We start from the raw sequence: 287,090 nt of genomic DNA on the forward strand, positions 1-287,090 counted from the left end.
TGCTTGCTGGCCAGGGTGAGCGAGGAAGGGGAGGAGATTCGTTCTCAAGATCACAGGTGGGTCCTTCTGGGGCCAGGGGCTTTTCGGGGCCACAGGATGCTGGGAAGTCACTCCAAGTCCCAACCTGTGTGCAGCTTGATACTGCATCCCCCCAAGCTCCCGTATAAACACTGGGGAGCCTTGCGCTGGTGATGCCGGCGAAAGGTGACAACGTGCTAGCAGCCCTCGCTCGCTCTCGGCGCCTCCTCGGCCTCGGCGTCCACTCTGGCCGCCCTCAAGGAGCCCTTCAGCCCGCCGCTGCGCTGTGGGGCCCCTCTCTGGGGCTGGCCGAGGCTGGAAACGGCTCTCTCTGCTCGCGGGGAGGTGTGGAGAGAGAGGCGCGAGCGGAAGCCCGGGCTGCGGGTTCCGGGTGCACTCGGCCCGGCGGGCCGGTGCCTGCTGGGCTTGATCAGAGGCTGGGTCCCGTGTGTGGACCGCCGTTCCCTCTTCGCGGGGTCGTTGGCCCAGATGGCAGGTCTCCATCTCTTTCTCGTGTCCCCTCGTTTCCTCTTGGTTGTCTGGGACGAGCTCCCTCTGGACTGCAGGAGTGCCCGGACTAGGTGCTACAAAGTCCCTCTGCGAGTGCCAGTGAGAGGTGAAGCCTGCTGGGCTTCTGGGACTGGTGGGGACTTGGAGAACTTTTCTGTTTGGCTGAAGGATTGTAAACGCATCAATCAGCACTCTATGTCTAGCTAAAGGTTTGTCAATGCACCAATCAGCACTCTGTTGAAATGGACCAATCAGCTCTCTGTAAAATGGACCAATCAGCAGGATGTGGGTGGGGCCAGATAAGGGAATAAAAGCAGACCACCGGCGTCAGCAGCAGCAACTGGCTGTGGAGTGCTTTGTTTTTTCCCTCTTCGCGATAAGTCTTGCTGTTGCGCACTCTTTGAATCCGGGCTGCGACTGCTTTTATGGATTATAACACTCAACTGGAAGGTCTGCAGCTTCACTCATGAAACCAGTGAGACCACAAACCCACCAGGACGAACGAACAACTCCGGAAGTGTCACCTTTATTGAACTAACACTCACGGCGAAGGTCTGCAGCTTCACTCCTGAGGCCAGCGAGACCACGAACCCACTGGAAGGAACGAACAACTCCAGACGCGCCGCTTTTGAGAGCTGTAACACTCACCGCAAAGGTCTGCAGCTTCACTTCTCAAGTCAGAGAGACCACGAACCCACTAGTAGCAAGAAACTCCGGACAAACCATCTTTAAGAACTGTGACACTCACCGCGAGGGTTCATGGCTTCATTCTTGAAGTTACTGAGACCAAGAGCCCACCAATTCCGGACACACTGGGGGTGGGGAGACTGTGCGTGGGAACGGGTTCCCTAGAATTGGTGTGAACGGTCAGTTCATTGTCCTTCCTGGAGGCATGTGTGGGTTCCCAGAGGGTCCAACTACAGGTTATAGGTAGGAGGAGGGCTCTTCTACACTCAGGGGCTTCTTTCTGGTGTTCCTTACATCAAATACTGTGCCAAAAACCAGCGAATCAGACGTTTTGCGGGGCCTGTTTTGGAAACTTAACCCCACAGAGTCCAGAGATCTAGCCCAGTCCCTGTTTCAGACAGCTTCCCCGCTTCAAATCCCAGCTCTGCTAGCTAAGAGCTTTAACCTCTGTGACACCCAGCTCTCTATTGGTACAAGGGGGGCCATACCTACCTGTTGTGAGGACTAAATAAAGTATGGAAATTAACCAGCACAGCACCTGACACTTCATAGGCACTTGCCAAATGAAAGCCTCGGTTCCTCCTGTCCCTGTGGCCTCCCTGCCCGGTCTTCATCCCTGTCCTCCCCAGCAGTCCCAGTTCCTCGCAGCACCTCCTCCCGAGGCCTCTTCCAGGCGTTTTGGCTCGTAAACAGGTTCCGTGGCAGCAGCGGTAGCAGCAGCAGCCTTAATTTTAGTTCTGCGCTTGGTAATTTCCCGTGATTGCAGGCCCTGTCAGCACAGCAGGTGCTCCAGCTGCTAGGGAGCCGGCAGGACTTGTCAGGGCAGAGCTCGGGCACATGCCCACGCACGTGCCTGCACCCTCGGCACATGTGCTCCTGTGCGCGCACCCACACGCGTGCATGCGCCCACACCATTCCCGCCGGACCAGGAGTGGCAACCTCAGCCAGGCTGGGCACGTACTGCCTGTACCCATGGCGACACCACGGGAAAGTGGACATAACCACACGTGCACACCAGCCTTCCCTGTGTTGAGCGACAAGTCTGACCATAAGGAAAGGGAGGATAGGGATGAGAAAGCTTTAGGACAAGGGCTCTCACCTAACCCCGCTTTTCTTCCAGAATCTTTCTTCTCTCCCTTGCCTGTGGTGCCCAGGAGAGGAGCATCAGAGGAAGGGACTCTCCATGTCTTTTCTGCTCTGGGAACTCCTAAGGGGGGGCGGGGGGAGAGAGAGAGAGACAGAGAGAGAGAGAGAGACAGAGAGACAGAGAGAGAGAGAGAGAGAAAGAGAGACACAGAGAGACAGAGACAGAGTGTTGGGGGGAGCGGGGCCAGGGCAGTCCGTCGATAAATACTTGTTAGACATCTACTGTGAGACTGGGCTTGGTGGCTCACGCCTGTAATCCCAGCACTTTGGAAGGCTGAGGCAGGAGGATCACTTAAGCCTAGGAGTTTGAGACCAGCCTGCGCAGCATGAGAAGACCCTGTCTCTACAAAAAGAAAATTTAAAAAAAAGCCAGGTATGGTGACACATACCTGAAATCCCAGCTACTCTGGAGGCTGAAGCAGAAGGACTGCCCAAGCTAGGGAGGTGGAGGCTGCAGTGAACGGTGATCATACCATCACACTTCAGCCCAGACTGGGTGCTGAGAATTCACTCCAAGTCCCAGTCTGTGTGCAGCTTGATACTGAGAGACCCTGTCTCAAAAAAAATTAAAAAATAGGGCCAGGCACAGTGCCTCACGCCTGTAATCTCAGCACTTTGGGAGGCCAACGCAGGCAGATCACTTGAGGCCAGGAGTTCGAGACCAGCCTGGCCAACATAGCGAAATCCCATCTCTGCTTTTAAAAATACAAAACATTAGCTGGGTGTGGTGGTGCATGGTTGCAGTAGTCCCAGCTACTCAGGATGCTGAGACAGGAGAATTGCTTAAACCTGGGAGGCGGAGGTTGTAGTGAGCCGAGATTGTGCCACTGCACTCCAGCCTGGGCAACAGAGTGAGATTCCATGTCAAAAAATAATAATAATAAAGACATCTACAGAATCTTGACTGTGACCTGTTTCAGGTGCTGTGGATGCAGCAGTGAGTAAGACAATGGGAAGAACAGCAATAACACACAGACATGTAAATGACCTACACCTGACCCTCATTACTCACACATTCCGTATCTGTGGATTTGCCTGCTTTCTAGCCCCAGTGTCAACACTGGTAGCGCTTCCACCGTCATTCTAGAACACTCGCAGAGTGGAGAAAAGCTTGAGTGCCCAATGCACACCTCCCAGCGGAGGCCCAAGCAGGGGATGCTCTGACTTCTTGTCGCAGCTCTCAGACTGTCAACAAGGGTCCCTTCCTTTGTTTACATACTGTCACCAAGTGGTCTATTTAGTGTCACGTGTTTCACATTTTTGTGCTTTTTATTGGTGATTTCACTGTTTCAAGTGACTCCTGAGTGTAGGCTGGAGTGCTGTCCCGCATTCCTAAGTGCAAGAGGGCTGTGATGTGCCTTATGAGGAAAACATGTGCCAGAGAAGCTTTACTCAGACATGAGTCACAGTGCTGTTGGCCATTAGTTCAATGTTAATGAATCAATAATACATATTAAATAAGCTATCTGTAAACAGAAACAGACATGAAACAAGGTTATGTATCGATTGTATTGATCAGTTGACAAAAATGTTGTGACCACAGGCTTACAGGTGCCTATCCCCTAGGAGCAATGGTTCTGTGTTTGCTAACAGTGTTCATAGTGACTTTATGGAACATAACTACCACAAATAATGAGCATTGTTTGTAATTACTGCTAAGTGCCCTGAAGAAAATAAAACAAGGAAATGCAATGGTGAAAGTGAGTGAGGTCACTAGGCAGCCAGGACAGGCCTTTCTGGGGAGGTGACACTGGCGCTGAATGGGGGCTATATGGAAGAAGGCAGCCATGGGAGGCATTGGGGCGAGAGTGTTCCAAGCAGCAGCTGAGCAGAAATGAACACAAGCTCAGGGGATCAGAAGACAGCAGGAAGGCCAGCGTGGCCAGAGGGGAGCACAGGTTAGGAAGGCAAAAGAAGCTGACGTTGGAGAGCTGGACTGGCCCAGGACACCCAGGGCCTTGCAGGCTGCAGAAAGGAATTTGGATTTATTTTTTTCCTGGTCAAATCAGAAAGCGGGGAGTGACGGCATCTGTTTTGTCCCTACTGTATGGGCTGTACCCTGTGAGGGCCGAGAAGACTGTGATGAGGGGTCTGCCGTGGAGCTCAAGGGGCAGCCAAAGAGGCAGCTGGACAAAGGGTTCTGGGCTCAGGAGGGACCATGCGTGGGGGGTCTCTCACGTGCCTTGTGTGAAGCTCTTCCTGCTGAGATTGCCTCTAGGGGGTCTGCCTGAGCCCTGTGAATCCACACCGCCCCCAGTCATCAGATGCTTCCTGGATGAGATCTGTGCAGAGGTGAGCCTGGAGAAGCTTCTACACAGGCACACGGTCTATTTTTGAGAGATCAAATTCCATCCAGTGGGTCCTGCACTCCAGGCTCTGGGCTCGCCACCTTCATGGCGGCTCTTCCACCTCCCTGGCATTTCCCTTCCTCAAATTCCATCCAACCTTTCCAGCCCCACACACCCACCATTGCCTCCCCCAGGAGGACTTCCTGCCTACTCTGACCCCAAACTCCCAACTGACCTCTGACTTTTGAACCCTCACAGCTCTGATGGCCTGAGTCACACACACACCTCTGTTCTCTGCCCCCCAAAAGCGAGGCTTGGGTCTGCCACTCTTCCCCTCCACCCTGTGAGGACCCCCGGGCGTAGTACTGGTTGTGGCGGGTACAGCACTGGCAGTGGTGGCATCGCCATGGCACCAGCATGGCCCATGGCTCTGCTGGGCACGGTGCAGGCACTGAGGGGCTCTGGGTTCTGGCTGCCAGAGAAATCACTGTGGGGACGGCCCTCCTCCTGACTCTTCGCAGACCACCTCACTAGGCAGCCACAGCGACCGGGAAAAAAACCCGGATAGGCTCTGCAAGCCTGTGATCACAACATTTTTGTCAACTGATTGATACATAACCTTGTTTTATGTCTGTTTCTGTTTACAGACAGCTTGTTTAATATGTATTATTGATTCCTTAACATTGAACTAAGGGGTTGGGGGAGTAGGGGTGTACAGATCGGAGGACTGAGGCCATGGCCAGAGTGCAGGCAGAGTGCAGGTGGAAATGCCCACAGGGCCTGGTGGGAGGGCCTGGCTGTGCTCCATGAGGGCTCCAACTGGGCCCAAGTTAGGACTGAGTAAGGAGCTGCAAAGGACACGGGCTGCAGGCAGGGTCAGGGCTCAGGCTGGGGCTGAGGCCACAACTCCAAGTCTGGTCTGTGTTGAGCAAGCCGGTGTGCCAAGGGTCTGCTCCTAGGTCACCGTGGCCGCTGAACTGAGGTGCTCTGCGAAGAGTCAAAAGGAAGGTCGTCCCCTGCAACAATCTCTCCAGCAGCCAGAGTCCAGAGCCCCTCTGTGCCTGCGCCACACCCAGCAGAGCCACGGGCCACGCCGGTGCCATGGCGATGCCACCACTGCCAGCCTTCCCCAGCCCCGTAACCATGGGAATGTGCACAGGGCCTCAGGCTGATTATGCAACGCCTCTGAGGGAGGGAGACTCGCAGGCCCTGACCTATTCCCAGGGACGCCTGTGGGGAAGCTGGAACCCAAGCAAGGTCCCACCTGTTACCCCCCAGGGAAGGGAGTGGCAGGCTGAAGGTCACACAGCCCTCGCTGGCATGCACAGCACCCTGCCTGGGAGGGGACGGCCATGAGAGGAAGACAGGAGAGTTAGAGAGGGAGGGAGGGAGGGAAGGAGGGATGGCATGGGGGATGGGTAGAGAGCACTCTGGAGGAGAATTCTGACAGATGGGGCTGGCTGGCCATCTGCATGCCCGCAGAAAGCTCCGGCCACCTCCGGCCGGCCCCTGGACCCAGATGTTTGGTATCATGGAGATGGGGCAGCTGCCTGATGGGCTGCTCTGTTGCTTCCCCACAGCTGAAATCTGGGGCCTCATAAAGAGAAAGATGCAGAGAGACAAAGAGTGTACAAGAGCGAGCCAGAAGAGAAAAATCCACACGAGAGAGTCACACAGATGAGGCAGAACAGACTGTCAGAAAAAAAAAATAATAATAATAATATCTGCAGTTTCCTGTTGGTTTCCAAGACCTGGATCTGCTGAAGGCAGTCCTGTTCCTAACAGTTCCAGGGCCAGGACCTCTGGCAGCCCCAGAGCTGGGAAGGTGAAGCCATAGCAGGATGGCTGGACTGGTCGTCCAAGCTCTGGAGGGCAGGGGGCCAGTGCCTGGGGCTTTTCGGTTCCCGCTCCGCACCCTGAGTCCTCTCCACCCCGCCCTGGTCTGGACTCTCCCTCCGGTCTGCCTCTCCTCACTCCTTGTATCCCACCTCTGCCCCAGCCTCCTCTTTGTAACCCCCAGGCTCCTGCAGCCGCTTCCCCACCTTCATGGCTGGAGGCTCTGGCTCGAAGGTCATCCTTGCCCTTCGACCCCAGCCTTTGTCTTGAGTGACAGCAGTGCCCAGGCTGATGACCTGTCACCCACTGACAGGTCCCTGCCCTTCCTTCTCTCAGGGACCTCCTTGACCCCCAGCAGACACCCCCTCCCACACCAACACGGAGCCCATGCTACTGCTGGAAGTCACACCAGCTGTGCTGCAAAGCATTCGGTTGTGACCACACCCTTCTGTCTTCCCAGAACGCTTCCTCTGCACTCCAACCCAGCCCTACCACCTAATACTCCTCTCCCTTCCAGCAGGCCCTCCAGCAGGGACCCTGTGGTATTGCACAGTTACTCTCTGACAAACACCTAGAAGTGCCTCATGCCTCGGCCTTTGGGGCAAAACCCCACCCTGAATGAGCCCAAGTCAGTTTTGTCTGTACCAGACATTCTACTAGAAAAAGTGGTCTCACTCCAAGTTTCTGCTCTCGGGGGAGCTGACCTGCCAACACGGCAACTGCATGTTCTTCCCTACCTGCTTGTCCTCCCACCTCTGCTGCAGCTGCTTCCATCTTCCTCACTCTCAAGACCCACCCACTCTCCACTCCCACCCGCTGTTGACGCCCACCTCCAGCAGGCCAGGAACCTCACCTTCATGATGAATGCAGGAGCCAGCAGCTGGCCTCTCCTGCCCAGCCCCAGGTTGCACACCCAGCTGCCAGCCTGTGGGGCAGAGTCCCCTTTCCCAGCCAAGGCCCCCCACACTGGGTTCGGGACCTGCCTTCTCACTCCTTGACCACCCCGCTGCATGATGTGCCCCCCATTCTTCAGTGACTCCCATATCCACTTCGTAGCATTTTTCCAGGTTGCCCTCTTACAACAAAACCAAATGACTCCTCCCACTCCCCTCCAGCCCCCCTCCGCCCTCCCAGAGGAGCCTCGGTAAAGGGTTGTTCTCCTGGACTGCCCCAGCCGCTCCCTCTCGGCACCCTTGAGCCCAGCCTCCGAGTTCATCCTCTGCCAAATCCACTCTCCTGTGAGCTGTGCCTCCAAATCCTCTCATAAAGACTTCTCAGCCAGCTCGCCAGCCCCTCGCTGGGACAATCTTTGTTGGGGCCCCAGGATCCCACATTCATCTGGTTCTCCTCCCACCTCTCTGAGCACTCCTTCCCCCGCTCCGCCTCCTTCAGGGGCTCCTGCTCCCTCGTGGGATTGTGAATGTGTGGATCTCTCCAGGCTCAGCTCTCAGTCCCCTTCTCATCCTGCGCCTCACTCTCACTGCGGTGTGGCCCCACCCATGCCCTTGGCATCAAACACCACCAATATGCGGCCACTCATGAACTCCACTTCTGAGCCAGGCCTCGCTCCTCACTCCAGCCCGCTGCTTGGCATCCTGCTGGCTGTCTCAATGCACACCAAACCCAATGTGCCCAAACTGAGCTGTTCCTGCTCTTCCCCCAAAAGCTTGCTCCTCTCTGTCTCCCCTCATTCCAGTAGGCTTCTGGGATGCCTCCGTCCATCATCTTGCTCTCACACACAGTTTCATCCCTGAGTTAGATAGCTTTAGACTCGGTCCTTACTTTTCCACCACTATCACCCTAGTCCATGTCTCCATTTCCAGCCTCCCTGCTTCCAGTGGAGGTCTCTGCCTGAAATTCAGTGTTCGTATACCAGCCAGAGTGATCATTTAAAACACCTAAGTCTCGTCACATCATACACTTCAGTCCCTCTTGGGATGAGTCCTTAGCATAGCTTTCCTGTCCTGCATGAGCTGGGTGCCGCTCACCCTATGCTCCCCTTTTCTTGCTAAGATCCAACCACAGTAGCTAACTTGCATCTCCTCCCACACCGAGCTCCTTCCCACCTCCCACCTCGGCGCCTTCGCACGTGCTGTTTCCTTTACCTGGTTTTGTTTTAATTCATTTCTTTGCCTGGTCAACTCATTCTCATGGTTCCAATCGCAGCTCAGCGGTCACTTCCTCCAGGAAGCCTTTTTATTTTTTACACTTCCAGTGTAGGTTTGGTCCTCTAGATATTTGTTCTCCCAACACTTTACTGTTCTTTCTGCATCTATCATCATTATTATGTGATTGCTTGAATGGTGTGCTTGTCTCTTGGTGCCACGCATCTGTCATGCTTGTGGCCCGCCAGCATATTCTGAACGCCCTTCTTGTGTCTGAGAACCTTGCCACAGTAGGAGGGCCCTCTCCAAGCTAGAGGTCTGAGCTTGCTGTACCAGCCTTCCTTGCAGCTAGTGGGCAGGGTCACTAGACTGTGCCATCAGGGGTAACTCTGTGGGACTTAGATCTGGAAGAGAGCAATAAGAGGAAGCTGGTGCCAGGTGGAATCAAATTTTTGGCCAGCATGGCAGGGAAGGAGTTTGGCTTTTCAGGACAGCCATGTGGTGGTTCTGGCATTCTGTCCCTGGTGTTGGTGGTGTGAGCAGCTGTGTCCATGACCAAACGTGGTGAAATGAGGAATTTGCCACAGTGGCCCCCTGGTGTGGGATGGCCACTGCCTCTGGGCCTGAGCTTAGGCCCTCCTAGAGATAGGGGAGCTACCCGATGTCCTTAAACTTGTCAGGTTTTTGCTTAACTCAGCCAGAGTGGGTCCGGTTGTCTGCAACAGAGACCCCTAAAAAATGCCTTCTGTATCAGTCAGGATTCTCCAGAGAATAAAACCAACATTTTATATACACACACTACACACACACACACACACACACACACACACACACACACAGTGTAGAAAGAGCTTTATTGTATGGCATTGGCCCATGCAATTAGGGAGGCTGATAAGTCAATCTGCCCTCTGCAAGCCAGATGGTGGTATATTCAAAGGCCTAAGAACCAGGATCCTGGAGGGCAGAAGATAGATGTTCCAGCTCAACAGCCAGGCAGAGAAAGCTCAAGTTCAACCTTCCTCTGCCCTTTTTTTTTTCTATTCAGACTTCCAAGGGTTGGCTGGTGCCTGCTCACTGGGTAGGGCCATCACTTTACTCAGTCTGCCAATTCAAATGCTAAGCCCTTCCAGAAACACCGCCACAGACACTCCCACAAACAATCACTAATCCAATACCAGAGCATCCTGTGGCCAAATCATATTGACATGTAAAATTGGCCATTGCCAACCATACCCTAAGCCCCTTGCATAGGGGAATATTTGGGAGTTGCTTGTAGCTGTATTTTCAGACTCTAGCAAGGTGCCTGTCCCCCAGGTACTCAGTGAACACTCAGCACATGGATAAATGTGTGACTGGGCAGACCCAGAGTCCTCGCAGGAATGCCATGGAAGTCCCTAGAGAGAATGAAGCCTGGGCCTGATATCACCCTCCTACCCGAACTTTCCTCCAAGTATTGCTCTCTGAACTGAGACCAGCCCCGTTCCGCTTCCTGCCCAGCAGACAGTAGAAAGGGACCACTGTGCAGCCTGGCCTGGTGGGGCTTTAGGGTCTACACCCCCTGCCTGAGTCCCCTCATCCAGGAAGTCTTCCCTGACTGCTCCTGCCCACACCCACACCCAGTCCTCGGAGCTCCCACATCCCAGAGAGTCTGAACCCGGCACAGCAGTTCTCACATCTAGGTTCACGCTCATCCTTGCGGATCTTCCCAACAGTCCTGGGGGCTCTCTGGGGACAGAGAATGGGCCCTTCATTTTCCTCTCTCCTCCTGTTTCTCACAGAGGAGCCTGAACATAACAGGAGGGAAAGTCCGAGTTCCTTCCTTCTCTTTAGGAAGTTCTCCTCTCAGGACCTGCGGGGAGGCTGGCTGGAAGGAGGACACCGGGGTAAATGGGGGTGAGTCCTGCAGAAAGCCCGGGACCCAGGGAAGCCCCTGGAAGCTCCGGATCTTGCACGAGCTCTAGTGGGCCCTGATTCTCCTGACTCTTCAGCTCTCACTCTTCTTAATCTGCTTGTTAGTCATCAGCACTGGGGTCTGGGGCAGGGGGCGGGGTGCGCAGGGATGTCCTTTTCCTCCACACTCCAGCCAGGACCCTCCCTCCTCACCTAGGCTGTCCAGACCAGCAGCCCTTTCTCCACCAGCCCGTTCTGCTTGCTGGGCCCTAGTCAGGCCGCTGGCGTCCTGCGTCCATCTCCAGCACCAGCTCTGGCAGGCAGCACCGCGGGCCCAGCCAGGGTTCTTGGCTGCAGTTAGACTGCCACCTGGTGGCCAGAATGTTCATTGCGCTTCTCAGCCCAGCTCATTGCCCGCCACCCAGTGTCCCTCAGATATCACCTCCTGAGCAACCCCGCCGCCCCGCCCCCAACCCCGGTTCAGATGAGGAAGAGCTTGCCAGTCAAAGGATCTGCCCAGGAACCTGCATCGTAGGCCCAGTCTGCGAATCCCTGTCATGGAAGAGACAAGAGAAGTGATAGGAATTTGAGGCTCCAGTTGAAACTAAAAGGGAACAAGTGGTGAACGTGGCAGTCATTGTGAAACCTCTAGGCGAGGGATGGACAGTTCACAGAGTGAGCTGCTTCTGCCCACTGCCAATACCGTACACTCACTGCTAACACTAATGGCTAACTAACCACCAACTAACATTAACGCTAACTACTCACTGCTAACCAACCACTAACACTAATCACTAATGAACCACCAACACTAACTACGCACTAACTACCACTAACTCCTTACTGCTAACTAACCAGTAACACTCACCACTAAATAACATTAAAAACACTAACAGCTAGCTGCTAAACTAACTGGTAACTAATCACTAACACTAACCACTAACATTGACTAATGCTAACCACTCACTACTAACCACTAACATCACTAATGAACAACTAACACACTAACCACTGGCCACTAACTACCACTAACCACTACCTGCTAACTAACCAGTAACACTGACCACTAAACTTTAGCTAACTAGCACTAACATCTAACTGCTAACACTAACTCCTAACAAGCCACTAATACTAACCACTAATGAACCGCTAATACTAACTGCTAACTAGCCACTACCACTAACCACTACCTGCTAACTAACCAGTAACACTAACCATTAAATAGCATTAACACTAACAGCTAACTGCTAAACTAACTGGTAACTAATCACCAACACTAACCACCAACTGACATTAACTAACGCTAACCACTAACTCTACCAATTGCTAACCACTAAAATTAATCACAACTAATATTAAAGAGCACTGACCAAGCTAACTAACACTAACTACTATCACCACTATGCTAACACCATTACTAACACTACTAACACCAGTTAAAACTCAGAGAAACAAACTTCCTTTCATACATTTTTTTTCACATATACCTCAAAAAGACAAAAATTTAAACTCCTAGACCTTCAGAATAAATTCTCCTAACGTGGAAGAATGTTTGAACCAATGCAATGTACATGACAAGACAAAAGCTTATGCCAGCCAGGCACAGTGGCTCATGCCTGTAATTCCAGCACTTGGGAGACCAAGGCAGGAGGATTGCTTGAGCCCCAGGAATTTGAGACCAGATTGGGCAATATACTGAGACCCTGTCTCTACAAAAACATCTTAAAATTAGCCAGTATGGTGGTGCATGCCTGTTGTTTCAGCTACTTGGGAAGGCTGAGGCGGGAGGATCACTTGAGCCCAGAAGGTTGAGGCAGCGGTGAGCTGCGATCGCTTTACTGCACTCCAGCCTGGCCTACAATTGAGACCCTGTCTCAGAAAATAATAACAATGCAGAAAAACCATAACATTTATATTGTTTGTGCAAGAATTCTCTAGACCAATTTTCTGGGAGGCAATTTGGCAACAGGTACTAAAAGACTTACGTGCATTGCATTGGTTCAAACATTCTTCCAATTTAGGAGAATTTATTCTGAAGGTCTAGGAGTTTAACTTTTTGTGTTTTTGAGATATACGTGAAAAAAAAATGTATGCAAGGAAGTTTATCATCACAAATACTTATTTTTTAAATCGAGAGAAAATTTCACCAATATAATACCTGCTAAATAACTATTGGTTAAATAAATAATATTATATAGACTTTTCAAATTATGTAGCAGAAAAATTGTCTGCAAGTGTTCTCCAGCAAACTCCCATTTACTCATTTTTAATAACTGTTTTATTGAGATATAATTCACATACTATAACATTCACCCTTTTTAAAAAGTGTATGATTCAGTGGTTTTCGTGTATTCCCAGAGTTTGCAACCATCACCACTATCTAATTTTAGAACTTTTCATTACCTCAAACAGAAAAAATGGAGCTAACATCCCATCATATGGATATTCTACATTTTGTTAATTCATTCATAAGTTGATGGATGTTTAGGTTGTTTCTACTTCTTGGCTACTATGAATAATGATGTTATGAATATTCATGTACAAGTTTTGTGTAGGCATACATTTTCAATTCCCTTGCCTATACACCTTGGAGTGGATTTTCTGAATAATTCAGTGTTTGACTTTGTGAGCAACTGTGCAACTTTTTAAGCACCTGACAATTCTCTGGTCCCACCAGCAATACATGAGGGTTCCAATTTCTATACATTCTTGCCAATATTTGTTATTGGCTATTTTGTTTTCTTTTTAGCCATCCTCATGGACATGAAACAATATTGCATTGTGGTTTTGATTTACATTTTCCTAATGACTAATGATATTGAACATCTTTTCATGTGCTTGTTGGCCATCTATATATAATATATATTGTTTTAATGCATAAAAATCATATGCAATTTTACAAATATAATATGATCTCTAGATGTTTCCAAAACACACAAAAAAAATCTTTCTGGAAACATACAAAATGTACCAAAAGAATGTCTTGGTAATAAGATTATGATTGATTTTTTTTTTAAATCCTTCTGTATCTCCTAAATGCCTGCAATGAGTATGAATTACTTTTATGATTTGACACTGAATATGATTGGTTTTCAGACTAGGCCCGCACTTTGACATTTGTCTGTCCAGGAAGGTGCCAGGCAGCTGGGCGTCATGGGCAACAGTGTGGCCTTGGGCTTCATGTAGCTGTGTCTCCATTCCCTGGAACTCTCACGACTGTAAGGGAGGAGGATGTCCGTCCACTGCCTCCACCAGATACACACTTGTGAGCCAGCACGGGTAAAGGATGCCTACTCCTTCTGTTCCCAGTGCATGAGAAAACATACCTGGTCCAGGCAGGCCGTAGAGGACAAGCTAGATCCTCTGTGCAGAGGAGAGGGCCACCATGCAGGGGATCACAGAGAAGGGAGGCGCCCAGGCAAGGACCGGGACAAGGCAAATGGCACCTGGTGATCAGCCCAAGTAGGCAGAGGCTGGAGGGGATGGTTTGGACTCTCAGGGTAGTCGGAGAAAGGAGGAATGGCCAGAAAGGCTAGTGTAGTAAGGGAAGGCTGCCTGGAAGTGGGGGAAATGGAACTGAGGTCTGCAGGACAGGTCTGTTGTGGGTAGACCAGGAAGGGAGAGGTTTCATTCTGACCTGACAGTGTCCATTTCTGCCTGTTCTCTGTACTGGAATCTCCCTCTACCACTGTCAGTCAATAAACAGATCCCCATGGACACAGCCCGGGTCTCCTTCTCCTCCCTGCTACCATGAAGGAGGTTGGAGGAGGGACAGACTCTATAGATGTGTTACATTAAGGGAGTCCTCACTTTGGTGGGGGGCAGCAGGCAGTACGCTGGGACCCAGGAGGGCACGCAATGGGGAGGACATAAGAGAAAGACCTGGAGTTGAGGCATCTCCACTCCAGAGCAAAATAGGGAAAGAGTCTCAAGCAATTTCCAGAAGAAGAAACCCAAAAGGCAAGCGGATACAGTAAGAGATATTTACACCCATTAGATATCAGGGAGATGCAAATTAGGACAACAGTGCCGTGGCACTTTACACCCATTTGGCTGGTGAACATTACAAAGCTGGGTAATGCCAAGTGTTGGTGGGGCTGTGGGACTTAGGGACCTCAAGAGCTGCTGGTGGAGTGCAGATCTGAAGCATGCAATCTGGCACCACTGAATCACATCAACAGGAGGCATAATGGATGCCCAGCACTGCTCCTCCTGGGTGTGAGTCCCGGACAGAGGCTCACTCTCACAGATCCTGGAGGGGACCAGCATGTGCATGTTCACTAGAGTGCAGGGGAGACAGGACAGGACAGTAACCCATGGGCAATGACTCTACACAGCACCACATACAGCCGAAACAACAGACCAGATGTACGCAGGGAAACACGGGAGCGTCTCTTTTTTTTTTTTTTTTTTCCTTTTTTTTCTTTTTTCTTTCTTTCTTTTTTTTTTTTTTTTTAAGATGGAGTTTCACTCTTGTCACCCAGGCTAGAGTGCAAGGGCATGATCTCGGCTCACTGCAACCTCTGTCTCCTGGGTTCAAGTGATTATCCTGCCTCAGCCTCCCAAGTAGCTGGGACTACAGGCACCCATCACCACACCCAGCTAATTTTTTGCATTTTTAGTAGAGACAGTGTTTCGCTATGTTGGCCATGCTGGTCTCGAACTCCTGACCTCAGGTGATCTGCCCTCCTCAGCCTCACAAAGTGCTGGGATTACAGGCATGAGCCACTGCACCCAGCCCTGGGAGCATCTCTTAAAAGCACAGTGCTGAGGGGGAAACGTTAGAAGCAGGATGAGGCATATGACCAACAGCATTTATGTAAATTAAAGTACAGACACACAAAACACCACGTATTTTGCAAGACACACAGAAACACAAGTATTCATATTAAGCATGCTCGCTTGTTTGCCTGTGAGAGGAGGCGAATGGGAGTGGTGAAGACAAAAGAGAGTACATTTTAAGAATAAATAAAACAAGAGGCCCCTTGCACAGATACATAATCATCATGTAGCATGAACTGAGGAATGATGAACACAGCTCAGCACCAGACATCCAAATAAAGAACGCAGGTGCGCTCCCCTTTAGAGGCCCATTTACTCACTAAACATATGTCTATTCATTTACAGGTTTATTGGCTCCCCTGAGGCTTGGGCTAGAGCCCCAGGCCCCAGGAAAAGGAATGGATGAGAGCAGACACAGAGGGACCACAGAAGTCAGAAGTAAACATACAGGAACCTCAAAAGAGAGTCAGATGCAGAGACAGGGAGGAAGGGCCGCCCCTACCCCAGGCTGGGTAACAGCTGGGGTGGGGATATGGCCCCCTTGCTCTGCCAGAGCATGGCAGACCCATGGTAGCTGCCCAAGTTCAAGTGTGGACTCCAGTGGCATGATGAGGCAGCTTAGCACATAGATGTCAGCACCTTTGCCGCCGAGCGGGAAGGCGTGGTCCACTTAGCACGGGTCCTCCAGGCTGGCAGAAGCTCAGGGTCATGGCCATGCCACTTCCGTGAGATCTCAGTCCTCACCTCCAGGGACAAGGAAGAGGCTGTTAGGAAGGTCCCCCTGTGGCTTTGCTACTCAACCCCAATGAGACTAAGGTGCAGGGAGAGGCCGTGTAAGAGAAACAGAGACATGGGGCAGGAAAAGTCATGCTTGGGCACAGACACTACTAAGTACTACCTCTGGAGGATACTACTTCCTCCTTCCTGTGGTATTTCTCACCATTCTTTTAGCACCTTTCTCTGCCTTTTAGCCCTGCCTTTGTCTGAGCCCAGCTAAAGACATGTATAGGTGCTTTCTTGAGTTCCTGGTCAAATAACCACCCTGTTCTCTCTTAATCACTTAGACCACTCCTTGCTCTGGGGCTCAATTTTGTGAGCTCAACTCTGGCCGCTGGAAATCTGTCCAGAGGACACGATCTGAAGGGAGAGAGGATTCAGAACTCTATCTGAGGGGTTGCAGCTGAGGGAACTGAAAGTCACTAAAAGAAAAGTAGCCTGGGGTGAGGTGGAAGGGTGGGATTGGGGGGTGGGGGTGCTGTCTGTATCTTTCCATCTCCAAGGGGCTTTCAGGGGCATAGGGTGCTGAGAGAATGTGCCTCAAGCAGTGGAGCCGAACTGGGGTTGTGATGAAAGATAAAAGGAATCAGATACCTGTTCAACATAAAGATAATCTTTCCCATAGCTGCCTGACAACAGAAAGAGCTATTGGGAGGTAGTAAGCTCCCCGTCACCAGAGGTATGTAACCACCTGGTCTCCAACACCGCTTCCCGAGACAGCTCCCTTCACAACTCTTTGTGGAAACACTTTTTCCACACCCCACCAGCCTCCACCTGGGCTGCTTCTTGCCCCTCCCAGGACCCCCAGGGCCCATGGTCTGCTACACCCAGACACCAGATAAGGCTGAATGGGACTTAGAGAGGCCAGGTGAGGAGTAAAGAGAGGGAGAAGGGAAGGAGCAGTAAGGGACAGAGGTGGCAGATGAGATGGGAGCAACACTCCACAGCGAAGGGGACAGGGCATCTGCAGCCAACTCTCACAGAATGCAGAGCCCCTGGCAAATCCATGGCCAGCAGAGGGAGCCCATGGCCCTGCAGGTGCACGAAGGTGGAACGTGGGAGTCTGGGGCATTGAGATCAATTCTCCCCCGCCTCTCTCCCCAGAGCAGGACTGTCCTAAGGGGGAAATTCAGTGTCTCCTGGGTGGAATTCGCTTTGCGTCAGTCTCTGCCATGTCCCCACGTTTCCACATGTGCAGCAGCACCATCTGTTCTGTCTTTTCACGCCTATCTCCCCTTCCATCCACTCTCTTTGTGTGTCTGTTTCCTTTAGGTGCTCTCTGTTTCTCGGGCTCCGGATCTTCCTCTTTGTCTCTGCATCTGATTATTTTCCTAGTTCCCTGTATGTTTACCTCTGACTTTCTTGGTTCCTCTATCTGTTCTCTCTGATTGTCTCTCCCTCAGCTGAAATTGAACAACTCTCCCTTTTGTTCAATTTTAGGAACACATAACTGGGGGATTCCTTCTGACTCCCTACCCTAATCCTTCTCCTGATCCCTGAAAGGCCTCCACCTCCCGAAGAGTAGCTAGTAGAACTTGGCCCAGCTCAGAGGAAGGATAGATAAGAGATGTTTACAGGAAATATTCCGGTTCAGCTTGATCCAGCAGCTCAGGACAGACTACCACAAAGGCTCACAGGAGTCAAGGTGTGGCCTGAGCTGGGGTTTACAGGACCTGAGTGGGAGAGAGGAGGGGAGGCCTTAGGTCTGGTGGGAGGGGGACTCCATGAGGGATAGCCTCAAAAGTCACACACCTCTTGGTTGAGGAAGCAGTAGAGGATGGCCACGATGAAGCCCTGTGGGGCAAAGAAGAAAGACCCCATCAGAACACTTTGGCCTGGCCTGAAGGTGTCCACAGTCTTTCTGCTACCTTTTCCCTACTCATCCCCAGGCTATGGCTTGGGCCAGGTCTGATTGAAAGGGGAATTTAGATGCATTCATTCCTTACTATGTGCCAGGCATATTGTCTCATAGAATTGTTGTAGCAAGCCTGCCAGGGCTGTACTGTTGGCCCCATTCCTCTGACTTTATTTCTGCATCCCTTGTGAATGAGCACAACACTTGGCACATAATAGGGGATCAGTAAGAGTCGAATAGATTGGCTGGCTGGCTGGCTGGCTGGATGGATGGATGGATGGATGGATGGATCGGTGGTGGGTGGGTGGATGGATGGATTGGTGGGTGGGTGGGTAGGTGAGTGGGTGGGTGGGTGGATGCATGGATGGATGCATGGATGGATGGATGGATGGATGGATGGATGGATGGATGGGTTGGTGGGTAGATGGATGCATGGATGGATGCATGGATGGATGGATGGATGGATGGATGGATGGATCGGTGGTGGGTGGGTGGATGGATGGATTGGTGGGTGGGTGGGTAGGTGAGTGGGTGGGTGGGTGGATGCATGGATGGATGCATGGATGGATGGATGGATGGATGGATGGATGGATGGATGGATGGATGGATGGGTTGGTGGGTAGATGGATGCATGGATGGATGCATGGATGGATGGATGGATGGATGGATGGATGGATGGATGGAAGAATGCATGGGTAGTTGAATACATAGATAGATGGGTGGCTGGAAGATGGACAGACAGACAGATATTTGAATAGATGGATGAAAAAGAATAGCCGTCACCCTGTCATGAACTCAGCCAAGGCCCGTGGGCAACAGCACCTCCCTCCAGCACCCCCAATTGAAAGAAAGAGTGCCTGCAGAGGCCTCACCTGGAAGGAACCCAGTCCCAGCTCCAGGGGGAGGCGGATGCCCAGGCCAGCATTGTCTGGCAGGAAGTTGAAGATGATGTAGTGAATTCCAAAGAGTGGGATCAAGAAAAGTGTCGACTTGGAGAGACGCCTGCAGGAAAGACAAATCCAAGGCTCCCAAGGCTGGGATTAGAAACCGTCATGTGCACTTCATCTCCTCTCACTTCCTACCACCTCCCTATATCCACTCTGTGAACCAGCCACCTTGGGAAATGCCACCTCCCCACAATCACCCTGGGCATTTTTTTTTTTTTATTTCTGGGCCCTGGATCCTGCTGGTTCCCCTGCCAACTGTTCTTGCCCCAGTTTATCCCAAAGTCTATGCATCTTTCAAAGTGTGGATCAAAACCACTTCCTCTAGGAAGTCTTCCTTGACCACACCACCCTTCACCTAGAAAGGATCCCTCTCCCCAGGCTCCCATAGAAATTGACCCCAGCACTCATCGTTCTATTTGGCATGGGAACTGGCTGTTTGGAGTCCTCATCCTTCCAATAATGTGATCCCCTAGAAGGAAGGGGCCAGGTCTATTCTGTCTCTGGGTACATAGGGAAGAGTATGGGGCTGAGGTCATGAATGCCTGTTGGAAGAGACAGAACCACCACATCGAATCCCTCTCCAGTTACCCTTTCCCAGTGTCCCCAGACATGAACACACAGTACCAATACTGAGACTGGGTATGGAGGCTGCCCTGAGCTGGCTCCAGTTTCCTCACCAGGATGCGGATAATATTGAGAAAAAGCCCAAAGTTCACCTGGAAATAGAGGCATAGGAAGGTGGAAGACAAGGGTCAGGGGGTAGCCTTGGGTGGCTGGGGTGAGCCCCAGCCCATTTGGGAACTAGAAAATTTAAATCCTTGAGACGTGAGAATGTGCAGGTGAATGAATGCACAGATCATTGCTCCAGAATTTGTAACCTGGAGCTGGGAGGTCCCACATTTGAGCCTTGGAGGACAGAGAAGGACCCAGGATTCCTGTCCCTCTCCAGTCCTGGGATCAAGGGGGGCCATCAGGCCTCGCCACCTGCCTCCAGCCACCTCCCAGGCTCTTCTCTAGCACAAAGCAGATGTCCCTCACTTTGCACAGTTGCTAAGCTGCAAAACATTTGTACATTTACCAAAGCCATGCAAAGCAGTCTTCACTGCCTCTGTGTTGTGTGTGAGAGCAGAGGGAGGAGAGGGGTTTAGCTGCAGACTCCATTTACTGCCCCCTGCCCGCACCCCCAGTCTCTCACTGCAATGGTAAATGATCTGCACCCAGTGCATTACACTCATCAAAATTGAGCTGGAACAGCCTGCATGCTGATGGAGACCACCACCCCTCTGGTTTTACTAACAGGATACTGAGGCCCCGAGAGGGCCTCACAGAGAATCAGTGGCAGAGCGAGGCTGGAGCCCAGTCTTCAAGACACCCAGCCTGGAGTTGCATTTCCTGCTGTGCACAGCCCCTCGGTAGTTCCAGGGAGGTTGACTGAATAAAGCGAAGGACACTGGCCCAGGGACTGACCCCGACTGAGAGAACGATGGGCCCTTTGATGATCCACCAGTAGGGGGAGCTGTTGTCCAGGTCCCAGCACCAGGGGAGAGAGGCAAGAATGCCATTGTTGGAAAGTCCCCTTTACTGTGGTGACGCAGGCACCTCCCTCCTCTCTTGGGTGTTCATGCCTTCTGGTCTCACCCACCTCCCCTCCAGCCTTTTCTCCTGTCTCAGCCAGTTAGGGTCTCACCCAAAGGGGCACCCCCATCCAGGCTGGGCTCACCCTTTGTATCCACCTAGATGGACAAACGTTTCTGAACTCTGCCTGTTCAAGGCCTCCTTGCTGGCCCCAACACGTCCCTTTCTCCAGGAAGCCCCCTGGCAGCTCCCTCGCCCCACCTTCCCCCAGCCCCACAGCCCTAGGAATCTGAGCTCCACTCTCCTGCCAGGCTCATGCCTCTTCTGTGCTACCCACAGACTGTTCTCCCACCCCCCAACTTAGCCGAGCAGTCCCTCCTCCTCCTCTTCCCAGCCTGGAAAACAGCCCGTGGCCTGACTGTCCACTCCACACCCCATGTAGGCCCAGCCGGTATGATGAGGTGGCTGCTCCGACTCACGCAACGTCCTCGAAGGCCAGTTTGCAGCCCACCCACGTGCCAGTGAAGAGCACGGGCAGACCTATGGGAGGACAGGGGAGACACAAGCGAGGGGGTCTGCATCTTTGGCTCTGAGCTCTGGCCCCACCTCCCACCACCATCAGCCAGGTAGGGCACTGCAAAGGCAGGGCCGGACAGGACCCTAGAGCCAGGGCCCTGGTGCCACCTCCAACACTTGCTGCCGGACTGTGGCCTGTCCCTCTGCTTCTCTGGGCCTCAGAGTGAGGTGGAGGGGCCTTTATGTGAACTCTCTGGGCCTTCCCAACCCTTTACCTCCCCATGGTGCCCAACCCGCCCTCAGTGCTCACCCCAGCCAGCGAGAACCAGCCACCAGAAGGCTCTCCTTGAGCTGGGGGAGGTGGAGGCCAGGAGGCAGGTCAGGTAGACAGCTTCTGCCAACAGCCAGCTGAAGTTGGTCATGGTGGCGAAATGAGAGGCGGCCACAGAGACCTTGCATAGAACCTGGGGGCCGGGACCTGGGTGCTTCAGAGCTGGGACACCCACTGGAGCCCCCACCCCTGTCTCCCCTACTCCACTCAGATACAGAACCTCCAGGCCCCTCCACCTTAGGCTGGGATCTCCTGCTTCTTGGGCCACCCGAGAGGAGATGTGGTGATATACACTGAGGGTTAAGAGCACAGATTTGGGATCTAGACAGCCTGGCTTCTAATTTGCCATCTATTTCCTGTGCAAATCTCCTCACACCTTAGCTTTTCATCTGTAAAAGGAAAAACTTCCAATACCTAGCTCAAGTCCTTGTCATAAGGATTAAATGGAAACTGCCTAAGACTTGCTTCTATTTTCACTTACCCCCATCCTTCCTGAGCTGAAGTCAATCCCTAGAGCTGACTTATTCAGCCACAGTTCTGTCTTGCAAAAACACACACACAGGCACCCGTGCATTCACTCACTCACTGCATGACTTGATCACCTGCCAGTGGGGGAGCAGGACCACCTCTGAGTTCCGTTGGCCCAGGTTTGATCCCAGCCCCACCTGTGTGCCACTGGGTGACCTTGCCAATTGCCTCTCCTCTACAAAATGGGATTAAAATGATGCTTTCTTCTTCAAGCTGTTTTAAAAATTCAAGAGATAATGCCAGCTGATTCTTGAACAACAAAGGTGTGAACTGCTGAAGTCCATTTACACATAGATTTTCTTCCATCTCTGTCACCCTTAAGACAGCAAGACCAACTTCTCTTCCTCCTGCCCCTCAGACTACTCAACATAAAGACGATGAGGGTGAAGACCTCCGTGATGATCCACTTCCATTTAAAAACAGGAAATTTATTTTCCCTTCTTTATGATTTTCTTAAAAATTTTGCTCTAGCTTACTTTATTGTAAGAATACAGTATATAACACATGTAACAGATAAGTATGTGTTAATCGGTCATTTATGTTTTTGGTAAGGCTTCAGGTCAACAGTAGGCAATCAGTTAAGTTTGGGGGAGTCAAGAGTTATACTTGAATTTTCAACTGAAAGGGGGACCAACACCACTAACCCCACGTTGTTCAAAGGATAACCATACATGTAAAGCACTTAGTGCAATGCCTGGCACAAAATAAGTGCTCAGTATGAAGTATGATTAATTCTTTCATCAGTTAATTGAGGTCATGTGTTAGTTTGCTCGCTGATTTCGCTGTTCATTTCCAGCACACTTGTAGAGAATCCAGCAGTTGCTGGGTCTCCACATTCTGCCCAACTTCCCTTTAATTTCAGTTGCCTCTTATTGTCTCCACTCCACCTCTCCCATGGTGCCTTCCCAGTTTCTTGCACATGGCCTAGGTCCTTCTGTCTTTGCGAGTTTGTTCACCCTGGTCCCTCCTCTTGAAATGTTCTCCTTCCCCATCTTGCTATCGTTGCTGCCAACACAGCTCCAGGGTCCCTTCCTCCCTGAAGCCCTCTCTCATTCTCTCCTAGCTCTCAGCTTCCTCCACTTGGGAGTCCCCTAATCTGTGTGCATTCTGCCCCATGGGCTCTTCCTGAAGGAGGGACCCAGCTCCTCCCAGCCCCTTGCATACACACCCCCAGCACAGACCAATGAGTGCGCAGGGAAGGATGAAAGGAAAGGAAAAGGCTGTGCATAGTGAAACGTGGTCTAGGTTGGACTACAGAATGCGGAGTAGAGCATGCAATATAGGAAATGACATGGATCGACACCACAGTCCAGGAAAGGCGTGAGAACTTAGGGCCTGACATGGGAGAGGAGCATTTTCCTGTTCTGTAATTGGCCATGCAGGAGCTCCAGGGTCAGCCCACAGGGCAGGAAAGGCTGGGGCAGGCACTTCTGGGTCTGTAATCCCACCTCCTCTCTCCCCTACCCACCCAGCCCCTTCACCCACGGCCATTACAGTAGAGAAGCTGCAGTAGTCAGTGTCGTCGCTGTGGAAAAGGGCAGCATCCTTCAGGAACACAGCACCCGCCTTGAGGATAAAAGTGGCGAACAGCTGGGTGTGGACGTAGTTCCGGGGGCAGTGGAGCCTCCTGGGGGGAATGGGAGAAATGAGGAACAAGAAGCAAGTGGGGGAGGGGATTCTGGTGTGCTGCAACTGGGCTGAGCAGGGCAGGAGGTGAATCGAATCAAATTGGATGCAATCAAACTGAATTGAATTGAGCTGAACTTGAGGCTTCAGTTTAACCCTTGCAGGACAGCTGAGCAACCATTCCTGTGCTCAGGGTAAGTGTGGAAACAGAGGAATATCTGGTCCCTGCCTTGAGGGTGCTCATAGTCTCAGGGAAAAGAGGCAGAAATGGCAGGTACCACACATGGAAGCCCCCTGGATGATCAGAGACACTCATCCCCATGAGACCAAGATCAGCACAGGCCAGATGCCGTGCTCAGACTTTGAAGGCTAGAGGAGGGGGTGGGGTCTTAAAAGGGACAATGGTCAGAGAGTTGTAACAGTCAAGAGGGGCTCCGGGCAGGAGGGAGAGGACTGTTAGATGCAGATAGAAGCCGGGCTTTCTCAGATATAAATACACTGAGAAAAATGAGGAATTCCAAGCAAATAGAATGAGTGCCACATAAGCAAAGGGGCAGAGATAGGAGTGAGTTCTGGTGTTGGAAGAGATGGGTCTACATGGTGGGGAAAAGGGAAGGGAAAGTTAGACATGGGTATGGTGCCTAGATCTGGGAAGTTCATGGCTATGCAGGCAAGGAAGCAGACTTGGCCCTCTGAGAAATAGGGAGCCAAGGAAGGTTCTTGAGCTGGTGATGAGGATGGCAAACCTGAGAGCAACCAGGATGGTGATGGCCACGAAGAGGGCTACAATAGAGATGCTATGGCCCATGGTGTAGATAATCTTCACTGTGGAGAAGTAAGATTCCTGGGAAGGGCAGAGACGGAAGAAATTCTCAACTTCAGGGCCTTTTGGGGGAAAGAGAGGCTTGGCAATCAAGCAGGTGAAGCCTTTGCCATTCCACCCCAACATTGCCCATCTGGAGACAGAGGTGTCCGCAGGTACCATGGAAAGCTCCCCCTATGCACTAGGGCTTTCATTTCCAGCCTGCCTTCCACCTGACCTGCGGGTGAGGGAGGAGCAGTGGCGAGGAGTGGAGACGCTTAACACTCATGATGCTCTGGGGGTGGGGAGAGGCAGCCACAGAAACTACAGGTCCCTGGGGAATGACAAAAGCACCAGAGGAAATCAGCTTGTTTATTGACATCCAGCTTGCTCACCAGCTTAAGAACACAACGTCCCCAAATAAAGGAGACAGCCAGGGACACCTGGGGACAGCCACAGGCAGGCAAGCTAAAGGTTCCCATGGCCAAGTGTTTGTATCAGTCAGAGTGCGGCCGGGCCCTGAAGATAGAGGGTGCAGGCAAGGGAAGGGAGCAGGGGCCCGGGCACTGGCCCCAATCCCAGCTCTCCTGTGGGGTCCAGGCAATCACTGCCTGTCCCTGACTCAGTCTTTCCATCTGAAAAATGCTTATAGTCATGCTTTACCTTTCAGAGATCAAGGGGACAGAGAAACAGGATGGTGGGTGTGGGAGTGCCTTGCAAAGGCCCTGCTGGATGCAGAAGTGTGGGTGTGCTCGCTGGTATTAGGAGCTCTCTGCAATCACTCTGGGCTTGAGTTTCCCTCATTTGCCCACACCACAACCATGCACACTGCTCCACAGACTGAGGGTCAGAGAAGAAAAGGAACTTCCCAGGGCTGCCAGGATCCTTGTTGCCTCTGGAACCACTTTAAGCTCCCTGCCCTGGAGACCTGGACACGGAACCAAGACAGCAGGCAGCAGATCTCCCACATGCCCTCTGCCCCGCTTCTCCCTCCAAGTAACTTGGCCCGTGGGTCACCCTTGAGTAACTTAGCAGAAGACCCCCTCTCCTCCAGACGCTTCACTGCTGTCTGCTGGAAAACCGCTGTAAGGAATATTCCAACCTGCAGGCTGGGGAATGGAGGCCCCGACGTTGTGCACCCACCCATACGAATGTCCATGGCAGTCCTTCCTCCAAGATGCCGGGAGCCTCTTACCTCCTCAGCCAGCAGCTCCAGAGGCACAGGGCAGGCCACAGGGTAAGGTGGAAAGGGCTCAGACCAGCCAGTGATGGTACAATCCCGCTTCACAGCCCCTGGGAGGCAAGCAAGACTCTCTAGCCACAACCCCTTCCCTCTCCCCAGGAGGGGGCTGGGGGTGCCATGGACCATCAAGTGACCCTGGCAGGGTTTGCATGGACAGTTCCTCTCAGCAACAGAGAGGGCAACTCCAGAGGCCTGGAGCCCAGGTGTAGCCTACCCAGGGACACACTATGGGGCCTTCCATCTCTGGCTTCCAGGGCACCATCTCTGCACAGAGAGGATTACTCCCCTGAGGGGTGGGGAGTGGTGAGCTGGGCTGCCAGCCTCCTAAAGGCAGCAGGGGAGAAAAGAGGCCCTCGCAGTCCAGGCACCCAGGCCAGGGAGGTAAAGCAGAGCAGCCGGGTGCCCCACCCTCTCCATCCTGGGCAGTTAGTGGTGTCTTGGCAGACAGGCAGGCCTGCCCTCCTCCACCCTTGCAGCCAGCCTCCTGCTAACACTGGAGGGCACCCAGGTCCAGCACTTACAGGTTCCGCACTCTAATCCTTTCTTGCGCAGTTACTGCTTTCGTTCTCCCCAGTTCATAGCTCAGGAAGCAGAGGTCAGGATTGACTGACGGGCCCGAGGTCACCCCAGAAGAGGGGAAGTTGGTATACAAACCCAGGTCGGCCTGCCCCCAAAGCCAGCGACGTGTCTGCCAGATTCTGCCACTTCCAGACGAAAGCACCTCCCTTTCCCACTGCCATACCCAGGACCCCTCACCTGACTCTGAGCTGAAGTGAGAGAAGAAATCAGGGCAGGGGAGGGTGACCCACTCGCCGGATCCTGCCGTCGGCCAGCACAGCAGCCCATCCCAGGTCCTGGGGCAGCCTGGATAGAGAGCCGGGAGCAGCAGAGACTCAGCCCAGCCACAGGGCTGCCCCAGTAATCTGAGGGGTGATGCCAGAGGACACAAAGGAATCAGAGGAGCCGCCACCTGCCTCCTAGGCCCCATACCCAGGGTGGCGTTGGGCATCTCCTCTGCTGCTTGTAGACAGGCACTCTCATCCTCTCTCAGCTGGGTGATGAAGTCACATTCTGGGTGCATGTGGCCCAATACCTGCTGGAAACAGTGAACAGGATGAGCCAAGCCAATTGAGTGCCTTTCTGGGCTCTGTGGTCCACATGACCTGAGAACAGGGACGAGTCCTTATTCATTTCTGTGCCCTAATCCTGAGCAAAGACCTGCTCGCAGTACTTTCAGGTGTGTTTGGTGGATGTTCAGATACAAGGAAGGAAGGAAGGAAGGAAGGAAGGAAGGAAGGAAGGAAGGAAGGAAGAAAGGAAGGAAGGAAGAAAGGAAGGTAGGTGTGACTGCCTAGGCAGCTGGCTGGTGGAATGGATGAGTATACAGACAGACAGACAAATATATGGCTGGGGAGGTGGATGGATGGATGGACGGATGGATGGACGGACAGATGACTGGCTGCATGGATGGGTGCGTGGTGGATGAGTGAGAGAGCTGTGTAAGGATGGATGTGTGGGTCCATGGATGTGTAGATGAAAGGATCATAGCCTTGACAGCTGAGCAACCCTGAAAGACTATAGTTTTAGGAGCTTCCCAGATCTCGTGCTACACAGTGGCCATGAGAAATGATCTCTGGAAGCTGGAAACAAGTTGGGGTTTTTTTGGAAATCTTCTAGCAGTGCTTCTGAAAGTGTTTATCAAGAATCAACTAGAGATCCACTGGGATGGAAGCAGGGATATGCAGAGATCTAGGGTGGATCTAGCACTTTGCATTTTAACAAGTTCTCCAGGGAACTGGGAATGAACAGCAGCAATTTCTAGCACTTCTCCCTCCCACCGCCCCAAACTGGAGGAAAACCAAAACTGCTCACCCAGTAGGCCAGAGCCCAAACAGTTACATAGAAGGGAAGCCAAGTTTACAAAACAGACTTTCTGCACTGTGAACTGGGTATACAGCATACACATTTTTATATAAAACACACATCCGAGTCAACCAGTGTAGACGTCTGTTCCCCGAGGCTTCCACAGGAGAGGAGTGGCTGGGGAAGGGAGAAGGGCTGGATCCTAATAGACCCTGTGCAAGCTGTGATCAGAAGCAGGACAGGGGCCGGGCGCAGTGGCTCATGCCTGTAATTCCAGCACTTTGGGAGGCCAAATTGGGCGGATCACCTGAAGTCAGGAGTTAGACACCAGCCTGACCAACGTGGCAAAACACCATCTCTACAAAAATACAAAAATTAGCCAGGCATGGTGACATGCTCCTGTAATCCCAGCTACTCGGGAGGCTGAGGTGGAAGAATCGCTTGAACCCAGGAGGCAGAGGTTACGGTGAGCCGAGATCGTGCCACTGCACTCCAGCGTGGGTGATAAAGTGAGACTCCGTCTCAGAAAAACAAACAAAAAGAAGCAAGACAGGTACCATGGGAGGGAGTGTCCCTCTCACAGGGATTGGGGAGGTGGCATTTGAGCTGGACCTGGGGACAAAGGAGCACTTTTTAGAGCCAGACACACGCAGTGGGGAGAAGAGTGTTTGGAACAGAAGGAACAGCATGTGCAAGGACAAGGGAAGTGGAAAAAGGTGTATTGGGGAAGTATCTGCTCAGGACTAATGTTTCTCTCCCCATGGCCCACACCCCACCCCACCCCCGCCCCCCGCCACACACACCCCCTTGATGTCTAACAGGATCCGTGTCAGCAAAGGTTTAATTAACAGCTAGTGTTCTTTGGGAGAAATGCAGGCACAGCAAATAGTGCAGCAGATGTAAGACCAGGGCTGGGTCAGAGAGTAGAGACTTTGACCACCAGAATGGGGACAATAGACGGTGGGTGACCACATGGAGAGACCTGAGGGCCCTGCCGCAGACTTGCGGGCTAGGAGAAGATCTGGAGACCCAGCCCAGTAAGGAGGGTCACCCCCGCCAGTGCTGCCCTGGCAGAAGTCACTCCTGTCCCGCCCTGCTGACCCCATGGGTCCATGGCTTGGATGCAGCTCTGCCATCTCCTGCTTGGCGCTGCAGGGCCTCAGGGTGCAGATGTCACCCATTACCCAGGCTCCAGGTCTGATTTTGGTGGGTGCCCCAGACTCAGCTCTTGGCTTCCTCCCCAGGACTCATTAACCCCAGGTCCATCTCAGGGCAGAGCCCCATTGCGTCTCCCCCACATCTCCCAACAGACTGAGTGCACGAAGCAGGGAAGGAAGAGCAGGAGGGCAGATGGGCCTGTATGGGACTTTCTCACACTGTCAACCTGACATTGACCCTGGGCTGTTGGAAGAGCTGTGGTCTTGGCCTATCCTTCCGCCTACCGCACAGTCTGGCAAGCCCCAACCCTGCCTGGGAAACTTTTCAGGGCCAATCTGGGGGAACCACTGAGGGCAAAGGACTCTAGGTGAGCAGCCTCTTGCCAAAAGGATGGACAGACAGTGCCCACACTTCTAAGAGAAGGAGGGAAATTCAGGGAAGCCCAACTAATGACTCAGGATGTGTGGTCACAGGGCCAGATGTAAGGAGACATTCTAGGGAGGGAAGTGGTGGGAGTGGAAGGACAGATTGTTCCAAGATTTATCCAAATGCTCCTGCTGAATCAGGACTGGCAAAACACATCCTGGGGCTCCCAGTCACCCCCACACACATCCTGGGCCCCACCCACCCCCGAGGGGAGGCTCCATCGCCCTGGACCCCCAGGCCTCGCATCTGTGCCTGCTGCTCTTCCTGGTGTCAGCAGGGGATGGAGCCCACACTGGGAAACAGTGATTGAGTTCTAGCTTTGGTGCTGGCACCATCTGCTGAATGGCCACCACCAGGTCTTGGGTCCCTCTGCTAAAAATTAATCTTTTGCTGTAGAGCACACACAGATGGCAGCCAGGGGGCAGTCGAAGTTTCCTGTGTTGCACCCCGATGCCCAGCCCTTGACAAATCAGATTCCACTCAATGCACAACAATCCAGGCCAGAGGATATTTTCTCTTTTAACAAAAGAGATAAGCAAGGCTCAGGAAGGCTGAGGAACTTGCAGGTCACGTGACTAGTTTCATGGGTCCAGGATTCAAGCCCAAAGCCTGTGCACTTAAGAGCAGGTGCAGCAAGGTGCTCCGGAGGGGCAGCACCCTCCAATAAGGCAGCGGAGGAAGAATGCTTCAGCCCCCACCAGAACCTTGTGACTTCCAGTATGGTCCCTGCTGTCACTTGCAGTAACCTGGAAAGTTACTGGGAAACTGCAGCACATTCAGGAAGGGCCCTCTCTCCTGATCCCCGTGCTCCAGCTCTCTAGCCCATGGAGTACTATTTGGTTGTCAAAAGCCTCTCCAGCCCTCGGCATCATGAGAGGATGATGGATCCTCTAACTGCTGGAGCAGAAGCAGCTGGTCTCCACCAACTCCTCAGGTTCCACTCCTTCCCTGGCCACACCCTCTTCGAAGGAAACCGCCAAATTGGAGAGTGGCTCAGGGAGTCATGGGGCTAAGAAGGGGTCTGGAAATCTTACCACAGGAGCGTGTGGAAGCATCACAGATGCACAGCCAAGAGAAAGAGCCGACTGGGGGGACTAAGACGGGGTCCTGACTTTGCCTTCCCAATTCTGAGGCACTGTCTTGGGGCAGACAGTCTCTGTGGCCCCCAGAGGGCACAGCCAGGCCCTGGGGGAAGCAACAGGAAGGTGAGCTCAGCTCAGCCCCAAGAAGGACATGTTAATAGCGCTACCCAGAGTCACTACAGACCTCCAGGCAGAGGGAGATGAGGGAGGGGGCCCTGGTATCAGGAGCTCTCCAAGCCACAACCTGGCACCTGTTCATTGGGAGGGACTCTAGAGTCGAAGGGCAGTAGGGTCTCCACCAGGCTCCAGTTGGCCCTGTGGCTCCCAAATCTGGAGCCCAGTGGGAGAGGCAGGAGGGTCTGAACTGGCTACTCACGGTCGGTAACGGGCTCAACACGCAGAGGACGTGGGCCCCCCACATCCGGCGGTCCATGGTGAGTCCAGCAGTGGCTCCCTCCATCAGCCTCAGTAAGCCTTGGGTGTCTTCCCTCCCTTGCTATCTCCTGAAACAGCCGCTGCCACCGCACCCTCTGCTTCCCTTTCTCAGGTGGCTGTTTGCATAGGCAGGAGGTAGCCAAGGGGACACAGCCCGCTGAATATTCACCAGGATTGCAGGACACCTGCTCAGTTCAGCCCTGACCCTGAGGTGGGACTCTGTTTCCAGCAGGCAGGGGCTGAGCCCTGCCCTCACCACCTTCTACTCTGGCTATAAGTCCGTGTGTCTGTCCTGATAGCAAAGGCCCAGAGAGGTGACAGCCACAGGTCACTTGGTCAATATTCTCTACTACTTTCTTCTCTAGGCCCAGGTATCTGGTGGTCATCGCTGGAGTGACCTCTCAGATTGATGGGATCTTACAGAATAGGAAGGGGACCTGGGCCTGCCCTTGGGAAGCCCCCAGGTTGTTTGGTGTGTGCTCCTAGCCTTATCCACAGGGCTGGAGAGTGGTCAGAGCTGTGTGGACCTGGTGGGGAAGGGGAAGGGGATGGTATCAGTGGAGATGGAGGGTTGGAATGGTCTTAAGAAAGGAAATGTGATCTCTAGGCACTGGCACGGACTGGCCAGGAATGTGTCAGCAAGATCTGGGTCCTTTACCGGGCAAGGGCTCTGGCCTGGATGGTGAGCTGAAGCTGCCAGTGTCAAGGCTCTGGACTTCACATGGGGGCTTGTCAAAATCTCTCCAAAACTCTCATGGCAAGAGGGGAAAACGAGGTTGAATGGAAGCATTGTGAGAGGATTCGTGGGTCAGGTCATCTTGAATAGGGGAGGACAACTGTCATCAGTAGCACAGATGAGAAGGCTTACACAGCCACTCAAACTATGTTGAACATTCATTGTCTGGTCACTTTTATTATAGTTTTCGACTTTAAAATGCAGGGTCTCCATGGGCCAGGCTAAAGACAGCGTTCTAAATGCCCCTAGATCTTGCACAGCATTTTGAAATGTCAAAGATGTCACCTCTGAAAGACCTGAATGTCCCAGTAGCCGACAGGTCCTGATGTTTGTGTGCACGTCTCCACTCACAGAAGCTGCTGGGCCGGGTGCTAAAACACCAGACATGTTTACAACCCGATCGCATCATGAATGTTGAAGGCTCCTCGCCCCCGCTACATCTGGATTCAGGGCTTGTTTTGACATCAGCAGGGGTTTATTTTTCCATTTTTCTTCATTGTCAACAAAATGCTGAAGAAAAACATTTCAAAAAGAAAACATGAACTACCCGAAGCTCCAAAACCCTCCTACCCTGTGCAAGTGTTTTCACGAGCTCAACTGTGGAAAGGGTGCAAGCAGCATGCCACACAGAGCTCTGCACACTTTTACACTTTTAGGGGAGAGCAGAGCTCCTCTCTTGGCAGGCTGAGCGCTCACAGATTGGAAAAGCAGAGTGCTGAAAAGGTATAACTTGAAGGGAAAGCTAGAACTTTCTGTTATTCAGCTACAAAGAAGCAACAGCACCAGGAAAAAAAAAATCTTACGATTAATCACTGTTGATAATTAGCATCAACATCATTAGCATTAATGATGGCTAATTATTGAGGTTGATAGTGATAATTAATAATTATTACTTAGATATTAATTATCTAATAATTAGATAGTTATTACTATCTAAACAAGTGGTTCCTAACCTGGAGCAATTTTGCTTCCCTAGGGGACATTTGGCAATGTCTGGAGACGTTTTTTATTATCAAAATAAAAACTAGGAGTTGGGGTGGGGGGTGGGGTGGTGAAGTGCTCCTGGTATCTAATGAGTATAGACCAGGGATGCTATTAAGCATCTACAATGCACAGGACGCTCCCACCTTCGACCATATCAAGAACTATCCAGTCCTAAAGATCAATAAGACCAAGGCTGAGAAACCCTGCTCTAACTGTTCCTGTTCCCCAAGGATCCCTGCAGGCCTGTTTCTTCATGGAGCTGTCTTCTCTAGCTAATTCTGTATACACTCAGGATTCAAATTCCGCCTCCATCACTTGCTAGCTGTCATACATTTGGCAAGTTAGTTAGCCTTTCTGAGCCTCTGTGTTGGTCCATTTGTATCACCATAAGGGAATACCCAAGGCTTGGTATCATATTTTTAAAAAGAGGTTTATTTTGGCTCACAGTTCTGCAGACTGTACAGGAAGCATGGCACTGGCATCTGCTTCTGGTGAGGGCCTCAAGAAGCTTCCACTCATGGTGGAAGGTGAAGGGGGAACCCCTGGTGTATCGCATGGTGAGAGAGGGAGCAAGAGAGCAAGGGAGATGTCAGGCTCTTTCAACTACTAACTCTTGCATGAACTAACAGAGCGAGAACTCACTCATTACCATGGGGAGGGCACCAAGCCATTCATGAGGGATCCACCCCCATGACCCAAACACTTCCCACCAGGCCCCACCTCCAACAATGCAGGTCTATTTCAACATAAGATTTGGAGAGAACAAAACATCCATACCATATGAGCCTCCGTTTTCCCATCTGAAAAATGGGGATGATACTAACACTTTTATAGGATTGGTGGGATACGTGGACAAGGAAAACCGTGTACTGTAAAGAACCTCATGCAGAACCTAGATCACAGTGGACAATCATTTATGACAGCATGTAACACAGGTGGACTAACAGCAAAGAAGACTGGAAAAACTGATTCTTTGTATGAAAAAATAAGATTAGATCTCTAACTCACCTTTACAAAATATAAATTCTAGGTTAAAAATCTTAACTACAAAACAACAAAATCATAAAAATGCTTCAAAAAATAGAAATTTATTTTTATGGCCTTAGAATAAAGGAGATTGTCATATAAAATAAAAATCATAAAGAAAAAAATCAAGTGTGACCACATCAACATTTTAAAATGTATGTTCAAGAGAGGATGCCATAGATGAAAATTAAAAGCATTTTTCTGCTACAAATTGAAAGAAATGTTTGCAACCAATCTTGACAAACAAATCTGTAGTATCAAAAATATATTTTAAAAATATCTAAAAATCATCCGGGCCTGGTGGCTCGTGCCAGTAATCCCAGCACTTTGGGACCAAGGCAGGCAGATCATGAGGTCAGGAGTTTGAGACCAGCCTGGCCAATATGGTGAAACCTCATCTCTACTAAAAATACATAAATTAGCTGGGCATGGTGGCACGCACCCACAGTCCCAGCTACTCGGGAGGCCGAGGCAGGGGAATCCCTTGAACCTGGGAGGTAGAGGTTGCTGGGAACCAAGATCGTGCCACTGCACTCCAGCCTGGGCAACAAAGCAAGACTGTGTCGCAAAAAAAAAAAAAAAAAAAAGAAAGAAAGAAAAGACAGAAAAAAATCAGTAAGAAAGATAAAAATTAAAAACAACTGAGTAGAAAAGTGAGCAAATGATATAAACAGACAATTCAAAAAAAAAGTGACGTATACAGGTCAATAAACACATGAAGAAATGTTTAACATTACTAATACTAAAGAATATGAAAAAAAATAATGATAAACTACCCATTGTCACCTATCACGTTGCCTAAAACTTTACCGTCTGATAACACAGTGTCTGGAAGATAATGTAAAGAAAGGGGAACATCCATAAAGTTCAGATGAGAGCGAATTTTGTATAACCACTTTGAAAAACAATTTGATATTATCTATTGAATTTGAAAATGAACATACCCTATAAGCCAGAAATTCCATTTCTGGATATTTGTGTTCTGAGTTCAGTGTTGTTTATAACATGCAGTAAAAACCAGAAAACAACACAATTGTCCAATGAGAAAAGAATAGCTAAACAAAATGTGATCTATTCATACAATGGAATACTACCGAGCAGTTGAAAGGTATGAACTAAATCTATTTGTACAAGAGGAGTTCACAAAGTTCATGGAAATATGGAATTAAAAAATAAAAAATAAAAACTCTATTTCTCAACATAATCTTTCAAGACACTTTTGTAAGCAATGATACCAACCATGTAGTTCATCCCTAAAACACTGAGAGTCCTGGGAATTTAGCCACGTCAATGCAGTCTTTTTTACAATATTACCTAAAGAAAAATGGGTGCCCTTAAAATATTTTTTAAGATTAGAAAACAAAAAGACGTCATGAAAAGCCAAATCATGACTGTGAGGTAGATGTGTAATGGTTTCCTATCAAAACTCTCACAAAACTGGCCTTGTTTGATCAGAGGAATGAACAGGAGTATTGTGGTGGTGGAGAAGGATTCTCTAGAGAAGGTTTCCTGGGCATTTTTCTGCTAAAGCTTTGGCTATCTCAAAACATTTTCATAACAAGCAGATGTTATTATTCTTTGGCTCCCCAGAAAGTCAACCTGCAAAATACCTTGAGCATCCCCAAAACTGTTTTCATCATGAATTTTGCACTTGACCGATCTGCTCTTGCTTTGACAGGACCACTTCTACCTCTTTGTAGCTATTGCTTTGATCGTGCTTTGTCTTCAAGACTGTACTGGCAAAGCCATCCTTCATCTTCTCTTACAAAACTTTGAAGAAATGTTTCGGGATCTTGACCTGCTTGTTTAAAATTTCTGCTGAAATCTCTACTCTTGTCTCCAGTTGATCTGGGTGCAATGCTTTTGGCAACCATCAGTTGGGAAGCTTGCCCAACTTTAATTTTTCAGCTGGAATTGCTTAGAGTGAACTGATTGAGATGTCTATGGTATTGGCTATGGTTTCTGCCATTAATCATCAGTCCTCTTCAATTAGGGAATGAATAAAATTAATTCTTTTCCTCACAAATTGATGTGGATGGTCTGCTGCTACAGGCTTTATCTTTAACATCATCTCATTCTTTCTTAAAAGGAATTATCCACTTGTAAACTGCTAATTTATTTGGGGCATTGTCTCCCTAAATTTTTCATAAAGTATCAATTATTTCACCATTCTACCACACAAGCTTCATCATAATTTGATATCAGTTCCTGCCACAATTAAAGCAGAATTTATTTTGCTCTGAAAACAGCTTTTTTTTTTCTTTTTTTTTTTCTGAGATGGAGTCTCACTCTATCGCCCAGGCTGGAGTGCAGTGATGCACTCTTGGTTCACTGCAACCTCTGCCTCCCAGGTTCCAGCGATTCTCCTGCCTTGGCTCCCCAGTAGCTGAGATTACAGGTGCCTGCCACCATGCCTGGCTAATTTTTGTATTTTTAGTAGAGACTGGGTTTCACCATGTTGGCCAGGCTGGTCTTGAACTCCTGCCCTTAGCTGATCTGCCCACTTTGGCCTCTGAAAGTGCTGGGATTACAGGCATGAGCCACTGCACCTGGCCTGCTCTAATAAGAGCTCTTTTCAAACTTATGTCTTATCCTTCTTAGTGCCCCAAACTAGATCCTGTTCAGACACATTATAGTAAGTTAGTATCAGTTTTTTCAGTGCTAAAAATTTTTGAAACCTATGCATAGTTTTTCATAATATTTATTTTCCATGAGCTTTCTGGAGACCCCTCACATCAACATGGAGATGTTTAAAAATAGGCCGAGGCGGGTGGATCACGAGGTCAGGAGATCGAGACTATCCTGGCTAACACGGTGAAACCCCGTCTCTACTAAAAATACAAAAAAATTAGCCGGGCGTGGTAGCGGGCGCCTGTAGTCCCAGCTACTTGGGAGGCTGAGTCGGGAGAATGGCGTGAACCCAGGGGGCGGAGCTTGCAGTGAGCCGAGATCGCGCCACTGCACTCCAGCCTGGGAGACACAGCGAGACTCCGTCTCAAAAAAAAAAAAAAAAATGTATGTATATATATATATAGAGAGAGAGAGAGAGAGAGAGAGGAACTGCTTCCAGCCAAGTTGGAGTAATAGGAAGTGTTACCCTCCTACCTTAACAACACAAATTTCAACCAAACTATATAAAACCTTTTATTTTTAGACATTAGTAGACAAGCTGATCCCTACAAGCCAGTTTTTTGTTCTTTATTTTTCCCTAGAGGCAGTTTCCAGGCCACAGCTCAAGAAGAGAAACCCAAATGTATTCTGGTGATTTTTATGAGTAAAGGAAATAAAGACTTGAGACTGAGAAAGTCAAGTTTGGTGAAATTTTTGAAGCGGAGCACTAGAGAGAGAACAATGACACAGAGACAGAGTTCCACAGTTCTGAAAACAGGTCTTCCCCAATGTTTCCACCTTGCAGTCTTTGGCTGGATACCTATCTGAGAATGTGTGAGAAGAAACTAAGGCTGGAGAAAGAATAACTGGAATGGAGTATGTAGAAAATGCTCAAAACTCACATAGGATTAATAATAGTCTGTGCTCTGATTAGCCCAAGTAGAAAAAATAGGACATGTAACATACAGGGCATGAATATATAATAGTAATGACTTAGTAGTGTGATGAAATTAACCTTAGAGTAAGATTGCTCTGGACCTATTCTAACAAAGCTTAAGTGCAAACCTTAAAAAGATCCAAAATATAACTTCACTAGAAAAATCCAACACCACTTAAATAAACAAAGTAAAATACAGAAATCAACAATGTAAAATTCACAATGTCTGACATCCAATAAAAAATTTATCAAGCAGGCAAGGAAGTAAAAAACTGTAATTCATAACCAAGGGAAAAATCAATCAATAGAAATAGACCCAGGTCTGACAAAGATGGTGAAATTAGCAGCCACAGATGTTAAAACAATTATTATAAATATGCCACATATGTTTTACAAAGAGTAAAACATGGTCATAGTAAATAGAGAAGGAAGATATTTTTAAAAGACCAAAATTCAATTTATTAAAATAAAACATGCAATATCCGAAATGAAAAAAATAATACACTGGTTGCAATTAATAGCAGATTAGACACTGCAGAATGAAGAGCAATGAGTTTGAAGACAACTCATTTAAACTATGCAGAATGAAATGCAAAGAGGAAGAAAAGACTGGGTAAAAACTGGAAAAAAACTTCTTGAAAATAACAGAGTATAAGTTAATTATGGAACAATATCAAGTGGTCTAACATATATGGAACAAGAGTCACAGAAAGAAGTTCAGAAAAATATTGGAAAAACAAAATGACTGAGCTTTACCAAAGTTGATAAAAAATATATATCAAGGATTCAAGGAGTTCAACTAACAACATAAACAACAAACTAGAAACACTCCCAGGCACATGATAATTATTGTAAATTACTGAAAACAGTAATGAAGAGAAAATCTTATCAGCCACCAAAAGGGAAAAGACAAATTGTGTACAGCAGAACAAAAATAAGCATGACCACAGATTCCCATCAGAAACTATGCAAATCAGAAGACAGTGGAGAGATCTTTTTGAAGCACTGACAGAAAAAAATCTTTCAACCTATATCTATTTATTAACAAAAATATCTTTCAAATATGAGGGCAAAGACTTTTAAAGAGAAATCAAAGACAAGATAATTCATTTTCAGCAGTGCTACACTACAGGAAATGCCTAAGGAACTTTTTCAAGTCAAAAGGAAAATGAGAACAAATGAAAATTTGGAACTACACTGAAGAATGAAAAGTGGCCATGCCTGTAATTTCAGTACTTTGGGAGGCTGAAGAGGGAAGATTGCTTGAGGCCGGGAGCTCATGAGCAGCCTGGGAAACACAAGTGAGACCCCCTTCTCTACCAAGAAAAAAAAGAAAAAGAAAGAAAAGTATTAATTAGCCAGGTGTGGTGGCATGCATCTGTAGTTCCAGCTGCTGAAGAGGCTAAGGTATGAAGATTGCTTGAACCCAAGAGTCCAAGACTGCAGTGAGCTATGATTGTGCTACTGCATCCAGCCGGGGTGACAGAGTGAGACCCCATCTCAAAAAGAAAAGAAAAGAAAAAACAAAAGAGGAGAGGAGGGGAGGGGAGGGGAGGAGAGGGGAGGGAAGGAGAGGGGAGGGGAGGGGAGGGGAGGGAAGGGAAGCAGAGACTAGAAAAGGTGAATAAAACTGAAAATAAAAGGTCTTCTTTCTCATTTTACACTGTTGAGAAGATCATTGATCTTTATGAATATAGATGCTAAAATACTCAACAAAATACTAGCAAAACAAATGTAACCACATGTTAAGAGAATTATACAGCATGGCCAAGTGGAATTTATCCCAACAATTCAAGGGTAGGTCAACATATGAAAATTAATCAACATAATACACCACATTAATGGAATAAATTTTTTGAAAAAGATAATCTCAAATGATGCAGATTAAGTATGTGACAAAATCCAACAGCACTTCAAGATAAAAAAACGCTCAGTACATTAGGAATAGAAGGGTGTTTCCCTAACATAATGAAGGCCACATATTAAAAAAAAATCCCACAGTTGACATTATACTCAGTGAAAGACTAAAAATCCCCCCTGCCCTCACCGAGATCAGGAACAAGACAGACTGCTTGCTTTCACCACTTTTATTCAACATAGTTTTAGAAGTACTAGCCAAAGTAATTAGGCAAAAAAAAAAAAAAAAGAAAGAAAGCATCCAAATTAGAAAGGAAAAAATATTATCTGTTTGCAGATGACATGTTCTTATATGTAGAAAACCCTAAAGAATCCACAAAAAAACTGTTAGAATTAATTTTTAAAATTCAGGGCCGTATACTAATCTGCTTTAGTTCAAATCCTACATCTGCCTATTACTAGCTTCATCACTCTGTGCTTCAGTATTTCCTTCCCTAAATTGGGGATAACAAGGTAATCTAAAAGGTTATACGTGGGAATGAAATAAATTGATTCATATAAAGGTGTTAATCAACTAGTCATGAGCACATAAAGCCCATATGTTTGCTGTTATGTCATGTCTTATTGCTTCTTTTTGATGTGTCTTATAAAAATTATTGAAATTTCTTATACTAGAATTTAACTTTAAAATTTTCTCTAGATGACTTTATTTTGGTAATGATATTGAAACTCTAATACCAGAAGAGTACTGTGACAACTCAGGAACCCAGACTAAGTAATGCATAAAATAGTCTCTTCAGAAAGGAGTTGAGCCAAGCAGGGAGTTGGAAACCATACATGTTAAGCACATGTGATAACACAAAAGGTAGGAGTGGTGCAGAACACCAACTACTATGTAAATCATGTAAACTTCCTTGACTATTGCTGTACTCCCCAAGCATTTACTATATAAATGCAAACTATGTCTGTGTGAAATAAAAACTTGGACCATCTTAAAGCTTTTTTTGTTTTTGTGGAGTTCAAAATCATTTTTGTGGTTGCTGAGAATAAAATTTAGAGACGATAATATTTCTTTTTATTCATTATAAAAACAAATTCAGAAAAGTTTAAGAATACAAATCAACATGCAAACTTTAGTTGTGTTACTGTACACTAACAATGAGTGCTCTGAAAAGTAAATTAAGAAAACTGTTCTGTTTACAGTAGCATCAAAAAGAATGAAATACTTTGGAATAAATTTAATCAAAGAAGTGAAATACTTTTACATAGCAAACTACACAACTGCTGAAAGAAATTAGCAATCTAAAGCAAGGGAAAGGTATCCTATGTTCATGGATTGGATGACATAATATTGTTAAGAAGACAGTATCGCCCAAAGTAATATATGGATTCAATGCAATCTCTATAAAAATGTTATTGCTATTGTTTTCAGATATAGAAACCCCATACTAAAATCTATATGGAATTTCAAGGGACCCTAAAAAGTAAAAACAATCTTGTAACAAAGCCAAAACTGGAGGTCTCACTTTTCTCAAATTTAAATCTACAAAGCTATGGTAATCAAAACAATGTAGTTCTGGCACAAAGACGGATATATAGACCAATGGAATGGAATACAGAGCCAGACATAAACCCTCACATATATGGCCAATTTATTTTTGACAAGGCTGTGAAGGTTAATCAATGGGAAAAAGTCAGTCTTTTCAACAAACAATGTTGAGAAAACTGGATGTCCATATGCAAAAGAATGAAGTTAGACCTTTACCTTATACCCTATAAAAGAGCATAACTCAAAATAAATGGATAAAGATCTAAATTTAAGAGCCAAAATTATAAAACTGTTAAATGAAAACATAAGGGAAAATCTTCATTACCTTGGTTTTAGCAATAGTTAATTAAGTATAATACCAAAAGTATAGGAAACAAAAGAAAAAATAGACAAATTGGACATTACCAAAATTAAAAACTTATGGGAATCTAAGAACATTATCAAGAGACTGAAAAGATAATCCACAGAATGGGAGAAAATATTTGCAAGTCATATATCTGATAAAGCATTAATATGCAGGATATATAAAGAGCACTGTGATGGTTAAGTGTCAACTTGATTGGTTTGAAGGATGCAAAGTATTGTTTCTGAGTGTATCTGGATGTTTCTGGGTGTTTCCAGAAGAGGTTAATATTTGAGTCAGTGGACTGGAAGAGGAAGAACCACCCTTGAGAAGACCCACCCACAATGTGGGTGGGCACTATCCAATCGGCTGCCAGCATGGCTAGAAAAAGCAAACAGAAGACAATGGAAAAAGTTGACTTGATGAGTCTTCATCTTTCACCCATGATGGATGATGCTTCCTGCCCTCGAACATCAGAACTTGGAGTCTTATGTTTGAGGGCAGGAGGGATCCAGTATGGGAGAGAGATGGCTTTGGACTCTTGAACTTACACCAGTGGTTTGCCACAGGCTCTCAAGCCTTCGAAGCCTGCACTGTTGACTTCCCTACTTTTGAAGTTTTGGGACTTGGACTGAGCCACTGCTGGCTTCCTTGCTCCTCAACTTGTAGACGGCCTATTGTGGGACTTCACTTTGTGATCATGTGAGTCAGTTCTCCTTAATAAACCACCTTTCATATATACATATTTTCTATTAGCTCTGTCTCTCTAGAGAACCCTGACTAAAACAGATTTTGGTACCAGGAGTGGGGTACTGCTATAAAGATGCTTGAAACTATGGAAACTACTTTGGAACTGGGTAACAGACAGAGGTTGGAACATTTTGGAGAACTTAGAAGAAGACAGGAATATATGGGAAAGTTTGAAACTTCCTAGAGACTTGTTGAATGTTTTGACCAAAATGCTGATAATGATGTGGACAATGAAGTCCAGGCTGAGGTGGAATCAGATGGAGATGAGGAACTTCTTGGGAACTGGAGCAAAAGTCACTCTTGCTATGCTTTAGTGAAGAGACTGGTGACATTTTGCTCCTGCCCAAGAAATCTGTGGAACTTTGACCTTGAGAGAGATGATATGAAATTGGAACTTATGTTTAAAAGAGAAGCAGAGCATTAAAGTTTGGAAAATTTGCAGCTTGACAATGCAATAGAAAAAAAAACTATTTTTCTGGGGAGAAATTCAAGCTGGCTACAAAAGTTTGCATGAGTAATGAGGAGCTAAATGTTAATCACCAAGACAATGGGGAAAATGTCTCCAGGGCTTATCAGAGACTTTCATGGCAGCCCCTCCCATCACAGACCCAGGGCCTAGGAGGGAAAAATGGTTTCATGGGTCAGACCCAGGGTCCCCACTCCTGCTCTGTGCAGCCTCAAGACTTGGTGCCCTGTGTCCCAACTATGGCCAAAAGGGCCAGCATATAGCTCAGGCAGTTGCTTCAGAGGATGCAACTCCCAAGCCTTGGCAGCTTCCACATAGTGTTGGGCCTGCAGGAGTCAAAAATTGAGGTTTTGGAACCTCCACCTAGATTTCAGAGGAAGTATAGAAATGCCGGGAGGTCCAGTTGGAGCTCCCACACAGAGTTCCCACTGGGGCACTGCCTAGTGGAGCTATGAGAAGAAGGCCACCATCCTCCAGACCCCAGAATGATAGCTCCACCAACAGCTTGCACTGTGTGCCTGGAAAAGCTGCAGACACTCAATGTCAGCTGTGAAAGTAGCTGGGGTGGGGAACAATACCCTGCAAAGCCACAGAGGCAGAGCTACCCAAGGCCACAGAAGGCCACTCTTTGCATCAGCATGACTTGGATGTGAGACATGGAGTCAAAGGAAATTATTTTGGAGCTTTAAGATTTAATAACTGCCCTGCTGGATATTGGACTTGCATGAGGCCTGTAACCCCTTTGTTTTGGCCAATTTCTCCCATTTGGAATGGGAGCATTTATCCAATGTCTGTACTCCCATTGTATCTTGGAAGTAACAAAATTGAGTTTGATTTTACAGGCTTCTAGGCAGAAGGAACTTGCCTTGTCTCAGATGAAACTTTGGACTTGGACTTTTGAGTTGATGGTGAAATGAGTTAAGACTTTGGGGGACTGTTGGGAAGGCATGATTAGTTTTGAAATGTGAGAACATGGGATTTGAAAGGGGCCAATGTGAAATGATATGGTTAGGCTTTGTGTTCCCACCCAAATCTCATATAGAATTGTAATCACCAGGTAGGGAGAGAGCTTGTGGGAAATGATTGGATTATGAGAGTGGTTCCCCCATGCTGTTCCCATGATAGTGGGTGAATTCTCTCGAGATCTGATGGTTTTATCAATAATAGTTATTCCTGTGCTGACACATGCTCTCTTTTTTTTTTTTTTTTTTTTTTTTTTTTGAGGCGGAGTCTCGCTCTGTCGCCCAGGCTGGAGTGCAGTGGCGCGATCTCGGCTCACTGCAAGCTCCGCCTCCCGGGTTCCCGCCATTCTCCTGCCTCAGCCTCCCGAGTAGCTGCGACTACAGGCGCCGCCACCACGCCCAGCTAATTTTTTTGTATTTTTAGTGGAGACGGGGTTTCATTGTGTTAGCCAGGATGGTCTCGATCTCCTGACCTCGTGATCCGCCCGTCTTGGCCTCCCAAAGTGCTGGGATTACAGGCTTGAGCCACCGCGCCGGGCCGACACATGCTCTCTCTTACCTGCTGCCTTGTAATATGTGCCTGCTTCCTCTTCCACCACGATTGTAAGTATCCTGAGGCCTCCCCAGCCATGAAGAACTGTGAGTCAATTAAATGTCTTTTCTTCATAAATTACCCAGTCTTGAGTATGTCTTTTTTTTTTTTTTTTTTTCCTTTTTGAGACAGAGTCTCACTCTGTCTCCCAGGCTGGTGTGCAGTGTGTGATCTCGGCTCACTGCAAGCTCCACCTCCTGGGTTCATGCCATTCTCCTGCCTCAGTCTCCTGAGTAGCTAGGACTACAGGTGCCTGCCACCGTGCCCAGCTAATTTTTGTTTTTGTATTTTTAGTAGAGATGGGGTTTCACAGTGTCAGCCATGGATGGTCTCGATCTCCTGACCTCATGATCCACCTGCCTCAGCCTCCCAAAGCTCTGGGATTACAGGCATGAGCCACTGCACCCAGCCTGTAGTACATCTTTAAAGCAGTGTGAGAACAGACTAATGCAAGCACATACAACTCAACAATAAGAAACTAAACAACCCAATTCAAAAATGGGCAAAGGACCTAAAAGACATTTCCCCAAAGATGATAATACACTGAAAAGATGCTTCATATTATTAGTTATTAGGGAAATACAAACCAAAACCAGAATGAGAAAGAACTACTCTCTTTGTTTGATATTGTTTGATAAAGAAATATCTGAGGTTGGGTAATCTATAAAGAAAAAAGGTTTATTTGGTTCACAGTTCTGAAGGCTGCATAAGAAGCATGGTGCCAGCATCTTGTGAGGGCCTCAAACTGCTTCCAGCATGACAGAAGGTGAATGGGAGCCAGCATGTGCAGAGAGAAGCAAGGGGAAAAGGTGCCAGGCTCTTTTAAACAACCAGCTTTTGTAGAAACTAATAAGGTGAGAATCAATTCACCCACTCCCACCTGGGAGGGCATTAATCTATTCATGAGGGATATGCTCCCATGACCCAAACCATTGGACCATTAGGCCCCACCTTAAACACTGGGGATCAGTTTTTAACTTGAGGTTTGGAGGATTCACACAAACTATAGTATTCCATCTCTGGTCCCCCAAATCTCATGTCTTTCTCATGTAGAGAATATAATCATTCCTTCCCAATAGTCTTCAAAAGTCTTAATTTGTTCCACACCAGCTTTAAAGTCCAAAGTCCAAAATCACATCTGAGACTCAAAGCCAGTTCCTTACAGATATAATCCTATAAAATCAAAATCGAGTTATTTACTTCCAAGATACAATGACAGAGCAAACATTGGGCAAACACTTCCATTCCAAAAGGGAGAAATTAGACAAAAGCAAGGGGTAACAGGCCGCATGCAAGTTCAAAACTCAGCAGGGCATACATGAAATTTTAAAGCTCAACAAAATTCTCCTTTGACTCCATGTCCTACATTCTAGCCACACTAGTTCAAGGAGTGAGATCTCAAAGCCTTGGGCAGCCACACGCCCACTGGGTTTTCTGCCAACAGCCCTGTGGCTTGCATCATGGGTTGGACTTGAATGTCTGTGGCTTTTCCAGGCTGAGGTGTCATGCGCTGGTGGATCAATAATTCTCAGGTCTGAAGGACAGCAGTCCTGCTTCCACATGTCCACTAGGAAGTGCCCCTAGGAGACTCTCTAGAGGGGTTCCAACTTTATACTTCCAGGTAGCTTTGCCTTAGTAGAATCTCTCTGTTGGGGTTCCACTCCTTCAGCAGGCATCCAAGCTTTCAAATATATTCTGTGAAATGTAAGTGAAAGCTGTCAAGCCTCCACCGCTCTGGCGTTCTGTGTACCTGCAGACATAACACCACATGGAAGCCATGAAGGTGTATAGCTTGTACCCTTCAGAGAAGCATCTCAAATGGTACCTGAAGCCATTTACCCTCAGCTGGAGTCAGAGTGGCTGGGATGCAGGAAGTAGTATCCTCAGGCAGCATAGGGCAACAGTGCCACAGACGTCTCCCCCAAAATTGTTCTATCCTTTTAGGTCTCTGGGCCTATGCTGAGAGTTGCACCTTAAAGATTTCTGAAATGCCTTCAGGGATTTTTTCCATTGTCTTGACTATTAGCACCCGGCTACCATTTTTTTTTTAAGTTATAGATTCCCTTTTATCTATGCTAATCTCTCTAGAGGTTGCTCTGCAGCACCCTTGGATTTCTCTCCTGAAAATGCTCTTTCCTTCCCTACCACATGGCCAGGCTAAGAATTTTCCACATTTTTATGTTCTGATTCCCTTTTAATCATAAATTAAACTTTTAGGTCATTTCTTTGCTCCCACATCTGATCATAAAGAATTAAAAGCAACCCCAGCACTTCTTGAATGCTTTGCCACTTAGACATTTCTTCCACTAGATACCCTGGAACATTACTCTTAAGTTTGGTCATCCACAAATCCTAGGGCATGGACACAATGCCCTAGGCATTAACAAGTTCTTTAACAAGGATGAGCTTTGCTCCAGTTCCCAATAAGTTCCTCATTTCTGTCTGAGACCTTATCAGCATGGCCTTTAGCATCTATATTTCTATCAACAGTTTTGAAACCACCACTTAACAAATCTTGAAGAAGTTCCAAACTTTTTCTGATATTTTTGTCTTCTTCTGAGCCCTCCAAACGCTTCCAACTTCTGCCCATTACCCAGTTCCAAAGCTGTTTCCACATTTTCAGGTATCTTTATAGCAACATCCCACTCCCCCATAACCAATTTTCTGCCTTAGTTCATTTGTGCTGCTATAAAGAAATACCTGAAGCTGGGTAATCTATAAAGAAAAGAGGTTTCTTTGGTTAATGTTTCTGTAGGCTGTACAAGAATCACAGCACCAGCATTGGCACCTAGTGAGGGCTTCAGACTGCTTCCATTCATGGCAGAAGATGAATGGGATCTAACATGTGCAGGGATCACAGAGTGGAAGAGGAAGCAAGAAGGGAAGGTGCTGCGCTCTTTTAAATAACCAGCTCTCACAGGAACTAACAGAGTGAGTACTCACCCACCACCCTCCAGGGGAGGACATTAATATGTCCTCCATGAGGAATCTGCCTTCATAACCTAAATACCTCCTATTAGGCCTCACCTCCAACACTGGGGATCAAATTTCAACATGAGATTTGGAAGGGTCAAACGAACCAAACAATGGCAACTTTACATCCACTAAGATGGTTATTTTTTTTAAAAAAATTAAGGAAAATACCAAGTGTTGACGAGGGTGTTGAGAAATCAGAACTCTCAGGCATTGTTAGTGGAAATGTAAATGCACAGCTGCTGTGGAAAACAGTTTGTCAGTTTCTCAAAAAGGTAAACATTGAACTACCATATGACCCAGCAACTCCACACACATACACACACCCACACACCCACACATATATATATGAATGAAATTTAAAGGAGAGTGCCAACAGCTATTTGTACACCAGTATTTATAGCAGCATTATTTATAATAGCCAAAGGCGGGTGACCATCAACAAACGAATGAATAAACAAAATGTGATTTATTATACCTATGATGGAATATTATTTAACCATAAAAAGAAATGAAGTTCCGATATATGCCACAACATGGATGAACCTTGAACACATGATGCTAAACGACATAAGCCAAACACAAGCGGACAAAGACTGTATAATTCCATTTATATGAGGTATCTAGAATTGGCAAATTTATAGACATAGAAAAGAGAATAGAAGTCATCAAAGTCTGGAGAAATGAGATAAAGAGGAGCTGTCGCTTTAAGGAGTACAGAGTTTCTGTTTGATATGATTAAAAGTTAGATAGTGAAGATGTTTCCACAACATTATGAATGTATTTAATGCCATTAAACCACTTTAAAATGGCTAAAGTGGCAAATTATGTCATGTGTATTTTAACTACAATTTTAAAAATGAAAAAGACGAGAGAATTGATTGCTTAAAGCAAAACTAATACTTATGTTGTGGAGTTTGTGGCCTATGTAGAAGTAAAAAGTATGGCAAAAGGATTGAAGGAGGAAAAGAGAAGTACATGATTGTAAAGTTTTTATTCTATATAAAGCAGTATAATATAGTTTGAAGGTAAACTGTTATATATATTTGAAATCTGTGAGGTTCTACTTTTAACAAAATAAAACAAAGAGATATGATTAACTAGTCAATAGTGGGGATAAGATAAATCTTATAAAAATGATTAATCCAAAAAAAGGAAAAGAAGAAAGACAAAACAGAAAGCTGATAAGACAAATAAAGGGCAAATAGCAAAGTTGTAGGAATAAATCAAACAGCATCAATCAATGAATTACACGTAATGACATTACTCCAGTTAAAGAGATTGTCAGTTGGGCACGGGGGTTCACGCCTGTAATCCCTGCACTTTGGGAGGCCAAGGCAGGTGGATCAAGACCATCCTGGCTAACACGGTGAAACCCTGTCTCTACTAAAAATACAAAAAATTAGCCAGGTGCAGTGGTGGGTGCCTATAGTCCCAGCTACTCGGGAGGCTGAGGCAGGAGAATGGCATGAACCTGGGAGGCGGAGCTTGCAGTGAGCAGAGATCGTGCCACTACACTCCAGCCTGGGTGACAGAATGAGACTCCGCCTCAAAAAAAAAAAACAAGATTGTCAGATGGAAAACAAAATCAAGACTCGACCCAACTACATGCTGCCTACAAGAAACCCATTTTAAACATAAAGCAAAGATAGGTTAAAAGTTAAACAAAGGAAACAGACCATTCAAACAGTAACTGAAAGAAAGCTAAAGTAACTAGGTTAATATCAAAGTAAACTTCAGTAAAGTAAACAAGAAATAGTAGCAAGGATAAATATGGACATTCCACAATGATAATGGGATCAACCTATCAAGAGGTCATAACAACCCTAAATGTGTGTGCACCTAATAACAAAACTTTAAAATGTATGAAGAAAGCACAGAAAGAACTTTTTTAAAAAAAGAAATAGACAAATCCAAAATTTTAGTGTGAGGTTTCAGTACTCCTGGGTAATCAATAAAGCAAGTATAAGACCATAGAAGCAATGACACCCCAGTAGCAATGAGCATATCTAATGCCCAGATCTTGGTGTGTAATATCATTCCACAATAAAAAGAATCAGGAATCCTTTAAAAAATGACCAATTTTAACTCTGGGGCAGGAAATACAGAAGATGAGTCTGGAACTTCTTATAGTTACAGGAAGTAAGGAAGCACTCAAAAGTTCCACAATGATGGGATTATATCAAAGGGACACAGAAGCCAACAGAAAGAGCTCCCAGTGGCCAAAGCTGAAACAATATGAGCAATGAAATTAACTAAATAATATTATATTATAACCCAAAGTATCAAATATATATCCATGAATCCAAACTTACATGAATAAACAATTAGATAAATAGATAAAAGGGAAGAATAGACTAATGGCCTATGCAGACTACCAAATAATTTATGTAGCTACTCCAGCCTCAAAAAGGTGGAGCATAACTCTCCATGCCTTAAGTATAGGCTTTCCTTACCAACTTCCTTCCAAAGAGTACAAATGGGAAGGAGGAAAAAACTTTACACTGGAGAAAATTTACACTCCATCAGCCAGGTGATTAAGGTTAATATTAACTATGATAAATTACACTGATAGTATATGCTGTTCATATGGTATGATAACAACAGCACTTTACCTCTGTGGTCTTTCTCCCACAAATCCAGTCTAAGTATGAGGAAAACATCAGACAACTCCCATTTGTCTTAGTCTGTTCAAGCTTTCATGACAAAAACTCTCAGTGAACTAGGAATAAAAAGAAACTTCCTTTACCTGACAAAGGAGCACCTTTAAAACACCTACAGCCATTATGTTAAACGATGGAAGACTGATGCTTTCCTCCTAAAACAGGGAACAAAAGAAAAATGTCCTCTTTCACTATTCCTATTCAACATCAGGTTAGAAGCCAGGAAATAGAAACAAGAGGTATGCAGATTTCAACGAAAAAATAAAACTGGCTGTTTTGGTTGAAACCCTAATTTATGTAGAAAATGCAAATAAATCTACAGAAAAAGATCCTGGAACTAATAAGTAGATTTAGCAATGTTGCAAGATCTAAGTATACATACAAAATCAATTATATTTCCATATATTTGCAATTAACAATCAGAAATCAAACTTTTAAAAGCACTACATATAATAGCTTCATAAAATAAAATACTTATAGATAAATATAACAAAATATGCTGAAAACTATAAAACATGAGTGAAATAAATAAAAACCTGAAAAAAATAGAGAGCTACATTGTGTTCATGGATTAAAAGATCCAAGACGCAAATTATCCTCAATTTGATCTATAGATTCAACATAATCCCAGCTGTTTTTATAGATGTAATTGAACTGATTCTAATATTTGCATGGATAAACAAAGAAACGAAAATAGATAACAAAATTCTGGGAATTGTGGGGAAAAGTTAAGGACACACTGTCCAATTTTAACACCTACTACATAGCTACAAGAATCATGGCAGTGTGGTATTGGCAAAAGGATAGGCACATAGATGAATGGAACAAATAGAAAGCTCAGAAATAGACCCACACAAATACAGTTACCTGATTTTTAAATAAAGGTGCAAAGTCAATTTAGTGGAGAAAGTACAGTACTTTCAACACATGGTGCGGGAACAACTGAATATTTGTTTGGAAAAGCAAAAATGAACTTCAATCCATACCTCACACCTTTTACAAACCTAACTCAAAATTGATCACAGAGCTAAATTTAAACATAAAATAATAAATGAGCTAGAAGAAAATATGGAAAAAATCTGCATATTCTTGGGCTTGGGAAAGACTTGTTAGATACAATACTAAAACCACAATCCATATGAGAAAAAAAGATTGATAAATTAGACTTTAACAAAATTCTACAAACTTTTGCTTTGCAAAGAGAAGAAAAAGACAAGCCACAAACTGAGAGAAAATATTTACAAATTAAATGCCCAATAAGGAACTTATGTAGAATACATAAAGGACACTCAAAACTCAACATTAGAAAGACAATGCAATTTTTTAAATCAACAAAAGAATTGAACAGTCACTTCATCAAGAAAGGTGCACAAATGGTAAATAACATCTAAAAGATGCTCAACGTCATATTTCATTAGGGAAATGCAAATTAAAGCCACAAGCTACAAACCACAAACTACACACCTACTAGGATGGCTAAAATTTAAAAATTGACAAAACTGAGTGTTTGCCAAGATGCAAAGCAACTGGAACTCTCTGAGACCTCCAATGAGAATGTAAAATAGTACGACCAATTGACAAAACACTTTAGCAGTTTATTTTAAAGTTAAATACATACTTACTATCAATCCTTCTCCTGGGTATTTACCTAAGTGAATCAAACATTCACGCTCACCTTTACACAGATGTTTATGGTAGCTTTATTCATAATTATTAAACACTGGAAATGATCCTTTCTTTCAATAGATGAATGGTTCAACAGACTGTGGAACAGTGACACAATATAATATGACTCATCAATAAAGAGTAATAGACTATTGATTTATGTGACAATGCAAATGAATCTTAAATCCACTTTGGTAGGTGAAAGAAAGAAACCAAACCCAGAAGGTACATACTATATTATTGTTTATGTGACACTCTAGGAAAGACAAAAACTGTAGAGGCAGAAAGCAGATAAGTAATTGCCTACAGTGCGGAGTGGGGGAAAGGTTTGACTACAAAGGTACAGCATGAGGGAATTGGGAGTGTTAACAAACTCTTCTGTATATAAAGTGGTTTTGGATATAAGATTCCATGCATTTGCCAAAACCCATAGACCTGTACACCCCAAAGAGTGAATGCAAATAGTTAAAAAAAACAAAAAAACAAAAAACAGAATGTCAAGGGTTCCCAAGATGGAATGCAGACTGCGACAATGAAACTGACTACATTACAAACATATGACACAATCACCCTGGAGATGAAAAAGAAAGGATTGGATCTAAGTATTTTGCCTGAATGCTGTGAGATTAAAGATTTAAAAAATGATTCATAAACATTGTACTCTACTTGTCAAGTTTGTTTTTCACAAAAGTATGAAGTAACAAGTCAAAAAATATTTTACTTGTATAATAGAACAGGGCAAATAAGTAAATATACTGTAGATAATAAGATCCAAAGAAAGATTGTAGTTAATGAGAGCTAAAGTTACAAATAAGTAAAGGGAAAATGCCAGAATGAACACATTGTGCTGGACTGCAGTCACAAGTGTCAGTGTAAAGTCACACTTTTCTTTAATAGATAGATGATGGATCAATAAATTGGTGGATTGATCGATTGATCAATTAATAGATAGACAATTTGCATACAAATGAATTAGTATACATTCATATACTTTCTAGCTCTGTCTGATGAGACAGCCACCCGCATAGAAGCTGGCACACAGATCTTGATATCTATTAATGATATTTACCATTCTCCAATAACAAAACTGAGATTGCTTGACGAAGTTGATTCCAGGCCTGGAGCAAAAATAATTCAAGATAATCCTGGAGCATCTCATGGTTCCAGAAAGATGGAGAATGCTCAAAAAAAAAAAAAAAAGGAAAGAAAAGTAAGCAGAGGAGGGAGGCTGGCAGCATGCCAAAGAACACAGGCGCAAACCTAGAGGAGCTCCCAACAGACAAGGCTGGCTATCTGAGCAACCAAATAAATAGCAGTAGTATTGGATTACAATCCAAGGAGTAAAATCAATAGCCGTGAGTTCACACATAATAAATAAATGATGGAGAAGAGAAAACTCTTGCAGAAAGATTCCAGTTAATAAAGGTAGGTGGAACAAGAAGCATAGAAAATTGCCATTGGAACACCACAGTAATAATTGCTGCAGGCAAACTCACCAATGAATGCAAAAGATTTGTTTGTTTCTTTTTGGTTTTTCTTTTGGAGACAGCATCTCACTCTGTTGCCCAGGCTATAATGCAGTGGCATGATCATAGCTCACTGCAGTTTCTAACTCCTGGGTTCAAGTGATCCTCCTGCCTCAGTCTCCTGAGTAGCTGGGACTACAAGTACATGCCACTATGCACTACGCTTGTCTAATTTTTTTTTTTTTTTTTTTTTTTTTGAGATGAGGTCTTGTTTTTTTCCCCATGCTGGTCTTGGACCCCTGGCCTCAAGCGATCCTTCCACCTTGGCCTCCCGAAGTGCTGGGATTACGGGATTGAGGAAAGCAAAACTTTAAGGAAAGAAAAGATAGTTGTTCGGTCTCAAAGTTTCTCCCTCAAACTTTCAAACTAAATGCAAAGAGAAAAAATTTGTAACTTTTTTAGTGAAGAAATCCATCAGACACCAAGTGATGAAGGTTACCATCACCAGAGATGATGTCCTATTCTTATGATGTACCTCATGAAATGATGTAAACAGAAGGGCATTTGGTATTCTTCCCCCACATCCACAACCTCAATGCAATAATGAGAAAACATCTGACAAACCCAAGTTGAGGGACACTGGACAAAATACTTGACTGTCACAGATAGAGGAAACCAAGGGGGACATGCGCAAATCCTGGAACAAAGAAAGAACATTAGTGGAATCTAAAGAAGGTCTGTGGTTTAGGTATAGTATCATACTAATGTTAATTTCTTAGTTTTGATAATTGCACTATGGTTATGTAAGATGTTGCCATTAAAGGAATTTTGTACTATCTTTGTAATTGTTCTGTAAGTCTAAAATTATTTCAAATAAAAAGTTAAAGAGACATAGTTTCATTAAGAAGATGAAAAGACAAACCACTGAAAGCGGAAAAATATTTATAAAATATATGTCTTAAAAAGGACTCATACCCAGACTATATACAAAATTCCTACAACTTAATAATAAGGAGATAATTTGATTTTAAATGAATGGACAAGATTTGAATAGACACTTAACCAAAGAAGATGTGAATGGAAAATAAGCACATTTAAAGATATTCAATATCATAAGCCATTAGAGAAATATAAATTTCGTCATAAGATACTACAACACACCTACTAGAATGGCTTAAAGTAAAAACCTGACAACGCAAGTCTTGGCAAGGATGTGGAGCAACTAAAACTCTCACATTGCTGGTGGGAATGCAAAATGGTACAGCTTCTGTAGAAAACCGTTTAGCAGAAGAACATTAAGTTAAACATACACTTATACCACGCAACAATCCTTCTAAGTATTTCCCCAAGGAAAACAAAAGTATATGTTCATGCAAGGACTTGTACCAGAACGTTCATAGGCGCTTCATTCATAGTGGACAAAGCCTGGGAACACCCCCACATGTTCATCACTGATGAACAGATAAGTAAATTATGGTATATGTGTAGAATGGAATATTACTTAGTAATAAAAAATAATAAACAAATAAGTAATAAAATAAAAAAGTAATACACACAACTATATAAATGAATCTCAAAAGCATAAAAGCTAAGTGAAAGACAGACTCAAAAACTCCATGCAGGACGATTCCATCTATATGAAATTCTATAAAAAGTAAAACTATAGCAACTGAAAGCAGATGAGAGGTCGCCAGGGCGCAGAGATGAAGTTATGAATTGACTGGAAAGCGTTAAGAGAGAATATCTCAGGAATGTCAGAAATCTATACAGCGACCATGATGGTGGTTACACTATTGGACACATTTGTTAAAATCCATCAAATTGAACACATAAAATTGGTGATTTTTGTAATACCTAAATTTATTCCTCAATAAAGCTGATTAACATTGATAGATTTTTAGTAGAAAAAAGCAAGTTGTAGAATGTATGTGCTTTCTGAATTTAAAAAACCCTATATTTGTGTACATTTTAATGTCTAGAACTATAAAAATAGGGGAAAGAGGAAAGGGATGGGATGTGGGGGGATGGTCAAATGGAACCTCATCTTTAATTTCAGTATTTCAATTGTTAAAAATTTATTTGTACCCTCACTACTTGCACAATTAAAATTATTTAAATTTAATATAGGGGATAGCTGGTGCTATGGTTTTTCCATGTAATCTTGGCGGATATCAGAGATACCGGCCGAGATTTTAAGCCGACCTGCCTATCCCATTAGACTCCTTGACCGCTGGGACCGACAAGTTCTCAGAGAGCGCGTCTGGTGGATGGTGGAACTCCCGGGGTTTAGTCCCACCTGTACTCGTGCCCCCTGGTGGTCATGATGCGCAACGGCCGCCTCTTCCCGACGGCAACTGCTAAAAGCAGCTCTTGGTCACAGGATGGCGCCAGGCATGTGCTGGCTGAAGGACGCCCAGAGCTGGGGCTGGGGGCTTGGAGCTGGTGGATGGGCCTCAGGGGATCAGCAGTTTCTGGATATTTGGCCCAAGTTTCCCTTGCGGGGGACCTGGAAGTAGAGGGTACTAGAGCGACTCCTTTCTTGGCTGGGGTGTAGCCCCTCTCCTGCGCCCCATGCGGTCCTTCTTTCAGGCGCAGGCAGCAGTCCTGCAGAGAAACAGGGGCCCTCGGACCTCAGAATGGATCCCCACAGACAGGAGCCGCCGGCCCCAGCCCTCTCTTAGCTGTGGCTCTGCAGGGCTGCAGGGGCTTGGCGGCCTGGAGCCATCTGCCGCTCTCACATGATCCCCTGAGAGACCCAGCTCTAAACCGGGCTGCAATGGAAACTACCAGGGCTAGGCTCTGGCCAGGGTCAGGTGCAGGATGAGGGCCAGAGCTGAGAGTCCTGGGGACACTGTTAATAATGACACTTAGATGTTTTAGTTTATTAAGACTTTTAAGTCAAGAGCCAGACGCAGTGGCTCACACCTGTAATCCCAGAGACTCAGGAAGCTGAGGTGGAAGGATCACTTGAGGCCAGGAGTTCGAGACCAGCCTGGGCAACATAGCATCTAAAAAATAATAATAAAATTAATTAAAAAGAAAAGAAAAAAAGACTTTTAAGTCAACTTTGCAGTTCCAAAGTGAATTTGGTGCTGAAAAGAAATGATGGAACTGAGGAAGGGAATCCCTTATCCCCCATTGGTGCAGAGGCACCATCCTTAAGTGCCTGCCTAGTCCCACTCCCCCACAGGCCCTGGCTTCTTCCTCAGATGCCTATTTCTCCTTCTCCCAGCAGCAGTCTCAACCCCTGTAGTCATTTAGGAATGTCCAAAAATGTCCTATCCAGGGATCATGGTGATTGTTACCCTACGGTACACGTTTGTTAAAAATCACCAAAGTGTGCACTTAAACTTGCTGAATTTTGTTGTGTGTAAATTATTCCTCAATAAAGCTGATTAAAATATAAAGATTTTTAGTAGAAAAAAGCAAGTGATGGAATGTGGGGGATTTTTCTGTTTAAAAAAAAAACACTATATTTGTCTATATGAGAGTTTTTTAATGTCTGGAAGTTTCCACATCAAAATCATAAAAAATAGGGGGAAACTGGGAAAGCAGGCAAAAGAGGTAACACCTGTTAGGGGGAGGGGTGAGGGCGAGGTGTAGGCAGGCAGGGGTGCGGAAGGAACACTGGCCTCCAGCCAGACAACGTGAGAACAATGTGACACTGTTTTCCTCCAACCGAAGACCGTGCTTTAAATTGTGCTTGGATAACTCGTTTCTTTATAAACTTTAAACTTCACCACAGACTTTGCCCTCTTTCTTCTGGAGCAGGCTTTCTCTAGCCAGCCCTGTGAGGGGAGTGGGGCTGGAGAGGTGAGTTATATACACCTGTGAGATACACAGACCCAGCTGTTCCTCGCATGTGCCTACCATGGAGAATTGACCTCATTTTGCAGAAGGAAAAACTGAGGTACCCAGGGTCTCACAGGAAGTTGTTCTCTGAGCTGAGACTGGGACTTAGGCTCCTAGGTTCCCAGCCCTGGGTGCTGTTTGCAGCCCAAGTTGCGTGCTGTAACTCACCTCGAGGCTTTGACTCCAAATTTCAATGTGCTTATTTTGGTTTGAAGTGGTGATAACACACTAACTCAAGGCACAGAGGGAGCAGAGCCCCCAGAGCACAGTAGGAGCATCCTGGGGAAAGGTGCCTTCCAGGCGCCAGCTACACCCCACACATGCCCTGTCCCACCTGGCCCCACTCCCCAGGCATTCCAGATAAGGCAAAGCACCACCTCCAGGCCAGGGAGGGACTGGGGCACCACAGACATTCCAGAGAAAGGACCACTTCACCCACTCTCCTTACAGGTGGGAGACTGAGGACCAGAGAGGGCAGGAGGCCCACCCAGGGTCACACAGCCAATTAGAAGTAAAGCAAGGACTCAGGCACAGGCTGGTGCCCCCGGCCAGTCACTCCTTGCAGAGCAACACACAGATGGGAGAAAAGGCAGTGTCTAAAAATGTGGCCCCGAGTCTGGGTAGGGACAGAGCTGGACAGCCAGGGCTAGGGTGCTGAGGAAGGAGCCAGCTGGACTGCTGTGGGAGAGGGAGTTTGAGGGCCCGGAGGCTGGGGCAGACACGGTGGGCTTTGTGCTCTCCCTGTGGTCAGGAGTGGGAAACAGTGGCCGGGAAGAAATCGAGGGTGGTGAGTTCCCCACAGCAATGAACCACTGCCACAGGCACAGCATGGATGCATCTCCCAGAAACTGAAGACAGAGTGGACAGCCCAGAGGCTATCTACAGTATGCTCCCAATTTTATAGAGCTCAAAAATCAAGTGAACCAATATATTGATTAGGCGTATAGGCTTGAATACAAATGTTTTATTTTTAAGCAAAGGAATGACAAACACAAAATTCGGGATAGTAGACACCTTTAAGGGATGGTAGGGGAGTGGGAGAGATGCACGAGCTAGATGCAAATTTTGGAAATGTTCCAGTTCCTGAATTGAGTGTTCGGATCATGAGTGTTTATTATGTTATTAAACTTTATAATTTACATCTCTAATAATTCATACTCATTTAGGGCTTACTATGGGCCAGGCCCTTTAATAAGCACTTTATGTATATTATGTGCTTATGTATATGCTCATTTAATCTTCACAACAACCTTATGAGGTGGGTCCTCATTTTCCAGATGAGGAAACTGAGGCACCAGTGATTTGTTGGAGTTCACACACCTGGTATCCGGCCCCAGATTCTAACCCAGGCATCCTGATTCCAGAGCCCGTGGTCTAAACCATTCTACTAAGTTTCATGTATTATTGTGTAAGTAACAAATGTTTTATTATTTTAATCAAATAAAAAAATTTAAAGTGTACTGGGAGAGGCAGGAAAGGAAGTAACCACTGTATCGCAGGCAAGAGGGGCAGGGCCTGAGATGGAGAGAAAATCTCCCATCAACTCTCCCCTTCCCCAGATTAAATTCCTCCCCTCCCTCACCCTCTCCTCCAACTGCCCAGCCTCTAACCCTTCTTCAAGGCCCCTCTCCCAACAGCCTCCCTCATTGCTGACCCCTCTTCTCTGAGCACTGAGGACTGATGATCCTGTGCTTTTGTTTACAAACCTGGGTGGCCTGGTGATGTGTACTGGTATGGTCAAGATAAACTGGACTCAGCATGGAAGACTTCATGGAGGAAGCAGCCCCGGTACCCTCTGGGAGGACCTGGAGGGCTAGGCCAGAGCTCCAGCCCCTGGTGCCCCGTTCAGAGATGCTGAGCCAGGGGCTGGACACAGGGGATGCTGGAGTCAGCTCTGATCAGAGGAGGGGTCTGCCCCCAGGGTGGCAGGGGGTGGTGAGTACCAGGAGCAAATGGATTTCCCCTGAGGCCTTCTCCTGGCCTCTCCTTGCAGCTCAACCTTCACCCTTCCCACCCGATCCATCCCTGCCCCACTCAGCTCCCTTATTTATAAACCATATGTCCCTGTGTCCCTGCCTGCCCCTAGTGTTTGTCCAAAGCTTCAGCTGCTTCCCCGATAACCCTAGAATGAGTAGTCCTGGAGAACTGGGAAGGACCCAGGAGCAAACGTAGTTCAGGGATGCTCCCCCCACCCCTGCTTAGGAACCTTAGCTCCCCATAGACACTCCAGGATCTGATGCATAGAACATACTCAAAATTCAGTAGCTTTCACATGTAAAATTTTAATTTCAGTTTTTGCCTACAGGAGCTATTCCAGACCACTTGGCCAAAGGCCTCAAAGTTAACTGAGGAAATTCAAGTCCAGGATGGGGAAGTGACTTGCTCTCGCTCACATAGCAAGGCCATTGGGCCCTCTCTACTCCACTGCCCTGCCTTTCTGCCCAAACGTAATAGACAAATGCAAAGATCGTAGACCCAGACCTTTCCAGCTGTGTGACTTTGGTTGCTTGCCTAACCTCTCTGATTCAGAGTTTCTTCATCTATAAAATGCAAACATTGTCTGTTTTCTTCAATACCCAGCACCCAGAATGGTGCGTGACAAATAGTAAGGGCTCGATAAAAATTTATCGGATGAATGAATGAGTAATTCCTAACTCTCGGCTCATTTATGGGCCTCAAGCCAAGCGGTAAATATGAAATGAGCTTCCTGTGCAGTGCCGAATACACGGCAGGGACATTGCAAATGGTGCTCCTCTCGCCCCTCGCTGACCACGCTGAGGATTCTAGCCTCCCTTCTGACCCCAGTCAGGGACTCCCGATCTCCAAAGCCCAGACTCCATCCTGAAATCACAGGCACCCAGAACTCTGAGCCTCACCAGTTTGCTCAGCTCTCCCAGGCCAGCCTCCTCCCCAGCAGCTCCTCTGGCCTCTGCTCCTATACCACAGGCCTTGCACTCGGCGCCTGGGGAAACAGTGTGCCTGGCCTGCCCAGAATGCCCCGTGGACACTGTTTTCTCCTCTTCTCCTTTGTTCAGCAAATGTTTCTTTGCCCCTGGAACTGTCTCCTGGGACTCACGGTGGAGGAGAGGCCAGCAGGGATGGCGGTGCTTAGAGCAGGGACAGGTGAGCTGGGGATCGTGCCTGTGCTCAGGGCCGTTCAGGGGACTGTAAAGGCCTTGGCAGGGATGGTGTAGGACTGTCCCCCACAGACAGAGCAAAGCAGAGATGAGAAATGTTCACAGTAAAAGGCAATCAGAGGTGAGGGCCAGCGCTAGCTCGGGGCGGCAGAAAGAGCTCCAGTCCCATCTCCGCGACTGAGCCCAGAGGTGACGTGGGGCAGGTTCCATCTCTCCGGCCCCAGTGCTCCCAGCTCTATGAGGGTGCAGGCGTCGGGGCTTTGGTCGATCCCCATCACCTCCAGCTCTCATCTGGCTTTCTCATGTCATCGCGCCTGAGTATCCCCACAGGCAGACATGGCGGTCCCAGGACAACCACGCCAACAGGAAGCTTCTACTTCAGCCCTGCCTGCGAAGGAGCCTAACTCCCTCCTCAGTGCATTAAGCCCCAGAACCTGCCCTGCAGGGCTCCCCGAAGGATTAGCGTCCAGCAGCAGAGGGCAGGGGTGATGTGGGCACGTGGGCAGGGCTTTGAAGACGGTCTCCCTGGGAGTGCTAAGCTCCCAGCTTTGAAAATAGTCCCCCTGGGAGGACCCAGGGGAAGGGGCCTCTCTGGCAGCTTCCCCAAGAGTTGGGCTGAGGTGCCAGGGTGATGTTTCCACCCGGATAAGCCCCGGAGTGTGTGGAATGAGAGCCAGGCCTGTGAGGGCTGCACGGGTTTCCTCCTCCCACAGGCGGGCGGGCAGGACTGGCTCTTGGCTCCTGCAGCCGGGGCAGAGAGGCCCCGCCACAGTAACAGCACACAGCAGCCACCTCAGGCCTTCCTCTCAGTGCTGTGTTATGGGGGCCTCAGCACAGGAAGGGGCTGCCCAGGGTCGCACAGCAAGGCAACGGCAGGGCCAGCAGGTCCCTAGGGTGAGTGCAGGTGTACCCCTTTCACAAGTGGACTGTCATAGTGGCCCCACCTAACCCTGGTCGCTGGGATGCTGGAGCCTCTGAGAAAGGTCCCCAGACCGCCATCCCTCTGTGTGTCCCTGATAGTGGAGCTGGGCAAGCATGGAGCCCGTGAGGTGTGATTTAGGACACAGTCGCAGGAGATCAGCTGGGGTCTCCATAACAAGCCCCAAGGCTAACACATAGACTTCCAGGGATGAGGCTTTGAAAAGCTTTTGGACAAAATCCTTGAGCCAGGAGTGTCTTTCAGGACTCTCAAATTCAATCCCCATGTCTACATGGGGACACTGAGGCTGAGAAAGGAGAAAGGGCTCCTTCAAGGTGCCACAGTGAGTCAGTAGCAGAGGAGAGCCCGGAACTCTGGGCCCTGACTCCTAGCCCAGTGCTCACTCTACTTCCACTGGCTGCAGGGGATTGGGAGTGAGGGAGCCTCGGTGTGCAGAGCCCATCCAGATGGGCTGGGATTGGCCTATTTTGGAAGGGTCTGGATGAGGCTGTAGCTCTGCTTGGGCTCACCCCCAGCCTGCACCACCTTTGCCCACAGCTCCAGGAGCTTGGCACGGACACCAGCCCCAGCTGGTTCCAGCACAATAGAAGGACAGTCAATGATTCATGGAGGCTTCGTTCCTGGGGGCCTTCTCCCCCAGGAGAAGCTGCTGGCTCCTGTACAAGCTCTCCAGCAGGGCAGGACAGTGATTAATCAGTGATGGGTCTGGAGGGAGAGTGTGGGAGGGTCCTCCCCACCCCCTATCTCTTCCTCTCTCCTTCTCTTTCTCCCCGCTTCTCTCTCTCTCTCTCTCTCTCTCTCTCTCTCTCTCTCTCTCTCTCTCTCTCTCTCTCCCCCCTCTCTCTCTCTTTCTCTCTCTCTCTCTCTGGCACACCCTATACCTGCCCCTCTCCCCCACTACCTCACCAGCACCATCACTGGGAACTCTACACCTCACTTTCCTGCTTCTTCCCTCACACCTGCCCTCAGGAGAGGTTTTGATAGATTAAGCCATCCTGAGGTTTTATACAGGGCAATTTGAAAGCTAAGGGGCCCTCAGAGATAACATCCAGGCCAGCATTTATAATGGGTGTTTTGTAGAAATCCAGTTGTCGGAAATGGTAATCCATGTTACTTCTGAAAGAAGGTTCTGTGGGCAAACAAGTTTGGTGAACACTGGCTTAAATAAAATGAGTTCTTACTGTGGGCCTTGTTGGAGCCTCTACTCTGCTGACTCGAATGGTGAGACTCCAAGAGGGTGATGTGGTTTCCAGACTTACCTCACCACCCATGAAAACCAGTTGATAGCTCCAAGAGCTGTGACCCTCACGTGGCGAGGACCACAGAGGGCAGGTGACTTCCCCAAGCCACTCCACTCAGGCCTTAGCCAGGAGCATGGGTGGCACTTATTGGTAAAGTCCCTCTGGCTGCTAAGCTATTTCAAATTCAACTCTCCAGGGTATTTTCCTCCAGAAAAATCTCCCCAAGGGGAGCCTGGGTAGCTTCACATTTAGGGAGAAAGAGGGAAAGGGGCAGGGGCCTGGAGCCCTCCGAATTTTCTGGAACTGAAATTGCAAGCCCATGGAGGCATTCCTGGGCATGGTGTCTCAGACCTCACATTCCTGGAGCCAGATGCAGCTGCTCATCCCAGCCCGGGAGGTCACTGCCAGCAGCGGAAATTCTTGGAGTTCGTCTCGGATGGAAGCTGCCACCAGTCCATCAGCTACAATCCAGGCGCAGTAGCGGCTCAGCGGCTCCAGGGAACTTCACGAACAGTTTAACAGAGTCGCTCCCACCCAAGGTCCCAGGAATCCTCCCTCAGGGCGCGGAACGGAGGTTCCTCTTTAGGTCTGCAGAGATACTGATGGGAGAGAGGGGGTAAAGCGAGGCAGGACACAAAAAGGTACAGGCGTAGGAGGGCGGGGGAATCCCTGAGTCCATCTCCTCGCTGCTGAGGCCCAGACACAGGGTGAAAGCACAGAACGCTAGGAAAGGGCACCGCGAGGTGTATTTCAGAGCCGCAGCACGTGCTTGGAGTTGGCACGCACAAGGTGGCCTATTGAAACTATGGGGCCACATCCCCTGTGACCAGCCTCCACAACCTTCCTCTGTCAATGATTTCACTGGGACATGAAACTAGCTTTGGCCACGCTCTGCCGTCTTAAATATGGAATTCACCTCCCAGTGCCTGACTTCACAAGGAATGTCAGCTGAGGAAATGTGATCAATGAATATAAAGGTTACTGACATTCTTAATCACATTTTGAATTTATTATACATTTCTTATTGAAAAAAATGTTCATTGACCCAAAAAAATATTTTGTGTATAATCAGTCCAAGGTTAGCCATTGGATCTGGCAAAGAAGATGGATGGCAGCATCCTGCCAGCCTGGTTTGGCAAGTGAGGAAGGGGAGCCCAGACTCCCACCAGACCCCCAGGAACTTGCTCTTCCCAGCAGGAAAAAAACATCAGCTGCCCAGAACTCAGCAATGTGCCACTATTCTGCGATTGGGTCTGGGTAAGGTGCCCTCATATTGCTCAAAAGCTAGATTTAAAGAAGGTTTCCTTGGAGTCCGCATGAATCCTGTCATCCCCTGGCAGGCAGTAGCCTGACACAGTCCAGAAGACCTTGCAGCTGGGCCCACAGGGAGCTCGCAGACGTGCACAGATGCGGCGTGGGCATTCCTGCTGACAGGCCTGACATGACTCTCCGAAGAATTGAGCCTCCTACGCACGTGCACACACACGCACACACACCCCCAAAGTGATATTCCAACTATATTAACACCCTGTGTGCCATGAGCACCACCCCCAGCCACCAACTTTACACGTACATGATTCAAATAAATTTTCTTAGTTTCATTGGTTTGATTTGTTTTGGTTTCCTATTTGAGTTCCTTAAAGGCATAGTTATTACATCTATTTAAGTCGCATTATGAAAAATATAAGCTAAGTTTACCAAAAAAAAAAAAAAAACTCATATGAAATAAGTCACCAGGGGCACGTTGCCCCCTTTCAGAATGTTCAAGACTGCTGTGAATTGTAAGCTTCAATCCTTAAGAACGTTTTCATCTGTACTAATTCTTTGGATTTCCTTTTTTTGGATTGGACTCGTTTGTCGAATCAGCTTCCCTCATGTTACTATTTCAGAGGGAGAAAGGATAATACTCTTCTACACATTGTGTATCTGCTTACCTACTTAAGCTTATTGAGAAGTGTATGCCAACTCACCCTTAATAAAAACAAGCCAGGCCAGCCTTCTCAAACCAATATTCGACCTGGGGAGCATGCTGGCTCTAGGCAAACTGAGTCTAGTACCTAGTGGTGACATCTGTTAGGAATAACACGCCTCTTGAGTTCCACATAACTCAAGGTACAGAGGGAGCAGAGCCGCCAGAGCATGGTGGGAGCATCCCAGGGGAAAGATGCCCCCCAGGGCCCAGCTGCACTGTCCCACCTGGCCTCACTCCCTGGGCATTCCAGATGAAGCAATGCACCACCTCCAGGCCAGGGAGGGGCTGGAACACCGCAGACATCCAAGAGAAGGGACCACTTCACCTACTCTCCTTACAGGTGAAGAGACTGAGGACCAGAGAGGAGCCTTGAACTCCAGCCTTGGACTATGTGCCCCAATCTGCTGATACACACATACATGCACATACACACACCCTTTTTCTAACTTGGACCTTGCTGGATAGACACCTCTTACTCCTTCCCACCCAAGGTTGACGTGTAAAATGTGTACCAGCCTGGTATGGTGAGGACACCGATCCATCGGAACTATCCTACAACTCTAGTGCTGGACAGGGTCTGAGGGGCCCCCTTAACCCATTGAGTGCTGGACCGTGGGGAAGCCTAGGGGAGAATAGAGAGGGGCCAGGAAGCTAGGAAGGCCAGAGAGCAGGAATAGGAGGATGTTACTTCGATAGCTCAAAACAGATGGAAATATTTTAAGAGCAGGTGGACTGGGCACGGTGGCTTATGCCTGTAATTCCAGCACTTTGGGAGGCCGAAGGGGGTGGATCACCTGAGGTCAGGAGTTCGAGACCAGCCTGGCCAACATGGCAAAACCCCATCTCTGCTAAAAATACAAAAATTAGCCAAGTGTGGTGGCACACGCCTGTAATCCCAGCTACTAGGGAGGCTGAGGCAGGAGAATCACTTGAACCTGAGAGGCAGAGGTTGCAGTGACCCAAGATCATAGCACTGCACTTCAGCCTGGGCAAGAGAGGGAGACTCCATCTAAAAAAAAAAAAAAAAAATCCAGGTGAAGCTGTACTAGCCCGTACGGCTGAAGATCAGTTGTGCTGTCACCCAGTTCCTGATTGGTGCACTGGAAAAAACAGAAAAATAAGCAAATCCTACATGCAGAGAAGATGGCTTTATTGGAATGAAGCAGAATCACCTAAGCAGGATGAGCTCATTAAAATTGCTGGATACCCTTCGCCATAGGCCTCTCTGCACACCAGGGCCCAAGGTATCAGTGGGGACTAGTGGGCTCTTGAGGGCTAGGGAAGACACCCCTGTAAGCACGGGCTTCACCTGCCTTCCCTACCTACAGAATCGCCCCCTTTTTGGCAGTAAGGACAGTAAATATCACTACCTTTGGGTCTTCAGGCCCCCAAGAATGGCCCCACCCTCGCCCCCAGCTTGGCAGCAAATTCCACTCATCGTCCTCATTGTATTCTAAACCTAAAGAAAACAAGACATCATGCCCAGCAGCTCCTCCATGAAACATTAATCACTGTCCCCTCCTAGAGAGGCTTCTGACCAGTGAAGGTGTGACCTACAGGAGTGATGGAAAAATCCCAAAGGGCCAGCACGTGGCCTGGCCACACCATGGGCGGGGGCCCCGGCGCCAGTGCCTCCAGTGGTTTTCCAGATTCCTGGCTTGGGTTCCAGGGATACTGGGGACTGCCTAAGAATCCTGAAAGGGAGAGAACCCTCCCTGCATCTACCGAATCCCCCAAGAGTGCCGTGGTCCTTGTGGTCAAGTGGCCTTGAGCCAGCCACACCCTTCTATTTGGGCCCTCGGAGCCCACAGAAGCTTTGAGATGGATGACGGTGCTGGGAGCAGGGCCAGGGCTATGGGCCGCTAACCCCGCTGAAGCTTCACCACATCTCTGGCCAGTGGATGAATCCTAGCCCAGGGTATTTCAGAAATAAAGTCTTCTACCTATAACCACTCAACACCTCTCCAGGGCCAGGAAAGATGAATCCTCTTGATTCTGGAGGAGAAAGTGAAATGTCAAAAAGCAAATATGAATCTGTAAGGATCTCAGACTCCTAAATGTTTAGAAACCCAGAAGAGATTGATCCGGTGCTTGAGATCGTAAATATGTGTGGCTGAAGTGAACATTCACCGCTGGGCTCTGGCCGACCTTCTGATCTTCCCAGGGTTCCTAGGGGTCCTCAGAATAAATGGAGCAATAACAGAACCATATGCAGAACCGTAATTTTTTGCTCTTGTGAGTTCAATGGAAAGACAAATATTCTAGGATTCAATGGCTGTTAGATTAAATTCTGCTTCCTTCTGGGCCAGGTGCAGGGGACATGACCTTCCAAGCCAGCTGAGCCATTCCGTGTACAAGTCTCAAGGGGAGGGCCAGGAGGGCGTCTGATGGAGATAGTGACCTGTTGTCTGGTCTCATCAGGGACCCAGTTGGAGATGCGTGACAGGTGCCCCTCATCAAGTCACATCACATGTGCAGTTGCCTGAATGTTCAACAGCCTGAGGACAAATATTGAATCCTGGGAGTTTTCAAGAAATTTACTACCTCCATTAAAGTCTGATGAACAAACAGACAAGGTCTCAGCTACCCAAGGAGCCCCACTTCATCTGTTATTCCCTCAAACCTCTCCCTATGTTGGGCTGTATAGAAGATGAGAAGATCAGAGTCAGGGGTAGCTCCAAAGAGATGGGGTGCCTGGAGCACTAAACCCACAGACTGGAAGATGAGGAGGAGTCTGGGATCACTTTGACCCAAAGCTGTTGCCACCTGGCCTGATGAGTAGCTGAGGGCCTGTCTTATTGCATTATTATCCCTCATGGTGCAGCATTGCCCTTCCCCTTCTCAGATACTCTGCTGGGTGAACATGGTTCTCAGACACTTTCCTCCCAAGGAGAGGCCGTGGAAGGCAGCAGGGAGATTTGAGTGACACCACGTCCAGTTAGCCCTGAAATGAACAGACTTCTCCTGATGCCAGAGGACTCTGGGGCTGGCCCTTCTCCTGCCTTCCCCCTCCCCATGCCCACTCTGCAGGAGTGGCTGTGCTCTTCATGAAGCCTGGCTTCCTGGCTAGCCCAGAGCTTAACTTAGCAGGAATCATGACAAAACCAGCCCAGACCACATCGTGGAAAAAGCCTGATCTTTGAAGCCAAGTAGAATAGGTTCAAATCCCAATTCTACCACCAACCTGCTGTATGGCCTAGGGCAAATCATTTCATCTTCAGGGGCCCTGGCATCTTCTACAAATGGGGACACATATCTCTACCTTCCAAGGATGTTGTAAAGATTAGAGCGAATGTATGCAAAATCTCAGGGAGATTCCTCACACATGGTAAGTGCTCAAGCAATACCAGTTCCCTAATGTCTTACTCAGGCCCTGCCTCATGGCTTTAGGATTCTAGAAGTCATATCTAAGCAATACACTAAAGAAGGCTGTGCCATGGAGTGGGGGTGAAATGGGGGTGGGGTAGGAGTGAATGAGTAGGAGTTGAGGTGGGGTGGCTGGGCCCATACTGGTGATTGGGAGGGCTTCAGGCCTAGAAGAATGTGACAAATTAAGGAGACAAGCCGAGAAGGGCCGTGAGCGATAGGCTTGGAACACCCTCACAGGCGGGCTTGGGATGCAGCGGGCTAGCCCATACCCAATTCCCATAGCTTGGCTGGCACTCTGCCATTTATATGCCCCTCTCAAGCTGGGAGATAAGTTTCCTTATCTGTTGAATGAGCTAAAAGTTCTTGCGAGGGAATGGAGAAGAGTGTGCAGATGTGATGCACTGATTTGCAGGGACTGAGACAGCCTAGTGACCCAGGGCACACAGAAATTAGAAACCCTGTTCCATCAACACGGCCTCAGTCTTCACTGGGGGCGCCTAGCTCCTGGCTCCCTGAGACCCAGCCCCCCTTATATCACCATCAGCCAGGCATTCCACAGAGGGGACAGGAACCATGTGTCTCCCAGGAGCAGTGCTGGGGCCCCAGGACCTGTCGATACACTATTTCCCGCCTCAGCCCACTGCCGTGGTGATACCTGTTCCCTATTATCAGGCACTACTAAGTGTGTGTGCACATCGGAAGGCTCAGGAGCTGGGGTCCCAGTCTCAATCTGAAGTAGCCCTAACTGCACTGGGCTCTGATGAGTGAGTCTGTCTCCCCTGAGATGCCCAGCCCCGGTCAGATGGGTTGCAAATGTGAGTGGAGGGAGGGAGGAAGGTGGAACAATCCCTAGTGTTCCCTGGGCCCTGCTCTGTGGAGGGTAGAGGGGATGAGGGGGCTGTTAGACTTCAGGCCTGCTTTTCCCCATCACGTCCATACTCCGGAATCAGAAATGGCTCCCATCGCTCCATTTAAACTGATCAGAAGCCTGCCCCTTTTCCCTGACCCCAGGTCTCCAAAGTCATCCCACTGGGCTCTGGAAGTCTCCTGCTAGGGGCAGGACCCTGTATCCCTCAGATAGGGTTTTGGGGTGTGGCTGTATCCATCGCCTGAGATTGGTGGTCTTGAAGGCAGAAGAGGAGGCAGTGGCTCCTCCTCAGACTGGGTCTCTAGCAGTGGACTGATTTCCTTGTGGAGTCATCCAGAAACATTTGTGGGGACATGGCATCAAAAGACGAAAAACTACAGGAAGCCCGAAGGACCTTACAAGTCATTTTCCTTTATTTGCTTAACATATAATGAAATTCCAACTCCAAAGAGACATATATGCAGAGCAGACAGATGCAGGGCCCTGGTGTGCAGCAGCCTAGAACCAAGCAGGGGGTGGGTGTGCCCCCCTCCCCTCCATCAAACCCTCCCCACTCCTGGCCCCTGGCCATTGCCCAGGCAGAAACTGAGAAGCTGGAAATGATAGGAATCAGCCTTGTGGTCCAGGGAGTAGCCAGAGACAGGGCCTTGGTTACTAGGCCTGGCCAAATCATTGTCTAGCTGAAACCGTGGGCCTCAGTTTATCTGTTAAATGAGCTAGAAGTTCCTGCTGGGGAATGGAGAAGACAGTGTGCAGTCGTGATGCGCTGGTGATAGCTAAGGGCCTCCTGGTTGTCCCTCTGCTTCTAAATACCTGTGTAATTGTGTCTCTTGGTTTCTGTTGCCATCATGGCTAAGTGCACAGTGGTGGAGCTGCTCTGGCCCTGGTGGAAATGAATGGACTTATGTAGATAGATGAGTGGAAGAATTCAGCCTTCAAAGCTGATTCTGATCTCTGAACTGTCCTTGGGCTGCAACTATAGCAACCTCATCACGTCAAGGCTGACCCCTCCCCTCCAGGTCAATGCGGAGGGAAGGCTGTGGCCAGGGGTCACACGGCAAGCCTGTGCAGGTTACTCACCTGCTCAAATGCCTCCAACCAGGAGCTCATGAACAAGAGAAGAGCTTGCTCCATCCTGCTCAGGACCAGCTGAGGGCTTGGAAAACCCCCAGGCCCAGCAAGGTCATCTGCCTCCATGGGCTGACCTGCGTCAGGCTCTTTCTGTTCTCAGGCTTTGGGCTTCAGATAGCTCAAGTGCTCTTTGATAAACATACGCCAGCATAATGGTGACCTGTGTCTACACTGATGAGAGGGAGTAGAGAACTGAAAGAATGAGCAAGATAATGCAGTGATAGATGGAAAGACCAACTAAAACTCAGAGAAGTAACATGGGTATTCCTCCTTCACCCTCTAAATGGCTTTATTTTGTCTAGGGAAGCCTCTCCATGGGGAACAGAAAGTTCCAACTACCTGGCTGTCTGTCGATCTCTGCTTTGTAGCCTGTCTGCTCTGCACACACGTACACAGAGGCGTGTGGCAACAGGCATGCCCCTGGGGAAAGAACACAGGGCAAGTGGAAAGAGCAGCCCTGGTCTAGACCACATCTTCTGGACCCATACTGTGTCTGCACTTAGGGGTTGCAGGCCCATTGAGCTCTGCCGATCCCTGCCACTTTGCAGAAGGAGGTCGCTGAGGCCCTGAGATAGGGACAATTCCAAGGTCAGGCCATAAGTCCGAGCGGGTCGGGGGCCTGCGAGCAAGCAGAGCTGAAGGAGCAAAGCTTGCCCCTCCACTGCACCTCCTGGGATCTCTCCCCTCCAAGCACCACTGGGAGCAAGGTGCATGTTAGGAGAAGAAGGAGGGCCATGCCCAAAGGCACAAAGCAATTACAGTAGAATCCCAGGCACCTGCGCAGGTGAGTCGGCGAGCAACTTTGGGGCAAGGGGGGACTTTGTGGCACACCTCCCATCACACTCTGAGGGGGCGACTAGCAGGTGGGTCCCTTTCTTTCACCTCCTCCACGACTTCAAGGGAGTGGATGTATTGGTAAATCTTGGTCCCCAGGAAGCTCTGAGGCCAGGAAACAGAAAGAGAAAGAAAGAGATAGAAACACCCCCAAATGAGGCTTGACCATGCAGGTCTGGCAGATCTTGGGGAAGTGACTTTGGCCAGCTTGTCAGAGTGTCTACAATATGGATTTCACCCCTCCCCTCCCTCCGCCCGTCCCTGCCCCTGCCCCCTACGTGGATGCCCAGGCCAGACCCCTTCTATTTGGGCTTCATCTCCACCCTGGAGTTGATGTCGTCGGCATCCAGGTCATACTCCTCCACCTGGCCGCTGGTCCACACCTTCACGCGGTCTGTGAAGTCACTGCTGCGTGGGGCCAGGATGAAGTCGTAGATGAGCACAGCCAGGGCTCCCCCGATGAATGGCCCCACCCAGAAAATCTAGGAACAGAGCAGGTACGTTGAGACGGCTCCACTCAGAAGCCCCTGGAAATCGTTCCCTGGGTTACCTCCCAGCCCACCACCCCGTTGGACAGGTTTTCTCCCACCTGCGATGGAGGCAGGTAGGAGCACCAAATCCTAACATCCTGATTCCAGTGCCCTCAAAACTGGCCCAGGCCAGAGTATGTGGTAAGGGCACCTCCTTGCCTCTGCATGGCCCAGCTCAGGCATGGGCAGTAGCAGCCCCTTCTTGAGGAAGGCCACTGCCCCCACGCTTCCAGCTTTGAAAGGGCCCCAGAGACCATTGCCTAATGCAAAGCTGGCCTAGCACATCCACATCCACAACCATAAGAGACAAAATCCACTGAGCGCCTCCTCTGTGTTGCGCTCAGTTTACAGATAGGGAGTGAGCCCTTTCCTCCTCCTGGCCACCCTGAGAGGTGGGTACCACCATATGCCCCTCCGAAGCTCAGGAAACCAAGGCTCAAGCACACGGTGCAAGGTCATGCTGAACCTGAAAGTGGCTGAGCCAGGATTTGGAGCCCCACTTTCAACCACACAGCTGGGATGACCTGGAGGCCAGGCAGCATGGGGCAGGGCCGAGCTGGGAGGGCAGAGACTGGGCCTGAAACTGCTCACAGTGTGACCCCACCCTGCCTCTACATGGCAGGCCTCGGTTTCCTGATTTCCTGTCCCCTGGCTGTCTCCTAGAGCCTCCAGGACAGGAAGGGACACTGTGAGGGTGGGGTCAGGCTTACCATGGGACACCAAAGCCTCCCACCCCACCTCCCTGCACGGTATGGGCAGCCTGTGGGTCGCCTACCCAGTGGTTGCTGAAGTTGTGTGTGATCACCGCGGAGCCGAAGGACCGAGCAGGGTTAATCCCACAGCCGGTGTAGTCAATCTGTGAGGGAAAGAGACAGGGAGAGGCAAAGGCAGAGAGTCACAGGTGAAGAGAGAGTGAGAGGAGAGAGAGAGTGGAGGGAGAGAGAACAATCAGGGTGGGGGACAATGAGACCCAGCAAGAGAGGAGTGCTGACCCCAAGCTGGGCAGGAGGTCCCTCTGCTCCTCTCCAGGGCAGGACCCTGCCCCCAGTCCCCAGCACTGACCTGCCGTCCTCCACCCAATGGCAAGAGCCCTGCCGGGAGCTCCACTGGCTGCCCATGGCAGGGCACCCCACCAGCCCCTGCCCTCCCTTCCCCCCCACCATCTGGGAGGGTCCCTGACTCACAGCCAGGAGGTGTCCAAGGGCTACAGAGAGGCCAATGGCAAGGGGGGCTGAGCCACCAAGGTCGCGGCGCCTTCGGTCAGTAGTGGCCAGCACACACAGCACCAGCTGGAGGGTCCCGATGATCTCGATGCCCAGGCCCTGGCCTGAGTTCACGCCATCAGCCAGCTGCAGGGGACACAGGCGGTGAGGACTGGTGAGGAGGGTAGGCAGGGACTGTGTCCCAGGACCCCAAGGATCCCCAGGCCTCCCAGACCCAGGCATGGAGGGCAGACCCTCAGATGGGCCTTCAGAGTCCATCACAGGGTCCCGGGCAAGCACACACAGCAGGTAGTGGAAATCAGGCCTTGAACCCACCCACTGCTGTTGATGAAACTCCAGCTCAGCCCCTAATACCTGCCTAGACCCAGGCTCCACTCTGCCTAGAAGCTGGAGAGGCCTGGGGTGAGCTGAGGCCTTCTCATCCAGCTGCAACCAGGCCAGGGTATTCTGGGGTACCAAGGCCAGAGGCAAGGGGCAAGCCCCAGGCATGAAGATGATGGTCAGGAGCACTCCTAGGAGAAGAGATGCAAACAGGTGGGAAGGCCCAGCAGGGGACATGGCTTCATACCCAAAAGTCCAGACCATTCTACCCCATGCCCAACTGCATCTAAATTCTGGGGCTGGGGAGGCCTTCAGAGAGGTCCTGGCTCCCTCCACCCCTCTTTCTCCTCTGTGCTTGCCTCCCTTATTGTCTCCACCCTCTCTCTCTCCTTCTCCACCCCTGTATCTTTCCTTGGTCCAAGGCCATTACTTCTGGCCCTGCCCTCCCTGTCTCTCCTTCTCTCTTCTTCCTCCCCACTGCTGGCCCCAGCCTCACCCTCCCTCTCCCTGGCCAGAGAGGCCCCGCCACCACTGTCTGGCTGCCACTTACTCCTGGGCCACTTTTAGAAACATGACTCATGGAAAGAGAAGGGAATGGGAGCTGCCATGAGGTCATGAAAGCCCTCCCCATGCAGCTGCCCCAGGAGGACCCCTCCCCAGGAAGCCCCAGCACCTTCCACTATGCTTTGTGGCCATCCCAGGGGCTAAGTGCACTCACACAGGAGAGCTGGACCACATCAGCAAAGGCTCCCTTGCATAGATGCCCAGATGAGGTCACTTAGGCTGCCTTCTCCCAGGCAGGGCTGTTGCACCCAAACACTTCCCAGCTGGGAGTCCCACTACCCAGCTCCCATCCTCAGGATATGGGAGTGTCTCTAAGGCCATAGGGAATTTTGCAAAATCCAAGGTAGGGGGGCACACCTTGGAGGTTTTCCCAGCCCCACCCTGAGGCCATCCTACAAGAACAATCCTCTTCCCGCCTTTGTCTGCAGCCCTGGGTTACAGGGAATGACTCACATCCCCTCCCCTGCCTTGCAGCCCCAACTTTGGGCTTTTCCTGGCGGACCCCAGGGCTACATCCCTTAGGTCCGCCAGCCCTCTGGGCAATGCGCAGTTCCCTTTCTGTCCCAAGGTTGGGCCGAGGAGGCAGAAGCCCTGTGTTCAGGTCCTGACTCTTCTACTTTCTGGCACCGTGAGCATGGCCTATCCCCTCTGGTCTTCAGTCTTCCCATCTACAAAATGGATCTCATTGTCCATGCCTGCTCTCCAGAGCAGCTGGGACGTTCAAAGGCCAAAGGGGCTGTCTCAGGGCATTTGGAAAGAGTTGCCGATGCAGGAGGGATGGGGTAGTGGTTGTGACTCTTGTTTTGGTTCTTCTCATTGTGGGTGCAGGATTTGGGGACAGGCAGAAGGAGTGACGGCAGCTGGAGCTGCTGGCAGAAGCCTGCCCAGAGTTAGGACAGGCCGAATGGGGTTGAGGCTGGTGAAGCCAGCCTGGCTAGTCCTGATGCCCACCCACACTTGCACCTGTGAGGCCCCTGTCCCTCTGGATCTGAGCCCTCAGGAAGCTCACGGCTCCTTCTATTCGTCTATCTTCTGCTCTGTGAGGGTGGCCTAATTGCTAGCTGGCAGAAGTCCTGAAACCAGCCCTTCCCCGATGATTAATGGAGTCATCGCTGTAAGTGGCTCCCGCCTTGGAGAATCCTCCCAGCCCCACCCCTCACAGATGTGACCAGAAGGAGCTCATCTCCTCCTCTGTTTCTTAACCAGCTGTGAGAGTCCCAGCTGCTACCCAAAGACACCATGCTTTTCATGCAAAGTGGACAGAGCAGAGGGTGATGGTTCCAGGCCCTGTACTCTGAGTCCTTGGGAAGGGGAGGGGTCAGCCACCTGCCCTGGGAATTCTGGAATGTGCCTTCCTGACTGCTGAGAACCACATGGGCTGACAGCCTTCCTCTCCAATACCCACTACCACCACCACCAGGAAGCCTCCCCTGCTTGCTTCAACATCTACTGACAACCTTCCTTCAACTGCCTAATACACTTGCATTATTTACATCTGGAAAAACTTGATAATTCAGAATTGGAAGGGGCACTGAAAGGCCTGTTGAAACTCAATGTCCAGGAAAGAGCAGGTAAAATACTTCAAATTGTATGTTACTGTTTACAACCCATTGAATTTGAAAAGTTGCTTACACAGGGACAATTCCCATTGTAATCACTTGTTTTATACATATATATGTATATATATACACATATATAATATATATTTTATATATAGTATATATAAGTGTATATGTGTATATGTGTGTGTGTGTGTGTGTGTTTGCACATCCCCATGTAGTTTTGCCTGGCCCAGGTCTTATTAAGGCAGAAAAAAGTAACAGTCAGAACAATTCTCTTCCCTCCTTTGCAGCCCTGGGTTTTGTGAAGGCAAGTATTACCTAAAGAATAATCCACACATTTCTTCTGAAGTGTCAGAAGATACAAGCTCTCCATTTTGTGCTGAGCCCTTGTAAAACCACTGCTCAAGGCCCAGTTCAGACCCCACCAGCTCCTAGAAGCCTTCCCAGATCCCTGGCTGGAATTAACTTCTGCTCCCACCCACCATGCCCTCACTGAATTCTCTGCATCTTATAGGAAACCAATCTTCCTGCAGCCTATATGGGTGCATCTCCTCCTGGCCTGGGAGCTCGGTGAGGACAGGGTGGGGGACCTCTGCCATTTCTCTGCCCACACATCTGAGGAGAGGCTCATTGTGTGGTGATAGAAGTGGCAGAGAATGCTAATTTTCTAGAACCCCCACCCTCACTAGGGGCAGCCTGGCTCCAGAGACGCTCTCCGGACCCAGGGCTATCTTCCTCACTTTCTAGCTGGGAAACAATGGGCCAATCATTAGCCTCTGGGAGCCCCAGAGGGCAGCCTGTGTGATGGCTCAGTGAGATGATGATGCAGAGGCTGAGGCCCAGGGAGGATGCAGCAAAGCCGGGATCCTTGCCCCATAGTCTGTGCCACCCTACACTCACAGGTCAATGGGCTGGTCACTCCCAGGCCCAGCCAAGGGACCTGGCTATTGCCAGCTTGGACTTGGGAGCCAGCAGAAGGTGGCTCTGTGGTTGTCAGTGTGTCCTGCCTCTAGGGCAGCCCAGGGATGATCTCTCCAGGCAATGTGCTCTAAGCCTTCCCCGCTGCCCATAGACAGGCCAACCAGGGTAGCTTCCAAGACACGGGGCCCCTGGCTTGGCCTGGGCACTCTGGCGCCCTGGCCTTGGGGAACAGCAGGCTCCAGAGCCAGGCCTGACTGTGGCTCTGAGCATTAGTTCTCGAGGGACAGGAACCATCGAGGCCTGCCCTGCCCACCCCAGTGCCTCCAGGACTCAGCACTGGGCAGTGAGGAGACCCATGTGGGCCCCACAGTGTCACTCCTCCATGGGTGTTCACACGTGGACATGGGGGTATTCCTGGTTTTGTGTGCCTCTGTGTGTCTTTGTAAATAAGTGTCTGCTGTGTCTGTGGATGACCACATGTGTCCAGGGCTGACTCTTTCTCTTTTTTATTAGATTGTAAGTGGTTTATTACATAATAATTAAATTTTAAAAATCTATAAAAGAACTACAAAAATCCCCCACGTGTATGCACTAAACAACATAGCCTAAAAATAAATGTGGGAAAAATTGACAGAATTACAAGGAGGATTGGATCACTCTACCACCAGAGTGAAAAATTTTAACAATCTTCTATTAGAAATGTATAGAATCATGAAGCAGCCAAAAACTACCAATATCACGAACAGGGAGGGTTCAAACCCCATAATTAACAAGCTTGATTTAAGAAAAATATGAAAAACCCTGTACCCATGAATTAGAGAATGCACACTCTTTTTCATCCCATGTTGGATATTTAGACAACTGATGAGGTACTGACCAAGTGTCTCGGCCCTCTCTGGGAACAGCTATCATGCAGGGGTCTCTGCAGGAAATGAGGTCCTGGAGGCCGTGCTGTGTGTTTGCACTGGTATGTCTGATGGCACTTCTGAGTGCCTCACTGTTTCCCTGTGTCATATACCCACACAGGTGCCACTACCAGCTCAAGAGGGAAGAGAAGAGAAAAACAAAATGAGCCCCCCGTGTGAGAAAGCAGCAGGTCTCAACAAGCCCTTTATTTGCTCCCAGAAACCATTTCATCTTCCTGACAAGAAACAATACACAAAGCAATGGCTTCCTCCCTCCCTTCCTCCCTCCCTCCCTCCCTCCCTCCTTCTTTTCCTAACTCCAGGGCAGGGAAAGGAAAAGGCTCCATTGAGGAACCCCCGCCCAACCCTCCTTGGGTCCCAGAGCCTGAGTGGGACCATCCGGTCTTGAGAATGTGCTTTGTGTACCGTGTGTGCGTCCCCCACGCAAGAGCACATGTGTGTGCATGTTTGTGTTTGTGCCATGTGTGTATACTTCGGAGCAGCAGAAATAATCAAGGGCTAGGAGGCAGCGCCACACCTCTGTCTCCGTGCCTCCGTGGGCTTCAGTTTCCCCATCAGTAAAATGGAGGCCTTGGCCCAGATTCTAGCCCCTGGCAGTATCTAGAAATACCTCCTGCCTGACCTCGGGTTGGTCACCCTCCAGCCCCAGATCAGAAACCTGAGCACCGGATCCCCCGCAGGCCATCAGAACTGCTGGTCTCAGCGTGACACAAAGCCTATGTTGCAGAACCTGTCACCCACCCCACTGGACCCCTGCATAGACCAGCACCCCCAAAGCAGCCTCCCCACCAGATAGCATCTACTTGCACACCCCTAATGGCAAGGACCTTATTGACTTAGAGGCAGCCCCTTCTTCATGTCAACAACAATATCAACAACAACCTTCTTTACACTGAGTAGAAATCTGCCTCTCAAGGGGCCCTGACAGCGAGATTGCAGGCACTGAAAGGAGCTGCTGAAAGGGCCGGGGTCATTTTCCAGCCTTTCTGGATGTCTTTTAAGTTGGAGATTTCAGCCTCAGAGTATGCCCACCCCACTGAACTGTAGCTCCTGGCTGAGTGAAGACAGCCCCTCATGATCCCCCTGGGTACCATTCCATGTGGGCAAGGAGCCCCTCTTGTCCCCAGGGGGAAGCCCTGACTGAGGGGACCCTGGCTACTTGCAGGGCCTCGTGGACAGTATTTTCCTGCCTTCACCTCCAGGTGTGAGGGCTCAGATCCCAGCCATTCAGGAGACTCCAGACTTGGCGCTTCCAGAAGGTAAGGGCCATGGCCCCTCCTGGGTGGGGGCCTTAGACTAAGTGGGGGCACCATCTGAAATTGGCTTGCAGTGAACTAATGGCCCCTTGGGGGTAATGAGCAGGGGGTGAACCCCTCAGACAGGCATCCCAGGGGGCCATGTCCCTTCTCAAAGCATGGCCCCTTCAGAGTTCCCAGGGCAAGCCCCGGTCAGGGCCAAGCATTGGGATGGGCAACACTGGGACCGACTGGGCTGTTCTGAGGGCCTTAAAGGGGAAGCAGCCTCAGGATTTTCCGTGATGAGGGAAGTCTCCACCACAAAGCTCCCGCCCCATCTCTGTGCCCTCCCCCTCATCTGGGGCTGGCGGAAACAGTAATTATATGTCCCAGATGTGGCATCACCACCCAGCCCCCAGCCCCTCCCTGGGCAGGCCGGGTTGGGCAGGGACATGGAAACTCTGCCTTCCTTTCCCCAGCCCTCCCCTGAGCTCTGGAGGAGGTGGCAGCACCCCCGGGAGAACTGGTGGCATGAAGGGGCCTCTCACTTTATGACTGGGGAAACTGAGGCCCAGAAAAATGGGATAAAGGGGAGAGCTTAGGGCTTCAGTCAGGCCCCTGATGCTGCAGGTAGAAACACTTCATGAGCAGTCAGGCCCCGAATGAGCAGGACTGGGAGAAGACCCCAAAGAGGGTAGCTTTGCCCTCTGCCTGAGCCCAGCGGGCTGAAATCACAGGCTCTGGGGACCCAGACCCCTTCCCCTGGATGCAGCGCCTGGCCCAAATCCTGAGCACTCACCACCCTCCTCCCATGCCCCTCCAGCCTGACCATACCCCACAACTCCCACACCATGGCCCCCACCTCCTCCTAGCCTGTGCTCACACAGTCCCTCTGTCCCTTCCCTCTGCAATGTCTCCACATTCAGGCTCCTACGAAACCTTCTCCCTGATGCCTTCCAGGCCCTCCCACCCCTTAAGTTCAAAAGTTCCTGGGCCTGCCCTGACACCTCTTATCGCATCTGCCTCCTGCTCCGTATCACAGACAGCTGGGCACTGGCTTATCTTGACCTAGGGCTGTGGGCTTCTCTGGGGAGGCAGCCAGGCTAACCTAACCCAGTTTAGACGTGAGCACCCAGCAGTCCCCAGTCATGCTTGTAGGCCGGCTGAGCAGACCAGACAGCAGAAGAATGAAAAAAGCCGGCAAATACCAGGAATCCTGAGTCCACCAGCATCTCCTACTTCTCAGAGCCCAGCCACACCCTGCTATGTCACTATCTCATAGACAGGAACTAGGGCCACACAGGCCGGTCTGTTGTGTAATGCCACATGGTATTAGTGGCTGAGCTAGGACAGGGACAGGCAAGAGTGTCCACCCCAGCCTCAGAGCCTCTCACCCTTGGCTAAAATTGGTATATGGCTCTTAGTACTAACCGGGACCTTGCAGGCTGGATGGAGGCCCACGGTCTCTCTAGGGCGTATCCTGAGCCCTGACTCAGTCAGGAGAAAGTTGTCCCCAACATGTCCCGAAGGGACACCCCCTGACTCACTGCAACCACTTCCTGCCACTTCTTTCTCTGTTTTCCTTGGAAATCTCCATGCCAACCACTTGCCCCACCCAGGTTTTGGCCGGGGTGGGGCTCAGGGCCAGAGAGGCTACAGGAGCCTCCCCCAGGTCATGAAGGACAGTGTGTCACCTGCTGCCCAGACCGTTCCCTGCTCCTCTTGAGGCATCCAGGCCACGCCTGAGACCCCTCCAGTTCCAGGGCCAGTGTCTGACGGGAGCCTTTAGGGGGGTACCTTCTCTATTTCTAGGCCCAGAGTTGAGCTTCTGATCCCTACCCTTCCACTGTCGGGACAGGGCAGTGCCTGAGCCCCCACCATCATGCTTAGCACCCTTATGTTCAGCACTGCCCCTGCTGGGCTGCTCTTAGCCAGCCTTCGTGGGATGGGTGATAAGCTCAAAGCAATGAAGTGAGCTGGCTGTCTGGGTGTGGCTGTGAGGTCACAACACTTAAGTCCCCTCTCGAGGGTCAGGGTCCACAGCTCCAATAAAGCTCAATAAGTTAGCAGCAGACAGGTCTTGAACCCAGGTGTCTGCCTCCCAGCCCAGGGCCGGCTCCCACACTAGGCTGCTCCTCTTTCTCTCCCATTTGCAACATGCCCAGCCCAAGTATTGGGGTGACTATAAAAAATGAAGGCCAGGGAGGGAATGGGGCACAGGAGTCGGGTGTGGCCTCTGATCCAGATGGCACAGAAGGGGCCCGCCCTCCCGCCTCTGGCTCGGATGCACATACTAGAGTGTGAAGCCTCTGCCAGCAGGTGCAGAGGTTCTGCCCTGTGAGATGGGAGGGACGATATGGGGTCAGAAAGTCTAGGAATCACATCCCCTCCCCTACAGGGACGCTTCCCCAGCCCAGCATACCCAGCCAAGCTTCAGTGTGAGCTTGACCCTACCCAGTGGAACTCCCCGAGGCCACAAGCTCTGCCCCCACTGGAAACTGAGGCCTGGGGGCAGAGCTTGACATGGCCTGCCTGAACTCTGTCCCGTACATACCCCGCAGCCACGTCTAAACTGGCTAAAGTCTAAACTCCAGCCCATGGAGGTAATCTTCAATCTTGGGCCAAGCAGAGGTTGGCTGCAGAGGAGGTTGGGTGAGGTGTCACCGTGACACAAAAGCGCTAAGCCCCCCGTGGCTGGGCTGAGCCAGCTGCCCTCTGCACCAGACCTTCACCTAGCCTCCCCCAGGCTGTCAGCTGCAGGATCTGAACTTTGACTGAGAAGCGAGAGGACAGCTGCTGTAATCACTACTGCCATCTCTGAGGCGCCCTCTGAGATGACCCACACAGTCCCCACACCCACCTGCCCTGCCTACAGCCCTGCCAGTCTCATCTCTCCAGACAAGTCCTCCTCTCTGCTTCTTAACCTCTCCCTCCCTGTGAGGGCACCCCCAAGCCTGCTCACCTGTCCCTTGGGCCCTCAGACATCCTCCAAGCCTTCCTCAGTCTCTCAGGCCAAATCTCCCCCTGCTGTTGCCCAAGCCCGGCCTGAGTTTGCACTTGTCTGAGGAGCTGGGAAAGGCCAGGTCTGGGACAGCAGGCGGCTGCCACCAGCGGCCACTTTGCCATGCTAAGCAGCCCAGGAGACATTCTTTTCCACAGCTGCCACCCAGTCACCAGCATCTGCTTGTCATTAGTGACCCCAGTCCAGACCCCATTCAAGCCGGGAGCCATGGGCACGTGTGGTTGCAAACTCACCCCCACACACCCTAACACAGCAGCACAAACATGCACACAGTTTACACAAGCACAGAGACTCATGCTGGCAGACGCATGCACACATACACACCTTCACACACACACGCACACGTACATGCACACACGCACATGCGCGCACACCCACCCACACACACACACACGCCACACCTCTCAGTGCCTGGAGACCATGGAGCCCAGCACTTGCCCCCCAGCCCATACTGTAATCCAGGAAAACTGCCTTCAAACAGCCCCAGAAAGTGTTTTCACTGCCTTATCTTTGTCTAATTCCCAGGGGCGGAAGAGTGGAAGACGGCCTTTCTCTGGATTCCTAGAGGTGGTTTGTTTGGAAACCTGTGTGAATATGGGGGGCTCCCTGAGGGAGTCCTGTTCACACACCTGCAGAACCAGCTGCAGACAGGCTGGGCATCTGGTTCAGGGTGGCTGGGGAAAGCGGGCGAAGTTTCCCCAGGGTGCAGGGCTGGGGGAGGAGGGAGTTGGTGGCACAGGCAGGACTGAGAAGGGCCAAAAAGCTACAGCCAAGGGGCGAGGAGCTGCTGGCCAAGCTTATTCCCCATAATAGATGCCCTGCAGGGGACATTGGCAAGACCATTATTCTCTTGATCTCAGCTTCCCACAGTGCCTGGCAGAAAACAGGCTCTGGGAGGCATGCATAACTGAGTTCCAGCCCCAGCTCTCCCCCCCGGCTCTCTATGTGACCTCCAGCAACCTCTTGTCCTCTCCGTTCCTCAGTGTCCGCATCTGCACGATGGGCAGAGGATGGAACTGGTGCCTTTCAGCATCATTCTAGAACCCCCCAAGCTCGGGGACACCCCACTCACATCATTGCGGCCGAGCGAGTTCCCAGGCAGGGAGGAGGTGATGCCCGAGAGGATGGCGGCGGCGACGATGGCCCCCACGCACTGGGCGATGATGTACATGAGGGCACGGAAGATGCTGATCTGGCAGCTGAGCAGCAGCCCCAGCGTGACAGCCGGGTTGAGGTGGGCGCCACTGATGTGACCCACGCTCTGTGCCAGCGTGGCGATGCTCAGTCCGAAGGCCAGCGATACCTTCACATTGTCCTGGACCGCCGTCTGGTTGTTCCCCACTGGGTATTTGAAGCCCAGGGCAGAGCCAATGCTGATGAAGACAAAGAGGGTCGTGGCCAGGAACTCGGCCACCACTGCCCTCCAGAAGAGCTTCTTCTTGAACTCGCTGGCCATGCTGGCAGGGGGCTTGGCCTGAGACCGCTGCCGGGTGCTCAACTCCCTCTGAGAGCTGAGCCACAGCCTGGGCTGGGCCTATTTATAGGGCCGGGGGGCGGGGGGAGCACAAAGGGAGGAAGGCCTCTCTTCACTCCTGGCCCGCCCCACACTGCACGGACCTCCTCTGGATGGATGCAGACACGGCTCTGCTGTCCGCCTGCCAACTTTTTCCTTCCTCCTCTCCCCCTCCCTCTCTCTCTCCCTCCGCCCTCAGCCCTGCCCAGCCCAAGGAGGCAGGCAGGAGGCAGCCGTCGCTCTAATAGGCTTTGGGAAATTCTTCCAAGCTGGCCCCACTCACGGGACCAGAGAAATCCAGGTGTCTCCGCCCTGTGTGCAAAGCTCAGGGGGTTCCTGAGGACACAGCCAGGTGCTCCAGAGTGGGCGGGGTGGGCGGGGTGGGCGGGCTGGACTCAGTGGGTGGACGTTGCCCTCCCTGGAGGCAGGCACCATGATCCTGCTGGCCTGACATCCCCATCCCAATCCAGAGAGGCACTGGTCTGGAGTCCCTGGGCCCAGGGCTCCAGAGGGGCAGTCAGGGCCTCCCACACGGCCACTGCATGCCATGTTAGGGATGTCCCAGAGTCCCCAGTCTCCCCGAGCCAGGCCTCTGTGGATGGGGCACGGAGGCATCAGAAGGTGCAGATAGGTTGTCTGTGGCTGCCCTCCACGCTGTGGTTGGGGACAGGCCTGAGCTAGGCAGAGCTGTTAGAAAGCCGCTACCCTGGGAGCTCCAGAGCAATTTGAACCAATGATTTGTGGGCAGGTTGGTGAAGATGGGACAGTTTAGGACTTTCCTCTCAAGGCAGTCACACTGGCGGGTCACTGGGAAGGTGGAAGGAACGGCAGCCCCACCTGGCATTGGAAGGTGATGGAGAGGAGGGAGGGAGGGAGCAGGAGAGAAAGGGAGAGACAGAGATGCAGGCTGAGGGGAGGAGAAGAGACAGACAAGGAGAAAGGAAAGACAGTAGCCAGGAAATAGAGCAAAAGTGGAAGCGAAAGAGACAGACCCCCAACCAGAGACAGTGAGACAAGCAGGGCCAAGAGAGACAGAGAGAGCGCAGAGGGCTAGGAAAAGACAAACTGAAACAGGGAGATAGGACTGGACCCAGAGCCAAGAAGTAGAAAGGGAGAGATAAATGAGGAGAAGGAGAGACCAGTAGGGGCCAGACGAGCCCCTGCAAAGGGAGGGGCCGAGGCCCTGCTGCGGACCCCCGCGGGCCCCCTGCGCCCTGGGCATCTCCAATCCAGAGGCCCAGCGCCAGCCAACAAACAAAAAGAATCCGGACTCTGGGGCCAGCAAGCTGTCAGGAATCCCTGGGCCTGGCCCACTTGCCTGCTGCATGGAACGTGCTGGAAGAGCCAGGCCCAGGAGGGAGGGTCCCCCTGCATCCCCTAGGGAGGGCCTGGGATGATCTGGGCTCTCCTCCCACCTCCTGCCTGCCCCACCACCGTCCTACTCGGGAGTGTTGGCATCTTCCCATTTATAGGCCTGGTGAGAGGACTTCTCTGAGTTCTAAGTGTGCCTGGGGCAGGATAAGGATGAGTGGGTCTTATGCCTCTTGTCCAGGGGCCATCCTGCAGAGAATGACACCAGCCGTTACTGGCCACCCCTCTGCCCAGCTGTGGCCTGGCTCTCGGGGTGAACTGCCAGGGACCAGCCTGATGTGTGTTTGCTGGGGCTGCAGGGGGGGATGACGCATTCCCCTAAGTGCCTATACAGGACGGTGGTGGCCAGCAGACCCTGCCTGCTCAGAGAGCCCGGGTGGCCAAAAGTCATCAGTACTTTCTTAGCTGTCCAGGAGAGGGAACTGGCCCTGCTGGGCTACTTCCTGGGCCCTCCTCTACATCCTTTCCTCTGAGGAACCCTGGCTCAGCATTCCAGGCTCTGGGAGGCTCCCTCACACCCCTGGCCCCTGGCCCTTGGCCCCATGCCCTGGCAGGGACATTGACCCACATGAGGAGCTCTCTGGTCAGTTCCAGGGGTGTCCAACCAGAGCTCTCTCTGCAGGGCTAGGATCCCCTCACCTTGAAGTTTTGGAGGGCAGACTGTTTCTCCTGCAGACCTGGCTCCTGAGGGCAGGGGGTGGCACCCCTCAGACCAGAGTCCTCTGGAACACAGCCATTTCCCTTCAGGCCACAGGCTCCTGGGTGTCTCCTGCAGACCATGTCTACTGAGAGACATACACACCACCCTCCTCCTCCCCTCACCTGTCCCTGCCCTGCTCTGCTTGGTGCAGGGCTGTTATGAGGCTGGCGGGTGCTGGGACTCAGCCAAGAAGACTTGAGCAAAGAAGCAGAGGCAGAACTGGCACCAGGCCACAAGGAGCCACTGAACTCAGGCCAGTGTGGCCGTGCAGAGTGGCAGAGACAGGAAAACAGGCCTGCGTGGACCCAGGCATGTCCCGTGTGTCCATGATGGTGTCCGTGGCTGGGTCAGCATCTGTGCAGCTGAGGACCCATGATTTGCTAGGGGGCCCATGTGGGTAAGACTCATCTGGGACTTACTCATTTATCTAACATATAGTTGGATAAATGTTTAGTGTGTGTCATGTGCCAGACATTGCTCTGGGTACAGGGGAGACAGCCACGAGCCAGACAGACCAGCTCCTGTTCACAGGCAGTTTCCATCTTGGTGTGAGGGCCCGCAGGCTAGGTGAGGACACGCTGGCTGATGACCGACGTATTGTGGAGTGTGTGTGTGTGCGCGCGCGCTCAGCAGAAGCCCCTGCTCTGCACTGGGGCAGGAGGCCAGGGGGATCAGGGCGAAGTGGTCAGGCAAAGCACTTTTGCCCAGGCAGGTAGGTGCCCACCAATCTCAGGAGGCTATGAGGGTCCTCAGGGTGCCACTCCACCTCCCCCTGTGTCTCCCACCCTCTCCCCCTTGTGAGTGTGGCCTCTGCCTTTAATACCACCGTTACGGCTCCATTCTTTTGAAGGAAGGCATGGCTGTCAGCAGGAGGCGCCACCAGAATGCAGGCACGGCCAGGAATGCCGATACTCAGCTCATGTGCCCACCATCTCCGAGGGGCCCTGTGGCCGTCACCTGGCCATGTGGATAAAAAGGGGAAAGGCTTGCCGCTGCAGCCCCAGGCCCAGGGATGTCTCCAACCCCTCCGCCTCCTTCTCTCTGATCTGCCACAAATCCAGGCCGACCAGAGGAGGAAGGAAGGAAGAAAGGACACAGTGTCCAGCTGGGGCCTGTTTCCTGCAACCCCAGAAGGCTCAGATTGTAAGTGACTTGCCAAGGAAAGGCAGAGCTGGCACTAAAACTCAGGACGCACCCATCCCAGAGCCCAAATGCAGTTCTCTGCCCGCCTGTCAGGAAGGGCCCCCGATGACCTGGTTACCAGACAGAAAGCCCAGTACAAAATCTGGGGGCTACAGGCCCAGAGAGGTGCCAGGATAGGGTAGGGGGGAGGGAGGGAGGAGAGGACAGCCTCCAACAACCATGTATAATTGGGGTGGTGGGGCAGGAATGGAAGCACCGGACTAAGAGTGGGCACCAGAGGAGCTGAGGGCAGCCAGAGCCATCCCTGTGATTCCAGTGAGCCCTAGGAGACTGGGCTCCAGGGCAGGTGCTGTGTGCAGCCCAGCTCTCTTCCAGGACTTCCTGACTTGGCAGGTGCTGTCCCCTCGCCCTCTGCTGGCTCCTGCATCCTCCCATGGACTCGGGCCGAGCCAAGCTAAATAAAGGGGCTGCCCCCACCCCCACTTCTGAGCCCTGGGCGGGGCTTAAGGACACTGAGGCTGGGCACTGCCTGGCCTAGCTGACAGCAATGGTCTCGGCAAAGGCTTTTCCAGATGTGCCTCATTCCTGACATGCCTGGGATACCCATGTTCCAGCCAGAGCTGGCTGTTCCCAGGACTGTCTGGGCCCCATCTCCCAGTGGGAGAGCCTTGGGCTTCATCCGGAGGAAGGTGGACGGAGCCTCGGGTGTTGGCTGAGGGTCCAGACCTTGGGTGTGGCTGAGGTTATCACTGGCCAGAAGCTTCTGCTAAGTGCAGGGTAGAGGGGCCAAGGCGGGATGGACCATCCCTCTGGGGCCAGCAGGGATTTCCCACCCACAGGCCTGGCTGGGGGAAACAATGACTTCATTCCCTCCAGGAGGGCCACCAGGAAGATGGAGCTTGGGGTAGGAGGGGACTCAGACAGCAGACTGGTCCGGACCATCTAGTCACCATCAGCTCGCCCACAGCTTGGATGAATTTTCCAGAATCATTCAGGCTTTCCTGAATTGGGGCAGAGAACCCTGATGGAGGGTGGGAAAAAAGGACCCAGTTCCCGTGGGTACTAGAAAGGAGGTGGTGAAAAATCAGAAAATGCTCCTCCCAGTAAATCCGTCCCAACTGACCAGTGGCTCCTGGCTCTGCTTAAAGATCCTGCACAGGGCATCCGCTGCCATCCCACTCCTGACTGACCTGCCGGCCCTGGCTCTCAGGTCACCCTGAGAGGTGGTGCAGACACAGGCCTGCACCCACAGGAGGCCACTGGCCATGGACCAGTCTACAGTGGTCCTTTGCATGAGGCAAGGCCAGCCCTCTCCAAGCCTGGGGGAGCAGAGGAGGGGCCCAGGCCCAGAGCACACAGACCCAGAAAAGAGACAGGATGGCCCCAGGGTCTCTCAAGTTCCTCTGCCCGGAGCTCTCCACTGGCCATCCTTTTGAGGCCCTCACCACCCCTTCCTGCTCTAGACAGAGGCTCTGGCTCCATGCCCCAGGCTGGCAGTGCCTGGTTGCTGGCACCCACACTCTCCTTTCTGCCATGGTGCCGTTGCCCTCCTCCCCAGCTGCAGCAGCCCCTCCTGATCCCTCCTCCACAACAGAACCCTCGGTGAAGGTCAAGGCCGTGCTCACCCCAGGCCCACAGTCCCCAAAGCAGGGCCTAGGCCTCTGTGTTCCTGCCCACCGTGCCCTGCCGCAGAGCTGAGCAGAGGGCTGGCCATGGAGGGGGTTATCCTGGTGGCATCTGCTGACTGTCTCAATCCCCCGAGAGAAGAGATAGGCACCCACCTCTCAAAGCCAGTGAATTCCTCCCTGTCTGACAGATAATTCCTGAACATTTAGGTGTCACACGATCTCTCTTAAATCAAAAGCGGATTTAGCGGGCCACCAGTGATTCACCAGAGCTGGAACAATTTAGTAATTTTCTAGGCTACTGCCTCCCATGCACTTCTCCTCTCCCTGCCCCCAGCCCCTCCTCACCCCGCCGCTGCCTGCCCTGAGCACCGGCCAGGTTTACTGTCCTAGGGGTGCAGGGATAATATTGTACCCATTTCTTTATGGAAAGCATAGTTTTCTGATGTTTTACCGTCAACTCTCCAGCAATGGTCCCTGCTTGATGCCGTAGAGGATGAGCCACAGAGACAGGACGGGAAAAAGTTGCCATCAGCCAGGCTGGGGTCTGTGAGGGCTTGAGGTGCCACATTCAGGGACGGGGCAGAGATTTGAGAGTCGGACTGAACTCTCAGAATGAGGGTGTCCTGAGGAGACTGGGCCTACTTCCACCCCAATTCTGTGGGAAGGAAGTCCAGGAAGGAGTGAAGTCACATTTTCCCCAGCCCTGCCCTGAGGGTGAGGAATCCCTACTGGCCCGAAAGGGCAGGCATTCCTCACTTGCAGAAAAAGCTGGGGGTGGCATCTGTACCAGGCTGCCAGCCCACACCCTTAGGGAGGGCAGGGCAGGACAGGGGCTCTGCCTGGAATGGCCTCGGCGCTGTGGGGCCCTGGAAAGAAGCGTCATGTATCTAAGTGGCTTTGGAGCACATCCTCACGCCGAGCTCTGCCTCTCTCCTGGGCCCCAGCAGCCTCTATTCTGCTCTACCCGCCCTGGGATCCCTCAGAAGTCTCCCACATCGGCCTGTTAGGTTATAAAGCACCAGGATTGGGAGAAGGGGTCAGATAGCACCGGATCTCACGCCCTCCTCTGGTGCATGGGAAACTGAGGCTCGGGGAGTTTTCTGGTGGGGCAGGGTGGAGCCAGGCTGGAACCCCTGGTCTCCAGTTTGCCTGGCCTGCTCTGCCTGCCACACCCAGCCTCTTCCTCCTTCCTTCTCTGCTTAACAAGAGGCCACCTCCTCCTCAGGCTGCAGCAAGGACTCAGAAAAGTGCCCTCCCTGACCGGGAACCAAGAGGCCTGGGCAGCCAAAAGGAATCCACAGGAGACCCTGCCTTTTACTCTCCCAGTCCCCCAGGACCTGACGTTTTTGCATCTCCAATCAAGGCCTGAGCCAAGATAGAGGCCTGTCAACCCCCCATTGACACTGCAGTCCCTGAAGAGTCAGCAGCCACTGCCTCATGGCTCTGGGCCATCGCTGGCCTTTTGAGTTTCTCATGCTCCCCTTCCCCACCCCCTCCCACCCTGCACCTCCAGCCAGGTGTCCCCACAGGGAGTCTCTGGGCGCTGGACTCTCGGTTCACTTCTTCCTCTCCTGGAGGCTCCCATGACAAATGTCCCCCTGGAATGAGTCCCACTCTGTCATTGGTGGCTGCCGCCTCTGCCACCTCTCACTGCATCTTCGTTGGCTCTGTCTCCTCCTGAGAGCGCTGTGGCCACTGACACTGCTCCCACTGCCTCCTGGCCCAGTCTGATTTTCTGGGAGCCCTTGCCTCCTCCGGATTCAAGCCAGCTGCTTCAAAGGCCAAAGCTTCCCTGGCTTCTTCGGCATTCCCAGCATGCAAAGCCCAGTGAGTTTCAGCTGAAGAAACAGATGCCCTGCCTGGAACAGTCTCGTTTCCCTCCTGGGCCCAATGGTGGAATGGCCTAGATGCAAGTGGCCCCAGAGCTTTGGTGAAATTCCTTCTTTACTGCACTCAGGGTTGTTCAAACAGGCCTCACCACCAGGATTCATACATTCATCTTGATGCCAATGCAATTATAAAATTAAATTTTTAATGTCTTAATGTCTGGAGGAAAGGGGCCATGAAGGCCAAAGAACCCTGACACACAAAAGTCAATGTGGCCCGCTGCCACCACCACCACCAGCCAGCAGTGCATAGGGCGGGACTGGAGATGGGCACACTCCAGCTGTGCTCAGACGGACCGTGCAACAAGCTCCAGGTGGTAGGTGGGTCCCTAATCCTCTCCTCCCTCAGGATGGGTCCCCAGTCCCTGCCACAGGCCCTGCCAAGTCACAACCAGGCAATGGACCTGGTAATAGGCCTGGTTATCCCTTCCTCCACCTCTGACAGTGCATGGGCTTCATGTACACACAAACTCATACTTGCACACACACGTGCACATGCATGGACAACACACATCTGCACACACATGCACCACCACGTTTCATACCTGTACATGTGTGCACACACATACAAACATGTGTGCCTGAACATACACATGTGAGGACACGCATGTGCATACCTGCACACACGGAGTAATACACATTGTGGTCAATATCACCCTGCCACCTCTGAAGCCTTGTGCCATGTACACTGTGGCCTCCACTACCTGCAGCCCTGAGCCTGTCTCTCTGGCCCCTCTGAGTGCTCACAGCAGTTGCCACCTGGCTGCCCCTCATCCAGGGACCTCCGTCACCTTCTGTCCTCCCCGAGAGCTGAGTTTAAATGGCAGAAGAGAAGCTATGGGTGTTCCTGTGACTGCATTGCTTCCTGGGCCCCCTCTTGGGGACACTCTACTTTGCTATGTGTGTCCTGGTCTCTATCTCCAGACAGTACCCCGAAGCCTGAGTAAGGCAGGGGCCGGGCCTGACCCAGTTCTCTACGCACAGCCAGGTGGGGAGCAGGCTCCGTGTGCAGGCAGCTTGGGAAGGTGTTCAAAGCTGAGCAGGACCTGCCATCTGCCAGTCCACCAGGCACTGTTAGGAAGGTATGCTAGGCCACCAAGAGGAGGGATGGGGCAGGGCCGCCTGTGGGACAGTGCCCCTTCGGTCTTTCTCCCCTAGGATGTCGTGGGCAGGGGCTAGGTGGGTGAGGCCTAGAAGGGTGGAAGGAAGGGTGGGCAGGGCCTACCATTGCCCCTGTCCACCCAGAGACCCCCCTCCCTCTGACGTCCATCTGGCAAATCTATTCATGTGAAGCCAACATTCCTGGAGCCCACAGGGCCAGCAAGATCATCTCACATGGGCAGATCACTGTCTCACCTAATGAGAAAATGATGACATGGTCCCCTGCCCTGGGCCCGTCTCAGCCAGCTCCAGCTCCCCAGCCTCGCCCCAGCACATACACCTCCTGCTTTGTGTTGTTGCTCTACAGGTATGCAGGTCCTGGGAAGCCACCTCACAGGCCCCCATGCCACGACCTCCAGGCCCTCCTGTCACCAGAGCATTGGAACATCACAGCAGCAGAATCTTTGCAACCCCATTGCACCAAAGTAAACTGAGGCCATGGGCTCAGGTAACTTCCCCAATGTCGTACACAGTGAACTAGTCTCCACCTACTCCTCCCCAGCCCCACAAACAGTAAAGTGGCCCCCGGCAGGGCATGCAGCAGAGCACAGGACTTGCCTCATGACTGAGGCAGGACCCATGTCCCTACTTCCTCCCTGAACACCCCACTCCAGGCTGGCATCAAGGGGGCCCTTGAAGAGCCAGAGCCAGATGGGGTTAGAGCCGCAGAGCCTGGAACTCAGGAAGCCTGGGTCTCCATGCCAGGCCCAGGCCCATGAAGAAGGCTAAATACAGCACTAGCAGCAGCCTGGGTGCAGGGAACGAGGGTCCCTCCCCAAGCCCTTGGTGTTCGAGAACCAGAGGCTTTGGAAGTGGCCATTTTTTAGGGCCAGCCAAGACGGAGGGGCCTGCCAGGCCTGCATCACAGGTCTGCCTTCGTCTCCTGCCCATCCCTACCCACTGAGCCTGAGGATGGGTGGACAGAGGAGGCCCAGGCCCCGGGTTTGAAGGCTGGAAGGGGGCCCAGACTCACAAACACCTAGAGTGGTGGGGAGGAGCTGATCAGGAGGGCAGAAGTCACAAAGCCTTCCAGGAGGAGGCAGAGCTTGGACTCACCTCGCAAAGGTGGCCTGAGAGTACACATGATCAGACTCCGGAATCCCCTGGATGAATCCCTGCCAGAGGGCCACTAACCTCCATGTGGGTGCTCCCCTGGTGGGGCCCTGGTTATTTTCCTGGGAAGCCGGTCCCACGTGGGCCAGCTCTGAAGGCTGCTCCTTACATGTGGCTTCCGGGAACTCAGCCCCCTGTCCCAGTGCTGCCCTACAGGCTGCAGATCCAACATTTCCTGCACCCTCCACCTAGTGACAGCTCTTGGAGCAGAAGCAGGACTAAGGACCCACTCCCTGGGGCTGCAGCTCCTCAGGTCGACCACTCCCAGGTCTCTCGGGCCCTCCTTGTTCCTGCCTCATCCTGGCGACAGTACCTGGGCCTGGCGTGACCACACTATGATGCCCCACTCGCCAGGAGTGACCAGGAGCAGAACCGTGAGGGCGCAGTGCCATAGGAGGGTCAACTTAGTCTGTGAGGGATCAGCCAGTTCCTGGAGGGTCCCTATCCTGGGGCACAAGCTCACTATCTTTCTCATCTCTACAGACCACAACACAGAGGGTCCCCTCCCACAGCCTTCAGTCACTGACCCTGCCGGAGCAGAATGAGGGGCAAAATCAGAGCAAGGGCTGGTTTGGAAGGGATGGGGCTTGAAGGGGTGGGGCTTGAATGGGGTGGGGTTGGGCTTGACAGGGCTTCGTGGGAGGCCCCTGGTAGGGAAATTGGGATAGAAAAGGGGAAGAAGCATCACAGGTCTTATTTCATGCAACTTTGATTTAAAAAGTTTTTGGGGGGCCGGGCGCGGTGCCTCACGCCTGTAATCCCAGCACTTTGGGAGGCCAAGGCGGGCGGATCACGAGGTCAGGCGATCGAGACCATCCTGGCTAACACGGTGAAACCCCATCTCTACTAAAAATACAAAAAAATTAGCCGGGCGTGGTGGCGGGCGCCTGTAGTCCCAGCTACTCGGGAGGCTGAGGCAGGAGAATGGCGTGAACCCGGGAGGCGGAGCTTGCAGTGAGCCAAGATTGCGCCACTGCACTCCAGCCTGGGCAAAAGAGCGAGACTCCCTCTCAAAAAAAAAAAAAAAAAAGTGTTTGGGGATTCCATCAGTGCTTCTCAGACTATAATGTGAGCATAAACACCTGGGGGTATTGTTAAAATGCAGACTCTGATTCAGTAGGGCCGTGTGGGGCCTGAGATTATGTATTTCTAACAAACGCCCAGGCAATGCCAATGCTGCTGGTCCCAGAACCACACTTTGAACACTAAGGGACTGAATTACAAGAAAAACTCCTAACAACAATCTAGTGAAAATAAAACCAAAGAGAGGAAGGAAGCTGCTCGTGGCACCGGAGACAGATTGCCATTGAGCATCACTTTCCATCTGTGCTTCCTGGAAGTCATGGCAAGAAAGAAAGAAGTATTTACCAACTCTTACTCTCTGATAACAGAGACCGCTGCCTGTCATCAATAGGAAGTCTTTTCCCCAATTCTGGCCATCCAGGGAATTGATCCAGCAGAGATTTGAAAAGCCAGCGGTAGCAGGGCTTTCGATGGAAAGGACTCAGAGCGGGCACCTCAGTAGGGCGAATCCCTGATGCGGAGCCATCATGGTTCTGATAACACAGTGCCCGGTGCCCCACCTGAGCTAGTGCCAGGGTCAATGCCCATAGGAACCATCCTTCCACCACTTCCTGGCTCAGGCACTAGTGGACTCAAATGGCCCTGCCAATGGAGGAAGCCTGGAGCTGTGATGCTCTACCATGCAGCCCTGGTGTGTAGGGGTGGGCAGCTGGGACCAGGCCTGAGCCACAGGAAGGGGTGAGGTGGATCTCTGGGCAGCGGAAGAGCCCCACCTCTTTCCAGTAATCGGGAAAGGCTTCCTGGAGTAGGGAACATGGCAGACAGATTTGTTTGTATAAAGGAAGGGAGGTGGTTTGGGGAGAGGAGGGTCCAAGCAGAAAGAGGGCTAGGAGGGGTGGGCTTCTAGCCACAGCAGGAGCAGGGGAGGTTCCCTCATTGCCCCTCTCCCCACAGTTGGCTCTGACTATCAGGGAGGAGCTGGTGGAGCGGGGATGGCATGCTGCCGCCAGGATGTGGCCACGTGAGCCTGTCTTCTCTGCATAGCCTGAACTGGAGCCACGGAGATGCTCTGCTTCCCACTCCTGGGTTGGTGCAGATGAGGAGGACAGGCTCTGCCTCGGGAGCACCGGGCTGGGATGCAGAGGTAAAGATGTAGGGGCTCTGCCCTCAGGGAGTCCTACACCACCCAAGTCCGTCCAAGTGGGAGCCAGGGCTGAATGAGAAGCTCAGACAATGAGGGCTTCTGAAGACAACTGTGAGCATAGCCACGAGCAGGGGAGACCTGGCAACCTCGTGCCATGAGGCCCTGGGGAAGTCACTGCCCTGGCCTGGGTTGTTCATGCCTAAAATAGGTTTATTCTTATGACAGACAACCCCAAGAGGCCTTGGGCATCCTCGTGGCCTCAGGCAGGTGTCAGGGTGAGCACTGCTGAGTCCCACTGGTCTTGGGTTCTCAGCCTTCCCCACTCTCACTTCTCAGGGACACGTGCCTCTCTTCCCAGCCTCCTTTGTGGAGACAGCAACGTGCAGGACCCAAACAACTTTCCAGAAAAGGAAATGGAAAATCCTTAGACAAATAAACCCAAGGTGTGTCTGCCTTAGCTGGGAAGAAGGAAAAAGTGCTTGGCATTTTCTGTGGTGGCTTAGGGGCAATAGGAAGTGGGTTTTGCAGAAGGCGCTGGGGCCGCGTCACGTCCCCGGGCTGGCTGCCTTCTAGGTGGGCCAGACAGGGGCACTGACCCATTTCTCCCTCCGGACTACTTGTCAGGGGTGAGGGGAGGGGTCTGAATTGAAGGAAAGGCTGGGCTCTCACACAATAGCACACGGGTATAGAAACCAAGACACTCACAGATTTTTCCAGAGTCCCCAAAGTAAGTCTCAGGAAATAAAGGAAGATAGGACAGGAGGGGCTCCAGGAAGCCCCACCCTCTCCTCTGCCCTGCTTGGGGGCCTTCCAGAATCCCAGCAAATCCCCTGGGAGGCGAGGAACGAGCAGGGAGAGCTTGGGCACCTGCCATCTGTTAGCCTCAGGCCCTGAGCAAGCACCCGGCTTGTTGAGCCTCAGTTTCTTTATCTGTCACCAGGGAGGTGTGAGTGCCAGGCTCGTTAGGGGCTGCACACAGTGTCTGCCCCTGTTGCCCTCCATCTCAGTCTCAGAAGTGGTCACTGCTGGGAATGCTGGCCCAGCCGCTGTGCAGTGCCTCCTCATCAATCACCTTCTTTCACAAGCAGGGAACCAAAGCCCAGAGTGGGGAGGAACAGCCTTAAGGGGGCAAGCAGAGAAGAAGCCATTTATCAAGCTGACCCAGGAGCAGCTGTGGGGCCTGGAGAGCCAGAGAAAGGAGAAGAGGACCTTGCCTTTCAGGGCTGGGTTTGGAAAGGTACAGGGAGGGACTGACTTCCAGGGGTCAGTACACAGAGACAATGCCCAGAAGGCCTCACTGCATCACAGCATCTCATACGGTCACCCTTCCCGAATCTCACTGAGGTGAACTTGCCCCAACCCCTGCACCCTCCTATCAGCTCATGGCAAAAGAACCAACACTTACTGGGCACCTACTAAGCGCCAGGCACTCTTCTAGGCACCTTACACTTAATCCTCACACCAATCTTATAAAGTTTATGCTGTTATTATTCCCATTTTACAGACAGGGAACTGAGGCTCAGAAAGGTCACTGTGTGTGTGTGTGTTTTGTAACTTAGCTAAGGTGACACAACTGAGAGGTTGGAGCTAAGATCTAAACTCAGGTGGTCCAAATTCCAGTACAAGCTTGTAACCACTCCATCATCCAACCCAAGCCCCTTTTCTCACAGCCCACACCCCATGGTAGATTCAGCAAGGATCCCCAAAACCAAGAGAGAGAGACTGGCAGACAGACTCGGGCCCCTGATCCACAGGTCCAGGACAAGGGCCCACAACAACAGCAGACACAGGAAGAGCTATGGGTCTCTATTCTGGGGCTGGGAACTCGCTTTCCTGCCTAATAAGAGATTTCTGGTTCCTAGGAGATAAACAGTCTCCATAATGCCAACTGGGACCACCAAGAGCTGGGGAAACTAAGTCTCTCCATGGGCAGGGGCCCTCCTCAAGGCCCCCTAGGGACTGAAAATCATCCTGCCAGCCAGGCTGTCTTCCACAATTGACTTGGAGGTGGGAGCCAGCCAGTCCAGCCCAGCTGGCCCAAGGTCACCAACGGCATGGAAAACAATAGGCAGTGGGTCCAGCCATGGCCAGAGTCAGAACAAAGCCCTGGGCACTTCCTCGAATTGAGGCCCCCTCCTTCATGGCGTGCCAAGGCAGGGGGGCAGAGGAAGCCTTCCTTCATCATGTGGCAGGGATGTTTTGCAAAGATGCTCTCGGGAGAGCTGCAGCCACCAGTGCTGACAGAGGAGTAGGCAGAGGGAAACGCTGCTGGAGGCGAGATCTGCCTGCCAGGAAGCAGGCAAGAGAGCAGGGACTTGGGTACAGGTTCATGGACCCACCACCTTGCTCCTTTGGTTGAAGCTCTAAAAGGCAGGATGTCTCTGGGAGGCCAGCACAGGAGGATCGCTTGAGCTCAGGAGCTCAAGAACAGTCTGGGCAACAGAGAAAGACCTTGTCTCTACTTAAATAAATTTAAAAATTAGCGAGGCATGGTGGCGCACACCTGTGGTCCCAGCTACTTGGGAAGCTGATTTAGGAGGATTGCTTGAGCCCAGGAGCTCAAGGCTGCAGTGAGCTGTGATTGTGCCACTGTACCTCCAGCCTGGATGACCCTGTCTCAAAAAAAAAGAAAAAAACAAAGCAGGCTCTCTCACACCCGATCCTCCTCTCCATGGCCCCGGCTAAGAAGTTAGCATCTTCCTTCTGATCTGTCCTCCACATTTGTTGCCACATCAGTCTTCCGAAACAGCTTGGACCCATCACTGCCCTGCTCTGAAACCCTCCATGGCTCCCTAGTACTCACAGCTCAAGCTCCTTAACCTGACATTCAAAGCCCTTCAGGATCCAGCCGTGACATCCTTAACTTTCCCACCACCTCCAGAGTCCCCAGGCCCCTTGCCCCTGACAACTCAGACCCTCTGCTTATCCTACCTGGAATGCTCTCTGCCCCTCCCCCAACCCACTTTACTTCAGGGTCCAGTTTCAATTCTCCCCCTTCAAGAAGCTTTCGACTGCTCCAGCCCACCAAGAGGATTCCCCTCATCTGAGCTCCATCCCCCAAATACAATCCAAGAAGGATCTGAGCCTGGAGTTTGAAGGGCAGGGTGGTGGGAGATCAATCAGTAACAGAACAATCCTCCCTCAGACTGCAGTTCCTGTGTACGGCAGTTCTTGATTACGAAACTGTCCTGATATAATTATTAATAGCACTCTTCAGGGTCAGTCCTTGTGCTGGGGAGGGGAAGGGCAAGCCCAGGGATGGTGCCAACCCTGGGCTCCCCACAGAGCAGTCACAGGGAGGTGGAACCGCGAGTGCTGTACTTATCGCAGAGGGAGGTGGGACTTTGCTGAACCTCAGACAGCCCTTAAGCAGAAAATGCCAGATAAAAACCCAGGATCGCCCTTATCAAGGGCCACAGGAAAGGCGCCAGGTTTAATCTCAAAGCCGCACCTGGAACCAACGGTTTGAAGCCTCAGGCAGCACCTTCCCACCCTGACACCCAGCTGCCGAGCCTTTCTGCCTGGAGTGGGTGTGAGCAGGGGAGGGGCCTCAAAGTGGGCAGAAGGAGCTTTGGGCTTGTCCTCCCACGGGGGAGGGAGGGAGGGAGGAAGGAGCCCCGGGCCCAGGGGTAAGGAAACAGCACTAGAGGTGTACAGGGGTGTGTGTGCATGTGTTCGTGTGTTTGCTTGTGTATATGGGACAACAGAGGAACCTGTGGCCAGGTGATCGACACTTTCTAACTATTAAGACCTAGGCTTGTGAAAGAGGAGGTGATTGAGTCCTGTGGGCACTCAGAGGGGAGGACTTAAACTTTCAGCTAGATAATCCAGGAGGGCTTCTTAGAGGAAGGGCCTTGGAGCTGGCCTTGTGGGATGGGTAGGATTTGACCGATGGACATGGGGAGCCAGAGGGCAAGGACCCAGGTGAATCAAAGAACACCAGGGAAGGCTGCAGGCAGCCAGGGGCAGCTGGGGAAGAGGCTGCTGAGGTCTGTGGTGGGTGAAGTGTGGGGCTGGAGGGGAAAGCAGAAGGGGAGGCAAAAAGGGAGGCAGGTTGGAATCACCCCCACCCCCCATCAGATTTATTCCGTCCAGCCCCAAGACCATCTGGTGGTCTGGTCTCCAAGAGACCCCTGTGGAAAAGAAATGCCCAGGAGGGCTCTTAACGATTCCTGTCTGGGCCTCGGTTTCCCCATCTGTATGAAGAAGGCCTTCACTGACTTCTTGGAGGAACAGGACACAGGATGGATGGATATTTTGCGGGAAAGTGAGCAGGAGAAAGGAAGGAAGCGCTGCAGTCTGGAAGATGGTGTGAAAAGGAAGGGCAGGAAAGGCCACCCACGGGCATTGGTAGCCACTGGCCCTTGACCAGCAGGGTCCTGATCCCTCTCTGTGAATAATAGGTCTGCATAACAGGTCTGCCAGGAGCACACGCGCAGGCATTACAGCAGCGTTCTGCCTGGCCCCTCCCCCACCCACCTATCAGCCCACCCCCTCATCCTGGAGTTTGCATTAAGCAATCTCTATTATCGCAAATGCCTGGCATTTTTGCCTGGTAATTAAAGCTCCTACAGCCCCATGAGGATTAGTGCATGATTAGGGAGTAGGGCGGACTGTGGTGGGTGGAGAAATACCTGCAAATAGACTTGGCAGCCTGACTGCCTCCTGCAAATTTTAGGATCCCCTAAGAGCTCAGTGGCCATGTAAGGATGGTCCACTAGGCCTCCAGTAGCAAAGGCCACCAGCCATCTTTCACTTCCATCCCCTCAATGTGCTCTCAGCCTCTGCCCCACACCCCACCCTCCTGCCAGGGAGAGAGAGGTCTGAAGCAGCACACTGAGAAGTTCTCCTCTCCCAGGAAAATGTCCCAGCCCCAGACCATCGTCTGAGGCCCTCTCCTGCTCTTTGCCTCCACTCATACTGCTCTGGGCCTCCCACACCGTGGTCACCCCAGAGGAGACCCGCAGACATCAAGGACTTCCCTGGTCTCTCTGCTTTCACTGTTCCTCTCAGCTGGAATGATCTTCCATCCACTTCTCCACTTGTTAAAACCCTGCTCATCCTCCAACACCTGGATGAGATGCCACCTCCTATCTCATTGGAAATATTAGAAGCCAACATTTACTGAGTCCTGGTGCTGTGCCAGGCCCTGTTCTAAGCACTGCACCATGTAGTAACTCACTTAATCCTCATCCCAGCCCTAGGAGGTTGTAATTCTACAGATGAGGAAACTGAGGCCCAGTGAGCTTGAGTCAAGTGCTCAAGGCCCCAGAGGCAGGAAGCAGGGGAGTCAGGGCTGCACTCAGGCCTGGGATCTGATGCAGCTTCTTCCTCACGTGCCCACCAGTGCCTCCTACACATGCCTTCAGTAGTTCATTTTGGAGGCTACTTGTGCATTTCTCACTGTCTCCCCACAAAATGACAGCCTGCAGAGCAGGGCTTTAAAACTTGAACTCAGATTCAACTGAGGATTTGTGAAAGCACAGACTCTGATCCACTAGTTCTGGGCACAGCCTGAGTCCGCATTTCTAAGCCCGAACATCAGGCGATGCTGCTGCTGCTGGTCTGAGGACAGCACTTTGAGTGGTGAATCCGGACGAGGGCAGAGATGTCCTGCTGTGCCACCCTTGCTTAGCAGAGCCTAGGGCCTATGGAAGCCTCTCTGAGACTTCACCAGCCCCGGCCCTCATGGGGGCAGGGGCGCTGCTGCTCCTCTCCCAGGGCTGGAGCTCTGGATGGGCTGGGTCCTGCCCCCATCCCTGTGTTCCCTTTGGGCTCAGACATGGAGACCCTGGGGAGCAGTCAGGTGGAGTCTGGACAAACCTTGCCTTAGGACAGCCTCCTACGCCCCTCCAAGCCCTGGTCCAGCTCTGACCCCCAGGGAATTCTTGCAGTTCTGGAAACCGCTCTTCTGACAGGTGCTCCCTCTATGTAGAACCAATAGGGAGAGTGCTGTGAACGGTCTTCCCACCACGAGAGAGGATGAAGAAAGTATTGGGCTGGCAGTCGAAGAGGTCAGGGGCTAGTGAGGATGTCGCTGGAGAGAAGCATCAGTGTGCTGGGGTCCCTGGGTCCCCTTCCCCTAGCCATGGGGAGAAGACAGGGTGAATCTCTACTCCTAAAGCCAAGTGAGGGAGGCTTCAAGGAGACTGCCTGAAAGCTTGATGTGTGCCCCCCAAGGTGTGGGACACTCACATGGAGTGGGGAGGGTTAAAGGTGAGGAGCTCCTAACAGGTGGCGGGGCAGGAGATGGGCTGAGCGGGGGATCTCCAGGATTTGGGAGGCAATGATATGTTGGTGCTTTGCACAGTTCAAGTGTGGATCCTGCAGAAGGAAGAGTCAGGTCTTCCATAAAGGTGGTAGAGGAGAGGTTGGCTCTGGCAGAGGGGCTGGAGAGCTGCCATAGCAGCAGTTGGAGAGGGTATCAGCCGACGTGAGGCAGTCCTTAGCAGCGGGAAGCCCCCTCACAAAAGAGGCGGCTAGCACTTCCTATGTGCTCACCAGAGGGCCCACAGCAACACCCAGCACCGCTGCAGGACAGATTAAGACCTTGCTGCCCTGCCCCTCCTCCCCAGAGGAGCTACAGCCAGCTTGGGCATCTGGGGAGGACTCCAAGTGCAAGGTGGAAAGGTGACAAAAGCTAACCACAACTCCTTCTCCCAAAAGGACCACTGCAAGGGGAGGGGAAACTTTCACATAATCTGGGCGGCTCTGGACACTCTGAAGCCCACCCACAGTCTCCCTAGAAAACTCTGCCCCTTGGATGGAGACTGCCCACGGGTGAGGAGTCAGGGGCCTGTATTACATTCCTGCAGGCTTGGTGGCACCACCATGGACTTGCCCCAGCATCTGGGTCTGGGGGAGGGTGGTGCTGGGCTGTGCTCATCTTCCATTCCAGGAAAACCTAGACAAGGAATGTCAAACTGCACAATGTACCTGGCTTCTAGAGAAGCAGGTTTGTAATTTGTTGGAAATGGTCTTCTCAAGCCACACTGGGAATAGTTTGTTTTCTCCAGCCCTGCCAAAGGGACCTTGGTCAGGAGGTTAAGTGAGCTTCATTGAAAAGACACACTTTTCCTTCCCAGGCTGATAAACAAGGCTGCTGCTGGGAAACCGATTTCCTCTGTCCGGGTGCTCAGCTGGAGCGCCCTGTCCCTGGCCAAGGAAAACAAATGCATAAACATTTCAGGGATATATAGGAAGCATTTCTGCTGGAAGCCTGCTGTGAATGGCTGCTGGAGTTTACATAGCAAACCCCACCGGGGCCTCGGCACAGCCTGGACAGAGCAGTCCCTACCCTCCCACTTCCCTCCCAGCCTGACTGGCTCTCAGCCTGCCTCTCCCCAAAGACCAACAGTCAGGCCTCTACACATTTCCCATCCACAAGAACACAAGACAAATGCTTTCGTTGTCACCACCCAAATGCCAGTTTTACCCCCCTGGCACCTAAAATAAAAGGGGTCTCCTACAGCAGGACACAGCCCTGAACTGCTTGTGTCCTGAGCCCCAGGGGCACATGGAAGCTGGGGACAGGCTGCTGTCCGGTGCTGGTGGCTCTCCTAGGCTTCTCCCTGGGCCAGAGCAGACACAGAAGGGGTGCATCCCCTGCTTCCTGTGTGTACACACCTACCTCTGCACAGCCCCCTCATAGTCCCAACTACAGCACTCACTGGGCAGACAGGGTGGGGTACAGGGATGGCAGCCTTCAATGTGATAGAAACCCTGAGAGGCTAGTGCTCTGCCCCTGGGCTCCTGCATCCATCCGGTTCTTATGAACCACTGCAGAGGAGTCCTTCACTGTGCTTTTCACACAACCTCTCTCCCCACCCGCTTCTTCATCAGCATGCCATTGCACTTTTGCACATTCTCATCTTCTTTTTGAAACTGGTGGAATATCAATGAATGGAACAAACAAGGTTCAGACTACTATTTCCCCTTCATAAGTGATTATCGCACTTTTCCTATTCCAACTTATGCCATCTTTGTTCTGGAATGTGAGGGCTCCACAGGCTCTGCCCACCCACATTTTCAGTCAGCCCTCTCCCCACATGCTACCCTACAGGGACCAGGGACCACACCCAGTCCCCAGTCCCTCTGTTTATCCCTGTCCTATTGTCCCCCCATGGCCAAGAGGTCCCTCCTTCTCGGAAGGCTCTTTTCCCATATCTACTTGGCCAGGTCCAGCCTACCATCCAGGTCCACCTCCATTCTCCTGGGGCCCCACGCGGGCTCTGGGCGAATCACCCACCACCTTCCCCACACCAGCCATGATCAGCACAGACAGTGCACACCACGCTCTTTGCAGCTATGGAACAAATGAGTCTGGGTCCTTGACATGGGTTTGACTCGTTTTATAGAAAGCCAGCTACCAGAAATAATGAGTCCCTGGGGCCAACCACATCGGAGGCCTGGGCGAGGGACCACCCAGCGGGGAGCAAGGGAGGGATGCAGACAAAGGCAGCAGAGATCCTGGCAACCTCCTTCCAGTACTCAGCAGTCACAGCTCAGCTGGGAGGGGACACAGCAACACACTGGGTCCCCAGCACAGTCCTGGGTGGGCCCTTCATGGAAGGGGCAGGGAGGCTCTGGATGCTTCTGCAGCCACGCTATCCCAGGTTGGGGTTGCATGAGACTTGCCCCAGAGGCCTGGGGTTCAGCTGTCATCCTCGGTGATGAGGTGATGAATGGTGGACTACAGGGTTTACCCACATCCAACGGTCACAGGATGGGGTCTGAGCCGTTCCAGTTCACTGATGCCCCCTTCCACCTAAGTGTAGAGTGAGGAGAGAGACAAAGAGAGATCAAGCTTCGGGGTCCCAGATGAGAGCCCATCTCTTGCCTCCACTTCCTGAAGGTTTTGTCTTGGAGGCTTTGAATAGTTCAGTTTCCATCCTGTTCCTCTCACCCCTCCAGATTCACACACAAACCCACACACCAGTCTCTTACGGAACACAAATACACCCAGGGCCCCAGAGAGCAATGGAGAGGCCAGGTGGCAGGTGATGCATTCTTTTCTACCACAACCTACTTTGTGCCTGGCATCACTGGGCCCTCCACTGAGGCCCTCCACTGACATGAATGATCCACACACGTGGACCAGCCGCTCTCCAGTGGGGCCCACTGGTTAGCACTTTAGAGGCACCTGTGCAGTCCTAGGTATGGCTGAGTGCAGAACAATGGGGAGAGAGGGTGGGGAGGGGCCAGGAAGCTGGCATGACCTTGTAAGGGTTCTGGGCTTTACTGAGAGCCAAAGAAAGGCAGTGAACGGCTGTGAGCACTATAGTAACATGACAGTTTTTTGTTTTGTTTTGTTTTAACCTGAAGAAGCACAGAGTATAACTAAATTGTGCCCCAGGGTTAGAGACAACTGAATAACAGTTTAGTTACAAAACGAAAGTTACTGTAGGTGAGACCATGACATGTCCTAGCACTTGATTTTAACACATGGTGCTACTTTTCTAAAAACACTCAGAGGAATCAAATTTATAGCAGATGGAGTGTTTACATAAAATCTGGCACTAGGTATATTATACATTTACAGATATCCTAAGACTATATATGAACTAGGGAACAGATGTTGAATATCTCCCAGCAGTTCTACAGTGCAGAGTTTGAGGCTGGAATTCATAAATGCTTTTCCAAGTATGAGGTTTGGGCAGGGAACAGACATCATGTTTTCAAAACCTGAAGATTTTCTTCAGGATTGAAGAAGATCTGCCACAGAGGAATAAAAAGGGAAAGCTTTTCTCACTTCAACTGAATTGTACATCTACATCTAGAAAGTCTAGGATTCCTGACATTGGAACTGCAATGAGAAGGGTGTGAACAGGTTCTCCCAAAGTAACACAGTTGCATTTTCCAACAGAAGGCTTGGAACCACCAAGAGTTTTCAGTCAATGGTTCATCCTCAACCCACTGTTGCCCATGTTTATGACATAGCCTAAACTTCCACTGAATCTCTCTCTTCCTTTCCTAGGCTTAGGCTCTTTGTCTTTCCTCAAGTCAGTGCTTTCCTTCAATTGCTGCATCAAAGTCTCTGATTTTTAGGTTGAAAGTGTCCCTTCTAAAGGCAGCAAGCTTCATACTCACCTTGTTCTTCCAACTCACTTCCCTCTTGGTTACAGACAACTTCTTGGTATCTGTAAAGACTGGATTTTCCCCTTGCATACTTTGAATACTTTACACCACTCCATTTCCCTTCGAATGAGCAGAAAGATTTCTTGTCATTTGGAGGAAAAAGTCTTCATGGCAATTCTGTGCTTCTTGCTGCCCTAGAAAGGTTTGGTGTGGAAGATATTTGCATACAGCCCATTTGGAACAATTAATATTGCATTCTCCTCCTAGCTCTGCCCAGGGCACTGTGAGGATAGATCGTGCATACCATAGGGGAATGTAAGGATGTCACATTCATCCTAGTCAAGACACAATATGCAATCCTGCCCTACATTGTGCTCCCTAGTCAACAATCCAAGAAATTTTGATTTGTCCAAATAGGAATGCTGAGTTGTATCTTCTTGTTAAAATACTTGGCATAAAAGGTTGAAATGGGTGGATGCTGGAAAACACGCTCAGCCAGGAATGTTACACTGTTTGGGGCAACTGTGTCCAAAACTTTCTCCGCATCCTCCTCTGTGTCATTTGCTGATGTCCAGTGATGCTGAAAGATCTCACCCAAAATCGGCTTGTATGGCCTTTTGGCAACCAATCCTTTTCTGCCAGCATGAAAGGCTGAGAGTGACCCTTTTACCACCTGAACCATTCAGTTCCTGGGATCCTTCTGGTCATAAATTCTTAGAAACAGATCTGGTGTGCAAAAATATCTGCATACATTTTTAAAAGAGATACTTTAAGAATAAATACTGAAAGAACTACCTTAGTGAGATCCATTCCCAGTCTAACTTGTGACAAGAGGTGCACGATAACACTCTCACGTTCATCCACAACCCCACCTCCCCTTCCTCAATCGTTTTGAAGTGAAAAGACCAGCATCAGCACTTGTTCCATCGGATGTAGAAGAATTAAGTGCTTCTACACTACCCAAGTGCTTCAGACTATTTACAGGGCTTCTGTGTGTCAAGCAGATCCAGAGGAGTCTATTGGGTTTTGGGGTTGAGCTAGTTTGATGGAATTTATCCGCATCATAGCATTCATCTTCACTGCTCATGTAAGAGACACTGGGGCTGTATTTGGAGACAAACTGGCTTGGCTTGGCGAAGTTAGACTGCTCCTCGGCGATGAGTGCCCACTGCTGATACTATTTGGAGGTGGAGTCTGATGATGTCCTGTAGTAGCTAATATAGGTCCAACCAGCAGGAAAATGGCCACTGCTCTGGCTGACACAACTGAGCAGGTTCTGGAGGTAAGCAGGCTGGGAAGGCATTGTGCTGACCCCCGTTCCTGGGTACTGAGTTCATCTATTACGTCTGCTGGGTTAAAAGCACCTTAGCAATCTGCAGCCACACAATGAGGGTTTGAGAGTTTCAATTTTCTTGTTCTGTTCATCATCTTTGCAGTTTGGAGTGTGTCATTAAAAAGCTTTTATTGTTCTATTAAGATTTGTGGGTAAGCATTGAAATCTTGGACACCAAGGAACACATCCTGAATCCAGACTCCCAGAGGGTGGCAGAAGGGAGGCAGGAAGGACAGCAACGCGCCTGCTCTCAGCCTGGTCCCCAGGTCCCTTCACCCCACCCCTCTCTATCCTTCCAAACCTTTACCCTCCCCACTCAGAAAGACTGAAGTACCTCCTATGAGCTCCCAATTTACAAATTCCTTGAATCCTGGCAAGCTGCTTCAGTGCAGGGGTGAGTCACACTCATCTGCCACTAGACAACATCTGTGTCACCACAGTGGCTGAGTCTTACTATCAGGCTGTTGAGTTTGGGCTTGGTTTTGAGGTTTTCTATAGACATAACCAACCGTCTCCATCCAGCCAACAGGTGCAAATGCAGGGAGAGTACTAGAAATACCACAGGGAAGCAGTTTGCAATTACAATAGAAAATCAAAGCAGAGACATTTTAAAAATCAAAAGGGCCGAGCCATGACACATGTTGTGCCTGTGTAGGGGATGAATCGAATCGTTCCCCGATTGGAATGGTTCTGAAAGCTTGTGAGTCAATTACAAGGACAAGTAAAAAGGGCTCTGCATATGCAACCAACAACTGCGGACAGGCACAGAAAGGGGAGGGATGAAATGGAAACACCCCTGAGGAGCAGAAGACACAGAATCACAGTTCCAGACTCACTCATCAGTGCTAATGCGGGAGGCGGCTGACAGCCAGCCAGTTTACAGCCAGGTCTCTCATCCTCGTACCTTAGGCATTTTGGCTCAGTAACTCTTTGTTGTGGGGGCTGTCGTGTGCATTGTGAAATGTTTAGCATCCTCTCCCAGGGCTGAAATGACTAAAAATGTCCTCAGACATTGCCAAATAACCCCAGGGGCACAAAATCATCCCGTTGAGACCACTGGCTCTGTAAAAACACCATGGTCCCTGGGGTTCAAGTCAACTCAAAATCACAGAGAAACGCACTTCATGGCGGAAAATAAGGCCCTGTCCCCCGAGAGGCATCACTGCAACAGAGGGGTGGTTACCTGCCTTAACAGCTTTTCAACGTTGATGAACCCTCTGTTTTTCATGGGGAAAAAAGATGCCTCATAGAGCCTGTGTCAGCCAGCACAAGACAGCAGGCCTGAGTTCAAAGCTCCTGACTGGTAGAAAATCATCCAGGGACTCTTGCACACTTTGTATCTCCAGACAAATAGGCCTGTGTGAAAGTTTCCATTCCCAAGCTCCAGCCATTCGGAATGGGGAGCAGCTCCAGGATGAGCCACGTGGGTATCCCTCACCCCTGGGCCTTAACCCCTGCTGGGCCCTGCCCAGTCCCCCATTCTGCAGGATTAGATCCAGATTCCTCTTTGCAGAAGTGTTCTCTGACTGCCAGGCCAGCCATGGGTCCCCGTCAGCACCCAGGCCAGGCTCCAAGGCAAAGCTGGTTTCACCAGCGCCTGAAGCCTGGGCTCCAGGTGGAGGTGGCAGGTGGGGGTGCCGCTGCATGAACACGACCCCCCCAGGCCAGCTGCTCCTCCTGGACGCCTGCTTAGGGAGCGGCCCCGCCCTCCCAGGCACTCAGCAGGGAAACCACGGTCCTCGCTCACATTTCAAAGCCCTGCCTTGCCCTCTCCTCTCTGCCTGCTCCTGAGCCCTGGCCCAACTTGCCACCACCTGATTCCTCCTCCTCCCCAAGGCATGGCCAGAGGCCACTGCGACTCACAGGAAATCGAGTGCTTCCACAGCTCTTCTCTCAACCTCACAGCAGCTCAAGAGAGGGATTCTTAGATCCCAGGGACAGATGGGGAAACTAAGGCGGGGAGAAGAAGCAGACCTTCTGGAGCTCACACAGCTTGATGACTGCAGAGCCAGCACAGGGCAGGTGTGTGTGGGGGGCAGGGCATCGGAAGAGGGCTGGCATGGACAGTGGGGAGTGACAGCACCCAGAGAATGCTCCTCTGATGGGTGGGAGGCACTATGGACAGGGAGCCTGGGCAAAACGGTGTCAGCATGGAAGTTGAACGGGAGGTTTCGCAGGCAGTGAAGGTAGCTGAGGGAGGCGGGTGCTCTGCCTCAGCCCCTCGAAGGCACCATACCCAGCTGGAATTACATTTTCAATTTCTTGTCTGCACCTCCAAACAGAAACATCTGTGCCCCAGCCCCAGGCTCCGGTTATGAGTTCTTTCCTCTTTTCTCTGGACTGTTGACAACCGTTTCATTTTTCTCCCTCTAGCTAGGCTGGAAGCATGAGAGAGGTCACTGTGTGTGTCTTGTTTGGAAATGACCATAAATTAGCCTGTTTTTGCTGAGATGGTTACAGTACAACAGGGGGAGGGGACAGGGGACAGACCCCACATTCCTGACACAAGCAAAGGTAACAGGAGACTCTCTCAGGCCGAGGTTTGCATCACAGCAAAGTGCAGAAACACATGGGGTCTGGGATGGTTTGAATTAGGATGCTCTTCTCTGAAGGGGAAATCAGCAGCCTGGGCTTGTGCAATGCCACCGAGGCAACAAAGCCAGGTGGTGGGAAGTCACTGCCCGCTCAGTGACCTTCCAATGGGCTGGGACAGCAAAAGCATAAGCCGCAGTTCCTGGAGCTTGTGACTGAAAGTGTGGCTGGGACACAGACCTCTGTTCTAGAGGCCTCCATCTCACTGTCTGTAAAAGAAGAGGTGATAACAGGGGGTGCCCAAAGGCCTTTCTGTAGAGTCAAGCAAGCTGCCAGACAGTCAGCTGTGTGGCTCGGGGGTTCTTGCGGGGCATCAGAGCTGGGTTTAAGGGTCGGTGATGCGTCTTTCCCTGGACTGTAACAGGGTTGATTCCAAACTTGACTTTTGGCTGATGGCAAACTCTCTGAGAGCAGGAGCCAAGTTCCGCTCAGCTGTTTCTTCCCTGGTATCCAGCCCAGGGGTTCCATGAGGGTTGACCTGATGTAGGGGAATTCTGCCTGCCCACCAGGCTGGCCTACCCTGCAGCCCCACCCACCGAGCAAGATGGACAAGATGCTGTGGGCACACAGCTGCCTCTTATCAGTAGCTTGGGTTCTGACTGCAGCCTTTGAAATGACCTGAGCTCATGCCGCGACATCATGTGCATCCCCTTCCTGACACGGTGGGGCCTTCCCACAGACAGCAGGACTTACCCCTAAGAGGCCAGGCCCACTGGAAGTGGGTCCTCACTGACCTTGGAGGCCACTTTCCATAGTCTGTCCCTTTGGGCTGTTTGAAAATCTGGGATGGAAACAGAACGCAAGCCTTTGCAATCAGACCCCTCGGACTAGGATTCTGCGAGGCTGGGCCTGCTGTCTCCCATTGCAGTGGTATGTTACCTGACAGGTATGGGGGCAGTGTTCTCACTCTCCACTCACCCACTCAGCTTTTCTAGGAATAACTGCCCAGGTGGACCCGCCATGATAGCGGATTGATGGGGGAAGTGGAACAGGCAGGCAGCTGGTGTCAGCAAAATTCTAGCAGACATGGAACACAGACCTGGGGATGACGGGATAGCTAATGGAGCTAGGAAGAAGGTTCCCCTGGTCTAGTGCCTATGGTGGGCCAGAGAATCAATGCCTCACTTGATACCCAGCTCTCACAAGGCAGCAGGGTTTTGAGGGTGGGGGTGGGCACTGCCCTTACCTGGTTCTCAAAGTGTGGTACCGGGACCAGCAGTATCAGCATCACTCAAGGACTCCTTAAAAATGCAAATTCTTGGGCCCTGCCCTGGACCTACTGAATAAAAAGCTCAGAAACCCTGGGTGTGGGGCACGGCGATTTGTGTTTTTTGGTTTTGTTTTTTTGCGTGTTTTTTGAGATGGAGTTTCCCTCTTGTTGCCCAGGCTGGAGTGCAATGGCATGATCTCAGCTCACTGCAACCTCCGCCTCCTGGGTTCAAGCGATTCTCCTGCCTCAGCCTCCCGAGTAGCTGGGATTACAGGCATGCGCCACCACGCCTGGTTAATTCTGTATTTTTAATGGAGATGGGGTTTCTCCATGTTGGTCAGGCTCATCTCAAACTCCCAACCTCAGGTGATCTGCCCGCCTCGGCCTTCCAAAGTGCTGGGACTGCAGGTGGTGATCTGTGTTTTAACATGTTCTCCAGGTGACTCTGATGCCCCTGAAGCTTGAAGCCACTGCTCTGGAGCAAACTTTCCCATGCATGAGCCACAAATGCATATGGGCTCCCCTCAGCCCCTGTGTGCCGCACAAACAGAATTATTTTCCATCCATGACTGCTCGAGGAGATGCTGGGGCTCAGCCTTGTCCAAGCTCACACAACACTGAGCAGATGTGAGGGCAGAGAAGGGCAGGGCCCTGGCTCAAATCATGCAGTCTCTCTGCTTCCCACATCACCTCACTGTCACCTGCTTACACGTGGCCAACGGGCAGGGGAAGGAAGTCCTGGGAGATGGAGGCAGCCAACAGAAGAGGAAGAGGAGCTTCAGGCCCGTGTCCACACACTAAGACTCTCACCCTGCATGGACTGAGCTCCATGCAGGCCAAAGCCCCAGGTCAATCTCAAACAATTGTCAATTAGGGCTGAGCCCAAGAAGTCCAATCCTGGGCCCACGCTGGGAGGTGCTTGGTGAGTCATGCAGTGGAATAATTTCTGGGGAAAAAGGAGTTACTCCAGAAGAGGCAGTAGAGAGGTGTCAGGTGGTGGGCCACCCCCTGGGAGCGATACAGAGACACAGAGTCAGACGGAGGCCTTCAGAGAGGGTCCCAGGAGTCCAGAGGCAAGCAGAGGCTGTGTCCAGGGTGTCGGAGCCCTGCTCAACAGGCCCACCTGCAGGAAGGATGCCCTGTGGCCTCCCACGGTGTGCTGTACAGATGCCAAGGCTGGTGTCACCTCCTGTCCCCACTGCTGCCTTTCTCTCATCACTTTGAATGAGTGGCCCTTTGTACATGAAAGGAAAGCGACCTGCAGGTGCCCTTAATCCTCCCAACGAAAGAAGCACCGGCACATGACCCTGCAAGAATGCTTCATCCCTGGCTCGGGGGGCGGGCAGGTGGATGGACGGACAGACAAAGCACGTCGAGGATGTCTCTGCGCTCCTCCCACTTCCCCTTCCTGGTGTTTCCACCATGTGAACGGCTCTTTCTCTGCAGCTCCTCTCAAAGGCTCGCTTGCCTGTGGTGGGCATCAACCCTAAGTTCACTGTGGCCCGTGGATCTCAGGCAGTAAGCATTGTGGGGCCTCGCCATTTTCCATCCCCCTGCCACAACCCCAACCATTTCACAGGCAGAGAAATGGAGATTCTCTGAGATCACACCAAATCAGGAGTGGCTGAGGTCATCATCGTGAGCACAAACACCATGGAGCACTTAGTAATGTCCCAAACACTCTTCACAAGGTCTGGTGAGCAAGGTATGCATCACCTCCATTTTACAGATGACAAAGTGGGGTGCAGGAAGGTGAGGTCCAGTGGTTCACACCAAGAAGCGGCAACACCAGGGCTGGAACCCAGGCAACTTCTCTCCAGAGCCCACGCTCATAAATGCTACCTGTTCCACTGCTCCTCCAGAAGGGACTAGGATCCAGGCCTCTGCCTCCTGGGCTACTCCTCTCATGCATGCTGAGGCCTCCGGGTCATTCCCCAAGGGCTTTGTGAAGGGCCTGCCAGAGCAAGGGGAGCACTTCTGACAGCTACGGCCCCACCAGCCCAGGGGTCCGCTCAGAGAACACAGCAAGGAGGTGAGCCCCAACTCACCCCAGTTACTGAACATTCCCCTCCCCTAGCCTGAGCCTCAGCCTCCCCTTAAATACAGAGGGGCTGGGTCAGAGGAGTTGGAGGTCCCACTTGCCTCTGAGGCCACAGGCATGCTGCTCAGTGTTCAGAGTGGCCGAGCTGCTCCTCCAGCTCCTCCGAAAGCAGAGGGTGCCGCTCCAGGCAGCACCTCCCACCACCCCCAGGCTGGGCCAGGGCTCCCAGCTTCCCATCCTGCTCAAGCCTCCCCCACCCTCAGGTAAGCACCCCTGTCCTGCCTCCTTCGGGCCTAATGGTACTTGCCACATCTGGCTGCTGCTGCCTTGAGGGAGAAGGGGCTTCAAGAGGTACCTATGTAGTCCCCACCCCCCACCATGAGGGCAGCCTCAGAAGCTGTCTAAAGACGCATCACCACTGCAGACCACACACTCCTGAACCTGGGCCCCAGTGACCACGAGTGGAGAAACCTGTGTCTTTCCAATCACCACACCCCTTTGAATCAGGGTGGTCAGGAACCCATCTGTCTTCCTGCAGGCCTGACCGCCCCCAACCATGGCTCCTCAAAGCTATTCGGAGTAAGGCTCAAAGCCAGAGAGGGGCTTGACTCACTTGGTTCTGATGCAGAGCTCGAGGGGGGGGACAAGGTCGTTGTCTGTGTCATCAGAGATGGTTTGGGTGGTATCTGGGAAGGAGGAGAGAGGCACACAACACGTCACCCAGGGCCCTGCACTCACCCTGAGGTCAGCACAGACCACTCCCGGGACCCGACCCCCTCATCTCCATCTCAACTGGACCCACCTTCATCCCTGACATCCGTTCTCATCTGCACAACTCACTGGTCCCCACCCAAGTCCCACTTCAGCTACCACAATACTTTTTCTAAAGACACTTCTTATCTTACCACCCCGATTCCAAAACCTTCCATGGCTCCCACTGCCTGAAGAATACATCCAAACTGGTCAGCATAGTATTCAGGGCTCTTCACCATGGGGTATAGGCTTTACCCAACACCCTTAATGCCACCCACTGCTCAAGGCCCAGCTCTGGCCGCCTCCTGCAGGAAGGCCCTGCGGGCATTGGCTCTCTGATCTCTCAGTCTGGACGCTGGAGTCTGCACTACTCTCCGTCATGGGGGATGGTGGATATGAACGCTGGTGTCTGTGACCAGCCTGGAGGCTCCCTGGGGATGGGGGGAGGACCCGCACCAATGGTCAGCCGGATCTGCTCCTGCTGGTTGGCCAGGCCATCGTAGTAGTACAAGTCAAAGAGCCTCTCAGTCCTCCAGTCACGCAGGAGCCCCGGCTGCAGGCTAAAGAGGACGCTGAAGTGACTCTCGCTGCACACCACCCAGATGGGGAACCTCGGGGTCTTCAGGAAGCAGCCAACCTGGATGAGGGAGAGGCCTGATGTGAAGTGCCGTCCCCAGGGAAAGGGGCCAGGGCATTTTTCTGTCTGACCCAAGGCAGGGCTGACCTCAGAGGGGCCCTGCTGAAGATCACGTCTGTGTCTGATACTGGGAGCCCCCATGCTGCTCAGGCCACCGGGCTGTTTCTCAGGGCCATCCCTGCCCTGCCACCCCACCTGCTGCTGCTTGCAGGGCCTCTGCCATACAGACCCGAGACCCGGTCTCACTCGCCCCCTCATCCCCCATATCTAGTGGTTCCCAGTACTGCTCATTCTGCATCCAAGAGCTCCCCCACTGCCAGCCTTTCCTCTTGAGATCTACTCAGCCTCCAACATGTACCGTGGCAGTGACCTCCTAACCAGTTCTTCCCACACCCCTCAAACAAATTCAGCTTGTCCACTAGCCTAGAGCTTGCTTACCCTTGGACAGCTTGCATCTCCCAAATCCCTTATTGGAGCAGAAATAGTTTCCTCCTTCCAGCTCCCAGGGTGCCCACCCACCTCAGCCGCAGCACCTCTGCCTCATGCTCGACAGATCATAGCCTTAAGTTCCAGGAGCCAGAGGTAAGTAAATGTTGGACGAATGAAATCTCTCATGGATGAAGCAGGACTTGAACTAGAACTGTACGATAGACACAGGGAGGCATGGAGCCCTGGGGAGCCAGGAGGGAAAGGTCTGAGTGAGAAGTCTGTGGGGGTGCCAGGAATGGAGGGCCAGAGAAATTCACGGTGCAGCAGGGCACCGAGCTTGCAGCAACACTTGGATAGGGAGCATTCAGAGCAGGGGAATTTCATGGTGGAAGCGTGTTTGCGGAAGACAGATAAGGAGGAATAAGCACCGCGGCCCTCAGCACATTGCTAGCGTCTTGCCTGTAATGGGAAGAGAAGTGACAAGGGCCCCCTGTGAAGCCCCTGACTGCCTGGCCTTCAAGCACTTTCCCCCAGCCCCTGACACTCCTTGGGCGGCGCCTCTCCCGACCCTGGGCCCTGGTTTATTCAGCGATGTACGTGCCACGGGCCAGGCTGATTCTGGCCTAATCCCCACCAGCCCCAGGGAGATGTTTGCATGCTCAGGTATTTACAGCTACAGCCTGTGGATTAAAGAAAGAATGGGAATTATTTTTCCAGTGGGGAGAAGGGCATACTTTTTCCAGAACCCTTCACAGGAGAGTGGTCGAGCAGCTCCCGTCTTGGTGTGGGATGTCTCTGACAGCGGGGCTGTGCTCTGAAGGGCCTGAACCAGGTCCCCAGTGAAATTCCTGCACATTTAAAGCTGCCTCCTCCAGAAGGTAGGGGGACAATCTTTACTATGCACTCGTCCTTCCTTCAGGTTCAAGTGTCCCCTCCCCCAACACCAAGGCCTCACCCCAGCCCTGTGTGCCATTCAAGTGGACCGCAGAACTCATTCCTTAGTGAAGTGTGGGGGAATTAGATGTCTTACAGGACGTGGCTGGACGTGCCTAAACCCCACGTAAACTTGGCTTCCATTCCATGCTTCAAAGAGGTTTTTCTGGTGAGGGCATCGCCAGGAACAGGGAACCCTGACACAGGGACCCAGTATTCATTCACGGCAAGGAGAGAGCCCCGAAGCTGACCAGGGAACAGACCTTTGCATAATCAGCCACCCTGAATTTTCCAACAGAGGGACAAAAGCGCGGCTGGCCACGCAGAAATAACCGTCGAGAGATTAAGGGAAAAAAGCTGCCCGAAGAGTTTATAAATGAGTTTCCTCATTCAGGAGCCTCTTTCCAAGTGGGTGACATTTTCCAGAGATGAAATTCACTTCCTTTAAATTCTTGGGTAACCAAAGGCTTGGGGCGAGGCCGGAGTTGGCGGGGGGTGGAGGAGGGGTGCTGGCAGGGGAGGGCCACATTTCCTACAGCACAGTCTGAGGCTTTGTCCTGGTGGGGGAACATGTAGCACAATCAAGGATTACTTAATCTTCTAGGGCGGGGGTTGTGAATGGCCTAAAGCCATCCATGGACAGCCAGGTTAGAAGCACTCACTTAAAAGGATTAGCATTTACTTGCCGTGAGTTATGGTGTGGCATTTCTAAGGACAGAGTTTATGGTGTGGCATTTCTAAGGACAGCAATGGGGACACAGTGCTAGAGACAATAAGAACAGTGCTGTCCTTATGGAGCTTACCAGATTGATGGGGATGACACATTAACTAAATAATCAAACCCATACATTTCCACTGCACTTCATTGAATCCAGGATGCCCTCAGATTCGCCATTTATTTATTTATTTTTATTTATTTATTTTTTGAGACGGAGTCTCGCTGTGTTGCCCAGGTTGGAGTGCAGTGGCTGGATCTCAGCTCACTGCAAGCTCCGCCTCCCGGGTTTACACCATTCTCCTGCCTCAGCCTCCTGAGTAGCTGGGACTACAGGCGCCCACCACCCCGCCCGGCTAGTTTTTTATATTTTTTAGTAGAGACGGGGTTTCACCGGGTTAGCCAGGATGGTCTCGATCTCCTGACCTTGTGATCCGCCCGTCTCGGCCTCCCAAAGTGCTGGGATTACAGGCTTGAGCCACCACGCCCGGCCCGCCATTTATTTTTTGTATCACTAAGTAAGAAAGAAAAAGCAGGTGTGTCAAAGTCTGACACACCATCAACTGTAATAATGCATCAAAATTTCAGAAGTGCTCGAATGTGGTCAAGTTTGCATCTTAAAGGCGATGAAATGTGATGCTTAAAATCCAGAAGAGGCCCTATGAAGGAAAGAATAAAGATACCCTGATGGTGATTGACAAGGTAGGGAGGGGACAATGAGAAGGGCCCCCTACTTAGATGGGGTTATGAGGGCAGGAAAGGCTGCCTTTTAGGAAGTAACGTTTAAGTCAAAACAATGAGAGGGAAAAGCTGGGCAGGTGGAGTGCAGTGTGCACAAAGGCCGGGAGGTGGGAGAGAGCCCGAGAGAAGCCCCAGCCTGCAGGAGAGAGTAGCGCAGGCTGAGGTGGGAGAGGAAGGCAGGTGCAAGTCTGGCAGGGTGTTGGGGGTGGTGGGAAGTTTTGGATTTTAGTTTCTGCATTAGCCTGCTTGGGCTGCCATAACAAATACCACGGACTGGGCAGCTCAGACAGCAGACATTTATTATCTCACAGTTCTGGAGGCTGGAGGTCCGAGTTGCCACCAGGGTTGTTTCTGAAGGCCTTGCCCCCGAGCTTGTAGGTGGTTGCCTTCTCCATGCCTTCAGAAGGCCTTCCTGCTGTGTGACCTGTGTCCTAACCTCCTCTGCTTAGGAGGATACCAGCCACACTGGATTGGGACCCACCCTAGTGGCCTCATTTTACCTTAATCCTTTCCTTAAAGGCCAAATACAGTTATTAATACATTCTGAGGTACTGGGGGTCAGAGTTTCAACACAGGAATTTCGGGGAGACATAGTTCAGCTCACAACAGTCTCAGAGGGCTGGAAAACCACTGAGGGTCCAGAGAAAAGGAATGATATGATCGTGCGTGTATTTTTAAAGACCACACTGGCTTCAGTGAAGGGACAGGATTAGATAGGGGGAAAGCGATAGGGACAGGAGCTGAATTTGGCTGGGCTGTCACAGGTGTCAAAATCAGCGATGCCGGTGGCTCTGACCCATGAAAGTGGATGGGCTTGAGAAACAACTTCAGGGGGAGGCACATGTCCTCCTGATGGAGAGGACATGCTCCTGGTTAAGTAAATGGGTGGATGGTGGCCATCTCTGAGCTGGGGAGGATGGGAGGAAGAGGGAGCTTTCACAACTCTGCCTGTCAGGCTGTTTTCCTTTGTGGGCCTCTTTATGAAGACGGCAGTGAACATGCCTTACAGGTCTTGAAAGAAGTGCTGAGGCTAAACTCCCTGTCCCACCCCATCCCTCCTGGACTGTCAGTCCCCCATCACCACCATGACCACAAGCCTGGAGGGACTTGACCTCTAACTGCAGCCTACAATGCAGTCCACCCCTCGCCGGTGAGCCTTGTCCTGGGCCAGCTGTGGGACTGAGGCAGCGAGCTGGAAGTCAGATGGGCAAGACCAGCCTGGTGGGGTCACAGATAGCCCATGGAGGTCCCATAGGACACAGCCAGGCCGGGCCAGTTACTTATGGCAAGGGTGAGTTTCTCTAGTACAGAGTTTCATCTGTTTCCCCAGGCACAACCTGAGTAGGGGTCATCTGGGCAGCTCACTTTTAGGTAGGACCTCCTCCTCCTATATACTCAGTGAGGGCCCCAGAACCCCAGGCTGCCGTGAGAAGCCTGGAGACAGGCTGCCAGCGAGGGGCTTCACCTGCTAGTGAGTGAACGCTGTGGATGTCATGGCCCAGGCTGTTCCAAATGCCAGTCTTCCCTGTGGCTGTATCTGTGCTGCCCGAGGAGAGGGCCAGGCCAGGCCAGAGCAGGGGCCCTGGCTGAGTCCAGGTCTGGGCTTGGGTGCTGGACCACCTTGGACTCCTTCTACGTCCAATGTGGCTAATTGTGTAGGGTCCAAGGGACTTGGGGACAGAAGGGATGGAAGGTGGTGTTAAAGAAAAAGGAAGGGGCTGGGCGCAGTGGCTCACACCTGTAATCCTAGCACTTTGTAAGGTTGAGGTGGGTGGATCCCTTGAGGTCAGGAGTTCAAGACCAGCCTTGCCAATATGGTGAAACCCCATCTCTACTGTAAAAAAAAAAAATTAGCATGCCCCTGTAATCCCAGCTACTCAGGAGGCTGAGGCAGAAGAATTGCTTGAACCCAGGAGGCAGAGGTTGCAATGGGCTGAGATCACTCCAGCATGAGTGACAGAGTGAGACCTTGCCTCAAAAAAAAAAAAAAAAAAAAAAAGAAGAAGAAGAAGAAGAGGGAAGGGCTTTGTCTGAGCTGCCGGGCCCTGAGCCTTCAGTGGAAGGCAGGGTTGAGGCCCAGCCCTCAGTGAGCTCATGGAGGAGGAAAGGAGGCCAGGGCTCCTTCCTTAGTGAGCTTGCAGTTGCAAGGCAGAGGAAGGAAGCATCCACCTACTGCAGGGAAACAAAACTCCCAGTCCTCAACTGAGCACAGAACAGCAGAGGGTCTATGTGGATCCAAGAAGCCCACGAGGAGGGGAGATGGCTGTAGGGCCTGAATTTCTTCAACAGTCCTTTTATTCCAAGGGAAGGATAACCCCAACTGGTTTTCCCATCAAGTACCCTGCACAGACCACAGCAAAATAGTTTACTCTCTGACCAACGCCCTCCACCCAAGAATGAAACCAGAGCTCCTGGTGAGCCTGGGAATTCCATGAACCTGGCCAAGGTTACCTCTCTTGGCCCGTGGAATTTTGAGCTGAATACTTTCAGAGCACACCCAGGGTCTGGTGCTCGAGAGCCCTGGTGCTTCTCACCAGCCACATTCCTGGGCTCCCTCCTGACACCAGCACAGCCAGGAAGTAGCCACTCTCATTCTTTCTTACCCCAAGTCTTTGGGACCCAGAAGTCTGCTTTTGGCATGCTGGGGGTATCACCCAGAGAGGGGATCTGGGGAGGGGGCTGCACCACATGGTTCATTAGCAAGACACAGCACATCCCCACATATGGGAAGGGTGGGTAAAACTGAGCCCTGGCTTAAAACCCTAGTCTTTTTCCACCCTGAAAATCCAGGGTAGAATCGCCTGGCACCATCTGCATGGCCCCGCTGAGTCAATCTCTGTGTCCTGGTTCTGAGGATATGTGGTGAATGAGGCCTCATCCAGACCCTCCAAGAATCTTTGCAGGGCGTGGTCACTGTGAAAAGCGCTCCTGCTGCCCCTCAGGACAACCCTTCCCATTTAATCGACCACAGAGCAATGGACTCTCTGAAGCCATGGAAAGCAACGCTCAGAGAAAGTTTCCATGGCAGCTAGAAGAAGAAGGCAGGGTCCAGTGCTCCTCTGCCCAGCTCCCTCAGTCCCTGGCCACATTCCCCAGAGGTACAGTCACCCATGCTCTGTCCAGCTTTACCTGGCGGCCCAGCCCTTTCTGAGCCCTTGGCTGCAGTGACACAGGATGCAGAGGGACCACACGCCAGCAAACAGGATGTGTGAGGCCTACTATGGGTTGAACTGTGCCTCCGAAAAGATATGCTGAATCCTAGCCCCCAGTACCTCAGAATGTGACTGTATTTGGACACAGGGTTGTTGCAGGCATAATTAGTTAAGACGAGGTCATGTGGGAGTAGGGTGGGCCTTTAATCCAATTAATCCAACATGACTGAGGTCTGTATAAGAAAAGACACACAGGGAGAAGGTGGCCCTATGATGATGGATGGAGGCAGAGACTGGAGTGATACATCTATAGAAGCATCACCATACGGTCAAGGAACGCCAAGGATTGCCGGAAAACACCAAGAGCTAGAAGAGACAAGGAAGGATTCTCCTTATGGGTTTCAGAGGGAGCATGGCCTTTCTGACACCTTGATCTTAGACTTCCAGCCTCCAGAACTGTGAGACAGTAAGTTTCTGTTGTTTCAAGCCACCGAGTCTGTGGTACTTTGTTAGGCAGCCCTAGGAAACTAACACAAGGCCTAAGACCTCAAGTTCCTGTCCCTTGGGAAGGCTCCCCCACCATACAGACACCAGCTGCAGCCACTGTGACCCACAATCACAGTAGAAATCCCTCAAAGTCCTTTTCAAACAATCTTCCCCAGAACACGGTATCAGCTGGCTTTGGGTCTGAATTACAGGCCTGTAGCCACAGCAGAGAAGCTGTACTTCTTCCCAAGCCCTCTGTGATTCCAACTGGACCCGAATTTCAGCCAGCTCTGAGAAGTGGAGTCCAGCTTTCCTTCCCCGCTTCCCTCCTTCTCATTGCTCCAGGGAGCCAGGCTCCCCTACTTGTGGTGAACGTCAGCATCTGGGTACCTGGCACACGTTGTAATGTTCAAAGAGAGATAAGAAGCCAATATCACTGCGTGCAGCAATGCCTCTGAGAAGTGTGATGTTCCCGTCCCCAGAATCCAGCTCAACCACATCGTTGAAAACGTTGGACACAGCTTTCCCAGTCAGGAGCAGATTGACAAGTTCCTGCAGATGAGAGAAAGGGGAAAGGCTCATCAAGTCTGAATCAGTTACTGAAAGGGTGGAGAGGAGACAGGGGAAAGAGAAAAAGGTTGGAGAAGGAAGGAAAGCAAGGAGGAAGAGAGACTGAGAGCAGAGGAAGCTATGACTTCAATTTTTCCACAAGCCCTGTAGGAAAGGCACCAACTTTTCTCATCAAGGTAACTCCAGGCACCCATCCACCTTTATTCCACAAGCACTCATTGAGTACCAGCCATTCACAGGACCCTGTCCTATGCTGTAGGCTACTGGGGGCACTGGTGAGAGGGTGAGACATGGCTCTTGACATGCACTTTGCGTCTAGACTGGGGAGTCAGGTGCATGCCTGCACGTTGACTCACAATACAGGATGTGGCTGGGGCTGTAAAAATGTGTGCATGGAGTACTCTGGAGCCAGATGAATACAAGGCCACATGACCGAGTCAGGGCAACTTTAAGGAGAAGTGACATTTGGGTGAGTCTTAAACGATGTTATTTTTTAAAGAAACCTTTTTATTTTGAAATAATTTTAGATTCAAAAGAAGTTGTAAAAATAGTACAGAGAGTTCCTGTGTACCCTTCACCCAGCTTCCCCCAATGATAACATCTTACATAACCAGAGTACATTATCTCAACCAGGAAACTGACCACGGTGCAGTACCAATAACTAAACTCCAGGCCTTGTTTGAACTTCATCAGTGACGGTGGGGTTTTAACAGGGCAGGGAGAGCCGAGGAAGGTATTTCAGTAGGCAGCAGAACAGAAGCAGAGAGGTGGGAGTAGGAAGCCCAAGTCTGAGTTCTAGCTCTGCCTCTGCCGTTGTCTTACTGCGTGGTATGAGGCATTTGGTGGCCCTGTGACTCAGGCCACACACCTGGTAAACCAACAAGCATGCCAACCTTGGAACTTGGAGACAGTGACATGTGGAGCAACATTCCTCCAGCAGTCACCTGCAACCCATGCCTCCCACATTTTGGTACCAACATGGCTGGAAGGTCCCTTCCTTATACAGGGTAACCAGGGGTCCAACCTCCTGTTAGGAGTGGAGAAAATGGGGCTCACAGGTGGGTTACCCAAGCCACACAGCCCATTAGTGCCAGAGCTGAGCTTTGGCTCTCTCTGTCCCAGGTGACTTCCCTCTTCCCCCAACCCTGTTACTCTCATGGTACTATCTGCTTGGGCACAGATTCAAGACAAAGGGTGGCCTCTAAGGGCCTGCTGAGAAGGAATTTGAGCAAGCCCAGCCCCAGCACTAGGGCAGGCAGGTCTCTCTGTCTCATCCACCTTTTGCCACAGCTGGCACTGCCTGTGAGGCAAGAAGGCAGGCATCACTCCCATGGTGGAACACGTAGGAATGGCCAGAACGGCCCTTGACCAGTGTAAACTCTGGAGGGCAGAGTTTATAGAGGCGTTTTCCCCTGAATTGTGAAAATGACATGAGGGGTTAATAAATCCCTCAGTTAACACCAACACCCCTGCCCCAGTGATAGTAAAAGAGGCCTCCTCTGATGGCCGCAGAGGGACCTCCATTGGAGGGAGATACTAAAGGGGACTTATTGTGTCCTTGTAGAGGAAATGAGACACAAGAATTTGGAGGAAATGTCTGCTGTAAAATACTGCACCTCAGGGGCAGCAGCTGCTGAGAAAGGCACAGCATTTTTCAGGCAAGTTCGAGTTTTCCCATCTGGTTTTTCAAGAGGAATAAAAGGCCCTGCTCCCTGATCTGGGTCTAAAACCTTTCTCATAGCAGGAAGTCTTCTTGAGATGGTGGAGAAGGGGCATCGGGCCTCTCCCTGCTCCTAGACTCAAAAGTCACACAATGGCAAAGCTCAGCAGTCCCTTCCTACTCAGTGTGGTCTGTGAACCAGCAGAATCACCCTCCCCAGGGAACCTGACAGAAACTGAGAATCTCAGGCCTCAGCCCAGACCCACTGAATCTGAGCCTGCTCTTCAACAAGACCCCTATGGGATTCATTCAAAGTGTAAGAAGCCCTGGTCCAGTCCAAATGCCTCTTGTACAAATGAGGAAGCTGACGCACAGGAGGGGAAAAAGACTGCCCCAGCTCATATTGTGAGTGAAACAGAGAACAGGGCTTGGGACCCAGCCCCAGACTCTGATCTGGGCTCCTCTGCACCCTGCTTGACTGCCCACACCTGGGCAGCATCCTTCTCTGCCCCAGAAAAGGGGAAGCTCCCATGGGCCAGGCAGGTCCCTGGAGTGAGAGTGGGGCCACCCCGGGCAGCCAGAAGAGTAGCCACTTCCCATGAGGCCTTCCTCTAGGGTGGTGGGCAGCAGCCAACCCCCCAGTCCCTCTGTGGGTGCCCTGGACAAACCATGGGCCCCAAGCTTGCCTTGTATGGTGCCCAGGTAGGTTTCCAGAGCTGGACGTAAGTGAGCCAGGACCCCCAGGACAACTGAGTCCTCAGTTGGACCCAGAAGATGTGCAGCTCTATCCAGCCCATCCATGCTATGCATTTTGGCCCCCCATGTGCTGAGAGCCAGATTTCACTGTGGCCTATGTGGCCACTCTGGGAGGCCTCATCATGGGGAGAAAGGCATGGATAGAAGCCAGGTGTAGAGCTGAGCTCCCAGTTTTGATGTTCACTAGGTAACATCTTGAAAAGGTCCCTTCCCTGGTGTCACCTGAGTGACTGAGAGGATCGATGACAAGCAACTGCTCTCAGGGTCTTCTCTGCCCCTGTGAGGTCCACTGAGGGCCCCTTTGTAACGATGCAGAGGGAAGGGTGGCTATAAAGACAACACCTTGTGCAAACATAGAAGGGGCCAGAGCCATCATCTCCCCAACTGGACCCAGGGTCCCCCGACCCATGCCTGAGACATTACTCCCCGCGTCCTGGGCTCTGGGCTGTGTAGCACTTTGGTCTGAGTTCAGCCTCTTTTGCATCCTCTGCAGCTCTGGGCACATAGATCAGTGCACAGAAAGCTGTCCAGAAACAGACAGGAAACTGAACTCTCTTTCTAGGTCTCCGTGACACGACAGTGAAACCCAGCAGAGGTAGGCATGTGAAAGCCGCGTGGAGAGTGTTGGCAGAGGCAAGAAAGACTTGCCTTTTTCTTGGGCAAGAAGAGGGAGAAGGACACCTCCCTCTCGGAGAGACAGAGGAGAGGGAAAGACCACCTGGGCCCCACAGCGCTCCTGACCTGTGTACAGTAGCCATGTGCTCCAATCAGGTGGCTGGTGGGGACATCAAAGTCCTGGCGGATGCTGGAAAACACAAGAAGAAGCATTGTTAGCACAGCTCTGCCTGACCCAGGTTGCAAACCTCACTAGGTGACCAGGCGCTCCCCTTGGGTTCCAGGCTAAGACCCAGAATTCCAGATTTGGTGGGAACCTAAGCGCTCTGTTCTGTGCCCTCCATGGAGGAGGCTCCCACCCAGAAGGGATGGAGCTAGAGCCCAGGCCTCCTAAAGTAGAGCTCACTGCGTTCTCTGGACAATGGCCTCCACTCCAGTCTCACCAGAGCTCTGCCTACACCAGAGAACAGCAACTGAAGCGTGACACAGAAGAGAGGACCCTGGGTTTGGAATCCAGTGTCCTGAATTCACATCTCAACTGTCACTACCAATGGTGAAGACTGAGGAACCCTCTTCCACCTCTGAGCCTCAGTCTGCCAGCCTGTAAAATGGGAGGAATGCACTCTAATGTTTCCTTGAATTATACAGTAACAGTCACTACCACCTGCTCCTGCACCAGGCACCGTACACATGTTATTCCCTAAAACCCTTCGAGAAAACCAAGCCTCAGAGAAGGGATGTCTTGCTCAAGGGTGCCCGGCTCTGAGGCCTGTGCCTCCAACCCATGGTACCACTGTGGTTCCACCCTCCGAATGGGGTCCTTCCAAAGGTGCAAGGTGAACACCTCCTTTGCTGAAGACATTGCCCAAACTGAAAGAAATGGGCTGAGCACTGCTAGGCACCGGAACAACTCAGTATCCCGGTAAGCAGAGGTCTGCCACACGTGAGGCAGAAAACCCTCCCAAGTCTCCATCCTCCTTCCCGGCTTGCTGTCATGCTAGGAAGCCTGCCATTAGGACACGGTTCCTTTTAGCCACCCCAAGCTAAATCCCTCTGGGAGATGAAAACTGTTGAACGGAGCCCTGTAAGGAGCACACAGGCAAGGAGCTGCTATCTAGTCACTGTGCTCAGCAGGTGGCAACTGCAACCCCCAGCCCCAAGTGAAGAGGGAATTCCTGTCTCTATTTTATAGATGTGGGAAGAAGTACAGAGAAGCTGGCTCTGGGGGGCAAGGTGAGGCCAGGGAGCCTGGGTCCCAGGCCTGTCCCCCTCACTTCTGCACATGACCCTGGGGGGCACACACAGCCCTGGGAGTCACACTTGAACCTGGGGGTCACATGCAGCCCTTGGGGGTACACATGACCCAGGGGGGTACACACAACCCTGGGGGGCACACATGGCCCTGGGGGGTACACACGACCCTGAGAGGTACACTTGACTCTGGGAGGCACAAACGACCCTGGGGGGCACACACAGCCACCCAGCACTGTGTCCAGGGCCTGGTCCCCTTCCTTCAAACACACCCCAAAGAGAGAGGCCAGGTATAAGATTTAGAGAGGCGACCCAGGGGTAGGAAGGGCTTAGCAACCAGAACATTTATTTTTCCTTTCAGTGGAAGAGAAGAGAAACTTGGTCTCAATTTATGCTTTAAATCTAAGCTCTGCCATAAGCCTACAAGCCTAAAATACACGCCTGGGTCTCTGCTTCCAAAACAAGTTTAGAAACTCAAGCTCCACAATACTTGGGGAAAACGCTTGCTTATGGTTTTTAATAACCATGGCCAAACACGGAAGGTTTATGATCCACATGAGAAGATGAGCTGGGGTTACCCTTGCAGGAGCTTGCAGAGAACCACTAAGGCTTGGGGGTCTTCAGGGAAGGGTGGTTGAGGCTCACCCACCACAGATAGCCCAGCAGGCCTGGGAAGGAGCCAGCTGGGAGTGACTCACAGCAGAGCGTAGCATTCAGCTGGCACCAGCTCAGGCAGAAGAATTGATGGAAATGCTCTCCGCAGCATATACAAGCATCTTCTGAAGAGAAGAAAATAACCTCAAAAGGGTCCTGGAGGGGGGGCGATAAGCATCACTGGCCCCATGCCACCCGGAGCTTTCAGAAGCAGTCCTATCTTTATAAGCTCATAGCCTCGTGTTCACCCAGCGGGCTCGAGAGCCTGCGTCAGCTGGGAGCAGGGGGACAAGCAGAAAGGACAATGGGAGGAAATGGTAATTGCATCCTTAGGTGCAAACACGATGGGAAATTCAGCAGTGCGCTGGAATCTTAAAAGGGAGGAACATCTGCATTTCACATCAGGGCATGAGAGAGAGAGAGACGCCAAGGAGTAGCTTATGGTTTAAGAGATTTACAACTTTGGCAAATCTAGATGCCCAGACCTCCCTCTAGGGAAATTCTCTGGAGAGCTGAGTGTGAGGAGTCCTTGAGCAGAGGAACAACAGCCTCAGCACTGCCCGGAGAGAAGGTAATCCACATGGCTAGTCCCAGCCTGCTGTGTGGCCTCGGTCTCCCCTCCTGCAGCATGAGGGGCCTGGAGAAGATGAGAGGTGTAATGGGATGAACTGTGTCCCCTTACAATTTATATGTTGAAGTCCTAACCTCCAGCACCTCGGAATGTGTGTTTGGAAATAGAGCCTTTTAAGGGGTGACTAAGTTAAAATGAGGCCATTAGGGTGGGCCCTAATCCAATGTGACTTGGAAGAAGAGGAAATCTGGACACACAGAGGGACACCAAAGATGCACACGCACAAGCGAAAGATGAAGGTACCATCTACCACTGTGGTTCCACCCTCAGAATGGGGTCCTTCCAAAGGTGCAAGGTGAACACCTCCTTTGCCGAAGACACTCCCCAAACTGAAAGAAATGGGCTGAGCACTGCTAGGCACCGGAACAACTCAGTATCCCGGTAAGCAGAGGTCTGCCACACGTGAGGCAGAAAACCCTCCCAAGTCTCCATCCTCCTTCCCGGCTTGCTGTCATGCTAGGAAGCCTGCCATTAGGACACGGTTCCTTTTAGCCACCCCAAGCTAAATCCCTCTGGGAGATGAAAACTCTGTTGAACAGAGCCCTGTAAGGAGCACACAGGGAAGGAGCTGTGTGGACCCAGTGAGAAAGTGGCCACCTGCAAGCCCGGGAGAGAGGTCTGACAAGGTACCAACCCTCTGGCACCTTGATCTTGGACTTCTTGCCTCCAGGGCTGTGAGACATGAATGTCTGTCATTATGGCAGCCCTAGAAACCAACACAAGTGGCCTCCAACATCTTTTTAGATTCAGAGCCCTTTCTTCAAATGAAATATTACAGGCAGAAGCCCACTACATGACTCACATGGGATGAAGGCAGTGTGGAGGCTTGTCCCATCCTTCTCCTCTATCAGCCCCTGGATCTCCAAGGACATGCAGCAACCTAGGAGCAGGGGCCATCTGAGCCACAGCTGTGACTGTCCCTTACCCAGGACTGACTTAACCATCCAGTCTAATGGGTAGCTGTCTCCTTCATGTACTCCTGAGGGCTGGATAGCCCTGGGCCCTCAGAGAGTTCTGCACAGCCTGAGGAACCAGGCACCAAGCTGGATGACACAAGCCAGGAGGGCCCAGGACCAGACAAAATGGAAGCTGTCCTACACTGGGGGCCCCTCCAGGGAGCAGAGCTTGCTGGGATTTCAGTCCAACAAGCACAAAGGAGGAGTGGGCTGGACCAGGGGGTGGAAACTCACAGAATAGGCTTGGCTCTGGCTGCCCTAACACCAACCTCCGCAGCATTCTGGGAGCAAAGGGTCAGAACCCTGAACCAAGGGTCTGGGGTGATGATCTAGCCTCTGGGGATGTCTGTATCACCCAAAGACAGAGGAGGAGGAACAGAGAGCTTTGCCCAGGATGTCAGCAAGGTCCAAACCTCCCAACTCTGTCCACAATCTGGAGGTCCCTGAGATGCTATGTTGTATCAAGAAACAGAACAAAGGGGATATCAGGGCTGCGAGAGTTTGCAAGGCTTGGAATTTTGCAGAAGGTAAGATGAATGCCCAGAGAGAGTACAGAACTGGCCCTGAGTTAGTGACAGATGTCAGCTCAGACTCAGGGCCCTCTGCTTCCCTTCTCCACTTGCCCTCTGTCCATACATCCCAGAAGGCGAAGAGGCTCTGCCACTGAGCAGGCTGCACAGTGCATGGGCCTTGAATCTGCACAGTCTCAGGCACCTTCAAATGCATCTTTCTCTCAAAAGCCTTGTAAAGCCAGGAGAGTAAGACCACCATCTTTGTTTTACTGATGGGGAAACTGAGGTCCAGTCAGTAAAAAGGACTTGTGGTTTTGTGGTCACACAGAGTAGGCAGGACTAGGACTCTGTCCCTAGTACCAACATCACAGTGTCTGCTGTGGCCGGAAATATGGGATGATCAGCCAGGCCAGCCAGCTCGAACCAAGCCCTGGAGTCCCAAAGCCCTGCCCCTAGCCCCCACCATTGCTGGCTCAGGCACAGCTCGCCCTTTCATCTAAAAGCCTCGCTGTGTGAATCTGGGCATGTGGTATAAAAGCTTCTGAATAAGAAGGAAAATAAGTCCAAGTGGCCTAGAGACCAGGTCCCAGCCTACAGGCACAGCCATTCACCAGCGTCCACTTGGCCCCTGACTGGTGAGTGACCTCAGGCATGTCCTGACCTCTCTCAGTTTGTGTCTTCACTTAGAAAACCAGAGGACTGGAGCAAGAAACCTCTAGGGGCCTCCTAGGATGTGCACAAGTGTGCCTGGTCCATGACCCTATTGAAAACATCAAGCCCGAAGTAGGCAGTACTTACCCTGAGGAGACCCAACCAGCCATCCCCCCTCCACCTGGCCACTAGGGCACCAGGCCCTGGAGGAACCCTGTCCCACCAGGCCAGCTCCTGCTTGCCCTTCCCAGAAACTGACCCTTGACCACACTTTTCCCACCCACCAGCAGTGACCTCCAGAGATAACAGCCCTTTCGTGGGGTTTATATTGACTTTTAAGGACAACATCAATAGTGTAAGGGCAGCTGTGGTACAACCAAGAGAACTTGGGCTCTAAAGTCAGAGGGCCCTGGTCAAATCCAATTACTGCCGCTTATCAGTTATTTCCTTCTCTGAGCCTCAGTCTCCCTATTTGCAATACAGGTACGATGACCCCTCCTTCTATTAAAGACTGCTGTGAGAACTGAATGAGATGAACTATATAAGGCATTTGGCATTCAGTAAATGTCACTTCCTTTTTCCTACTATAACAACCATAATAACAAAAAACAAAACAAAACAAAAAACAATGACCAAGAGGTCACGATTCCTGCCATCTCAACCACTCATATCACAGCCAAGAACCCAGAATAAACCGAGACCTCCAAGCCGTTGAAACGGAGCTGTGAATATCTGAAGAGGATTTGGATAGAGCGGATATCAACTGTTTTCCCAGGACGGCCAAGAGGGAGTAGGCGATGAGTCAGAGCAAATGGGTGTCAGGCCCCTTCTGCCACCTGCACTGAGTGACCTTTGGTAAATCGCTTTCCATTTCTGAGTCTCCGGTGTGTCATCCCCTGACAGGGATAACAATAATTACCTCAAAGGGCTGTTGCAATAAGGGACTAGACCACACCAGGTCTTGCAAACTGCAGAGCACCCCACAGGCTAGAGGGTGAAAGTTGTTTCCATTCTCGAAGCAGTAAGAGGAGAGGGCTAGGATGGGAGCCCAGGAGGCAGGGGGAGAGTTGGTGGAAGGCTCTGCAGGACAGAGAAAGAGGGACCTGCAAGGAGGAAGAAGGGAAAGCAGGGGCCCAGGCTCATCAGCAGCTGGCCAAAGCCCTTCCCAAGCTGCCTTCTGCCACCCACCACATCCAGCTCCTTCCCCCACAGCCAGACCCTCTGCAACTGATCCCTGCAAACCCCTACCAGTGGCCTTTGCCTACTTTGTTCTTGCTGCCTGCCAAAACCCTTCCCATTTATCCCTCAGAGCCCTGCTAAATGTCACCTCCTCTGTAATCTCACTCACCCCAGGGACAGAAATGCCCCATCTCTCCTCCCCTTCCTAAGGATACCCACCAACTGCTTTTCACTCACTTGTCTTGCCTCTCCAGGCGGCAAGGACTTTGAGGGCTAGAACTGGGCTCCAGACCCTGCAGGTGCACAGCAACTGTGCCCCTAAATGACACAAGCCTACCCACACCTACCCCAGGTGACACTGCATGTGACAAAGGCCCTGGTGGAAGAGCTTCCAGGAGCTGGAAGAGGCAGGTGGAAGTGAGCACCCCACCCACACAGTTGAGGCGGGTCTGGCACAGGAGACCCTTCCAGCAGGTTAATTACCTCTCCCTCCTTCTGAGGCCTGTCCTCTTTCTCCGCACACCTGGCCCTTCGTGAACATGTAGGTAAGGTCCCTGGGTGAGTGGGCAGGGGCAGGAGATGCACATAGGACCAAGGATCAGGAGACCTCCCAGCTCTTCAGTGGCATGGGTGTGGCCCCCATTCTCAGCTGTGCCAGGTGGGCCCCTCCCACCCAGCTCTCAGGCTTGGTGTCCATGGCAGAATGACTATCCTCACAGCTCAGTGGCTGTGACTTGCCATCTCAGCAGCCTAGGGGTCTGGCCCAGGCACAGCTGGCTTGCTTTAGCCCAGCCCAGGCCAGCTGCACTGGGAGAGGGAAGCAGGCAGTCAAGCACCCAGCTGGTATGGGCCTATCTAGGGCCTCATTTGCCACCTCTCTTTCTAAGTCAGCAGGCACAGCTGAGCAGCTCCTGTTACCTGCCTCCCACAGTCCAGGGAAGACGATGCAGGCACAGGGTCTTAGACTGAGAGCCAGGAGCCTCGGGTGATGCTGCCAGCTGTGCCATTAACTGACCCTTTACTTCTCAAAGTTCCCACACCTGTAAATGAGATAAGGGTTCCAGCCTGTGGGCCCATCCCTTGGGTTACCACAAGACCACAAAGGCCCAGGATGACAGCAAGGGCCCTTTCCCTCTCTCCTCCACCTCCAGCTCCCGATGAGGCTAAGCCTCCAGATTCAGTCTTCCACAGGGTCAGGGGTCTGCACAGGGTCTCCAGAGGAAGCAAGGCAGAGATCTACAGGACAGAATTTGGCTCCCTGTAAAGGGGCCTGGGGACAGAGGAGCAGGTGGCTCCCAGGGATGGGACCAGGGAGAGAGACAAAGTCAGTGGAAGGAAGTGCAGTCTCAGTGGCGGGCCCACTATTTCCATGACACTGGCATCCATGCCCCCGTGGGTCCACCTTCCATTGTCACCTTGGTCTCTTGAGACATTGCTGAAAATCTTCATTAGTGGGGCCTCTGCCCTAATCTGAATCAGTGTTAAAGTTGGGCTGGAGTTTATTGAGGAAGTTCCTCTCCTCCTGTTTCCCAGCTAAGCTTCAAACCGTCTTAGCACGCTGGGTAGGAAGGACACTTACCCATCCCACCCTGCCTCACATGTGACCTGGGGGAAGACTCAGGTGAGAGAGGGCAAGTGAGCCACAAAGCCGAGGTGTCTGTGCAGAGATGGAGGCCCAGTGGTCAGGCTCCTGGTCTGGGTGGCTCTGTTCACACCTCATTATTCTGGGCTGGCAGAGGCTCAACAGAGTCCCAGGTAAGCTGACGAGCATCCCATGGACCCCTCCCATTCAGAACAGCACATCTGAACCTCCAAGAACCTGTGATTCTCAAGGGGAACAGCCCCTGTTCACATCTCACCCCACGAACCACCCACCCCGTGATTCCCCCTAGAGGGTCTCTGACAGGGTGAGCACTGCCCACACTTGCTGGAACAGAAAGCTTGGTGATCTCTTTTCTCCATTACTGAGAGGAGCCTGGGGGCCTCCATGAAGGCCCAGCCCACCCTAAACTCCCATCAGCTCTCCTGTTCTCAGATACTTGTTTCCTGACTCTGCCCTATCCTTTTGCTAGCAGATGTTACGGCCTTCTCTGGGTGGTGACTGCCTTTTGGGGATACCCCATGTCCATATGCCTGTGATGGTGCAGCCCAGGCCTGGCCACGGCAATCACACCAGGAATGGCACCCAGCACCCAGCAGGCTGAGGAGCTGCTGGAGAAGGACTCCCCTGAGCCCACCGTGCAGGAGGACCTTCCTGAGAATACAGCTGGGACAGAGGAGCCAAAAGTGAAGAGACAAAAGAACAGACACCAACTCCCAAAGACAATGTCTGGGTTCCTGGATCCAGCCCCTCTTAAAGCCTGGGCTTCTGATAGGAATCAGTCAGTAGCTTTGTTTCTGCTTACACTGGCTGGGAATTGAGCTTCTGTCACTGTCTTTCCAACCAATACTCACAGTTGGCTTTTGTTTCAGGACTGTTTGCACAAAGGAATAAACTATTTTGTTGCTGCCATTGCTTTTAATCTCTTGAGGAGAGTTACGAAGAGCCACAGAGAGACATAGTGTGGGTCCTGCCCAGTGTCATCCCTCACCCTCAGCACCTAGCTTGTGCTGTTCGAAAACTTTCAGCAAATGACAAGCTACCACCTCTTCCGGACTTTCAAGACTGCCTTTGGGAAGCTGAAGTTGCTGCTGTAATGAAGGCCAAGAATCTACTGCATAAATAGGTTTTCACCCCCACTGGATCTTCTCAAGGCCTCAATGACCTGGCCAGGCCTGTGCTCCACTGAGGCACCGGAGCAGCCCGTGCTCAGTGCTGCCCAGGTCTGGTTCAGAGCTGGCCCTGACCCCAGGACCCTGAGCATCCCTGGGGCTTGCAAGAGCTCCCTGGGGAAAGTTCTAGCCATGCGGTTTGAAAAGCAGCAAAGCTCTGTGAGCATGAAATCCTGCATGAGATTTATCATAAGTAATTCGAGATCTTAGAAAAGAAAATAAACAGCTTGAAACCAAGTGGGAAAAAAACCTTCACAAGGCTTTGCACACAGCCTGGGATAAACCAACCTCAAAGGTCTGTTTCTCGACTGTTCTTGAGGCCTCTGACAATGAAGTGTCCAGGCAGGCAGTGGTCGGCAACGCTCAGCTAGGTTTACATCTGCCCATGGTGTCCTCACCCTGGCTCCGGTCTGGGTTAGGAATGGCCAACAGACAGGAGGCACTGACTTTGGTGCAAGGGCCAAAGAAGAGAAGCCTCCAGTGCCCAAGCATGAGTCAGAGAACCCTCACCAGGAGGGAGGGACCACCATGCCCTCTCTATCACACATCACAATCACATGCACGTGTACATAATCAAATCACCCTTCACACAATCTCAAATACAACCACCAACACCCATGTCATCTCACACCTGGCCATACAGCGTCACCAGTTTCTCCCATCCACACACACACTATCACACCACCACAAATGTACACATACACACGCTGTATTTGTAAAGAACTGGCTGGGTTTTCCCAGCCCACCACTCTGCTTCTCTTGAGCTGAACTGCAATTGGTCCTGGAGACTCAGCTGTCTCTTTTTGCTATCAGGATATGTTTTCAACTGCCCAAAGTGGTAACAGATTGCCCTGAAATGGCATCAGAGGATTCTCTGGCAAAGCTAAATCTGAACCCCAGAGCAGGAAGGCCCTCGGCGATCATCTGGTCCTGAGGTTTTTAAGCTGTGTATGCAGAGCTGGGGTTTCTCCAAAGGGGGGTCTCAGGGGCCATGGCTGGACAGCAGGGGTTGGTACTGGATTGGGAGGCTGGGGAGGGGCAGCAGGGGCCTCTCCCTCCCACCTCTGCTGCTCTAATCGAAGTCATTCTGCTGCATCTGCTTCACACAGTGAGCTTGAGAATAAAGCTTATTTGGGTAAACAAAATCAGATTTTGTTTTCATTACAAACATAGTTTAAAAAGCACCAGCCCAACCCCTCCTGTTAGATAAAGAACCCAAGGCACAGGCTGGGTCAGTCACATGGTTGTCGGTGACTGAGCTGCACTGAGGACCTAGGTATCCTGGTGCTACATTGTGGCCAAGAAGTGAGTGCCTTCCTGTGACTTGCCACCCCACTGGGCTTCCCTGGACAAACCTAATGGTGCCTGAGGTGGATGGCATTTGTACCCAAGCGTCCAAGTGTCTGTAGAGAAAGGCCTTTGCTGGCTGCTAGCCCCGGAGGCAGCAGGCAGAGGTGGGATTCCAGTCCCAGAACTGTTATCATTGCCCTACAAATCACTGCAAACCTTCAGCAGAGCCTCGTATCCCTCAGAGAGCCAAGGCTGGAGGTGCTGGGATGCAGGGAGCGCCACTGGAGTACAGTGTGACTGGCACATGAGAGGAGCAGGCTGTCCTGGGGACTACCCTCTGGAAGGCCATAGAACGGCTTATTCACGGGCACACTCCCACATGCAGGAATGCTAGCACATTATCTGAAATAATTTCAGTGTGGCTGTCTCATGGGATCTGGGCAGCACCATGACTGCCCAGGCTATTCCCATCGTTGCTGGCATTCCTGTCTTTCCTCTTCAGGAGTCTCCCCTGGGCCCCAGGTGGGGTGCAAGGGTTAGCTCCACTCAGATGCCCACATCTCCTGCAACCCCTCGAGGGGAAGCATGCAGCAGTCGGGAGGGAACACTGATCCGGAGGAGCCCCCAGGCGGCACAGGCCGCCCAAAGCCTGTCCTGATCCTCACTTGAAGCCCTCCGTTTAACTAAAAGCTTAACTAAAGTTATCTTGAACTTGAACAAATCAGAGAGAGTTGGGTGTCTTCTCAAGTACACCTCTGCACTGCATGACCCTGGGCGGGGCGTGGTCCCACGGCCCCTCCTCACCCCTCCAGCGGCACTCAGCACAGGGAGCTCTCGGTTGCTCTGGACGTGCCTGCCAAGGGTGAGTGTCACTGCAGAAGCCCCATCCGGAATTGCTGGACATCCCTGTGGTTATGCCTATGGAGATGGCAGCACGGCCTCCCCCACAGGGCCCCAAGCCAAGGCTGCAGGCAAGAAAAGACAAGAAGGCACACAGAGGCATCTGAGCTCCTGGGATAGGGTCGGACCAGCCGTGGCCATTATTCCCGGCTTGTACCCACCAGGAGCTGTGCTAAGCACAGCTACATCTTGTGAGGCAGGAATTCTCACTCCCACTTTAGAGGAAGAAACTCCAGCTCTATTCAGAGGAGTAGAGAGTCAGGCCTAAAACCAACCAACTTTTTCCAAAGTTCAGGTTTTCAAACAGCAAACCCAAAGAGCCAGCTCTGGGGCCAGATGGCCTGGGTGGGGCCCAGGGCCACCAGTTTTACTTGCTGTATAATCTCGAAGCCTACTCACCTCCCTCAGCCTTGCTTCCTCCTCTGAAAAATAGGGATGGTGAGAGCACTCACACGGCGGTGCCCACCTAACAGGGCTGCTGTGGACTCCATGTGTTTGTGTGCAAAATGTTAAGGCAAAGGGCCTGGCACACGGGAAGCTTCACAGACGCTATCCTTACCACTGGCAATGAGACCTGCCTACACACTGTCATCTTAGGAGAGGGGAAGGGGAGGCCACAGGGTGAGACGCAGCCCGAGGCATGCCTGCCTGCCTGCCTGGCTCCAACACCACAGCAGGGCTCTACTTGGGTCCTCTGGGAGACAGAGGCCCATACTGCCCCAGGGGCCTTGACCATCTGCCTGCAGGACCCAGGGAAGGGCCTCAGATGTCCTGGAAGAACAGCTGGACTATGTGTCTGTGTGTGTGTCCATGTCTTTGTGAGTTTTTGTGTGTCTGTGTGTGTGGCCATGTATGCGCATCTGTGTATCTGTGTGTATTCATATTTGTGTTTGTGTATGCGTGTTGGCAGGGGTGTGACCTCAGGCCCATAAGCATGAGGCTGTGCGGGTCCAGCAGGGCAGCATTCCCCACACTAATTCCCCACAGGTGCCCAGCTTGACTGGAAAGGGTAGGGAGGGGGAAGAAGCAGCCCTAGTCCCCCAGCTCTGCACAACATGAAGACTGGCCTGGGCATGGAACCCTGAAGCCCCTTTCAGAGGGACAGGGCTACATGCAGGAGCATGCAGGTAACAAGGCGCCCACTCCCAGGCTGCCCCGGTGACCACCAGAACAGACACACTCGAGCACAGAGCCCTAGACTCCCAGAGCCAGAGGGCCCCCACATGGATGGGGGCGCTGAGACTGGCATCATTGAGCCTGGCCCTCCTGAGAGTGCAGCTTCCCCTCAAGGAGACCTGGAGACCCCCACCCAACCCGTCAGCCCAGGAATGAGCCAAACCAGGAGCAAACCCAGTCCTGGGGAGAAGGTGGTGCAGCTCATGGTCTCCATGCACGTGAGTCCACGCCAGGAATGAATCATATCATTATGGCAGGATTAGAAGTTGGAAAGCGCTGTGCGCTCACACGCATTTAATAAGGTCAGAAGCAGCAAGCAGCAGGCAGCCTGGCACACGAGGTCACAGAGCCCCCACTGTCCTCCCCCGAATCCACAGCAGAGGCCCCTGGAAACAGGGAGGGCGCCGACCAGACCCAACCAGGCCAGGAAAGAAGTGTCTCCTGCTGCAACCTCCCGCCCCTGGGCACCGCAAGGCTACTCACCCTGCCTCCCCACTTCCCAGGGCCCACCTGCTGAGAGCTGTTCCCAAGTCCTCCCCACCATGCACGCCTCAAAGTAAGATTCACTCTCCCAGGACTCCAGGGTTCTGTCCTCTGCTTGAAAGAGAATGGGGCAATCGATTGTACTTTCTACAACCATTCATGCGCTCTTAATCTGCTACACTTCCTGGTGACATGCCCAGGTGACAAATACAAAGAGGCCTAAAAAGCTCCTAGCAAATGAGTTTCATGGGGAAATTCCAGCTGTGGGGCAGGCTGGGGGGCCATGTTTCATCCGATACAGACTCATCCTAGAGACCCTGCCAACAGGGGTCAGGCAGGGGAGATTAGGACAAGCCACCCTGCCACCTCTCCCTGCCTCTAGGGCCTCCTAGCCACCGCCCACTCACCACCGAGGATGCCAGTCTTGTCCTCGCAGCTACACGGCTGCCTTGGTCTACAGCGAGGCTTCCCTGTCCTGAGCTCTTGAGGGCCCTCGGCCATCTCCTGGGTCTCAGCCTCAATTGTCCATCCCCTGCACAAGTGCCAGGGGCATCCCCCTGAGTGCTCAAGTGTGTACACACTGCCGTCCCAGGCAAGCTCCTTGAGGGCTGGTGGCGTGTCTTTCAGGTTGTCCACCACACACATGGTAGCCCTGGACACGTGTACATGTAGAATGTGACTACTTTCTCTCCTCTACCAGCAGACCTTCCCCTACTCCTTCCCCTACTCCACTGCTTCATTCATCCTTTCCACAACACTCATGGAGCCCCCAACATGTGTCAAGCACCATCCTGGGCTCTAGGGAGGCAGCAGTGAACAAGACAGATCAGCCCAGCCCCAGGGAGTTGAGGGAGAAAGATACTCACAGCTCCGTGGACCTGGACAGGATGGCAGACAGGGTGAGCAGGATGCAGCCATAGGGGCCCACTTCAAACTGGGAGGGGGAGAGAAAAATGAGCTCCATCCCATTTGCACCTCCCTCTTCCCAGCCCCACACCTCTGTGGAAGCCACACCCCAGGGAGCAGCCTGCCCTGAGCCAGCTGCCTCCAACCCAGCCCTGGGGTTGCTGGGTGGCCCGAAGGCTGACCTCCTAAAGGATGGGGCATTGGAACAGCCTGAATGACAACGACAGCAGAGCGAGGGTGATGCAAGGACCACCACAGAGAGGATCAGTGACCTCAGAGTCCTCGAAACTCACAAGACAGCAACAGTCATGGCCAGCTCCGTTATGATGCAAGTGTCTAATGGGCATTATCACCCCGAACACTCTAACAGGCCTAGGGGACAGTACTATGATTACTGCCCTCTAGCATGTGTGGAACTGAGGCTCAGAAACTGAGTGACCAGCTGGAGGCTGCATAGCTTGTCAGCAGCACACTGGCACTCCACGGACCTCTAATTCCAGATCCCTTACTCAGAAGAACTGTGCTGTGCTGAGAGCAGCAGAGAGCAGGTTTGGAGCAGAGTCAGGATCCGGTGAGGTGGAGGAGGCAGCCGTGTAGATGCATGTCTTAAATGTTTATATATACATTTTAAAATGTCAACATTTTGATATTTTGTTCATTGTGGATTTTTCTGATTAACTTTGATTTTTAAAAAAGACAGGTTTTGCTAACTTCTGAGTTTTTTGGCACCCCCTTAGATTTTTGCATCCAAAGTGAGTCCTCCTCCAATTTTGGTTTGGAGCTGGGGTCCTGGGGCCTGTCTGCCTAATTTAAATCCTCGCTCTGCCACTTCTTGTTATGTGACCATGGAAACATTCCTGGCCTCCTCTATCCTCAGTCTTCTCATCTGTAAAAAGAGGGTAATAATCACAGCACCTACCCTCATCAAGTTGTGAAAATTACGTGAGTTAATCCTTATAAAGTACCTCAAACAGGGTCTGGCACCTGTGTTAGCTGTTAGAACAAAGCTGGCTCTGCCCTGCCCATCTGTCCAGTGAGCCCAGTGGGCCACAGCCTACTGGGATGGGCCATGTCACTTCTGCTCCCTGGAGAAACGCCATCCCCAACCGCAAGTCAGTGTGAAGGCCTCACCTATCCCACTTTGGAAACCATGAACTGTGACTGAAGACACTGCCTGTTATAATAGTCACTGTTCTTTATGTGTAATCACATTTTGGACATAAAATTAGAAAAAAAAAAAAATCCCAACTTGTCTCTCCTGGAACAGACAATGAAAATTATAAAACTTATCATGTTTACGTTTTTGCCTTGGCTGCCAGGAAGCTCAGAGACAAATATGGTGCTCTACTATGGTAACTACTGCAGCTCAAGCTTCTGATAAAATTATCTTTTCCTCAAAATATACTCTTTGTTTCCATCCATGAATTCACTTGGTCAATCAGTCATTTAAAAAAAAAAAATTATTGGTGAAATTTCTGTGACGAGAGGATGCTCCCAGCTAAGGCTGTTACTTGTGAACAAGGTGGATATGGATCTCTCCTCCTGGGGAAGTAACTTAGGGAAAAAAAAAAACAATAAGCAACTTGAAAAGGCTGGAAGAAGGGGTTCTGCCATGACAGAAATGCAGGCTCCTTCAGAAACACATAGGAAGGGCCTTCAACACAGACTTCAAGTTTGGGGAGGGAGTATCAAGGAAGGGTTTTTGGAGAAAGCGATGTCCAAACAGAAACCTAAGGGACGGTAAGGAATCAGAAAAGTGAACGTTGCTCCAAAAGGAGAAGCACATGCAAAGGTCCGCAGGCAAGAGAGGGCAAGCTGACTATGCAGGGGCACAGCAGAGCCCCGAAGACAACATTTTCTTTTAAAAAGCAACTTCCAATCTTTTTTTGGAAATAGGAATGGAATGAATGAATCAACAATCATCTTCAATCAACCTCATCTTCACTCTGTGATCTCAGGCCAGCCACTTGATTTCTGCTGCCCTGTTTCCTCTTTGCAAAACAAGAATAATGAAGACCCACCTGGCCTATTTCCTTGGCTTCTGGGGCACATTCTATGAGACAATGTCTGTGGAAGTGCTCTGAAAATGGCAAAGAGTAACGCTGATGTCTCCCCCTGCACAGGGGGACACAGGCCCAGGAGGACTTGGGCCACCAGCCCCTTGTCCCAGCTCTGCATGCTGCCTAGGGAAGTCATGAAACTCTTGGTCTCGGTGTCCCTTTCCATAGAAAGCCTACCTAATCTGCCACAAATTTCCATCTCCCCTTGGATGAATCACAAAGTATTCTTGGTCTCCGTTTCCCCTTCTGGAATTCTTGCCTACTTCTGCCATGGACATATATGCTGTCCTGGGGCAGCAGCAGTACTTTCTTGGTCTGTGGTCTGTTTCCCCTTCCACCGTGCCTGTAATGCCTACCTACCTGCAATGAAGCAACGGACACAGAAGCCCACTGTAAGCCCCAACTCTCTGTGTAAATTTGGGGAACTATTATTACATTTATGCCAGCATTTCCCCAAGTCCTAGGAACACCCTCAAGGAGACCCCCTGAGCCCTGACATGCATCTCTGCAGTGGGTGGGGAAGAACCCTGCTTGAGGCTTCTTGCCCTTGCTGGAATACAACTAAATGGTACCAATATTCCATTTTGTTTTTGAAAACTTTTATTACAATTATCTCATCGAATGCAAGCTGCCAAGACATGGGAGGCCACAGGGCAACATGCCTGCATTGAAAGGCGAGGTCAGGCAAGGCAACTGGCCTGAAAACTGCCATCAGGGTCTAGAAAGTGGTGCCACTTAGGAAGAAGAGGCCATTCTTCCAGTGCTGCTCTGCACTCCATAGAGACCTGAGTCTACCAAGGAACTCCAATGGGAGGCAGAGGTGGGGGCATCCTCCAGCTGGCCAGGAGCCTGCCAGACACCTTGCCCAGAGAGTGAGCAGTAATGAAAACACAGCAAGGAGGCAATTTATTTTGGGCAAAGATGGCTTGGTGTACACTTCCAGGCCTGGCACGAGGAACCCCTCTTAGGCCCAGGCCATGAAAAATGAATTTGGTGAGGGCAGTGCTGAGGCAGCTCAATTGCTTCCAGCAAAAACATGAATTAAACTGCAGGGGGAGAGCTGCCTTCCAGAGTGAGGAGGGCCGAATATGGACTGCCTGTACCAAGGACCAAAGCCAGGCGAGGAGGCAATTGCTTTGAGTCCGGAGGCATTGCTGAAAGGAGGCTCCTTCGCCCTGGAACAAATCCCACTCTCTGAACCCCTTCCACAGTCCCTGTCTTGGTTAGGCTTCATCAAAGTCCTGGGGTACAGGCTGATGGGGAGGCTCCGTCTCATGGACAAGGATGCAGAGGTCCTGGTGCTGAGGGGCCACCCCAGTCCATCAGTGGGCAGCTACAAGCCTCAGGATCTGTGGGCATTTGAGCAATCACCCTCAGGCTCCACCTTCGCCCCTGAAGCCTCACCAGTCACTTCCTTTTCCTGGCCCTGGTGGCTCCACACTCTGCTTCAGCTGAGAGTGTGACTAGGCGATCCCATTCCTGGCCACCCTGGCCAGATCCCACACACGGACACGGATGCCATCAGGCTCTGCTCATCTCTCCTGTGACTGCTGCACTCTCACAACACTCTGGAACAATAGCAGGTCTCCTTTCTGCTCGTTCAGACTGCCTAGTACTGCATTTGGAAGACACCCTTCTCCACGTGTTTAAGCTTCTTCTTTGAGGACCACACTTAGATGATGAAGAGCTGGAAGCTACCCGGTAACTGCTCCATCGTCCATTTTCCAGATGGGGAAACTGAGAGCCAGTGACCTTCCCAAGGCCACATGTGACTATGGAATAAGCCAGAGGAGGCCCCCAGGCCCCTGCTCCAGGCCTCCTCTGCCCAGGCCAGGTGGTGAATGCACCGCATCAGCAGATTGCCTGAGTGACTCCAGTGAAAAACCAGAGTTGGGGACAGGTAGCAAAGGACAGACAGCCCAAGGCTCCCGATGCCTCAGCCAGCACTCCTCCTCCCATGCACCTGGACAGAGCAACCCACGTAGAAAGGCAGCCATCCTAATCCCTGCTTTTGGGACAGGCCCTGAGTCCTCTGCCCAGGCTGAGGGGTGAAAGCACTTCAGGTGGACTGACCCTCCGGCGATCTCACCTGCCTCCTCTTGTTCTTAGGGCAGGTCCCATTGCCTCCCCAAGGGACATCTGGTGCTGCCAGGGCCTGGTCATTTCCCAGGGCTGTGCCCAGGCTTTCAGGGTCCTTGGGAAAGTTCTGCAGAATGCAGTCTGACAGCAAGAGCTTTAGTCCTGGTCCCATTTCCAGCAAGTTCTCCCACTCTCCAGCTTACCACCAAACCCTCCGGTGCCTTCTGTGGGGTCGAAAAGAATGGATCCCACATCCAGAAGGCCAAAGGGAAGGCAAGGGAAGGCTCAGGGACCAGCCAGCACACCAGGAGAGAAAGGTCTGTGTTGTTCCTCTGCTTCGATCCTGACACTCAGACGTCAGAATTGTGAGGCCTCGTAGTGGGGGTCTCAGAGGTCGCAGGTCTGCTGGCCTTAGCTCAGGCCACACCCGCCTTCTGAAACGCTTCCCTCTCATTTATACGTGTCTACAAGGAACCCATCTCAAGGCTGCCCTTAGAGCATCATTACAATGGCAATCCTAATGTCAACAACAGAAGCTAACAACTACTGAGAACAAGCACAGCCCAGCTGCCCTAGGCTCTCTGCATGATGCTCTGAGGCAGGCACTGTTCTTCTGACCTACATTTTACAAATGAGGAAAGTGAGGTACAGGAGGATTCAGTAAGCTGCCTGAGGTCAGGTAGCTACTGAAGGGTGAATCTAGATTCAAAGCCAGGCCAACCAGCTCCAGAGACCGCGTTCTTTACCCCTGGAGTGTGCGGCCCCTCCCCACAGAGCCTGTGATGCCACAGTTCTGCTGTGACTTCCCGGAGCCCTGAGATCTGCTGCTGTCTGGCCCTGGCCACATCCCGCCTAGCTCATGGCCAGGAGTGAATGTACAGCTCTTCTCTGGCAAGAGGCGGGTGCTCCAGAGCCCTCACCTAGAGCAGCCCTGCCACCCCAGGGACACTAATCAAGGTGTGTATCACACTGCTAAGCCCTCCAACCCACCCAGGAAGCCGCTTTCTGGTCACCTCACCAGCTGATCCCAGGACCCACTCCACTGACAAAGAGCTCCTGTATTCCAGCAGTGGCTGCTTCCACTCGAACAGAGAGAAAGCTGTGCTGACCTCCATCTAACAGCTGCTTCCTGTGTCCTGACCCCACCCATCCAGCTCTGCTGTCAGTAGCCCTGGCTGTGGCTGCTCCCTGTGCCCTGCCTCCAGGACCAGCCCTTAAGGATGCAATGGCAGGAGCTGGATCCCTCACCCCAAGTCCATTCTCCTCAGCCCCCAACCAGGGGCCAGCATCACTCCTTCCCAGCTTTCTCGCCATCCCAGGGTGGGATGACAGGGAGAAGAACTCCAGTTCACAGCACTATTCCCACAGTGAAATCAGAAGGCTCACTGCTGCACATCCCACAGGAGTAAGGCACGCTCCATACCTGACGAATGCTTTGTTGAAGAAAAGTCACCAGGTCCTCATAGCAGGCCAAACTGTGGAGCGTGAGCTGAGAAGACACAAACACGCAGGATGAGTGGCCCAAGCCCCGTGCAGTGCCCCCATCCTGGATTAGCTTCTGTTCCCCGGCTTCTGTAGCTACAAAGCCCCACTTGGGAATGTCCCTGCATCAGACAGCAGTGTCCCCAAGACGGGGCTGAGAGGCACGGCCATACGTCTGCGTGACTGAAAGGCTGCCTGGCACTGCTGGAGTCACTGGGATTCAGGCAGCCTTGTGGCAGCCCTGGACTGAGACTCCAGAATGCCAGCCTCCTGTGTGGCCCCAACAGGGGAGGGCTGCACCCCATGGGCGAGTCACTGACACCAGAGAGGCGGCTGGCGGGGAGGTCGATATCCAAATCACAATAGCCAGGCCAGGTGGAAGCGAACCGGCCGTCCTGAGTTCAGCGGGAAGCAGCCCTTAAGAGTCTCCTTCGCTTTTTCAGGCACGCCAGGAAAAAACACTTCAAGAGAAAATATTCAACAATGCGAGACCCTCAGTTAGGGTCACAGGGCAACACGTGCCCAAACCGAGGTCAAATGAAACTAACTTGTTAACACAAAAATTCTCAGTGAAGAGGTTGGCAAGAGGTAGCTGAAAACCTTCACTGTTTTTATATTTTACAAAATACAAAAATGTACGTCTCCCATTATGTCCCTGATTGTGTATGACTTAGATCCGGCTTTATGGCTGGTGTTCCAAGCTATTAAAGTTCCTCCCCACATTCTAACTTTCCCTCCCTCTCCTTACCACCCCTGCCCCACCCCCTCCCACAACAATCCTCGAGCAGATGCTAAAGAAAGAGGAAGAGGGACACAGGGAAGCCCAGGGCTTAACCAAAAGGCATTCCGTACAGACTTCACCGTACAGACCTGCACACCCTCGAGGGGACAGGGAGCCAGTCAGCCTTCTGGCCGTAAAGCCAGCTCTAGCAGGAGCCCATCCCCAAAGCCACCCCACGTCTGTCCCCACCCTAATCCCAGGACGAGGATTCCTGGGACCTGGGCTGTGGGAAGGCCAGCCTGTCCCCAGCTGAGGAAGGATTTACTTATATGAAAGGAGACAGTCCCCAAACAAAGCCAAAGGTTGCGTGATAATTTTCCAGAAAGCCATACTGTTTCTAAGACTCCATCTGCTTTGTATTTCCCTGTTGGACTGAACTGCTGTGTTCTTGAAGCCCTAAAAAGGAAAGGAAGGTGCATGAGTCCTCCGAGTGGAGAGAAGGCGTGCCCTCCAGCCGGGGCGAAACCACATGTGTCATTAAATAAAGACAAATAAGAAGGTGGCTCCAGAGAGAAAATGGAGCCAAGAGTTTCTCGTTTTTCCCCACTTTGAACTCACCCACTAGGCTAGGCCCAGAGAACTCCAATAGCAGGATTTAAAAGAAAAGGAAAAAAAAAAAAAAAAAAAGAAATGGAAAAAAGACCGCAAAGGGAGAGCTTGGAATAACCAAACCCAAACCCAAGTCCTGGCAGTAAAAGCCTGACTGTCACCCACAACTGACAAATGTGTTTCCAGACTGCGGAATCCTGACTGGCCCTTCGTTTTCACTGATGGGGGAACACCACCTCCGTCGTCTCTGAGGCACCCCCTGGGTGTGCAGCCCAAGATGGCCGGGAAACAGAGCCGGATTTGGGGCCCCGTGCTCCTTTAGTGGCTGTGTAGCCTTGGACCAGCCACCCTCCCTCTCTGGGCTTCTGTTTTCTAATCTGTAAAACAGGGAGAAACTGAATTCCTGTCCCATCTGTTCTCAGGGCTGCCCTGCAGATCCTAAGGGCCGGGGTTAGTAGGTTAACAGGAAGGTGAGTACCAAAGACAAGTGACAGTAATGATAACAAAAATAAATAACGATATCTAACACGTGGTGCTTAGTATATGCCAGACACTGTCCTAAACACTTCACAATTATTATTATTTATCAGCTATTCATATTGATAAAATGATTTAAACTGATAATCATATTTATTATATATCATTTCTTTATACTGACTCATTTAGGTCTCACAGCCATCCAAGTAAGTAATCGTTATAATCATCCCCATTTTCCAGATGAGTAAACAGAGCGGTTATATCAATTGCCCAACGTCACACAGCCAATAAGCAACAGCACTGGGAGTCTGATCTAAGAGTCCTTTCTCTGAAGCGATATGCTACAGTGACCAATGTGCCCCCAGAGTATGGTCCTTGGCCCCAAAAGTGATCACCTTTACTACCGCTTAGCCTCACAGCTGGGACAGTGATGCTTCCACTCTGACGGGTCAGGCTGAAGAGCCAGCAAACCTTGCATGTGGGTTATGTGCAGTAGAATGGGGCCAGCGGTGAAGAGATGATGCGGGTCAGGATAACTGGGTCCAGGGCCTGGGTTCCACCTCACCTCCCTGAGTCTTTATGGGATGGGGACCCAAGTGACAGAGCAAATGGCAGTGTGCTTTGGGGACTGGGAAGAGCAGTACAGTGGGGTCAGGACTGGATCAACCTGAAGGGCTGTTTCCCGAGGCCTCCAGATCAGAGAACGATAGAGAGGAGCTGGCTGCAGGGGTCAGAGGCTTCCTCTGAGGGGTCACCCCAGAGCTCCTCAGGAGGAAACCAGGGCAGACAGACCACGCCTTCCACATAAGAACTGGAGCCCAGAGAGGACATCACAGGGCCGCATGGAAGGACGGGGCTCTCCCTGAGTCTGGGGCTGCCCAGCACATCAGGCTGGCTTGCAGGGCTCCTCCCAGCATGTGGCACAGGGTGGGGACCGGAAGGACCCAAGGACAGGAACACACACAGCCAGCTTGCCAGCAGCTGCCAGCAGACGATGAGCCATGGCAACACAGACCTCGGAACCACTTACAGTGCGACAATAGCTCTCTCTCGGCCCCCTGCCCGCCACACAATATCTGCGAGGGCCAGGGCGAGGCAGTGGGTCCGGTGGGCATCTGAAGGCTGCAGTCCCCTGCGGACAAGAAAAGGAAGGCATTTATGCCCATGTGGACACAAGGCTGAGATGGTGCAGCTCTGCTTAGTGTGGTCAGGTAGCCCCCTCTGCAGATGGCCTGTCCTTTCCCTTGCCTGCAGAGGGGCCACCTGCAGCCCAGGAGCCCCAAGGCAAAGCCCAGGAAAGAGGGGTCTCCACAGGTGAGGGCCAAAGGAGGTGCCTTCAAGTGGGAGGCCCCGGGTGGGGCTGGAGAAGGAGGAGGCAGAGGAAAGGGCCTATAGGAGCAAAGGGGTCTCTGCAGGCTTGGTGGGGCCCAGAAGTGTGTAAGAGAAAGGGCTATGAGTTCTGACAGGGACTGGGAGGCCCAGCCAGCAGTGCTCGGGAATGACTGCCATCTCAGGACTCTGCCCTGGCCCTGGCCATGCCCATCTCCAAGCGCCTGGAGTCAACAGCATGTACAGGCGGTGCTCTTCACTCCCAGGGCCAAGGGGACAGCAGCCTCACTTGCTGGACATTTAGACACAGAGTGACAGGACAGATTCAAGGATGAGCTCTGTGTTTTGAGTGGGTACATGGTGGTGCCATCAAGTGAAATAAGGACGATGTGGCTGGGAAGAGGTAGTTGGAGATAGAAGATAATGAGTCGCACTTCAGACTTACTGAGTTTGAGATGCACTCAGATCTTTAGGTAAGGCTGTCAGACATGTAGAAAGCCCAAGAGAGCGGCTGGGGCTGGGCACAGATTTCCCAGAGACAGAATGAAGAAAAGCAGAGACAGTGGCCGAGGGTGGAACCCTGTGGAACTCTAAAATCAGTGGAGGTAGAGGAGGAAGGGTCTGAGGGGCGGAATGAGGAGAGAGTGCCACGACAGTCTTAGGAGCAAATGGACAGGCAGTCAGCTGTATCAAACATGGCAGACACCTCTCTATAATAGAAAAGGTAACTAAGAGGTCCCTGGTGCCTGAACTGAATAAGAGGGAAGGGAAACAGCTGAATATACATATTTCTTTCCATTTCACATTCCCAGGACTCCTTCGAGCTATACTTCTACGCTTCTCTTGGATTCTGCAAATTTTTTAAAAACTCATATGGAAGCTAGCTGGTCTCTCCCGAACAAACAAAAGGACTTGATGACCCTGCTAAGGCTCAAAGGAATACAGAGGAGGGGGTTCCTGCCTTCAGTCACCAAGTAATTCCTGAGCTCCATGCGGAACTGTTGGGGAGGAAGAATACTGAAGTTTGTCCCTCTTTTCCAGGGCAGGAGAAAAGAAACCAGGAGACCAGGACCCAGCCCACCACAGTGGGCAGCATGTGGTCACTGCCCGGTGCCTGGGATATATAGCCAGTGACCTACACCCAGGCTGCTGTGGTCCAATTACTTTAAAAGGTGACAGACCACAGTGGCCCCTCAGTTTCCTCATCCATAAACTGGCAATGACCACTGCACCCCCCTCATGGCTTTACACGAGATGTTTGTAAGGTCCATGGACCAGTGGCTGGCATGTGGTGACTATTGAATCAATGGTGCCTATTACTATTGTCTTTTATGAAAACATCAAGTCCCCACGTGGGCCATGACAAGGAGAAAGTGAATTTCCAACATCTAATATGAAAGTGACACCAAGCCTCTGACACTGGAAATCCTTCAAATCCAATGAGACAAGCAACAAGTACTCAAGCACTTAAGAAAATAAAACAGCGACTGCCTGACACTTCTTTGGCCTCAGGAAGCCCATCATGTTCCTTGGAGGAAATAGTTACCAAGCATTCACCGAACCGGATGCCCCAGCTGCTGGGAGCACTGGCCCAGGTCACGGCTCACTATGAAAACAACCATGAGAAAACATTGCTCTAGGTTTCAGGAGAGCCCACACCAAGGACTAAGGGGACCCTGGAAAGCAGTGCTTATCAGAAAAAGAAGAAAGGACTGGACTCAGAACCCACAAACGTGACTCTATTACCCCCACAGCTCCTGCTTCATGCCCTGCTCTCATACAAATGATGGCCAGTACCGCCAACTGCACATCCTGAATACCTCGTGCCCACCCTCCCGCTGCTGTGTGGCCCAGGCCAGGGTGTTCTGCCCCTTAGCTCAGCTGTTACAGCCAGTGCCCCACCAGCATTTTTGTTCCATCTCGCCCCCCGTCCAGTCGCCATTGCACATATACATGGGGTGGGGGCGGGGGCGTGTCTTCCTACAACACAGGTGTGACCTGTGTTCCCCGACATGGATAGATGTTATACAAAATCATGCCTGGAGTGTACCTATGCTGGAAAAGCTCCCTATCTGGAAGTAAGGAGACCCCCTGGCAAACACTTCTACACTAACTTACTGAACCAAGTAATTCTCAGTTGGAAGCTTCTCAGTGTAGCAACAAATAAGACTTTAAAAGCCAACATTGGCCAGGTGCAGTGGTTCATGTCTGCAATCCCAGCACTCTGGGAAGCCCTGGGTGGGAAGATCGCTTGAGGCCAGTAGTTTGAGAACAGCCTGGGCAACATAGCGAGACTCTGTCTGGAAAAATTAAAAAATCAGCCAGGTGTGGTGGCATGTGCAGTCTCAGCTACTCAGGAGGCTGAGGCAGGAGGATCACTTGAGCCTAGGAGTTGGAGGCTGCAGTGGGCCATGATCACGCCACTGTATTCCAGCCTAGGTGACAGAGTGACACCCTGTCTCTAAAAAAAAAAAAAAAAAAAAATTAAAAATGCTTGAAAAGCCAACATATATAGAGTATTTATCATGTGCCAGACACTGTTATAAGCTCTTTCCATGTTATTTCATCAAATTGTTAAAGCAATCCTATGAGGGAAGTACTATTATATCCTCTTTTTAAAATGGGAAAATTGAGGCATGGAGACACAGTGATTTACCCAGATCAGATAGTAAGTAAAAACTGGAAAAAAATAAACACTGAGGAAGGAAGGAGAGCTTGGGCAAGTAGAACCAACTGTCCTGGGCACCTGGTTTTAGGAAACAGCCTCCTTTGCCTTTGACCCTGTCTTTTCAGCACCATGTAACACAATCAAGAGATCTTGCTCTGGGGTGGGGCCTGTCCCCTGATCCTACAGGCTCTGCTTACAGCCCCTTTGAACCACCACGTCTCCAAGCATAAGTCCTCATTCTTTTCACTGGTTTCCAGTTAGTAACTCTGCCAGTCTCTCTTTTCCCTGGGCCTTCTCCATCTTTCTCTTTTGAGACACAGTTTTCTAGAAAACTCGGTGGAGTTGGAAAAAGTACAGTGGTCAGACAGGTAAGAGGCTTGGCCTGGATTCCTGGGTCACAGGTTCTGGGGAAACCATTACACTCCCTGGCCTTTGTTTGCCTGCCCACCTACAAATGCAGGCAGGCACTGGGTCAGATGCCCCCGAAGCATCATTCCAACACTGCCATTCTGTCTTTAACCCAGGAGTTCCCAACCCCCAGGCCACAGACTGGCACTGGTCTGTGGCCTGTTAGGAACCAGGCCGCACAGCAGGAGGTGAGCAGTGGGCGAGCCAGTGAAGCTGTGCTCCACCTGCTGTCAGGTCAAGAGTGACATCAGACTCTATGGGAGCAGGAACCCTATTGTGAATTGTGCATGCGAGGGATCTAGATTGCACGCCCCTTATGAGAATCTAATGATGAATGTAATGCACTTGAATCATACCGAAACCATCCCACCCCATCTCCAGTCCGTGGAAAAGTTGTCTTCCACAAAACCAGTCCCTGGTGCCAAAAAGGCTGGGGACCGTGGTTTTAGCCCACCTCAGATTAGCCAGGGCTTTATGTGCCTGCATAAGAACCTGCACCCACAGATGACAACAGGGGAAGGAGGTGCTGCGTCTGAATCACCCAGGCCTTTACCAGAGAGCTCAGCGCACGCCTTCCCTGGCAGAACACGGGTGACAAGCAGGTCTGCACTTCCTGATCGGTCAGACTCCTTCCAGGAGCTGGCACCTGGCCAGCCTCTTCAACCAAGAGAAGTTTCTTTAAGAGTCGAATTCCTTACAGGTGAAGTGCAGGAAAAAGACATTTATCTAGAGATAGGGGAAATAAATGATCTTGAGGGAATAATACATCCTGCTTTGACCTAAATTACCCAAGTGTTTCAGATGAAAGAGATGTTTCTACCCTAACCTTCTCAAAATAGCCTCACCTGTCCATGTGACGTGCCGTGCCCATGGAGCCATGTACAGAGTCTATAGTCAATTTGGGGGAGCTCCCTGTCTGCTCCCTCTCAGGGTCAAAAGCTGCAACAGAGGGTAGAAAGGCTGGCCTGGGGCTGCAGGACCATGGGCTCTGCTACCAATGTCCACAGAGGCCTTGGGCAAGCTCCCTCCTTCTCTGGGCCTCCAATTCCCCAATTTCAGAGGCGAAGTGGAAGTGAGAGGAGGACTTGCTGGATTCCCCGACTCTCAGATCTGCACCCGCCTCTGAGGGCTGCTCCTGGCCTGTGGCTCTCTCCAGGCCTTCAGGGGCATCAAGAGCTCTTCATCTCTTTCTGTGAGCCGAGCCGGCACAGCATCTTCTCAAGTGGAAAAACACTGAGTCCTGCCGCCCAGCTCTGTCCTTCCCGAATGAGGAGAGGCCGGCTGCTGGCCTGATGGAATGAGTCTTAATGAAGCCAGACAGTTCTGCAGAAAAAACACCACTGCTGCCAAGATGCCTTTATTTCAGCGTGACTTCCCTGGAGAGTGCGATCCCATCCTCCATCTGCTTTCACAGAACCATTTCCCCATCAGTGGTGGTGGGCAGCATCTGAGGTGGGGGCCTCCAGGGCCAAGGCAGACCCCACACACAGGCAGGAAAGTGCAGGGGCTGCCTCTTGGCCCTCAGGGCCTGAGCTCCCCAGGGCCCCAGAGCAGACGGCAGCTGATGGCAGGTCATTGTGGTGTTCCTGAAGAGAACAGAGGGGCCTGCCTTTTTTTTTTTTTTTTAAGCTGGATCATGTCTGAAATCCTAGAATTTCAGGGTCAAAAGGGAGTGCTGAAGCCTCACACCCAACCATGCACACATGGCTTTTGGAGGAACATCAATAAGGCAATCAATCAGTGTGAAAACTATGTAAGTCAATGAAACCGAGGAGCTGAGGACTGAGAGAGGTTCCTACCCACATGACCCGTGTTTCCCCTTTGCTCGCGTGGGGCAGGGGCTCTGTAGGTGTTTGCTATGCTGCTCTCTGTACTCTCCTGTGTTTATCTTTTCTAACTTAAAGCCAAAGGGGAGGTTCCATCGTGAAGCCGTTCATGAACAGATCCACCCCTTGGTCCCTAGGAGTCTGGATGGGTGTCCAGCGATGGAAGTCTAAAACTCAGAGCCCTCAGCCTCCCTCCTTGTCTCCCTGGGCCCCCACTGCTCCATGCCTCTTGCAGGGCACAGCAGCACAGTGTGACATAGGGGCACCAGGTACCAGTCTTGGTTCTGCCAAGGATGCCAGATGTGACCCTGAACAACCATCTTTCCCTCTCTGGGCCTCAGTTTCCCCATCTGTACCATGGCAGGCTGAGTTCGACGGCCCTACTCACTTGTTTTTTTATTTTTTATTTTTTATTTTTATTTTATTTTATTTTTTATTTTTTATTTATTTTTTTTTTGAGACGGAGTCTCGCTCTGTCACCCAGGCTGGAGTGCAGTGGCCGGATCTCAGCTCACTGCAAGCTCCGCCTCCCGGGTTCACGCCATTCTCCTGCCTCAGCCTCCCGAGTAGCTGGGACTACAGGCGCCTGCCACCTCGCCCGGCTAAGTTTTTTTTGTATTTTTAGTAGAGACGGGGTTTCACCGTGTTAGCCAGGATGGTCTCGATCTCCTGACCTCGTGATCCACCTGTCTCGGCCTCCCAAAGTGCTGGGATTACAGGCTTGAGCCACCGCGCCTGGCCGGCCCTACTCACTTGTAGAGAGAGCCCTTGAAGATTTACAAAGGACTTTGCATTTCCTTATTGAGTCCAATTTAGGCAGGCCAGAGAGGACTATTCCTACTTCACAGAGAAAGTGATGCCCCATTTCCACACAACCATCATCCAGGTCCTGACCCAGTCTGGTACTCTCTTCAGCACACTTCCCCTCTCCCAGGGTGGCTGAGGGGCACAGAGCCATGCATTCCCCCTCCCAGCCTGGGCACCAACATCTACAGGCTAGACACCCACCCACTTGGCAAGGACGACCTTCTGCAGCCTCTGACCTGCAGGGCCTTGGCAAAGCAGTGACATGGACTCCACCTCCCTTCTCTTCTCCAGGCCCCAGACAGCCGGCCCTCACTCCCTGGTCTTCCTGGTCTTCACTTGACAGAAGCCCTAACCTGTCCTCAGGAGGGTTCTTCCTCCCCAACCCCTATCTATCTACCTGCGACCCGAGGCAGGACCAGGGCAGGAGAGTGGGAGGAGACTGGGGTGGGAAGGCTGGGGAGGGCATCTGGTGCCTGCTGCCCGGGCCCACCACCAGGAGGAGGCGAGTCCTTGCTGGGGTCAGGGGAGAGGGTCTCTGGGCCTCCCCAGCTTGTCTCCCTGCGACACTTCTGCCTGAGTCCCCTGAGGCTTTTTCAGCAAGCTCCATAACTGAGCCAGGTTCTCCACTCCTCCCTCTCAGTTGAGTCTGAAGGATGTCCCCTGAGGCCTGCCAGGAGGCCTGTGGGAGCAGGAAGTCAGACCACTTCACTCATCCTACACAGCACAGCACCTCTGTGATCGGGCAGCAGCCGGTAGGGATGGGCTACAAGCAGCACCCAGCCCAGGGGGTGGGCTACAAGCAGCACCCAGAGTTTCAGGGCTCCAAACAAAGGCAAGGTCACTCTCCCACACCATTAATCCTTCCAGGCTCACTGGAGAAGGTGGCCCTGGCCAGCAGGCTGTGCTCTCCTAGCTGCATGGCACAGCCCTCCTCTGGTCCAGCCAGGCAGGCCACCCCATAGGGTCCGGCTCCTTGGCACCTGGCACACCCCCACACATGACAATCCCCAACAGGCCAGCAGTTCCTTCTTCCCTCCTCCTCTGCCCACCCCCACTGGCCCCAGGACCCACTGGGCTGCACCATCCTTGGCCTGCAGCTAGGAGGTGCCTGCCTGGCCAGCAGTGACAGGTAGAAAACCTCACTCCTCCAGCTAAGCAGTTTTCTTTCTACCCAGAGTTCCCCTGGGATCCCAACCTGGATGGCTTTTGCCTTCTAAGGCCTGGCTTCCCTCCCTGATATGGAAAGCAAAGCTCGGCCCCCACTGATGTGGTCTGGGGGATACAGAAGCTCTCACATCCCCTTAGTGGGGTGGGGGTAGGGCAACAAAAAACCAAGTTGGCCTTGTGCCCTCGGCAGTCGGCTCTTCCTGGAACATACTTAAATGCCTTGTCCTGACGGCTGGGAAACCATCTGCAAGTTCCCCCAGAAGCCCACGTTGAAGTTCAAAAGCAACTCTGAAGGAGCACTGGGCCGAAATGAGTTGAGAGACAATCTGCTGCAAGGGCCAAGGCTTGATCCAAGCAGCTGGCGGCACCCAAGCCCCCTCTGGCAGCCTGGTGCTGACCTGCCACTACCCCAGGTCCCACCCTCCTCCTGCAAATGCTGCCCTAACCATCCCCACTGACTTCTCCACTCCTCTCCCTGCCCACAGGCTTTGCACATCTTGTTCTCTTTACTGGAATACCAATCCGCCTCCCCTCCCTGTTTGGATAACTCATTCATTTGTCCATGTGTTTACTCAACAAAAATTCTGAGGGCCTCTTCTGTGGAGCAGGCACAGGGTTGGATGCCAGCGGCCTGGCTGTGAACCAGCTCAGGAAGGTCCCTGTTCTCATGGGGCTTGTGTTCTGGAGTGGAGTGGGCAGTAGTAGGTGGCAGCAGATGTGGACAGGCAACCACATCGATGAGCAAGAGTACCAACTGGCAGTGCATTTATTAGAGGCAGGGCCTGGGTTTATCTTAATGGGGGAGGTCCGAGGAGGCCTCCACAAAGATGTGGCCCATGTGCAATGAGAGAAGCCAGCAGGCGCAGAGCCTGAGCACAGAGCCTGAGGGCCCAGGAAGGAGTTTGAGAATATTTGCTGTGAAGGGGAAAAAATTTGAGGGGAAATAAGAGCGTGCAAGGATGCATATGAAGGGGAATCAGGAGTTCTGTCCATCCTTCTTATCTCCGTAAGATGAAAATGTCAGTCCACCAGGGAGCCTGCCCTGAGCCACTTCATGTCCAGGTGAACTCTTAGCATGTCCCCTGTAACCACCTGTTCCTGTCTGGCTCTCCTGTTCAATCATAGGTGCCATGAGGGCACCTGTATGTGTCTTGTTCAGTCCCGTATCCCTGCTAAGGACCTGGTAAGTACACTCTGCATATTTTTTTCAGTGCAAGGAAGGAAGGAAGGGAGGTAGGTAGGTGGGTGCATATGTGCTCAGTATCCCTGTACCCTCTGAGGGCAGCCAGGGGTTCTCACTTAGCAAAGTTCTACCCAGTCAGGAGCATTCCTGAGCATACAGGACTGTGTTGAGTCCACCAGGGAGAGCTGGTGGCAGGGTCTCTGCCCATGGCATTCAAACCTCCCAGCCCTTTGTGGGGCTGAACTTCCAGAGCAGGCAGTGGGGCATGATCCTGTACAGACAAGAGCCACAAAGGATAGACCTGAGAGCAAAGGGGAGGGGAAGCAGAGAGAAGAACAAGGACAGGTGAGATCTTGCCATGGAAGTGTTATGTTGTTGTGCTTCTGATTAGCATCTTTGGTTGGAGAGGAAATGCCTTGATTATTACTGTGCAAAACCACTGGAAAAATTGATGCCAAGCATGAAGAGCCACCTTCACTTGAACCCTATCTAAGGCAAAATCATCCATGCTGGTGAAATGTGTTTCACTGGAGTACCAAGCTTGGCTGGATGGCTCTCCCAGTGAACAGAGTCTTTCCCAGGAAGGCATGGGCAATGGGCCTTGTTGTCCAGGTAACACCCAGGCTTTTCAAAAAAAGATTCTCAAATGCTTATTTCAAAGAACAAGTACCTTTCAATAAAGTTCAAGAACTGGCAAGATTAAGTATGGTTTTAAAATCCATTTAATGATTAATGTAACTTCAGGAGAATAGGGGTGTCTGCTGGGTACCAGAGGATTCTTCTGGAGTACTAGAAACATTTTCTCTTAATCTAGGCAGTGTGTTCAGGGGTGTGTGATTTTGTGATAATTCATTGAGCAGAACGCACATAATATAACTACTTTGTATATGTTATATTTTAACTAAATTTTTTTTTTTTAAAAAGGCCAATTGCCAGAAGTTCTGTAGCTCCGAGGGTGACTTGGTACAAGCTGGTCACCAAGCCTGCAGGGAGGGAAAGAGAGGCAGGCCGCCTCCTCAAGGAGGCCTCGCCTTCAGCTCCACCAGTGCTCTGCCAATCCTTTCATCTTGGCACCAACGACGGTATGAGATAGGGGTTTTCTATCTGCCTCTCAACCTCATGGAGCATTTCTGGAGAGGACAGAGCTCATCTAAATCTCCCCTGTATCATTTGTGCCTGCACAGAGATGTTCCAGGAATGCGTGCTGAGTGAATGAGAATGAGCTGCTCATGTGCAAACACTTAATGTGTGAAATGAAAACTGAACGGCTGCAGGGAGTGGAAGCGATGAGTCTGTGGGGCGGCCTGGAATGTGTGGTTATGAATGTTGGCAGAGGGGAGATAGCGTGGGGAGGGAGGGGAGGCCTGGACTCAGTCAAAAGGTCAGCAGGTCGACCTGGTGGGTGGAAGGGATTCGGGCAGCTTTGCCGTCTGAAGAGAGGAAATTGGTTTCAATGTCGTTCCTGCAGCCCCTTCCCAGGTGGAGCACCACTGAGAACCCTCCTCGCTTTTAGAAACAAACGCGCACAAGTCTCCTTAACACTGGTCTATGCAGGCGTTGTCAGCTAGCTACCATTAACCTCTCCTTCCTTGACCTGCAGAAGACAGGAAATATCAGGGAACACACACGCTTCCTTGCTTGTTTTTTCTGGACACTCTAGAGAAGACTTGGGAAAATAAGATATTGCCAGAATGATCACTGACTTACCGAGCACAGTCAGCTTTGCTATCTCCTTCAAACAGGAGCTTCTGTAGGACACAGCCTTGGACAGCTGCCAGGACTCCGCAAGGACCACCCTGCAAAGAATGAGACCATTGCTGCCAGTGAGAACTGGCCTGGGGCAGAGCTTTTGGTTTCACCCAAACTCACCCCAGAACCCAAGTGATAGAGTAAAGGGGCCCTGCCTTCTGCAACAGAAGGGCCTCTGATGTGGGAACTGCTTCTACAACACATTAACCTTGGGTCACAGAGAGGGAGTGACAAGGCCCTGCGTCCACTCCTAGAGGAAGGGGCCAGTTGGCAGTGTGTCATGGGAGGAAAGTGACTCTTCATAACCAGTCAGCTGTGAAGCCAGCGACATCACCATAGGTGCTCCATCATCTAGGGAAACGTTTCTGTGTCTACAGGTTGAGAGTGTTAATTGTCTACCCAGCCTTCAAGACCCATCCTAAAGGCCTCCTCCTCCAAGAAGCCTTTCCTGACCATCTTGGCTGGCAGCGAGCCCCTTCAGCAGTCTATGGTTATGTGAGCTCTGCGCTCTCTTCTGCCCCCCTTGTGGCCTGCTTCGGCACCACATTAGCTGTATCTTTGTCCTTTCCCACCCTGTAGTGCAGAGGCTCCTTGAGGAGCTCATCTCTGTAGGCATCATGGGGCTTAGCACAGGATCTGACTCCTGGGACACATTGGCAAAAGCTGGTGGGACTGAACAACACAAACAGACCTCATCTGGATTTAAGGATTGTCTGAACGGTAGGCTCATGAAGACCAGCTGAGTTTGGCCACAAGAGGGAGGGACAGAAGCTAGTGGTCCTGAGGCTCGACCTCAGGCAGTGTGGGGCAGGGGAGGTTCCTGGGGCTTAAGAAACTGAACCGGACCAAGCTGCTCTGCTCATCTGCTGATTCTTGATCCTGGGTTTAGCTTATTTTCTGCCCATGAGTCTAATGTGGGAACTGGATATAAGCCATGTTCTAGGCCTGCAACCATCGGCCTCCGCTGGCCCAGCTTCTATTACACCCTTCTCTTCAAGCACTTGCTCCGCACACTTGATCCCTCTGCCTTTTCCTGCAGCCCCCAGACTTTCATACCGCCTCCCCTTCATTCATACTGCCACCTGCCTGGAGTGCCCTTTCTCCAGCTCTATCTGCAAAATCCTGTGAATCTCTCAATGATCAGCATAAGAAGGCCCCATCCAGCAGCCCCAAGCAGACTTAAGGCCTCCTACTGCTCTCTCCTGCTGAGGATCGCAGCACCTGCACCGCTCACAACAAGTGCTCCTTAAATCCATGTTCAATTTGAACATCTCCAAAGCAGAGGGTCTTGTTCCCCAGCTCTCGCTCCACCAGCCACATCTGAAGTGCCTGCACCAGGTGACAACTCAGCACATGTGGGGCTGGCTGGCCCAGAACAGCCCAGCTAATGTTCACAGGATTAACCAAAACTGGGAGGTACACCCGCCCCTATGCGTGATGGCCCAGCAGAAAGGTCCCAAGGCAACCTAGGAGCAACCTGCCTTGTTCTGCACAATGCCGTATTTTAATGAGGCTGTGTTACTAAAGGAAAAACTCTGAAGTTTCCATTCTTCATTGAAACAACAAAAGCTGGAACCAAACAGAAGGGTCTTTATTTCCTATAAAAAGAAGAGAGAGTTTTACTGGTTGTTTTAAAAGCAAACAACAATACAATGTTCAGTGGGCATATTCCTGCAGAAGTTGTTCTTGAATTCTAGCAGGGAAGTCCATTTTCTAGCATGGTTCATCTCTTTTCTTTTTAGTTTTCAAGCTCATTCTTCTTACATTTGAGGAAAAAGAAACTCAATCCTGAGGGTCTTTCCTCTGGAACATCTTTAAACCAAGCCGGCCTGTGCTGACATGGGCCAAAATCTTTGTAAGCTCCTCACAGGAGCCTTGAGAAAGAGAATTTTAGATTTGCAAGGGATCTTGGAGGTCCTCTGACCCTCCACAGGCAAGACTAGGGGTTTTCAAACTCGACCTCACATTAGAACCATGTAGGATAGGAAGTTCCTAAAAACAATCTTGATGTTCAGAAAACACACCAGTCAATTAAACCCCAGTTGCTGAGGGTGAGACTCTAGTATCAGTAGTTTTAAGATTCCCTCAGGTGATTCCACAGTGCACCGGGTTTGAGAGCTGGTGCTCTAGTGCAGGGTTAGTAAACTGTGACCCACAGGTCAAATATGCCCACACCACCTGTTTGTAAATAATGTTCTACTGGCACACAGCAAAGCCCATTTGTTTCCATACCATCTGTGGCTGCGTTCATACCATGATGGCAAAGTTGAGTAGGTGCAGCAGAGATCACAGGGCCAGCAAAGCCAAAAATACACTATTGAGCCCTTTACAGAAAATGCCTGCCAACTCCTGGTCCAGTACAACTCTCTACCATGCGTAAGAACCTCCTCTGTGATGCCGCCCATGAGTGGTCCCCCATGAACTCTGCTTGAACCACCCCAACCCCCCAGTGAAGTGGTTCCCACCACCTCTCAAGGTAGCCCTTCAACTTTTTCACAGCTGTCTTCTCCAGACTTCTGGCTGATAATGAGTTCACTGTTCATTTCCCATTAACCCACACATCACCCTCCAGAACCCCCAAAATGGTCAATCCCTTCCCCATGGACAGGCCCTCAGACGAGAAAGGCAGCGTGTCCCTGCCCACTCCCCTCATGATGGGCCCACCCTCTCTCTGCCATGGTTTTACATCTGAGGGGGTCTCTGAAGCCTTGAGTGAGTCCCAAGGCCAGCAGGTGGATTCTACAGCCACTTCCCTGCACCCCCTGTCTGGGTCAGACCTTTCCTTATTTTTCACCAGAATCAGCTCTTTTTTTCCTTTTCATTAAATATAAGGAAAAATCTCTTTGACAGAATCATTTGTCTACATGTCATCAAATGTGGGCTGGTGGCACACAGGAGAAAGGATGTGTGGATTTATCTGTCGGGGCTCAGAATGACAGCTCCCGCTAGGCACAGTGTGGTCAACAAAGCCTGGGAACCTGGACTCTGCTTTCCACAGAGGCCACATGCCCTGGGTCCTCCTGTTCTCTCTGCAGGCCTCACTTTTTCCAGTTGCTTTTGGAAATGCTACTGCTGGGTAGTCTTTAGGAGCCTAAGGGGCCTGCCCCAAGCGTAAGTGCCCTCTGCAAAGACTCATCATCCCATGAATGTGGTGACAAATGACAGGGCACCTCCTCCCAGGTTTGGGGCCACTTAAGTGTATCTGACCCTCTGTAGCTTCAAAAGAGAGAATGGAAGGAGAAGGGGGAGATATGAGAGAGAAGGGGAGAGGGGAGGAGAAGGGAAGGAAACGAAAGGACAAAACCTCTAGAAAAATATTTTGCTCTTTGATTTGTATGCTGAGTAAATATGTAGTAAGCAGGAAGAAAAGGAGGTCAGCTGTGTCGCTAGGAGTTTTATTTTTCCCTCCTGGATCTTGGTGAAAGGCCAGAAGAGGACAGCGGGAATGACATTCCATCCTGCAGGAGCCTCTGGCCACGGGAGTAGTGAGGCCACCCTGTAGCCGAGGATGGTGAGCAACCCCAGACACCCCTGCAGAGGAGACTGCTGTGGCCAGGAACCCTCTCCGGGTCCCCTGTGACCATGGGGCCCTTTAAGTGGCCATGGAAGTGCACCTGGACAGTGCTGAAGAATTGTTAACACCTCCCTGTCCTTCCCTCACTGCAACCTGGCCAGGGCTTAGGAGACCAGTACAGGAACAGCGCTGCTCTGATGGGGACAACTGGATCATTCCCATTACACCATAACGGTACTCACAGGGACATGATAAAGCAGCTCTATTCCCAGTGTTTGGAGGGAACTCCTCCCTCACCTTTTATCTTGGAGAGGGAACGAGAGCTGCCAGGACTAGACTGCAGTTTTCCTGACTCTCGGTTTTCTTCTACATCACACATTTTCTTCTACATCACACCCAAATTTCCATTTCAACAATGACCAAGAGATTACAATGAGCTGGATTGGGACAGAAACACCAAAATCACACCATCCATATCCATTCAAATCAAGATGCATTTAACCCGGGAGTCTCATTACACTTACCTTTGCTACTGAGAGGTCGATTGGCTTTGATGCTGTCTGCAGCTTAAGCACTGATGGGACTGGGGACAGAATGACCTCTTCCCTTATCAACTCATCCTCCACATCCTCTGAAAGAAAACCATGGCCATGTGAGCCGCTTGTTATGACTCACAGAGAACAGAACATGAAGTCACAGAACACCACAGACATTGCTAAGTTTGCAGAAGGTTTGAGTGAAAGGAGAGTTCCTCCCCAGTTCATTCACCTCAGCTCTGTTTTGGGGTTCCCAGACTCTCAGTGGAAGGGAAGCAACCAGATCAAGAGAGTCCATGCTCCTTGTCACAACCCTGTTCTGTTCATACCACGAGGATGTTGCCAAGTGAGACTTAGCTACTGGTCCACTAGAAAGTTCCACACATGGACACACAGTGAAACAAGTGCCCGGGGCCTAAGCCATGGAACCAGGACCAGGAAAGCCTAACTCAGACATATTTCTTAAAAAAGGTGGGCATGACTCGAAAGATCATTCCCCTGAGGACAAAGGTGAAGAGGACAGGACTTGGAAAGAAAATGGAACCATTGCTGATAAAATAACTATTGCAGATGATCACTATTGTAACTTGCATTTATTGACTGCTTGAATTTGATCACCTTCCTCCACAACAGCCTTATGAGAAAGTAATTATTATTACCCCCACTTATAGATGAGGAAACTGAGGCTTAGAGGAGTTAAGTAACTGGCCCCAAGTCAATCAAATGGAGAGTGGCAGAGAGAGTGACTCCCAGTCACTCTGCCATCCCACTGCCCTGGACCTCCAGCAGGGAGGACATTAAGCCATATTCCAGATATTGTCATCTCATAGTGGGGCAATTGAGGCCTGGAGAGGGTCCCACCTGGGTCTCTGGTAGCACCAGCTGTGACTTCCCAGTTAGCTAAGGTCCCCTTGTCATTACACCTGCTGCCACTGCATTCACCAGAACACAGTGACAAAGGACCCAGGGAGAAACAATGCCAAGGCAACGGTGCTGGCAAGGCTGAGCTGAGTGAACTCCAGAGGGTAGCTGAGGGCTTGGCTCTGTGAACCCAGCTCCCTAGAGGGGCCTGCCAAAGGGGGCCTGTGTGGGCGGGGGTGGTATCAAAGGCCACCACTCCCAGGACACACAGCTTATATCTTATGCTGCAGCCTCCCTTCTCCCCAGGGAGAACCAGCCACAGCACAAGGAGAACTCCTAGAGACTCAGGTCACTGAACAAGCCGATAGATTCTACTGTTGGGCTGGGAAAAAAAGTCTGGAATTTAAATATGAATCTGAATTTAGATGAGAATGCTTCTGATATGGTTTGGCTCTGTGTCCCCAACCAAGTTTCATCTTGTAACTCCCATAATTCCCATGTGTTGTGGGAGAGACCCAGTGGGAGATAACTGAATCATGGGAGTGGGTCTTTCCTGCGCTGTTCTCGTGACAGTGAATAAGTCTCATGACATCTGATGGCTTTAAAAAACAGGAGTTTGCCTGCACAAGCTCTCTCTTTGCCTGCCGCCATCCACATAAGATGTGACTTGCTCCTCCCTGCCTTCTGCCATGATTGTGAGGCCTCCCCAGCCACGTGGAACTGTAAGTCCAATAAACTTCTTTCTTTTGTAAATTGCCGAGTCTCAGGAATATCTTTATCAGCAGCATGAAAACAGACTAATACAGTAAATTGGTACCAGTAAAGGGGGTCGCTGCTGAAAAGATACCCAGAAATGTGGAAGTGACTTTGAAACTGAGTAACAGTTGGAGGGCTCAGAAGAAGACAGGAAAATGTGGGAAAGTTTGGAACTTCCTAGAGACATGTTGAATGGCTTTGACAAAAATGCTGATAGTAGTATGAACAATAAGGTCTCAGATGGAGATAAGGAACTTGTTGGGAATTGGAGCAAAGGTGACTGTTGTTATGTTCTGGCAAAGATATTGGCAGCATTTTGCCTCTGCCCTAGAGATTTGCAGAACTTTAAACTTCAGAGAGATGATTTAGGGTATCTGGTGGAAGAAATTTCTAAGCAGCAAAGCATTCAAGAGGTGACTTGGGTGCTGTTAAAGGCATTCAGTTTTATAAGGGAAGCAGAGCATAAAAGCTTGGAAAACTTGCAACAGAAAAGAAATTTAATAGAAAAGAAAATCCCATTTTCTGAGGAGAAATTCAAGCTGGCTGCAGAAATTTGCATAAGTAGCCAGAAGCCAAATGTTAATCCCCAAGACAATGCGGAAGATGTCTCCAGGGCATGTCAGAGGTCTTCATGGCAGGCCCTCCCATCACAGATCCAGAGGCCTAGGAGGTAAAAATGGCTTCATGGACTGGGCCCAGGGTCCCTGTGCTTTGTACAGCCTAAGGACTTTGTGCCCTATGTCCCAGCCACTCTAGTGATAACTAAAAGGGGCCAATGTACAGCTCAGGCTGTGGCTTCAAAGGGTGCAAGGCCCAACCTTTGGCAGCTACCATGTGGTGTTGAGCCTGCAGGTGCACAGAAGTCAAGAGTTGAGGTTTGGGAACCTCTGCCTAGATTTCAGAGGATGTATGGAAACACCTGGATGTCCAGGCAGAAGTTTGCTACAGGGGAGGGGCCCTCATGGAGAACCTCTGCTAGGGCAGTGCAGAAAGGAAATGTGGGGGTGGAGGCCCCACAAAGAATCCCTACAGGGCACCACCTAGTGGAGCTGTGAGAAGAGGGCTACTGCCCTCCAAACCCCAGAATGGTAGATTCACCAACAGCTTGCACCATGTGCCTGGAAAAGCCACAGACACTCAACACTAGCCCATGAAAACAACTGGGAGGGAGGCTGTACCCTGAAAAATGACAGGGGCAGAGCTGCCCAAGACCATGGGAACCCAACTCTTGCATCAGCATGACCTAGATGTGAGACATGGAGTCAAAGGAGATCACTTTGGAGCTTTAAGATTTGATGGCCCTGCTGGATTTTGGACTTGCATAGGGCCTGTGGCCCATTTGTTTTGGCCAATTTCTCCCATTTGGAACAGCTGCATATACCCAGTGCCTGTACCCCCACTCTATCTAGGAAGTAACTAACTTGCTTTTGATTTTAAGTTCGTGGGTAGAGAAAGTAAGAAACCAAATGAGATATATAACACAATGCTATCTATGTCAAGTAAAAATGATGCACACAAAACATTATAGATTTTGCAAGAACATACACACGAAAAAGATACAGATTAAGCATAAGAGAATGGTTGCATATGGGAAAGGAAAGTAATAAGAGTATAAGGGGTAGGGCTAAAGATAAATAAAGAAAGAAAGTTAGGAGGGAGAAAGGGAAGGAAAACGGGAAATGTAAAAGGAGGGAAAGGGGGCCAGGCGCAGTAGCTCACGCCTGTAATCCCAACACTTTGGGAGGCTGAGATGGATGGATCACCTGAGGTCAGGAGTTCAAGAGCAGCCTGGCCATCTCTACAAAAAATACAAAACTCCATCTCTACAAAAAATACAAAAATTAGCCAGGCATGGTGGCATGGGCCTGTAGTCCCAGCTACTCAGGACGCTGAGGCAGGAGAATCACTTGAACCTGGGAAGCAGAGGGCGGAGGGTGCAGTAAGGTAAGATTACACCACTGCACTCCAGCTTGGGCAACAGAGCAAGACTCCATCTAAAAAATAAAATAAAATAAGGGTAGGAAGGAAGAAAGGGAAGAAGACTGATAGGCAGGCTTTGCAAAGACCAACACTGAGAATGTTCTCTGGAGGAAAAGAGATGTGTGATTAATTCCACCTTAGACATCTGAGGCCCCAAACAAAGGGGCAGGATAACCTGAGTGATTCCAGATTACTGGAGGACTGTCCCTGAAGGGTTTCTTGCAATGCCTTGAGCCAGATTGTTTCCTGGAGGCACAAAGTGATAGTATTTAAGACCATTTAGAGGTTTCTATTTAATCCGAGGTTGTCAGGGAGGGAAGCCAGGCCTGAAACATGCTCTGCCTAGGTCCCATGAAGAAAATCTGGGAATGAAGGCTGGGGACCCAGGAAAAGCAGACCCTGATGGAGCATAGGCCAGAGTGAGCCCCTTGGAAAAGGCAAACTCCTTTGGCTTCTACAGGGAGAAACTGCCCTGAATGCAGGGAGTTGGTTCAGGACCATACAGCAGGCCTCGGGCCCAGATGTGGTGGGAACACCATGCAAGGGAAAAACAAAACACTCCAGAATGACATGTTGGCCAGGCAGACAATTTGTAATGTAAATGTCAGTGGTTTGAGAATGCTATTTTTAAGGTCCTGGTTTAAATGTCTGACTGAAAAGAAGCAAAGGATTTTGTTTCCCATACCATTCTATGTGCTTTTTGTAGGATGTATGTATGTATGTATAAAGTAATTGGATTTTATTTCAATCGGGAGTCAAAGACACCAAGGGGAATGATGTTCATAGGAAGATTCCATAGGGAGAATGGTCCACATAGTTTTTTTCTGGGAACCTGTGCAGAATTTCCTACTGACCACAAGATATCTTCTGGAAGTGCCCCAACACCAGAAACTCAGAACCCTTCCTGGCTTCAGTTTCAATAAAAGACCCCATCTCTTCTCCACCCTTCTACAAAAGCCCCAGGCTGAAACCTCTACCCTCTCTCACCCACCACGCCAGTCCAGCCTCTGGATCACTCTGCCTCCAGAATGTCTCATATTCTGTCCCCCGTTGCCTTTCTCTCTCCACTGTCACAGGAATATGTCCTTATGTTTCTATTTGCTCAGCAAGAGCATTCTTGAGCAGCCATGATGTACTAGGGATGATGTGGGACACAGGTCAGAGGTGACTAAGGCCCCACCCCTTCATTCAAGCAGCTCCCTGCCAAGGGAGAGACAGAGCCCCCTGAAAAATTACAACATAACCCAGTAAGTGCTGAAAAAGGGACGAGTGCAAGGGTTTTCAGAGCAGAGAGGGAGGCAATTAATTCTGCCATAAATGCTCAGGGAAACTTCCCATAAGAGGTGATATTTGGGCAGGTACTGAAATACCCATTGGATTTCCCAGGTAACAGGGGTCTCATTACCTCTTCTCTGGACTACGCCAAGAGCCCCTCACCAGTATCCCAACATCTAAGCTTGTATCCCTAAAGTCTATTCTACACCTAAGTCCAGATATAGCCCCCAAATGCACAGCCCTAGATATCTCACTAGCACAGAATCTCTGCCCAATGACTTGCTGTACAGCTCTTTAGCACAGCACTCAAAATCATCTTGCCCAGCCCAGCCTTCACTTCAGCCTCATCTCACACTGACCCCCACACCCTCCCTGACAGGGCCATTACCTCTAGCCAATCTTTCTCACACATACACTAGGCTTTTGCCTATACGGCTCCTTCCACAACTCTATTTGGCAAGATCTTGCCCATTCTTCAGAGTCCAGACTAAATACCTACACAGTATGGAAGCTTCCAGAACTGATATGGTTTGGCTGTGTCCCCACCCAAATCTCATCTTGAATTGTAGTTCCCATCATCCCCACGTGTCGTGGGAGGGACTTGATGGGAGGTAATTGAATCATGGGAGCGGTTACCCTCATGCTATTCTCATAATAGTGAGTTCTCATGAGATCTGATGGTTTATAAGGGGATTTTCTCCCTTTTGCTGGGGACTTCTCCTTCCTGCCACCATATGAAGGACATGTTCGCTTCCCCTTCTGCCACAATTGTAAGTTTCCTGAGGCCTCCCCAGGCCTGCTGAACTGTGAGTCAATTAAACCTCTTTCCTTTATAAATTACTCAGCTTCAAGTATGTCTTTATTAGCAGCATGAGAACAGACTAATACAGAAACCCATCACAGAACTTGGCTTATTAAAGCAGTTAAGCACTGCTGGGCATCTGCTTCATGTGTTGCTATGGGAAGATACCTCTCTTCCTTTTTCCTACCTACCCCACCCTCCAAAAAGGCAAGGCCACCTTTTATTCACCTTAGTCTGCCTTCTACAGAGCCTTGCATATGCCCTGGCAGGTAATTGCTGACAAGAGTTTACTGAATTGAATCAAAGTAAAATGAACTGGGGTGGAGAAGGAGTTCTGTTCCTCCAACCAAATTTGATTTTTGTTTCTGAACTGCTCAACCCCCAACACCCTGGCCCCCACAAGACTTCTCCTTCCTTTCTTCTCTTTCATGAACTCCCTCCATGACTGGGTTCCATGGTCTCCTATCCTTCACCTTCTTCTCCTTTCCTAAATCATTAGCTGAGCCATTAGCAAAGAGGAGTCGGCCTCCCTCCAGAAAACATATACACACACACTTCAAACAGCTGCTTCTGAGAATTGCTAACAGCCTTCCTTCCAGTAGAAGCTCTCTGGGTTCTGAAGACCAGGAACTGCTTTGCTTGTGTCCAAACACAAGCAGCTTTCACTGCAAAATCTTAAAGTGCAGTGGTGCACAAAAAGGGTTTGGATGCCAGCACTTCCTGACTCCATGCTGTACTCTGCACAGCCTTGCACAGAAGTCTACCCCATCTGGGGAGTTCTGAGGATCTGCTGCTTCTGGGATGAGTTATGCAGAGTAAACAAACCCCCACCTCCGCCTCCACAGCTCAGAGGCCTGCACCTTTCTTTCAACTTCATCAAAGCAAACTGTCAGACTACACGTCTCACACAAGGGAGTTCTAAATAGAGGCACTGCTTTCTTCCTTCAGTTTAAAAAGGAGAGTTCAAAAGGGAGAAGAAGAGCATGTGAACAGCTCTTGTCTGCCCAAATGTTACAATAGGTAAATTGTTGGCTCCAGAAGAGGAGCAAATGTTGGCAGCACTCAAACCTCATCCTCTCATGGTCAATCCTTGGTCTCAACATCCTCAATCTCTAGCTGCTTCTGCAAAACCCTGCAAACACATCAGTCTTTGGAGAGTAGGAAATTACAGAAAGAGAAAGAAAAAAGTTTGCTTCAAAACTAAAGAGTGGAAGGAAACGTGCTCTATCTTGATCTCAGAGAGCAGTTACACAGATATACACAGAAGTGAAGATGCAGACCGGAGCACTTAAGGTTGTACACTTAATGCCTTCACTGTTTGTGTCTTATGCCTCCCTAATACACTGATAAACTTTTTAAAAGGATGGGCCTTCCCAGACAGAGCTATACTGATACTTTGAATGAGAACTGTTTTCTGGAGACCTTAGTTAACTTACTAAGGCCATTACTGAATGGCCCTAAAAAAAAAATACCAAATGCAGAAAGAGCTTCTCTGGCCCCACAGTGTAGATCCAGGATTGACTGGTCTTCTTAAAAGGATGTCCCCAGGAGAGAAGGGCAAGCAGTAGAAGACATCAATCAGAGAGAGAGTAGTCTGCTCTACTCACTTGACTGGACCCACTTGCTGAGGTCAGGCGGAAGGAAAGGGGCCCCCCACCACCCATCTCCCAGACAGAGCCAATGAGGACCTCTTGGGCCCTGATGGGCACAGCACAGGGGCACTCGCTGCACCTACCGAGCTGCAGGGCACCCAGCTCATCATCCACCTTGTCAGACGTCAGCAACTGATTTTTCCTGGAAAATAGAAAATATCAATGTACCAGAGGAGACTGACAGAGAAATGCAAACGGCAGAGAAGACTGTTAAGAGCGATGGACAGGCATTCAGGAGACAGGTCTCTCTAGTCTTGGCCTCGCCTCTGTGTGCCTTGAATACTCCCCCTCTCTCAGCCATAGGTTCCACATGGGATGGGACCAAATAGCCCCCATGATGCTTGTCGATTCTGTGTTCTCACAAAGAGACTCATACACCAGCCAATACAGGATGGTCAGCTCTGTAGGTTGGTATTTGCCAAGCACTGCAGATAGGCTATCTCGCCAATTTCACTGCAATACTTTTGGGAAACATACACACGCACAAACAAATCAAGTTCTTGTCATCATTGCCCAGAATCTGTTCATCTCATCTCCATGTTTTGTTTGTTTGTTTGTTTCCTCTCTCCTAGCTTTCTGGTAAAGCCATCAGCAGCTATTTATAAGAAACCTCTGAAATGCACCAAGGCGTTTAAAGGAACCCTCCTGTATCTTCCTGTTACTTAAAACATTGCCATGTGATTCTGATTTGTAAATTCAGGTATGTACACACAGAGCTTTCTTAAAAGGGTGGACCCTTTAGGGGAGCATTTTCTAAAGCTCCCTTTAGATTTTTCTGTTCTCTAGCATGCATCGATCTGAACTAAAGTAAAATCATTTCTAAACAGAAGGTATTAAAAATAACAATATTACTTCACTCTCTGAAAATTCATTTACTATGTTAAAAAATGACAGCTCTTTTGAGCGTGGCATTGAAATATATTTTCCTCCAACATCCTTGCAGGGTAAGATATGATTGAAGTAACAATCGTAATCTTGCCCTGGTGTACTCTATTGAATTGGTTTCCTCCTGAAGATGTATGAAGGGGCGTGAATGGAAGACCTCAGAGGACACACAGTACCAAATCCCTGAGTACACACTTCTTCAGACTCCGGGTTTCTTTCACTGGCGCTAGAACATAGAACTCCCTCACCCCTCCTCCCAGGCAGTCCTCATCCTCCTGTGTCCTCCTGGACTCGGTCAAGTCATTTGCCTTAATTCAAAACCACAAAACCCCTCTGCCCAACACCACCAGGATTCTACAGGCATTCTTGTGGGGACTGGTGGAAGAATGAGCTGGAAAGAGGAGTTAAGGCATAGAGGGGTGGTTAGAGGGGTGTGGAAGGGGCAATCAACACTGAGGTTGTGTCAGAGCACCCCCACCCATGAAGAACTGCACTTTCATCAGGAGCCTCTTCCAGCCACACTCCTCCCACCTCCGCCTGCTCTGCAACAAAGGGCTGAGGACCTGAGTTCTACCCTGCCTATCCCATCTGTCACTGCTTCATCTGGAGATGAAGGCAAGGCATCCTCCCCTTGCTGTGCTTCAGTGTCCCTTTCTGAAAATCAAGGACCAAGGCATTGGTACTAAGCCTCTAAAATCCCCCTTGAATGATTTCAAGCAGGGAACAGCAGCAGCAAAGATATCTTTCCAACATCCTGCATTCAATAACATCTCTCTTGAACCCCCACCTCTGCTCTCTGCCTCTTCATCTCTCACCTAGATTATTTTAATAGGCTCCTAACTGGTTTCCTGACCCTTAGTGTCACCCACCCTTGTTGGCCCCCAACATTTTCACATGGCTGCCAAAGTCATCTTCCTAGAAAGCAAATCTGACCACGACACTGAAGCCTGGCTCAAATTCTTCTAAGAGTCCCCATCATCACCATCAATAATAACAATAATCACATGTATTAAAATAACAGCAAGAATACCAATACATTCCTAAAGGCTCCTTTGACTGCTCCACACACTGTGCTAAATGCTTTGCAAGCCTCAAAAGTCATCTACTTCTCAGAAAAGCTTTATGAAGCACTTATTTCACTCAGTCTCAAAGACATTTAGTAATTTTCCTAGGGTTACACAGCAAGTAAGTGGCAGCACAGGAATTTAAACCCAGGCAGTAACTCCAAAGACAATGGCAATAACTACATTTACTGCTTCCTTATAAAAATAAAATCCAGGCCCATTAGTGTATCCTGCAAGGCTCTCCATGACCCGGCCACCTACTGCCCAGCCTCATCTCACTCTGGGCCATCACATTCCACCTGCATTTCCTCCATGCTGAACGTCTCAGCTCATGCCTCTATATCTTTTCATAAGCTGCTCATTCCATCTAGAATACTCTGGCAAACAAACTTACACTAATCCTCTAAAGCCCAAGTGGAACATCAGCTTCTTCTCAACTCCAAAGAACACATTCATTCATTTATTCACTCACTCACCCAGCATATGTGAGGCTATCTGGCAGGCCTATCTATCTCACTGCCCAGAAGAAACACATTACACAGATACGTAAAATGAACAGACATTAAATGCAATGTTGCGTGGTGTGGTAGGCTGAATAACGGCCCTCAATTATATCCACATCCTAATCCCTGGAACTTCCTTGTGAATGTTACTTTACATGACAAAAGGGATTCTGCAAATGAGAATAGACGAAGGATCTTTAGATGAGGAAATTATCCTACATTACCCAAACGGGACCAACGTAATTACAAGGATCCTTATCATAAAGAGGTAAAGGGAGATTTGACATAGAAGAAGAGAAGGCGATGTGAACATGGAAACAGAGATTGGAGTGATCTGCTTTGCAGACAGGAAGGAGCTACAAGCCAAGGAATCCAGGTGCGTACTAGAAGGTGAAAAGGGCAAGGAAACAAATTCTCCCCTGGATCCTCAAGAAACAACCAGCCCTGCCAACACCTTGACTCTAGCCCAGTGGAACTTCAGCCCTCCGGAACTATGAGATAATAAATTCATGTTGTTTGAGGCCACTTAGTTTGTGGTAATTTGTTATGGCAGCAATAGTAAACTAATACACGTGGTAAGAGTTACAAGCAAGGAAGAAGAAAGGACTGCAGGATTATCTTGGTCTCCTCTGGATCTCGGGTGTCCAGCATGTAGCCAGTGCTCCATAAATGGGTGCTCAGTGCCAGATGATTCTCACAGAAGCCAGGTGGCTTACACAAGGTCACATGACTTAGAAGTGCCAGAGTCAGGATTCAAACCCAGGCTGCTGGTTTCAAATGCTCTACTCTGCTCTTGCCTCGATTGTCCACATCCTTCCCCTGCTCAGAAACTTCCATGGCTTCCTGCAGACTACAGGACAAGGGCCAAATCTCTCAAATGGTTCCCTTGGCTCCTGAAGGTAGGCAGGTGGCCATGAGCCCGCTGAGATGGTGGGAATCATGTTACCACTGGGTAGGGTACAGCTTGGCCTCTCTCTCTGGTCATAGGACTTCCACCCAGAGGGCCATCCATCAGCTACAAGAGCCCAGCTCAGATGCTTTGTGCCGGGTTCCCATAGATCTCATCACCAGAGACTTCAATTATGCTTCTATGTAGAGAATGTGCTTATTGTTCCTTTCATGTCTCTTTGTGGCATAAGCTTTACAAAGTTTAAAAGGTCAGTTTAAAAACATGTTCTTCCCTTTGAGTGAAACTATTCTGAACAACAATGACAAAAAGATAAATCAAGGGATTCAAAACACTTCTTCAAAGTGTGATTGTTCAGATAACCCAGAGACATGTGTCAAAGTATGCAACTAATAAATCCATGGGGGCCAACTGGCAAACTCCACTCGCCCCTCTGCTGAGGCCTCCACCTCCCACCACAGCTCTTCTCATGCCCCACCCGCCCCCCGCCCGGGAGAGGCACGAGCCAGGTCGCTGCTGGTGTTCTGGGCTCCAAGGGACCAGGACTCAATCTCTGAATAACTGAATCCTTGGCTTAGTGAAAAGAGTCACTCTCACATAATAACAGAGAAGAAGCCAGGTATGGTGGCTCATGCCTATAGTCCCAGCATTCTGGGAGGTGGAGGTGGAGGCAGGAGGATCACTTGAGGCCAGCCTGGGCAACACATCAAGACCCTCTACAAAAAATAAAAAAATTAGTTGAGCGTGGTGTCACGCACCTGTAGTCCCAGCTACTTGGGAGGCTGAAGTGGGAGGATTGCCGGAGCCCAGGAGTTTAAGGTTGTAATAAGCTATGATCATGCAAGCCGCTACCTCTAAAAAATAAAAATAAATAACAAAAAAAAATAAAAACTGAGAAGAGGAGATGCTTACTCCTCTGTGTTTGTTACTAGATTCTTGGCTAAATTAGTTATGGGTTCTAAAAGAAAGGCATCTCATGAAAATAAAGATACTGATCACTTCCTGCTATGGTTTGAATATCTGACCCCTCTAAAACTCATGTTGAAATTAAATCCCCAATGTGGCAGTATTGAGAGGTGGGGCATTCAGGAGATGATTGGGTCATGAGTGCTTTGCTCTCATGAATGGATTCATGGGTTCATAAATTAACAAGTTGTTATGGGAGTGGGATTGGTGGTTTTCTAAGAAGAGGAAGACAGACCTGAATTGGCACACTCAGCCTCCCCATCGTGTGATTCCTTGAGCTACCTCAGCACTCTGCAGAGGGCCCCCACCAGCAAGAAGGCCCTCACTAGATGTGACCTCCCATCCTCAGACTTTCCAACCTTCAGAATTGTAGGACACAAATTTTGTTTCCTTATAAACTACTCAGTTTCAGGTATTCTGTTATATGCTACAGAAAATAGACTAAGACATTTGCTATATATTTGACGAAATATCAGAACCCAGTGTCAATGGAGTTCAAATTGGCCCCATTCATATGGCACAAGAATCTAGAATACAAGAAATTAACATAAATTTTTCGGAAGTCAGTGATACCCCAGCACACCTAACCAAAGTAATGTAAAATAATCTGACAGAGCACTTCTACAAACCAGTTCATACAAGATTCCCTGAAAGAGAGAGGTTTTTTGTTTTTTTATTTGTTTTGTAAGTCCTACTAAAATATGCTCAAAATAAAAAACTTTTAAGCACATGAGAAACGATGTACCATGAGTGAAAGCCAACAGACACAGCAAATAGGACTCCCAAAGACTCAAGATGGAGCAACAATCTTAGAGAGGCTGTACATTAGAAAGATTAGAGAAACTTTTTAAAAACAGGAATGGAAATCATAAGAAAAGAGCTAGACATTATGAAAAAAAAAAGAATGGGCAGCTCTGAAGAGTAAATGTAGTCATTGAATGAAATAATGGGCATATAACAATGGTGATAGATAATATATTAAATATTGAAAAAAAATTCATGAATCTGCTACTGAAAGAGGAAGGAATAAAGGACAAGAAGGAAGAAGCTGCGGGGAGTGCAAGGAAAAGAGAGAGAAGATGGGCAAGCTCTTCTCTACAGAATACCGTCAATGAATGTAGAAGGAATTATAAAATTAGAAAATCATCATTTTATACACTCCAATTTAATCATTTATATGGGAAAGGGTCATCAGTAGATGCCAATACAACTGGATGGAAGGTTTTTGAGGAACAGGGTATTCATATGGTCTGAAAGTTTCAGATTACTTATTAATTGCCAAAAGGAAAGTTATCTTTACAATGATAGAGAGAGTGACATATACCACCTTAACCGAGTGATCCAAATTAGCATCATCAAAATAAAACAAGCTGGCATTAATGTGGTCCTGATGTGATGTAACAGGAAATACACAACATCACTTCTGTATTGTCCTTCCCAAAAAAAAAATGCTTAATATAAACCTAATAATGAAACAAGACAACAAATCTAGAATATGGGTGTTCTTAGGAAAACAAGCCCATTCTCTTCATGAAAAACTAAAACTGAGGTTAAAATAGACTAGAGGCTCAGTGCAGTGGCTAACACCTGTAATCCCAACACTTTGGGAGGCCAAGGTGGGCAGACCGCTCGAGCCCAGAAGTTGGACAACAGTCTGGGCAAAATAGTGATACCCCATCTCTGCAAAAATAAAAAATAAAAAATTAGCCAAGTGTGGTGGTGCATGCCTGTAGTCCTAGCTGCTGGGGAGGCTTGAGGTAGGAGGACCACTTGAGCCTGGGAAGCCAAGACTGCAGTGAGCTGTGATCGATCATGCCATTGCACTCTAGCCTAGGCAAGAGTGAAACCTTGTCTGAAATAAATAAATAAATAAATAAATAAATAAATAAATAAATATTAGACAGGCACGTCAACCAAGACAATGGGCAAACCTTGAATGGATCCTGGATTGAAAAAAAAAATAAAGCCTAAAAGAGAGATGTGATTATGGGCTACATGTCAGATAATTTTATTGAATCAATATGAAATTTATTGGGCCAGGTACACTGGTTCATACCTGTAATCCCAACACTTTAGGAGGCTGAGGCAGGAGGATCACTTGAGCCCAGGAATTTGAGATCAGCCTGGGCAACATGGCAAAACCCTGTCTCTTCTAAAAATACAAAAATTAGCCAGGCTTGGTGGTATGAGCCTGTGGTTCCATCTACAGGACTATGGGAGGATCCCTTGAATCTGGGAGATGGGAGGTGACAGTGAGCCAAGATCACACCACTGCACTCCAGTCTGGGTGTGAGAGCAGCAAGATGAGAAGATGAGAGAGAGAGAGAGAAAGAGAGAGAGAGAGAGAAAGAGAGAGAGAGAGAGAAAGAGAGAGAGAGGAAAGAAAGGAAAGGAAAGGAAAGGAAAGGAAAGGAAAGGAAAGGAAAGGAAAGGAAAGGAAAGGAAAGGAAAGGAAAGGAAAGGAAAGGAAAGGAAAGGAAAGGAAAGGAAAGGAAGGCAGGCAGGCAGGAAGGAAGAAAGAAAGAAAGAAATGTTGTGGGTATTGTGGTCATGGAGGAAAATGTTCTTGCCCTTAAGAGATGCATGCTGAAATATTTACAAGTGAAATGCCAGGATATCTGTATTTTCCTTTCGAATGAATCATCAGAAAAATACGTGTATATATAAATACATATAATATATATTGGGGAGGAGATGAGAGAAAGAAAGAGAAAGAACAAATGTGACAAAATTGTATCAATTGCTGAATTTAGGTGAAAAGTCTACAGATACTCATTGTACTCTTCTTTCAAGCTTTTTGCAGGTTTGAACATCTTTAAAGTTTGGAAAAAATCGTTTGGTAAACATAAACAGTAGATTAGATACAGTGAAGGCATCATTAAGTACTAAGAGCTATCAGATGACATTACTCAGACTATCACCAATCAGTAGAGAGATAAAATGCATGAAGGAGCAGAGACATGGAGGAAAAACTTCTAAAGTCCAACCTACATATAAAAGAAGCTCCAGAAGGAAAGAATAATGAGAATTTAGGAAGGGAAATACCTGAAAAGGTAATTACTATGACCTTTCCAGACATGCATGCTCACAGAAACATGAGATTCAAACGGACATGTGAAAATAAATGCACACCTAGACATGTCATTTTAAAACTACCGGAATACCAAAGACAATGAGAAAAATCTTAGAGAAAAGGCATATTACCTATAAACAGTTACAGCAGACTTCTCAATAGCAATGACAAGGGCATAAGACAATAAAATAACATCTTCAAAGCTGAAAGAAAATAACTGTCAGCTTTGAAATTCCCAACTAAAACATCATTAAAAGTAAGAACAAAATGAAGACATTTTCAGACAAGGATTAAAACAGTTAACTATCACAGACCTCCACTGAATGAATGATTAAGGACTCATATCAGGAATAAAAGAAATCAGTAAACATTTAGATAAACCTAAATGAGAACTGGCAATAAAAACAATTAAAATAATAACAATAGCAACTAACTTAAGAGTAGTTAAAAACAACGTGAAACTAAAACACCGGACATAATAAACAGGAGCATGGGAATGGGAAACGATCATCAGAGTTAAAGCTTCCCAAAATCTCACACTTTTTTGAGGGGGTAGAGGGATTGATTAAAGTCAATTAAGATTAAAAATTTAGAAGTAACCGCTAGAACAATAAAAACATAATGTATAATTTCTAAATGTGAAAAGAGTAGAAAAAAATACATTTCAGTTAATTCACAAGTAAGTGCCACTGTGAAAAACAGTCTGGGAGTTCCCCGAAAAGTTAAAAATAGAATTATTCTGCAATTCCATTTTTCAGTATACACCCCCAAAGAACTGAAAACAGGGACTCAAACAAATACATGTGCATAAACGTTCACAGCAGCACTATTTACAATAACCAAAATGGGGAAACAACCCAAATGTCAATCAACAAATGAGTAAATAAATAAAATGTTATATATCCATATAATGGAATATTATTCTGCCATCAAAAGGAATGAGGTATGGATACATGCTACAATATGGATGAACCTCAAAAACATTATGTTAAGTGAAAGAAGCCTGACACAAAAGCTTATATGATTCCACTTATGTGAAATATCACAGATTGGTAGTTGCCAGAGACTGGGGGTTAGGGGAGGAATGGAGAAAAAGTGCTTAATGCGTAAGGGATTTTACTTAGAAGAAATGAAAATGTTCTAGAACTAGACAGAGGTGGTGGTTATACAACACTGTGAATGTACTAAATGCCACTGAATTGTTCACTTTCAAACGGTTAATTTAAAAAAATAATGCAAGAAAAGAGGAGAAATGATATAAAGAAAAAGTGTAGCAAAAGGGAAGTATGAAATATAACAGGACGAATAAATTCAAGTAAATCAGCAATTATACTAAAGGCAAAAAAATTAAACTTGTCAGTTAAAAGAGACACAGATTGAATTACTCTTAAAAATTATCTATATGCTGTTTTAAGACACATGATAAAAAAGCTTAACAGTAAAGCATGGCAAAAATATACCACTTGTATACTAGCCATTGAAAAGATGATGTAGCTAAATGCTATCAGATAAAAACAGACTTTGGGATAAAAAGTATTATTAGTGATAAACTTACTTACTAGAGGATAATAAAAGGAAAAATTCAACAGAAAAATGTTTCCATCATGAACCTCTATGCTCCTAACAACACAGCTTCAAAACATATTATCAAAAATTTGACAGAACTACAAGGAGAAACTGTTCAATCCATGAGCATAATAGAAAATTTTAACACATATCTCCCAGCAACTAACAGATCAAGCAGAAAAATAACATTAATAAGAATAAAGAATATTTAAACATTAAAATAACATGTTTGATCCAAAATATTCAACTGTTAAATAATATATTATTGTCAAGCACAAATTTATAAATATTGACTATACAGCAGTCCACATACATGTCTCAAAAAATTCCAAACTGTGTTTCTGACTACAAAGAAATAAAACAAGAATTCAATAATAAAGAGATAGCTCCTCTACATCCCCCCAAAATAACCCATGCATTAGAAAATTTTAAAGAAATAATGGCAGAAAAGATTTCAAAATGGTTAATGTTAAAAACACAACTTATAAAGTCTTATGGGAGGCAGTTAAAGTAATATGGAGAGGGCAATGTATAGCATAAAGGCACCTATTATTGTGGAACAGTGGAAAGCAAAGAGCTAAGCACCCCCCTGCAAAAGAGAACAACAGAATAGACCAAAAGAGAGTAGAAATGAGGAAAAATCAATGCAAGATGAAAAAGTTAATGAAATAAAAAATAATAAATAGATTCAACAACCCTCAAAACTGATTCTTTTAAAAGATTAATAGAAAGGCAAACCTTTGGTAAGATTGATAAAGAGAAGAGAGTATAAATAAACAATACGAAGAGTGAAAAGGAAGAATAAAACTAAACATTATCAATAGGAGCTTTTCAGTAAGAAGAATATAGTATGAGTAAGTTCAAACCAATACATCTGAAAACTGACAGGTGGGACCACTTTCTAGAAAAATCACAAAACTGACTAAAAAATGAACAGAAAATCTGAAACTACCTATAATCATTTTCTTAAATCATTAATTTAAAATTCACCCCCATTTCCAGCCCCAACATACACACAAAGAGTTTTACTGATGTGTTCCACCAAATATAAGAAAATCTCCCCAGTTTACATTCCCAAATAGAGTGCACTCGGACCCTGAACCACCCATCCCAGCTGTGAATCTCACTGACACACTAAAAGTCTGTGCAGGAAAGGCAAGTGTCCAGCTTCTCTGGGCTTCAGATTCTTCATCTATTCTTTATTCTTCATCTAATGGGGCTAATAATAGCCTTCCCTCAAAAGATTGTTGTGAGAATTAAATGAGTTAATACATCAAGTACTAGGACTAGCACCCTACATACAGAAATTTCTAAGTGTTAGTTGAGATAATGATGATTAATGAGGCTACCACAACCTTGATTCTAAAAATCTAATACCTGTAAACATAAAATACAAAAATATAAAATAAAATAGACAACTGTATTAGCCATGAGTTTGAGAGAAATTATGACCAAATAGAAATGCAAGACTATTTTAACAGTAGAAAATCTAATAATGTAATTCAAACCAAGAGATTTAAAAAATATAAAATAATCTAAATAGATGCAGAAAAAGCACTTGATAAAAATAAACATCCATATATGGTTCTTTAAAAATAATTCTTAGCATGCTTAAGAAAGGTTTTATTTGAACCTTAAAGAACATCCTACCTAACGCTGAGGCATTGGAAGCATCCCTGCTAGAGTCAGTAACAAGATAAGGATGTCCAGCATCCCACACATACCCTATATGCTGGTGATATACATACTAGAGGCCATGCAACAAGGCGAGTGAAACTGAAAACCCCAGGACCAGAGTCCAGGTTTCCCGACTACAAATTCAGCACTCCTACCACTCCCCCACGTGAAACAGAACATCATTGTGCAATGAACAAGACGGTTAGATTATAATTAAGGAGAGAGTTATGCAGACATGGGCAGACATATAGGAACTGGATGGACACACACATGATAGGTAAGACTGGCATCACCTGTCAACAGATGCATTGCCTCTAGTCTCAACCTCCCTTTTGCTGGAGTTGTCTTTGAGGGGCTATAAGAACCACAACACTTTGGGAACCTGGGCTTCTGCTCTTCAGACCCAGCCCCTCCCCACCTGCAAGCACTTCTTGGCCATATATGTACACAGCAAACACTGGAGGTGCCCATCAGGGACAGCAGTGCTGCACTCCTTCCTGGCTTTTCCATCAGTGACTCTGCATAGCCCCTATCACTTCAACAGCTCTCGTGAATGACTGAACTGCTGGAGAAGCAGTAAGCTTTTGTGAGTCAGATCCCTGAGGGCAAGTTGATATAAAAAGACTTTTTTAAAAAAGTTTTTTTAAATGTAGAATGCAAAAAAAAAAAAAAAAAAAAAGACAAACCCAAGTTCTCCATGGAAGAAAAGTTTTTTCCTTTCACTTTCCTGCTCTCCTTTTTTCTTTGGTTTCCTGTAGCACCTTAGCCAAGCTCCTCTAGGTATAGGTGGAGTACAGAATTGTGGTTAGAGCTGGATGGCACTCAGACGCCACCTGGCAGGACCTTTGGTGTTACAGACAAGGAAACCAAGGTCCAAGGAGAGGATGGGAATTCTTCAGTGGCTTCACCTCCTGGGAGCTCAGCGGGACTCTGAGCCTCTGGAGGGGCTTCCTCCACCTCCCTTGGCCACTGGATATTCACAGGCGTTTTTCAAATTAAGCCATAAAGAACATGAGGTCTCACAAAGGGTTGGGTTATCGAGAAGTCATCGCTGCACTAACTATCACAATGTGTAGCAACTTTAACAGATCTTAAGTTTATACCCGGCAGTTGCCAGTTCTCAAACGGTTGACCTACAACATATAAAAGGAATATTTTTTTCTCTCTGTCTTTTCTTTCCTCTTAAGGATGTGGAAAACCTGACTAGAATTGCTGGTCTGACATTTCCTGTGAGAAAAGCTCTCTGCTTGGAATCCTGTGAAAACAATCTGCCTTAACAATTCAACTCAAATAAATTATCTTCCTGAAACCAGTGAAACCCTTAATTGGGAACTGGGCTGCATACCCAAGTCTCTCTCATCTGGGTCCATGATGACAAAGGTGGACAAAGATAGGGATCGCCCAGTGAGGACAGATTTGGGAGGCGGAGCGAGGCGGGGGTGGGGGGCGCAGGTAGGAGGGAGGGAGAAATGGATGGCCCCACATCCTCCTGGAAAAGCCATCGGGCCCAGGCTGTTTGGCTGGAGCGAACACATGCTGTACTCCAGCCTCCTAAGCCATTGTTCTGTTGGGGTGATGGTTTCTCAGCTTAACTCTCTTTCCGTACGTGTCCCTCCCAACAGTCCTTGGCACATGTCCTTGACAAGAAGTATGCAGAGCCAGAGCAAAATCTGAAATCAGTTCCAACATTTCTCCTTCCTGTATCTCTGTTCCTTGAGTCAGGCTGGATTCTGGAACATTCCAGGAATGGAGAAGAAATTTACCACAGTCTCAGACTCAGAAGTTTTCTTCAAGGGCATACAGTTTGCAAAACAAAACTGTACAAAAATGTGACCTTCCCTCCTATTAATTCCCTATTCTTCCAATTTCTCATACAAGACCCTGGAACGCAATTGAATTGGTATTCAACGGATGCTCCCTCTGGAAGCTGAGGAGTACTCAGAGATCACCTAGACATAGCTCATCCAGCTGGAAGGGGTGAAAAGGCTAATCCAGACCATCTAATCTAATCCTGCAGCCCTGCTGGAGGTGGGAGTCGAGGACAGAGCTTTCTCAGGGCCCCTGGTTAGTAGGCAGAAATAGAGTTTTAGGCTCCTGACTCCCATCTTGGTTTATTTTAATCTATCCCATGCTGGATATTTGAGGCACCACTTTCATTTTCTTAAGACCCAAAAATGCATTAGGACAGATTGCTCTTCCCTTGGGGAGACACATAACCAGCAGGACTTTGTGGCCCTCCCAGTTCATACCTCCCTGCCCTTCTCTCAGGCTGAAGTTTCCTGGGCACAGCTGAAGTCAGCTCTAAAAGGTGACTGGTACAAGAGTCAGGAGTTGCTCAACAGGCAGTGAAAGGGTGGGTAGACATGATGTTACCCCAGGGAGAGAAAAATATCTTCTCGAAGGAAAAGTGATCTCTATGAAGCATGTCTCTGGAACCCACTCAAATTCACTGAATAACCAGTCTGGCCTGGGGTATGCAGTCCACCAAGCAAAATGTTGCTAGCCTATGATCTCCTTTCATCTTGGTCTCACCTCCACCCCTCTGCACACTAGCCCGGGGATGCTGGACTTGACCAAGCCCACCCATCACGAGATGCTGGATGAGCCCAGTGACCAGGGCCAGTGCCGGAGATGTGATGGGGTGCCTGGCATGAGGTGTCCCAGGTGTAAGTGGGCCGCAGGCTGCACACCTGCTGGGCAGGGCCACTAAGGCTGCCTCTGATTAGGGCTCCCTGGCAGCCCAGCCTCCCTCCCCAGAGGTCCCTGGGGCTGCCTCCCAAGGATGGTGTGAGAGCCCAGGATGGAAAGGACTGCCTCTACAGCCTTGGCCTTGTCCCAGGGAGGTCTAAAGTCATCCTTGGCATGACAAAAGGAAGGTTCTGACAGGCTGCCTGAAGGAGTTGCTGCCAGTTTCCACAGTGGATTGAAAAGCTGTGTGGAGATGTTTACTTAGCTGCTAGGAGAAGCCACTCTGGGGCACCAATCCTGCCCAAGACTGTCCTAACAAAGGCCAACCAACGTGTCAGGGAAGTAAGCTGCACCAAGAGATGCTGAGTCCCACAAAACACTAAACCCACTTAGGCTCTGTTTGGTTAAATATGTCAAAACATGGCTTAAAACAACTTCTAGGATGAAGCATTTTCCCTTCAAACTTATAAGGCATTCCCCTACATAAGCATTTATATAAGAGCTGTGAGCCGCATGTTCGAAACAGCTCTGACTGGGTCCAAGGTTGACCTCATAGCCATTTGAAAAGAAAGAAATTTGGGTTCATTTACTTTTAGAAAGGTGAAGAGGCTTACCTTTAAATAACACTTATTTTTGGAGCTCATGCCTTTCTCCAAGTGACCTTGGGCAAATATTCACCTTCCCTAGGCTTTGGTTTACCTTTTCTGTGACCTTGTAAGGGCGCTAAATGTTCTATAGCTTTGCCCTTCAATAATAATTGCTCATCTAAGCAGCAACTTCTACTTTTCCTAGCACTTGCTAAGCACGTTTTAAAATTTAATTCTCACAGAAGTCCTGTGTAGAAAGCAGCATAAGAACTTCTTAGCCCTACTTTTTTACAAATGAAGACACTGAGGCTTGGAAAATTATCAACTGTCCAAGACACACAGGTTGGTGGTGACATGAGAAAAATAAAAAACAATGCAGCGAAATATTTTGCAAAGCTTAATTTGTTCATTTTAAAGGTTGACATAATCTTGAAATAAGATTATGTCTACCTCAACTTGTGAAATTTTATGAAATCGTTTTAATGTCCTTACTTGGCCAGAAAAAAATAATAATAATAACAACCCAAAGAGCATTTGATTTACCATGAAGCTAATGAAGCTTAAGTTTCAGGGACTTTTCTTTCTAAGAGGCCTTAGAAATGTGTGTTCACACAGTCTTGTCTTTTTGGAAAATTTGTGAAAATTAAATACTTTCATATTCTTTCTCTTAAAAAGGTCACTCAGATTGTGTAAGTTTCAGGCCCACAATGTCTGACTCTGCCTCTGAACCTGAGGCTGGTCCTCCAGTATTTTTTAAAATAATTTATTTTACTGACTGCACCAAATGGATGACCCAAAGGTCTCCTTGGGCACAGAGACTGTGATTCTCTGTCCTCCCCTGGTTTGGCTAGAGCAAGATCAAGTCAAGACTGTTTCCTAGAGCTATGCTTCCTTCCACCCCACGCTGCCCCATCATGAAAAAAGAACCTCCAGGAAATTTTGACCTTCTCCCAAAGCACAGAGAAATGACTGTTTTCTGGGCATTTTTAGAAGAAGGAGAAAGAAACACATTGCTTTAAACCCAAGTTAGCTTTGCAAATTTTGAGCATTACACCACTCATACACATAAAACCAGAGAGCTGTGGAATTTCCATGAGGAAGCCAGCCCCAATTCAGACAAGTACTACCCTGGGCTAAAATTAGCTGTGTCCCTGAGCCGGCCTGCCAGCCCCCTGTGCCTCTCCTGACAGTCAGTCATCTTCCGTGGAAATGGGCTGTGAGGGTCCTTGGGTAGCAAACCATGGGTCCCATTCCTCCCTGCCCCCATTCTGGGGTTACTGCCTCCTGCCTCTGCTGAGGTTCCTCAGCTATTCAGCACAGGTGGCTGTGGGTGGAAAGCCCAGCAGGTGAGGGCATTCACTGAGCGGCTGGATGTGGCTGAGAATCCAGCCACTCAAGGGTGGAAAGTCTGTACCCCACAGCACGGGAGCACAAGGCCCGCCTCACACAGAATTCAGGACCTGGGGATTGAACACTTTGACACAGGGCAAGTTTCCCTCCCAGATCCTTAAAAGGTAACAATAATGCACATGAGTTTGTAGAAGTAGAAAAGAAAAAATCAAAGCAGCACAATCCCTTTTCTCCTTACAATGAAACTTCCACAGAGGCGGAATGAAGCCCTCTGGCAGGGCTCTGGTTCTCTGGTTTTTAACGATCTGAATCTAACGCAGGCATGAGGCTGAAAGTACCCCCTCCAAAATCCCAAGGACTTGGAGTCCTTGGTTCTCCAAGCTGCACTCTCCCACCATCGTCTTCCTCCCCAGTGGGACAGATGTGCAGGGACCTACAGACGGCAGCCCCTTCCGGATGGTGTGGGCGAGAAATGGCCGCAGCAAGCCAAACACACCAGGAAGAGCTCTGACCAAAGGTATCTGGAGCTTTTTCCAGAACAAATGGAAAACCATCGGAAGCAGCTGGACCCATTCTGGGCAGTCTACTGTTGGAAATGTCATGTTGAGCCTCACGGTGGGAGTGGAATCAAAGGTCCAGAAGTTTTGAGAAAACAACCAGAAAGCTGGGTGAGGATTCCAGCCCTTACTGGTTAGAGGGCGTAAGATAGGTCTGGAAAAGGAGGGTGGGAACCAGCTTCCCAGGGCCCAGCAGACCTACATGAAAAATCCTGTTTTCTATGCACCTGGAAAACATGTGCGAGCTGTTGTTTCTGTAACCACTGATTCCTTGGAGTGCAAGAACTTGCGGATGCCCATGTAACAAGAAATTCATCAGCGTGTCTTGGGATAGCCTTGGGTTTTATACCATCACCTCACCCAGATTCCAGCACTGAATAACAAACCTGGTTACACTTCTTTATGATCATTACTCAGAGATAAGAGATAGATCCCATTAATGATTCATTTTTCCTATCTAGTCCACGTGGTTTTTTATTCTTTTTTTTTTTTGAAAAATGTTAGACTAACAGGAAAACTGAATGAAAAATAAAACACACACCAGCATATACTCTTCACTTATAGTGACAAATTGTTAACATTTGCCTTACTTGTTTTCTCCCTCTCTCTATGCATACATACATACACACCCACAAACACACACACATTATTTTTCTTTTTGCTGAACGATTTGAAAGCCAGTTGTGGACATCATGACACACCATCCCTAAATATTTCAGCCTGCATCTCCTTAGAATAAGGACGCTCTCCTGCCAAATTCGTATGGAGTTTGTTTGTATGACAACACTGTTTAAAACCAGGATCCTTGTCTAAGATCTCCCAGATCTTTGTATCTGGTGCACGTGCCCTTTTGTAGTTATTTTCTTTAAAAAGAATAATAATAAATCAGTAGTAATGTCTTTATTAAATATTAAATGAACCTGTAGCAAGACAAGCCACAGACAAAACCCCTCAGGCACCAAGTTAAAGAAGGAAGGGCTTTATTTGGCCGGGAGCTTCGGCAAGAATCACGTCTCCAACAACCGAGCTCCCAGCATGAGCAATTCCTGTCCCTTTTAAGGGCTCACAAGTCTAAGGGGGTCCGCGTGAGAGGGTCGTGATTAAGCAAGCAGGGTGATCGACGGAACAAGCAGGGGGTATGTGACTGGGAGCTGCATGCACCAGTAATTAGAACGGAACAGAATAGGACAGGGATTTTCACAGTGCTTTTCGATACAATGTCTAATCTATAGATAACATAACCAATTAGGTCAGGGGTCGATCTTTAACTACCAGGCCCAGGGTGTGGCACTGGGCTGTCTGCTTGTGGATTTCATTTCTGCCTTTTAGTTTTTACTTCTTCTTTCTTTGGAGGCAGAAATTGGGCATAAGACAATATGAGGGGTGGTCTTCTCCCTTATTCCCCCACTTTGAGACTCTCATTCAATAGTGAGAGTTCTCACTTTCATTCTCACTACCCATGTCTTCTTGCAAGACAGATCAGTAGTGATTCATGTAGTACACTTGTGCTGAAGCATTTTGGTGAACTAAGGTAGCAATGAAGCTTTGTATCATTTGAAGAAGTACAGGTAGCAAACAAGGGAGCACTAAGGTTTCTATTACTATATACCTCCTATTATAAGTTTTAAATCTTTTTAGCGCTGGGAACCATTTTCCAAACATGGCCCCAGGATCAGATCCATGCCACACTTGCGTGGGCACATGTGCCAGTTTTGTCATATTTCTAACTATGTCTTCAACTACTTGCCCTTGATCATCTATGTGTAGACAGCAATTAGCAAGGTTAAATTTTTTACAGACCCCTCCTTCAGCTGCTAGCAAGTAGTCGAGAGCCAATCTGTTTTGATAGATGGCATTTCTCATCTGAGTTTCTTGCTGGGCCAGAATAGTCAAGGCTCTGCCGGTCTTATTAGTGATTATTTCTAAGATAGCTTGTAACCGTATGATTCGGTTGAGCATGTAAATGGGGGTCCGGTATCCCCATGAGCCGTCTTGTGCCCAAGTACCAGGCCCATAACATTGTATGATTCTCTCAGGGGGCCATTTATCATCTTTTTAATTTTTTATAGCTATGCTTCTCTTTTTGCAGGAAGCACAGACAGGGAAGCCCAGGAGTTCGCCTGTCTTTATGGGCAGTAGGAAGAAAGATGATTTAATAGTGCCAATAACACAACTACCTGCCCACTGGTCGGGTAATTTGGTGTAAGCTCTATGCCCACGTATCGAGTATAATCCAGTGGGGGCTGTCCAGTCCCAGTGGGACTCCGGGTGAGTTCACACAGTTTGCATCTTTGGTAATTTACTAAATGGATTTTTCTTAGTATGGTTTGAACTCCACTAGGTGGCTGTTTTTGTAGTATTATTACACAGTTTTTGCCCAAAGCAGCTGAGTCTTCCCACAGGAAGGGTGAAGTCCTTCCACACTCTTGCTATACAGTATTTTCTAATGATTGAGGCTTTTAGGACCCAGAAGTTATCAGGGTGATTCTTTTGAGCCAGGAATTCATCAGGAACTGGGTGTGTAAGTACTAATTCTCGGGCTTCCCATGGCCATTGATCTCCCATTACAGTTCCTCCACATACATAACACAAAGTAACATTGAGAGACTGGGCTACATGCTCAGCTAATTGCAAAAACAAATTTCTTGTTTTTCCTGGAATTTCTGGTACTGGCACATTCAGTTTATCACAGAAGGTTTGAAATACTGGCTCAGGAGAGAGTTTATAAACTTCTCCTCAAACCACGATATTTACTCGAGGATCCAGTCCAGCCCCATTGATTCCTAGGGTTACATGCTCCCCTTTTCTCCAGCGAGGATCAAGGGGGTTGGTTATTACTAGTTTTAAGGGGTTACACTGACACTGGTACAGGAAGGGCCACTTTTCCCTTTCTGAAGGTGGACAGGATCCTTTTTATTCTTTATCTAAGTAGCCTAAATGACACAAGACCAGTATTCACATTCATTTCCACACAGTTCTAATTCATGACAAATGTACTTATTTTCTGCCATATAGCCTCTTTCCTAATTAAGAGAACCATATCCTATTTCTAACTTATTACTATTAATGACAGCACAGGCATCAAACTTCAAGGTGACTTGTCTGGGCACCCCTTTTTCTTTTGTTTTGGCTAACACTTTACTCGTATTGTTTCTAAGCCCCCACCAGTCCTCAGTCCTTAATCTTACTTCAAACACTGTGGTCATGGGAGGCTCAGATGGGTCGTAGTACACATCAGGTCAGTCATTTCCTGGGCTACATACCTTGCATAGAATAGCATTATATAAACAAGTTTTTTTTTAGAGTCCCAGTACACTTATAATAATCATAAAATAATGGGACTGTAGCAACTTTTTGTCCTACCTCAGTGACCTGATGTATACACTGGGAACAGTCTTCAGTCTGAGGAAGGCCAGTTAAAGTCCTTAGCGTACAAGTCCAAATTTTAGGAAAATGAGTCTCACAATGAGTTTCCTCATGCTTCGGCCGTGTGGACCAGTCAGCTTCGGGTGTGACTGGAGCAGGGCTTGTCGTCTTCTTCAGAGTCACTTTGCAGGGGTTGGCGAAGCTGCTCCCGTCCACGTACCACTCACAGTCTACTGATGTTCAAGGATGATCTCAGAGGTTGGCCCTGCTAGAATAAACTAAGTCCAACACCTCTACACAGTTATGTTCAACTGGCTCTCTGATACTGGGAGCAAGGTGGCAGGGTTTAGGGTGCTGCAAACTTCAGTGGTTATGTGGGGATTTTCACATAGCAAGCTCTGGTACTTGGTTCATCTAGCATTTGTTAACCAATGATGTCCTTTGGTAGTCATTAAAGTTACCACAGCATGGGGGGCCTTTATATTCAGGTTTTGCCCAAGGGTTAGTTTATCTGCTTCTTGTGCTAACAGGGCCGTTGCTGCCAGGGCCCTTAGACATGGGGGCCAGCCTTTGGAAACCCCATCTAGTTGTTTTGAGAGATAGGCCACTGGCCTTGGCCAGGGCCCCACAGTCTGGGTTAAAACTCCAACTGCCATTTTTTCTCTTTCTGACACATAAGGTATAAAGGGTTTTGTCAGGTTAGGTAGCTCCAGGGCTGGGGCCGACAGGAGTTTTTCTTTTAACTCATGAAAACCTCGTTGCTGTTGGTTGTAATAGATGTAGTTTATCCAATTTACATCTTTGTTAACTGTCACCCACCAAAATATTGACTCAAATCCTGCAGCTATTTGATTTCAAGTTTTAAATTGATCTGGTATTCCCCGTGGGACTCCAATTGTGTCTAATGGGATGTGAGAGTCAAAAGACCCAAAGGGGCTTCTCTCACTTTACGATGTCTTATTTTTCCTTCCCTGGCTGATGAAATGCCAGGGTGAAAGGGATAGCCAATTGGACTAAAGTACAAGTGCCACTCCAATTATTCGGCAGAGTGCCCAGTAAAGGTCCACCACAATACTACCACACATCCGCTCGGGGATGAACAAGGGCTGACTGATTGATAAGCTCTTGAAAATTTTTAAGCTCACAGCATCCCTTCAGGTCTCCAAGGAATGCTAAGTTTCCTCCCTATCACGAGAGACACGAAGTGAACTTAGTATTGGGAGACGGAGACTGGATGGCCCTCGGGGGCTGACCTGCAGGGTGCTGGACTTTGGGATACAGCAGAGACAGCTTGGCATGACTTATTACTCCAGGCTGTAGAATCCTGGAAAAGAGCTACCACGCAGTCCACGCCTGGTCAACTGAAGGACCACCTTAGTGGAAAGGGGACAATCTGGGCCTCTGGCCTGCCATGTGCACAAGCGTAACAATTGCTTTTGTTTAATGTGAGGATGGAATATTTGATTCATTCCAACCAGGCATTTGCATCTCGGTATGTTGTCTTAATTGCCAAAGTTTGTTTTAAGTCTTTAACTTCTAGGATCCTCTAATAAAATGAATTATGACTTTGGAAAATTACAAAAACCAGTTGGGACAGTCCATCCTTGCTCTTTAGTGGACCACAGAATGTTGGACCCACTACAGCATAAAAGCTCTACACTGGGGAGCGAGACTCCTGGTTGACACTGGAGTCTTTATTGAAATTTCCCCAGATTAAATAGTCCTAATTTACTAATGCCCAGTCTGAGGAGAGTCAGCAGGGACAGAGGTACTTTTCTGAAGTAGAGGGCTGTCTTTGACTTGGCAAGTCTCCACAGGGTATAACGAGGCAAGCATTAAATGCAATAGTTTGAGGTGAAATCGACTTGGTTATATTAATAACCAGATGGTCAGCAATAGAGCAAGGAAAGAAGAAAGAGTAATAGAACAAATGAAAGTGTTAAATTTTTCTTAGCTTTAGTTTGGTAGGGTTTTCCCCTGGAGCTGTGGCCCACGACTCTGGAGCGGGTGGTGCTTTGACTTGGGTATGATGAGTCCATCCCTTTTCTGTTTTAAGAACAGCAGTCTCAGTGGTTAGCAGCACAAGGCAGGGTCCTTCCTAGGCTGGCTCGAGTTTTTTTTTTTCTACCCTTTGATAAGAAAGTGATCTCCAGGCTGGTGCTGGTTTACTGGAAATTCTAGGGGTGCTACCTGTGCTAAAAGACTTTTAGTTTGGAGGGAAAGGAAAATGGAAGATAAACCAAGTATATAATTTCTAAGAAACTGACTTTTTGTTTCAAATGTGGGGACATCAACAGTGGACTTTATAGTCTTTGGTGCATTCTTACTGAGAAATTTCCTTTGGCACCTATTTTTATTAGTTTTTAGACCAAAGAAAGCCAAACACCATTTTGTATTTAATAATGCGCCTTGTATGATTTTTATACCAGATAAGCTAAATTTCACCTTTATATTAGTGTGCTATTAATATTAAACTTAGTTTTAATAAAACTTTGTATACATATTTATTCAATTTTTAATGTCAGACCATAAGGTAAGATTTTTATAGACTCTTTTTAACCCTTTATAATCTTTGTTAAAGAGCAAGTTAGTGCTTTAAGAAAAACCTGCTGTGTTTTTACTTTAATGTTTAGTTCACAGAAAAACTGGATGATAACCCTTTAACTTTAGCTAATATGCTTACACACATAATTTTTTTTATATAATTAATGTTTTAAAACTTGCTTAAAATTTCAAAACAAATATTTTTAACCTTTTAATGTAGGTAAAAATTTACATTCTTATGCCTCCTTATAATCCTTTTACCAAAGGTATATTTTACTTTCCTTGTACACCTTGCACATAAACTGTTTTTTCTTCAATAGTTTTACATTCAGGAGGCCTACTTTTAAATTATACATTCTTGTGTAAATTTTTTTATAACATTTTTCTCTTTCACAACTTTAGCAGACAATTCTTTGACACTCCTCAACTTTCTAACTTATTACAAACATTTCTTTCTTTTTTTTTTTTTTTTTTTTTTTTGAGATGGAGTCTTGCTGTGTCACCCAGGCTGGAGTGCAGTGGTACAATCTCAGCTCACCACAACCTCCGCCTCCCAGGTTCAAGTGATTCTCCTGCCTCAGCCTCCCGAATAGCTGAGACAACAGGTGGGCGCCACCATGACCGGCTAATTTTTGTATTTTTAGTAGAGACGGGGTTTCATTATGTTGGCCAGGCTGGTCTCAAACTTCTGACATTGTGATCCGCCCGCCTCTGCCTCCCCAAGTGCTGGGATTACAGACGTGAGCCACCGTGCCCAGCCTAAACACTTCTTTCTTTAGACAACCACTTAATTTATTTCAGGACAAGAATTTACCATGTAACACTCTTTTTACATAAATTCTATCCCCCCCTTTTCTTTTCTTTCATTTTTTGTTTTTTTTTTTGAAGATGATAACCATTCTTTTCCAAAGCGAACTTCCTTTATGTCTGTGGACTAGACTAAGGCCACAAGATTAGAAGTTACTGTAATAAATGTTACACTGTTAACTTTTAGCAAACTTTACTTTTGTTGAAAACCTTGTAAGTGTGGGATTTTAGTTATCCTTTGCTATTAATAAGACCTTTTTTTGTCCAAATTAACTTAGAATTGGTATAGATGGCTTTTTTTACCCCCCTTCAATTACTTGGGAGGAACCATCCATCACCCTGTCCTGAAGGGAGTTCCCCCTAGGTCTGCTCAGGTCTTTGTATGGTAATTAAGATTTAGATCCCCTGTTAGGAAACCTGCTGGGTTAAGGGAATTTTCAGTGGTTAATGTCAAACAATCCTTTCTTTTTTTTTTTCCCTCCTTAGGATACTTCTGAACTGGTGAGGTGTGTTCACAATGAGGTTTCCTCTAAAAGTTATTTTTTTACTTTTTTCTGTTAGCAAAGCAGTTGCCGCTACAGACTGAATGCATTTGGGCCATCCACGGGTTACTGGGTTAAGGATTTTTGATAGGAAGGCCTCAGTGCTTTCGGGATACGCCCTTGTTTACACTGACAACAAAGTGGTATTAGAGTGTTATAGGATTACAGAGAATACCTTCAATTATCAATTATAGGTTTTAAATTTACCTCGGCTTTTAAAGGAATAGGGTACTGTCAGGCCTCTCAGCCCAAGCTAAGCCATCATATCCCCTGTGACCTGCACGTATACATGCAGACAGCCTGAAGTAACTGAAGAATCACAGAAGAAGTGAAAATGGCCTGTTCCTGCCTTAACTGATGACATTCCACCACAAAAGTGAAAATGGCTGGTCCCTGCCTTAAGTGATGACATTACCTTGTGAAATTCCTTCTCCTGGCTCATCCTGGCTCAGAAGCTCTCCCACTGAGCACCTTGTGACCCCCTATCCCTGCCTGCCAGAGAACAACCCCCCTTTGACTGTAATTTTCCTTTACCTACCCAAATCTTATAAAATGGCCCCACCCCATCTCCCTTCGCTGACTCTCTTTTTGGACTCAGCCCACCTGCACCCAGGTGAGATAAACAGCCTTGTTGCTCACACAAAGCCTGTTTGGTGCTCTCTTCACATGTACGCGAGCGAAAGGTACACTGGGGTTTTTTTTTCTTTTTGTTTCTTTTTTTTTTTTTGAGACAGAGTCTCGCTCTGTCGCCCAGGCTGGAGTGCAGTGGCACAATCTCGGCTCACTGCAAGCTCCACCTCCTGGGTTCACGCCATTCTCCTGCCTCAGCCTCCCGAGTAGCTGGGACTACAGGTGTCAGCCACCACACCCAGCTAATTTTTTTGTTTTTTTTTTTTTTAATACAGACGGAGTTTCACCATGTTAGCCAGGATGGTCTTGATCTCCTGACCTCGTGATCTACCCCCCTTGGCCTCCCAAAGTTCTGGGATTACAAGCGTGAGCCACCACGCCCAGCCTTTTTTTTCTTAATGACTTGTATATCTCTCTTTCTTTCTCTCTTTGATTTTCTGTCTCTTTTTCTCATTTTCCTTTTGCCTCTGTCTCTTTCTCTCTCTCTGCTTCTCTCTTTCTCTCTCTCTCTCTCCTTGACTCCCTCTTTGTCTCTCTGTCTCTTCCTCTTTCTCTCTCTGCTGGTCTTTCCTTGCCTCTGCCAGCCGCTTATGCTGCTGTTGTCTCAACCACTGTGGGGCGGGGGAGGTGGGGAGCTCTAAAACCAGCTGTAACCAAGTGTCTATGTACAGGAACTGGTCTGGGTGCCCTGGCTTACAGGTTACCTTGTGCCATACCTTTGAAACAAGAGACCTGTCCAGGCTTCCTTCTGATGGCCAACCCACCTCTAATGCTGGCCACTCTATCTTACACAAAGTTTTAAGTTGTCCTGGTGTCACAGTACTCCATAGTCTCCCTTAAATCCTTTCTTGAAATTTTTCAAAATAGTTCCTAGTGGTGTGGGCTTACTTTGTGCCTGACCCATGCTTCTTCGAGACAAAACACCAAGCTCACACCACACGCACACCGCAAAACAAATAACAGGTAAAAAGGGCACACACACACACTTTTACAGTTCACACCAAACCAGAATTAAAACCAAAATCAGAGTATCAAGAAATCCAAGCCAGGTCAAAACCAAAACCAAAGTATCAAGCAATCCAAGTCAAGTCAAAAACAAAAACCAAAGTGCCAATACAGGCACGCCATGGGTGATCAGGCCACGCTTTCACTCAAATGGAGTGGGCAAGTTCCAAAGACTAGTCTTACCAAGTTTCAGATGTCCAGACTTCAAGTGCCAGTTCTTTCCCGGTGTTCAGCCACTGTGTTGATCCTCCACGGCAGCCTGCCACACGCTGCTCTGGTGAGGCGTTCCACCGGGGCAACTGCCTACCCGCTCTCAGGATCCACGTCACTCAAGCTGGCTGGAGTCCCCCACAGGGATGCTCCACAGGGCAGGCCTAACCTGCCTAAGGGGCTGCCTCGACTGTCCGTTAATCACCTAGCTTCCTGGTCAGGGAACCAAGAAATGTAGCAGGACAAGCCACAGACAAAACCCCTCAGACACCGAGTTAAAGAAGAAAGGGCTTTATTTGGCCAGGAGCTTCGGCAAGACTCATGTCTCCAACAACCGAGCTCCCCGAGTGAGTAATTCCTGTCCCTTTAAAGGGCTCACAACTCTAAGGGGGTCCGCATGAGAGGGTCGTGATCAATTGAGCAAGCAGGGAGTACATGACTGAGGGCTGCATGCACCGGCAATTAGAATGGAACAGAACAGGACAGGGATTTGCACAGTGTTATTCTATACAATGTCTGTAATCTATAGATAACATAACTGATTAGGTCAGGGATCGATCTTTAACTACCAGGCCCAGGGTGTGGCGCCAGGCTGTCTGCTTGTGGATTTCATTTCTGCCTTTTAGTTTTTACTTCTTCTTTCTTTGGAGGCAGAAATTGGGCATAAGACAATATGAGGGGTGGTCTCCTGCCTTAGACTAGACCTCCTTTTGTTTTTGATCTAAAATGGATGCTTTCAACTTCTCTTTTCTTCTTTTAATATACTCCTAGGAGTAAGTTGAATTTTCAAGATATCTGATCTTTCATGTCAAGGCTAGAAAGAGACTTGAGATTTGTTAGGGAGCTGAACAGGGGCAGAGGGAGACCATGGGTGGGAGAATTCTGTGTGGATGGGTTTCTTTGGCAGCTCCAGGGGTTGACTCCTAGACACCTGCCAAAATGCCCTTATAAGATCATTTGCCCTCCATATAGCAGCTTCTGGAAAATGGCCACTCAGTGTGCCATTGCTCCATGAGGAAGTGGATATGAAATAATGGATGTGGCTCTCAGCCTTGCCAGTCTCTAATCCTCAGATAGTGGCAAAGTACTTGGTCTTGGTTTCCATCTGGGACTTTTTTAGTTTACATAATTTCCTTTTCTTCTCATTCAAAAGAAATTTTATTTAAAGAAGAAAGGCTAAACAAAGTGACACTGGGACCAAAGGAAGCAACATCGATTATAGAAATGCCACTGTCCTCCCTTAGACTTTCCATGCACCTTGACCCTTCACACAATTGAATGAAACCCTGGGCTCAAGGCAGATGCAGTGACATGGAGGACCACAGCCACATGGGCCTAGGCAAGCGAGGCCAACTGTGCCAGCCCATTGTCCAGGCCTGGCCTGGGAAAACCTTCTGGAAGAGAAGAGGGTAGGAGGACACATCGACCTCACCCTCCAGAGCTTTCAAATGGACCCAACTTCCCCTAGCCTTGAATTAAAAAAGAAGGAAATGCCTCAAGGCAGGCAAATTCATTCAATCCACAAACGTTTCCAAGAGCCTACTATATGCCTGACCCCGGGGGGAAAGACATGCCCAAGGGCACAGGAGGCCTTGGCCATGGCTCTCACAACTAACCTGAACATTTCTCTTTTGACCATCACAATCTTCCATAATCTGACTCCAACCTCACTTTCCATCCTTCTCACAAAATCCCCATCTATCCAGGAATATATCCATCTATTGTTTTTAAATGGATGTTTTGGCTAAACCAAATAGCTGGGGTTGGGGGAAGCTAATATTTATTAAAATAATCATTGTGGGCCAAATATTTTATATATTTTATTTTACTTATTCCTTATGATAATCTTAAAAAAGTTAAAAGGGGCTAAAAAAAAGTTTTTGCCTTTGCCCTGTTAGTATACGGCATAGCTAGGATTTGCACCCAAATCTGTTCAATTCTAAAGCGAGGCCCTTTCAACCTCACCATGCCAAGAGTTACTAAATATGTGAAAGATGGCGAGCCAAGTTTCAAAGTCTCAGAATACAATACAATGCAATGTTTCCCAAATAGGAGATCTCAGTAACTTGCCTTAACAAAGCTTTGCTTAATTGGAATAAATTTCAAGTAACTCAACAACTCTGCTGAGTAGAATTGACTCTTTCACTAGAGATTTAAAAGGCACTTCGGGAACTTGTAATGCCCTGGGCCTATAATCACAGACATCAATTATCATTACTGAGCGTAGCAGAAAATGACTGGTATTGTCAGCACTGTCCCCTTCCAGGCCCCACCCAAGCACGTGCACCCTGCCTCCTTGGGCTCTGTGAATGATGAATTTCTTGTCTCTGCTGCTGGTGCAAACATGGTTCGCAAACGTGCGCACATCTCTCTTGTCCTGAGTAAAGGGCCCTATTCCTTAACCTCCTTCTTTCTTGAGCTGCCACCCTGTCCCTGTGTACCCTTCATCTCTAAACTTCTTTCACAAAGACTCTCCACGTGTATCCTCATCTCTTCCCATTCCTCAACACACTGCAGTTGACTTTCTGCCCCCGAGCACTCTGCTCAAGGTGCTCTCTCCAAAGCCACCGGGGAATTGCCATCACCAGGCCTGGTGACCTCCCCACCTCTCCTAAGGGTCTGAAGCTGCAACCTCCTGCCTCCCAGAGACTGGCTCTTCCCTCGCCTTGGGTGGGGCTCTGCTCTGACCACTTTCTTTTCTTGCCCTGCCCCACACCAAGCATGTGGTCTCCACTGCAGGATACTGACCTTGGCAATATCCACCCTCCAAGGAATTCAGCTTTCAGCCCATGCCAGCTCCTCCAAACACTCCCTGGGAGCTGCGTTTCTGCCCCACTCTTGACTGTGGAAACAAAAGCTCCACTGGACATATCCAGAAACAATTCATCTTCTTCCTGACTCAACCAGTACCTCCCCTTCAGGTGCCCCTACTCCTGCTAACTGCCTGCCCAGCCTACCCTTCCTCCAGGCCCACAGTCCTCCTTGACTGCCTCGCCCTCTGGATTCTCCTCCCCCGCTCCCTGGCTCCTCACCCCTCTGGCACATCTAGGCCAGAGCCTACTTGCCTTCCCGGCTGGGGTCCTGCTGCCAGTCACCTTGCTCAGACCTGCCGCACCCCTAGACTCACCTTGCGGCACATCTTCCTGGTTAAAAAACAACAGAACCCAAAACACAAGAGAACTTTCTATCCCGCTCTATTGCCTAGAGAAGAAGGTCTGGCTCTTGGGGTACCTGTCGGGCCTGTAGTCCACCCTCTTCCCACCACTCACACATCCCCTGGGCTCCAGCTACACCAACTTGCCCACCTCTTTGCTCACAGCATCCCCTTGGCTTGGGATTCTTCCTCTCTTTGAACTGCCAGACCTGCCCTCTATGTCCTTGCTAATGCCAGTTCTCAACCGTCCTCTTCCCCCAGGTCAGGGCCAAGGATAATGGTTAAGACTAAGGCCCCAAGAGCTAGAAAACCTGTATGAACTCAGACTGCTTGGTCATTTTGTGCCTCAGTTTCCCCACCTGTAAATATGTAAAGTTGCTCTCAGGATTAAATGAAGTAATAAGTCCAAAGCTCCTATAACAGGGCCTGTCAGATAGACAGGACTCAACATATATCGACGGCATAATTATTCCTAAAACGATCCAGACTCCATCTCTGTGGCATTCTGCCGGATCCCTTATCACACTCATCTTTTTCTTAATCCTGTAGTACATACTTGTCAGAATGTCTCAGCCTTTTGGGAGCAGGAACCTCATCTTCAGCATCTCTCTCCCCAACACCATTCCAACAAGCAAGAGGCACTCTATAAATGCTTTGTTCAATAAAATTAAATACTATGTATTTAGATTGAGATCAAAAACTGTTTACTTTATTGGGAAAAGGCCCCACTTCTGAGGGACCTATGACCATAAAACTGGCCTCAACAGGAAATGAAAGAAATCCCATGGCTTTACTAACTTCTTGTGGAATGAGTAGAGAAAACAAAGTAGAATTTTCTGGAATGAGGCACATACACGGAATCTAGCCATACAGGAAGCTGCCCTGGCAGGTCATCTTTGTGATTTGAGGAACTCTGCCCAATATGCCCCTAACAGAACTCAGCATCAGAGGCCATCTTTCCAAAATGGAGACACCAGCTCTGACAGTCACAGCAGAAATCCAGCCCTCAGCCACCATTTGAGAGAACCAGCCCAAGAGTCATAAGGGAAGGCATCCACCCAGTACTCCAGCAGTACTGAATGGGATTTGGTAAGGGAAAGACTTTGGCTTTCTCTATGTCAGGCCCCAAGGCATCCAGCCTATCACACGGTAGGAACAAGGATGCCCATCTTTCCCCTAAACAAATGCCATGATTCTTAAGAGGAGCTATGAGCTTAGGTTCTTTCTCCATGACCCACCATAAGTGTACATTATCCAAAAATGTCTGCAAATGCAGCAGAACCCAATGCAGGAAATAGGCTGGGGAAGAACAAGAGAGCTGCTTCAGTCTTTAGTAATGAGACCACAGGGATACCAGCAAACTTTCCCCCTACCCCCAAAAAATCCTCAGGCTTAGAGCAAGGCAGAGAAGAGTGATGAATATGTTCCAGGCACAGCAATAAGGCCTGAAGAATAAGACTGCCCCCTGCCACACAAAACTGGGCTATTCAAACCCACTCAGCCTTCAGGCTCAGCTCAGCCCTGCTTCATCCAGAAAACTCCCTCCCTCTCCTCTAAGCTCCTATGGCATCTCAATTAGCACCATGTATCTGACCCTGAAACAGATCTGCCTGCTATTTTTAGTTGACTTTTTCTGTGTGCTAAGTCACTAATTTTGCTCTTCTATGAACTTCTTGAGTTAAGGAAAGACATCATACTTCATTCTCCCCTCCCAAATTCCAAGCAAAGTCAAGAATCCATCTCAATTCTTATTTATTGGAATAATTCTGAGCAAAACTGAAAAACGTAGAGACACAGACAAGTCACCTCTATACTCAGGCAGCTGACAGTCCAGCAGGAGGAACAAAGCAGCCTGTCAACTCTCCAGCATGACATGTGCCATGAGAGGTCTGAGAAACAGATCATGTCCAAGTATAGGTACAGTGAAGAGATCAGGAAAGGCTTCCTAAAGAAGGCAACATTCAAGATGACTTAAAGATGGGGCATCACAGTTGAGACAGTGAGTTGGTTGGTTTGGTTGGGTGGGTGGGTTGGTTCGTTGGTTGGATGGATGGATGTTTGGATAGTTGGTTGCTTGACTGGATGGTTGGCTGGCTGGGTTGGTTAGGTTGGTTTGTTGGGTGGGTTGGGTGGGTGGGTGGGATGGTTTGTTGGATGAATGGATGGTTGGATGGTTGGTTGGTTTGGTTGGGTGGGTTGGTTGGATGGATGGATGTTTGGATAGCTGGCTGGTGGACTGGATGGTTGGTTGGCTGGGTTGGTTAGGTTGGTTGGTTGGGTGGGTTGGGTGGGTGGGTGCGATGGTTTGTTGGATGAATGGATGGTTGGATGGTTGGTTGGGTTGGTTGGTTTTGTTGGTTGGTTGGGATGGATGGTTGCTTGGGTGGTCAGATGGCCGATTAGTTGTTTGGTTGGCTAGATAGATGGTTGGGTGATCGGGTGGTCATGTAACTAGTTTTGTATGAACAAAAAAATTACTGAGTAAATTAATGAATGCCAACAGGTAAACTAAAGTTCAAATTGTTCCAATTATATGAAAGATTTATCACTTTTAAGTTTCATGATACTATCCCAGACAGATTAGCATAACTTTCCCTTCCATTCTCCTTGCTAAGTGCACTCTCTCATTTGCTTGGCACTTATTATTGCCAGGTCCAGGGACATGGCCGAGTAAAGACAGAGAAATAAGGCCCTATTCCAGGCCTCAAAAAGTTCATGAATATAAATATGAGTTACCAAATCATTGTTCTATACTGAGGGTTGCCCAAGATACTGAGGGAACAAAAGAAAGCAGCCAGACTCTGTTAACCAGGATAGGATTACGGTAAGATAATCAAGAAGCCTAAGGTGCAAAATTTAAACAGACCCTCCCCTCTCAGGTTCATGCAGGCATCCAGCTTGCAGCTGAACAACCGTGAGAGTGAGTAGCTCCTTACATTTTGCATCCTAGATGCTTCACCTTACTCAGCCTTGTCCTGGTCCTACTAACCTCTACGTGGGCCTTTATTTGGGGTTCTGGTAGCCAGGAACTGCTGGAACATAGCTAACAAAGCAGCATAAAAGCATCTTGGAGTGAGAAAAAAAGGAATACAGGAAAGACTCTCCATAATACCACTACTGCTTTCCCATACTCATCTCCCAAATATTGTCTCAGAGCCTCAACAGCTTCCTTCCATCTAACAGTTGCCACTTCTCCTGCATGGAACATCTTCCCAGCCTGCATCCCAGGACTCAGAACCTAGGATGGAGCTGGCAAGGGCCCAGGTGTGGTCCAAGGGGGATCTCAGAGCTGCCACGCTGATGTCCACACATGGACAATACAAGATGACTCATCTTCCCTTCCAGGGAGATGTGTGGCCCCTCTCTCACTTCTTTAGCCGCACTTTCTGGATCTCAAAGGAAATCTGAGTCAAGGGAAATCTCTTTCCTCTGACAGGTGCATCAGGTCAGAGACTTGGAAACCATGGAACTGAAGGTACCTTGGGGTTATAATAAACACACAGGGTTTAGGGGTCATCAACCCCATTTTTGGAGGGCTCAGAGTGGCCTGTAATATGCACTGGCGCTGTTTCTCATGTTTAATCTCCTGTGCCTACTTTCAGAAGCCAGCAATCAGAAGAAGAGAGAAATGGTATTCCACTGTGGACTGAAGGCACATGTATAGGGTAGAATGTGATCAACAGGCTGAGAAGTGGGGAGAAGTGGCTGAGCATCGGGCATCAATGGTAGGCGTGGAGGACAGCTGTATCCATCACAGAAGAGAGGTCCCCAGAACAGGTTAAGAAGGTGAAGCTGAACCAGTGCAAGAGCCCAAGCAAGCCACTATCCACACAGGATGACTGGCATGCTGGAAAGGAACTAGGTATTGTGTCTCTCAAGAGTCAGATGTTGAACCTTAACAGTCTGATGCGAAGTCCAAATAATGCATAAAGACAAATTAAAATGAAAATTCTCCCCATTACTCATCCCATGAGGTGCAGATGTTTTCAGAGTCGAGATGCTCAGAAGCAGGGAACAGTCAATGAACTCTAAATGCCACATCCTCTGTGAAGCCTCCTCCAAGTCCCAGCTGGCACAATTCAGTCCCCCTCTGGACAGACAGGCATCTGTGTGCCTGTGGCTTTCAATCCAGATCTGGGGGCCTCCAGAGGCACTAGAGGACCTGGGAGAGTTTGGGATGCACTTGTCTCTCTCCCCCTGGACTGCTTAAGAAATGTCTGGGAGGGGCCTGGTGAGTGTCCGCTGAATTAAATTATGCAACAAGGGCAATGAGACTAAGTAGCTGGGGTTGGGAGGATTGATGAAGATCTGCTGCCATCTACTGTCCATTCTTCTGCAAAACCTGAAAAACTGCCAGGCATCCCCAGTGTCAGAGGAGTGTTTCGACACAAAGGCAGAAACACTGAGACTTTGGGGCCTTGGCTGTATCAAGGCTGCAGAGACCCACAGCAGAACAAGGCAGGTTAATCTGCTCTGGATCTGTGAATTAAAAGTACAGCCATTCCTTCTCCAATGTTACTGGTTCACCAGGAAGTCTTTTGCATTAAACACTACCTCTCCAAGCCCAGGGCCCTCTTGCCCCCTCAATAGCGTCCCTTAACTGCTCCCTGAACTTCCACTCCTTTGTGAGGGCCACAATTTAGCACCCAATTACACAGGGCATCCCGGTGCACCCTGGGCTTCTGGAGGTAGGGAACCATATCATGCACTGGCATCCCCAGTGCCTACCTGGGCTATGACACCTCTCACCTCACTAAGACAAGAGGATGTAACCCAGCCATAAAGCCAGTAATGGGTTGAAATAATGCTCTTGCAGAGGGCTGCAGATGTCATGATGGGAAAGGCTTTCTGAGCCTGGAAACAGTTTCATTTCAGTCTCCCCTTCTAGAGTCTATATCCTAACGTGTAAAAGATTCTGACTTGGCCCACCTCACCAGGGCATCCAATGCACCTAAGGTGATATCCAGGGACAGGCTTTGCAGTTTATCTTTACTGTAATACCCAGGGGTTGGGTGAATGTAGAAGGAGCCATGGAGAACTGATGTGGAGGCCACAGGTGTCCTGCCCAGATGCCTCAGACAGGTACATACTTCCCAGCTGCTGTCAATGTCAGCTGCTAAGGGCTCACAGTTGCATCCTTTTCTGGAGAATTGTCCTTTGCCAAACTCATCTAGGAGGTTGCACACTGCCCGCCCCACTCCAGGATGGGCAGCCCATAGCCAATGACTAACAGAGGGGCACAAAAAGCCCACTCCCTTGCTTAAACATGGGACTAACTCTGAGTCAATTCATGCTCCACGTCTCCCCAGGGGATCAGCCTGAGCCCTTAGCCCTCACACCTTTGCTGAGCTTGTTCCCCTCCCCAGTTCCACTTTCCTCACCCCACTCCCTCCTGACAGCATGTCCCCAATAAATGACATGTACCGGAATCTGACAGGCTTGGCCCCTAGGGCATTGCTTCCTAAAGCTTGACATGCATGACATCACCTAAAAAGCTTAAAACCCAGGACACCCCCAAACTTCTGACTCAGTGGCTCAGACAAGCTGTTTCTAATAAGTTCCCAGATGATGCAGATGCTGCTGGTCCAGGGATCACAGTTTAAGAACCATTGTTCTTAGGAACCTAACCTGAGAAACCATTCAACAAGTAATAGGCAAAGGGGTTAGGGATGGTGGAATTTAACCTTGCCCTGGTCAGCCTGCCTTCAGCTCTAAATGCTGTAGCCAGGAACAGCCTGGAACAGGCCTCCAATGACAGATGTTCACACTCAAGGCTGGGAGTGATTCCAGGTTGCTGTGTCCTATATCCATTTACTATACACCCATAGGAGTTCAGAGGAGCCCATAGTCTAGGAGGGACTCCAAAGTCACAAGACCCTAGTTTACAGGCTCATTATTTACATAAGATGAGCCTTAGACGTCAACTGAATCAATGTGATTCAGAGATTACAAAAAAAGTCGGAAGTCTGGTCTAGGCGTGTGTAGACGGTAGAGTCGGGGAGCCATTACAGAGCAGCCCATCCAACCCCTTCATTTATAGACAGGAGCACAGAGGCCCAGAGAGGCCTGGAGGTCAAGGCAGACTGCAACTGCAAGCACAGGACAAAGAAGTGCATGAATTAAAGGCAAGGTGGAGACTTGCTTTTACTGTCCTCAGACAGTAGCTGTGAGCAATCCTACCAACTTGGGCTCTAGTAATAGTCCTGGCGTGGAAGCCTCTTAACAGCTTCAAAAAAAATCTCAGTGCCAGAGGAGAAAGGTCACAGCACAACAGTAACAGGATAGCTCACTGCTCACATGTGTGGACTCCAAGCACATGATCCCTGAACCAAGGCCACAGGAAGGCCAGTTCACAAAGAAATACCACTGGCCTGATAGAAAGTAACATGCAGACCAGAGGTATAAATTATGGCCCAATGACCATGACCTAAACCTGCTTCTCCCACAGTCTTCATTTCAGGGAACGGCAACCCGCCTCTTACAGCTGTTCAGCAAAATCTTTGCAGTTATCCTTGCCTCCTTTCTTTCTCTAATACAGCACATCCGATCCACAGGCAAAACCCAATGAGATATGTGGTTTCAGTCAACAGCAGACCGCATATATGACAGTGGTTCCATAAGATTATAATATCATATTGTTACTGTACCTTTTCTAAATTTAGATGTGTTTAGATACACAAATACTTCCCATCGTGTTACAATTGCCTACAGCATTCAATACAGCAACATGCTGTCCAGGTTTGTATACTAGGAGCAACAGGAAAAGCCATTTAGCCTAGGTGTGTAGTAGACTGTACCATCTAGGTCAGTGGAAGTACATTCTATGATGTTTCCACTCCAGCAGTCTCGAGGAGACAGACAAGTGCACCCCAAACTCTCCCAGGTCCTCCAGTGCCTCCAGGGGCCCACAGATCTGGATGCACTTCTGAGAACACATTTCTCAGAACGTATCCCTGCTGGTAAGTGACTCATGATGTACATCTGCATATATGTATACATACACACATTCTAGCCCACGTCTCACCACCTTCACTGCCATTTCCTTGATGCAAGCCACCATCAGCTCTCTTCTACTACTGCAGTTGCCTAACTGGTCTCCCTGCCTCCACATTTGCCTTTCTCCTTCCACACTTGAATCTGTTCTCAACACAGCAGCCAGAGGAATCCTATTAAAACACAGATCACAGAGCATGTCTCTGCTCGACCTCCAAAGGCTCCCATACCTCCTAGATACAGGAGTATCCAGAGTAAAAGCCAATGCATTCAGCAGCCTCCAGGCCCCACATGACCAAGCCCTTGCTTCCTCTCTTGATTCTTTTCCTCTCTCCCTGATGTGCTCCAGCCTCAATCAGTCACATGTTCCCACTGAAGGGCCTGTGCACAACTGCTCTCTGCATTTGTGCCCAGAGATCAAAGTGCATGTTCCCTGTCTCCCTTCCGGCCTCCTCTCAAGTATAACCCTCTCTCGTAGGTTTTCCTGGCTACCTCTTTATAAAATAGCAGCTCTGTCCCCAGGGCTCCCTGTCACTCTTCCATGATTTATTTTTCCTCTTAGCACTTCTAATCCTCAGATATATTATACATTTCCTTGTTTTTGTGTTACTGTGGGCTGTCTCGTCTCACTGGAAGTGGATGTTCCAAGAGGGCAGGGACTCAATCTGCTTTGTTCACAGCTGATTGGCTGGTGGGTCTGGCACACAGTAGGCCATCGCAGGTGGTGTGCTGTTAAATGTTAACAACTGGCTCTCCAGGGATGGGGACCTTGATTTGCTGCATTTGCCAATCTCCATGGTATAAATATTCTAACCATGACCAATTCCAAGCTACCAATGTGATGTCACTGAATGCAAAGTTGAGCAGGGGCACTACAAATCAGCATTCAAAGCCAGTACAAGCCTTCTTTAACAGACTGCTGGTCCTTGCTAAATAGTTGTTGAAGAAATTAACTGAATAAATGAGTATGCCTGTGAATTGACATAAGAGTCTGAAATCGAGTCTACCCAAAACCAAAGGATCTGTAACATGAAGAGCAAGACATCATATGTTGGTTAGTGACGTCTGTGATGGAGGCTTTAAGTAAATACAGCAGGAGCATAGCTATTTAAAAAGAAAGCTTTAAACATTAACTACAAAGTGAAAACAGAGTTTATGAAAAAAACTTTGCTACACCTGCAAAAGCTCAAGTGAGTCATTTCCTTTCTGTTCTCTGGGGCTCTATTTTCCCTGCCTGCCAAATAAAGGGCTTGAATTCTAAGGATCTTTCCAGCATTGACAGTCTATGAAGTTAAGAATTTAAACAAGTCCTAAAGATACATGTATTCCACTCTGCTTTTTAAAAACACTCAATTTCAAAATCTTTTTTAAAAGTCTAAATTAGACTTCAATTCCACGGACTACATCATACTTCAAGGTTGTATTCTGGGAAGATATTCACTTTCTCCAGGACAAAATCCATTTCATGAAATCAATGACGACCCTAAGCTCCAGGGACCCGCCATGGCAGGCCCCAAAGCCAGACATCCTCCCCTCGCCTAAGCCTCCTGCTTCTGGGGATGGCATGGCTGTGGGTTTCCTGTTGCCTTTTCCACACAAGGCCCAGATAAAAAAGAGACAGATGTGACAGTGAGACGGGGGAAATGCCTGGAAAATGTGAAAACACAAAAAAATTCCCCTTTTGAGAGTGGTCAGAAGGGAGATTGAGAGAGTAGATGAATATTTTAAAAACTATAGTGAGACAAAAAAAAAAAAGTACAGTGCTCCAACAAACATACAAAAGTATGTGCCCTCTGTGGCAGGCATAATAATGACCCCCTCCCTCAACTATGTCCACATCCTAATCCCAGACCCCCTGAATGTGTTAGCTTACATGGCAAGGGGGGATGGGGGGATTAAGATTGCAGATGAAATCAAGGTTGCAGATCAGCTGACCTTGAGATGTGGCAAGTGTCCTGGATCAACCAGGTGGATCCAAGGTAATCACAAAGGTCCTCAAAAGCAGAAGAGGGAGCAGGAAGGGGAAAAGCAGAAAAAAGGTGGCCTGAGCAGGATTTCAACCAACGTCACTGGCTTCAAAGGTGAAGGAAGGGAGCCAAGGAATTCAGGTGGCCAATTAAACCTGGAAAAGGCAAAGAAACAGATTCTCTCCTAGAGGTTCCAGAAGGAATGCAGCCTGCTGACACCTGGATTGCAGACCAGTGAGACATACTTCAGATCTCTGACCTCCAGAACCATAAGACAATCTGTGTCTGTCCTCAAACCACTAAGCTTATGGTAATGCTACACCAGCAACAGAAAACACACGCACCCCTCTATCTGCCTATACTGTCAGGTCATCTTGCCCCTGATGCTGATGGCCTGTGTGACCCTGGAGAAGTCTGTGCCCCTCTCTGGGCCTCAGCACCTTCATTTATAACATAGGCCTTCATGTCTTGGTACCCCTGGATCCCACGGCTCCATGGTTGAAGCCATGTGACAAGGCACACATTTGCTCACCAGCCCTGACCCTTAGATGTCAGTGCTGTGGCAACTGCTGTGGGTTGAATTCCTAAGGGAGGATAAAACTCTTCTCAATTCACGACCACAGTTACGCCCAGGTTTCTGAAGCAGACTGTGCAAGTAAGTGGCTGGAACTTGTGCAGCCTATGCCTATACCTATTGCTAGATGCCCAGCATGGTGTGTTTTGAGTTAATCTGCAGAAAACCAACCGTAGGAAGGTCCCTGTGGCCATATGCAGGTCCAGAAACTCACTCTGAGGGACCCTCAGACAAATGACAGGCCAGCACACCCCAACAGAGGGCTGCGAGCAACACAAGTGAGGTGCCTCCAAACAACCCACCTTCACAAAGTGCCCCTGAGGAGCCAAGAAGCTTGGAAGACCTAGCCCTGGGGGCTTGTAAGTAAAAATTCCCTCTCCCATGCTCCGTACTGCACAGAAGTTTCCTGAGGGTCTACTCAGGTCAGGTGTGTGGGTGATAGCAAGATCCATAAATGTGTAGAGAAAGGCACCTGCCCGCAACACAGCACTCTAGTGAGAGGGAGAGGCGAGGGTTAGAGGACTGCCCAGGTCAGGGACAGAGTCCCCATGGTTCTGAGTGACGGTGAGAGGAACCCAACAAGGGCAGCCCTGACAAGCCAGTGACAAGTGACAGGTGGCCCCAAACAGCCACAACCCCCACAACGGGAGCCCAGGTGACATATTTTCCAAGCATCTTTTTTTTTTATTATTATTATACTTTAAGTTCTAGGGTACATGTGCACAACGTGCAGGTTTGTTACATGTGCCATGTTGGTGTGCTGCAACCATTAACTCGTCATTTACATTAGGTATATCTCCTAATGCTATCCCTCCCCCCTCCTACCACCCCACAATAGGACCCGGTGTGTGATGTTCCCCTTCCTGTGTCCAAGTGTTCTCATTGTTCAGTTCACACCTATGAGTAAGAACATGCAGTATTTGGTTTTCTGTTCTTGTGATAGTTTGCTGAGAATAATGGTTTCCAGCTGCATCCATGTCCCTACAAAGGACATGAACTCATCCCTTTTTATGGCTGCATAGTATTCCATGGTGTATATGTGCCACATTTTCTTAATCCAGTCTGTCACTGATGGACATTTGGGTTGATTTCAAGTCTTTGCTATTGTGAATAGTGCTGCAATAAACATACGTGTGCATGTGTCTTTATAGCAGCATGATTTATAATCCTTTGGGTATATACCCAGTAATGGGATGGCTGGGTCAAATGGTATTTCTTGTTCTAGATCCTTGAGGAATCGCCACACTGTTTTCCACAATGGTTGAACTAGTTTACAGTCCCACCAACAGTGTAAAAGTGTTCCTATTTCTCCACATCCTCTCCAGCACCTGTTCTTTCCTGATTTTTTAATGATTGCCATTCTAACTGGTGTGAGATGGTATCTCATTGTGGTTTTGATTTGCATTTCTCTGATGGCAAGTGACGATGAGCATTTTTTCATGTGTCTGTTGGCTGTATGAATGTCTTCTTTTGATAAGTGTCTGTTCATATCCTCTGCCCACTTTTTGATGGGGTTGTTTGTTTTTTTTTTCTTATAAATTTGATTGAGTTCTTTATAGGTTCTGGATATTAGCCCTTTGTCAGACGAGTAGATTGCAAACATTTTCTCCCATTCTGTAGGTTGCCTTTTCACTCTGATGGTAGTTTCTTTTGCTGTGCTGAAGCTCTTTAGTTTACTTAGATCCTATTTGTCAATTTTGGCTTTTGTTGCCATTGCTTTTGGTGTTTTAGACATGAAGTCCTTGCCCATGCCTATGTACTGAATGGTATTACCTAGGTTTTCTTCTAGGGTTTTTACGGTTTTGGGTCTAACATTTAAGTCTCTAATCCATCTTGAATTAATTTTCGTATAAGGAGTAAGGAAAGGATCCAGTTTCAGCTTTCTACTTATGGCTAGCCAATTTTCTCAGCACCATTTATTAAATAGGGAATCCTTTCCCCATTTCTTGTTTTTGTCAGGTTTGTCAAAGATCAGATGGCTGTAGATGTGTGGTATTATTTTTGAGGGCTCTGTTCTGTTCCATTGGTCTATATCTCTGTTTTGGTAACAGTACCATGCTGTTTTGGTTACTGTAGCCTTGTAGTATAGTTTGAAGTCAGGTAGTGTGATGCCTCCAGCTTTGTTCTTTTGGCTTAGGATTGTCTTGGCAATGCGGAGTCTTTTTTGGTTCCATATGAACTTTAAAGAAGTTTTCTCCAATTTTGTGAAGAAAGTCATTGGTAGCTTAATGGGGATGGCATTGAATCTATAAATTACCTTGGGCAGTATGGCCATTTTCACAATATTGATTCTTCCTATCCATGAGCATGGTATGTTCTTCCATTTGTTTGTGTCCTCTTTTATTTCACTGAGCAGTGGTTTGTAACTCTCCTTGAAGAGGTCCTTTACATCCCTTGTAAGTTGGATTCCTAGGTATTTTATCCTCTTTGAAGCTATTGTGAATGGGAGTTCATTCATGATTTGGCTCTCTGTCTGTTACTGGTGTATAAGAATGCTTGTGATTTTTGCACACTGATTTTGTATCCTGAGACTTTGCTGAAGTTGCTTATCAACTTAAGGAGATTTTGGGCTGAGACGATGGGGTTTTCTAAATATACAATCATGTCATCTGCAAACAGGGACAATTTGACTTCTTTTCCTAACTGAATACCCTTTATTTCTTTCTCTTGCCTGATTGCCCTAGCAAGAACTTCCAACACTATGTTGAATAGGAGTGGTGAGAGAGGGCATCCCTGTCTTGTGCCAATTTTCAAAGGGAATGCTTCCAGTTTTTGCCCATTCAGTATGATATTGGCTGTGGGTTTGTCATAAATAGTTCTTACTATTTTGAGATATGTTCCATCAATACCGAATTTATTGAGAGTTTTTAGCATGAAGGGCTGTTGAATTTTGTCAAAGGCCTTTTCTGCATCTATTGAGATAATCATGTGGTTTTTGTCTTTGGTTCTGTTTATACGCTGGATTACATTTATTGATTTGTGTATGTTGAACCAGCCTTGCATCCCAGGGATGAAGCCCACTTGATCATGGTGGATAAGCTTTTTGATGTGCTGCTGGATTCGGTTTGCCAGTATTTTATTGAGGATTTTTGCATCGGTATTCGTCAGGGATATTGGTCTAAAATTCTCTTTTTTTGTTGTATCTCTGTCAGGCTATGGTATCAGGATGATGTTGGCCTCGTAAAATAAGTTAGGGAGGATTCCCTCTTTTTCTATTGACTGGAATAGTTTCAGAAGGAATGGTACCAACTCCTCCTTGTACTTCTGGTAGAATTCGGCTGTGAATCCGTCTGGTCCTGGACTTTTTTTGGTTGGTAGGCTATTAATTATTGCCTCAATTTCAGAGCCTGCTGTTGGTCTATTCAGGGATACAACTTCTTCCTGGTTTAGTCTTGGGAGAGTGTAAGTGTCCAGGAAATTATCCATTTCATCTAGGTTTTCTAGTTTATTTGTGTAGAGGTGTTTATAGTATTCTCTGATGGTAGTTTGTATTTCTGTGGGGTCAGTGGTGATATCCCCTTTATCATTTTTTATTGCATCTATTTGATTCTTCTCTCTTTTCTTCTTTATTAGTCTTGCTAGCAGTCTATCGATTTTGTTGATCTTTTCAAAATACCAGCTCCTGGATTCATTGATTTTTTGGAGGGTTTTTTGTGTCTCTCTCTCCTTCACTTCTGCTCTGATCTTAGTTATTTCTTGCCTTCTGCTAGCTTTGGAATGTGTTTGCTCTTGCTTCTCTAGTTCTTTTAATTGTGATGTTAGGGTGTCAATTTTAGATCTTTCCTGCTTTCTCTGGTGGGCATTTAGTGCTATAAATTTCCCTCTACACACTGCTTTAAATGTGTCCCAGAGATTCCGGTATGTTGTATCTTTGTTCTCATTGGTTTCAAAGAATATCTTTATTTCTGCCTTCATTTCGTTACGTACCCAGTAGTCATTCAGGAGCAGGTTGTTCAGTTTCCATGTAGTTGAGCAGTTTTGATTGAGTTTCTTAGTCCTGAGTTCTAGTTTAATTGCACTGTGGTCTGAGAGATAGTTTGTTATAATTTCTGTTTTTTACATTTGCTGAGGAGTGCTTTACTTCCAACTATGTGGTCAATTTTGGAATAAGTGCAATGTGGTGCTGAGAAGAATGTATATTCTGTTGATTTGGGGTGGAGAGTTCTGTAGATGTCTACTACGTCCGCTTGGTGCAGAGTTGAGTTCAATTCCTGGATATCCTTGTTAACTTTCTGTCTTGTTGATCTGTCTAATGCTGACAGTGGGGTGTTAAAGTCTCCCATTATTATTGTATGGGAGTCTAAGTCTCTTTGTAAGTCTCGAAGGACTTGCTTTATGAATCTGGGTGCTCCTGTATTGGGTGCATATATATTTAGGATAGTTAGCTCTTTCTGATGAATTGATCCCTTTACCATTATGTAATGGCCTTCTTTGTCTCCTTTGATCTTTGATGGCTTAAAGTCTGTTTTATCAGGGACTAGGATTGCAACCCCTGCTTTTTTTTGTTTTCCATTTGCTTGGTAGATCTTCCTCCATCCCTTTATGTTGAGGTTAAGTGTATCTCTGCATGTGAGATGGGTCTCCTGAATACAGCAAACTGATGGGTCTTGACTCTTTATCCAGTTTGCCAGTCTGTGTCTTTTAATTGGACCATTTAGTCCATTTACATTTAAGGTTAATATTGTTATGTGTGAACTTGATCCTGTCATTATGATATTAGCTGGTTATTTTGCTCACTAGTTGATGCAGTTTCTTCCTAGCATCGAAGGACAGACAAACATTTTGACATGTTTTTGCAATGGCTGGTACCTGTTGTTCCTTTCCATGTTTAGTGCTTCCTTCAGGATCTCTTGTAGGGCAGGCCTGGTGGTGACAAAATCTCTCAGCATTTGTTTGTCTGTAAAGGATTTTATTTCTCCTTCACTTATGAAACTTAGTTTGGCTGGATATGAATTTGTGGGTTGAAAATTCTTTTAAGAATGTTGAATATTGGCCCCCACTCTCTTCTGGCTTGGAGAGTTTCTGCTGAGAGATCTGCTGTTAGTCTGATGGGCTTCCCTTTGTGTGTAACCCGACCTTTCTCTCTGGCTGCCCTTAACATTTTTTCCTTCATTTCAACTTTGGTGAATCTGACAATTACATGTCTTGGAGCTGCTCTTCTCAAGGAGTATCTTTGTGGCATTCTCTGTATTTCCTGAATTTGAACGTTGGCCTGCATTGCTAGGTTGGGGAAGTTCTCCTGGATGATATCCTGCAGAGTGTTTTCCAACTTGGTTCCATTTTCCCTGTCACTTTCAGGCACACCAATCAGACGTAGATTTGGTCTTTTCACATAATCCCATACTTCTTGGAGGCTTTGTTCATTTCTTTTTACTCTTTTTTCTCCACACTTCTTGCTTCATTTCATTCATTTGATCTTCAATCGCTGATACTCTTTCTTCCAGTTGATCGAGTCGGTTACTGAAGCTTGTGCATTTGTCACGTAGTTCTTGTGTTATGGTTTTCATCTCTATCAGTTCTTTTAAGGTCTTCTCTGCATTGATTATTCTAGTTATCCATTCATCCATTCTTTTTTCAAGGTTTTTAGCTTCTTTGCACTGGTTACGTAGTTCCTCTTTTAGCTCTGAGAAGCTTGATCAACTGAAGCCTTCTTCTCTCAACTCATCAAAGTCATTCTCCATCCAGCTTTGTTCTGTTGCTCGGGCCCAAGATGGCCGAATAGGAACAGCTCCAGCCTCCAGCTTCCAGTGTGAGTGACACAGAAGATTGGTGATTTCTGCATTTTCAACTGAGGTACCATGTTCATCTCGCTGGGGAGTGCCGGACAATCAGTGCTGGTCAGCTGGTGCAGCCCGACCAGCGAGAGCTGAAGCAGGGCGAGGCATCGCCTCACCTGGGAAGCGCAAGGGGGAAGGGAATCCCTTTTCCTAGCCAAGGGAAACTGAGATATACAACACCTGGAAAATCGAGTAACTCCCACCCTAATACTGTGCTTTACCAAGGGTCTTAGCAAACGGCACACCAGGAGATTATATCCCACACCTGGCCGGGAGGGTCCCACGCCCATGGAGCCTCCCTTGTTGCTAGCACAGCAGTCTGAGATCTAACTGCAAGGTGGCAGCAAGGCTGGGGGAGGGGCGCCCACCATTGCTGAAGCTTAAGTGGGTAAACAAAGCCACTGGGAAGCTCGAATTGGGTGGAGCCCACCACAGCTCAAGGAGGCCTGCCTCTGCAGACTCCTCCTCTGGGGACAGGGCATAGCTAAACAAAAAGCAGCAGAAACCTTGGCAGAGGTAAATGCCCCTGTCTGATAGCTTTGAAGATAGCAGTGGATCTCCCAGCACAGAGGTTGAGATCTGAGAACGGACAGACCGCCTGCTCAAGTGGGTCCCTGACCCCCCTCAGCCTGACTGGGAGACATCCTCCACTAGGTGCAGACTGACACCTCACACCTCACATGGCAGGGTACACCCCTGAGACAAAGCTTCCTGAGCAAGAATCAGACAGCAACACTCACTGTTCAGCAATATTCTATCTTCTGCAGCCTCCGCTGCTGATACACAGGCAAACAGGGTCTGGAGTGGACCTCAAGCAAACTCCAACAGACCTACAGCTGAGGGTCCTGACTGTTAGAAGGAAAACTAACAAACAGAAAGGACATCCACATCAAAACCCCACCAGTACGTCACCATCATCAAAGACCAAAGGCAGATAAAACCACAAAGATGGGGAAAAAGCAGTGCAGAAAAGCTAGAAATTCAAAAAATCAGAGTGCATCTCCCCCTCCAAAGGAATCCAAGCATCTTTCGATATCAAAGGACACAGAAGAAAAACAAAAACAAAAAATAAACCAGAAAATAGTCCCTTCAGCTCCTGGGGTCAGATCTGAGGAGTCAGAGTTAGGAGTGCCTGACTGCACAGATACTCACACCCCCTAACATCTCAGCAGGTTGCATCCTCCACCTGCCCCCTAACCCCACCTTTGCCCCTAGGTGTGACTTCCATGGATTTTCCTGAACCTGATATTTGGAGGCCCTAAAAGAGCCCCAAGTAGCCCCTCTCCTCCAGCTTCCTTAGGACAGAGTAGTGGAGCTGGCTCTGTGCTAATGGCCAGCTCTGATGTCATCTCACTGTACTTTCCCATGCTTTAGAAGAATTATATGTGCACATGCGTTTCTCCCCTTGAGGAACTCACAGGACCTGGTACACACTAAGACTGAGACCCCTGTTTACCAAACTGAATTAAACAACAAGGGGAAGGGGGCACTGATGGAGGGGAGTTGGGAAGGGTAGGGGATGCAGATACATTTACCACTGGGATTACTTTGGCCCTGGTTTCAAATCAAGAGCACTGTGTAGAGTTGTACAGTATGTGCACTACACAAAGACGCCTCACTGAGGGAGTGAGAGAGAGCCAAAATCCAGCCCATATTCCATTTGCCAGTCTGTGCGCCCTTGGATCTGCATCCACCCAGAAATCTTGTCAGGTTCCTTGGATTCTCTGTGCCTCAGTTTCCTCATCTGTGAAATGGGGATAACAACTGCTGGTTTGAAGGATGCTTTTTCTCAACTCCCAGTGTTTTCTAGAAGTTTGAAGAGGGCTCTGCTAGTCTGGCCCACCTGGCCATTCTCCCCCTCTTTAATCACTCCACCCTAAGGGAGGAATTGTGAATTATATAACTGATAAATTCCATAAAAAATAAAAGGCATTTAGGCTCAGCTTTGCACTTTTTCCTCTTGGAAGTGGGCTGCTCTTCCACAGGCAGCCCCTCCCTACCATGTGTTATATGAGAATACCTACCCTGGGCCCACGATGGGAGGTTCGCTTGAGCCCAGGAGTTCACGACCAGCCTGGGCAACATAACGAAATCCCGTCTCTACAAAAAATACAAAGCATTAGCCAGGTGTGTGGAAATTAGTGCATCTGTGGTCCCAGGTACTTAAGAAGCTAAGGTGGGAGGATCGCCTGAGCCCGGGAGGTCAAGGCTGCAGTGAGTTGTGATTGTGCCACTGCGCTCCATCCTAAGTGACAGACTGAGACCCTGTCTCCAAAAAAAAAAAAAAAAAGTAAACCAAAGACATTTCCAAACAAAAACTAGAAAAAAAAATTAACATACCTGCTAAAAAAAATACTAAAGGAAGTTATTCAAGTAAAAAGAAAATAAAAATGCCATAATTATTCCAACTAGAATAAAAAATTATCAGACTAGATTTAAAGTTCCAAATACATGCTGCTTATCAGAGATAAGCTTTAAATATATACTAGAAGGAAATCTCAGCAAATATCAAAGGATTGTAATCATAAATAATATATACAAATAATTACATAAACAAAAAATAATGTATAAACTATATATATAAACAAAAAAATACCCTAAATATATGAAATTAGTAGTACATGTCTAAATAACCCATGGGTTAAAAAAAAAAAGAAACCACAATGGGAATTAGAAAATATATTAACTAAGTTATATGAATATTTAACATATTAACTTATGGAATACAGACAAAGCATTACTTACAGAGAAATGTGCAGCTTTAAAAGATATTACAAAAGAAGAAGGCTGAGAATCAGTAAACTAGGAAATAATAGCAAATCAAACTCAAAGAGAATAGAATTAAGAAAATAATAAAAATAAGAGCAGAGGTCAATGAAATAGAAAACAAACAGAAAGCCAAAAGTTTTCTTTGAGTATATTACACAAATGACAAATTCCTAGTGAGACCAGTTAAAAGAGAAAGAACATAAATTACCAATCTCAGGAATGAAACAGAGACATAACTATAGATCTTACAAACTTCAAAGTGATAATAAGAGGATAATATAATTATACAATTTTATACCAATAAATTAAAAACATATATATATAGTGGCCAAAGTCTTTGAAAAAATACAACTTGCCAAAACTTACACAAGAAGAAACTTGAAATTTGAATTCAAAAGATTTAACTGAATACATAATTTAAACCTTTCAACCTAATGCACAGAAAATTTCTCCAGTAAATTCTCCCAAATATTTAAGGAAGAAATCACATCAATCTTATACTCACTCTTCAAGGGGATAGAAAAAGAGGGACCACTTCTAGCATAACCTAGGTATCAGCAACTGACAAAGCTGTTGCAAGAAAGGAAATATGCCCGCCAATCTCCTTCATAAACTTATACATAAAATCCGTACACGAAATATTAATAAGTCAAATCCAATGATATACAAAAAGATAATCTATCATAGCCAAGTGGGATTTATTCTTAGAATGTAAGGTTGGTTTAACATTAAAAAAATCAATCAATGTAGGAATCATCAAGGCCTACTGTAAAGAATAAAAGTAAGCATAGGGTGAAAAATAAAATAAAATAGAAATAATGCCCTAAGGGATCCTTGTGGGAGCTGATTCATCACTGTATCTCTGGCTTCCCACAAGAAACTCTTAGCCACGTCTGCCTGGCCATGTTGCTGCAGGTATGTTTTGAGCCCATCTGCCAAAGCAAGCTTGTCCAACCTGCAGCCCACATGCAGCCTAGGACGGCTTTGAATGCAGCCCAACACAAATTCATAAAGTTTCTTAAAACATTGAGGTTTGTTTGTGATTTTTTTTAGCTCATCAACTATTGTTAGTGTATTTTATGTGTGGTCCAAGACAAGTCTTCTTCCAGTGTGGCCCAGGGAAGCCGAAAGGTTGGACACCCCTATCTAGAGCATTCTTCAGCTTTCCAGGTGTGTGAGCTCTGGCTGAGTTTTCTTCCTGGTAGACCATAACAAACTCTGCCTTGCTGGTTACTTCTCAGGCTTGTTCTGAGAGACCAAGAAGCCTAAGAAGGCCCCTTGGGAGCCATTAGGGACTAGACAACATGGGAGAGGTGGAGTTTCTTTTTGAAAAGCCATCACCTTTGCGTGGCACACTCACCTGACAGGTACGGGCTGGCTGCCCTGCCGTTTGAACGCTCTTTCCAGCCTCTCCTGGGTCATCCTGGAATTACCACCAGGCAAGTAGAGCTTCAAGGGCATCCTGTCCACGTCTGTGCTGCCATCCACCGTTGGGCTGTCCTCAGAAAGATCTCTCGGCCTGGCCCTGTCCCGCGGGGGCAGCCCTTTGCTGGGCAGATGGGGAGGGCTGCTGGCAGTGCTCTTCCGCTTTTCTACGGTCAGTTCACTAAGCTGACCCAGAGAGGTCCTGGAGGGGGAGCTGCTGCTCGAGGCCAGAATGTCCTGTTGGGTACGGACAAAGAGCTCAGGGACCTTCCGGCTCTCTTCTTGGGGTTGGGTGGAGCTGCTTGAGGGTGAGGACCGTCTCAGAGAGTGTCTGTGAAAAGAATCCTAAAGGGAGTAAGGACAAAAGCAGTGAGGACCCTTGAGGGGAGCTGGAAAACACAGATCCCACTTCAAGCATTTGCCCATGATGTGATGTCTCTCCCAGGAATGTATTTTCCCACCCCTGACTCTTTCCCTTAAAATCCTGCCTATTCTTTGAGGAGCTACTCAAATGCTGCCACCTCTGTGCTTTCAGTGATGCACGCCCCACCTGCCGGAACCTCAGAGCAGGCCTGGGCCTTTCTCTCGCAGCCCCTACAGAGAGCAGGTTCATGCAGCAGGTGAAGCCGTCACTCCAGTCTGCATTACCACCTACCAGCTGTGTCACCTGTGGCAGGCTGCTTAACTTCCCTGTCCCTGATTTCCTCACCTGTAATATAACCAGTCCACAATCCACTACCTGTCATTTCTAAATCCCAAAACCAGGCTGGGGATGGTGGTTCACGCCTGTAATCCTAGCACTTTGGGAGGCCAAGGCGGGCGGATCACTTGAGGCCAGGAATTCGAGACCAGCCTGGCCAACATGGTGAAACCCCATATCTACTAAAAATACAAAAAAATAGCCAGGCCTGGTGGTGCATGACTGTAATCTCAGCTACTCGGGAGGTGGAAGCAGGAGAACCACTTAAACCCAGAAGGCAGAGATTGCAGTGAGTCGAGATCACATTACTGTACTCCAGCCTGGGCCAGCGAGACACCGTCTCAAAAAAAATAAATAAATAAATCCCAAAACCTCTGAAAATGAAAGGTTTTTAAAAATCCTGTGGTAAATTCTTAACTGTTGTGAGGCTGCTTATAGTCTTTTTAAAATGTGAATATTCACTCTTACATGGAGTTGCTGAAATGGTCATGTTTTTTGCTCATGGGGTGCTACCACAAACCCTACAAAAGGCATTATGTGGTATGTGTCTCATGCACTGTACTTCCTTTCCAAATTTAAAATATACATATATATAAATTCCAAAAGACATCCAGCCCAAAGGTTTTGGACGAGGGATGAGGCAACTGTAGTACTTCTCTCCGACAAGACTGTACAGAGGATGAAATGAGACCCGTGCAAGGCACTAGCACAGAGCCAGACGTACTGCAGCAGTCAGCAAACGCTCACTACTCCTACATGTATTTGCCCTGTGCCCACTTACATATGGTCTTAACCCCCTCCTGATGGCAGAGGTCATTCTTAATTTGCCTCTGGTGTTCACAGGGCACCCAGCTCAGCAGCGTATACCTAATAGGCACTCAAGATTTGCTTAGTGTTTGAAATGAAGGAATTCTAGAGGAGTCAATTAAATATCCAAATATCCTCCCTTACTGTCAAAGATTAGTGGAGGAAATGGGAACTCGTGTTGTTACTAATGGGAGGGTGGGGAGACAAAGACAGACATACCAGGCTTTTCCTTGGTTTAAAATTCTGAACCTCTCAATATTTCCAGAAATAATCCAAGACCAAATAGTAAAGCCTGGGCTGGAATAAGGAAACCTTAATTTTGTAATGTTCTGGCTAAGCAGACATTACTAAGCACTATAAACCTCCTCCCAAAGCCACTCAGGACATCCCCTGCACAAAGTGGGGAAGACATTAGTCATCATTCCCAAGGAGACTCAAACTTCTGGCCGAAGGGAGCTGGAGCTGCTGCAGGGAGCCCAGCCTCTTAAGTCATTCTTAAATACAGAAGTGATGTAGTAAAAATGATGAAATACCCAACAATCTTTGGCTCTTTTCTCCTGAGCAACCAGTAAGTATGGCCAAGGTACTCAAAGGCCACAATGTCCCTTCTAGAGAATCTGGCGAATTCTATAGCAACCCTTCCTTCAACATCCTTTGCGGGTTTCAGATACCACCTCCCAAAACAATTACCAAAAGGAGAAGTTTGCAGCAATGCCCTCGGCGGCGAAGCGGGTCCAAGCCATCTCCCTCACAGCGCAGGTACAAAGGGGACCTCCACTGCACACACTTGATGATCAGGACGTCATGCTGGGACAGGACCCTGGTGTTCCTCTGGTTCACTGGTCCCCAGAGTAGTCCACCAACCCCTAAGAGTCCCTAGAGCCTTTTAGGGAATTCAAAACTATTTTGATAGTAGTAAGATGACACAATTTACCTTTTTCCACTGTGTTGACTTTGTGCACGAAGCAACAGTGGGAAAAACTGCTGGTCCCAGGTGCCTTTTTCCACTGTGCTGACTTTGTGCACAAAGCAACAGTGGGAAAAACTGCTGGTCCCAAGCACGAAACAAAGCAGTGGCACCAAACTCTACTAGTGCCCAAGGCCCTCTTTACCTGCACACTCACAGTGAAAATAGGTGAACAAAGTGCTGACTTCACTGAGGAATGTCCATGCTGACACATAAAAAGTATTCATTTTATGCCCTTAGACTCTCCAGCACACATCTCTTCAACACCCTGAGTGATACAGTGGGAGGGGCGTGCAGGCATTCCGCTGAGCATGGAGGATGGCAGCTGGCACTGCACGACTGTCTAGGCTGCGAGTGAGCTTGCTGGTTTTTTCATGGAACCACTGACAGACAAACTATGGTTACTCAAGCGTGGGTATTTGGCAGGCATTTTCTTGAAAATCAATTGAGCCTGTCACCTCAAGGGAAACAAATGGTGTATTTTTGTCAGTGATAAAACACAAGCTGTCAGGTAAAAATTAGAATTTTGGAAAACTTCTAACTGCCACTGTGAGTTTGAGAGCTTTGCAATACTTAAAAACTTCTTGGATCAGCTGGGAGTGACATCAACAAATGAAATTCTTTGGTGCGATTTTCTTTTTGTCTAATGAGATGTGTCCACATTTGGAAGATCTATATAACTCAGTAACCAATATTTTCCAAATGACCAATATATCAAGTTACTAAATCTTTCAGGGGTAAAAAATTCAAAGTGCAAGACATACCAAGGGAAATTGATAAGGTACAAAAAGTTCACTGATATGGTTTAAGATTTCACATTAAGAAACTACAACTTGTCTAGTTTCGGTGTAGCATCAAAAAAAAAAAAACCTCAGTTTTCTGAAAAGACTATTAAAATACTTTTCCCTTTTCCAACTGCTTATCTAGGTGAGGCCAGATTTTCTTCACACACTTCAACCAAAATACCATATTGCAACACGCTGGATGCAAAAGCAAATATGAGGCTTGAACTATCTACTACTAAACCAGACGTTAAAGAGATCTGCAAAAATATGTAAAACAATGCTACTCATCTCACTAATGTTTTGTTTTGAAAAATGTATTTTTTATTAAAATATATCATGTTACATGTAATAGGTTTAGTACTGTTATTTTTAATGATTTTTGTAAGTATTTTTAACTTCTCACTTTTAATTTCAAATATAGTAAATAGCAATAGACACACCTACATAAACAAAAGCTCTTTGCACTCCACAATAATTTTAAGAGTATAAAGACAGCCTGAGGCTAAAAGTCTAAGAACCACTGATGTAAGTCTAAACTGTCACCCAGGCAGGGCTCCTTCCACAGTGTCCCCAGCAGATGGGTGACCTAACTTCCCTTTCACACAACTAGCTGAGTCCTTTTCAAAACAAACTTCACTGCTGAAGTGGCTCTGACTAATGGAGGGCTCCTATACCAACCTCCATCCACTGGTGCCAGTTGTGCTGTCTGGAGCCACCAGGCAAGGCTACACCACTCAACCCAACAATGGTGCCAGCAAGCACACACCACGCACTACACAGAAACACAACAGTGTCCTGCTCTCAGGAGGCTTACAGACTAAGCTCAAGATTGCAAACAGAGTTTATCTCACATGGAGACAGGCTATTCCAACCTCCATATTCAAAGAAATCTCTTACATTCTGCCAATCTCCCACAAGATTAAACATCTCTAAACCTTTTAATTTCCTCCAAACTGTTCACCATTCTAGCCCCTTTCCTCTGGACAGGGTTCAGTTTATGAATGTCCTTCTTCAACAAGAAGGCCTAGGATGGGGTATGACACCAAGGTGAGCTGTGGCCTGAACTACACAGTGGCGGGCAGGCTCTTCCTTGATCTGGACCCCAAGATTGCATGATACTGAAATCCCAGAGCCCTAAGGGGCCTCAGACAGCTGGTCTAATAGAAGAGACTGCAGCCAAGAGAAATAAAAACCTTGACCAAAGATCCCACAAGATGGAGCCAGGGGCAGGGAGAGGACTCACTTCTTTCTGTCCTAATTCCAAATGAACTGAGAGAACAGTGCCAGCACCTACACCACACCTAAACATACAGCAGGTAAGTGAGAGCGCAGGTGGACACAGACACCTATTTTTTGTTGGCTCAGGCTCCCTGATTTGACTGACGTGGCACTTTGAGTTTGGTGTTTACTTTTGCTTTGCTTTTCTGTTTGTTGTTTTGCAAACTTCTTTTACATATGTCTCTGATTTGGTTTTGTCTCTCTGCCTAATGGAACTCTACCATGGTCACCCTGTAAGGGAGACTATAAAACAACAATGTGAAATTTTTAGAATCTTTTTTTGAAAGAGAAAAAAATAAAAGCAGAATAAATGAAACCATAAGGCTTTGGGGTTTTAGTCCCTTTTAACTATCATGTTTCACATTTATTTTAAAAGATGCTCTCTGGTTTTTTTCTTTTTTTTTTTTTTTTTCTTTTTTCTTTTTTTTTCACACAGGGTCTCACTCTTGCCCAGGCCAGAGCACAGTCACATGATCACAGCTCACTGTAGCCTCAACCTCCCAGGCTCAAGCAATCCTCCCCACTCAGCCACCTAAGTATCTAGGACTACAGATGCACACCACCACACCTAGCTAACTTTTTAATTTTTTGTAGAGATGGGGCAGTGGGACAAGTGTCTCCCTATGTTGCCCAGGCTCAATTCCTAGGCTCAAGCGATTCTTCCACCTTGGCCTCCCAAAGTGTTGGGATTACAGGCGTGAGCCACCACACTCAGCCTGAAGATGCTCTCTAAACCTGGATAGGTTCTCCACTCCTGAATTGCAAAGACAAAGCTGAGCAGGTATTCTCACCCAGCAGAGGAATAGAAAACCATGGCATCCACCTCACAGACAAAATGGGTAAGCTAAGGGCAGGAAAGGAGACCTGCTCAAGGCCTCATGGGTCACTGACAGTCGAGCCAGGGAGAAAACAGAGGCAGTGTACTTCCCACCCCACGCACAGGCCTTCTTCTCGGACTGTCCTGTGGGGTACCCCAAATAAACCCAGGCGTGCCTTAAGCCTGGCCCAGTCCTCAGCCTCCAATCTCATAACAACAGAAAGAGCAATAGCCCCACCTGTGGGGAGCTGGCGATGGGCCCAGCCATCATGCCTTGCACAATCAGACCAGACTTTGGCCTGGAATTCTCTCCCATCCTCTTCACATCCAAGGAGGGCTCCAAGTGAAGCTTGTCCGTCTTCTCCCACGCAGAAGCCAACATAGGAGTTTCACCCAGAACCGTCTGCATGGGCTTACTTTTGTGTGGAGGCCTTTTAGATGATACAAAATTACCAAGTACATCTCCATCAAGATTGTCATGTCTGTGAAAAAGGAATATTTCCATTAAAACAGACTCCCCAGAAGGAATCAATAACAAAGATAGCAAATTCCACATTCAATGGGCACTCAAAGCAAGCCCATTAACAAGTCTATGATGACTTCTAACCAGCCAGTGCATTATCATGAAAGACAAGGAACAGACAATACTCTGGTATCAGGGCAAGTCTGCCCTACAAAATAAGGCCAGTAAACAAGCAAACAAATTCAGAGATGATGAGCCATAACAGGACTCCTCAAGTCCTTAAGACTAAAGAGCGTCCTTAGTCTTCCAGACCTGAATGACTAAGGAAGACTATAATCTTTCAGTACAGTCATGGGGTATGTGAAGCCCCGCCTTGCCGCACACCACTGAGAGGCGTGGAGAAGACCCACAGCAAACTTGGCATTCCCCGCTGTTCAGTTAAACCTGGAGTCAGGTGTGCCAATGGCTGTGTGTGTGTGTGTGTGTGTGTGTGTGTGTGTGTGTTAGAGAGAGAGAGAGGAAGGAAGAGAGCAAAAAATAACAAAAGAAGGTGAGAGACCGTGAGAATAAGCACACACTCAGAAAGAACAAGAGAGAGAGAGCCCACGAGACAAAGAGAAAGACCCAGGCAAAGGGGAATCTTACCTCTGATCACCCAGAAGCCAGCACTCCTGTGACACAGGCTCAGCTATTTTCTACTACTGGGCTCTGCCATAAATGGGTACGGCCCCCTACCCTATGCTAAGCTGCTTACCAGGCACTGGGTCACATGCGGGAGGGCAGTCGTGTGTGCTGAGACTGGGCCATGTTAAGCAGAGGAAGGGACTGGAACCAGCCTGGGGAAATCCCAAAGGGCTCCCAGAAAAGGCAGCACCTGAGTCTGAGAGAATCAGGCAGCAAGAGCTCCCCAGGAGAAGGCCCAGCCCCAGCACACAGGCCTCCAAGGCAGAATGTGCTCAGGGGAGCAGCCGGGGCTGGTCAGGAATGGGGTTCTGCATGGTATTCTAAGGAGTTTACCCTGAAAGCTGCAGGGAATGTCCGAAGCCCTTTGGCCGGGGAGCGGCATGGCCAGACTCCTTTCGTGGAAAGCTCACACTATCTTAGGGTAAGGGTGGATTTGAGGGAAGATCACTAGAGGCCTGAAGACCAGGGAGGGAAGATCACTAGAGGCCTGGAGACCAGGGAGGGGCTGTAGGAGTTAACCAGGAAGAGAGGATGGGAGTGTGAACTGAGGCCCTCGCCGGTGGGCAGAGAAAGGAGGAAAGAAGGAAAGTGCCTACTATCACTCTGGGTGAAGAGCTCACAGGACTCACAGATGCAGAAGATGACAGATAAGGAAGAGGCAAGAACACCTACATTTTTGGTTTGGGTAACTGGGTAGGACGCAGGAGCTTCAACTTCCTAGTTGCTTTTTTATTGTGTCAGAAATATTTCACTTCCCAGCCAGGCAGTGAGTGCCTTGGAGGAAGAGCTTCTTCATAGCCCCTTACAACCCTGCACCTCTGAATCCTTAGGCTAATTGCTCGTCATGGTCCCACCTTTTGGCAGCTTGACACCCATGCCCTGACTTTCAGCGACCTTCAGGAAAGGAAATGCTTTTCCATGGAGCCAGAAGACAGCACCCATTCCCAGGAAGTTAAGCTCACTGCTGGGGACTGCAGTGTCTTAAGGTCGTAATTTAATGTCATTGTTTCCCAGATAATAGAGGTTCAATCAAGATGCCAATTCATTTTCTTCCTAAGATTTTTTAAAGAGCTTATTTTTCAGATTTTTCCCATCTCTACAGTGTTTTGTTGCCTTTTAGAATACCAATACCATACCCCTGTTTTTAAGAAAATCAAATAAAGCAAGTGCTTGAACCTTACAACCATGGAATTTAAAATAAACACAGTGAATCGTAACTACTCTCCATCGCAAAGTAGTCCATTCTGACAGCCTCAACAGGATAATAACACTACTTCACAGCAGAGATTTTGAAAACACGGAGTGTGGGAAGCTGAACAGTGACCCCCCAAAAGATATTCACATCCTTATCCCTGGAATCTATTAATCCATTTATGCCAGAGGTTGCAATTTTTTGAATTTTTGCATGAGTGAAAAATCAGACCTTGGCGATGACCTTGAGCAGTAGGATATAAATAACTCCCACATGCTTAGTGTTCCAATAATGGAACACTAGGGATAAGTGGGTTAACCCACTTATGGTTAACTACGTAAGTGGGTTAGCTACACAGTAAAAGGGATTTTACAGATGTGATTAAATTAAGAGTCGTAAAATGGGATTATCTGGTGGACCCAATGTAATTACAGGGGTCCTTCTTAGAAGGAGACAAGAGGATCAAAGGTAGTAGTAAAGTTAGCAGATGTAACAACACAAGCAGAGGCTGGAGCGATGTGCTTTAAAATGGAAGAAGGGGCCAAGAGTCAAGGAACATAGGTGACCTCTAGAAGCTAAAAAAGAAAAGAAAATGGATTTTCCCCTCAGAACCTCCAGACAGAACCAGGCCTGCTAACACTTTGCCTTTAGTCTAGTGAGACTGATTTTACACTTCTGACCTGCAGAACTGTAAGAGAATAAATTGGTATTGCTTTAACTACTGTGAGGATTAAATTTTATATGCCAATGTGGCTAGGCTGTGGTACCCAGTTGTTTAGTCAAGTATCAATCTAGCTGTTGCTGTGAAGGCATTTTGTAAATGTGATTAACATTTACAATCAGTTGACTTTAAGTAAGGCAGATTATCCTCAGTGATGTGGGTGGGCCACACCCCATCAGGTGAAGGCCTTAAAAGCAAAATCTGATGTTTCTCAAAGAAGAAATTCTTTCTCAAGATTGTAACATGAAAATCCTGTCTGAGTTTCCAGATTTCCAGCCTGCCCTACAGATTTCAGACTTACCAGCCCTTACAGTCCCATCAGCCACCTCCTTAAAATAAACCTTTTTTTTTTTCTTTTTTAAGAGACAGTGTCTCACTCCATCTCCCAAGCTAGTGTGCAGTGGTGTGAACATAACTCACGGCAGCCTTGAACTCCGGGGCTCAGATGATCTTCCCGCCTCAGCCTCCTGAGTAGCTGGGACTGTATGTGCACACTGCCACCCCTAGCTAATTTTTTTAAAAGTTTTTGTAGAGACAGGGTCTCTCTATGTTATCCAGGCTGAACTTGAACTCCCAGCCTCAAATGATCCTCCTGCCTTGGCCTCCCAAAGTGCTGGGATTACAGGCATGAGCCACTGCACCTGGCCAAACTTCTTTATATATATACATACAGGTACATATACATATAGATATACACACGCACACACATACACACACACACACACACACAGGGAGACCATATTGATTCTGTTCCTCTGGAGAATACTGACTGAAACAGCCATGAAATACATAGTAATTTGTTATAGCAGCAATAGGAAACTAATAAACAGAATAATGGGAAAAGATACCTGGCTTTGCTTGTTTCTGACAATGATGTTCTCCATCCTGCATCTTCATCTGAAAGGTCATATATATTTACCAGTGTAGTCTCTGAGCATCTCAATGGCACTTTGTTATTTTTCTTTGGAACCGAGAGTGCAGGGATTGGAGTATCTTGAGTGAAATTGTTAGCTGTATTTCCAAAGTGATCCAGAAAGTATCTGGTGATGAGTTCAAGACTTGTTTTTAGAGGATTTTCCTTTGCCTATCATTGGGAGAGAAAAAAAAAAATCATTAATTTATATACAGCTTCACGGAAGAGTGGAAAAAACAACTATTCCACTTCTTTGAGTAAGTTTATCAACTTCTCACTCATTCATACAAGCTTTCAGCCAACATTTACTGGCCACATATTATATATGTCAGGTACTATGTTGGGTAGGGACACAGAGACAAAAACAAAATCTCTACCCTAAAAGAACTAGCATCCAGTGCATGAGACAGGTGATTCAATAAACAACTAGAATAAAATGTGATAGCAATAGAGGCATGCCCAAGCAAATTTCCTCTTGGTTTTTTGCTCCAAGGAATAACTTTATAAAATATATATCCCTTCATTTAACAAACAGAGTCTGTAGGGAACACTAACCCTATAGATTTGTAAGTATTTGGGGCCTGAATATTTTTTTAGCTTGTAAACTCTGCATCTAACACTGAAACCAGCGACGACAGAGACAACTGAATAGAAGGTTAACGTGAAGAGCACAGAGAAGCAGTCAGGACCGACACACTTTACACCCCAACCTTAAAAACAAAAGGCAAATGAAAGTCTTCAGTACTAGGTTTTGGAATTAAACGATACCAGTATTTTCCAGCCCCGCCTATACCAAATATTCCCTTTGGACGTTTTTTAAAAATACAGATTCTCACACCCTACTGATACTATGCCAGAACAGCAAAGATGTAAATTCCCGTGAGTAATTTGGATAGACACAGCTATTCATGCAACAATATGCAGGCTGGCCTCAGGGACCCAGCCATGTGTCAGTCGCCAAGCCACTCGCCCAGTAACACCCAGGTCCTGCCGAGCCGTGGCTAGACATGGGGCACTCTGTGATTTTGCAGACTAGCAAGGCACCTATCAAGGAGCCTAGCAGAGCAGGCCCTCGAGGCATGCCAAGTCCTCCGCCTTCCTAGTCCTCTCATCCATGCAGCAGGACTCGGGGACTAAGACCCACAGCCCATGGACTATGACCAAACCCAACAGATTCATCAGACAAAATCCGGGACAGTTTTACTATTTTTTTCAGTAAGAGATACAAACAAAAACGATTTTGTCTAAGATTAAACGAAGCTTACAATAAAGAGAGTTAGGGGAAAGATACTATATTTATTGTAGCTTCTTGCTTTTTCTCTCAATAAGAGAGACTTAAGCCCCTGAATTGCCTGATTATCCCTTAAGATTTTTCACATCACTTGGCTCACAACAGACACAGCCTTTATATGAATCTAGATATTGTTTTTCAAGATCTCAATTTACATAGGCATTTTTATCTATCCTATACCTAATAGTTTAAAACAAGTTACTGGAAATATTAACATTAAATTGCAGGGTTTTCCTGGAATCAGGCTAGCTCTGTGCTGAATGAATGTCAAAATTATTATGTAATAGATAGACTAATGCGTAATTTTCCTGTAAAATATACACTCCAATTCATTGTATAACAGCTAATAACTGCTGTATAAATCATCAGTATCTCATGAAAATATCTTAAGTATCTTAAGCTAACAACTACTTTAGGGAGACTATATTACAATGAGGGGATAAAAATAGCTTCAATGTCAAAGGCACTTTTGGGAAATTAGGTAAGGTACATTTATGTTAAAAGCCCAATGTGACCAGAATGGTTAACTGAATTTTCTGGGTAGCTGTCCCACTCTCTGTACAAAATTCTCCTAAAGTGTACAGTCCATTCTCCTGCCTTGGAATACAGCAGACGGAGGATTGCAGAGCATCTGCTGCCTGGGTCACCAGTCTTTCCACAGGACTTACAAAGTACCTGCTACAGGACAGGAGATACAGGTGCCTGCATGTCACCCCATGACCCAGAGGACAAAGGCCTTCTATATGATGTCTTTACTGAGCCTGAGAGACTTCACCTGGCTGCCAATGCCTACTTCTCCTCAAAGGGGAGCACGACAATTTCTAGCAACCTGAGTGCTCCTGTAGGTGCCAGTTGTTTTTAGTTTATATGTTTGCCTGAAATTCCATCCTTCACTTTATTGAGAGATGCCTGACCTAGGTTCCTCCCCGGCCTAGGACGTGTATTTGCATAGTTTTCAAATGGTTCAGTGGATCCACTGGGTGTCTCAAAAAATAGCCTTGGTCCTACCACCATACAAATCCAAACTGCTAAAGTCCATTTGAAAAAATCACTCCTACAATAGGACGGGGAATCAAAACACCTGGTTCTAACCTCATCCCTACCTGGTAACTGACTGTGAGACCTTGGATAGCCAACTCTCTCTGGCTCACAGCTCCCTCCTGAGAGGACGAAATTGATCAGCGGTTTAAAGTTGGACCCTGAGAGGCTAGCCGAGAAAGCAAGACCTCCTTTTCTCAACTTCAAATAGAGCATTTTCCCTTCTTGGCTTTGCATATTGGATTTCCACGTGAGATATCATTTTATTGCTTTTTAAAAAAATTGTGATAAATGCTGAACTGTATCATTTTCTTTTTGACTCTGATACTATGCACAACCACAAGGCAAGATTTGCTGGACAGCCCATTCTTTTTCTGTCTTCATAACAGATTTAAAAAATTAAGTAGAAAGTGTAGCTTCATTCATTTGTATAGTCATTCATTCATTTATTCCACAAATATATACTGACTATTCAGTATACCATCGGACAACACTTTATGTATGGGGATATAATAGTGAACAAAAAGACTGCATTTCTGGCTTCTGCTGTGTCCAAGGTATTGGGGGAGGCAGATACTAATTTTAAAATCACATAAATATTCTATTGCCAATGTGATAAACACAAAAACAGGAAAACTATAGGGTGCCATGAAAGCCTGTAATAGCAGGTTGGGGAGATCAAATATGGGGGACCAGAGATTTCTTCCCGCCCCAGAAAACGTGGTTCCATTTGCTTTCCCAACTCTAATGCACCGGGGTTAGCTGAACTCAATTCCCTCCTCTACCTAAATTATATGTCACAGGAGACTCAAGACTAAGGTATTACTCAGAACTGAAGAAGGAAACTCTTACACAAGCAGGGAATGGAAAATTTTAGTATCACTGGATACGATATTCTTAAGTACAGTCTTACTAAAAATAGCCTTGTGTGGGGAGGCGGGAGCACAGGGAGTAACTGTGGGAGGCTGAGCACTGCCACAGGCTCTGTTGAAAATGAGCCCGACAACCCCACACACACACACAACACGCCAATGGGCGGCACCAGCTGACCGAGGCGGAAAACCCACTCCTGCTGGGGGTCTGTCCGCACTTGGGGGGTCCGTTTCTCTCTGACTACAAGTGTGGCAGGCCAAGAGCGCCTCAAGCCTCTCCTGTCACCGGCAAGGTCCGTGAGTGCTCTGGCAGCGCCAAGCTCAGTTCCAAGACTCCACACCACACCGTAGAAAGCACATACCTTGTTCTCCTTATAGAGAAATTCGAGATGCAAAACCTTTCGAAGATCATTTCTGTTGTTTATGCTGAGGTCAGAGCGTGGGCGTTCCTGGTCCATGGTCACACATGTCTTCTTTAAGCCCTGAGGGAAGAAATCTGAATCGCTGTTTACCATCTTAAATCAAAGCCCGCTGTTCTCATAAAGCACAAGCAAAAGATTCCTGATGTGCACCAAGATAATTCTCATATAACCTTTACACTTGACATCACCTCTGCAATTATCAATATTATTCTGATTCTTAGAACAGCCCCATGGGCTAAGTGAAGGCTGAAGTTTTCAGGCCATTTCACAGATAAGGAGTGAGTTCAGGACTCGCGCACAGGAGTCCTGGGTTTGGTCCCAGATTTGGAATCACAGTATATGAAGCTTTAAAAATAAATGAAAGAAAAAACATAAACAAAAGGCTACTATTCATTCCCTTCACTCTCAGATGGGGAAACCAGGAGACAGGGTTGACTTGCCCAAGGTAACACAATGGAATCACATCACAGGCGGGGGTTGTAACCATCCCAGTCTGTGAGTCCGTGACTCTGGGACCCAGGCCCATGGGAAGCTCTTGGTAAATGTCTGCTAAGTCACCAGCAAAGCCACTTTCCATCATCCCACCCTGAACTGCCAGAAGACCAAGGTTCAAGGCCCAGCTGAGACATGCTCTAGCAGTGGAAAATCTGGGGTTGGGGAAGTGAGAGTCCTGTTCGCAAGTGCCTGGCTTCTCCATCTGAAAAACAACCACAACTTTCTGTCCACCCCACTGGGCCATGGTGATTGTCAAATGGCTGGAGGCTGAGAACATGCCTCACCAATAGCTCAGCCTGGTGTTAGCGGTGTTCCTTGTTCTTAATAGATTCCAGACCCCCAGTGCTGCACAGGCTTCAGCTTCTCACAGAGCCTTTGTGTTCAGAATTTTACAGAGGCTCTAGCTGCTGGGGAAACATGACAAAACCCATGCCCACCATGAATTTAGGTAAGAAGGTCAATTTGGGAATCTAAAAGTAAGAACACAACCTTGAAACAAACAGAGGAAAGAGGAGGCCGTAGGGAAGGGAAATGGAGAGAAATGGACATATGTGTCGGAAAAAAGGTGGACTAGATGCATCAGGAAGAATCCGTTTGAAGGAGAAGTGGGGTTCAAAACCAACCACCCGCATTTCATCTGGGCTTAACCTTGGCTTTCCCTCCAGCCAAAGTGATGTGGAACATGCTATAACGAGGGTCTTTCTCTGATGGATAATTCTTTATGTCTGTCAACAGTTCAAATCGGCAAGCCCTGGCACATTTAACAAACCCCACCCCCACCCAGGCTCTAGAGTGTGATGCGCACCAGCATTTGAAAACCACTGGGGGCCTGGGCATGGTGCCATAGACCTGCAGTCCCAGAACTTTGAGAGGCTGAGGCAGGAGGAATCCTTGAGCTCAGGACTTCAAGGCCACAGTGAGCTATGATTACACCACTGTACTCCATCCTGGATGAAAGAGTGAGACCCTGTCTCTAAAAAAAAAAAGAAAGAAAGAAAGAAAGCAGAAAAGGAAAGAAAAGAAAAAAAACGAAAAGAGAAAAGAAAAGAAATACCATTGGGGTAGAGAACAAGGGTGCCTTTGGGAGTCAGTCATTCCTCAGTCCCATCCAGTCCACTCAAACTTCATTTGCCCAACAAACACCTGTCATGCACCTCCTATATGCCAGGCTCTGTTCTAGATGCAGGAGAGACAGAAGGAATAGGAGCTGATGTTCTGTTGGGAAAGTAGACCATAAATGTATGGTATGGCAGCTGCTAATACATACTACTAGGGAGACAAAGCAGGGAGAGGGAAGATAAGGACGAAAGTCACTGTTTTAGATAGTCAGCTATTTGTTCAGCATCATCCACATGCTCACTCCTGTCCCAGGTTCCCTATCTGTGAAACGAAGGGAACAGACCACTAGTCCGTAAGTCCAGTTGCTAGAGGCAGAGCAGTGAACAGATGAAAGTCCCAGTCCTCAGGGAACTTGCACTCTACAGGGGGAGAGACAACAAATATAGTATGATACGGGGAAAAAACACACAAAATAGTATAAGGAGACAGAGAGAGCTAGGGTGGGTGTGGGGATGGGCTGCTACTTTATCAAAGGTGGTCAGGAAAGCCATCATTGATTGATGAAGGAATCAAAAGAGCAGGCCACCCGGACACTTGGGAGAAAAGTGTTCCAGGCAAGGAATAGCAAGTGCAAAGGCCCTGAGTCAGTTGCAAAAGGCCAGTGCATCTAGAGCTGCATGGCAGGGGAAGGGAGGTAAGGAAGTCAGAAGTCACCCAGAGACTCATAAGGAAAGGCCTTGTGGGCTTTTGTGAAATGGTAAGGCTACTATTTCAAACCGACATATTTTTGAAAGATCACTTGGCTGCTAGGTTGAAAATAAACTGTAGGAGGCAGAAGATTAAGGAGAAACCATTTAGGAGGCTACTGAACAATTCACAACTCACATGAAACACAAGGGTTGCTTGGAGCAAGGTGTTTGCAACAGAAGTGGTAAGAAGTGGCTACATTCTGTATGTGCTCTGATGACAAAGCCAGCAGATTTGCTGATGGACTGGATATGAGGTGCACAAGAAAGGAAAAACCCAAGAATAATTCCAAAGTTTCTGGCCTAGGCAATTAGAAGGACAGAGATGCCATTTATTCCAATGGGCACAGTTGTAGGAAGAACAGGAAATCAGAAATTTAGTTTTGGACATTATGATAAATATATATTTTTTCTTTGTCCCAGGTTCCCGGCACATAAATTCTAAAACCCTTGGAATCTCCAGGGTGATAAGAATGTCCTCTGTATGCTAATGTGATGACTAGTGGCTGGGGACCCCTAGATGGCTTCAGCATAGGGGCTGGTCACCAGAAAAAGCAAACCTTGATTAGAGGTCTGGAACTTTCAGCCCTACTTCCCAACCTCCCAGAGAGGGAAGAGGAGCTATAGATTGAGCTAACCACCAATGGTCAATGATTTAATCGAACATTCCTATATAACAGAATCGACATAAAATCTCCTGAACGATGGGGTTCAGGGAGTTCCCAGGTTAGTGCTGGGAGGACAGCGTGCTGAAGAGTGCATGGAAGTTCCATGACCCTCCACCCATACCTTGCCCTATGCATCTCTTCCATCTGGCTGTTCCTGAATTGTGTCCTTTATAGTAAACTGGTAAATGTAAGTAAAGTGTTTCTCCGAGTTCTGTGAGCCATTCTACCACATTATTAAAACTGTGGAGGGGGTTGTGGGAACCCTCAATTTATAGCCGGTTGGTCAGAAGTTCAGGTGGCAACTTGGGACTTCTGACTGTCATCTGAAGTGAGGGCAGTCATGAGCCTGAGACCTTAACCTGCAGGGTCTGCACTAACTATAGGTAGTGTCAGGACTGAATTGAATTGTACAACACCCAGTTGGTGTCTGAAGAGTTGGAGACTTAGTTTGTATGGAGGAAAAATCCCCCACATGTTTGATGTCTGAAGTGTAAGTAGAAACACTATCAGAGACATGTTGAGATGCTTGTTAGCCATCCCAGCAGATACGTAGAATAGGCAGTTGGAAGAATTAAAGAGTTCAGGGAGAGGTCTCAGCTAGAGATAGACATTTGGGAATTGTCAGCATATAGATGGTATGGGAATCCACAAGACTGGCTGAGATGTCTTGAGAGTGAATAGACAGGAGAAGAGAAGAGAGCCATAAACTGAGTCCTTGGGCCCACCAGAGTGCACAGGACAGGGAAACGAGGGGCACCAGCAAACACGTTGAAGGGAGCACCCAGAGGAGTAGGAGGAAAGCTAAGAGGGACAGTCTCCTAGAAGACAAGCATAAGGACACAACCAACTGTGACAAACATAATCATTAGATCAAGAAGGGCAAGGACTAAAATTTCCAGGTTAATAATGGCCCTAACAAGAGCTATTTCCATGGAATGGTGGGGACAAAAGTCTGATTAGAATGGGTTTGTTTGAGAAAGCAGAGAAAAGAATTAAAATGAGTAGACACAGCTCCTTTACGGGGTTTCTATATAAAGGGAGGAAATAATAAACCAGTAGCTGGGGTTTGGGGGTCAAGATGGGATTCTGCAGGAGCACAACGTATATGTGCTGATAGGAGTAACCTAGTACAGGAGGGAAATGCATGGTGCAGGAGACAGCGACATCCCTGAGCACACAAAAGGGGGCATGCACACGTGGAGGGGCGGGCCTAACCAGGGGTGTGGAGAAGTCATCCACAGGAACACCAGAGAGAGCACAGTGAATGGTGCAGACCCAGGAAGGTGAGCAAGTGTGGTAGTGGGAGCCTGTTGGACTTCTCTCATGACTTCTGTTTTCTCAGCGAAATTAGATGGGGAAGGAGCTTTGGGGTTTGAGGAGAAAGAAGGTATGAAATGGTCATCCAGGATTTGAGAGAGTAAACAGGCTGGAGAGCTGCGACCAGGTGGGCAGACACCCATAAGGTACCACAAGGGTGAGCGGTCATGGATTTAGAGTGACACCATCAACATGGTGGTGTGTTTCTCTCCAATCCCATTCAGCTCTAAGTGTGGAGCAGGGCGAGTGGAATTTTACTGCCAGAAGAGAATGATGAAGGGAGAGAAGGGCAAAAGAGCTGCGCCTGTTATGGAGGGTGCAATTATAACGATGGGTGGGTGAGAAGTAGGCGGGTAACGGTAGGCCCGAGGGACTGTGAACAGTTGGCAGGAACAATGCAATATAGACGTGGTGAGGCTGGAGAAGAGTTTATGTGGGGCTACGAAGGGGGACAAGCTGGAAATTTTGACAGGTGGGAAGCTTGGAATTGAGATTACAGAAAGGGCGCAGTACTGGTAACGACAAGCCCAGCTCATGACCATGGGGCAGGGTGGCAGAGGGAGGATGGCACAGTCACTGCAGGAGTGGAGCCACGGACCCAAGAGGCTGGGGCAGCAGAAGAGTCACCTCAGTGGACTCTGCCATCTCTAGGAAACTATCATGACTCTCCCTGAGGGCAGACCACACTTGGTGACTTCAAGTAGGCCAAAGTGGCTGGAGGGTAGAGGGCGGAGCAAGCAGTCATGGAAGATGAGGTCCGAGTGTAGCCAGAGTCAAGTCATGGAGAGACTTGAAGTCTAATTATGATGGGAAGCCAGTAGAGGGGTTTGAGCAGGGGAATTACATGGTCTGACCTGCTCACCCTGGGCAAGTTTCTTGGCCTCCTGGTCTCACGATAATTTTATGTGAAAGGGAATCCTTATACCTATCTTTCAGGACTGTTATGAGAATCTGAGACAACAAACCATCACCTTCCGGGTACCGGGCACCAAGGTGGCAGCTCTCTTGCTTACGACTGCTGGGTGCAATGACTGCCTGCACAAAACCCTGTGGGGAACACGCTGTCTCTGCCCTGGAGCAGAAGGCGATGAGAAAGCAGTATACCTGGGCTGCAGCCCCAGCTCACCATGACCTTCTGAGTAACTGTGGGCAACTCCTCTCTACTCTTAGGATCTTAGTGTGCCCAGATAAAACACGGGAGGGAGAGGTGACGAGGGGAACTTGGCCATGTCAAGTAGGGGGTTGGAGGGAGGGATGCGGGAGAGGCTGGAAATGAGATTGAGATGGTAAGCTGGGGTCAAGCTATAGGGCAGGCTTGGATGTCAGTGAGGACACTGGACTTCATTTGTACTCAAGAAAGAACATGAGGAAGCCCCTCTTAAGAGTTTTGTTCAGTGAACTAGACTTAAAAGAAATGATGGTAACAGTCAGCTTCCCAGGGTGTGTCAATTGATATCCAGCATGCAGCCAGGACTTGGTGATGGCGGGTCAATTAGCCATAAAAACAGGGCAGATGCGACAAAGCCAAATGCATTTAAAATTTTTTCAAATAAAAATAAATCATAAAAAACACACAAAGACACTTTCCAAACAGGTGCAGTTCAGAGACACCTGTTTGGTGTCAGAGGCAGTGAGGGTGGGAGGAGGTATAAAGTTGAACACCTACGTGCACATGGCATCTATATGTCAGATCCAGTGCTTGGGAGCTGCCCATATGTTATTATTAATCCTCATTCTAAATCTGCAAAAGGTAGGTCTTATTTTCGTGTTTTACAGATAACGAAAGTGAGGCCTTGAGTAAAGTACTCAGGTTCACACTGCAAACTAGTAGCAAATATTTGAACCCTCTCCATCTGACTTCAAAGTCCTTCCCCTTTCCTCCATTCAAAAAATTACGTGTATGAGTTTTCATACCAGACAAGTGTCCATCGCCCCAGCCCAGTATGACATTGCAAGGGTAGACAAAACACACAGACTGCAGCCCTCAGTCACCACGTGTTGAAAGAACTGATGTATGTCCCCCTCCACTACCACGCCTAAGACCCCCCGGCAAGCTCCTTCCCCACGGAGGTCCCCATCTCCACCCTGAGGCCGGATGACAGCTAAGGACCTTCCAAGCTTGTGGGCGCTGCAGAAACTCTCCTGGGACAAGACAATAGGAAAACTTACAAAAATTAAAGCAACCACTGGAATTCCCACTGTTGACTAAAATGACTAAGGGCTTGACCGTCAAGAAATTTTCTGGGCCTTTGGGGTTCCCTCTGAGGAGAAGTTCTTTCCGAGTGGGGATCCTGACTTGCGTGGGTCGCGCACGGAGGCCGGCAGCCAGGCTGGGGCGCAGGCCCGCCCGCTGTGAGCCCGCGCTAGGATTGCTTGGCGCGGTCCCGGATCCCCCTTCCCAGCTGCCGCCTCCCCGGAGCGCGGATTCCCCCGGAGGGCAGCGGACCGGCTCAAACCCTGCCTTGCGGAAGCGCCCGCTGACGACGGCAGAAACGCCTTGTGGGAAATGTAGTTTCCCCTGTCCCGGGAAAGCGGCGCTCTTCTGGGGCATCTTTGGAGCAGACAGAAGGCAGGGAACGGGCGCCCTCCCAGAAGGTGCAAAGCCTTCAGGGGAGACCCCGATGATCCCCCCAAATTAGAGCCATTTCCCGGGTTTTGGAGGGGGCGAGCCGTTACCTTTCTGCTGAGGAACTCTCTGACCAAGGAGGCGGCCACCTCCTCCACGAAGAGGGTGTCCATGGCACTGGCTCTGGCTGTGGCTCTGCCCACTAGGCCCACGCCGGGCCGCAGCACCCGGCAGCTGGGTCGGTCGGGCGCAGTATGGCCGCGTTGCCGTGGCGACGGCGGCGTCGGCGCTGCGAGAACTCCTCCCCTTCCCTGGGGACTGCTGGCTGGGGCGGGAGGGAAGGGGTGGAGCGTCCTGCAAACTCGTGTCTCAGAGTGGGAGGCCGCAGCCAGGACGCCCCGGTGTCGCCCAGGGCACCGCCCACGGGCTCCGGGCTCGGGGCCTCACTCTGACCCTGGCCCTGGTCGTCCGAGAGGCCTAGGACGAATTACCGCTCTGCTCCGAGGCTCCGTTTTCCTAGACGTAAAATGGGAAGAATGCCTGCCTCCTTGTTTCTGGAGGACTAAACTCACAGGAAAGTGACCCCCTCAGGTCCACCTTCAGCACCACCGCCCCCTCTGGGGCCACCAACGCTACTGACCTGGCGGGCCTGGACCATGGGGGCAAGAAAGCCCAGGATTCTGCTTCTTGGGGACCGAAATTAAAGGACATGTTCCTCGCCCCCTTGATGCCCGCTTTCCCGTAATGAGACTGCCATTTATTGATCACCAAGCTCTTAACTCGCGATTGCACTTTTAATCCTTACAACTTCCTGGCTAGGTGGTTACTGTTGGCCCCATTCTTTAAAACGAGACACGAGATTCAGAAAGGCTAAGATTTTGCTGAGGCCCACACAGCTGGGTACTGGGAAAGTTGGGTTTCTAACCAAGCCCAGTACATTTTCCCCAAACTTAGTCACCTGGGTTCCACCTTCACAATCTTTGCCACTTCTGCATGTTACCTATTGTATTCCTTTGCTCGGGCTGCCATACAAACTACCACAGACCAGGTGGCTTAAACAACACGTTTATTGTCTCCCAGTTCTGAAGGCTACAGACCGAGATCAAGGTGTCAGCTAGATAGTTTCTTCTGAGGCCTCTCTCCCTGGCTTCTGTTATAGATGGCCACCTTCTCTCAGTGTCTTCACGTGGCTAGCCATCTGTGTGTGCCTGTGTGCTAATCTCTTCTTATAAGGACATCAATTGTATTGGAATAGGGCCCACCCTAATGACCACGTTTCCACTTCATTACCTCTTTAAAGACCCTATCCAACACAGTCACATTCTGGGATACCAGGCTTTAGAACTTCAACACAGGAATTTTTTTGTTTGGTTTTTTTTTTGTTTTTTTTGTTTTTTTGTTTTTTTGAGACAGAGTCCCACCTAGGCGCCCAGGCTGAAATGCAGTGGTGCAATCTCAGCTCACTGCCAAGTGAACATCCACCTCTCGAGTTCAAGCCATTCTCTTCCCTCAGACTCCCGAGTAGCTGGGATTACAGGCGCCCGCCACTGTGCCCAGCCAATTTTTTTACTTTTAGTAGAGACGGGGTTTCATCACGTTGGACAGGCTGGTCTTGAATTCCTGACCTCAGCCAATCTGCCCGCCTCGGCCTCCCAAACTGCTGAGATTACAGGCGTGAACCACTGCGCCCGGCCCAACACAGGAATTTTGAAGGACACAATTCAGCCCTTAACCCCTATACTGTTACTTATGTATTATTTTCTTTAAATCCACATAGATGTTTTACAATTTATTTTAAAAGGAGAGTGTTCCCAAGCAGTAATAGCCACAAGATCTTGGGTTTTATATGCTTATTAAATCTCTAATACACATTAAAACAAACACAAAACCAGAAAGGTATGCATTCACCTAAATCACCTTACGACCACTACTGGCACATGTACCACACTTGGGAAACAACTGTCTCACCCTATGCAGTCTCCATAGGACGTGGCTTTAATGTGGCAGATTGCACCATAATCTCCAGACACTTTCCCCTCTCAACCTGAGATGGTTCTTTGAGATGCCTCTTTTGAACACGATGTGCTATGTGAGAAAGAGCCATATGCTCTTACATGAGAGAGAGAAGGATGGAGTTGCAGGAGACAGTGTGATGCTTGGTCCAGGGGCCCTCATGTTCCAGGTGTGAAGACACACTGATGGATGATGTGTAACAATAAAAGAATAACATGAGACAGATTTATGCTCCATAAGAGATTGTGTATCAGGGGTCCCCAATTCCCTGGGCTGTGGACCAGTATGGGCCTGTGGCCTGTTAGGAACCAGGTCACACAGCAGGAGGTGAGTAGCCACAAAGGAGCATTACCACCTGAGCTCCACCTCCTGTCCAATCAGCCACAGCATTAGCTTCTCATAGAATCACGAACCCTATTGTGAACTGCACATACAAGGGACCTAGGTTGCGCACTCCTTATAAGAATCTAATGCCTGATGATCTGAGGTGGAACATTTTCATCCCAAAACCATCCCCCACTTCCCATGGAAAAACTGTCTTCCACGAAACTGGTCCCTGGTGCCAAAAATGTTGAGGACCTATGTTGTGTATCACAGATAGTAGGTGTTATATAGTAGGTCAGAAGAAAGAGAGATTTCCACCTGTGGAGGCAGATGAGGGTGAAAAGAGAAAAAATCATTCATTCCTTCATTCATTTACTCCTGTAAAAATATTTGTTGAGTCCTTACCACGTGCCAGGTGTATGGGTGCTGCAGATTTAACACTGTAAAATATATGCCTTCTTAGAGAGAGAATGGGGAAAGATGGAAATGGGGAGATGGACAGAAAAAAAATTTGTAAACGCATAGAAAGCACATACAGAGCACCACAGATGGTTTAAAGGGTATCACAGATTTATTTTATGTATGTATGTATTTATTTATTTTAGAGGCAGCATCTCATTCTGTCACCTAAGCGGGGTTCGGTGGCACAATCATAGCTCGCTGTAAGCTCAAATTTTTGAGCTCAAATGATCCTCCCGCCTCAACCTCCCAAGGAGCTAGGACTACTGGCATGCACCACCATACCTGGTTTGTTTGTTTGTTTATAGAGATACGGTCTCACTATGTTTCCCAGGCTGGTCTTCAACTCCTGGCCTTAAGCTGTCCTCCTGTCCGGAGGATGACTTGAGGATATGCAGCTTTCCAAAGTGCTGAGATTACAGGAGCGAGTCACTGCAGCTGGCCCCCAAAAATCATAGATGTAAAGAGAAAAAAACCATGGAAGGAGTATAGGAGGACTTTTTATGGAGAGCAGAAATTATAATTTTTAAAAGCTGACTGGATAAGATCACTGAGATGGTAGAACTTCAGCAAGGAAGAGAGGATGTGAGCTCTGCAGAGACTTGGAGGGAGAGCACCTCAAGCAGAAGAAACAGCAAATGCAGAGGCCCTGCAAGGGTGACGAGCCCGGGTGCTTGTGAAATTTGGAGGCCAGAGGGAGCAGAGAGAAGACAGAAAGAGGGGCCTGGTGGTATAGGGCCATCAGAAGGGCTTGACTTTTCCTCTGAATGGGGAATCTTTTGGAGAAGTTTGGGCAGGGGAGAGACAGGCTCTGACTTAGGTTTTGACAGGATCCCTTTGGCTTTTGTTTTGAGAATAGATTGTAGATTAGGGGCAAGTACAACAGATCCTCAAAAAAAGTTGCTTCCTTCAACATTGTTTCATTATGACGTTGAAAAGAAAAAAAAAATCAGTTCCCAGCTGGGGCTACTGTCTGTGTGGAGTTTGCACGTCCTCCCGGTGTCTGCATGGGTTTCCTCCATCATCCCAAAGCTGTGCACGTTGGGTGAATGTGTGTGTCTACATGGTCCCAGTGTAAGTGACTGTGGATGTGGGTGTGGGTGTGAGTGCTGCCTGTGATGGAATGTTGTCCTGTCCAAAGCAGGCCTTGTGCTCTGACCACTCTTAATCCTGAACTGGAATACGCAGGTAATTATCTTACTTTTTTAAGCGAATTTTTCTTAATTGGGTGTGTAGCTCACACTTATTTCAATGTTTAATATTTGAAACATCTTGCTCTTTATTTAAAAGTTTGGTGATATTTTTGGGACCAGAAATATGCCAGGAACTCAACTCTTGTCTATAGCAATTAGCCTATGTTAACACTGGTTTTGTTATATACCATTTTGCTGAAAGCCGCAATTTCCAAAAATCTATGGATGATGCTAAATGAGGACTTACTGTGTGGAAGCAGGGAGACTAGCTGGGAGGCAACTGCACCAATCAGTAGTCCAGGTAAAACTTAGGCTAGACATGGTTAAGTGTGTGTGTGTCACTTTCCTGGCCCCGAAACTCTTTTTTTCACATTGGAATGAAAGGTTAGGGAAGAGAAGTGCAGGAATGCATTCTTTTTTTCAGGCACATAGCTGGCTCCTGGGAGTAAACCTTAACACAACCTTAAGGTGGCAAGTAAAAGGGGCAATCTGGTCATCGTGGAAGGGCAGAAGGTATACTGCCAGACATCTGGGAAAGACCAGATCACATCATATGCCCCATTATTTTCCACCAATCCTCCGCAAGGAATCCTCATTTTTCTACATCATGTTCCTGTGAGCTGGAACATTCTCACAAGCCTAAGGGAGGCCTGCATTCCTGCCTGAACATGAATGGTAATTGAGGTCTTCTTGTAAAGAAACATGCTAGAGATAAAAACAGCAATGCCATCAAAATAAGAACCCAATCATTGTAAATATCTACAATCACTAAAAAAGAAAAGAAAATGCTTTTCCAGGTTTCATAAAACAGGGATAAACCCACGAAGATAAGCAAGAACTATATAAAACATCCAGAAAGTAATAATTTCTCCGTGTTACCCATTGACCTAAAGCCAGATTTAGCCAAGATAAACATGCACCTCATTAGTGATGGGCAGTCATTTCATTCACCTTCTCAACAATGCAATGGACTACACATGGAATCTTAACGATGGGAATATGAGTGCAAAGGTTAACTCCCAAAAGATGACGGATAGCGTAAAATCTTTGTATAAGCTTAAAAACAACTTAAACCAAGAAGTCATAATTTCTTGTAAGAAAATAGAGCTTTGGTAAAGCTTTGTAAAAATAAAAGCAAGGAAATGAAGCTGTGATTCAGGTCAACAGTTACCTGGGAAGGGGAAGGTCAAGGACATGGCAGATGAGAACGACGCAGGTAATGATAAGTATTCGTCAGTGCTCTGGGTGTCATGAGTGTATTTGTTTCTTAAGCATCTTTTATATTATTTCTATTGATTCGTTAGTTAACAAAAGATGGCCTCTCAAGGACCAGTGATGGCAGGATGTCATGAATTGACAAGAGTTGTGTTATTAATTAACTCCATGTCCCTGAGATAGAGAAGAAAGGGAGGGAGAAAAATTCAATGGACTTTACATTGGAGGGACAATTTAGAGGCCTTGGCTCATAATGCAGCTGTCACACAGAGGAGAAAGGGGGATGTGTGTGTGTGTGTGTGTGTGTGTGTGTGTGTGTGTAATCATACCCATCATCATATAGCTGTGGCTGTGTGTATCTCTGAGTCGACGAGCTCCTGCATTTGTGTGAGTCTACCTACAGGAATTTCTGGACCCCCTGAATTCTGTCTGGTGCCCTGTTTGGTTCTGGCAGCAGGATGCATCTGTTGTGTTGTGGGACTTAGAGCAGGAAGGTGAGGCCTGCTACATGGGGGCCAGATGTTTTACAAGACTGTGAGAATCAAGTGTTGCCTCCTCCAGGATGCTCCAGGGAGGTAACTGACCGAATGAATCCCCCCCTCCAACCGAGGGCTCCTGGAGTATCTGGAGGGCTTGGATCAGGGGGTTCCAGAGAATAGAAGCACACACGCTTGTCCTCATAACCATATCCTCCCAGGGACTGGCTATCAGGGTTGGGGGCTGGGAACAGGGATCTGACCAAATGCAACATATCTGACTAGCGGGGTTGGAAGAACATTGTGAAACTCCTTCTAATGATGTGACTCTCAGACCTTCCCAGCTGTCTGGCCACCATCCCCAAAGATCAGGACAGGGGGTCCAGCCCAGGCCACTGTCCTTGGCAATATGAAGGAACAGCTTATTCGCACTCTCCCCCCATAGCTCTGTCTTATCCACCACCTCCCAATCTCTGCTGCCAGGCTGTATCCACATGGTCACCAACATGAGACTGGAGATGGAGGGGGGACCCAGGCCCCAGCCAGGCTCCAATAGAAGGAGATGAGACAGCCACCTCCCACCCCCAACAGTGAGGCTGTTGGTCTTTCACTAGGCCTGGCACATCCAAGACCTCCTCGCTGTTAGGAATGATGAGGCTCGGCCATTTGTGCAGGTCTGTGCATGGGGACTGAATGGGGCAAGGAAAGATGATAGCAGAGGTATCCCATGGGGTTTTGAGAAAACATCCATTTTAATCAAGAAGAATATATAATTCTCCACCAATATGATAGTTAATTTCATGTGTCAACTTGGCTAGGTCATGATACCCTGCTCTTTGGTCAAATGCCAGCCTAAATGTTGCTGTGTGTAGACTTTGAGTAAAGCAGCTTCTCCTTCATAGTGTGGGTAGGCCTCATCCAATAAGTTGATTGCCTTAAAAGCAAAAGATTAAGGTTCCCCAAGGAAGAGAGTGTTCTGTCTCCAGCCTGCCTTTGGATTCAAGCTGCAATATCAACTTTTCCCTGGTCTCTAACCTGCCAGACTGCCTTGCAGGTTTCAAACTTGCCAGTCCCCCACAATCATGTGAGCCAATTCCTTAAAATAAATTAAGGGAGGAAGAAGGTTGTCCCCAGAGAAGAAGAACCAGTTAGGTCACACACACACACACACACACACACACACAGACACCCCTAAATAATATAAACCCAACCTACTTTGCTGCACACTTGCCCTGGAATGGCCCTGGGAAATTCTTGATCAAAGCTCCTTGGATGCTGTCCAGATATAAAGGTGCCTTCTCTGGAGCCAAGCTGAGACTTTTGGCAGTTGCTTCACATTCTAATGTTTTCACCAGCAAGTACAGACCCCGAACCTTCAGACATAGCTGTCAGTGCCTCCCTGTGAAAAATTCCTGTTGAAACGGTGCAGACATTCTTTGGAAATCATAACATAGTCTCCTCCAAAGTAGGATTCTGCATAAAAATTCTAGTCTGAGTAAATGAATTGAAACTGCTCCCAAAGTGGTGAAGCCTGCTAGTTGCCCAACAGAATCCATTCTTTCCTTCATGCATGGTTACATGTTTGGAGCTGGGCAAATGACTTCCAAGCCACATAGTATTTCCCAGGCTTTCTTGAAGTCAGAGGCAGCCATGGAACTAAGTTTGTCAGCAGCAGATTAAGAGGGCCGGCACCTTAAAACCAGGCCCTATCTCTTTCATCCTCTTTTCTCTCCTGTAAGCCAGAGCACCAACTGCAACAATGAGCATGTGCTGTGACCCTAAAGACAAAAGCAGCCCTAAGCACAGTGATTCTCAAAAGTGTAGTTGCCCCCAGACACCAGCATCAGCACCACTTGAAAACTAGAAATACAAATTCTCAGTCCCTACATCAAATGTACTGAATCAGAAACTCTGAGGGTGGGGCCCAGCAATCTGTGTTTATAAGACTTCCAGGTACTTCTGATGCTTACTCAAGTTTAAGTGTGCTATCCTGGGGGATGGCAAAAATAAGATGGAAGGAGCCTGGTTCCCTGAATGACTGCATGGAGCAGAGTCACATGGTGACATGGACTTCAGATGGTTACAGGTGAGAGAAATACACTTTCATCTGGTTTGAGCTTAATGTTTTTATTTTTTTTTACTTTTTTGTCTATTTCTGGAAGTAGGGATGAGGGAGTCTTTTGTTAAAGCAGCTTATCTTTTCAACCTAAATACTATAAACCTCTAAGAATGAGTGAAAGCTCAATCAATTGTGGGGCAGTGGTCTCTTTCTCCAGGGTTTGCTAGACCAGATATTCCCACAGGGATTGTCCACACTGATGTATCACAAATTGATTATAGAGATGCTGGAGTCACAATCTCCTCAGGCCTCGGGACAGCTAAATGGAGCCTATCTGGCCAGAGACCATAGGCCATTACTACCATGAGCAGTCTTCTCCATTTACCCCAGGCTGTACAAATATGATTTTCTATATGTGCCCTGGAGATGCCTCCTGCTGCTCACAATTTTTAATCTTCTGCCTCTTGCTCTCCCTCTCCCCTGGTTCTCTGACTTCTTACTCTACAGCTCTGTACAAACCTGGCTCCCTTGCTCTGATGGTTCAATTGGAGCACCTTCCTCTAGGTTGGCTACCTGAATATTTGAACTCCATGCACCTGGGCTGATGGTTGTAGGGATTTTTCCCTTCTACTTCAGTCTCTATGCAGAGACCATGATGTATCCTCAGCTTTAAGGCAGGGCTTGAAGTTAGTCACAGGGCTTCTTCTCTGTGACTATCCCAGGTTTCCTGGCTTGAGTCCTTCACAAAAACAAGGCTATTTGGAGCAAGCAGCAACCAGTGCCTTCCCAGCTCAACTCTGGCTGAAGGGTGGCTGCTTTGTGAACCCCTTCCTGCCCCTGGCATGTCAGGTGCTGGGTCTCTAGGTCCAGAGCTGAAGGAGGAAGCCCTAGAGCCCTCATCCATTTCTTTTACTCTTACACCTGATTATACTGGTTAGTATCCACTTCCATTCAGAGTGACAGAAAAACTCAAAATAAGAGTAACTTAGTAAGGAAGTACTCAAAAACATGAGGGAATCATGTCAGAAGAACAAACCACCTGGCTTAAAAGGGCTCCTACTGGCTAAATCTGTACATCAGAGTAAGTAATGATAGTCATAGATTATAATCAACTGAATAAAATAAGAATCCATGAGTCCATATTTATATATATAAATAAAGGAGAAGGAAAAGCCTCTCCTTACATTTGAATGTCAAACTTGTAAATGTAGAAAGGATGATGGAGTTTGCCAATCATCATTTGGCAACCAGGATAATGATAATAATTCATTCAGACAATAATCATCAATGGATGCTAAAACTGGTGGATACAGGATATTTATGTAGTCTCAAAGAATCTCTCCATAAGATACTGCTTAATTACAAAGGGGAAAATGTTCACTTTATGATGAGAAGTTGGCCAACCCATTAACCAAGTGATCAAAGTTATAGTCCCCAGCCACAGGACTATACAGCTCCTTATGCACTGAAAGAGATACAACACCACTTCTCTGGCATTTCTGCCATACTAATAATAAGGGTAACAACAATATCAGTGACTTAAACAAGATGAAAGTCTATTTGTCTCTCACATAAAAACCCAGGGCTCCTGAGTGCTTCACATTGTTAGGTTCCCAGTTTCCCTCTGTCTTGTTTCTCCACCATGTGTGGCCTTGACCTCCTAGACCAAGATGCCAGCAGCCACATTGCAGATCACAGGACAGGGTAAAGGATGAAGAATAAATAGCAGAGTCCAGGTTTACCACATCTTAAGGAAGGCTTCCGAAGCTGATACGACACTTCTGCTCAAATCCCTTTGGTCAGAACTCACTCACTTGGCCACACAAAGCTACAAAGGGGACTAGGAAATGTAGTCTTTGTTTAAGGCAGCCTTGCCCAGCTAAATGCAGCCAAGCTAAAAAAAAATCTATTACTATGAAGAAGTTAAGGGGCATACTGGGCACGGGAGAACAATTAACAATCTCTGGAACACTGGCGTTCTTTTGTTTCAAGATGACATGTTTCTACACCTCTGGTTCTTTTTATTAAGATCTCAATTCATGACACCCCACACACTTATTGCACATATAACATGCCCACATGTGCAGGATCTCAGAGCTCAAGTCTTGCAATCCTTGATCTCCACACGAGCCTGGGCCCGTCTCACTTCTGTGCTTATACACAACTGTATGTCTTCATAGCTTTTCTCATAAGTAGAGGCAGTTGCCTACGAAAACTTCTCCATGACCTCTGTGCTGCCAAAGCTGAGATGACCAGAATGGCCAACTTTTGTTCCTTTCCTTTCTAGATAAGCAGTTAAAATGCCTCTGGTAAACAACCATGTTCCCTGAGCTTGGGTTTTTTCTGAGTTCTAGGAAAAAGAATAAATGCAGGGTTTTTGAGATTAAATGGAGTCGCAAGATAAGCAGCATTTCTCAGCAAGGAGCCAAGAATGCATTAGGATAAGATAGGCTGAACTTACGGGCAGAGGGCAAAAGCGCTGTGGGGGTTTCATCCTCCTCTTCCCCACCTCCCCCACAGCCCCTTCAAACTCCAGCTCCACCCCCATAAGGATGCGGGAGTTAGAAATAGGTCAGGAAGAGACCGGGAAATGTATATCCTTTTGAGCCTATGAAATGCTTCTGCTGGCATCTCTCCAAGTCTGGCGTGGCCTTGATACTTGATTCCTATGATGTGGTGGAGGGGGATAGGTAGGAAGTGGGGGGTACCACACAGATAATAAATCTCCTGTGTCTTCTGTTTTCATATTCATGTTACTTTGGGACCACAGGGGCCATGACTTAGAAATGGAGTTGGGTTTTTGCGTAATTAGCCACAACACACAGGTTTTCCTTCTACTGGGAATGACTAGCCCTTCTTCTCTCCATCAGCCGTCAGCCAACTATTCACTCTTAAGTCTCAGCTCACAGATCACCTCCATGAAGGCTTCCTGGACTTCTCCCAAGCCCAGTTAGATGTTCTTCTGGCACCCCTGTGAGATGACAGTGTGGGGTCCAGGTTAAGCTCAGGCTCTGGAATGTCAGTGCTTGGGCTCATAAGCCCAGCTCTCTACTTAATAGCTACTTTGAGGAAGTCCGTGCCTCAGTTTCCTCATGTGTAAAATGGAATTTCAAAATAATACTGTCCACATGAGCTATTGGGAGAATTCAGTGAGTTTTACATGTTTTACATGTGGCTGGCCTCATAACAGCATTATTCACAATAGCCCAAACACGAACACAACCAAGTGTCCATCAGTGGATGAATGGATAAACAAAATGTGGCATATCCATACGATGGTATATTACTCAAAACCTTGAAAAAGAAGGAAATCCTGACACAGTGCAACATGAATAAACCTGAAGACTTTACGCTAAGTGAAATAAGCCAGTCACAAATGGACAAATACTGTATGATTCCACTTATATGAGGTACTTAGGGTAGTCACATTCATAAAGACAATGTAGAATGGCAGTTGCTGGGGGTGAGGGGAAGGGAGACCAGGAGTTACTGTCTAACAGGTACAGCATTTCAGTGCTGCATGATGAAACAGTTCTGTGGATGGATGGTCATGACTTGCAAGCCCGCCTCCCTGCCCCAAACAGAAGGTTCCTTCCTTTAGTCACAACAGAGTTTTCTTCTCTAAAGACTCCTTCCCCCATAGTCTTGACAGCGTATCACAGGTTCTGCCCACACGCTCTCTAGGGTAACGCATGAGAAGGGAAGTGAAGGAATGCTGGCAGAGATGTTATCACAGAAACTAGTCTATGCTAAAAAAAAGAGCCAAAGGGAAGCAGGGCCCCCTGCCCTTCCAAGCCGGGTGGGGAGACTTGGTGGAATGAGGGTACACTGGGTGAACAAGGAGTCAGAACACCTGAGTTCTCACTCTAGCTCTGTCACCAGCTTGCTGTGTGTCTCTGGACAAGTCACTTTCCCTCTTGGGACCTCTTTGTCCCTGACTATAAAAAAAATAGAGATTTGGCTGGGCATGGTGGCTCACGCCTGTAATCCCAGCACGTTGGAAGGCCGAGGAGGACGGATCACTTGAGGTCAGAGGTTCAAGACCAGCCTGACCAATATGTACTAAAAATAAAAAAATTAGCCAAGTGTGTTGGTGCATGCCTGTAGTCCCAGTGACTTGGGAGGCTACAGCAAGAGAATCGCTTGAACATGGGAGGCCAAAGTTTCAGTGAGCTGAGATTGCACCACTGCACTCCAGCCTGGGCAACAGAGTGCGACTCTGTCTCAAAACAAACAAACAAACAAAAAACCTGAAGATTAGACTGGGTAATTTTGAAAGACCGTCTCAGTCCTGACCCTCTCGGGGAATAACATCAATGGGTCAATTTGTGCAAAACCTTTTACTTTTTAAAGCACAAAAATTTGCTGAGCATGGTGGTACATGCCTGTAATCCCAGCTACTCAAGAGGCTGAGGCAGGAGAATCGCTTGAACCCAGGAGGTGGAGCTTGCAGTGAGCTGAGATCGCAGCATTGCACGCCAGCTTGGGCAACAAGAGTGAAACTACACCTTAAAAAAACATTTTCACCATCCTGGCTAACATGGTGAAACCCCGTCTCTACTAAAACTACAAAAAATTAGCCGGGCATGGTGGCGGGCACCTGTAGTCCCAGCTACTTGGGAGGCTGAGGCAGGAGAATGGCCTGAACCTGGGAGGTGGAGCTTGCAGTGAGCCGAGATCTTGCCACTGCACTCCAGCCTGGGCGACAGAGCAAGACTCTGTCTCAAAAAAAAAAAAAAGAAAAAGAAAAAGAAAAAGCACTTTCACATCAATGACTTCCTGCTATTCTTAGGATGTTCCTGTAGATTATTAGATTAAATCTCATGGATAGGAATATGAGGCCCAGAGAAGTGAAACAATTAGTGACAGGGCTAAGAGTAGATCCCAGGTCTCCTGGCTCTTACCAAGGTTGCTGTGCCCAGGGTGTACCCACACAAAGGCACAGATTGGGATTGAGGGAAAAAGGGAGGCTGACAGGTGCTCAGAAGTGTAACCCAATCAGCCTTAAGGAAGGGACACCTTTCTTTAATTGGTCTGCCCAGAAGAGGCACCTTGTTCTCACAGCCCTTCCACAGGGAGAGGGAACAGCTTTTCTCAGTTAATCAGCCCTGAACACTTCTTTCTGCAACGTGTCCATCTGCAGGAGCACCTCTTCCTAATTTGCACAAAAGCACCTTATGTACGAGGCATACCCTTGATCCCTGGGCTGTTCCTCTTCTCACTTGGTGTCAGGTCCTGGGGTCCAGGTCCAGCCCATGCTGAAGTCTGAGGGGAGTGGGTACATGGACAGAAAGAACACTCGGGGCCCATAGGCAGGTGAATATGGTTTTATTCAGCAACAGCTCTCATCAACAGCTTACTCACACTAGCTCTCTCACACTGTCCGCCCTGTCTCGACTGCTTGAGCCCAGGGCTCCCACACACAGCTGTGCAGCTTGCTCTCCCTTGCCTTCAGGGTCAGCAGCTTAACTCTTTCTCCCTCTGGGCATGAGCTAGCCGAACTGTGTCCTAGCTCCTTCCTGTCCATCTGCAAGATGGACAGCTTTGGCTCTCTCTCTTTCTCTGGGCGCCAGCGCGCCCACCATGTCAAGTCATGTTGAGCTAAGCCGAACCCCAAGAGCCCCTGTACAGCATTAGCAGGACAATTACCTTTTACAGACAACAGTGGCTCAGACCAAGTATGAACTTACACAAACAGGTTATATAACAAGTGGAGGTGTGTGCCTGTGCACCAAACCCACTAAGTCATGCAGACATGGATATCTGCCTTGGCATATTCCTTGACCAAAGCACATCCATGTACCTTACACTTGGGTCTGAAGTAGAGTTGCCAAATGAAATACAGGACACCCAGCTAAATTTGAATTTCAGGTGAACAACAAATCATTGTTTAGGATAAGCATGTTCCATGCAATTCTGGGGACATACTTAACCTTAAAAATTTATTTCATTTATCTAAAATTCAGTGAACTGGGGCAGTCTGTATTTGTCGAATCTGCTGACCTTAGTCTAGAGGCAGTGGTATGTTCCAGCTGACTCCAATCAGCTCATGAGAGTCAACTGTAAAATATTTAGGAGATTTATGAACTGGGTATTAAACCACTGGTGGCTTGAAATCCACCATGGTGGGAGTATTTACACCACAGAAACTGGTAACTGCTACACATCAGTGCTTTTCCTTTACAGAGCTGGTTATGAAACATTCCCCAATATACCACTGTCCAGAGGTTTCCTTGTTCTTAACATATTAGGTAGACTCTGAAACCATGTCCCTGGGTGCTCCACAGTCACACAGGAGTCAGATCGCATCTAAGATAGCTGTAAGGCTTAGTAGACTAGAAAATGGAAAATTCCACTCCTAGGATCCTAGAATGAGGAATGTTGGAAACTTAGAATTCTAAAACAAGGATGTTAGAATCTCAGAGTTTCAGAAGATGAAATGTTAGTATTGAAATCAGAGGCTGTTAGACAGTATCCATTCCTCACCCCTCTCTAGCATACAGATGGCCAAGGCCTCACAGCCTGACCAGACCTCTGGCTGGCCCTCCTGGCTCAGGGCCTAGGCTTCTTGCGAGCCACAATGAAGCAGACCCCAGAGCTGGCAGCATTGGTGACAGAGTAGCTCTGGGGATTCTGTAGGAGCTGTTCAATGTCAAAGCCAGCATCCAGGACAGCCTGCTCCACCTCCTCCTTCTCCAGGGCCACACAGGAAAATTCACGCTTCCCCACCATGTAGGATGAGATCTGAAGCGTGACTGTGGTCACCAGGTGGCCACACGGCTTGAGCAGTGAGGCAAGGTTGCACAGTGCAGTGCGGTAGGCATCAAGGCTACAGCAGGCACACTCCATGGCCAGCAGGGTAAGCACACAGTCGGCGGGGGGCAACACAGCAGGGGCCAGCGGGTTGCCCAGGTGGACATCACACTTGAGCACCCGCTTCACTGCTGCCCGCAGCTTCTCCTCCTTCTCCTCCCAACGGCCGCTGCAGAGAGAGAGAGGGAGTCAGGGAGGCACTTCAAGGTTCTGAAGGGAACTCTCAGTCCACTGTGACCAGCAGATGGAGATGATCTCTGGATCCCCAAAGGATTGCTATCCCTGAGTCCCTGTGTGACCTGACAGCAGGCCCATATTCAATCTGAGCCTCAGTTTCCCCCAAAGAAAAATGATTAGGGAGAATGGGCCAGAAAAATTATAGGAACATTTCTCCCTCTGATTCCATGTGAGCCCCCTTCCCTTAATCCCCAGGAGGGACAAGGCCACCCCAAGCACAGATGGGGCAGCTAACACACATTATTGGATGGATGGATGGATGAATTAATGAATTTACTACAGATAATGTATGAATACAGCTATCTTAAAAAATTAATTTTGAGTGATGAAAAGCAAATCCCAAATGACACAGAGCAAATTACTCTGCTCTAAAGCTCAAAGGTGACTAAAACTAAATTATAGATTATTTAGATATACATAAGTATGCAAGAAAAAATGTTTTGAAAAAGGGAATGATAAGCATAAAATTCATATTAGTTACTACCTCGGGTTAGGAAAGGCAGGGGCAAGGAGTCACAGAGAAGCACAGAAGTCTTTATTATATCCGAGTACTCAGGTTGGGTGGTGGGTTCATGTCACTGCATTATATAGTCACACAGGTACAGACAATAGAGGGAAGAAGGAAAGATGGATGGATGGGTGGGTAGCTGGATGAACATGGAGGGACATGGATAGATGGATGGATGGGTGGATGGATGGACGGATGGATGGATGGATGGATGGATATGAATGGATGGATGGATAGATGGATGGATTGATGGCTATGGATGGATGAATGGATGGGTGGGTGGATGGATGAATATTGATGGATGGATGAATGGACAGATGGATAGATGGATGGATGGGTGAATGGCTGGCTGGCTGGATGAATGGATGGGTGAATGGCTGGCTGGATGGATGAATGGATGGGTGAATGGATGGATGGGTGGATGGATGGATGGATATGGATGGGTGGGTGGATGTATGAATATGGATGGGCGGATGGATGGATGGATATGGATGGGTGGGTGGATGCATGAATATGGATGGATGGATGGATGGATGGATGGATGGATGGATGGATGGATGGACCGGTGGGTGGATGGATGGATGGATAGTTAGATACATAGAAGATAGATAGGTAGATATATAGATGAGGGTAAGGAAGGAAGAGAAGAAGGAAGGAAAGGTTCTATCATCTGGTTTTCAGTGTTCATACTTGATTATATCACACCTCAACATAGTCCTGTGATCAGATACTTGCACCTAAAACTGCTGTAATCCTGAAACTTGGGGCCCCATCTACTCTGTCCCCACCATAGGACATCTGGTCCTGTACCTATAGGTCCTACTGTCCTGAAAATGCCAGAGACAAACAAGAGGCCAGGGAGACTTCTGAGAAAGAAGGTTGACTGGGAACCCCCTCCACAACCTCTGCACCGCTACCTGTTTCCTTCCAGCTCACAGGCGAATTTCACCACCGGGGTCCAGTCATAGGCCCCCGGCTCCTTCTTCAGCCACTTTTCCAGCTCCTCCCGGTTGCGGTCAGTAAAGTCGGAGAGAGTGATGTCTCGGAAGGACTCACAGGCAGCGAGAACTTGGTAGATGGTAGGGCCTGAGCCAATGTCGATCAGTGTGTCCCCTTGAAGGCCTCCTGTGGGAGGGAAAGACTGGTAATGGACGGGTAAGAGAAACGAGACCCAAGGCAGACACAGGGATGAGGACACACATCCTGGTCTTACCCAAGGGGCAAACAGCACCAAGCATGGTGGTTATCACGGATTGGCGGTTCCCTGTAAGCCAAGCCTCATACCAAATATTTTATATGCATTAATTTCCACTTACACCTCAGAACTACCCTGTGTACTGACTACTATCACTATTTTCATTTTACAGATTAGAAAACTGAGTCTGAAAAAGGTTAAACAATTAGCCCAATATCTTTCCATCAAGAACATAAGCCAAGAGTATAATATTTCTGGGACAGAGAACAGAGGCCCAAGCCCTGCTCTGGGGAAGATTCGGGCTGGAGGGTTCAGAGGGGACATGCTGGGGGCAGTGGCTCTTTAAGTTTCAGGCTGACTGGAAGCTGGGAGCCTCCCCTGGAAGTCCGGCCCTTCCTGGATGGGTTCCTTGTTCCTTGGAGTGGGGAGGGGTGTAAGCATGCAGGAATAGGAAGCCGGGGCTGAGGAGATGATCTGGGAAGATGGCCCCAGGAGTGAATCCAGGGTCACCTGGAAGCTGGAATGAAGCATGACTTCCAACATTCTGTCTGGAGCCCTGGCGTGGGGCCATCACTTGGCCTTCCAAGCTTGGTCACACCCAGTCCAGCTATTCTCTGATTTCTGCCTCCCGCACCAGCCTGCTCCTCCAGGCTCAGCAGTCTTTTAACCCCCTCTTAACCCCCAGACCACCAGGAGACTCACCCTTATTGTTCCGCAGTCAAGTGCCCAAAGTGAGGACATGGCTGCTTGAGTTTAGAAGACGTGACCAAATCATGGGGTCACCGTGGGGAGGGCAATGATCATTGGGAGACAGGCAGAAGTCGCCATCAATTGCACAGATGGCTCAGTTGAGGTCCTTGGGGCCTGAGCGCCTTGCTGTCAGGTTTGCAACAGGGTTGAGACCCCACCTAGCAATCCTTGTCCCAGGGCAGGGCTTTTCCAGGTCCTCATCACAGACACATCTGGGCTGCACACTCTGGGCATAGGCGATCCCGACCCACTACAACTCTGCTGTTTGCCCTTGGCCTTCTGGGGGCCCCAGAGGCCTGGCTGTGCAAGGTTAGGACTGAACTTGATGATGACCTGGAGAGCCTTTTCTGCTCCACCCCAAAGACCTAGGGGCTAATGGAGAGCAGTGTGGGAACTGCACGGGGCTGTGCTCTTCCCATAGGTCCTGATCCCTCAGCTGGCACACAGCTCCTGAGCCGTGGGGAGACAGACCCAACTTCCAGTATAATAGCTGCCCAAAGAGAGGGGCAGGGCCCCAGCAGCTCCCTCAGCCCGCCCCCAAAAACCCCTAGAGGAGACCAGACTGCCCCCAGGACACCTTATCCCCATCCCTATCCAGATTCCTTGGAGAGAGGCTCAAGGGGAAGGGTCACCCTCTGCTCACCAGGGCCGAAGGTCTTGTGGAGACATTCCAAGTTAAACTTCAGTATCTCAGCCTCGGGTGAGGGGCTGCCATCGAAGCTGTAGTAAGTGGCCAAGTAGTCCCTGGGCAGGAAGTGCTTCTGGTACTCATCACCCCCAGTGAAGCCACCCTCCATGGTGTCCCTGAAATGTGCCCTCTCCTGGCTGTCAGGTCTTATGAGGGCTCCAAGCTCTCCAGGCTCCACCCCCAGCATTCCAGCTTCATCCCATGGCTCCTCCCAAGTATGCCTCTCCTTGAGCTTCTCCTATGGGCATGCAGAAGGGAGTGCATTCTTCACCGCCTCCTAGTCACACTGACACACACGAGGTTTCCCCAACCCCAGCGCTATGACCGCTGGGGCTGCAGCTGCCCTGGCTCTGCTTCCTCTAGGGACCAATCCATGTCCGTCAAAGGCAATTGATAGTGCCCAGCCCTGGGTGCAACTCTCAGCCCTGCCAACCACATGCTGCTGTGTGGCCTCCAGCAGGTGTCAGACCCATGTTTCCCCACCTGTGTGCCCACTTCACTGACTGTGAGGACCAAAATCCCTCCCCTAAGTCACAGGTGTTGTGGCCTGAGTGCACAGTGAGATCCCCATCTTGTCCCCTGGTGGTCAGTGGGGTCCAGCAGCTCTCTCTAGGCCAAGCAGTGGGTGCAGCTTCATGCATCCCCCATCCCTGCTGGAGAACACAGTTCAGACCCCAGGAGGCAGAGCAGAATGGCTGACTTGGCATCACTGTGCAGGTCACTGGGAGAAGAGCAGAAATTGTCATCAATCTCCATGAATGAGAACAAGGGCACCTGGTCATAAAGCATAAACTGTCAAAGGGGTCCTGGTTTCCTGGCTGCTGACTCACCAGGCAACTCCGGGTAAGACACTCCTGGCCTCAGTCTTCTCTTTGAAATAGGACTGGGTTGTAAAATCTCCCACAGACAGAGAAAAGTCCAGTCTCTGTTTTTGGCATTAGGAAATGGCTCTGACTTGGCCACAAACCAGAGAGAAATGAATCTGCTACACTGGAGGTTCACACCTCTTACCCTGAAAGTGGGAAGGATAGGAATACCTTGTTCTGGCTTCAAGTCAACAAACAATTCTGAATTCACAGGGCCCAATAGACGGGGGATGCCACAGAGGCAGGAACACCCAGCAGTCGTCAGGGCCTAGCTTCCAAGAGGCGGGTGCCTGGGCAGCCTCCAGGGAGGCTTGCAGCCGTCGTGCTGGCCTGCAGAAGGCATACAGAGCTGGCGGGAAACTGCAGGGCTCGCGTTACATAATTAGAGGAGTGTACAATAAAGGCACGGTACTAAGTTGTGGGCAGGGTGGAAGGAAGACATATGGTACCTCTATTAGTCAGGGTTCTCCACAGAAACAGAACCCAGGATGTGTACACTGAGAGAACCAGATCTATTGTAAGGAATTGGCTCGTGTAATTGTGTAGGCCAGTAAGTCCAAACTCTGAAGGGTGGAACCAGGAAAAGCCAATGTTGCAGTTCAAGTCCAAAGACCAGCTGCTGCCAGAATTCCCTCTTGCTCGGGGAAGGCCAGTCTTTTGTTCTACTTGTGCCATCAGCTGGTTGGATGAAGCCCACCCACATTATGGAGGACAATCTGCTTTACTCAAAGTCCACAGATTTAAATGTGAATCTCATTCAAAAACACCCTCACACAAACAGCCAGGATCATGACTGACTACCTATTTGGGCACCATGGCCTAGCCAAGTTGACTCATAGAAAGCAACATCACAGAATCTGAGGGCTAGCAGCATGGAGGAGCCATCATCCCAGTGAGACTGAGACAGAGCTGTGCAGAGAGGGCCTCCTGCAGCAGCCAACAGTAAAGGAGCTGATATGGTTTGGCTGTGTCCCCACCCAGATCTCGTCTTGAATTGTAGCTCCCATAATTCCCACGTGTTGTAGGAGGGACCCAGTGGGAGGTAATTGAACCATGGGGACAGGTCTTTCCCATGCTGTTCTCATGATAGTGAATAAGTCTCATGAAATCTGATGGTTTTATAAGGGAGACTTTCCCCACACAAGCTCTCTTTTTGCCTGCTGACATCCATGTAAGACATGACTTGCTCCTCCTTGCCTTCAGCCATGATTGTGAGGCCTCCCCAGCCATGTGGAACAGTGAGTCCATTAAATCTCTTTCCTGCATAAATTACCCAGTCTTGGGTATGTCTTTATTAGCAGTATGAAAACGGACTAATAGAGTAGCTAAAGAATAAATACCCAGACCTCCTTCTCCTACCTCCCTCCAATATCCTGCCAAATTTAGAGGGAAGGGAGTGGTGACTGCAGTCCACATGTCAGCTTCCTGGCACTTGAAGTAGCCTGGGGAGGAGAGGATGGAGAGCAGAATGGAGAGGCACATGGAAGATGCCCAGCATTAACACTTAAGGAGTTGAACTGTGGACATGCATGTACTATTCAGGGATTACACAGAGCCCCTGCAGCAGGACGTGGGCATCTAGGGAGTCTGTATAGGGCGGGAAGAGACCATCCTTCCCAGAACTACGCATCCTGCTGCAATTGGATGTCCTTGGATGGATAGAGGATGCCCTTCCTAATGCAAGGCCTCCAGTGCCTCCTGCTGCCAGAGGAATGAGTCCAAACTCCCCCTTGGCAATCAGAGTCTCTACCCTCAGGCTTCCACCTGCTTCTCCACCACTCAGGCCTTCTCCATCCCTACATGCCTCATGACTCTGGCCTAGCCAAGAGTCCTAACAGCACTCGGGCAATCTTCTCAAAGTGAAGCCTCTTACGGATATATTCTAAGAACGAGTTTCTTAACCTCAGTGCTATTGACTCTTCAGACCAGATAATTTCTTGTTGGGGTGGGGATGTGAAACTGTGTCATAGGATTTTTAGCAGCATCCCTGGCCTCTACCGCCTAGAAGCCAGTACACTCCGAAGTTACAACAACCAAAAATGTCCCCAGACATTGTCACATGTCCCCTGGGAGGCAAAACTGTCCCCAGTTGACAACCACTATCCTAAGGTTTGCTTTCATCAATGTGACAACACTTTGTTCATGAGAGGGCTAAGCTTTAGGCCCTTTTAAGAATGTGTGCCTTATCTTAGACACCTTTCTATACAGTGGGGTTTTTTTAACAGAGCAAGGAAATTTCCATTCAAGAGGACTTCTGTTGCAATAGTAAGCAAAGGAGCAAATTTCTAGCTGCCTATCAGGAAAATAAGACCACTTGAAAAGTCAGACAGATAAGAAAAGAATCAAGCTCCTTTTCAAGATTAGGGAAACTACCATCTCAGCATTCCACACTCCCTGATACCTCGCTACTTCTCTTCCTGCCTGGCTCTGTGGAGTGAAGAAATGAGTCCAAAGAGGAAACTTGCCAGTGTAAATGAGACTGTGTTTTCTCCGGTGAGTTGCAAGCAGCTACTCAGACCCTCGTCTCACACCAAACACCAAAATAAAGGCTAAACGTCTTTCTAAAAATCAACCACAGAAGCTATGATAGTCAAATTGTTATCAAACTTCTGGGTAAGAGAGGATTTTCTAAACCTAGATCAAAGAAGGCCCAAAGAGAAAAAAAACCACATTTATTATTTTACATTGTATTACATTATCTCATATTTTGTTCGAGAAAAATTAAATATTTTTCCTAAAAAATTAAAAGGAAAAAACACTGTTTTCCTTTTGGAAAAATAATTTGGTGATTATTTGCTTAATTTATTTATACTAAAAGTTTTTGGAACTCTGACCCAGGAATCCCAAGTATAGGAATCCAAAATACAGAAAAATACAGAATACAGAAATACAGAAAAAGAATCCAAATACAGAAAAAGCAAATGCACAGGGTTATTAATTACAACATTGTTTACAGCAAGCAAAACCTGCAAGTCTCTTACCTGCCAAGCACTGGAGAGCAATTAAGTCAACCTTACTTGAACAGCCCCCAAAACTGACATTCCGGAGCCTTCCTGGTGACATGGAGAAGGGAGGTTGGCCCAGGGCTGGGAGAACAAAGCGATCCAGATAGGTACACACAGTGAGGAGATCACAGCCCTGCAAAGACTTTTCAGATGCAAGTATGCAGAGGCAGAGGCCAATTCTGACATGAGAGATGCTGGGACAAATATAAGACCCTCAATGTCACTAATCATTTTAACCCACCTAGAATTCATGTTAATTGGATTGCAGTATGATTTTTTTTTTTTTTTGAGACAGGGTCTTGCTCGGTTTCCCAAGCTGGGGTGCAGTGGTGGGATCATAGCTCGCTGCAGCCTTGAACTCGTGGGTACAAACAATCCTCCCACCTCAGCCTCCTGAGTAGCTGGGATTGTAGGCACGCACCATCCCGCTTGGCTAATTTTTTTTTTATTTTTTGCAGAGGCAGGATCTCACTATGTGGCCCAGACTTGAAATTCATTTTTTAATAAACTGGGTAGACATCTAATTTTATTTTCTTCCAGCCAGATAGGCAGTTATGCCATCACTATTAATTATGTAATTGACACTTTTCTCATTGAACTGAAATCCCACGGAGTATGAGCTCTGTTAATTTCAGAAAAGAGGAAGATTTACATTTAACACAGCAAAATGACAAGAATTATGACGAAAAATGGATTAAAATCTACACTCTGTTGAAATGTTTTCTTGTGAACTCAAAACCTAAAGAAATAAAAAATAAGGACAGTCGTGGTGGCTCACCCCTATAATCCTAGCAATTTGGGAGCTCAAGGTGGGAGGATCACTTGAGCCCAGGAGTCCAAGACCAGCCGGGGCAACAAAGGGAGACCCCACTTTTACAAAAAACAGAAAAAAACATTAGCCAGGTGTGGTGGTATATGCTTGTAGTCCCAGCTTCTCGGGACGCTGAGGTAGGAGGATCACTTGAACCTAGGAGGTCAAGGCTGCAGTGAGCTGTTGTCTTGCCATTGTACTCCATCCTGAGTGACAGAGTGAGATCCTGCCTCAAAAAAAAAAAGAAAAAGAAAAAGAAAAAAAAGAAAAGAAAATGTTGATCATCTTTGATTCTGGATGGTGGCATGGGGCCTTAGTGCTCAAAGTGTGGTGGCCTCAGTAGTGTCTGGGAGCTTACAAGACATGCGGAACCTCAGAACTAGAGCCTGCATTATAACCCAGTCCCCAGGTGACTCCTAGGCACACTAACATTTAAGCAGTTCTGTGAATGGATGAAGACAGGAGGGCAGTGTGAGGATGAGGCTTGGAGTTGGTCTTTATTTTGGCTTTGGGCATAGAGCCTTGAATTGGAATCTGAATTCCATCCTTTGCTGGGTAAGGCACGTCACCTTCAGCTTCCTCATCTCTAAGGGGGCGCATCAGCATGTACTTTGCAGATTGTTGTGAAGATGACAAGGCAATGCCAAGCATATAGTAGGTACTCTGAGTGCTAGGGACCTTCCAAGGTGTCTTCCTGATCTGCTCTTGTAGCATCACCAGCTCATCACCAGAGAGGGGCAGCTCATCACCAGTCGAGGCCCCAGACTTGCCCATTTGCAAAAGACATGACAGTCTGCTGCCTGAAATCACTATAAGGTGAATTTTGGAAAGAGCTTTGGCAACATTCTCTTAATAAAACTTTTTATTTCGAGATAATTGTAGATTCTCATGCAGCTATAAGAAATAATACAGAGATATCCAGTGTACCCCCTACCCAGGTTCCCCCAGTGGTAACATCTTTCAGAATAATGGTACACTATCACAACCAGGATATTGACATTGATACAATCTACTGATCTTATTCAGGTTTCTTGAGTTTTACTTGTACTCATTTGTGTGTCTGTGGGTATGCATATGTGTACACGCACGCATGTGGGTGGGTGGGTTTGTGTGTGGTGTGTAGTAAGTTCTTTGCAATTTTATCACATGTTCTGTTCATGAATGACAACACTTTATAAATGGTTTGTCCAAACATACGGACTCTGGCTAAGTTTACTTCTGTACTAGTCAAAAAGAAGAGATTAATTAAGCAAGTAAATAAAGTAAACAGGATTAAAGCCAGCAGAGAATAGTGAATCAAGTTAAGTACAAGCTGTTGCTTTTTTTTTTTTTTTTTTTTTTTCTTTTTTAGAGAGACTTGTGGTCTTGCTATGTTGCCCAGGCTGGTCTCCTGGTCTCAAACCCCTGGGCTCAAGCAGTTCTCTCACCTCAGCCTCCAAAAGTGCTGAGATTACAGGCGTGAGCCACCATGCCCAGCCAGGACAAGCCTGTTTTCAAGAGCAAGCTCTCTGACCTTCATCAGTGAAATCTTAGCCATTTTTAGATCCTGCTTCCTCCCCTTAAAGGGCCTTTCCGCTCTGATTCTTGTTTCCTGACCAAACTCCACGAGTGAAACATCCTTGAACTATTGCAGACCCTTGATCTCTCTTTGCCTCTGCCTTTGTCTCTGTTTGTCTCTTTGCCTGTCTGTCTCTCTCATTCTGTGTCTCTATCCCTCTGTGTAATTCTCTCCCTCCCTGCCTCCAGCAGCCCCTACACTCAAAACACCATGTCAAAGCAGGAACCCGCGAGAGCCAGCCCTGGTGATCCTGTTATGTTCTTATGATTTGTGTTCTTATGTTGTGTTCTTATGCCTCTTCTGAGAGGCAGGTGCTGGTTCCAAGAGGCTATGAGACTCCTGGTGGGAAAGGCTGGAAGGGTAGGGGTGTGCATACCATGACTGAGGAGTGGGAAGACACCCAGGAGTCCTCAGCCAGGATGGAGGGCAAGCTGTGTGCAGGAGGAAAAGACTATGAGAAAGCTCCACTCCCGGGACTACTTACTGACCTACTACGCCTTCGAAGCACTGTGGCCAAAAATGAAATCCTGAAATTTAACCTGGAAACCCTCTTCTGAAGCTTCTCTTTGGGTGAATGGCCAGTCTCCACTTTGGGGGCAGTACAGGGCTATAGTACAGGGCAGTACAGGGCTACAGTAAGAGCTGCAGGTTGGAGGCAAGCAGCCCCATCCTCTGGCCACTGCTCACCAAAGATGCTGCAAAGTCAGCCCAGCCAAGCTCTGTGAACCCATGAGGGCCTCTGCCAGGTGGCAGCTCAATGGGGTCTGAGCACGGGCCTCGGAGACCAAGGAACTGGGCATGAGTCTCTGGTGGTGGGCTTCAGTCTCTTCACCTATGAAATGAGAGAACCTGTCAGGCTCACAGGCTCATGCCGGGAGAAAATAAGAGAACAGACATGATGAACACACTGCCGGCTGTCTGCCTGTCTCTGCCAGCCTCCCCTGCAGACTGTCCATATAGCCAGCCTTTGTAGCCTTTCTGGGCTCTTGAATCCCTCTGAAAATCTGATGAAAGGTCTGGTGCACACAGATGCACACACACACACACACACACATTTTCCACACAAAACTGACAGAATTCATGGATATCCAAAGGCAAACCACACACACACACAAATTTTCCACACAAAACTGACAGAATTCATGGATATCCAAAGGCAAACCACAGAGCTCAGTTTACAAACCCCTGCCCTGGGTTATCAGAATGGGGTGAGCCAGTAGATTATCACCAAGTACTTCAGTGCACACAAGGGGAGACTGAGGCTCAGGTAAGAGAGCAGGGAGAGAGGAGGCCAGCCCAGGTAAGGTCAAACAGCCAGTCAGTAGTAATAGCAAGACTAGAGCTCAGATGGTTGATTTAGGGCTGCCATGCACAGTTGGGCAAGGTGTGCCCTGCAAACTCTAGGAGTTGCCAGAGTGAGGCAGGGCACTGTGGGAGGTGGGATGGTGGGAAAGGGCCTCTCTGAGGAGCACTCCAAGTAGTGTCCCAGTGAAGGGAGGGAGAAAGGATAAAGACCCGAGGAAAGGGAGTGTCAGGCTGCGCGAGCAGCAGGGGCAAAGGCCCAGTGGTGGGGAGGAGCCACCCGTGTGTTGAGGACAATGAAAAGGGCGCTGTGCAAGGGGTGGAGTGAGGAGAGTCAGGTGTCAGGGAAGCTGAGACCACATCCTGTGGGGCCTTGAGGGCCATGGTAAGAAGGGAGGTTGGCACTGTGGATCTCCTAAGCACGGGAGAAGAGAATGGCATGATAGCCTCTACATTTCTTAAAGAACCGTTCATCATGCGAGGCCTCAGGAGGTGAGGGCAGCATTGGGCACGGCAGAAGAGGATGCTGGCGTCCTCCAGGGAAGAGCCAATAGCAGGAGCCCTGCAGGGGCTGGAGGTGACTGGAGTTTGGAATCACTCTGCAGGTGGAGCCAACAGGATTTGCTGATGGTTTGGATGTAAGAAAGAGTGAAGAGTCAAGGACAACTCCAGGGCTTTTGGCCAGAGCCACAGGAAGGATGGAGTTGCCAGTATTAGGAGGGACATGACACGGGAGGAGCAGGTGTGGGCAACAGATGTTGATTTCTCAGCTTGGGCAATGTGTTGGAGTTGCCTGCCTGAGGCTGAAGTGGAGATACCCACAGAGGAGCCACTGGGTGTCGTGTCTGGGCCTCCCGGAGACTCCAGGGCTGGAGCCTGACTCTAGGAGTCATCTGTGGATGGCTGAGGCCGTCAAGTCGCTAAGTGTGGATGGGGAGGAGATGCTGTGTTCTACGGCTAAGGAGTGGAGAAGGCTGTTCAGGGAGACAGAAAAAGGTAGAACCACGAGGGTGCAGTGCCCCAAGAAGCCAAATAAAGAGAATGTTTCAAGAAGCAGGGAGCTCCAGCATGGCTGAACCTAAAGATGTTATGCTAAGTGAAATGAACCAAACTGGGAAGGACAAGTACTGTAGCCTCCCCGTACATGAAATGTCTAGAATAGGCAAATCCAGAAACGGAAAGTAGATTAGAGGTTATCAGGGGCTGCCGGGAGGGAGAATGGGGAATGGGGAGTTACTGTTTAATGAGTACAGGGTTTCCATATGGAGTGATGCAAAAGTTTTGGAAAGACGGTGATGAGTGCACAACTGTGTGGGTGCAACTAATGTCACTGAACTGTACACTTTGATCAAAATGACAAATTTTGTTATATAGTTTACAACTTAATGAAATTAATAATGTAATATACAAAAACTATTTGATTGTTTAAAAGAAGGAAGCAAAGGAGGAAGGGGGGCAGAATTATTCAATCCACTGTCACTTACAGCTGTGTAGACTTGAGCAAGTCTGTGCCTCTGTTTCTTCATCTGTATAATGAGGAAAATAATATCTCGCTCAAAGAGCTGCTAAAAGGGTAAGTCCCAGGCTTTGCCCAGAGGGTGGTGGTGAGGACTGAGGGGCTGCTATCATGATCATCATGTCATCTCTGTGACCCTCCTCCATCGAAGCAGGTGGCAGGAGAAGGAGAACCCGCTTTGCTGGACAGTCACATGGTTGCTGAAGTGTGATATGACCAAGCCGCATCCACTGGGGTCAACCCCGGTGTCCCCTGAAGATTGCCTGTCTTGATGTGGACATGTACTGGGCAGCCCTGCAGAGCCTGGCCAGCCTGCTGAAGGCAGATGGGCACCTGGTCGCCACAGCTGCCCTGCACTCCCGCTATATGGTAGGCTCCAAGAAGTTCTTTGGGCTCCACCCAGTGGAGACGGTGGAGAAGACCATGCAGGAGGCTGGCTGCCAGGTGCAGAGGTGTGCCCCATCAGCTGCTCTGAGACCTGCTCCATCAACGAGGGTGTCTGTTTTGTGGCTGCCTGCAAGGGCCCCAGTGTCTGAGGCCAGACTGGCAGAGAAGGGCCTGCCCCAGAGGGGAAGTCACGACCAAAGCATCTACAGTCTTGCCCCACAGCCCCGCTTAAAGCAGGTCAGGCCTCAGCCCTACCTCTTCATTCCTGTTACCTGCTCCCAAGGTCACAAGTGAAAAGCAAGGGTTCCCCCAGCACCACGCCTAGGGACCTGTCCCTTACACTACCCTGCACCAAAGATCATGAACAAAAAGTGGCTTAGCTGGATACTATCTTGGTTTGGATTCCCCTAGAAGCAGACCCTAAGACAAGGATTTCAGTGCTGATAGTTGATTTGAAGGGAGATCCCAGGAAACATCAATCAGGACATGGGAAGGAAAGCAGAAAAGGCAGCCACACAGAGTGTGTCAACAAGCCCTTACCACTGTGGGCAATTGGAACGCTGTTGTCCTGGGGGCTCTGGGGCCAGCGTAGAGCACATGGCTTGGAGTTATCCCACCCGGGGGAGCTGCAGCACTTGCACACCACCTCCTGTCATCATGACTGAGGGCTGCTCCTCAGGGGCGTTAATTCCCCAGCATGTCCAACTCGCCTGTATTTGGACAGCGCAGCCCAAGAGAGAAGCCTCAAGTGAAGACTCACAGGTGCTGGCCGTGGGAAGTTCAGCCAGCATGCTGAGGGAATGGGAAGAGGCAGCAAGAGCATCAGCAACAGACATGAAATGTCCCATCGGCTGGGGTCCCGTCGGCTGGGGTGTGGGACGGGTCCTGGGGAGCCTGGTTTTTCCACCAGACGAACAGGATCTCAGGTTCTTAAAGTGGAAAGGCACCTGTGAGAGCTAGAAGACCTCTAGGCCAAGCTCCTATTCCCACAGGTGGGGAAGCTGAGGTCTGGAAGGGGAGGGGACTGGCTCCATCCAGAGGGCTAAGTGGTCAGTGGCAGGGGCAGCATTGGAGCCTGAGCTCTGTCGACGGACCTGGTGGTGATGGAGCCTCGGGAAATGGTCGGCTGAAGCTGACCAGCAGGGCAGAGCCGGGACTGAGGCTGTGCATCCATGTGGTCAAGAACCTGGGGCCTCTGACCTCTGGGAAGGCCTGGGGCCATGTCCCTAGAAGGACCTTCACAAGGTCGTACGTCTCTGGACACCCTTCTTACTCAAACAGCCAGCTCAGTTCCAGCCAGCTCTTAGCACTGGGCTTCCTCATTTTCCCTGGGATGTAGGAATGGCATCAGCATTTCTCCACCCAGGCCAGGCCTATATGAAGCCCCCAACTACTTTCCAAAATGTGGCATGACCCCTCACAGGTCTTGCAACTCCCAGTGTCCCCAACTCCAGTCCATTCTCCCCAGAGAAGCCTTCCAAAGCCAGTGCAGGTCAGGCTCTATCCTGCTTTAAACTGTGCCCCACAGGGATAAAGGGTCCAGCCCAGCTACAGTTCATAAGGCCCTGCACACCTTGGCTGCCGCCTCAGGGCCCGTACCCACCAACAGGGCTTCCGGAAGCAGTCCAGCAGCCTCCTACCTGCATGTCCTTGCAACACAGAACTCCTCCCCTCCTCTCTAACTCATGCGCCACCTCTGAACAGACTCCAGCAAGTGATACAGGAAAGAGCTGTGATGGGGAGAAGGGTTGAGCCAGCATCCCTGACCCATTTGCCATCCTGCTGCTAAAGCTCAGTGCTTTTCAAATTGCCTCCATCACGTTTTTGGGGTCCCTGAGCCTGATATCAGAGGACAATGACGAGTCTTGCTCCATCCACCATAAGCAATAGTTTCATCCCTGGGTCCTGGATCTGCTGGAGACGCCGGCAATGGCTCCCATGGCCACCAGAGGGCAGGGCAGGGCAGGAAGCAGCAGGTGGAGGCTGGAAAGGAGATTCTGTGTGGATCCTCCTCAGGAGAGAAAGGTCCATTTCCTGCCACCTTTTGATTCATGGAGGTTCTGCCAGGCCTAACCAGGCAGAGAAACCATGAGCTGGCCCACCGGGAGGGGCCTTGAAACCTTTGGACAGGCAGGGCCTCTGAAGCTTGGATCCACCTGTCTCGTGGTCCTGGACACTGTATTTCAGCTGGGAACCAGGAGACTAGGTTTTCCAAACTAATGTGCCTGTGCAACACCTGGAGATCTTGCTAAACTCTGAATTATGATCCGGTACATCTGAGCCAGTAGGGCTGAGAGTCTGTATTCCCAACAAGCTCCCAAGTGACGCTGACACTGCTGGTCCAAGGACCATGCTTTGAGTAGCAAGGGATAATAGAAAAGAATGCATCTTAAAATCTGAATTTTCCCTGAAATAATGAGGTTCCTGGGCACATCTTAGGGTTGGCACCTAATTTCTCTAGCTTTTTTCTCCAGGTGAGAGAGGGAGGAAGACCTGGATACTCTACCCAGAAAATATCCCTACCCCTTCTCTTGTCCCCGGCATGGTGGGCTTTCCTCCCTCTGGTCTTTGACGGTCTTCCCTGCCAGCTAGAACTTCCCAGGGCAAGGACTAGGGATGCCCTCCCAGACTCTTCACCTTGGCAGTTCCCTGGCAGGCAGTACGGACCTGGGGAGGGTTTGCAGTTGCTGAGCTCACACAACTCGATGCCTTCCAGCTGGCTCTTCATGGCTGAGGGTTCTGGAACTGCCCAGAACCCTCCCACATCGCCTGCCCTCCTCCAAGCTCCCACCAGGCGCATGGGAATGGGGATGGGGTAGTTAGAGGAGTTGCAGGTTTCCAACTTGAGGCCCAAAGATGCAAAGTTACTTCTATAATGTCATTCACCTTCAATATCCCAAGCTGTAGTCAGTCAAAGAAGGTTGGGTGGGGCCAGGGCAGGGGTTTTCACCCTGGATATGCATTAGACTTACCTAGGCAGCTGTAAAAGTCCTGAATCCTGGGCCTTACCCCAGACCAAGTAGATCAGAAATTCTTGGAGGTGCCACCCAGGCATCAGTACCTTGTAAAGCTCCCCTGGTGATTCAAATGTATGGAAGATTGAGAACTGCTGGCCTGCGCCAGTGCTTCTCAAACTGTACTGTGCTCATGAATTACTTGGGAGTCTGCCGAAATGCAGATTCTGAGTCTGTAGATCTGAGGGGGGCAAATAATTTGCATTTCTGAAATGTCCCTTGGGAGGCTGATGTTGCTGATCCAAGACCCACTCTGGGTACCAAGGGGTACAGAGCACAAAGTACTTCCTTTCCACCTACCCCCAACCCAGGCTCCACACTTTTAGTAAAACAGGACTGTATAATAAAGTGGTCTGAGTGTAGACTGATGATCCCTGATATCCTAGATCCCTCAGGGCCTGGGCTCCTGAATGATTCGAAAAGGTCTTCTAAATCATGACAGACCCATCTGTGCTGCCTCTGTTGATATGTCATTGGGAGCATCCAAGAATCACTCACTCCTTCTAGAAGTTCATCCACAGAGCAGCTCTGTATTTCAGCCCTACTTGCTGTCCTCTCCCCACCACTACAGTATCCAGCTGCCCCCACTGGCCTCGCCTGCAGACACTCAAACTGAGCAGGTCTAAAGGCACACCGCCCATCTCCCGGTCCCCCAGCCCTGCTCCTCCTCCCCTCTCCCCAGCCCAGCAAGGACATTCCTGTGCAAGTCTCATCCATGCCGGACACATGATTGCCACCCTAGCCTCTTCCTCTCTCACCCTTGGTCTGCACCACCAGCTTCCCTAAGCCTTGACATTACCTGCTAAACAGCTCTCAAATCCACCTAGTGGCCCTTATCGCCCCACCACTGCCCTGATTCTGGTTCTATTCTCTCGCCTCAGCACCTATCCCACCTCCAGGCTCTTGCTGTGTAAAGGGTGGTCCATGGAGCAGCAGCAGCAGCATCACCAGGGAACTTATTATAAATGCAGCATCTTGAGTCCCAGCCTAGACCTGCTGAATCCGATCTGCATTTTAACAAGCTCTCCAGGTGATTCATACCCACATTAAATTCTAAGAAGCACTGATCTAGTAATAGAGAGATGATGACAGGAAACAAGAAGGGAAAGAGAAAGCAGAAGAGAAGAAGGGGGTTCCTTTTTAGCATCCTCCATTCCTGGCCCCCTCCTCATATTCCACATCTCAGCTCAAATGGTACCTATCCCTACCCTTACCACATAGAGTAAGTGCTTCCCCCTCTCTTTCTCCATTCACTATCACTTCACCCATTTATTTCCTTCATCTCACATGTTATTCTATTTTCTGTCTCTCAGTGACATAGAAATTCTAACTGAGGCAGGAAACTGCTCTCCCTTGTTCATGGCTGTATCCCTAGTGCCTAGCACATGGTACGTGTTGAATAAATAAATTGAATACGTGAAACTTATTATATACTTCTGCTGCTGCAAACTTCACCTTTTGAACTAAGAAGTTTCTGAAGCCATCTAGTCCAATAGCTTTGTTTTATTCTTTATATCGCAAATGGGCCATGATCTAACAACTTGATGCTTTAAGCGGAACATCAAGACTTCAAAAAGCAAGCATGTACCAGAATGGGATCGATTGCAAAAATGACTACAGATTCTTCCCTTTCCAGTGGGTACAAGTCTTTGCCATATGACTTTGCGTCTTCTTCCATTAGGAGGTAGCACTATTTCTCTCCACCATCTCCCTGTTCCTAATCTGGACTTGACCACATGACTTGTTTTGGCCATCAGCAAAAGTGATGCAAGCAGATGTTCGAAAAGTACTTACACACTGGAGCTTGTCCCCTCTCTTCCTTCTTGGTATTTACCCAAAGAAGTTGAAAACTCATGTCCACACAAAAATTCATGCACAAATGTCTATAGCATCTGTATTTATGAATTGATACAACCTGGAAGCAACCAGGATATCCTTCACCAGGTAAATGCATAACTATAGTGCATCCAGACAATGGGTTAGTTTTCAGGACTAAAATTATGATGAGCTATCAAGCCATAAAAAGACACAGAGGAAATAAACTTTCTTAATTGAAAGAAGTTGATCTGAAAAGGCTGCTTACTGTATGATTCCAACTATATGACATTCTGGAAAAGATCGAACTATAGAGGCAGTAAAAGATTAGTAGTTACCAGGGGTTTAGGGGAAGGAGGAATGATTAGGTGGAGCACAGAGGATTTCTATTTCTAGGGCAGTGAAACTATCCTATATAATACTGCAATGGTGGATATGTGACATTATACATTTGTCCAAACCCATAGAATGAACAACACCAAGAGTGGATCCTAGTGTAGACAATGGAGTTTGGGTCATAATGATGTGTCAATGTAGGTTAATTGATTATAACAAATGTACCACTCTGGTGGGGATGTGAATAGTTGGGAGTGGGGACAGGGAACATATGAGGAATCTCTGAACTTCCCACTCAGTGTTGCTGTGAACCTAAAACTGCTCTAAAAAACAAAGTCTGTTAAAAAATAAGTGCTTTCACAATGAGACTTGTTCCCTTCCTTGCTGCTCTTAGGAACCCTGTGGCCCTCGGTGTATTAGTCTATTCTCACGCTGCTAATAAAGACATACCCAAGAGTAGGTAATTTATAAAGGAAAGAAGTTTAATAGACTCACAGCTCAGTATGGCTGGTGAGGCCTCAGGAAACTTACAATCATGGCAGGAGGGGGAGTAAACACATCCTTCTTCACATGGTGGCAGCAAGGCGAAGTGCCGAGCAAAAGGGGGGAAAGCCCCTTATAAAACCATTGGATCTTGTGAGAACTCAGTATCAGAAGAACAGCATGAGGGTAACTGCTCCCATGATTCAAATACCTCCCACCAGTCCCTCCCATGACACGTGGGGATTATGGGAACTACAATTCAAGATGAGATTGGGGTGGGGACACAGCCAAACCATATCACCCAGCATGTGGGAAAGCCCAGACTGGCCTGCTGGACACTGAGGGCTGTGCCATGCCATTACCCCAGCCAACATCAAGTCAACTGTCAGATATGTGAATGAGGGCATTGCAGACCCCCAGCCCCAGCCAAGATGCCAGCTGAGTGCAGAGGGTAGCCCAACCAGCCCTGACCACTGTGCTGCCCTGACCGCAGCATGGCCCAGCCAACCCACAGCATCCTGAGAAATCATAAATGTGCTAAGCCTCTATTTTGAGGTGAGTTGTCACCACAAAAAATAACCGAAATACAGATAGCTTTTTCAGATAAGGACAGCAGATTGAGCACATTTGAGCCTTGTCCTTCCTAAAATACCACTGAATGGACAATAAATAGATTATTTAAAAGCAATAAACTGGTAATGACAAGTGGGAGAGGAGACAACAGCAACATGATGTTGGAAGCTGGGGAACAGGTTGATGAGCAGGTACACTAATTTACCAGGCATGGACAAGCTGCATTGTAAGCTTGCCATGGTGGAAGTTGGTAAGCAACTTGACTTCGTCTAGGAAGGTTGCGAGATTGGACTGGCTATTTCTGGAAAGGGTGAGGGTGGGCCGAAGGTGGGTTCCCAGCAGGTGGACTGTTGAATGCTGTGTAGGAAGAAGTTCTCATGCCCTGCCTGTCAGCCCATAGCAGCTAGTGCTCCCTGTCCCACCCTACCCAGGACCAAAAGCCTCTTCCTTAGGGAGAGCAAAACAGAGGGTGTCTGCACGAAGGGCCACCAGACACAGTTGATGCTGGAGGCACTGTTCTTGACATAAGAGGATTAGCTGAAGATTTATATGCTGGATATCAACACCATCCGGGGCCCCAGCCTTCTTCCCTCTCACTCTGCTCTCAGAATGGTGGCCTCTAGGTGTCCTATCCTTACACAGGAGACCAGAAAAGTCTTTTCTAGATAATATAACCAGCCCTAGGCCAGGTGCAGTGGTTCATGCCTATAATCCTAGCACTTTGGGAGGCTGAGGCACTGGGATTACAGGCATGAACCACTGCACCTGGCCCAGGCTGGTCTCAAACTCGTTTTCTCTGCTACTGGGCTTTCCTCACGTGTGTGGCAATCCTCAGCTGCCTGCTCATATTTGCAGTGGGGCACTATGGAGATTAGAAGCTCAGTACTCGTTGGGGGTCCAGTCTGGCCCTAGAGCCCTGATGTCCATTTCTCAGATGATTTCTCCTGGGCTGGTCAAATTCTTTGGGTTTTGTTTGTTTGTTTGTTTGTTTGTTTGTTTGTTTGTTTTAAGAGAGACAGCGTCTTGCTCTGTCACCCAGGCTGAAGTGCAGTGGCCCCATCATAGCTTACTGTAACCTTGAACTCCTGGGCTCAAACAATCTTCCTGCCTCAGCCTCCTGAGTAGCTGAGACCACAGACATGTACCACCACACGCAGATAGTTTTCTTTTTCTTTCTTTCTTTCTATTTTTTTTTTTATAGAGTTGGAGGTCTCACTATATTGCCCATGCTGGCCTCAAACTCCTGGCCTGAAACAAGACAAAGGCAACCTGGAAGAAACAGATTGTGCAGGGAGAAGAAAACTTTCTGTAAAGGATCATCAGTGTGCTCTCGGAGATAGAAGATGTTGAATGCATGAAACAAGAACAGGATACACAATCCCGGCTGCTGGTGCTAGCTCTTCCTCCCTGCCTGTCTCGCTCTCCCTGCTCCCTCATTCCTGCTTCCTTGCCTCCTGGGGACACCCCCCAAGCCATCACCTCTCCCCCAAGCCCTGGTCTCAGGTTCTGCTCTCAGGGAAGCTGCAGTAGGAGAGCTTGCATTCTGCTGGCATCCCCCTGGGCCAGAGGGCAGTGAGCGTTAAGGTCTTGGCAGGCCCAGGAGTTGAGGCAGCAGAGAGAGCTAGGAGTGGGAGAAGCAGGCCCCGCTGGTGTCACTGGGGGTGTTTACACGAAATACTGCACCTGTGAGCGCCTCCCTCAGCCATTGTCCAGCAAATGCTCACTGACCTCAGTGCTCCTGCTCCAGAAAGGGCTGCTGGAGACCCCACCACCTGTCCTTCCCATCACTAGAGCACAGGGGACAGTGGAGAGGCAATGTCAAACACATCCCTGTCTGGGTTTCAACCCTGACCCTGATGCTCAGGTCTGATCCTGGACAAATTACCTAACCTCTCTTAGCCTCTATTTAGTCACATGCAAAACAAGGGTAATGGGGGAGATGAAATGAGTTCATATTAAGCATGTAACACCAGGCCTGGCCCAAGATAAGCCCCATGCAGTGTTAGCTGTTGGTGTGAGGCTTTTCGCCTAAATCCGGCACACATTCAGTGAGCTCAGAGGAGGAGGCCTCACCCTGGAGGGGAATCTCATGATCACACTGGCTCCATCAGAGCGGGGCTGGAAGGTGGGCTAGAGGAAGCCCCGAGGAGGTCAGGGGAACTGGGGAGCCCCCAAGAGGTCAGTGGGGCCTGAGGGATCCCTGAGAAGGTCAGTGGGGTGTGGCGAGCCCATCTGGAGGCAAGGGGAGGGCACAGAGCTTGACCCTGAAGAAGGAAAGCAAGGTACGCATTGGAGGTTTCCAGAAAAGCATGACCACAAGGAAGGAGGGCAAGTGCCTGGGGTATGAGGGTAAGGAGACCAGCTGGGGCACAGGCTTCACGGGGCATGACAGGAGAGGAATCCAGGACATGAGAGGGGGCAGAGCCAGCCGGTGGGGTGGACTGGATGGGCCAGTGGGTGAGCCATCCTGTGGTGGGCATGGATGGGCCAATGGGTGAGCTGTCCAGTGGCGGGCATTGACAGGCTGGCAGGTGAACTGTCTTGTGGTGGGCAGTATCTTGCCGGTGGTTTGGGCTCCTGCTTCATGACTGCCCTCATCGCAGCAGCCACTGACCTCCCTGGGGATGCACACAGCATGTGCGAGGTGGAACCTGGCACCTGCTCCCCAGCTTACTTGCCAAAAACCAGGGAAGAAGAGGGTATGCTCTGGGAATGACTGAACTTGGAATCCAGATAGGGAGGGTCAAATACTGCATGAATATTTCCAGAGTCCAAGAATCCAACATGCATGTTCACCAAAGCTGTGTTCGAAAGACCTCCAGAAGATGGAGGTGTTCAAAGCCAAACAGATTCTCCCGGATTTCCCCTGGGTAGTAGGAACCCGGTATGGAAAAGACCAGAAAGTAATCGAGTTTTCAGATTCTTCTGAGGAAAGCAGGAACCTGGGTGAGGCCAGGTTGCGGGGCCGCTGGGCCCCTGGATGGTGCTAGGTGGGTCCTGCACCCCAGCTCAGCAGGGCACAGTCAGCAGGGGCAGTCAGGGAGGCCCCAGGCTCCCTATGGCCCAGACCATATGCACTGTTGTAGCGTCTGAGTGAAGGACGGGGTGAAGATGCGCCCAGACTCCCTGCCTACTGTGGCCATGAAGGCCATGACCTCCTGCCCAGCTTGCTCTCCCAGCAGATGGGAACCACCTCCCAACAGAAACTGAAGTTGGGATATCTGAGGGCTCAGGAGGTCTCTCAGGGCAGGGTGATGAGGGCTGGGCACAAGGAAGGTCAGCACAGAGCTGCCCCACGTGGTGGGGCTGCGTGGGGAGCCAGCAGTGCATGCAAAGTGAGTGAGCTCCCCACTACTGTGGGGTGTGCAAGCAGAGGCTGAGTGGGCTCCTGCTAGGATGGTGAAGCAGGGCTCCCACAGCTCAGCACCCAGTGGGAGGCTGGTCTACAGGAGATCACTTCTGGGCCTCCTTTTAGGCCTGAGGAGCAGAACACCTGCACAGAGGGTCGAGACGTGGTGTGGGTGTGGCCGGCTGCCTCTGGCAGGAGGCACAGCCAGGGCAAGCACCAGGAGAGACAGGGAGGAGCACAGCCACTGGGAGGGTCCTTGAGGGCTCCTGTAGAGGCCCATGTGGGCTGGGGTTAGGGGGGCTTCCACAGGCAGAGCAGTGACAGCCAAGGAGTTGGGGGCTGGAAAAGGGGGCAGTGGGGAGGAACTGGTGTCCTGGCATAGGCACTGCTGTGATCAAAGGTGATGGGACATGGGCAGGAGTGGCGTGCACAGCTTTAGGAAGGCAGGGCAGCTGGTGAGACAAGCTACAGTGACAGGAGCTGGAGAAGTACATGGGCCACCCAGCACTGTGGGAGGCCGAGGTGAGTGGATCACCTGAAGAGTTCAAGATCAGCCTGGGCAACATGGTGAACCCCATCTCTACTCAAAACACACACACACACACACACAAAAAGTCAGGTGTGGTGGCACATGCCTGTAGTTCCACCCACTCAGAAGGCTGAGGCAGGAGAATCACTTGAACCCTGGAGGCGAAGGTTGCAGTGAGCCATGAGCCGAGATTGTGCCACTGCACTCCAGCCTGGATGACAGAGCAAGACTGTCTCTCTCTAAACAAAAAAAAGAAAGAAAGAAAAAAAAAAGAAGTGCATGGGGTCAGAGTTAGCAGAGCCTCCCTCGCCAGGGCTCCTGGTGTTCCTTCCCTGGGAAGGAGGCAGAGATGACTCTCTGTGGCTTTGGAGAAGGGTGGGGCATGTCCTTGGGAAGGTGGATGATTTAAAATACATACATACATATATCGAGTTTTTAAGCACTGCAATGGGGTCTTGCAGGGGGACATAGCGTGCAGTAAACTCCTCAGTGGAAGGCTTTCTCATGCAGGCGTCAGCAGTGGGTCTGAGCTTGGGTGGGCAGGCGAGATGTGAGCAGCATCAGGAAGGCAGGGCGGGAGTGTGCCCGAGTGGAGGGGACACCCCCTCAAAATACCTAGGGTGGCAGATGCTGACCATCTGCTGAAGAGGTCAGCCTGGCTGCGACCGACGGGCCACGTGGCTGTAGACAGAGTGAGCACACATCCTGTAATTAAGCAAGCCATCCATTTCCCGCTGTTAGACTGCAAACGGACTACCCGACACATTGAGAAGAAAGCAATGTGTTTTTTTCTTTGTAATGATAACTTCCAGATCCAAGAACGATGTCAGCTGCCCATTCTGCTGGCCAGCAAAATACCTGCTCCGCCTCTGCCCTGGGATCTTGTGCCCATTTTAGACCTCAAAAGGCATAACTGCTTGCTTTTCCTTCAGTACCACAAAGGAAGTCATCTTTTCTACTGCGGCAGCAGAGGCAGAAAGCTTCTGAAAACCCAGTCAGAGAGGCCAGCCATTTGGCTTTCAGACAGCCAGATAAGCCCCCTTGTTCCTGCCTTGCCGTGGGGGAATGACAGTAGAAAGGTGTGCTGGGAACCCCAAAGTCATGGGGAGGGAGGGCACCCTGAGTGGAGCCTGCCCACTGCCTCACCTTCCCAACAGCTGGCAAAAAGGGGAGGGGGTCCCCATGCAGACAGAACCTTGAGGACCAGAGAGTCAGCTGCCCAATTCACGGATGGGAAGACTGAGGTGCAGAGAGGGAGGGAGCAGCCTGCAGGTTTGAAGCTTGGTGGTTACCATGTGCAACAGAGTCTGGGCCTGTAGTTGGGATGCCTGGATTCTAGACCCAGCCACATCTCTCATGAGCTGTGTGGCCTTGGGTGAGCTCACACATCCTCTGTGGGTAAGTGGTTACAGAAAGATGTTGTCCGGGATCTCCTCCGAGGATTGCAGGCCCCTCAGCCCTGCTTCTCCTCTTCATCTCCGCCCCTCTTGCACAAGAAAGGCTTTCATCTCAAGGCTTTGGGAAGGTGGACAAGTCATCAGCAGTGTGATGCCACCATGGCAGTGCAAATGTTGGCAGGAGGGCCAGGTACTGAGGGCTGCAGCCATGTGGTCAGCAAGTCCCGGCTACTTTCCTCGCCTCAATTTCCCCAGTCGCACCAAAGAAGCAAAAGAGACAGGAAGCTAGAAAAAGCCTGGGCTTTGTCAGAAACAAAGGGCGGAGTTGGAGGCAGGATTTTAGCCATTTTCAGCTGGCCTGTCCCCAGCAGTTCCTCCTGGCCCTACTATTCACTTCTGCTGGGTCCTGCTCCTTCCTTCACTTGCTTCTCTGCTCCACTCTATTTCCAGGGGCAGGTTTGCAGAGGAGAAGTCACCTCACCCGCACTGAGGTCCCTCTGCTGAGATGGACGTACACCTTTCCTAAGCCATGCGATCCATAAAACAAGGCTGTGAGGTGCTGTATTTTATGCTCTCTTCAGCATTTAATTATTTGGAGGAGTTTGTCCACCTTGTCTAATAAGCACATGAGGGTGGAGACTGTCTATATTTGATTCTGTATCCCCAATCCCTAGCACGATGCCTGCTGAATGATTACAACTATCCCTATTTCACAGATGTGAAAGCTGAGGCTCAGAGAGGTTAAGGAATCTGCCTAGGGCCACACAGTAAGCAAGGCACAGGCTGAGTTTCCACCCTAGCTGTGCCCAGCTGCAAAGCAGGGTGGGTGGATGGGTGAGTGAAGTTGGTTCATGTTCTCAGTAACCAGGTGGGCTTGTGCACCAGGGTGGAGGAACCAGAGAGGTGCTCCCAGAGTCTGCATAATCCCATAGACAGACAGACAGACAGACAGACCTGGGCTTGAATCCTGGCTCCGCTGTGCAGGCATCATGGCTGAGCTTTCAGTTTCTGCATCTATAAACTGGGTGATCCTAAGAGCGCCCCCTTCGGTTGGGTAAGGATTAGATGAGGGACGATGGGGAAAAGTGTGTTCTGGGGCCTAGCCCACAGGGATCTCAGCAAGAGCTGCCTCTTGTTTCTGGGATTGTCTTCGGTCTGAGGAAAGACCTCGGAAGCAGACATGGTGCTAGCAGAAATGGTGCTGGCATGGTGCTAGGAAACTTTCCTCCCACTTCTGGGAACTCCCCTCTGCTGCTGCCGTGATAACGAGAGGTGACCTTTCAGAAAAGCATCCTGTGCTTTTATTTTTTAATTTTTCAGACAAGGTCTCGCTCTGTTGCCCAGGCTGGAGGGCAGTGGTACGATCTCAGCTCACTGCAGCCTCAGCCTCCTGAGTAACTGGGACTACAGGTGCGTGCCATCACGTCTGGCTACTTTTTGTGTTTTTTAAGTAGAATCGGGGTTTCACCACGTTGGCCAGGCTGTTCTGAAACTCCTGACTTCAAGTGATCCGCCTATCTCTGCCTCTCAAAGTGCTGGGATTACAGACTTGTGCCACCAGGTCCGGCTGTGCTTTTAGCATAAAGGACTTTGCTGCAGGACAGAGCCTAAAGGCCTAGCACACTCTTGCAGCTCTTCCCTTGCCTGCCCTCCATGGCGTCACCCTGAACCCTGAATGCCCTGCTTGCAGTCCCACTCTGCTGCCCTCCCCAGACTTCCCTCCTCTTCCTCCTCCTGTAGCTGGTCCCTGCCAGTTCTTCAATACCAGTCCCCATCGTGTCCATCCCAGGAGTACTCCCTGAGCCCAGCCCTTGGGTACCCACTGCACTCACAGCTACAACAGTACTTAATCCATGCATACATTCATGCAGTGACTATTTATTGAGCAGCTACTGTTTACAGACTGTGAACAGAGGGAACAAAACAGACAAAATTCCTGCCTTCTAACTAAGGCTTTACCTGCTACAAAGAAGAAATAACTGAAGGTATGTATTAGAAGATGATAAGTTAGGAAAAATAAAGCAGGGAGTGAAGGGGATGCAGGTGAGAGATACGTTTGCAGTTTTAAATAATGTGAGTCTTGCATCCAGTTCCCTAGAAGCAGAGCCTGAGATGAGGATCTGGGCACGTGATGTATTGAGGGAAGTGAGGAAACGAGGAAGCAGGGCAAGACAGGAGGCAGGAGAGCAGAGACTGGAGTCAGCTTCAGTCTGGTCCCACAGGGAGCTCCAGGACATGGATTGCACACACTCAGTCCCCACTTGAAGCCTTTGCAACCCTGAGTCTGTGAGCCCGTGGTTGTGAGCTGCCCAGAGGTGGAAGTGTTACAGGAAGGGGGTCCCGATCCAGATGCTGATCCATATCCAAAAGAGGGTTCTTGGATCTGATGCAAGCAAGAATTCAGGGCAAGTCCATAAAGTAAAGTGAAAGCAAGTTTCCTAAGAAAGGAAAAAAATAAAAGAATGACTATTCTATAGACAGAGCAGACCCGAAGGCTGCTGGTTGCCCATTTTTATGGTTATTTCTTGATGATATGCTAAACAAGGGGTGGATTATTCATGCCTCCCGTTTTTATACCCTATAGGGTAACTTCCTGACGTTGCCATAACATTCATAAACTGTCATGGTGCTGGTGGGAGTGTAGCAATGAGGACGCTCAGGGGTCACTCTCGTGGCCATCTTGGTTTTGGTGGGTTTTAGCTGGCTTCTTTACTGCAAACTGTTTTATCAGCAAGATCTTTATGACCTGTATCTTGTGCCAACCTCCTGTCTCATCCTGTGACTTAGAATGCCTTAACCATCTTGGAATGCAGCCCAGTAGGTTTCAGCCTCAGTTTACCCAGCTCCTACTCAAGATGGTGTTGCTCTGGTTCACACACCTCTGACAGAAGGGGGAATCTCCCAGGCAAGGCAGCTTTCATTCTGCAAGGGCAATGCTCTGGTGCCTTCTGGGCAGAGGGAACAGCCGGGGCACAGGCCCTGAGATGGGAAAGCACCCGGCAAGTTCCAGGAACAGCAAGGAGGTTGGTGCCGTGGAAGGAGAGTGAAAGAGGGAGAGGGTGGCAGGAGTTCATGTGTGTGGAGAGCCTTGTGGGCCACTGTAAGGCCCATGGTTCTTGCTGTGAGTGAGGTGGGAGCCATTGAAGGCACTTGAGCAGAGGAGTGACCTGATCTGACTTGCCCTTCAAGGCTGGCTAAAGGGGGCAAGTGTGGAAGCTGCTCCCCCAGGGGATCCTGCTCCTCTGCATGGGCATCTGCCTGCTGACCCCCAGCCCCTCACCGACCTACACCTAGGACTGTGTGCAGCAGTACTTCCCAATGCTCTATTGCTTGAGGCAAGAGACAGGGGTTGCAAAGAGAAGAGGAGGGATGAGGCAGCAGTCAGGGGTGGGAGGAAGTGGCTAGGATCAGCCAGGGTCCTGGACGATTTACGGGGCATGTTATTGTGAATAGCAGTCAGGAGAGGACTCGCTGGAGAATCAAAACCACCCTCAGTCCCGGGCCTCAGCTCAGAGAGCTTTGAAAATAATGCCCTGAATAATTAAAAAGAGATGGTGCTCTCTTCCCTCCTCCTGACTCCGAGGAGGGATATTCATCTGCAAATAAATGAAAACCAAATCTAGCAATTTGCATGGCTCAAGCTATCAGTGTAAGCTGCCAGGCTCTTTGCAGAAGATGCCCGTGGACTGTCAAAAGTGCTGCTCTGAGGTGCCACCCTGTGTGGCATCTATCTTTTGGCTTCAGAGGCTCTCTCTGCTCTGTGCTCAACACCCTTTGAACCCTAAGTGCTGTCCGTGCAGATGAGGCAAAGGGAATTACCCAGATAATGAGGTACCCATCCTTCACTAAGAGGCACATCTCTGTTGGTGGTGGGGGGCTGTCTATACAGATCACTCAGTAGTTCTCAAGCTCCTCTGACTTGCTGAGTGGCGACGGGAAAGCTCTTTACCTCGTGGAGCCTCAGTTTACCATTTGGGGGAACAGAAAGAGGCTTCTGCTGATCTACACTGCAGGAAGAGGTGCTGGCATTGAATGGATTGATGTGACAGGGCTTCAGCAGGAAAAGAAATGGCTATGCAAATGTAAGGTGGAAATGTATTATGCAACTTAAAATATCAGCAGACACCAGGCTGTTGCTTCTGGGTAGCTGGGAAACCATCTGAAGTCCCACATTTATTGCCGCTCAGCAGCCATTTTTTTCTCAGGAAGATGGGGCCATTTTGGTGGGACCAGGAGTCCCAGCCCCAGAAGAGCCTTCAAGAGGCTGTAGGGTCCAGGCCCCCTACCTTGGTACAGGACCCTGTGGCCTCTGCCTCCACCTGCTGGTGACAGTGGCACTGGCCCAATCACCACCTACACCATGGCTAGGACACCTTTTACATGAAAGAGGCCAGGGAAACTCTTGGGGCCTAGAAGGCCAAGGGGGAGGTGTCCGAGTTCCCAATCCCTACAGGCTCTCCAGGGGATGGTGGCAGAATAACTACTCTGGGGCCTGCAGCCTCACTTGCTGAACATCGCTGCATCCCGGCCGGGCATGGTGGCTTACATCTGTAATCCCAGCACTTTGGGAAACCAAGGTGGGCAGGTCATCTGAGGTCAGGAGTTTGAGACTAGCCTGGCCAACATGGAGAAATCCCATCTCTACTAAAATACAAAAATTAGCTGGGTGTGGTGTCACACACCTGTAATCCCAGCTACCTGGGAGGCTGAGGCAGGAGAATCGCTTGAACCCGGGAGGCAGAGGTTGCAGTGAGCCGAGATCATGCCACTGCACTCCAGCCTGGGTGACAGAGTGGGACTGTCTCAAAAAAAAAAAAAAAAATCACTGTATCCCATATTGTCCTGAAAGAGGCTCAGAGAGGAGTCAGAATTCTCAATCTCTCTCTCTCTCTCAGACACACACACACTCACACACACACACACACACACACACGGAAGAAGTCCCATTCTCCCCTCACAGCTCTGGGCTCCAGCCACCTTGTCCCATGTGTCTTCACACATAGAGCTCTCCATCCCCAAGAGGCTGTGACCTCCCCAGTCCCGCAGCCAAAACCAATTACCGGCTCCCAATTAATCAACCCTTTAGGAGACAATGGACTCTGGCAGACCCGGGCCTGCCTGGAAGCATAAAAGCATGCTGGTTTAGGTGTTCTGAGCCAGGAGGCTGCTGAGGCCAATTTATCCCCTTTGTAACTGCTTAAAGGAACAGAACTCTCTAGAATTCTGTACCACCTGCCGGTTCCTAGGGAGCTGGAATCTGATCAGATGGAGTTGTTCTGCAGCTACCTGCCCAGAAGAGCATTGCCTGGGCAAACTTTTCTTTTAGGTTCTTGTTGGAGATATTGGCGGGCTACAGTAGTAACTGCCGTCAATTATAAAGCACCTCCTATGTTCTAGGTACTTGCTTTTCATTATCCATTAATCCCCACTTGAGTCAGGTGCCATTATCCTGATTTTTACAGAAGGCAAAGAAAAGTTGGTGAAGTAAAGAAATTTGCTGAAGCTCATTGCTGGGGCGCAGCCTGCCCCTACACCACCTACTAGAATGGAGCCTCCAGGTATTGGTTTCCTGGCACTGCTGTAACAAAGCGCCACAGACCAGGGGGCTTAAACAGCAGAGACTTATTCTCTCACAGTCGTGGAGGCCAGAAGCCCAAAACCAAGGTGCCAGCAGAGCCATGCTCCCTCCAAAAGCTCCAGAGGAGGATCTAGGTTCTGGCAGCTCCTGGCATCCCATGGCTTGTGACAGCCTGATTCCAACCTCTGCCTGCATCTCCACACGTCCTTCCCCGCTGTGTGTCTGTGTCTTCTGTCTCTCATAAAGACACTCATTATTGGAACGAGGACCCATCCTAGTAATCCAGGTTGACCTCAAGATCTGTTCCTTAATTACATCTACAAAGACCCTGTATCCAAACGGGGTCCCACTGTGAGGCTCCAGGGAAGGGGCATCACTCTTCAACCCATGACACTCTACAGGGTGAAGGTTTTGTCTTTGTTCACTCGTATATTCCAGGACACTAGAGCAGTGCCACATTCATCATACATGTTCAATAGATCGTTCCTGAATGGGTGAATGAATCATGACAAAACCGAGCTTCAAAACCTGGCTTGCCGGCCTCCAAAACCTCTTACATGAGGCTTCCTCCATTTCTTAGGCTCCTGGGCTTCAACGACTCCTCATCGTTACATTTAAAAACTGCTTGTTTTCTGAAGCTAATCATGAGGAAGCATCAGACAATTCTGAATGGAGGGACACCTTACAAAATAACAAGAGTGGCAAGGTCATGAAAGGCCAGGGAAGGCTGAGGAACCACCCTCAATTAAAGGAGAACAAAGAAACAGGACCTGTAAACACAACACCTGGTCCTGGAGGGGATCCTGGAGGGGAAAATGCAACTGGAAAGGACTTTATTGGGACCACTGGCAAAATCCAAACATGGACCATGTGGCTTAGCTATAGTACTATGTCAGGGTTCTAGTTCCCGATTGTGATCACTGTACGGTGGTTATGTGAAAGAATGTCCTTGTTTTTAGGAAATGCACACAGAAGTAGGAAGTATTTAAGGCATAATGTACATATATATGTATGCATAGCTGTGAATACTGTTAAGTATATATCTTTATATATACACACGGGGCAATGATGATAACACAAAGATGGCAAAATGGCAACAATTGATAAATCTGAGTGAAGGGTAGATGGGAGTTCCTTGTACATTTCTTGCAACTCTTCTGACATTTGAAATTACTTTTTTTAACAATATAAAACTTAAATAAGTCACACACGAACACGCAACAAAATTTACAAGGCAGAAAGGATCCCCAGGCACCCGAAGGCAACCAGTGTCCCTGGGTGTCCTCACACTCTTTCCTCTCCTATTGGCTGAAACTTGCCTTCTGACACCCAGTATTAAGCCCTCAGTAGCAGCAGCAGGGGAGGGAGGGGAGCAGGGGGTGGAGGGAGCAGCTCTTAAAGGAAAGAAGGAACTCCTGTGCCCAACCCGGCCCCAAGGGAGCTGATGAGGCTTCTGCTTTTGTTCTGGGACTCAGGGGCACTGGGTAGGCAGGAGGTAGCCCCTTCCCTGGTTCCCAGGCCCAGTTCTGGGTCCTGCCCACCCCTCTAGCCCCTGCCCTCACTGCCTCTCCATGCATCCAGCCACTACCTAGGGTACCAGTGAGGTTCCCCATCGGTGGTCCTCAACTTGGGAGGGCATAGTCCTCTCCAGGGGGGTATTTTCCGTTATCAAAATGCCAATGGAGTTCTACTGGCATTTAGGGGCCAGGACAAGAGATGTGGAAAGTTCCAAATTACTTGTGAGCATTTGAGCCGGACACCATCCCTAAAGGATGGATCTGACCCAAGTTGATGGAAAAGAAGTTGAGCCCCATCTGCTCCCCCCCACCATAAAGCCTTCCATGGCTCCCCATTGCTTTTGTAATTCCAAACTTCTCAATGCAGCGGGTCAAGCACTGCAGCCCAGTGGTCTCTGGATTCACCATGCTTGTTCTCATTGTTGGGCCTTTGTATACGCTATTCCCTCAGCTTAGGACTCCTGGCTGCCCCCAAGCCTACAGTGAGAAATATGGAATATATCTGGGGAGAGTCCAGTTGAGAATAGATGGAGAATGAGGCAGGATGGGAAGATGGGCTCAGATGAAGGCAGTGGGTCTAGCTAGAAGGGCTTAAATGATATTCTGAAACAGGGAAGAAGAGGGTTGGGACCATAGTTGATGGCCTTGGCTTCTAAGAGGGGTGAGGTTCTTCCTGTTCAAAGCCACACAGGCTTTGACCCTTCTTAGTGTCTCAGCCCTCCCTGTCCTCTTTGGTCCTAGGACTAAAGCCAGACTGTTTATTTCCACCTGCACCCCATTCCTCCTTCCCCTCTGCTTCCCAGGAGGCCAAACTGGGCAGATGAGCTCATTTACTACCTTAGAGGTGAGTGACTGACAGATCTGGGCCTCCTAAACTGAGCAGGTCACAAGCAGAGAATGCTGGTCTCTGATGCCATCATGGCCATGAGACAGGGCCCCCTGCCCTCAGCTACAAAGAGGTGCAGGCAACCACCTCTTGATTCCAGACTGGGGCTTCCTCTAGGGTGGTGGGCACCAGGGAAGGCAGTATAGGCAGTCAAGCTATAGAGAGCATAAGCCCCATTCCACAGAGGACCCTGGCTTAGGGATCCACAGCAGCAAGTAAGTAGCAGAGCAGAAACTAGAGGAAGGGGAAGTAGTGAGGAAATGTGGATATCTTGGTTTGGATTCCCCAAAAGCAGATCCTGAAACAAGGATCCAAGGTTGTATTTTGGAGATCTCCACAATAGTTAGTGTTGTCCCTCTGAGTAAGTAGAGCTTCATCTTGCCAGGGAATGCTGAGGGCCAGTGTAGGACACGTGCCTTCCAGTTATCCCACCTGAGGGGCGAGGGAGTGGGGGTAGTTATACATCATTGCCTGCCAGTCATAGACTGAAGGCTGCTCCAGAAACCTTTAAATCTTCAGCCCTTGGCCTGACATGCTTGTGGGGAGGAGGCTCTGGCTGTCAGGATAAGTCTTTAGGCAAAGAGTTGCAAATGTTTACAGCACAACAAAGGAAGGGCCCAGGGAGATGTGGGCGACTACTTCAGCCTCTGCTGCTGGGAGGTAGATGGCAACAGAAGGGAAAACTGTCCAGAACATTTTCCAGTCTTCTGGTGGATTTCTGACGATGGCATTAAGCCCTCAAGTTTTCCCACTTTTCAGATGACAGCACCAGCCAGGCTCACATCCAGCAGACAGTCTTCCAGCCTCAAGAAAGTTTGTTTGAAGCAGGAGAGAAACAGCCCTGGTGGCCTCTGACCCTGCAGTGATGTTTCCCCAAGAATGAGGCTGTTGTGAGACAGGCTGGTCCTACACTTGAGACTGGAGAGGCAGACCCCAGGCTGACCTGTCACTCTGGTGGCTCCTGGCTCTCTTCCTCCAACATACTAGTGGAGCTCATGCCCAGTTTTTAGAGAACTTCGGGATCCAGGATGTTGGAGATGAAGGGCCCTTCACCCAGTCCCCAACTGCAGAGATGGAGGGATGAGGACAAGAAAGCAAAGGGGGCATTTCCAGGGTCCCACAGCCAGTCAGAGCCATTGTGTGTGGTTTTGCAAGTTGTCAACTAACTGGACAATAATGTCCCTGCAGCCAGTCACAGGGAACTGTAACACAACCAGAGTGTCAAGTGAGAGAAAGACCAGCTAAAGGGTTGAATGTATTCATTTCTGATTGCTGCTGTAACAAATCACCACGAACTGAATGGCTTAAATCCACAAATGTATTATCGCACCACTCTAAAAGTCAGATGACCAAAATGGGTTTCATGGAGCTAAAATCAAGGTGTCAGCAGGGCTGCAATCCTTCTGGAAGTTCTAGGGAACAAACTGCTTTCTTGGCTTTTCTAGCCTGTACAATCTGCTTGCATTCCTTGCCTCACGGCCCCTTCCTGCATCAAAGCCAGCAACACTGCCCCAAGTCTTTCTCACACTACTGTCTCTCTGCTTCTTATTCTCCTGCCTCCTTTTGTACTTGCAAGTATTCTTGTGATTACAGTGGGTCCACCTGGATAATTCAGGATAATCTCCCCATCTCAAGTCAGCTGATTAGCAGCTGCTATGGTTTAAATGTGTCTTCTCCAAAAATTCATGTGTTAAAGCTTAATCCCCATGGTGGTGGTATTGGGAGAGGGAGATGGGGCCTTTTGGGAAGTAATTCAGTCATGAATTCACACCTTGTAAAAGGGCTGGAGAAAACTAGTTTAAGCCCTTTGCTTCTCTGCCATAGGAACACTCAGTGTATGTCTCCTCCAGAGGACACAACAACAAGGCACCATCTTAGAAACAGAGACTGGGCTTCTGGTAGAGACAGTGAACCAGACTGTGCCTTGATCTTGGACTTCCAACCTGCAGAACTGTAAAAAATAAAAGTCTGTCCTTTACAAGTTATCCAGTCTCAGGTGTTTTGTTATAGCGGCACACACAGACTAAGACTGAAATCTTAATTGCATGAGAACCTTAATTTCCCTTTGCCATGTGACCTAATGTTCACAAGTTCTGGGATTAGGATCTGGACCTCTTCAGGGACCACTCTTCTGCCTATCACAATGGATGCCCAGAGGCCTAAGATATTCTTTTTGAGCAGAGGAGAGATGACAGAACCCAGACCAGCCCAGAGAAGAGGGACAAGCAGAAGGGGTGGGCAAGGAAAGACAAACAACAGGTCCTGACTCAGAGACACTGGCTGAGCGAGCAGGTATGCCCTGCCCAAGGAAGTGTGGGTGTGTTTGCTTGTGTGTGTTCCGTCTGTCTGTATATCTGTGTACATGTGCACACACACATACATGCCTGTGCGTGTGCATGCATGCATAATCCTTCCTTACCCTTCCAACTGTCTCATATCAGAATTCTCCAAGGAGGTAAAATGTGAGCAGGACTTTGAAGGCAGGGCAGGGTAGTGAGCTGGGCTCTGTCATTCTGTCCCCAGTAAGCACGCCTCCACTTCAGCTGGAGGCCATCCCTACTCCCTCCCAGGTCTCATCTCTGCCTAGGTAAGCAGCTCCATGGCCACGCAGGCTCTGGGCAGGGCTGTGCTATCCAGGCAGGGATGAAGGTGCGGGGTGGAAATGAAGTTTCTTCCCACACTGGGCCTGGTTCCTGCAGCACTGAGCTCACACAAAAGGAAGGTGGCAGGGGCAACTCATGGTGTCTCACACTAAGGGTAGACCTCCCATCTGGCCTCCAGAAGGAGGCCGAGGCACATATGCAGCCAGGCTTCTCCCCAGACCCCACATTCAGGTAGCAGAAACAGCATGGAGGCAGAGCTCCCCTGCCCCAAATGAGCACGCCCCATAGCCAGGAAACATCAGAGTGGACTGACAACTACCAGATGAAGCCTTCCGAAGACAGAGAGGCTGAGGCCCAGAGAGGTCACAGGGCAAGGTAAGATAGAACTGGGATGGAATCTGAGGTTCCTCTTCAGTTCCTTCTTCCTTCCTTTACAGAATAATAAACTAACAACAGGGAACAGATGAGGACACCTGGTCCAGCATGGTCTGAGTACATAGGAAACCTCAATGAATGCTAAATAGTTGGATGAGTTGATGAGTGAGTAGATACAGAGAAGGAGGGAGGGAGAAATGGAGGGAAAGAAGAGTAAATGGATGAATGGATGGATGGATGGATGGATGGATGGATGGATGAATGGATGGATGGATTGATGATGAATGGATGGATGATGAATGGATGGATGGATGATGGATGAATGGATGGATGGATGATGGATGATGGATGAACAGATGGATGGATGGATGGATGGATGGATGGATGGATGGATGGATGAATGGATGGATGGATGGATGAATGATGGATGGATGGATGGATAGATGGGCACTCATCTACAAGATTCTGATACAGTCATGGCCTGCACCACATTGTCTCATCTTGGGACTAAACATCCCAGTATGACAGCTAGGAAGGATTCGATTACTCCCTGTTCATTAATTCAAGGCAGCGTAAGAGATGATCCAGGGTGTGGCTTCAGGAGTCAGGCTGCCTGAATTCAAATTCCTATTCCAAGACTTACTAGCTGTTCTACCTTGTGAAAGTTGCTAAACCTCCCTGAGTCTCAATTTCTTCATTTGCAAAACAGAAACAATGAGAGTACCAACTCACAGCAAGGTTGTGAGAATTAAATGAGATTATTTACATTAAGTGCTTAACACAGTGTTTGGTGGATAGAGAAAACTAAAAATAATATTAATTATTAATATAAGTAGCTATTAATTTCATGGTTGCTTACCATGTCCTTTTCTTTAATAATAATAAGATAACAGAGATACTGCCCAGTAGCCCCATTTCCTTCAGTGTTAGAGTCAATGGTCTTACAATGGCCCACAGGACCCTGCATGACCTTGCCTCATGTCTTGACTGGCCCTGCCTTCTATCTCCCTCCCTCTTGTCCACTCTGCTCTTGCCACACTGTGCTTCAAACATGCCAGGCATGCTCCTGCCCAGGCCCTTGGCAGCTGCTCCCTATCAGGCTCGTCCTCCAGAGGGCCTCATGACCCACTCCCTCACCTCCTTCAAGTCTTTGTTCTGATATCCCCTTCTCAGTGAGGTCTTCCCCCGCCCCTTTTGAATTGCCCATTCTGCCCTATCCCTGGCACTCTAATCTCCCTTCCCGGCTTAACTTCACCCCATGGCACCTACCAAGATGTGACTCACCATGCACTTAACTTAGTCATCTTGTTTATTGCCCACTTCCCACAGCAGAATCTCAGATCCATGAGGGCAGTGAGTTATATCTCTTCTGTTTCTCAGTGCTAGAGCAGTGGCTGCGCAGAGTAGGCGTTCAATAAATAGTTATTGAATGAATCAATGATACATTGTGAGGATATTCCAGGCCTTGCTGCCTGTGTCCAAAATCCCTAATCAAAGATGAAAGGAGGCAGACCTCCAAATGGAAGTGGAAACAGTTCCCAGAAACCTAGAGAGGCATCATGAAGGAGGTGGTCTTTTCCTTGAGCTTTAGAGGGTGAGGAGGATGTCCTTAGGTAGAGGGGGTGGGGGACATTCCAGGCCAAGTTGACATCAGCCAAGGCCCTGCAAAGAGGAACGGTCTGCTGATGTGCAGCATAGGGGTCCCTTAAAACAGGCCAACCTTGTTTCAGGGAGAAAGCTTAGAAAGTGGTATAGGTGACTGTAGTGCCATGAGCTAGGTTTTTGCAGACTGTAGGGGAGAATGCCAGGTCAGAGGCAGCTCCAGAGAGTCTCATCCCAGCCAGGCAGGCAGACCCAGAGAGGTGCAGCTAGCCTTCCCATCGGCGTGGCCGCAAGAAGGATGGCCTGCACTGAGCAGATGCAGAAGTGAGCTTTCCTTCCTGCCCCTTCCTGCACTGGCCTCAGAACCTCCAGCCCACACTGGAGCTAGAGTGAGGGCACTCAGCTGGGGTGAGTGAAGCCCTTCCTCTAGAAGAGTTACATTTGAAATGGACCCACCTCTTCCGCATGGCAGGATACTGCCCCCTCCAAGCAGGGCACAAGGGAGGCTGCCAAGAAGGCGGAAGCCTGGCCTGAAAGATCCAGCTCCGCTCAGCCCCCACAGATCTGAGCTTGACAAGGGCTACAGGAAGAAGAAGGGCAGGAACCTGTGAGTGCTCAGCCTGCATTGAGCCTTCACTCTGGGGTGAGATGGGGGACCCACATTCAGAACCTAGCTCTGCTGCTTAACTGTGCTGGGCAATACCTTCAAAGTCTCTCAGTCTCACTTTCCTCATCTAGGAGAACAACTGGACCAGGCTGGGCCAATCTGGGATTTGGAAGTGGGATTCAGAAAAACTTTCAGAAACTTGAAAACTGGGGGGCTCAAGGTGCTGTTCTGGGGAAACCTCTATAGAATCAATGAACATGAAAAAGCATAGAAAGCTGGTTCACAGGGAGAGGAGGATGCCTGAGGGAGACGAGGGTGCCCTCAGGGAGGCGAGGCAGGTGCAGCCTGGGTTACTGATGGCTCTTCCCAATCCATGGCTGCATTTCCAGCCGGGGGTTATCTGAGATATCCCGTGTCCTTATAATGCATTCTCCTTTTTTTCTCAATTTGCTTAGAAAGGATTTCAAGTGTGTTTCCCTGTGGGGTAGGGCCCACATGCTCTTTGCAAAGGGCCCTTGCCACTCCTCTGCTAAAGAGGTGGAAACTATTTCCCCTCCACTGGTCCTGTTGCTGGTTTGCAATGAATGAGGCATCAATGACATTCTGGGAATTCCTGGTCCAGGTATCAAGAAGACCTGGCAGCTTCCACTTTTGCGCTACTGGGGGAGCCAGCTGCCATGTAAAAAGTATCACTTCTCTGAAACCACTATGCTGTAAGGAAGCCTGAGCTAAACCACTTGGAGAGACTACATAGAGAGAGGTGGCCCTAGCTGGTCCAGCCATCCCAGCCCAGGCTCCAGACAGTAAACAAAGAACCCTTCTTGAATGTTTCAACCCCAGCAGACAACTCATGGAACTGTCCATTTGAAATTGGCCCAATTTTCCCAAAGAACTGAAGCTTGAGAAACTTACATTTGTCTTATGAGTTCCTGTCTCAGGAAATCGACCATCAGGCCTCCCAGATAGGATCAAGAAACTGATACATTCCAGATCACCTTATCCAGACAACGAGAGGCCAGACCTCTCATCTGACCATCTGCTGCCTCTTCACTAGCTCCTCTTCCTTCCCTGCTCTACAAATTCCTAACTCTGGTCAGCGAGAAAGTCAGATCTGAGACTTGTCTCCCATCTTCTGGTGGATGTCACCCATACCAAAGCCTTTCTTTCCTGGCAATACTTGGTGTCTCAGTGATTGGCTTTCTGCACAACAAGAAACCTAGCTGAACCCCTGACATTTGGTAACACGTTGACAGCTGAGCTGCCCCCATTGAGCTCTCCTCAAATTGCAGAAACACGAGCAAATAACTTTTTTTTTTTTTTTACCACTACATCTTGGGATAGTTTGTTATGCAGCAATAAATAATTAAGGCAAGTTGTAGTACAAAAAAAAATTCTATAATCCTTACTATACACATATATTGGGCTCCCGAGTTCAGACAGTGACAGTTCTGATAGTGAGGGATAACCAGCTAGGAGGTGAGGTGAGGGCCCCAGCCTGGTCCCATGAACATCCCTCCTGGACTAGCTCAGTGATCTGGAACCTCACAGACTACCTGCCCCGAGCCACACCACTCTTCTCCTCCTTTACCAGTGTCCTTACTAAGCACCTAATTTATTCCATGAGCAGTTCCTCTACCAATGGTCAATAACCATATGAAAATATGCTCTACCTCATGAGTAATCAGAGACATGCCAATTAAAGCAAGAATGAGATTCACCTTCCTGCTTATCAGATTGGCAAAATGAAGATTGAGGGTTGTTATACACTGGGGTGGGACATATTGGGGGCCTCAGGTGCTGGGAGGCAAGCAATTTGAAGGGTAGTTTAGCAGCATTATTGAAATACAAAGCGTGCATAGCCTCCAATTCAGCAATTCCACTTTATATATTGGAGAAATATTTACATATGTTACACAAGGGGGCACATGAAAAATGTTCTCTGCAACAGAGTTCATCACCGTGAAACTCTGAAAATGTACCAAACCTCCACTAATAAGGGCATGTATCCTTGCTCTTGTTAAAAGGCAGCCATTAACATAAATGGTATTTTGTGCCATATTTATGCCATAACATAGGTAACATATAGATGACACACATACGTGGTATATAGCACAAAACTACTGGCTTGGAAAGGTCTCAAGACACATTGTTGAGTGAAAAGAGCATCCATACAGTATAATATTTGTGTAAACACCCTCACAAGAAATGGAAATACAAACATTCAAATGTAAATGCAAAATTTTAAGTGTGGGAAGAAACTCAGGAAACTGGTAAGAAGTCTTCTCAGGGGAGGCAGGGAGTATTGGGAGGGCCAAGGGGGACGTTTTTCTTATTTCTATTTTTTAACAATGATAATGTATTTATATATTTCTTACATTATTAAAAATAATTCTTAAAATAAGTATTTATGAATGTTCATGGAGCTTCCAAGATAGTGGGGGCAGCTAAGAAGAGTCAAGGCTAGGGAGACAGCAAGGGCTGGAGACCAAGACTTGGGGGGTATGGGAGTACAGGGCTGGGAGATTATTGAGCGCTGGTGCAGTTAGGGAAGGCAGCCTGGAGGAGAACCATCCCCACAACAAAATGCTGGTGGGACCTGAGTGGGAGATGAGGAGGACCTGTCCAAGCCAAAGCAGGGTGCCCTGCTCCTGGGGAGCTGCATAGGGAGCCTCTGGCTCAGTCAGGAAATGGGATTGGGCAACCTTGGAGAGTTTGCCCTGCCCCTGGCTGCTCCCATGCTCTGATTGCTTGGGTTGCTGGGATGTCCTTCCTGCTCTACCTGTGAAGCTAAGCAGCCAGGACCCAGGACAGCAGGGATGTAGGACTTGACGGGTCACCATTGCTCATCGCTCAGGAAGACACACACACACACACACACATACACACACACACACGACTTCTTCTGCCCCCAGAAAGACTTTACACTCATCCTCATAACATCCACCCATTTTTGCACCTATCCATCCACTGACTCCAGTGATGATTGAGAACTCGCTATGGGCCTAGTGCTGTGCCTCAGTCACTAGCCCTCCTTTGGAGGCCCAGGTCACTACAGATGGAAGGACCCGAAGGGTTCATCTAGTCCAAACTTCACCCATTTTATAGATAAGAACAGGACCGTGACTTACTCATAGGAAGCAGGGCCAGAACCAGGACTAGTCAGGTGCCAAGCAAATCCCCTTACTCCCTACACCTATCCCATCTACCTACATCTTTCCTTCAACTCTGTATCCCAGACCCACATCACACCTGCATGCGGAGAGCTCAAAAATCTTTGGTTCAACAAATGATTCAGTAAATGAATGAGTGAGTTATGAATCAGTAAAA

General features: G+C 48.9%; 4 protein-coding genes across 22 annotated transcripts; all 4 read right to left on the reverse strand.

Annotated features, from left to right (window-relative positions):
• Positions 1-15,596: 15,596 nt before the first annotated feature.
• Positions 15,597-30,540, reverse strand: GHRHR (growth hormone releasing hormone receptor). 3 transcript variants are annotated; one of them, XM_005549861.5, is made up of 13 exons: positions 30,368-30,540; positions 26,453-26,555; positions 26,219-26,326; positions 25,415-25,512; positions 24,164-24,261; positions 23,286-23,418; positions 21,243-21,396; positions 20,896-20,956; positions 20,309-20,378; positions 19,466-19,557; positions 18,767-18,896; positions 17,792-17,833; positions 15,597-16,006 (listed from the first exon to the last, which is right to left on the reverse strand). In XM_005549861.5, the coding sequence occupies exons 1-13, from the start codon at positions 30,449-30,451 to the stop codon at positions 15,881-15,883; spliced, it is 1,299 nt and encodes a 432-aa protein (XP_005549918.3). In that variant the 5' UTR covers positions 30,452-30,540; the 3' UTR covers positions 15,597-15,880. The 3 variants fall into 3 exon arrangements, with proteins under 3 accessions (XP_005549918.3, XP_073891389.1, XP_073891388.1); XM_074035288.1 differs by lacking the exons at positions 15,597-16,006; positions 17,792-17,833; positions 18,767-18,896; ... (3 more) ...; positions 26,453-26,555; positions 30,368-30,540 and adding an exon at positions 24,458-24,553 and having other exon boundaries at positions 20,763-20,956; positions 25,415-25,662; XM_074035287.1 differs by lacking the exons at positions 15,597-16,006; positions 17,792-17,833; positions 18,767-18,896; ... (5 more) ...; positions 26,453-26,555; positions 30,368-30,540 and adding an exon at positions 24,458-24,553 and having other exon boundaries at positions 22,233-23,418; positions 25,415-25,662.
• Positions 30,541-67,775: 37,235 nt separating this feature from the next.
• On the reverse strand, positions 67,776-81,166 carry AQP1 (aquaporin 1 (Colton blood group)). Of its 2 annotated transcripts, XM_015447295.3 has the most exons (4): positions 80,726-81,166; positions 71,064-71,228; positions 70,655-70,735; positions 67,776-69,831 (listed from the first exon to the last, which is right to left on the reverse strand). In XM_015447295.3, exons 1-4 carry the CDS (start codon positions 81,107-81,109, stop codon positions 69,652-69,654), a joined length of 810 nt encoding a protein of 269 aa, XP_015302781.2. In that variant the 5' UTR covers positions 81,110-81,166; the 3' UTR covers positions 67,776-69,651. The 2 variants fall into 2 exon arrangements, with proteins under 2 accessions (XP_015302781.2, XP_065398229.1); XM_065542157.2 differs by lacking the exon at positions 80,726-81,166 and having other exon boundaries at positions 71,064-71,902.
• A 19,505-nt stretch (positions 81,167-100,671) lies between these two features.
• MINDY4 (MINDY lysine 48 deubiquitinase 4) lies at positions 100,672-231,980 on the reverse strand. Of its 16 annotated transcripts, XM_005549866.4 has the most exons (19): positions 231,835-231,980; positions 224,814-224,933; positions 221,186-221,421; positions 217,516-217,759; positions 211,859-212,268; positions 164,421-164,479; positions 157,000-157,106; positions 154,443-154,559; positions 152,920-153,008; positions 142,855-142,956; positions 141,131-141,194; positions 139,959-140,024; positions 134,357-134,424; positions 121,162-121,225; positions 117,825-117,986; positions 110,798-110,978; positions 110,202-110,274; positions 102,425-102,532; positions 100,672-101,102 (listed from the first exon to the last, which is right to left on the reverse strand). In XM_005549866.4, the coding sequence occupies exons 1-18, from the start codon at positions 231,895-231,897 to the stop codon at positions 102,454-102,456; spliced, it is 2,304 nt and encodes a 767-aa protein (XP_005549923.3). In that variant the 5' UTR covers positions 231,898-231,980; the 3' UTR covers positions 100,672-101,102; positions 102,425-102,453. The 16 variants fall into 16 exon arrangements, 8 of the variants coding, with proteins under 8 accessions (XP_005549923.3, XP_015303062.3, XP_005549924.3 ...); XR_012432558.1 differs by lacking the exon at positions 134,357-134,424; XR_012432553.1 differs by lacking the exon at positions 102,425-102,532 and having other exon boundaries at positions 141,064-141,194.
• Positions 231,981-244,774: 12,794 nt separating this feature from the next.
• Positions 244,775-249,779, reverse strand: INMT (indolethylamine N-methyltransferase). Its single transcript, XM_005549869.4, has 3 exons — positions 249,610-249,779; positions 247,939-248,146; positions 244,775-246,445 (listed from the first exon to the last, which is right to left on the reverse strand). Exons 1-3 carry the CDS (start codon positions 249,761-249,763, stop codon positions 246,016-246,018), a joined length of 792 nt encoding a protein of 263 aa, XP_005549926.3. The 5' UTR covers positions 249,764-249,779; the 3' UTR covers positions 244,775-246,015.
• Positions 249,780-287,090: the final 37,311 nt, after the last annotated feature.

This window comes from Macaca fascicularis, chromosome 3 (assembly GCF_037993035.2).
Source record: "Macaca fascicularis isolate 582-1 chromosome 3, T2T-MFA8v1.1".
Taxonomy (NCBI): domain Eukaryota; kingdom Metazoa; phylum Chordata; class Mammalia; order Primates; family Cercopithecidae; genus Macaca; species Macaca fascicularis.

Coding starts and splice junctions, on each gene's coding strand:
- AQP1 (XM_065542157.2), bottom strand. CDS start 71,687: ATGGTCTGGACTTTTGGGTATGAAGCCATGTCCCCTGCTGGGCCTTCC. Junction 70,736..71,063: donor CCCTTGGACACCTCCTGGCT/GTGAGTCAGGGA, acceptor TTTCCCTCACAG/ATTGACTACACCGGCTGTGG. Junction 69,832..70,654: donor ACAACTTCAGCAACCACTGG/GTAGGCGACCCA, acceptor CTCTGTTCCTAG/ATTTTCTGGGTGGGGCCATT.
- MINDY4 (XM_005549866.4), bottom strand. CDS start 231,897: ATGGACACCCTCTTCGTGGAGGAGGTGGCCGCCTCCTTGGTCAGAGAG. Junction 221,422..224,813: donor TTCTCTATAAGGAGAACAAG/GTATGTGCTTTC, acceptor TCCCAATGATAG/GCAAAGGAAAATCCTCTAAA. Junction 110,275..110,797: donor GCAGATCCGGCTGACCATTG/GTGCGGGTCCTC, acceptor CCTCCTTCCCAG/ATACCACCCAAACCATCTCT.
- GHRHR (XM_005549861.5), bottom strand. CDS start 30,451: ATGGAGGGAGCCACTGCTGGACTCACCATGGACCGCCGGATGTGGGGG. Junction 24,262..25,414: donor TGGAGCTGCTGGCTGAGGAG/GTAAGAGGCTCC, acceptor TGCCCTTCCCAG/GAATCTTACTTCTCCACAGT. Junction 16,007..17,791: donor ACTGCTTCCTCAACCAAGAG/GTGTGTGACTTT, acceptor TTGTCCCTGGAG/GTGAGGACTGAGATCTCACG.
- INMT (XM_005549869.4), bottom strand. CDS start 249,763: ATGGAGGGTGGCTTCACTGGGGGTGATGAGTACCAGAAGCACTTCCTG. Junction 248,147..249,609: donor CCACAAGACCTTCGGCCCTG/GTGAGCAGAGGG, acceptor TCCCTCCCACAG/GAGGCCTTCAAGGGGACACA. Junction 246,446..247,938: donor TGTGAGCTGGAAGGAAACAG/GTAGCGGTGCAG, acceptor CTCTCTCTGCAG/CGGCCGTTGGGAGGAGAAGG.